Here is a 249,284-nt window from a genome sequence, read left to right as displayed (position 1 = left end):
GGTGACGAAACAGGCTTTGTTCTTGGCAGGACCTGCAGCAATGAAAACACAGAAGACTTAGAGATGGGTGGGACCAGCGGGGATGGGAGATTCAGCAAAACATCCATTTCCAAATCCTCCTAATAATTATATTCCATAGAGTCTAGTCTTAGCTCACCCTCAGCGGCAGGACTGTAAGCGGGGTCTTCCTCTATATTCTCGAACTCCACTAAACATCCCACGGCGATGCACGGTGGTGCCGGATCACACATCTGGTCAGACTCAGTGGGGCTCGGGCTCTGGGGCGATGGTTGGCTCTGTCCTCATTGTAGACACTGGCTTGGTGTTATGTCTGGCTGGCCTCTGGATTCTGCGATGTGATGGCCGTGAGTCATCAATTTGGGGCTCACTGCAGACATCTGAGGACAGCATCTCTCCAAGTACCCTCTTTCATGTCTGTAGGTCAAGAGGGCTGTGATATTTCACCCAAATCTAATACAGAGATGTCAAAGTCTCATCATCAAATGCAGTTTGCTGGGCGAGCTGGCAAAAACGAAATGAATATTCCAATATAGGTACTGTTGCAAGTAGGGCGGGGCTGAGAGCCGTGGGAACGGAGCAAGACCGGTGGTGCAAGTGCTAATGAATGTCACCTGCACACTACACTGGCCTCAAGTCTCACGGAGGAACTCCAGAAGGATAAAATGGGCAAAATGAGAGAGTACCAGGCCTGGACTTTTATTGTTTTTTATGTTTATATGCAGCAGTTGTCCGTGAGGGGCTGCCGCTTTACTTTTGTTTTGTGTATTTTTGGGATTAAAGTTTATGTTGAGCGTTCGCTGGTTCCCACCTTCTTCTTCCCTGAGCCTTTAACATTGCTACAGGTAGGTTCTCATGGGCAGGATAATAAACACAGATGAGATATCTATAATCCCGGATCTGGTGTTCTGTCACGTTATGCATCCGAAGATGAAGAATGTTGATGAAGAAGGTCAAAATAATAGTTTAATTTATTTAAACAAAGATAACTCAGGTAATCCACACAGGTAAAACACAACGAAAGAGTGTGTCTACATACAATCAACACCAGACAATGAACTGAAGGAACTGAAGAGCTTATATACACAAGATCAAAACAAACAGTTCAAAAGAATAGCATTTATTTATTAAAAATCTTACTGAACCCAAACTTTTGAACAGTAGTGTACTTTTATGGTGTACACGGTGTATCTCTGTGGGCTTTTATTCTCCCTTATTTTCTTCATTCTTTAGTAGTTTAGTGTTTTTGTTCAGGCTTACTGTATTTGTGACTGGCTGAACTTCGCCTTTCTGATAGGAGTAATAAAAAAGATCCTTTCAGCGTCCGACAGGCAGGAAGAGGATTACATTACTGTGGCATCCGTGGAGAATCAGAGCGAAGAGTTCAAGCCGCTGCGTCCTGCCGTAGGGAAGAACCCTTTCAACAGAAAAGAGGAAGCCTGTCTCCTTCCTAGGTCACATGAGGAACCACTTCTTATTGAGTTTGGAGAGAGAGACTTTATACTTGACAAGAATTGTTACACAGAAATGTTTGGTTTGCTTTCCTACAGTAAGCCATTTTTCATCAGAGTCATTTTATGAAATGGGTGGATTTTTGGAAGAGGGGGGGAAGATTCTTTCAGACAAAGAATCTTCAGTCTTTAAGTGTAAATAAATGCCAGAACATATTACTAATCACTTTATAAATCCCGTATCAACCTCGACCTGTTGAATAATACATGGATAGAGATGAAACAGCATTTTTAATTCTTTCAAATAACCAATATACAATTGCATAAATTATTCTTGAACTGACCAAAGCATTTAAAGGGATAAGGTTACATTAAAAACATACATTTTAACATTTAATTTTGATGTTAAATCCACTATTGTTTTTATATAGAATTGTTGTATAGTCTATACAGTATTTAATACAAGAAGTATACATTTCATCAATGACTTTAATGGCACTACTTTCAAGGAAAGACTCATTAATACTAGAATTTTTACTGTGATACTTCCATTTTTTGATAACAGCTGAAACAAAATGTGTATTATTAATGCATTGCATCAAAAAAATAATTATTAGGAATACATGACGTTAGAGTAGCAGATGGTGAATCCCATCAGTCAGAGAGACAAGTCTGCATTTAAAACAGGTGTGTACCGTTACCATGGAAACCTTTGTCTTTGCTGAGGAAGAGGAGGAGGAGAGGCAGCGCTCTGATTGGTCCTCTGAGACCCTGGTGGTCTGTGAATGACTGAGGGGGCGGAGCAGCAGCTCATCCACTGGTGTGTCTCTGGAAATCGCACCGGAAACAGAACAGATGGAGAGGAGAGGCCGCTGGTGCTACTGCGGCTGAACAGAAGAGGTCTCCACTGGGAAAAGAAAAGAAAAACATCACATATTATTGAATGCAGCCAAAAATCAGAAAAGATACAAAAAAACACACTGATCTTTGGTTAATTTTTATGTTTTGTTTTGTTTTTTTCATTTGTAAAAAAAATAAATAATAATAAATTGTAATAATACTGTCAGTTTTTTGTAGGTCACTTAAAGTCACCATGAAATCGACAATTCTTGTTGTTTTTTTGTTTTTTTTGGAATATTGGAATATTGCTGTTGCTTATTTATTATAATCGTATAATAGGCAATCAAAATATCTTCCCTCTTTCAGCGACATCTCTTATTTAATGATGTGTTTATTGGCGCGAGAGCGGAGCAACCTGTCACTCACATGAGATCCACCAATAGCAAACCACAACCATCCAATCAATTCCTTATGGACAAAGCCCCGCCCTACATTTGCTCTTGTTCGAGAAGCCATTGATCGCAACTTCCGTTTAATACCAACTTTAAATAGTTCTTTAAATAGTGACAAATTATTTTGTCCCACTTTATATTAGGGGTCTTTAAGTAGGTTACTACACATTAATAATAAAAAACAATTTTGAGGTGGAATATGGGTAGACCTAAGGTTAGGGACAGGTTTGGTGATATAGGTGTAAGAGAAGAGTCAACCATATAATTATAGATGCAATTACATAAATTAATTGCAGCTGTAATTACATGCAGGTATTTATTTAAATATAATGCAAGTACACATATCATTTAAAAACGTATGTGCACAATAAGTGCATTGCATCAGATGATTAGCCTAAATGTTAGACACTTAATATAAAGTGTCCATTTTTTTTCTTATAAGAACACATTCCATGTAGTCTCTTAAATAATAAGCAGTCATAATAACAACATCTACACAAAAGAACAGTAAAATGTTAATTACAAGATGTTACACAGCAGGGTGCTGTTTGAAATGTCATGCCAGCCACTTATTTCCTGATCACGAGTGAGAGAGAGGCTTTTGGGAAATGAAACGTCAGATAACAATGACTATGCATTGCCATTTATTTTATTATTATATACAGCAATGTATATCTGTCATTTGAAAAGAAAATGAGTAGTTGATGATCATTGCGTCTTCAAAAGCACAATGTACAAAATTGCACCGAATATACAACATTATAAAAAATTCAAGACAAAACAAATGATATATATTTTAGGAACTATTCAAAACTAATGACAGGGAGCTCAAGACTTTATTTACGCACAATGCAATATTGCAGCTACAAACATATTTCCCAATCCCATTTTCAGTTTATGTGATGTTATTTTCCAATGAAAACTAAAAGCTATCTTATATTGTGAGATGTTTGATGATAACCCTGTGATATCAAAAAATATTCATAAGGATGCATGATTTCAGTCTGTGCCAATACAAGGTTTTAAATGATCGTTATTGGTCTGAAACGGCTGATAATGGAAGCAGATATTTTATCCTTTTCAGTCAGTAGATTATTTTCTATGCCAGGCCACAAAAGCACTGTATTGCAACTTGTATTTATCATTCATGTTAGATGTTACAATGTGTGATTTCATTTCTAGATGAGAGATTTGATTGTGAACACTGTTTTTAAAGGGTTTGTTCACCCAAAAATGAATTTATTACTTACCCTCATGCCATAGGGAGCAATGACACTTCCTCTCTCAAGATCCATAAAGGTACTAAAAACATATTTAAATCAGTAATGTGAGTACAGTGGTTCAAAATTAATATTATAAAGCGACGAGAATATTTTTGGAGCGCCAAAAAAACAAACAAAATAACGACATATTTAGTGATGGCCGATTTCAAAACACTGCTTCAGGAAGATTCGGAGCACAAATGAATCAGTGAGTCGAATCTGCTGTTCGGAGCGCCACAGTCACGTGATTTCAGCCGTTGGCAGTTTGAGACGCGATCTGAATCATGATTTGATACGCTGATTAAAAACACTCCGATGCTTCCTGAAGCAGTGTTTTGAAATCGGCCATCACTAAATAAGTCGTTATTTTGTTTTTTTGGCGCTCCAAAAATATTCTTGTCGCTTTATAAATATTGAGCCACTGTACTCACATGAACTGATTTAAATATGTTTTTAGTACCTTTGTGGATCTTGAATGAGGAAGTGTCATTGCTCCCTAAAATATCAACTAAAATATCTTAATTTGTGTTCTGAAGATGAACGAAGGTCTTACGGGTGTGGAACGACATGAGGGTAAGTAATAAATGACAGAATTTTCATTTTTGGGTGAACTAACCCTTTAAGACAACAGACAACACAAATTTATATATATATATATATATATATATATATATATATATATATATATATATATATATATATATATGATATAGTAGTGGTTAAAAGTGATGTCCAGAAGGGATATTTGTTTTTAATGACCCTACAAGTCCAATTGAACCATCAAAATATGAGGAAAATATTTTATATATTTATAAAAATATATATGAAGGATGAACAAAACACTAAATTTTGTTAAGATATTTATCTGACAAAATTATTTGGCAAAAAAAAAAAAACGTCTACAACTACAGCTACAGTTGCTATTTTACAATGCAAAAAAAAATGCATAGAAAAACAAAAAGCTCACAGGAAAAATCATACATATTCAGTTATTAATATTCCATTGGCTCTCTTGTTTTTGCATGTTCATAATTTCTTCGTATGCCAGCCTGGCTGGCCAAAAATTATGTCGGCACAATTTGGCATGATTCATTGCGTTATCATCACAAATAAAACAACTGACTCAGAGCACAACTACTCAATATGCTTACAAAAACTTGAACGCATTTTTAACAATATTTGAATAAAGGGTGAAGATGTCAATTTTCCAAGGCCGGACATCACTTTTGCCCACTACTGTATATCATCAGTCAATGGCCTTGGTAAGTTGCATCCCTAATTTTGAAAGAAGATGAAATACGCAGTGCCACATGATCTGTTTGAAAGAACAGTGCTGTTGGTAATATATCCTGCCAATGGCTAAACAACACACAACTTACATGAAATACAAAACTTTCAAAGAAACAAACACAAGAATATGTTTTACAAATAAATGATATCAAGTGGGGTCCAAAAGTCTGTAAAATGAAGAAGAAATATGCACTATTTCTATGTGACTAATCAAATGAGCGGTTTTCTTCTTCCACTGAAGCTCTTTGGATCATCTCAAATCATGCTGGAGAACATCAACGTCAGGATCTAGATCAGATCGTGCTGATAATACAGCGCAGAAACATTTTGTGTTGCAAAATAGCAGAACTTTTGGACCCCACTTCAACAAATGATGAAAAACCCATCTGATATTGTCGAGTCTTTCGTATAATCGTTGTACACTGATGAGACACGGGTCTTTTCTGGCATTAGAACAGCGATGTAAAAAAGGCAAATACATAGAATAATTTACTAAACTTAAAGAGGGCGATATGGAAAGATATCATATTGTTCAGTCTCTCTACATCTAGGCTCATATTTCTCCCTCTCTGCAGCAGAAAGTGGCCATACTGTTTGGTCGTAACAATTCGGGATTGATCTGAGCTGATCAATCTTTCAGCGCGGTCTCTCGTGAACGGAGGTCTGGCCGTGTCTGCTTCCCTCTCCTCCGATTCATTCGCGCTTCGCTCTGCCCTTCCTCTTTCTCCTCCCGCTCTCAGCCACTGCCGGCTTCTCGTCCATCTTGGCAGCGTTTCCATTACTAGACGTCAGGGCTCCATTAGAGGCTCCGTTATGAAGGGCTTTGCCGGGTTTGGACGCGGCCTCGCGACGGGGCTGCCGACGGTACGTCTGGTAATAGAAATTGCCGAAGAGGATGATGAAGGTGAGGGCGTATCCAATCAGACACCAGTGCATCCACTTCGGGAACGGGCAGTCAGAGTACAGCGACAAAGCCGTGTGGCCAATGGTGACGTGAAACTGGATCTGCGGAAGAAGATAAAAGATACATCGGTTTGATCTTCAGTTTAGTCACAACTGATTTTCAATTAGTGGCACTTTTGACTAGAATACTGAAAAATTAAACTTCTTCAAAGTTGTTCTATACTGTTCAAAAGTTTGGTCTCTTATGCTCACCAAAGTGCATTTGTTTGATCAAAAATAAAGTAAAAACAGTAATATTGTGAAATAGTATTATAATTTAAAAGAACTTTATTGAAAGTGAATATATTTTGGGGCCAAGCACTGAAGGTGCGAAGGCATCTATTCTATCTGTTAGTTTTCTTCTTCCACGAATGAATCTTTGGCAGTCCATAGAACCGTTTGCGGGATATTATGAAATCTGGCACTCAGATAGAGGACAGTCTCAACAATAACCACAGCAATTTTGGAGTCTCTAACCCAATCCCTCTAGTGCCACCAACTGTCCAAATTTGCACTTACACTTAACCATAAGGGCCATTTTCTGATATTTTGAATTTCCAAAAAAACCCTATTTTTTTTTAACTTGTCGTAGACGGATCATCTTCAGACCATGCTGGAAAAAAGTTATTAAGAGCTTTTTGATAAACTCAACCATTCTCGAATAACATGTGAACGAATTTGGCCGCAACTATTAAACAAGTCTTGGCAAGTGTCAACAAAAGTATGACCTGAGGCTACATGCAGCGTTTCGGCACAGCACCACCTACTGGTCAGAAGTAATGAAAATGTCTAACTTCATGTCTAAAAATCATAAAACTGGTCTCTTTTGATTCAGTGCTACATAACGAGTCGAATGATACCAAAGACTATAGAATAACACAAGACGTGTCACTCGTATTGTTTTGAATGGGAGAAAGTGCAACGCGCAATATGGCGGAACAAGTCCCGCTTTCTAAAGCCAAGAGCCAATCGCCGACTGGTAAAGTCATTGCATCACTGCAGCGGCTGTTAGAAGCACTTGTTTCTATAGAAACAGTCAGATGCATGCCTCCGAAATGAGGTACAAGAGACATGCATTTAGGACTGCACATGTGCATTAGCTTGATCCAGCCTGAAAAATACAGTTTTTTTGTCATGATTCGAGTGTTTAGAAACAAAATTTAAGAGACAGTTGTTGTCAGATTTCATTGTTGATTTCAAATATGAAATTTAATCGAAAGCTTGACAAACAGTTTTGGAGAATTTGATGTTTCATCATTCAAAGAGATAGGAGCTGCTCTTGCATGCCTGAGAGGTGTTTCAAAGATGGCCGCCAAGTGAATTGACTTGTCTTAAAGGGACTTTGATGATAACCAATTTTCCCACATTGGCCATTTTGAATTTTGTTGTAAAATTATGTATTTTTTGAACGCATTAGCATATCATTACAAAACTCAAAAAGGTTCGGAACAGCGCCATTTTCTGGTCAAAATTTATAATGAAATTTCAAAAAATGGTAATATTTTTTTTTATAGTTATAGATTAATAATAGATTACTTTTGCCTATTTTAATGGAACTGGTCTTTATAGATTCCTTGAGACATACCAAGAACAATGATAACAATTATGTTATCTAAATGTTATCTATGTCATATAAACGATTAACTACGACTTTTGCCTCAATAAGCTTCTAATTTGCTGCTTATTAATAGTTAGTAAGGTAGTTGTTGTGTTGTTTTCTATTGCAGAATAAGGCATTAAAGGGTTAGTTCACCCAAAAATGAAAATTCTGTCATTAAATACTCACCCTCATGTTGTTCCACACCTGTAAGACCTTCGTTAATCTTCAGAACACAAATTAGATATTTTATTATAATAAGATATTTTTGTTGAAATCCGATGGCTCAGTGAGGCCTGCATAGCCAGCAATGACATTTCCTCTCTCAAGATCCATTAAGGTACTAAAAACATATTTAAATCAGTTCATGTGAGTGCAGTGATGAGAATATTTTTGGTGCATCAAAAAAAATAAAATAAATAAGGACTTATATAGTGATGGCCGATTTCAAAACACTGCTTCAGGAAGATTCAGAGCGTTATGAATCAGCGTATCGAACCATGAGGAAGTGTCATTGCTCCCTATGCAGGCCTCACTGAGCCATTGGATTTCAACAAAAATATCTTAATTTGTGTTCTGAAGATTAACGAAGGTCTTACGGGTGTGTAACGACATGAGGGTGAGTAATTAATTAATTTTTGGGTGAACTAAACCTTTAATATGTGCTTCATAAGTACTAACAAACAGCTAATATGCAAGCTAATAAGTAACTCGTTAAAGTGAGAATTGTTCCCCATATTAAATTATTACCATTAAGTCATATACGGTCAAACTTGCTGTCCTCCATTTTGAATTTCTTTGAAAACCTACATTTTTGAAACTCTTCCTAGACTGATTTTCACCAAATTCAGCTCAGATCATCTTCCGACCATGCTGGCGGAAAGATATTAAAAGCTTTGTGATTGGCCAAACCATTTTCCAATAACGCAGCTACATATTTTAAGGCATGATGCCAAGCTGATTCTGAGGCAGTGCTGACACCAAACTTTGTATGTGTCATTGTCTCGTCAAACTGACTACAAAATATCAATTTGGTAACAGCACCACCTATTGGTCAAATGTCATAAGCAATTAAATCATGCGATTGTATTTGTGATTTCTCAGCAACTTTGACTTAAATCATATAAAAATGTCTTTAATTACTCATAGTTACAGTTGGTCTGAAGCTCCCAGGTGCTGTCTTTACAACAATTTACTGCACCCTTAGTGAATAAAATAATTAATTTAAAAAAACAACAAACAAACAAACACTGACCCAAACTTTTGTTTATGTTTCATCTATTAAAACATTTATCATGTCTTGGAACGACTGATTAGTCACTTGTCGAACATTATAAAGCTACTAAGGTTAAAATAAATGGCAGTTCTGATGTTTAAACAGTTACTCTGCCTAAATGTTTTTGGGAAAACTGAATTGTTGTATAAAATGCTTTATACTGTGATGTAATGACAGCAGCATTGAAGACAGCATTTTCTTTTAATAAATTGTTAGCATACTATAAATATCAAATAAATGGACAATATGTATTTTTTGATTTCTTAGGGGAAAAAAGTGCAAGGAAAAAACATTTTAATTTTAACACTTTTAATAAATATATATATATATATATATATATATATATATATATATATATATATATATAATAGTTATGATACTCTAAAATTATACTCAAGAAAAGAATAATCGAGTGAAGAAAAAAGAGAAATTCTGGAAATTTGACAATATAAAAATTTGGATAAAGTAATTGAATATATCCTATAAAAAATAATATTGTAATCTGTCCTAATTAGAATCTTTTTCTAAAGTTGCCCTAACTGAAGAATTAACCTTGTATTCCACATCATTCTCAAGCGTGCTATTGTTTTTTTCACACATGCGTGTAAAACGTGAGCATTTACCATTTGGATGATTGTCAGATATTTCTTCCACCACAGATATTTCTGTATCTTCGGACCAAATGCGGCCAGCCCATAATATAAGTACATCAAGACATGGATGGCTGCGTTCATATGAGCCCCGAAGAACGCTGCAAAAGAGATAAATGCACATTCAGTCCATTTCATATGAGTGGAAGATTATCAGCACATCTTCACATTCAATCTGTTATTCTGATAGATTTGTTGTATGAGAACACTTGTAACATGTCATGAATCAAACGGTCTGTATTTCTCATTTGTGTTCTACTGAAAAATGTTCAATGTTTTTGTAACGACTTGAGGGGTTTTTCTATTTCTGTGTATTTAATACTTACACTGTCCACCGGCGACCCATTTGATGCCAATCCACCACAGAGTGAACATGGTGCAGTGGTGATAGACATGCAGGAAGCTGATATGGTTGAACTTCTTACGCAAGATGAAAAACACAGTGTCGAGGTACTCCACACCTTTAGAAATAAAATACCACCACAAGGCTGCGGCCACCTGCCATCACAAGAGAACAGCATACGAGAGAAGACGTTAGGAATCTTTACTCAAGTATTATTTATAGAGTATTAAAGTAACTTTTATAGTCTCTTTGTAACTGGAAAAAAAAAGATACTTTGGACCAAAAATACTTTGTTACAGCCATATTAGTTTTTTTTTTTTAATTATATTTATGGTTTGCTTCAAAGCTTAAAGCGTTAGTTCACCTAAAAATGAAAATTCTGTAATCATTTACTCACCCTTAATGAAGATCTTTTTAATGAAATCTGAGAGCTTTTTGTCTCTCCATTGACAGCCTACGCAACTACCACTTTCAAGCCCCAGAAAGGTAGTAAAGACATCATTAAAGTACTCCATGTGACTCTTAAGTGACACGTGTGCTTTGTTTGTGCAAAAAAAACATAATTTACCACTATATTAAACGCGCGTTCACGCAACAACGTCTGCTCTCACATCAACACAACACGCAAGTGTCATGGTGCCCTCGTGAACAAGTGCTGGACATTAAGATTTCATCAAAAAGATCTTCATTTGTGTTCTGAAGATAAACGAAAGTCTTACGGCTTTCAAACGACACAAGGGTGCGTAATTAAGGACAAAATTTGGTTTGAGTTAACCTTTTAAATTTTGATATTAACATTTTTAATTAATTAATTATTTCTAATAGTGTCATGGTTTCGTTCTTTGTGTTTAGAGACTATTAGTTATTTCATTCTGTTTTTCCTAGTTTCCCATTCCGTTTAGTTCCAGTCTTACTTCGTTGTCATGGTTTCTAATTATGTTCTCATTTGTTCCCATGCTTACTGATTATGTTTGCCACCTGTTTCTTGTTCAGTTCTCATTATCTCATGTATTTAAACCTTCAGTTTGGTTCACTCTTTGTTCGGAGTTGTCTTGTGTTACAAATAGGGTTGCAAAGCAGTGGAAACTTTCCAGAAAATTTCCACGGAACTTAACGTGGGGAATTTTGAAAATATTCCAAATTGGAAAGTTAACAGGAATTTACGGGAATTTGTGAGAATTTATGGGAATTAATTGGAAATTTTGGGAAATTTATATATACATTTTATATAAATCTATATAAAAGACATCATATACAAACAAATATAAACATTTAGTTTGGTCATAATGACATGAAATAACAGTTCCCTTTCAGTCGGTCACGTTCGACGTACGTCAGTAGTGACCGACGAATTGGGATATCGCTTAGAGAGCCCTATCATCTTCGTGTAAACTAAAACAAGCCAATGGAATTGGCGTGCGATATTTGCATAATGCGCACCGCCCCCGACAGGTGTATATAAATAGGAAGCAGATGCAATCGCACTCTGTCTTTCGCTTCGGAGCCATTCACCGGTGTCCTGTTTTAGAAGACTCCTTTCTTCGTTTGTTTTATTCTAAAACATTGCCTCAGAAGAGGATTTACAGCGAGCTTTCAGTGCTGGTGAAAGGGCACGTTCAGCGAGGTCGCGAGTCTCCGAGGAGCTGAGCTATAAGCTCGAAAACTGCTGTTTTCACAGCAACACAAAGAGTGTGTGCGTGTGTAGCGATTTGGGCCGGTTCCTCGGTGTGTCAGGGAGTGGTGTACCTGACACATCGCGTCGCTCCCTGGGTGCTTCAGCACGAGTGAGTTGACTTCCCCTTCTAAAAGAGCTTTACAGACGAACCCTGACAGTATGTCATTTCGTCTGTGCGTTAATGGGTGCGGTCGTTCCCTGGTCCCTGCTGATGGGCACAATCGTTGCATCTCGTGTTTGGGCATTCTGCACGCTGAAGCAGCTTTTGTGGATGGTTCATGTTCCCATTGCGGGAACATGACTATCGCGATGCTGAGGTCGAGACTCTCCTTCCTGAAGTCTCAGGAAGCGGGGGTCCCCTCTCCTATGCCGCGTACGACCGTTTTTTCCGGCCCCGGGAACCGGAATGACGGTACGGCGCTGTATAGGAAGGGTGACCGGAGGATTACGGTCAGGGCTTCCCCGCCGAGCGGAAACGCTCCTCGGGCCCCTGCCGCCTCTTCAGCACCGCAACCCATCGTGCCACCGTTGGTTTCCGCTGGGCCCTCTACGGACTGTCCAGCCGTTACCTTTGGTGTGCTGGCGGCGGATCGGATGTCGATCGCTGCATCGGAAGGTGAGCCTGAGTCCTCGGGGGAGGATTCGGACGCGCTGCCGCCCGGGACGGTAGCGTTGCCCGAGTCGGATCCCGAGCTCACGGCTGTGCTCTCCCGGGCCGCCTTGTGCGTCGGGCTTGAGTGGAACCCTCCACCCTGTCCCGGCCCATCTCGGTTGGACGATTGGTACTTGGCGGGGGGTCGCGCTGGTCAAATCCAGCGTCCCGCCCCAATGCCTTTCTTCCCGGAAGTACACGATGAGGTGACCAGGTCTTGGCAAGCTCCGCATGGGGCTCGTACAGGGCCTGGTCCCTCGTCCGCCTTCACCTCCCTGGACGGCGGGCTAGCCAGGGGGTACGCGAAGATCCCGCCAGTCGAGCGGTCTGTTGCGACGCAGTTGTGTCCAACGGCCGCTGGCTGGCGCGGTGAGCCGCGTCTCCCGTCCCAGGCCTGTGAATTCTCAGCCGGTCTGACTGAGAAAGCTTACAGTGCCTGTGGGCAGGCTGCCTCTGCCCTGCACGCGATGGCCCTTTTGCAGGTCTATCAGGCAAAAGCGCTGTCGCAGATGCCCCAGGAAGGTCCTGACCAACAGCTGCTTGGGGAGCTGCGCGCTGCCACTGACCTTGCCCTCCGGGCAACGAAGGTGACAGCGCGTTCTGTTGGCCAGGCGATGTCTACTCTGGTAGCCCAGCAACGCCACCTCTGGCTGACCTTGACAGACATGAGGGAGACCGACAAACATCGGTTCCTGGATTCCCCCGTGTCTCCGGTCGGCCTTTCCGGCGACGCGGTGGAGAGCTGTGCCCAACAGTCCTCCGCTGCACAGAAGCAGGCTGAGGCTGTCAGACATGTCATGCCACGGCGGTCCGCTGGTGCCTCCACCCAGCCGCCCGTGGCTCAGCCTCAGCCCGCTCGTCGCCGAGGGCGCCCGCCTGCGTCTTCCTCCGCCCCTGCTAAGTTGGCAAAGCAGCAGCCTACACCAGCCAAACAGCAGGGTGCCGGGCGTGGACGTGGTGCCCAGCCCGTCTCTGCCAGCCAGGTGGCAAGCGGTCGGGGAAAACTCGGCCCTGAGACGGGCGACCTGGAGCGGAAGGTTCCTGCCCTTTGGGAGAGTATTCCATCTGCTCTCCCAACCCCGGAGGAGGGCCGGGGGGGATTTTGTGGCGGCTGTCCATCTACCGCCGCTGGCTCTCCGGAGTCCAGCGGTACCCACTTTGCCACAAAAAGAGCAGTTTCCTCAAACTCCAGGTCACAACAAGGGGTGTCTGCCAGTGTGCCAGGCTCCGCCTCGCTGCTGTCAGCTCCCTCCCCATTCGCCAGCAGGTGGCAGTGTGATGGTGCAGACCGCGTCCCGTGCGCCGTCTCCCATGCACACTGCTGCCTCGCAGAGTCCGACCCCACTCCGGGCCGCCCTCAAGCCGTCCGAGTCGGGTCCCTCTCTGCCTTGCTGCCCCACCCCCGGCGTCTGTGGTGCCTTTGGTCCCGCTGGCTCAGTGTCTGGAAGCGTGGATAGCGCTCCCCAGCCTGTCCAGTTGGCTCATTCGTACTATCAGACTCGGCTATGCGATTCAGTTCGCCCGGCGTCCCCCGGTCTTCAGGGCTGTCCACTTCACTCAGGTGTCGTTGGACAGTGCTCCTGTTCTCCGGGTGGAGATTGCTGTCCTCCTGGCGAAGGGTACAATCAAGCCGGTCCCTCCAGCCGATATGAAGTCGGGGTTTTACAGCCCCTACTTCATTGTACCGTAAAAGGGCGGTGGGCTACGGCCAATCCTGGACCGTCCCCAGGATTGGTTTGCAACAATAGACCTGAAGGACGCATACTTTCATGTCTCGATTCTGCCTCGACACAGACCCTTCCTAGGTCGGTCTGCGTTCGAGGGTCGGGCATGTCAGTACAAAGTCCTACCCGACATGGTTGTAGCTCCCAACCGGTTGGGTCTTCAGGTCAACTGGGACAAGAGCAAACTCGCCCCCGGGTAGAGGATCTCTTGTTTCGGTCTCGAGCTAGACTCGGTCGCACGGACTGCGCGTCTCACCGAGGTGCGCGTCCAGTCGGTGTTGAACTGCCTGAGCTCGCTCAAGTGCAGGACAGCGGCTCCACTGAAACATTTTCAGAGGCTCCTGGGGCATATGGCATCTGCAGCCGCGGTAACGCCGCTCGGATTGCTTCATATGAGACCGCTTCAACACTGGCTCCGCGGCCGGGTCCCGAGATGGGCGTGGCAGTGCGGCACGCTCCGTGTCCCCGTGACACCGAGCTGCCGTCGCACCCTTGTCCGGTAGTTGGACCCTTCGTTCCTGTGGGCCGGAGTACCCCTCGAACGAGTGTCCAGGCACGCTGTGGTCTCCACAGATGTCTCTGCCACGGGATGGGGGGCCACGTACAACGGGCATGCAGTGACAGGTCTTTGGACGGGGCCTCAGCTGCATTGGCATACCAATTGCCTCGAGTTGCTAGCGGTTCGTCTTGCGCTGGCCCGCTTCAAGGAGCTGTTGTCAGGCAAGCACGTTCTAGTCCGCTCACTAAGCACTGCGGCCGTTGCGTACACCTACCGTCAAGGTGGTCTACGCTTCCGTCGCATGTTGCAACTCGCCCGCCATCTCTTGTTGTGGAGTCAGAAGGATCTGAGGTCCCTTCGGGCCACTCGTGTCTCAGGTGTGCTCAACCGTGCAGCCGACGATCTGTCACGGCAGCATCTACTTGCGGGCGAGTGGCGGCTCCACCCCCAGGCGGTCCAGCTGATTTGGCAGCGTTTCGGCGAGGCCCAGGTAGTCCTGCTTGCCTCCCCGGAAACTGCCCTCCGCCAGTGGCTTTATTCCCTGACCGGCGGCACGCTCGGCACGGATGCCCTGGCACACAGCTGGCCCCCGGGTCTGCGCAAACATGCGTTTCCCCCAGTGAGCCTTCTCGCACAACTCATGTGCAAGGTCAGGGAGGACGGGGAGCAGGTTCTGTTAGTGGCTCCGTACTGGCCCACTCGGACCTGATTCTCAGACCTCATTCTCCTCGTGACAGCACCTCCCTGGCCGATTCCTCTGAGGAAGGACACCCTGACTCAGAGACGGGGCACCCTGTGGCACCCGCGTCCCGATCTGTGGAACCTCCACGTGTGGTCCCTGGACGGGATGCGGAGGTTCTGAGTGATCTCCCGCAAGCGGTCGTAGACACCATCACTTCCGCTAGAGCTCCTTCCACTAGGAATCTCTACGCGCTGAAGTGGAACCTGTTCGTCGAATGGTGCGCCTCTCGCCGAGAGGACCCCCAATCATGTTCGGTCGGATCCGTGCTTTCCTTTCTGCAAGATGGGTTGGAGCGAAGGCTGTCTCCCTCCACCCTCAAGGTGTATGTTGCCGCCATTGCCGCACATCACCATGCAGTTGAGGGTAAGTCCCTGGGGAAACATGATCTGATCGTCAGATTCCTGAGGGGGGCCAGGAGACTGAATCCTCCTCGCCCTTCCTCCGTACCCTCTTGGGATTTGACCCTGGTTCTCACAGCTCTCCGGGGTCATCCCTTCGAACCTTTGCAATCAGTCAACCTGAAACTAATGTCTCTTAAGACGGTTCTTCTGGTTGCATTGGCTTCCCTGAAGAGGGTAGGGGATCTGCATGCTTTTTCGGTCGACGAAACGTGCCTAGAATTCGGGCCCGGTGCTTCTCACGTCATCCTGAGACCCCGGCCTGGATACGTGCCCAAGGTTCCTACCACTCCCTTCAGAGATCAGGTAGTGAACCTGCAAGCGCTGCCCTCGGAGGAGGCAGACCCAGCCCTAGCTTTGCTCTGTCCCGTCCGCGCTCTGCGCGTTTACGTGGACAGAACGCGAAGCTTCAGGACCTCAGATCAGCTCTTCATCTGTTACGGAGGCCAGCAGAAGGGAAAGGCTGTCTCCAAGCAGAGGATGGCCCACTGGATAGTGGATGCCATCGCCTTGGCGTACGAATCCCAGGGCGTGCCTTGCCCGCTCGGGTTGAGAGCCCACTCCACCAGAGGGGTGGCCTCTTCCTGGGCGCTGGCTCATGGCGCCTCGCTGACAGATATCTGTAGAGCTGCGGGCTGGGCGACACCTAACACGTTCGCTAGGTTTTATAGCCTACGTGTAGAGCCGGTATCCTCGCGTGTACTCGCATCCACTAGTCGGTAGACGTGTTGTACCCACTCTAAGTGTCGGCTTGCAATGCCATTCCCGCCACTGGCCGGATACGTGCATACTTTCACTCCAGTCGCGTTCCCCGCTTGGCGAACCCTGTCGAGTTCCTCCGCCTCCCCCTTCGGCTCGGACATTGCGGAGTGTCTGATGCCAGGCCTACATCCGTCGCTGACGCTGTCTGTTGGCTGGGGCCCATATGTTGTGACCCCTCTACGTGAGCGGTCCCATATGTGTATTTTCCACGGTTTAAAACTCCCTACGGGTCGAGTCCGTGTCTTTCCCTTAGCAGAGCCAGCTCTGCTGTCACCTGTCAGATGAGTCTCCCCCTAACCAGGTGGAGCCATCCCAGGGACTCCATATGCGTACTGCCCCCCCGGGCCAGTCCATGTGTGTATTCCCACGTAAACTCCTCCCCCATTGGGTAGGTAGTGGTTTCCGCAGCGTCCCTTACGGGTTTGCTTCCCCAGTGTGTCTAGTTTACTTAGTGGGTAGTGGTTAGACAGCAGTAGACTCTCTCGGTGTAAGCTCGCCCCCTTCACCGCCAGCCGGTGCTATGGGCGGCTGAGCTTGTGCTGGGCACTGGAAGGGGTTTCGTAACTGTGGCGCTTTAGTTGGGATCCCAATTCGTCGGTCACTACTGACGTACGTCGAACGTGACCGACTGAAAGGGAACGTCTCGGTTACGTATGTAACCCTCGTTCCCTGAAGGAGGGAACGGAGACGTACGTCCCGTCGCCACAGTTTCTGTACCCTCGCTGTAGTGCGGACACCAGTTGTCTCCTCAGCGAAAAACAGAGTGCGATTGCATCTGCTTCCTATTTATATACACCTGTCGGGGGCGGTGCGCATTATGCAAATATCGCACGCCAATTCCATTGGCTTGTTTTAGTTTACACGAAGATGATAGGGCTCTCTAAGCGATATCCCAATTCGTCGGTCACTACTGACGTACGTCTCCGTTCCCTCCTTCAGGGAACGAGGGTTACATACGTAACCGAGACGTTATTTCGTTTTTGCATCCAATTCATTCTAACTTAGTAAATATGTAAAATAAATATATTATATTGCAGCAATTGTTATGCGTGTGTTATTTATTTCAGTGTCACATGATCCTTCAGAATTCTAATATGCTGATTTGATACTCAATTATCAATGTTGGAAATTTCAGTTGTACTCCTTAATATTTTTTGGAACCTGTGATTCTTTTTTCAGGATTCTTTGATGAATAAAAAGTTAAAAAGAACAGCATTTATTTAAAATAGAAATCTTTTATAGCAATAAAAGTCTTTAATGTCACTTTTTTTTAATCAATTTCACATATCCTTGCTGAATAAAAGTACTAATTTCTTAAAAAAACAATTACTGACCCCAAAATTTTGAACGGTAATGTATATTGTTACAAAAGATGTTTTAAATAAATGCTGTTCTTCAACTTTTTATTAATCAAAGAATCCTGAAAAAAGGATTCACAGTCTATAAAAAAATATTAAGCAGCACAACTGTTTCCAACATTATCAAATCATCATATTAGAATGATTTCTGAAGGATAAAAATCTAAGAACTTGTATAAAACCTGGCTGTTTTAACCAGATTATGCTGCAAGTTTTTTTCAACTACATTTATGTTCCCTGTTATACGCTAACCTGCAATTCCCATATATTCCCATTAATTCCCATGGAAAGTTTCCAGCCCTAGTTACAAAGCAGTAGCGGGTCCTTTGTTTTTGTTATGATTAAAGTTTTATGGCTGCTAATAGATCCCTTGCTCTTCTTCTTGTTTTACCATTTGTGATGAGTAGATTGCACAGTTTACAGAATTACATTAATGGAAAGCAAAAACGTTTAGAAAAGAAACATAATTTTTTTTTTTCCGTAGATCACAAATAATATGAGTAAATTGAATCTGTGTTTTTCCATTTATTCATTGTATCATAATTACCAATACATTTTCTTTAGACACAAGCCACAATGTTACTTAACGTAGGTCAGCTCTTTGCAATTATTCATGTCCTCCTCACACAGTTATGAGCCTTGATATTTATATATTTCTCTAAACTTTAAAAGTATCAACACAGCCATCAATCATTGATTGTAAAATACAGCTTAAATGTATTAATATTATTTAATCTTTCTGGAAATTCTCAATATGTTGTGTTCAACATGATGGTTAATTCATACTGAAAAATGCATTATTAAAAACTACACTTGCATTTAAAATGGTGCACAGCCTAGCTGAAACAAAAACACTAGTATTTGAGAAATGGTGTTTGTGAATGTGATGATCTGAAGTCTCAGAGTGAAACCGAACTCCCCGGTTATCCCGCTCCGGTAACATGCTTTAGTCCAGTAACTGGAGAGCAGAATAACGTGTCCAGTTTCAGTGCTCAGAGCGGGTGACATTGTGATCCTATCTGGGAAGCACACTCACCCTCACTTCATTATGATCATCTGAGTAGTCGACGGGCTGGCAGATGTAGCTGTAGTTGGCTGCCCGTGCTGCAAGGAAGAGCTGGAATAGAACAGGTCAAAATTGACATCTGGACTCTTTCATTGAGGGAACAGCACTGAATGTGATGTAAAAAATGTTTCATCTGAGCTGCGATTGGTGTAAAGACAATTCCTAATCATTCGTTTCTTCACCTCATGCATAAGAGAGAGCAAACTAAGACTAAGTTAGAGTCACTAATGAAATTGATTACCGAATGAAAAACTAACGCTGCATCCCACATCGCATACTATCCATCATAAATAGTTTTCGAAATTAGAATTAGTGCGTCCCAAATTGTAGGCTACATTCAGACTGTCAGTCCAAATCTGATTTTTGTGCATATTTTATTGAAATCAGATCAGATTTAGCACATGTAAGCAGTCAAAAATCACATTTTAACAAATCCGTTTCAAGCTACATTCATATGTGGTTTCAAATCCAATTCAAATCTCATTTCTAGAAATCCATTTCTGCTCTGATCGGATTTCGCATGGTTCATGGTACTTTCTCATGCCACATAATACAAATGTCAGACAAGGTTGTGTTGTTGCAAAGTGCTGGATGAGCATAAAATGACGATATAACGGAGAGACATGTTTTGAGACCGGCGGAGACGACAGCACAGAATTAAGCCGCTCATATCAGCCTCCGATGTTTCTGCTGCTGCCTCAGAAGATGCAGTAGTCCAGACTGGCGGCTTCATTGTCAGGTTGTAAATAAGACAACATCTGTATTGCAAACCCCTCCATGCTGCGCAACGTCATTGCCATAGAAACCAATGCAGAAATGACAGAAAATCAGATCACAAATCAGACCTGAAAAGTTGCAATACACAATGTGGATGTCAATCATTTTAGATCAGATTCCAATCAGATAATACACAAATAATCAGAGCTGGACTGACAGTTTGAACATGGCCTTAAAATCCGAAGTGCAGTACACTCTAAATATAATAATTATTTTAAAGGGGACATCGGATGCAAAATTCAGTTTACATGGTGTTTGGACATAAATGTGTGTTGGTAGCATGTTTACACAACCACCCTATAATGATAAAAAATCCACCCATTGCTTTTTTTTTAATCCCCACAAATCATAAGCACTTTGTCAGATCAAGCCGTTCAGATTCTTGGCAAAGTGACGTAAATGTGCACAGGCCCCTCCCACGACTCTTGACGGACACTGCCGTTCTAGCATAGACCCGCCCTGAGTGAGCTGTAAACAGTCCGCCATTGTTTCGACGCCGCACAGGTGTAGACAAGAATGTCTCCTAAGCAACTGAGGCGTTTTGTTATTGGATATAAGAATGAACATTCTGACATCTGAGCCGCTGAAGACGCAGTGGGTTAATTTTGTTTTTGAAGGGAATGCGCCCCTGTATCTACCTACATGCATTTATGTCGGCACTAAAAAGTTTGTTTAGCTAAAAAGCTCCTGAAGGATGGATCAGTACCTCCAGAAGACGTGAGTAACGTTATAGGTTTTTTATGAATCTTTAAAAATCACCTTTCCTAATAATGTTCTAGTTAGCAAGTTCCACGAAGAATGCGGTTAAAGTTAAAGGCCAGTTCACACCGCACAGATAAACTACAACAAACACATCTGTTGGAGTTTGTTGGATCAGTACGCAACCAGTCCGAAATGAGATGCAGCTAGTGTGATACCCCTGTCGGTGATTGTTGCCGTTGGTCAGAGCTTGTTTTCACCCGACTGAACGTGTTTAATCGGCTTTTGTTGGGTCAGGGAATGTCTGAGCAGTGTGGAGTGATTTTCCAACAAACGACAGCAAACTCTGACGTAATCTGACAAGGCCATGAACCGTTGCCATGACAATGAGGCAAGTCCTTTGCAAAGACAGCTGTTTGATCGCGCCGGCGCCTCACGCGCACACAACAAAGCGCTGCAAACGTGACATCGCAGCTTGTTCATTATCAAAATAATACAAACATATATGTCGTCATTTCTATTTAGAACCTCCTCACTGTAATTCATAACTGCACGTTTATAATGAACAATGCATTAAGGTGATTGTCTTTTTACAAACTGTGTACATTTTATATAAAGATAACATGGTAACATTACAAGGTTTATAAAGCTGTTAGTTAAGTAATTTTCAAATGTATTTTAATCGTTTTTGATTATTTATAACAGTATAAATAAGAATGGTGAGTTCAATGCCAAATAGTGTCTACAGCCCATCCACGGAAGATAGGGGTGGGGTGAACAGTAGTTCATTATCATTTAAAGGGACATGCACCGAAACGGCTCGCTTTAATAAATAATATTGCCTAAAATCCATTGCGCACTGGACAAGGATTTTATTAGAACTACAAATATGAATAAAAAACTACAAACATGGCGGGTGTGCGAGACCGACTGTTAAGAGGTTTAGATACAAGGTTTACAAGGTTTTCTTGATGAAAAATATTTATTTAATTTTATCCACATCTGCAACAGCATTGTGAAATTTTATAGAGATCTGTAAGGCCAATAACTTTTAAATGCATCATTATGCAAACAAACACACAAGGAGAGTCTCTGCATGAAAAACCCACGACTGGCACATTCTACATTTCTCTCTGATACGGTAGGGAATTAAATTAAAATGAATGTGGAGGATTTTAAAGGGATAGTTCACCCAAAAATGAAAATTTGCTGTTCATTTACTCACCTTCAGGTCATCCAAGATGTAGGTGTCTTATTTTTTTTTTTTTCCAGTAGAACAGTAAAGAAGGTTTTTAACTGAAAGCGTGGGCCTCTGTGATTCATATAATGGGAGTCAATGGGTGCCGTGATTTTGAGGTTCAAAAAAACATATGCAGACAAAACCTGCGGCTCCTGACGATTCATTGAGGTCTTAGGAAGTGAAACAATCGGTCAATGCAAGAAACTGAACATTATTTATAGCATTATTACCTGTAATCCACAGCCTCGGCAAACGGTCCTGAGTGCATTCACGACAATCTGCAGCGCGAGCTTCCTGTCACATGATGACATATGTGCAGGAGCTCAAACGCTGAGAATCTATGAAAAGTCAATCTTCCTGATTGAGATCACACATACATCAGTTGCAACATCCAGGGTAAGCACAAGTAAACACGATTTTTATGAACAATACAACACACGTATCTTTCTTGTATCAACCAATTGTTTCGCTTCATACTATAAGACCTCAATGTATTGTCAGCAGCGGTTTATGTTTTTTTGAATCTCAAATTCACGGCATCCATTGACTTACATTATATGAATCACAGAGGATCACAGTTTCAGCGAAACATCTTCTTTACTGTTCTACTGAAGAAAAAAGTCTTGGACATCTTGGATTGCCTGAGGGTGAGTAAATGAACAGCAAATTTTCATTTTTTTGGGTGAACTATCCCTTTAACTGTGATAAGATGATTAACAGGGCAGTTTAAATGGTGACAGGATGCACATAACTAAGAAACAGAGCGTTCTGTTAACCCTCTGGAGTCTGAGGCTGATTTGGGGCCTGGAGAACTTTTGACATGCCCTGACATTTGTGCTTTTTTCAGTTGTTCATAAACATATTAATGGAAAAAGTGTCATTACACTGTATTCAGCACAAACTAGGCTACAATAATATGTGAGGAACATGTATGTACATGTTTGTGTTTTTGAAGGAATAACATTTATGCGTGGTTGTTGAAAAAACAAAAAACTTAAGTCACTGAAATAAGGCCAAAAAAAGTATAATAAATCTGTGTTCATAAGACTTTAGGGTATTGGAGGTTGTAGACTAGAGTTTTTGCTTCAAAATTATGTAAAAATTATGCTGCCTACTCCTTCATATTTAACAATATATTGATTTAGTTTTTGTAAGACACTTTTTGCCAAGAAACACAGTATGCAAGGAGGCGTGAATCACCACTGAAAATGGGCCATTCTCACCTGAGAAGACAAAAGAATTGGATAGTAATGAGCTGAAATGACTTGCATATTAATGAGGCATTTCAGTCAGGTAGGCTGTGAAAAAAAACCTTCTGTGATGTCTCAAGCTCATTATGATATATGAAACATACAGAAAAATATTATTACAATATAAAGTAATGGTTTTATATTATACTTTAAAATATAATGTATTTCTGTGATGCAAAGAGTCTGAATATAGGCTTTTAGTTTAAAAGCATGCACATTTGGAGAAATATTGGATTCTCATATGCTTATGTCAATTTTCTATACAGAGGAGTTATTTTTATTTAATATTCACTGTCATTACTATGAGCGCTGGTGTTTTCAATTCATCCTTGAAGTCGGAGGGCGCTCTGTGCATTTTAGTCCACAAATTCATCTAAAAGAAGAAGAGGCTATTCCATGAATGGAGTTTCCAATACATACAGCAGCAGGAGGGCGCTAAAGAAACAAAAACTCATCTAAACTTCATCTGTAGAAGACAAGTAAACAGGAAGTAACTGCATGTCTTCTAGAGATCGCTAACCATGACTTTTACATCCAGATAAACACTTTTCAAGACAATAAATACACGATTGAGATAATAAATGCATGTATTGACTGAATTTGCGTCTGAATAGCGCTGGCTCCGTGGGCGTGGCCGCATTAGCAGATAATGAGCTGAATCACGGATTTCTGACATGGCTCTCTTTTCATACAGATTACATAAACAAAGAAGGTTTGTTTTCGATTTGACTTACATGATTTAAAACCTGACATCTTAACGTTTTTTTAGACATGAGTGTAATTTTTTTGTCATTAGTATTCACTAAGTTACAGTTCATTTTCTGAGAACTATCAGATTGGAGTTCGTTCAGAGGGAGAGGAGAAATCACGCATCATGTTAGTTTTCTTTATTTTACAAAAAGCACAAAATTCTGTTTTTACTCTGAGTGTACACAAATGAAAGAAGATATTCCACAGATTAAAATGGTGTATAACTCTTAATTGTATGTGCAACATTGACGGAGTATTTTGAGTCTCTTTCACACTGATAAGAAAAAAACCACGGTGGTATCGCCGGCGATACCGTCAGACCTCAGAGTGTTAAAGACGCGGTTATGTTGAAGTAGCTTGTGCCAAACCCTACTCTTCTGCTACACACTCAAAAGTACAAACCCAATTCCAAAAACATTGGGACACTGTACAAATTGTGAATAAAAAAGGAATGCAATAATTTACGAATCTCATAAACTTATATTTTATTCACAATAGAATATAGATAACATGTCAAATGTTGAAAGTGAGACATTTTGAAATGTCATGCCAAATATTGGCTCATTTTGGATTTCATGAGAGCTACACATTCCAAAAAAGTTGGGACAGGTAGCAATAAGAGGCCGGAAAAGTTAAATGTACATATAAGGAACAGCTGGAGGACCAATTTGCAACTTATCAGGTCAATTGACAACATGATTGGGTATAAAAAGAGCCTCTCAGAGTGGCAGTGTCTCTCAGAAGTCAAAATGGGCAGAGGATCACCAATTCCTCCAATGCTGCGGTGAAAAATAATGAAGCAATATCAGAAAGGAGTTTCTCAGAGAAAAATTGCAAAGAGTTTGAAGTTATCATCATCTACAGTGCATAATATCATCCAAAGGTTCAGAGAATCTGGAACAATCTCTGTGCGTAAGGGTCAAGGCCGGAAAACCATACTGGATGCCCGTGATCTTCGGGCCCTTAGACGGCACTGCATCACATACAGGAATGCTACTGTAATGGAAATCACAACATGGGCTCAGGAATACTTCCAGAAAACATTGTCAGTGAACACAATCCACCGTGCCATTCGCCGTTGCCGGCTAAAACTCTATAGGTCAAAAAAGAAGCCATATCTAAACATGATCCAGAAGCGCAGGCGTTTTCTCTGGGCCAAGGCTCGTTTAAAATGGACTGTGGCAAAGTGGAAAAATGTTCTGTGGTCAGACGAATCAAAATTTGAAGTTCTTTTTGGAAAACTGGGATGCCATGTCATCTGGACTAAAGAGGACAAGGACAACCCAAGTTGTTATCAGCGCTCAGTTCAGAAGCCTGCATCTCTGATGGTATGGGGTTGCATGAGTGCGTGTGGCATGGGCAGCTTACACATCTGGAAAGGCACCATCAATGCTGAAAGGTATATCCAAGTTCTAGAACAACATATGCTCCCATCCAGATGTTGTCTCTTTCAGGGAAGACCTTGCATTTTCCAACATGACAATGCCAGACCACATACTGCATCAATTACAACATCATGGCTGCGCTGAAGAAGGATCCGGGTACTGAAATGGCCAGCCTGCAGTCCAGATCTTTCACCCATATAAAAAATGTGGCGCATCATAAAGAGGAAGATGCAACAAAGAAGACCTAAGACAGTTGAGCAACTAGAAGCCTGTATTAGACAAGAATGGGACAACATTCCTATTTCTAAACTTGAGCAACTTCAAGAAGAGGGGATGCCACACAGTGGTAAACATGGCCTTGTCCCAACTTTTTTGAGATGTGTTGATGCCATGAAATTTAAAATCAACTTATTTTTCCCTTAAAATGATACATTTTCTCAGTTTAAACATTTGATATGTCATCTATGTTGTATTCTGAATAAAATATTGAAATTTGAAACTTCCACATCATTGCATTCTGTTTTTATTCACAATTTGTACAGTGTCCCAACTTTTTTAGAATTGGGTTTGTATGTACTTTTCTTCACAAAAGTACATAATTCTAGGGCATAATATAAGTAGGCAAATTGGGATGCAGTATAAGACAAACAATATCAGTAAAAAAAGTGTGTATGTGAATAAAAATGAGAGTTTGCAAAAAAAAAAAAAAAGAGCAATTAACCAAAACTATGAATGTGCATTACAATATCAGCAAATGACAATAATTTTCACATTTCAAACAATATTGGCTGATTTAATTAATTTCTCAAGCCTGACTTCAGTGTATTCTGTCCAAATGAAGCTGATGTTGCTGAATCATAAACACCCAGAGAGTGTTACGGCTGCTGTGGTAAGCAACACGCACGGACAGGAAAATACTGGAGATATGGACATAGAAGCGCAGGGAAAAAAAAAACAACATCAACAAACACAAATGATACTGAACAACTGAACAGAGGAAACTCAGGGTATAAACACACAGGGAGTAATCAAGCTAAAACAGAACAGGTGTGTGGGAACTAATTAACAGCAGGGGAAACTAACTAGGAACTCAGGAACAGAACACAGAGAAACCAAACCAAAACGTCTCGGTTACAAAGGTAACCCTCGTTCCCTGAAGGAGGGAACGGAGACGTACGTCGGACAGACCGACGAATAGGAATCTCGCCAGAGAAGCCAATCTACTTCGAGTGTAACTAAACGAGCCAATGCACATTGGCATGCAATCATCTGCATCAGCTGCTCACCTCGCAGCGCGGGTATATAATGAGCAGCAGGTGCGTTGCATCTTCAGGTTTTCGCTGAGGAGCCGAACCAAGCAGGCGGCAGCACAGCAGGACAACAACTGTGGCGACGGGACGTACGTCTCCGTTCCCTCCTTCAGGGAACGAGGGTTACCTTTGTAACCGAGACGTTCCCATTCAGTCGGTCACGTTCGACGTACGTCGGACAGACCGACGAATAGGAATCCCTACCAAAGCGCCACAGGAGCTGCCCTCCTCCAGCGCTCTGTTGTAAGCCACCTGAACCCCCTTGCCTGCGGACGGTGGGACAGGGCTAACACACAGAGAGGGTCGATCACTGTTGTTCCAAAACCCATTCAGTGAGACTATTGGATAACGCTGGGAAAGCGTAACCTTCGTTTGAAGGAACGCTGCGGAAGCCACATCCTTCCCCGAAGGAGTTATGTGGAGAAGTACATATGGACTAACCCTGTAGGGCTGTGCTACATATGGAAGAACTGGGGTGACTCCAACTCGATAGAGATGGGTTCTCCCAGAGGGAAAGACACGGGCTTCGTTTAAGAGCAGCCGTGGAAAAGCCATATGGGATCCCCGTAGGGTCACACATATGGAACCCAGCCTAAATCCGGTTCTCAAGGATACAACGGAGTATAGGCCTGGCGCCAGACGCTCCGCCACGTCGGCTGCCGAAGGGTAACCGGAGGACTCAACAGGGTCTGCCCGTAGGGACTCTCTGGAGAATAGAACGCGCATGTAGCGCAGCAAGCCGACACTAAGCCGGGGCCTCTCCGTGCCTCTGACCTGAGGCGAGAACACGGGAGGAGACCGGCTCGACACGAAGGCTATAGTATCTAGCGAACGTGTTAGGTGTCGCCCAGCCCGCAGCTCTACAAATGTCTGTTAGCGAGGCGCCACGAGCCAGCGCCCAGGAGGATGCCACACCTCTCGTGGAGTGAGCATGCAACCTGAGCGGGCAGGGCACGCCCTGAGCTTGGTAAGCCAGGGCGATGGCATCCACTATCCAGTGGGCCATCCTCTGCTTGGAGACAGCCTTTCCCTTCTGCTGGCCTCCGTAACAGACAAAGAGCTGGTCTGAGGTCCTGAAGCTTCGAGTTCTGTCTATGTACAGTCGCAAGGCGCGAACTGGACAGAGCAAAGCCAGGGCTGGGTCTGCCTCCTCCGAGGGCAGCGCTTGCAGGCTCACTACCTGGTCCCTGAAGGGAGTGGTAGGAACCTTGGGCACATAGCCAGGCCGGGGTCTTAGTACCACATGGCTATCACCCGGCCCGAACTGTAGGCACGATTCGTCGACCGAAAATGACTGCAGGTCCCCTACCCTCTTGACGGAGGCCAATGCCACCAGCAGCAAAGTCTTCATAGACAGAATCTTTAAGTCTGCTGACAGCAAAGGCTCAAAGGGAGCAATCTGAAGTGCTCTGAGCACCAGAGTAAGGTCCCAAGAGGGTATGGAGGGGGACGAGGAGGATTTAACCGTCTCGCCCCCTAAGGAACCTGACGACCAGGTCGTGCTGACCAACAGATTTGCCATCTATGTGGTCGTGGTAAGCGGAGATAGCAGCAGAATGGACTTTGAGGGTGGAGGGGGACAGCCTACGCTCCAACCCCTGCTGCAAGAAGGAAAGCACGACACCGATCGAGCATCTTCGGGGGTCTTCCCGGCGAGAAGAGCACCACTCGACGAACAGGTTCCACTTCGAGGCGTAAGCACGTCTCGTAGACAGTGCGCGAGCCGAAGTGATGGTGTTAAGTACCTCGGGGGTAAGTCACCTAGAACCTCCGCGTCCCGTCCAGGGACCAGACATGGAGTTTCCAGAGGTCTGGACGCGGGTGCCAAAGAGTGCCCCGTCTCTGAGAAAGAAGGTCGTTCCTCAGAGGAATGGGCCAGGGAGGGGCTGTCGCGAGGAGTGAGAGTTCTGGGAACCAGGTCCGGTTGGGCCAGTAAGGCGCAATCAGCAAGACCTGCTCCTCGTCCTCCCTGACTTTGCACAGAGTCTGTGCAAGTAGGCTCACTGGGGGAAACGCATATTTGCGCAGGCCCCGGGGCCAGCTGTGTGCCAGTGCGTCTGTCCCGAGTGTTCCCCCGGTCAGAGAGTAAAACAACTGGCAGTGGGAGGTTTCTGGTGAGGCAAACAGGTCTACCTGAGCCTCTCCGAACTCTCTCCAGATCAGCTGAACCACCTGGGGGTGGAGTCGCCATTCTCCTGGCAGCGCAGCTCGTGATAGCTCGTCGGCCACACGGTTGAGCACACCGGGGACATGAATGGCGCGAAGCGACCTCAGAAACTTCCGACTCCACAGGAGGAGATGGCGGGCGAGTTGCGACATGCGACGGGAGCGTAGACCACCTTGATGGTTGATGTACGCAATGGTCGCAGTGTTGTCCGTACGGACCAGTACATGCTTGCCCCGTAGCAGGCCTTTGAGGCGGCTCAGAGCAAGGCGTACTGCCAGCAACTCGAGGCAGTTGATGTGCCAATGCAGATGGGGTCCCGTCCAAACCCCTGACACTGCATGCCCGTTGTACGTGGCACCCCAGCCGGTGGCAGAAGCATCTGTGAACACCACAGCATGCCGGGACACCTGTTCTAAGGGCACTCCTGCCCGAAGAAACAAGGGGTCCGACCACGGACTGAAGGTTCGGCGGCACTCCTGAGTGATTGACACCCGGAACGTGCCACGCTGCCACGCCCATCTCGGGACTCGGCCGTGAAGCCAGTGCTGAAGCGGTCTCATATGAAGCAGACCGAGCGGTGTTACAGCCGCAGCAGCCGCCATATGCCCCAGGAGCCTCTGAAAGAATTTCAGTGGGACCGCTGTCCTGCCGTTGAACGTATTCAGGCAGTTCAACACTGACCGAGCACGTTCCTCTGTGAGGCGTGCTATCTGCTCGACCGAATCCAACTCCATACCGAGAAAAGAGATCCTCTGCACCGGGGCGAGTTTGCTCTTTTCCCAGTTGACCTGAAGCCCCAACTGGCTGAGGTGTCTGAGCACCAAATCCCTGTGTTCGCACAACTGATCCCGGGACTGTGCTAAAATGAGCCAGTCGTCGAGATAGTTGAGAATGCGAACACCCTGTTCTCTCATGGGAACAAGGGCTCCCTCCACGACCTTCGTGAAGACGCGGGGAGACAGGGCCAGCCCGAAGGGTAGGACTCTGTACTGATATGCCCGACCTTCGAAAGCGAACCGCAGGAAAGGCCTGTGTCGCGGAAGGATCGAGACATGAAAGTACGCGTCCTTCAGGTCGATCGCTGCAAACCAATCCCGGGGACGGACGCATTCGAAAATGCGTTTCTGCGTGAGCATCTTGAACGGTAGCTTGTGAAGGCTCCGATTCAAGACGCGCAGATCCAGGATCGGTCGTAACCCGCCGCTTTTCTTGGGTACAATGAAGTAGGGACTGTAGAACCCTGACCTCATATCGGCTGGAGGGACCGGCTGTATCGCATCCTTCGCCAGTAGGACTGCGATCTCCGCACGCAAGACAGGGGCATCGACATCTTTCACTACAGTGAAGTGGACACCCCTGAACCTGGGGGGACGCCGGGCGAACTGAATCGCATAGCCGAGCCTGATGGTCCGAATGAGCCAGCGGGACGGACTGGTGAGCGCTAACCAGGCCCCCAGAGACCGTACCAGCGGGACCAGAGGAACCACAGGCGCACCCGCAGCGGGGCAGCGAGGTGGAACGCAGGGACGCGGCCCGGGGGCTCTCTCTGCGAGGCGGCCCGACGCGGCGTCACAGTGTGCTGTGCAACACTTACCTGCTTCCACGGGTGGACAGAGGGAGCAGTCGAGGCTTTGACTGCCTGCTGCTCGCTGCTGTCTGCTGGCGAGAGAAGAGGGGGATGAGAGTGGTGAGGTTCTTGCCCTCCCACTGCTCTCCGAGCCCTCTTCGGACCCGGAGATAGAGGAAACTGCTCTTTTATTGAGAATTTGGGTACCGCTGGCTGTTGGGCCAGCGGCGGAACAAAAACAAAAGGAAACAAAAGATTTTCCACCCGGCCCTCCTCCGGGGGAAGGAGCGGTGCGGTCACCACCTCCTGTAGAGCAGTCCTCTCCATCTCCGGGTCGCCCGTCCTAGGGCCGCTTGGACTTGGCCTTGCCACCCTTCTTCTTGGGGGGTGGCGGGACGGGCTGGGCGCCCCGACCGCGACCGGCTCCACGGCGCCGCTTAGCCGGAGGCTGCTGCTGCTGGGGCGCGGGAGCGGGGGCGGCCGCAGGGGGGCGCCCTCGGCGACGAGCAGTCTGAGGTGCTGCGGGCGGTGGTGGAGCAGCAGCTGACCGCCTCGGCAGGATATGACTGATGGCCTCAGACTGCTTTTGTACAGTCGAGAACTGTTGGGCAAAGTTCTCGACCGCGTCGCCGAAGAGGCCGGTCTGGGACACGGGGGAATTAAGAAACCTGACCTTGTCGGTATCCCTCATGTCCGCGAGACACAGCCAGAGATGGCGCTCCTGGACCACAAGTGTGGACATCGCACGACCCACTGACCGCGCCGTAACCTTCGTCGCACGAAGCGCGAGGTCCGTCGCGGCACGAAGTTCCTGAAGAACTTGTGGGTCATGACCACCCTCGTGCAGATCCCTCGGTGCCTTGGCCTGATGGACCAGAAACAACGCCATAGCGTGTAGGGCAGAGGCAGCTTCCCCACAGGCCTGGTAAGCCTTGCCGGTAAGATCCGACGAGTGCTTACAGGCCCGGGAAGGGAGAGACGGCTCCCCCCGCCAGGTGGAGTTAGGGCACAGTTGCATAGCAACGGCCCGTTCCACAGGGGGTATGCGCGTATAACCCTTCGCTGCCCCGCCGTCAAGGGTGGTGAGGGAGGAGGACCCACCGACACGGTTTCGGGCAGTAAAAGGTGCCGTCCACGTGCCAGTGAGCTCTTCATGCACCTCCGGGAAGAAAGGCACTGGGGTGGGGGGCTGAGAACCAGCCCTTGCCACCCCGAGATACCAATCGTCCAACCTCGAGGGCTCGGGACACGGTGGAGGATTCCACACGAGCCCGACCCTGTTGGCGGCCCGGGAAAGCATAGCCATCATTTCCGGGTCTGAATCGGGCACAGTTGTCACTCCCGAGGGAGGCAGCTGCGCCGAATCGTCATCCGCGGAAGTATCAGGCTCACCCTCCGATGCAGCGATCGACATCCGGTCATCCTGGGGAGCTCCGAAGGATACGGATGGTACACACCTCTGGGGTGGTCCACCACGCTCCCCCGGCAGCTCTACTGGCTGCGGAGTGCAGGAGGGATGAGGGTTCCTAGGGGGTTGGTTCCCCGAAGGAAGCGCGCTCACCGTGATCCTCAGGTCACCAGTGCCGCTGCCCGAAGCAACCCTCTGAGGAGGATTGGAACGAGGCAACGGCACCGGGACTCCGCCCCTTTGCAGGAACTGGAGTCTAGACCGCAACTCCGCAACGGTCATCATCCCACAATGGGTACATGACTCGTCCACAAACGCCGCCTCAGCGTGCCTTAAGCCCAAGCACGCGATACAGCGTTGGTGACCATCCCGGGGCGCCAGGTAACGACCGCATCCAGCAGCACACAAGTTGAACGACATCTTTAAAAAGACGCGAACTACTCGTGTAAGCTCTTTCAAGGACTGACTCTTTTAGGTGCTGAAGCACGCAGGGGAATAGCCGCTGCAGCACAGACAGGGAATGTGCAGCCTGTCGTGTGCACTCTCTTTGCAGACGCTGCTCTTACCAGCTGTGAGAACAGCTTTTTAGCGCTCTTAAAGCGCACCGTCACCAGCCGTGAAAACGGCCTTCACGCTGATACACAGCTTAATTTGCTCAAATAAAAAAGGCAAAACACAAAGCAAAGAAGAAAAAATCGGCCCCGCTGCTGTGCTGTTCCTCCTGCACCGGACGAGAAGAGCAGTCAGAGAGAGAGCTGGCTCGTTGAAGTCCGTTCTTCAAACACTCGCTCGTAGAAACCACCGTGTTTGCAGTAGTTCGGCTCCGAAGCGAAAAGCTGAAGATGCAACGCACCTGCTGCTCATTATATACCCGCGCTGCGAGGTGAGCAGCTGATGCAGATGATTGCATGCCAATGTGCATTGGCTCGTTTAGTTACACTCGAAGTAGATTGGCTTCTCTGGCGAGATTCCTATTCGTCGGTCTGTCCGACGTACGTCGAACGTGACCGACTGAATGGGAACTGATCATACACGTTACAGAGATGGGAGTTAGAATTTACTGCTAAACACAGCGGTAATGGTACATTCATAACACATTAACAGACTGCAGTTGTTTGGCATTGAGGACTGTGTAATCACTAATAAACTATGGTGTGTTTTCATCATAGGCAGATTTAAAGGGTTAGTTCACCCAAAAATGAAATTTCTGTCATTAATTACTCACCCTTATGTCGTTCCACACCCGTAAGACCTTCGTTCATCCTCAGAACACAAATTAAGATATTTTTGATGAAATCTGAGAGTTTTTTGTTTTTAAATCTCCCATAGAAAGCAACATAATTACAGTCATTCGAGGTCCAGAAAGGTATCATTAAAATAGTCCACATGACTACAATAGTTCAACCTTAATGTTATTCAACAATCTCTTATCTCCCATGTTTACGTTCAACGCTTCAAGGTTCTACGTCAGAACGCTGACTCATTATAGGCCGTCTCCTGCGTCAGCATCACACATGCATCGTGCTGATGACATGAACAGCGTCGGCCAATACTGAGCCGGCGTTCTGACATAGAACCTAGAAGCGCTGCGCTGCATCAATTGCATACGAGACTGACAGGGAAGAGAGGAGATTGTTGAATAAAGTCATTATTTTTGTTTTGTTTTTGTGCACAAAAGTATTCTTGGCACTTCATAGCATTAAGGTTGAAACACTGTAGTCACATGAACTGTTTTAAATATGTCTTTAGTAGCTTTTCTGGACCTTGAATGATGGCAATTACATTGCTTTCTATGGGAGATAAAAAAAAAAACCTCTTGGATTTCATCAAAAATATCTTAATTTGTGTTCTGAAGATGGTCAAAGGTCTTACGGGTGTAGAACGACATGAGGGTGAGTAATAAATGACAGAAATTTCATTTTTGGGTGAACTAACCCTTTAAACTGAAACATATAGGATATTGAAACTAAATTAAAATGACAAATTATCATTTTCAAAAAGGATAAATGAAATGAACCATAAAAACTATGCTAAAAAAAAACAAACAATGAAATAGAAACAAACACTAGTGAACTAGTTTTCTGAGAAGCATACAGTTGGAGTCAACTCACCTCTTTGAAAATGAAAAAGTTGAGGATGACCATGCTGAAGTTGTAGACGATGAGGGTCTTCCTCAGCTGGAAGGGCTCTCGGCCCTGCATGAACTTCGGCCCCAGCCAGAGGAACAGCAGGTATGAGGAGCTGATAGCCAGCGTGGGCAGCGGAGAGTCCATCAAAGGCCATTTCTCCACACGCTTGTCTACAAACACATCAAATCCCATTACTGGACTTTATCTGTAATCTACAAATGTCCATCAATTGCACTGGTATCAGACTGTCCTGTTTCCTGGCAAAATATTTTTTTCAAGTAAAAAGATACATTTGATAAATTTACATTATAATATCTCTGCTAATTTTTCAAAAGGATAAAATGCACAACTTTCATATGGTAATGGTGTTATTTTAGTTTTTATTATAGTTTTTATTATAGTTTTATTAGAAGCATGGTGTTAGTTTTCACTGCTACGCTGACGATACTCAGCTCTATATTTCCTCGCGCCCTGACGAAACCTACAAATTCACAAAACTAACAGAATGCATAGCTGACATTAAAAACTGGATGACAAGAAATTTCTTATTATTAAATTCAGAAAAAACTGATTTCCTAATCTTTGGACCAAAAACTTCCTCACGAAAAAACCTTGAATACTCTCTAACACTTGACGGGTGCTCCATTAAACCTTCGTCCTCAGTTAGGAACCTGGGTGTGCTCTTTGATACCAATCTTTCATTTGAAAGTCATGTTTCTAGTATCTGTAAAACCGCCTTCTTCCATCTAAAAAATAATCTAAATTACGACATATGCTCTCAATGACAAATGCGGAACAGTTGGTTCATGCATTCATGACCTCAAGACTAGATTATTGTAACGCTCTACTGGGTGGTTGTTCTGCTCGGCTTTTAAACAAACTACAGTTGGTTCAAAATGCGGCAGCTAGAGTTCTTACTAGAACCAGAAAGTATGACCATATTAGCCCAGTTCTGTCAACATTACATTGGCTCCCTATTAAACATCGTATAGATTTTAAAATCTTGCTACTTACTTATAAAGCTCTAAATGGTTTAGCTCCCCAGTACCTAAGTGAGCTCTTAATGCATTATAGTCCTTCACGTTTATTGCGATCTCAGAATTCAGGCCAGTTGATAATACCCAGAATATCAAAATCAACTGAAGGCGGCAGATCATTTTCCTATTTAGCACCTAAACTCTGGAACAATCTTCCTAGCATTGTTCGGGAAGCAGACACACTCTGTCAGTTTAAATCTAGACTAAAAACACATCTCTTTGCTCTTGCATACACATAACACATTATCAATACATTAACATTTTTCAAATGCGTTAAAGGATTGTTACGCTGCAATAATTAGGTCGGCCGGAACCGAGAACATTTCCTATAACACTAGATATACCTGTACATCAGAACAAGAATGGCATCTACGCTAATATCTGTCTCTCTGCTTATCCTGAGGTTTGCCGGGTGCTGGATCCAGGCCGTATCCAGATCAGATGGAGAACCTGCGTCTGGACCTGACTACAACATAGCCCAGGAGACAATGGGCCTAAAGATCCAATTCTGGCTGCATCTATAATTCAGATTTTTAATCCCCGTATCCGCTTACATATATTTATATATAATCTATTTTTAATCTCTATAATAAAAATGTACAATTCAGATTTTGATCTCCATATACATTTACATATATATATCTTCCAAGGGGTTTTTTCCCTCCTAGGACTTTTTTCCCAGTGCTAGCACGCTGGGTTTTTCTCCTAGGGGTTTTTTTCCACCCCTGGAAGTCAGCCGACATTGGCTTAATGTAGCACCATCTTGTATTTGTTACATATTACCACGCTTGTTTGTACAGTTTTAACCACTTCCCTTTTTTTCTGTGCTTCTAATATGTAAAGCTGCTTTGAAACAATTACCAATTGTAAAAGCGCTATATAAATAAATTTGACTTGACTTGACTTATTTTGAATTAGCTTTTAGTTTTATATTTTTAGGTTTCATGTTAATTTAAGGTTTTTTTATTGTCGTTATGTGCTTTTGTAATTTTATTAGTTTTATGTTCTTGTTCTTGTTTTTGTTTTTTAAATATTGCTATTTAAGTTTAATTTATTTTTATTTCAGTTTTAGTTTTTATTTATTTCAGTTTATTGCCAAGGTAACATTTCTCATTTTCATTTAATTTTTTTCAACTAATATATATATTAGTTATATATATATATATATTTTTTTTTTTTCACCTTCAGTAGTTTTAGTTTTAATTAACGTTAAAAACCCTGACTGGCGAATACAAAAATGTTTCCCTTTCTCATGTAGGGAATGGAGGTGCGTTTACATTCACAACTAAGCAATTGATCAGTTTGTCTTTTCAACCCGTCCTAAACCCGGGTGCACACGGTACTATTTATAATAGTCCTTTACGACTGTTTCTTGTCAGACTGTACGAACATGTTCCCCGCTGTGGGATCTCAGCTGTCATTCATGTACAGCAGTGAAGACATGTTAAAAACGGATGCAAACAAGAAGACTCGTCTGGAGATTTACATCATCAATCCATGACACGTTCGGTGACTGTGAACTGCATTTGCATGCAGATAGAAACGGTGGCTAGCAAACAAAAACAGTCTCTAGTGTTAATTTTGATCATGGCTTCTGCTGGAAAGAAAACTAGAAAAAAACAAAGACGATGCGTGTAGAGCAAGTGCTGGTGTGTTGTTGTCTCACTAACTGCGTCATCAGGTTCAGTGCTCCTATTGGTTTTTCATTGATCGTCTTTCAGTGAACATGTCAAACTAATGACCAAAGACTTCAAAATTTGGGACAGGATCCGAGGAATCTTATAGGATTCACAAAATTTGTTTCAGACGGCCAAAACTGTACAGTCTGAATCCGGCTTAAAAAAAACTGCTGGTAAAATAAAGTCAAATTCTCAGCGCTTCAGTGAAATCTACAGAGCTGTGATGGATTTTCTTTATGTTAGTTAAATAACTAAAGAAACGTGTCCAAACTGAAGCATTCAGGAGTGTGATAAAATCTTTTTTCATACATTTATGACATTTAAAAAATGGGGAAAATGTAACTTTTGTGGTGTAATCGCATGGAAACTGTGTCTAGGATACAGTATACCTGTCAAATATTTACAATTTTTTAAATGTTTTTGAAAGAAGTCTCTTCTGCTCACCAAGCATTAATTAATTAATGTCCATTAATTTTCCTATTATCACTATGAAGCTGCTTTGTGAAAAGCGCTATATAAATGAAGATGACTTGACCAAACCTGCATTTATTTAATCAAAAATACAGTAAAAACAGAAATATTGTGAAATATTATTACAATTTAAAGTTTTCTATTTTAATATATATGAATATATACTCCAGTCTTCATGATCCTTCAGAAATCATTCTAATATGCTGATTTGTTGCTCAAGAAACATTTATGGTTATTATCAGAGTTGAAAACAGTTGTGCTGTTCTTCATATTTTTGTGGAAACAATATTTTTTTCAGGATTCTTTGATGATTAGAAAGTTGGACAGCATTTATTTGAATTTGTTTAAGCATTTATTAAATAGAAATTACTAAATGGGGATCAATTTATTGCATCCTTGATTAATAAAAGTATTAATTTCTCTCTTTTTTAATCTTACCACAAATGTATGAATGGTATCTATGTTTCCACAAAAATACACAATGTTTTTAATATTAATATATAATAATCAGAAGCAGCAAATCAGCATATTAGAATGATTTCTGAATGATCATGTGACACTGAAGACTGGAGAAATGATGTTGAAAATTCACAGGAATAAATTACATTTTGAAATGTATTAAAATAGAAAACAATTATTTTAAATTGTAGTAATATTTCCCAATTTTTGCTGAACATAAGAGAGTTCTTTCAAAAACATTAACAAATGATGTTTCCAATCTTCTGACAGGTGCAATCGATAATTTCCAGCATTGTAGCCTATCATTTCTCGTTGAACTCTGCTCTTGTTCACCAAACGTGAAACCTGCAGTCGCTGTGCATGTCTCGTGGGCCAAAATCTAATCAGAGGCCAGAGCTGGTGCCTCCTCTGCTCCCGGCTTTATTTAATGGGAGCTCTGCCACGATATCACGTATCACAGTCGGGTCAGTGAAGTCAAGACCAGTTACCTGCAATAGTGAGACTCCATTTGTAGAACTCCACAGTGTCGTTGATTATATGCTTTAAAATATCCATCGCTGAGACTCAAAGCGCAATGGTCTGAGAACACAGAAGAAAGATATGTTGGTGCAGTGGTAAAAAAAAAACATCATGCTTTAACACAATCAATGATGGAGTGTTGTTTATTCCAGTGATGGTGGGATGGGAAAGGGCTTTATTATGATGGGGAGGTGGGGTGTAATTCAGCACAAAGACTAGAACAGCACGTGTCAGCAAAGATCTGCTCGACACGATCTGAATTACAATGGTAATAATGACACATTATTCATGAAGAGATTCACTTGCACGACTGTATAGGCCTACAGTATATATCAAAAATGTCTTTGCATATCAAACGCCATCACAGCCTCTCCCAAATCAGCGTCATCATTAGAAGAACCTTTAATCAGTTCATCTGAACAGGTTAACGTCAAGAGATGCAATCCAGCATCAGGGATCAATCGAGCAAACGTTGCGATGCGGCAAACGCCACATATCCCTGCGGTTACAGTCTATTCGCTCTTATACCCCCGAAATACATAACAATATCACATTAGACTCACATTTAGCGTCGTGCGGTATGGAGATTTCCGTTCTTACCGTAGCGAGATTAAAATCCCTTTCTAATGACATTCAGCGCAAGGTCGCGCGATCCTGTTATTCCGTGCTGTGGAATAACACCTTCGTCCCGGATTTATCCGGATCTGCTCAAAGGCCTGTGGCTGAAACAGACGGTAATAAAAGCATCCGTGTGTGGAGCATCCTAGAGGGTTACTGGCATCACTGCGGCTCTCGGGTCGCTCCCCTAGACTCAGACAGCAATGAATGAGGAGGATGCTCAACTGCGCATGCGCCGAAACAGGTGCAATTCTCTTGATATTCAAACCTTGAATTTCTACTCAGCGCTTAATATTTGGTGATGTGATGTTTGATAAAACACCAGTGACTAGTGTATTGGATAGGCTTACTTTTTAAATCTGGAAACATCTTTTAAGTTTTCATAAGAAGCAAGTTGATTCAAAACTTAATTCGTCAAGCATTCCATAAACATATCCACCCTCACATAACACAGACTGTGGTCATTTATTTTTAAATACCCTAATTAAACAAAATTAAATATTTATTGTGCTAGTTAATTCTTGGATACTAATGATAACAGCGAGAACATCCATTTTGACTGAAATGTTCCATCCCAGCATAATAATTCAGCATTTAGCTCATTTATTAGGTACACTTTATTAGACTTTTTCTCCAATACAAGGTTAAAGTTTTTATGGAAATGTACTTTCCAAAATGTAAAAGGGACCCTGCATAAAATAACGTTTCATTTGTTTCATTCATTAATTTGCTGCTTTAGCCATCAATTTCCTATTAAAGATGAAAATTAGTTGGTAGCAAGGCTGTAGCCCCTGGAGACTTAGCCCCTATATAGAATGGGAGAAACTGGGCCACCCGGGAGCATAATCGTATCTCAACTCCTAGAATAAAACTAAGAAGGGCAACAAACATTTTTTACATCTGCCCAGCTCAACCTCACAGCCAAATTCAGGAGCACAGCCTTGCTTAAAAACCACAAAACTGGGGAGGCAACAAAGAAAGCAGTTTCACTGCTTTTCTTAGTATTTTTGTCTTGTTTCCTGTCCAAATATCTAAAAAATCTTAAATCAAGATGTATTTACTAAAATGCCATAAGATATTATGTTTTGTTTGGATAAAAGGGGACCTATTATGCCCCTTTTCACAAGATGTAATATATAGTGTCCTCCACAAATATTGGCACCCTTAGTACATATAAGCAAAGGCGGCTGTGAAAATAAATCTGCTTTGTTTATCTTTTTGATCTTTCATTCAAAAAATTCACAATATTTTAACCTTTCATTTAAGTAAAACAATTGAAAATGGGTGGAAAAGCTCATTTTAAAATAAATGTTTTTCTCTAGTTCAAATTGGCCACAATTATTGGCACCCAATTATTGCAATGCCCTTTTCCAAGAACAGCTCTGAGTCTTCTTCTATAATGCCTGATGAGTTTGGAGAACACCTGACAAGAGATCAGAGATCATTCCTTCATACAGAATCTCTACAGGTCCTTCAGATTCCAGCTGCATGTTGGTGCTTCTTCTCTTCAGTTCACTCCACTCATTTTCTTTAGGGTTCAGGTCAGGGGACTGGAATGGCCATGGCAGAAGCTTCATTTTGTGCTCAGTGACACATTTTTGTGTTGGTTTTGATGTTTGTTTTGGATCAAATGTCCTGATGGAAGATCCAACCACGGCCCATTATTGGATTTCTAACAGACGCGGTCAGGGTTTGAATTTTAATCTGTTGGTATTTGATAGAATCCATGATACCATGTATCTGAACAAGATGTCCAGGACCACCAGCAGAAAAACAGGCCCACAACATTAAAGATCCAGCAGTATATTTAACCGTGGGCATGGGATACTTTTTATCCATGTGTGCACCAAATCCATCTGGTGGGTTTGCTGCCAAAAAGCTTTTTTAGTTTCATCTGACCATAGAAGCCGTAACCGTTTGAAGTTCCAGTCTTGTCTGACAACTGAATATGCTGGAGATTGTTTTTGGATGAGCAAAGAAGGATTTTTCTTGAAACCCTCCCGAACATCTTGTGGTTATGTAGGTGCTGTTTGGTCATTTTTTTAGGCTTTCTGAGACTCAAGACTCAAATAATCTCTGCAAATCTCCAGCTGTGATCCTTGGAGAGTCTTTGTCCACTCAAACTTTCCTCCACACCGTGCATTAGGACGATTTAGACACTCGTCCTCTTCCAGGCAGATTTGTAACAACTTTAGTAGATTGAAACTTCTTAATTATTTCCCTGATGGTGGAAATGGGGATTTTCAATGCTTTAGCTTTTTTCTTATACCCATTTTCTATTTTGTGAAGCTCAATGATCTTTTGCTGCACATCAGAACTATATTATTTGTTTTTTTCTCATTGTGATGAATGATTAAGGGGATTTGTCCTTTGTGTTCATACATATTTGTACTCCTGTGGAACAGGAAGTCATGGCTTCACAATTTCATGCTCCTAGTCACCCTGGTGTGCTAAAAAATGTAAATGTGAATTGGAGTATTCTTCAGAGATATTTTACTCAGAAGAATTTCTAGGGATGCCAATAATTGTGGCAAACATGTATTGGAGAAAAAAAATTATTTCATAATGAGCTTTTTCTCCCATTTTCAATTCTTTTCTTTCAATGAAAGGTTAGAATCAAAAAGATAAACAATGCAGATTTTTTTCCACAGCCACCTTTGCTCATATTTACTCAGGGTGCCAATATTTGTGGAGGGCACTATACGTCTCTGGTGTCTCCAGAATGTGTCTGTGAAGTTTCAGCTCAAAATCCCCCACAGATCATTTATTATAGCTTGTCAAATTTGCCTCTAATTGGGTGTGAGCAAAAACACACCATTTTTGTGTGTGTCCCTTTAAATGCAAATGAGCTGCTGCTCCTGCCCCCTTTCCAGAAGAGGGCGGAGCTTTAACAGCTCGCACTTCAGTTGCTCAACAACAACAAAGCTGGAGAATCTCACTCAGCCAAAATGAGGATTGTCAGTGTTGGTTTTCAGCCTTACATTGTTCAAACCGGAGTCGACACTGACGGAGAGACTCAGGAAGAAGTTACAACTTTTAGAATGAAACTGGATGTTTCTGAATGATTAGTGGATAAATTTATGTAGTTGTTGTGGAGTTGATTCAACTCATCCACTAGCATGTGCCGTCATGTTAATCATGCAAATCCAGCGTTGAATTGAGCCTCGTTTGAGAAGCAGTCCAGTGTAAAATGACGACATGGCAACAACACTCTACTACAACAACTCTTCCTCTTCTCTAAAGCAGCCCAACATGGCCTCACCCTCTTTGTTGCGTGTTCTCGGTAAACTTTGGGGTTTGTGATGTCACCAACCCAGGAGGAAGCTTGTTGTAGTCCCTACCAGCTGTTTGTTGTAGTCCTTAAAAAGCAATTTCTGTAAAAGAAATGATCTCTCTTTGCATTGAGTGTTGTAGCTTTGCAGATGTTGTTTATGCTCAAACAGCAACATTACACACTAACTAAAGTTAAAAAAGTGAAATCATAATCAAGGACCCCTTTAAAACAAGCAACAGCCCATGTCTGCCAGGCTAAAAGCCGGTGTCATGACAAATCGGGTCCTCCCTTGAAATCGTGTCTCCCCAAGCTGTCAGTTAATGATTATCCTAAGTATATACGAATGATATTAATTTAAAATACCCATATAACTTACTAGATAATGCGTAAGAAAACAAATTAGTACATAAAAAAACAACTGAATGTAATTTCTAACACTTGATTAACTGTTAATTAATAAATAATAATTATACTAACCTATTAAAGTGAATAATGGAACATCATTAATTTGTTTTATTTATAACTGAAATATTTGGACATTTAACACTTAATTTAACACAATTACATTAAAGATTTGTGAATACATGTAGGGTAAGCAGTGCCGCTTTAAGCCTTCGCGGGGCCCTGGGCTGACGAACACAAAGTAGCACTCAATTCACTTTCACATGGGCTTTTGTACAGTACACACACGGTCCGTGTCATCACAAAAATTGGGCTGCACGTGGACGGGAGCATCGGCAGGAGCTTGTTGGATCTGTGTCGGGTCCATCGGTGAGAGTGGGAACTCTGATTGGATGTTAAGTTTAGCAAACAAGTCAGTGCATGAGAATTAATTCTCCATTTTAATGATGAATATAGACTATTGATACCTGCTAATATAGATAGTTAATTCCTTACATGCAAGCGCAGGCCTGCAGTCGGCTGTAGTCTGTGTTGTGTGTTCAAGCGCAGCTTTTTGGTCCAGACACAGCTGACGCCGACGCAAGGCTACAACACCAGGCTACAACAAACAACTTTTACTGCACACACTGCAACTGGCTTTAAAAATGGTGGTTGAAATAAAATGCTGCGTGAACTCAACCAATCAGCATGTTCGGTGCCCCACCCCCAAAAGTTCCTGAACTTTAAAAAAGTACTACTTCATAAGCAGGGACTTTCTGAGGGGGAATTTTTTACCTAGAACTTCATTTTGACCCTGGTTCCTGCGGTTGAAACAAACCAGAGTACCACCCAAAGTCCCTAGCTCCTAGGGAAAGTTCCAGAGGTGAAAACGCAGCTATAGTAATATAGACAGTGGGTAAAAAACGGCTCTCTCATAAGCCCCACATGGGAGAATCACAGAAATAAAGAGACCACCAGCAAGGAAAAGAGAGATGGGGGTGAGAGCTTTTTTCTTCCTTCTAGCCAAAATCACGGCCCTCAGGTCCAATTCCGGCATCCTCCCTGTGCGGTGCCTCTTCCCACTACTCCTCAGAGGAGGGGCTTGAGCCGCCACACTCGCCTTCTGTTCCTCCCTCCAGGAACTAGTTGCCAGAGAAGGACAAGAAAGACCAGAAGGCTTTAGAGAAGCCTGGACCCGACGAGGGATAAACTTCTTAAAGGCAGCCAACTGTGCTCTCGCCTCCCTAAACGTCTCCACCACCATCTCAGTGGCAGTGCCAAAAAGTCTGGAAGGCAAGACTGGAGCTTCGAGAAGGACGGTCTTATCACTTTCCCTGATGCCCAACAGATTGAGCCACAAATGCTTCTCCACTGCCACCACAACTGCCATGAAATGGCCAATTGAGCATTGAGATAGACCCTCGCCTTGGTCCAGGTCTTTAAGTAGGTCGACCTGATATGCCTGCAGCACTGTCATGGTATGCAGGGCACCACTGGCCACCACATATGATTTGCCAACCAGCCTCAATGTTGTCTGGAATGGTTTGGATGGCAGAATGGAAGCCTTCAAAGATGAGGATGTCCCCGGGGAGAGATAGCTAGCCAAATTCTCTTCAACCCAAGGCATCCGTCCATGGTCCTGCTCACACATCCCCTTGATATTCATGTAGCTTGAATTCGAAGGGACTGTGTGAGCAGAGTATGGGTGTTTACATAAATCTGCCACCTCTGTAATGTTTGATCAGGCTCCAGTCCACCAGAGGGAGCCCTCACCTGAATATTGAACTCTGCCACTTCCTGTTCCTGCCACATCAGTTCCTGTCTTGTCATTTCCTGTTACCCTGTATTTAAGCCATGTGTTTGCATTGCCACATTGCAAAGTATTGCCAGTTCACTGCCTTACTAAGCGCTTTTCCATGCGTCCGTTATTGATTATTGTTATGACTATTGCTTTTGCTCTTTTGACTCACGTTTTTGGATTACTCTTTTTTTACTTTGTTTTGGATTTGTCTGCCATTGGATTGTTTTGCCTGTTTCGACCTGACTACGAGTTGTGACTATTGTTTGGATTTTATGCTCAGATCCTTTCATAAAGAACCGCTTATGGAATCCACTCAGCCTAAATCCTCCTTACAACCACAGTGTGCAGGTCCAGAAAAAATGAAAGGCTTACCGGAGCTGGAGACTTATGACGCGGCAGATATCTCTCATCTAATCTACCATGGTAGACTTCGTGCTTCAGACCGGAACTTTCTAGACTGAGTTGTTCTCATCATATGCAGGGCTTTTATATGGGATTTCAGACCGAGCTGTTTTTTTCTGAAACTGACTCTACTTCTACTTCCTCTGGACTAGAAGTGAGCAAACTGCTCTTATCCAGCCCAGAGGTTGCCGCTATGCAGGAGTTAGTCGGAGAAGCAAGGGAACCCACTTCAAGCTCCATCTGAGATCCCCACTATCACAGTCATCGCGCTTCCTCAGCAAATGCAGGATGGAAACCACGGGACTCAGAGGCTTCACTCCCCGCACTCGTAAAGAGAGCCAAGCGGAAGCGGAGCTTTCTCACTGAGAATGTACAACAGTGAATGCATCCAGCCCCCTTGAAGGCTAAATGCAGATAACACAAAACTCGTGTCCATTTGCAGGAGCAATAAAGCATGGACATGGGAAACACATCTCTTAAACTGTTTATTCACCATTTCACACAAACAAGATAATCTGACAACACACAAGACTTCGCAGAAACAATCACACTGCTTTGTTACACAGCACACACACAAGCGGATTCCTGAAGACAAAAAAGCTGATGGAGTGTTTGCAGATGCCCTATTTATATGCTTAATGCAGCTCAGACGTGGCATGAATGGATTAACAAAACAATTATAATTGCATATATTATGATAACAGATTAATGTTTAAATGTTATATTTCTGGTTAATTAAATTAAATATGCTACTTTTAAATAAGAAACTAAAACCGCCAGTAGGTGGTGGCAAGTCACTGTCTTAAAGGGTTAGTTCACCCAGAATGAAATTTCTGTCATTAATTACTCAACCTCTTGTTGTCCCAAACCGGTAAGAGCTTTGTTCATCTTCAGAACATAAATTAAGATATTTATGATGAAATCCAAGTTTTTTGTTTTTTTTTTTAATCTGCCATAGAAAGCAATGAATTACAATCATTCAAGGTCCATAAAAGTATTAAAGACATCGTTAAAATAGTCAACGTGACTACAGTGGTTCAACCTTAATATTATGAAGCGACAAGAATATGCAGTTGATGCAGTGAACACAGCTTAGCACTTCCATCACTGCGGCAACTGTGTTACGAGACTGTTGAATAAACGTACTCCACCCGGCTCCAGGGGGTTAATAAAGTCCTTCTGAAGCGAAGCGATGCGTTTGTGTAAGAAAAATATCCATATTTAACAATATATGAAGTAAAATATCTAGCTTATGGATGCTCTTTCTTCAGCTTCATACTCATTGGTCCAGCCATTATAAAGCTTGGATGCGTCAGGATATTTATTAAAGGTGCAATATGTAAAATTTTCTGTCTGCTAGAGGCCGCTAAAGGCCTATTCAAAACAAAGGTGTAGCTTGATGACGCCATGTTTGAGCGCAGAATCTTGGGACATGTGGTAATAATCGGGATAGGACTCTGGAAGAAATCATCTTCATGGATGTGATTATTAACGTTACTGTAGTATGAAGCAGAGCAGGAGCGAGTGTTGTGGGAGCTGAACAAGGACGCTGGAGCGATTGCGCCAACACATGCCTCACGAGCAGCGGGACTTTTATTATGACAGTCGCCGGTGCTGCTTCTACTATTCCGGTCATGAGTATGAGGTAACACAGCTCTGTTTATCATATTAGATACATTTGAGTGTGTTGAAAATTATGTTATAACGTTACTCTGTGCGTTCGCTCGGCGGCTGCTGTGAGACACTGTTACACACTGCAGTAAGATAGATCGATTTTAGAATATCATATTAAATGCTGGATGACTTGTACTGATAAATGGAATGCAATTAATTTTAAAACGTATTGTATGATGGAGAAAAATGTTGTATTACTGTTACTAAAAATAAAGCTGCATCTGATTATGCTATGTTAGCTACTTGACAAAATAGTGTTTTTCTCTGAGGCATGGTGAAGCATGGTACTCGCAAAAAATCAAGAAAATTAGATTTAAACAATAAGACTAAACGTGTTGAGCTATATAACAATAATTAATTTTCTGTCAATAAATATATCAAACAGTTGTTCCCTTGTCTATTAAAACATGTAAATATTAAAGCGTCTTTGGTGTTTCCATGGTTTCTACAAAATAAAACCGGAAACCGAGGGTAACGCGGGAATGACGCAATTGACAGACGACTCCTCACACGTCCTGGAGCCTTGGTTAAAATTGCAATTTTCTCACAATTTACAAATGGTTGGAAACATTTGGGATATTGTAAGTACTCAAGTGAACAAAATATACAACACTGGCCTAGTGGTTTTTAGATATTTTACTGCAAAAATATTACATATTGCACCTTTATATAACTGATTGTGTTCACCAGAAAGAAGAAAGTCATATAGCTACACCTAGGAAGGCTTGAGGGTGAGTAAAGCTTGGGGGAATTTTCATTTTAAAGTGAACTAATCATTTAAAGTCTTAATGGGGCTGTTTAAAGTAGCCATATGTTCATAAATAAACTGGAGCAGACATGATTCATTATGTGTCCTTCTTGCTAGTGACAAGTTGCCCCGCCCTCGCGGCAGTAAACACGTCATCAGAGATGAGATGTTACTGAAAGAGGGCAAGGGAAGTTACTTTGATTAAATATTATGAGGAACATGAATAAAAAACAAACGAACAAGAATTATCGATTTATTTGATTTTATGGGTCACTTATATTCAGTGACCTCTGATGAACATCCCATTGTCAAGGACTTAAAGGTGATGTGTGAACACTTACGTTGTCTCTGCGCATAGTGTTTGTTTAAATTATTTCACTTCATTTCATCATTTTTGTAAAAACACACAAGTTTTTACAAAATGATCACTTTTTGATGTTTCCTCTTCACTGGAGGAACGTGTGGTGGCAGCAGATGTGGCGGGCGCGTTGTGACCGCTGCTGGGTGGGGACGCGCAGAAGAAGACGCTGTCCGAAGCGTCATTTCCGGTTTAGAGAACAGCTACCAAACAACAAAATGGAAGGGAAAAATAATCTGGACGATCTGGATGCTCGCCTTCAAGTTCTCGAAAAACGCATTCATGGAGAAAGAGGAGGAAAAAACAATAAGCCAGTGAAGGTGATTCGCCTCAGACACGCCTAAAGCGTGTTTGTGTGTGTGTTTCAGCAGTGTTTATTGTTGTTGACAGATCATATTCACCACATAATAGCATTCATTTTGTTGACGAGTTTAATGTGCATTAGTTGTGTCAGAAATTGCATGCTGACATGTGGTGGATGTTATGATGCAGTAGTGAGAGCTGTTCGTTTTGCGGGCGTGGCAGCTGACACATTACAGTGAAAAAAATGGGAAAATAAATAATTATTGATTTAATTAATTTGATTAAATAAATAGTCATTAAAACAATAAACATTTAAAAAATATATATTTAAATAAATTATATAGTTCCTAATCCTAACCCATGCAGTACAATATAATTTTTTAGAATATAATTACATAATAGAAACTAAATATTTTCCAAACAACATTTTAAACACATTAATAATATTAATTTTTCATAGTATGAATTGGGTCCTTATACATGAAAACATGTAGCTAACTTTTAAATTTTCCCTCACACAAGGATGATCATATTTGGGGGTCTTCGGCATTTAAAAGATAGAAAACCCTTGAACTTACACACAGACTAGTGCACATGTACCGCCACTCACTGAACATTCACATATAATATGTTTTTAATGTTGGCATGACGGAAGCCCGTTTCCACCAATAGTAAAAAAAACCCCACAAAAACAAAAACACCACTAAAAAAAAAAAAATTAATTGCGACTTTTTATCTCAGAATTCTGACTTTTTAACTTGCAATTGCGAGTTGTAAAGTCAGAATTCTGAGATATAAAGTAGCAATTGCGTGATTAAAAATTCAGAATTCTGAGATATATACTCGCAATTGCAAGAAAAACAGTCAGAATTGTGAGATATAAAGTCGCAATTGCGAGAAACAAAGTCAGAATATCTCTATCTCAGAATTCTGACTTATCACACAATTGTGACTTTATATCTCGAGTTAAAAAGTCAGAATTCTGAGATAAAAAGTCGCAATTAATCTTTTTTTTTCTTTTAAGTGGCGGAAACGGGCTTCCATAAGCTGCAATAGTCTTTTCTTGAGTGAAGTGGCTTTTCAAACATGAACAAATGTAGGGTGGGGCTTGATTTGTTCATGGGCAGTTGATTGGCTGGTTGGATAGTTGTGGTTTGCTGTTTGTGGATCTCATGTGAGTGACAGGTTGCCCCGCCCTCATGCCAGTAAACACGTCATCAGAGAAGAGATGTTACTGGAGGGGAAGTTGTTTTGATTAAACATTATGAGGCACATGAATTTATAAAAAAATATATAATATAATAAAGTAATAATAGTAATAATAATAATAAACTTTATTTTATATAGCGCCTTTAAAAGTTACATCTCAAAGCGCTTCACAGAAACATATAAATACAATAAACATACTTTAGAGCAAAATTAAGAGAGAAAGATGCATTATATAAAAAGCAAAACAAAACACATTTATAATAATAATCACTTGTATGCAAGCCTAAAAAAATAAGTTATAAGTGAAGATTTAAAAACACTTAAGTGCATGAATAAATTATTTTCTAATGAATACTGCAATATTCCATATAAATAAGAATTGTTAACTTTGATTTCATTGTGACTTTAAAATGGTTTTAATCAGTAAATCAGTCATGTGCAAGCTGTTAAGTTAAATTGAAATACATTTGTGGAAATAATTCCTGGTATTTGTGTGCAGCATAAGGGAGTCTGATGGAAACAATGTGTCAGAATAGCGGAATGTCCTGAGCGTTTTCTGAATTCTATTATAATTATTAGTTCATTCTAATTTCAAGTTTACATGGAATATTTGTAATTTAAAAAAAAAAATTTGTTATGCCTCATTCATAACAAACCAATGAAGGTAAAAAGTAGATCAAAAGTGGTGAACTCAGAAATGATTAACAAATGTTGGGAAGTACATGTCCATTTGCAACTATTCATATATAACCTGATTAACCTTTTGCTAGATTTATAATCTGTCTTTCCTTCCTTCCTTCAGTGTGCTGAGTCACTCATGAGGATCAGCGGCGCTCTTGCAAACACAGCAAACAAGAGAGAGCGCGTCAAGATCCTTCACAAGAAAAGTGAGAGCCTCCGAATGAATCAGCAATGGTTGTGATAAAAAAAATCCTATGAATGTTAATAATATGCATCATCACTACTGATCAATTTATATTTTCCATCAGTTGAAGATTTGCTGAAGTATTTGGACCCCCAGTTCACAGACTTCATTGCTGTGCCTGATGCAATGAAATTGGAGTTTATTCTAGCAGGTTAGTGCTTTTTTTTCACCCATATATACCCAACTGGTTTTGCTTCAGGACCCTGATTTTACATTGGACGTAAAGTACCATATTTGTGAATTGTATAAATATAAATCAGCCATTAAGGTCAAACATTGAAATTTATTAGTATTACTATGAACTACCATCAGCCAATGTGCACAATTATTAAATGACGTAAGAAAGTGCATAATTTTTTTTCTAAATGAATCTTGAATTTCAGTTGTGTCATGATTTTGGTCACCAATAATTCACTGCACAAAACACATTATATTTGGCACAAACCGTGAGTTTATTCTCATTGCATGTGAACTGTATTTTATTGTAGTCTGTATAGAATTGTAATTTTTTTCATGGTTTTGTAAGAAAGAGACTATGTTTTCTCCTTGCTTTTAAAAGCTGATAAGCCTATTCATTTTGTTATCCTGACTCTATAATGGTTAGTTGCATTTTATTTTTTGCATTTAGCATTTTTTTCCCCCTGCTGTCACATACCTGCAAGTTGGGATTCACCTATTGAGCACCACTGAAGTTTATCAGATGTTTTTGCAGAGATTTAATTCTTTCCTCCTCCTATATCTACAGAGGAAGAGTTCCTGCGTTCCCAGGCCACATTATTGGAGCAGGTGCACAATCTGCAGCCTCTTCTGGACAGTAACCACATTAAAGGTAAAACACTGACTATTGCTGTATTTGTCAAATACGTAAGTAGCTTTGTTTCCATCCACCTATTTTTATGCGTATTTTGGGATATCTGTTGGATTGAAATGCCAAGATGTGCATAAATTCTAAAAATGTGCATGAAATACTTATGCGCTCGTTTGAGTTGGATACATTTTTTATCCGATAAGAAAACATACGCATTAACTATGATGGAAGCAGATTTACTGAATAAATTCCACGATGCACATCAAAAAACAACTTTGCGTGATGAGACGGCATAACTGGACTAACCAGCGAATTGCACAGCATCTGAAATGTCTGAGCAAAATCTTTCGTCAAAGTGGTTGGGTATAATTACATTTAAGTGTCTTACGTGACTGCGTTCCCAAACAGCAGGCATCTGCCTCTGAAATGTGTTTATTGCGCTTCGTCTGCGCACTCTGAGATGCAAGTAATTTATTATATACAAACATTTTTATATACAGTGGCTTCCCCTACTTTTCTTAGTGATTATTAAGAATCAGTTTATCTGGAAGTGACGATTTTGTTCTCTTCGACTCACTGGATAGAAATGCTGCTTTGTTTACAGCGGGAGAGACGAGCGGTGAGCAAGTGGATTAAGTGCAAATAACATACCTGTGCCTTGTTACAGTAATTGGCGTGGAGAGACCGCATAAAAGATTGGGAGAATGAGACAGAGGTAGAGGAAGGGGATAAAGGGGAAGGGAGTGAGACAGCTGGAAGGGATTCGCCGACCCTGGGGCACGCCACCATCTGATCCTCCACCAGTTGGATGGTCGGTGGCACTGGACCCACTCGGCCGTCTTCCTTGGCAGACGAGTGATGAACTGCTCCAGTACCACAAGGTCGATTATGTGCTCAATGTCGCTTCCCTCAGCTAGCAGCAATTTGCGGCATGAGTCCCGGAGCTGTTGGGCCATCACAAAGGGTCAGTCGCTCTCGCCCAGATCCAGCAATCTGAACCACTGGCGATGTTGCTCTGGGCTTCGGCCGACCCGCTGGAGGATGGGATTGTGGAAGACCAGGAGGTTCTGTACGGGCAACTGTTGGGCAGCCACCTGCGCCTCCCCAGACAACAGCGGGATTAAACGCACTGGCCGTTGTTCACGTGGCCACCCACCGGCTTCTGCTGTTTTCTCGAAGAGGTCCAGGAAGGCTTCAGGATCATCCTGAGCCCCCATCTTGTTCAGTGGCAGGTGGGTGAGTGGGAACTGCTGAGCTGCGGCTTCACACCAAACCTCCCGGTTCATCTCTCGCGGTCCTCCTGTTGCGCTTGGATAATGGCCTGGAAATGACGCTCCTGGTCACTCCTCACATCCAGAAACGCTTGATGCTGTTCTTGAGATGATGTCTGCAAATGGCGTGGATGAAGTTTTGCATGACGGCGACGGCTCTCCTGCTTCCTTCCCGGGTTTCGGCACCAATGTAACAATGTTCTATAATAGGAAGGAAGAGGACGGGGTCGGCTTAACTGCTGCTGGTGGCTTTTATTTAAATTCTTCTCACTCAAAACACGTCCGAATCCAATGTTAGCTTCCTGTCTCATGAGATACTTTTATCTGATCGATTTTTGAAGGAAGCATGGATGTATCCTAAGCTGCCTTTGATATCCTATGCTTTCCATTCTGTGACAGTTGAGCTAGAAAAATAAAGATGGCGTCCGAAAGTTATGTTTGCTGTCAGTTTGTGTATAAATGTACGATTTTGACCAACATATTTCAATTTTGATATTATTTTTATCGAGAAATTACTACTGTAGTAATTAAATTTGTTTAGTTCTCACCAAAGCTCGCGCTATATTGCTGTAGATCATTTAACCGTTACGCTGCCTCAGAAGTCTGTCTGAAATCAGTTTCGTGAGGTGCTTTCATGCAAAAACGCTGCTGTACAAGTCATTCTCTTATAAGATAGCGAGGCAGCAAGACAGCTACCTAGGTTTTCGGACTCAGCCCCAGTCTTTTATGCGGTCTCTCCACGCCAATTACTGTAACAAGACACAGGTGTTTGTTATTTGCACTTAACCCACTTACTCACCGCTCGACTCCCAACTCTCTCTCCCGCTGCAGACCTCTCTAAACCACACCCCCCTCGCCACAATGCAATATTCCAATTTTGTGCATAAGTTAAATTCGCAACTTTGGTTGTAAACATTTCTTGTGACTCTTCTTTCAGTATGACTGAGGTTTTGTATTATTAACAACACTGTGTTTTTTCGACCCTCTCATCTTGTTTTTACAGCGGTTCCAGACTTGACCACCAAAGTGCAGCGGTTGTCACAAATTCACATTCAACAGCAGGTAACAAAAAAATATTTAACTTATTTTTTTTCTACCTCCATTATCTTCTGTGCTCTTTTCTAGGGGTGTGAGAAGTATTGAGAAAATGTACATAAGTTAAAGTACAGGTATTCTGTCCAAAAAATCTACTCAATTAAAAGTCTACATTTATTTGTGCTTCGAGGGATAGTTCACCCAAAAATGAAAATTCTGTAATCATTTACTCACCTTCAAGTTGTTCCAAAACTACATTAATTTCTTTCTTCTGCTGAACACAAAAGAAGATATTTTGAAGAATGTTTGTAATCAAACAGTGGATGGACCCCATTGACTTCCATAGTAGGAAAAATATACTGTGGAATTCACTGGTGACCATCAACTGTTTGATTACTGACATTCTTCATAATATCTTCTTTTGTGTTCAGCAGAAGAAAGAAAATCATTTAGGTTTAAAACAACGTGAGGGCGAGTAAATGATGGTTTGAACTATCACTTTTAAGTATTTAAAGTATTTTACATGTTCATCTTTGTTTAGTGTGTTATGTTTCTGTTTGAGCATGAAAAAGCTCTGCAAAGTTACAAATTCAAAGGGAGTTCTTCTCTATATCAGTGTCATTGTTTCTGAACTTCCTGAAACGCCTCTGTTGTAGTCTTGAGTTTTCTTCTGTGAACGAACAGACAATATTCCTCCTTTAAATAATCCCCACCCAAGACATGCACAGAATAAAGGCGCGGGGCCTCACAAGTAAAATACAGATTCCAAAAAAATAATAATTATAGTAGTGAAGCATTGTTACTCAAATACTTCTTACACCTCTGCTCTCTTCATATGCACATTTGCAGGTGGATTGGAATATGGTTTTCTTTGTTAAAAAAAAAAAAGGATAAGATTATATATGTCTATTAGCATGTCTATTTCACCATACTAAATGATTCCTGGTTGACTTCCACAGGACCAGAATGAAGAATTGTCTGCTGAAGTGAAAAGGCTGTTCGAAGAATACAACAAAATGGTATCCTTACTTGCGCTGAAAGTTAAAAAAGACTCCTGCTTTATTATATTTGACTGCTTGTCATGTGTTCAGAACTCCCTGCAGCTAAAAACAGCACACAATAAGCTCATTTTTGAACATGAAATCTTTCGCATCAATGCCTTACTATCCTTAACCTCTTCACAGATGTTTCTTTTATCAAAACAGTTTTCACAGTGGGATGAAACTCTTCGGATGCTGGAAGGACCCAAGCAAGGCCAGCCGATAGATTAGGACTGTAAAGCTTAGGTTGATGGTTTATTGTAAAATGTTGCATTTAGCACTCTTCATTACAGATATGATTAATAAAACGGCACTGTCATTCCTAAACATACCTTGTTGTATTTAAGTGTTGTTTAAGGCTTTTGCCTTCCCTTGATCTTATACAAATATGCTCCACTTACTGTATTATCAATAATTAAATGCTCTTTACATTTGTGTTTACAGAAATACATTTAATTCTCCTCTGAAGTAAAAAGTTGGGGAACTCGTTTAGCTTTTTAATTTATTTATTCCAGCAGTTGTGAGGATGATGTGCATATGAAGGTGGCTTTTTACTGCCTTTACAAAAGTTTCACTTCCTAAATTACCATAAATAAACCATGAAAGTACCGCTGTAGTATTTGTCTTTATTTTATCTAGAATTTACCTTCTTGCATGTTCCTTGAGGTTCACTGATAATGTTTTATGTTACACTTTTTTATATTTATATATATATATATATATATTATAACACATACACACATGCTGGTCATATAATTAGAATATCATCAAAAAGTTGATTTATTTCACGAATTCCATTCAAATGTGAAACTTGTATATTATATTAATTCATTACACACAGACTGATATATTTCAAACGTTTATTTCTTTTAATTTTGATGATTATAACTGACAACTAAGGAAAATCCCAAATTCAGTATCTCAGAAAATTAGAATATTGTGAAAAGGTTCAATATTGAAGACACCTGGTGCCACACTCTAATCAGCTAATTATCTCAAAACACCTGCAAAGGCCTTTAAATGGTCTCTCAGTCTAGTTCTGTAGGCTACACTATCATGGGGAAGACTGCTGACTTGACAGTTGTCCAAATGACAACCATTGTTACCCTGCACAAAGAGGGCAAGACACAAAAGTCATTGCAAAAGAGGCTGGCTGTTCACAGAGCTCTGTGTCCAAGCACATTAATAGGTGAAGGGAAGGAAAAAATGTGGTATAAAAAAGTGTACAAGCAGTAGGGATAACCCTGGAGAGGATTGTGAAACAAAACCCATTCAAAAATGTGGGGGAGATTCACAAAGAGTGGACTGCAGCTGGAGTCAGTGCTTCAAGAACCACTACGCACAGACGTATGCAAGACATGGGTTTCAGCTGTCGCATTCCTTGTGTCAAGCCACTCTTGAACAACAGACCATGTCAGAAGCGTCTAAAGACAAAAAGGACTGGACTGCTGCTGAGTGGTCCAAAGTTATGTTCTCTGATGAAAGTAAATTTTGCATTTCCTTTGGAAATCAGATTCCCAGAGTCTGGAGGAAAAGTGGAGAGGCACACAATCCACGTTGCTTGAGGTCCAGTGTAAAGTTTCCACAGTCAGTGATGGTTTGGGGTGCGATGTCATCTGCTGGTGTTGGTCCACTGTGTTTTCTGAGGTCCAAAGTCAAGACAGCCATATACCAGGAAGTTTTAGAGCACTTCATGCTTCCTGCTGCTGACCAACTTTATGGAGATGCAGATTTCATTTTCCAACAGGACTTGGCACCTGCACAGTGCCAAAGCTACCAGTACCTGGTTAAAGGACCATGGTATCCCTGTTCTTAATTGGCCGGCAAACTCGCCTGACCTTAACTCCATAGAAAATCTACGGGGTATTGTGAAGAGGAAGATGAGATATGCCAGACCCAACAATGCAGAAGAGCTGAAGGCCACTATCAGAGCAACCTGGGCTCTCATAACACCTGAGCAGTGCCACAGACTGATCGACTCCATGCTGCTCCGCATTACTGCAGTAATTCAGGCAAAAGGAGCCTCAACTAAGTATTGAGTGCTGTACATGTTCATACTTTTCATGTTCATACTTTTCAGTTGGCCAAGATTTCTAAAAATCCTTTCTTTGTATTGGTCTTAAGTAATATTCTAATTTTCTGAGATACTGAATTTGGGATTTTCCTTAGTTGTCAGTTATAATCATCAAAATTAAAAGAAATAAACATTTGAAATATATCAGTCTGTGTGTAATGAATGAATATAATATACAAGTTTCACTTTTTGAATGGAATTAGTGAAAGAAATCAACTTTTGATGATATTCTAATTATATGACCAGCACCTGTTTGTGTATATAATATATTTATTTATTCTGGAACAAGAACAAATGTAGGGCGGGGCTTGATTTCGTCTATGGGGAATTGATTGGATGGCTGTGGTTTGCTATAGGTGGATCTCATGTGATTGACAGGTTGCTGCGCCCTCGCACCAGTAAACATGTAATCAGAGGAGATGTCACAAGAGTGAGGGGAAGTTATTTTGATAAAAGATTACAAGGCACATGCATTTTAAATAAAAATAAATAAATAATTATGAGCATGGATAAATGTATTGACTATAAATATAATGACTATAAATAATGATGAAGAAATTATATTTTCATTAAGAACAACAGTTTATATGGTTACAATTATTTAGATTATAAAATAAGCTATTATTTGTCAGTGTTTAAGAAAGTAAAAACAAAGAAAACTACATTTAATTCTATTTACGAAATGATTAGGAGGCAGATAATTTCATTTTATGCATGTGGAACTGTACAGAAAAATAACTGTATAAGACATCTCATTATCACTGAAATATAATATTTTTATATCAATTCCACATGTTGTAAATCTATGTTTAGTTTCTTTGTGGTTTTATATAGCCTGTTCGACATATCTTTACATTGATCAGTCTAAAAACGATCTAGTACATATATTACTTTATAAGAAACGCTTTGTTTTAGACATTTTATCAGCTGTTCTCCAAATCTGACACCAGAACGAGCGCAGAATGAAAGTGTGACGTGGCAGGAAAGCCCCGCCCATCATACTGTGAAATGGTCACGTGAAATACAAACTGGCCAACAGGAGCGCGCGCTCCGGGGAAGTGTCGGATTTTGAAACGGTTGGTGAACAAAACATTTAGTCGATCACACCGTCAGATTCATATCCTTTCTCCGTCTCATTGTAAGTATACTGCTTTAAAATACCCTTAAACATAGTCCAAGATGCAAACAGTGCGATTCAGTGCGTCAAGATGTTGATTGACAGTAATTTAATCAATAATGCACGATTGTCAACGGGGACTGTTGTGTTGTAAAGTGAGGTTAGCCGGATAGCTGCTAACACGACAGAGCTGTTCTTCAGCTTAAACAGCAAGCTAAACATAATAATGATGTCAAGTCATGAGTCTGATCAGAGTTTAGGTCGAGGATAAAAACGAGTTCAAAGCTTGGCCTTTGGAAGAGACCTAACATTTGGAAGTTATTAAGGATCTGTGCTCTTTGAATAACGTTAAGATCCACTGGATGAGACATGTTTAAAATGACGACAGATACCCTGAAGCATGGCGAATATTTCAAAAGATGTCAATGCAGTAACTTACAGTAATTGTGTTGTACTTTGGGTAGTTGACATAGGCAGTAAAAAATGCTTATTTTTTGTAAAACACGAAAAAATACATATATTTTTTATGTAGTGCGTAATCTGATGTTTGTCAAAATATGAGGGGTCACCAACTTTATCAATTCTTTCACTGTTTTTTAAGCATTTTTACTGAACTGCACTGTAAATGGTGTGACATAGCAAAAATGAATAAAAATAACTCTTCATAACATACAAGTAGCATGAGAGAGATTTATCTTCATTGTTAGACACTTATTTTCTATTAATTAATATGAAATTATGAAAAAAAAAATTCCCCACGACTTATTGGACTTGCTGCACATTTTCAATAAATAGGAGACAAACTTTGCTGTCATAACCCTAACCCTAACCCACCTCCCTTACTTTAATAAGAAAGTTTTTGATATAAAGACAAATCTGTTCTTTTATGTGTGTCACACCATAGCAGGGTTCCCACTCGTCCTGGAAAACCTGGAAATTGATGACAATTTTTTTTCAGTCCTCCTGAAAAACACAAGGAAAATTAGAGAAAATGTAAAATGTCCTGGAAAATCTTGTTGTTGTCCTGGAATTTTTTATTTTTTTTTTAAAGTTCTTGGATTTTTCTTTAGTTGAGAACAAAGAGGTTATTATAAATATTATATTATATAAAACAATCACCATTAGTTGCAGAAAGTGCAATGTTCAGGAATGCTGAGTTTTGACACGTGAGGGTAGTATTTGCAGTGATGATGTTTAGTCTTGTGTCGCCTCTTGCAGCAGTTACCTGATCTTATTCGTGCAGCGAATGTTGACTGGTAAGCATCTGCGTAACTCAGTAACTTGCTAACTGCAGTGTGTGTGGTGTGACAGCACAGGTGTCACATCGATGGAAATTATCTGTCACACCATAGGATGTTTCAGCCTTTTGAGTCAGTTAATGGCCCTGCTATTCGTAGTTAACCTGTCATTAGCAGTTAGCAAGATATATTTGCATAATTTTCCATGATTATGTAGTTTAACATGCATTTTTAATTAAAAAATATAATTTAGGGGTGTCACACCAGAGGACAACAAAACTTAAAGGGGTTAGTTCACCCAAAAATGAAAATAATGTCCTTTATTACTCACCCTCATGCCGTTACACACCCGCAAGACCTTCATTAATCTTCAGAACACAAATTAAGATATTTTTGTTGAAATCCAATGGCTCCGTGAGGCCTGCATAGCCAGCAATGACATTTCCTCTCACAAGCTCCATCAATGTACTAAAAGCATATTTAAATCGGTTCATGTGAGTACAGTGGTTCAATATCAATATTATAAAGGGATGAGAATATTTAAAAAACCCCTAAAATAACGACTTGTATAGTGATGGGTGATTTCAAAACATTGCATCAGCAAGCTTCGGAGCCAAATGAATCAGTGTGTCGAATCATAATTCGGATCGTGTGTCAAACTGCCAACGGCTGAAATCACGTGACTTTGGCGCTCCGAACCGCTGATTCATTATGCTCTGAAGCTTCCTGAAGCAGTGTTTTGAAATCGGCCATCACTATATAAGTCTTTATTTATTTATTTTTTTTGGCGCTCCAAAAATATTCTCGTCTCTTTATAATATTAATATTGAACCACTGTACTCACATGAACCGATTTAAATGTTTTTAGTACATTAATGGATCTTGAGAGAGGAAATGTCATTGCTTCCTATGAAGGCCTCACGGAGCTGTCGGATTTTAACAAAAATATCTTAATTTGTGTTAACGAAGGTCTTATGGGTGTGTAACGCCATGAGGGTGAGTAATAAATGACAGAATTTTCATTTTTGGGTGAACTAACCCTTTTATAGTGCTTCCAAAAAGTTAAATATTTGAACAATTCTGAGACCGAAACTCACCATGTGCACATGTCATGTGCTTCACAAGGGCTTCAGTAATATGACCTTGAATTGGGTCCTTCAAGTAATTAAAGATGTATATGGAATTGCCCGATTTAATATCAGGATATGGTGTCACACCGGAGGACATCACTTTCAGTGACAAAATGTATCAAGATCATATGCTTTTAGAAATATATTTTTGAAAAAAAGGATTGATATTTATTAAAATAGACACTTGTATAATTATGCCTGAGGTATTTATTAAAATTTTTATGCTTTTCTTTTTTTAATGAAAGTTTAAAACATTATAAAACATTTATTGAACCATGCTTGGGACAGTCACACCATAGGACAATTTTGAGATTTGGCTCAAAAATGCAAAAAATCTAATAACAAATCAGTTTTTTAACAACAGGTCCATGTAAAACAAAGAAATGTTTAACCATTTACTGCATTTTAAATCACGACAATATTAATTATATTCATTTTTGTCATATGTGACAGTGAAAATGCCATGTCATGTCAACAACCCACTTATGTTTGTTTTGTGTTGTAATATGCATATTATAAACTTTATAACTAAAATTGTAATTTGCTTTAAACTAATAGTATATTTCTTGGGATCCTGAAACCTCACCTTGTAAAAACACTAAAGAAATGCTATTTTTGTTATGAATACCATTTTTACCAAGTTTTTATAGTTTAGGAAACAGTAAAATAAGTTTTCATTTGCAGAGAGACAGATGCATGCATATACTGCTTGGTATCTTTTTCCAAAGATGTCAGTGCAGTAGAGTATTTGTTGTGTTTGTTTTGTGGGGTAATATGCATATCCACATTGATGTTTGTTTTGTGTTGTGTAGTGTGCAGAGATGGATGAAGAAGAGAGTACAGAGCGACAGATGCAGATTGCCATGTTGTGTCAACGGCTGGCCAAGATGAAGCAATTATTCAATGATGGTAATAACTCAGATTTGGGTATTGCATTTGCTAAATCATATTTTCAGGGTACCCGCACTTTAAACCTTGCTCTATCAGGGAATATCAAATTTGTGACTTCTCTGTGAATGTTACAGAAATTAATAAAGGTATCGACATTCCTGTAATTCGTTTATTAATGTTTGTAATTATGCTCTGCGCTAAAATATTGAATATTTCTGAGAGCAATTTCTAAAATGTTTATTAGCAGTCTTGATCGAGTAATCATAAGTTAAGGAAATTCATTGGTCAAAACAGGAATTCTGGGTTGTAGTCGACCAGACCATTTACAGCTTTTCCTCCATACAGATGACACGGATTACATCAATCAGGCCATCAGTTCAAACTCACCTGACACCTGCCGGACATTTCTGACCAATCTGGAGAAGAAAGGCAATCCCCAAATGGATCCCAGTCTTCTCACGAAGCTCATCGACTGCTACACACGTGTCTTTTCCAGCATGCCGTTGGGGAAGTACAGTCAGAATGAGAGCTATGCCAAGATGCTGGTCAGATTTGCCGAGTTAAAAGCGTAAGTCACTCAAGTTCCATCTCCTGTTTCTTTCTGATTTAAAATTATTTATAACATCCTTTCCACATTATGCATCATGATCGATGTTTCACTAAAGAGGTCATACTAGATAACAAAGTCTTGATTTTATTTTTGGGGTCTACTAGAATAGGTTTTCATGCTTGAATGTTCAAATACATCAATCATTTTCTACATATTTGACAATGAGTGCATTTACATACATGAGTGCATTATTAAAGGGATAGTTCACCCAAAAATGGAAATTATCCCATGATTTACTCACCCTCAAGCCATCCTAGGTGTATATGACGATCTTCTTTTAGACAAACACAATCCGAGATGTATTTAAAAAAATCCTGGCTCTTCCAAGTTTTATAATGGTAGTGAACAGGGGGCGTGTTTTGAAGCCCAAAATAAATGCTTCCATCCATCATATATATGAGTAATTCATGGGATAATTTTCATTTTTTGGTGAACTGTCCCTTTAAATAGATTGTGCTTAAAAAGCCAACGACATGTGTGGTCATTTAAACACGTTATACCATTTTCCCTTATCATGTAAGGTCATAAACGGCTTAAGAATAAACAGATCGACAGAGCTAGATTTTTGCCCATTACCCCGTTTTCGCCTGGCATGTAAACTCCTTATCCTGCGTTCTGTTGGCTTATTGAAGTGCACATGTGTGACATGTGACAGGAAAGCATCCTTATATGGCAGATTTAAGCACAGCAAGTGTTTTGTGGTAGGGGAGGAAAAATATATTGCAAACTTGACTTGACCCAAGAAATATAAGAAATGTTCTCATATCGTGCAGCCAAAGGACAAGCGGTACAGTTTTAGGAACTTCAAATATGAGAGGAGAATGAGTTTGAATTTGAACCCCCGCTCTCAAAATGTCAGCAAAATTCAAAAAAAGACAGTCTTCAGCTGGCTGGCAGGAGCCGCCACTGACAGGTCATGTAGCTACTGGCTGGACCGGGGCATCAGTAAGCAACCATTCATGATCACTCATTTGATTGCTTTAAAGGATTAGTTCACTTTCAAATGAAAATTAGCCCAAGCTTTACTCGCTCTCAAGCCATCCTAGTTGTATATGACTTTCTTCTTTCTGATGAACATAATCTGAGAAATATTAATAAATATCTTGCCGCATCTGAGCTTTATTATGGCAGTAAACGGGACTCATGAGTATGTGCTGAAGAAAAGGCTTCCATCCACATGCATCCATCATAAACGTGTTCTCCACACAGCTCCGGGGGGTTAATAAAGGCCTTCTGAAGCAAAGCGATGCATTTTTATAAAAATCCATATTTAAACAAGTTATGAAGTCAAATATCTAGCTTCTGCCAGACCACCTTCTGTATTCAGATTACACAAAAACAGAACAGGCACCGCGTTAGTTCTGTAAGTTGAATACGGAAGGTGTGGGACATACAGCATAAGCTTTTTGAAGAATGCGTAAGGCGGTCTAGCGGAAGCACTTGCAAGGCGAGCACTTGTTTATAAAGCATATACATTTAAAAAATTTTTCGAAAATGATCGACCGTTTCGCTAGACCCTTATTCCTCATCTGGTAGCTGCCCTTTGAAGCTGCACCGAAACTGTAATTTTGACCTTCAGCTGTTTGGGCTCCAAAGTCCACTATAAGGAGAATAATCCTGGAATGTTTTCCCTCAAAAACCTTCATTTATTTTCGACTGAAGAAAGAAAGACATGAAAATCTTGGATGACGTGAGGGTGAGTAAATTATCAGGACATTTTAATTTGAACTAATCCTTTAATTATGATAAAGTGATCTAAAACACAAATCACAAAAGAACATAATCATATCAGCAGATGCACAATAATAATTGTAATTCACCAGAGCTAGAAAGGAAGGAATGCAAAACACAAAATATGCCAAAAATCAATGGTTGCTGCTGACACTTGCCAAGGACTGGCAGCCACCAGCCATGTGACCTGCCAGAGTCAGTGGCGGCTCATGCCAGTCAGCTTAAGATTAAACCCCTAGTGGATTTTGAAATACTCCAGGGTTATTAATTCTTTATTTTACATCACAACTCGCATAATAAATAGAATAATATGAGTGAAATGCATAATGCATGGATGTTTACGTTTTGATGTCACCATTGGGGAATAACCTGTTTTTTTTTATTTTTTTTTTTAATACAGACATGTAAATAATGCAAGTAAACTGTAGCTGTGTCTCATTTCAGAGGCTGGGTCCTCCGGAGGTCGCATTTGTAGCCTGCATACGTCATTGAGGATGTCTTATTCAAGAAAAGTAACTAATAAAATGTACTGTTATTCCTCATGAGGTGTAAAATACTGTAATTTTTTTCTTTCTTTGCAATCTAACGGCTACTTTTCTTAAATGAGAACGCCTCGATGACGTACGCGGCTGACAAATGTGACCTCCGGAGGACGCAGCCTCTGAAATGAGACGCAGCATGTGAATCAATAAACTGATTTTTGTTATCAACGTATTGGTGTGCATGTAAATGTGCTCATTGTTGCAGCTCCTCTCTTCCCAGTCTGTCAGTAACGCTCTGTTAGTCATGTTTCTATGAAGCCCCTCCTTCTTAAAAGCACAGTGCGATCTTATTGGTTGACTGGACCAGTGTTGTGATTGGTCAAGCGCTTCGAGTTTGTTTGGGAAATGCCCCATTACCATAACCACCAGTTTCAACACAATGGAGGCGTTTCAGGGAGTTCAGAAACAGTGACGCTGATATAGAGAATAACTCCCGCTGGAGGGACTTTGTGCTTTGGGACTTTGCAGACCTTTTTCATGCGCAAATATATGGAATATTTGAAGAATTTTCACTTCATTTTCACGCTTTTTTTTTTCTATATGAAACAACATACAGTTCATATGATTTGAAATGATGTGAGGGTGAGAAGACAGATTTTTAGTTTTGGGTGAACTTCTACGAATTGTCAAATGTTTTAATACATGTTTAATGTCTCTCTTTGCCAACAGCATCCAAGATGTAAACGATGCACAGGCTAGTTTTGATATAGCAAGATCCCACTGTAAGGATTTTGCCTTTGTTCACATTGCTTATGCGCAGTTTGAGCTTTTGCAAGGTAAGGAGATATTAGTGACTTCAGTCCCTAAAAGTAAAAATATAAGACATATTTAGCTTTTGCCTCTTTCAGAAATGTTTGCTTATTGAGAACACGTTAATGAAGTTTCTTTGTTCTCCCCAGGCAACATTAAGAAATGCACTTCGATTCTTCAGAAGGCTTTTGAAATGAACGCTAAACCCAGGCACGTTCTGGAGGCTGCTGTGCAGAATCTAAATGTAGGGAAACGCCAGCTCCTTTCACACGAGGATAAAGAGAACATATCAGGTTTGTATAGGCCTGATGCTTTTGAGTCCATTTTGGAGCATGCTTGTAGTTATTTAAAAAAAACAAAAAAAGTTCATTATTAAAAATTTACCTAAGATAGAAAGACAATCAGGTTGGAATAAGGGTGCATAAATGAGAGAATTGTCATTTTTGGTAAAACTATTCATTTATTTAAAGGAAACTCCACTTTTTTGAAAATAGGCTCATTTTCCATCTCCCCTAGAATTAAACAGTTGAGTTTCACCGTTTTCAAATCTATTCAGCCAATCTCTGGGGCTGGCGGTACCACTTTTAGCATAGCTTAGCATAGTTCATTGAATCTGATTAGACCATTAAAAAAAGACCAAAGAGTTTTGATATTTTTCCTATTTAATACTAGACTCTTCTGTAGTTACATCGTGTACGAAGACCGACAGAAAATGAAAAGTTGTGATTTTCTAGGCCGATGTGGCAGGCGCAATGATATTGCGCAGCGTCTCTCACAAATGTCTCCATGGTTGCAATGCACGCTCCCTGTGCAAACAGGGGGTCAAAGCCGCTGTGTAATATCATTGTGCCTGCTTCAATCCGATTCAATGAACTATGCTAAAAGCAGTACCGCCAGACCCGGAGATCAGCTGAACGGATTCGAAAACGGTAAAACTCAACTGTTTAACTCTAGGGGAGTTGGAAAATGAGCCTATTTTCAATAAAAGTGGAGTGTTCCTTTTAAAGCAAAAAAAAAAAAAAGAAGAAAAAAAGTGAAGATTTGCTGTAAGCATTTGTTTCTGTTATACTCATCTATGTAATTTATGCTTTTGCTTTCTATGCATCATGCTCATCTTTTTAAATGACTTGTGAATGATCTCTTTTAAATGATCTCTAGTCTCTGCACATGACAATGCTCAAGATTTTGTGAAAAGCAGCTCCAGAAAATCAGATGGAACATGTGACCTGCAGGCCAGCAGCACTTTTCCCCACAGGTATGATACATTTAGCTAATTTATGGGATGTTCATGGCCATATCAAATTAAGCAACACAGTGAATATCACAATGATTTTCATAAATATTAATATGCATATTGAATATTATTTAAAAAGGCTAAAAAATGCACATCATTCAAAAAATGGTTCAAAATATGGTCACTATATATATATATATAATATATAATATATAATATATATATATACATACAGGGAGTGCAGAATTATTAGGCAAGTTGATTTTCTGATCATATTTTTTTTCCAAGCACATTTTACCAATTCCAATCCACATCAATCTTAATAACTACTATTAATATTGTTTTTAATCATTTATAAGTGATATATAATTGTTCATGAAGGCTGGAAATGAAAAATGCCCTATATTCAGGTGTGCAGAATTATTAGGCAGGTTTTCTTTTACAGATAAAATGAGCCAAAAAAGAGATTTAACTCAGAATGAAAAGTCAAAAATTATTAAATACTCATGAGAAGGACGCAATACTAATGTAATACTAGAAATTGCAAAGTTAAAGCATGACCATTGGACAGTGAAATGCTCATTGGGTCAGCAGGGTCATACAAAGACAGCTGGAGAAGAAAAGACACGTTAACTGCAAAATAATTAAGAATTAAGGTGAAGAATTAAGTGTGAAACCATCAGGAACCCTTTAGTCTCCAGTGCCACCATTTCCCAGTACTGAAACCTACCTGGAGTCTTCAGAAGTGTGAGGTGTCAGGATCTCAGAGACTTAGGTTAGGTGAAGAATCCTAAAAAGCGACCCGCTCTTAATAAGAATCACAAGCTGAAGTGTTATAAAATACATGAAGACTGGGTTTTTATAGGCCTTATAGACAGACAGATTGAGAGTGACTCCTGAAGGACCAGCACCACATCCTCTTGTACCACTGTTTGAAGGATTTATCTTCCAGAATCTGGCAGTAAGGTGTGGGAGTTCACTTTTAGTCCATCTCTTATCCTGAAATGTCCATCTTGCAGAGATGGACTAAATGATCTTCCAAAACTTACTGCCAGATTCTGGAAGATAAATTCTTCAAACAGTGGTACAAGAGGATGTGGTGCTGGTCCTTCAGGAGTCACTCTCAAGCTGTCTGTCTATAAGGCCTATAAAAACCCAGTCTTCATGTATTTTATAACACTTCAGCTTGTGATTCTTATTAAGAGCGGGTCGCTTTTTAGGATTCTTCACCTAACCTAAGTCTCTGAGATCCTGACACCTCACACTTCTGAAGACTCCAGGTAGGTTTCAGTACTGGGAAATGGTGGCGCTGGAGACTAAAGGGTTCCTGATGGTTTCACACTTAATTCTTCACCTTAATTCTTAATTATTTTGCAGTTAACGTGTCTTTTCTTCTCCAGCTGTTTTTGTATGACCCCGCTGACCCAATGAGCATTTCACTGTCCAATGGTCATGCTTTAACTTTGCAATTTCTAGTATTACATTAGTATTGCGTCCTTCTCATGAGTATTTAATAATTTTTGACTTTTCAGTCTGAGTTAAATCTCTTTTTTGGCTCATTTTATCTGTAAAAGAAAACCTGCCTAATTATTCTGCACACCTGAATATAGGGCATTTTTCATTTCCAGCCTTCATGAACAATTATATATCACTTATAAATGATTAAAAACAATATTAATAGTAGTTATTAAGATTGATGTGGATTGGAATTGGTAAAATGTGCTTGGAAAAAAAATATGATCAGAAAATCAACTTGCCTAATAATTCTGCACTCCCTGTGTATGTATATATGTATATGTATATATATTCACTTCTTTTACTGTATTGTATTTAGTCTTAGTGCACAAAATTTACAACAGTTTTTTAAATCATCCATGTAACAGCCTGTGGTGGTAAAGCAATAGGTATTTAAACATTAGGCTTGCTGCGATAGTTGGTATTACAGTGTTCAGCCGTACACCAATTACATTACGTGGCACACGTTCAAGAGCGATTTCAATACCTTGATGTCCGCAAATTAAAGGCCTATGTACGCATGCAATTGCGTCTTATTGGCAATATTGGTGTGCAATTTTCCTCACAGTGACATCCCTATTTCGCATGACAGAATTATTTATTTACCATAAGGAAACTGATGATGTTAAACATTCTGAATTCCAGGAGTGATCAGAAGTTCAGTCCACAAGATGAGAACATGCCTGTATGGAGAGCAGGGTCACAGCACAGAAGAATGGCCATGGTAAGGTGTGAGAAGAGGTCAGCAAACAACACTTGAAAGTGGAAGTGCATGTACTTACATATGTTCCTTCTTACAGGCAGAAAGAGTGCCCATGGTGCCTCTCTCTATCCCTGAAAACGAGATTAGTGACTCTGACGGTGTTCAGAAACCGGAAGCTCCTGTTACCTACAGCAGTAGTTTCTCCAGGTGAGAAATGATTGTGAATCTGTGCAGGAGTGGGTGAAATGACCAAAATCAAATTTAATTTGATTATTACTATAATCTAGTAAATTATAAAGTTCTTCTGGGATTACATTTTTTTGTATTCATACAGATTTCTGTATTGGAAGCATTGCTGTTTTTGAAGTAATTAAACTAACAGCTTCACGATTAGTAGAAAGGCACTACTCAAATGCAATTCACAGATGTACAATTTCTCCCACTCAATCACTTTCTCACTAATTCATTCAAATAAATAAATTAAAAATAAATGCAATCTTACAACAATGCTTTATCTCTGTGTCTGATTTAAAGTCAGCAGAATGCTAGATCTAATGACCCGTAGCCAAAATAACTAACGAAAATGAATAGTCTTACCCATCAAATTAGCTTCAAAGGCCGGGACACACCAAGCCAATTTCGGGCTGTTGCCAAGCATCTATCCCGGTAGTTTTTGTGGCGTGTTCCACACGCTGGCTCTTGTTGAGCTCAGTTTGCCCAGTTTAGCATGTTGAATTGGCATTGGGCCATCGTTGAGAGTGGGAACTCTGGCTCTTCAGTTAGAAATTGAGTCAGTGCACGAGAATTTAAGTGGAAGTGATGAAAGGGAACAAATCAAGATGGCACAGACAGAAGGCTGGTCTAATGTTGTTATCCTACCCAAAATGCTAACATTTCATAACAACATGAGGTGCTTAAAATAAAGAAAGTTAATACTGGCAAATGACCACTACAGCTACTCCCTATACCCAGAGTATGCTTTTTGGGTAGGGCACCAACTACCAAGAAAACCACCAACCAAAAATGTGAAAGTGAGCGTGCATTCAAGGACTATTTCATCCGAGGGGGAATCATGTCTATATCTCCCCCTTGTACCTTCTATAAGAGAGCAATAGTTGAGGTTGTCTGTAATAATCGCAGTCGAATCAAATAACTGCGATCAGACCGTTTAATAATCACGACAGGCCTATGTACCGTCATATGACCCTGTTTCACATTTCCTTGTTCTTTATCGAGCCTTAATTTTTGGTTGTCTACAGGCAAACAAGTGGTTCAAGTATCCGCTCAACATTCCAGATGTGTTCCTCAAAGAAGGGCACTCCAGATGGAGACTCCTACAGTTTATTAAACCTGAAGGTATAAGAGTCATTACTATAGCACTTGTTTTATTTCAAGTCCATATACAGTACTGAATAGTGTCCTCCTTTTTATGCAGCCACCCATGATTAGTCCAGATCATCTGAGGGAAGAGATGGAAGAGGGTGACACCATCACAGCACTTCTACAAAGAGCAGAAAGAAAAGAAACTGCTAGAACGGAAGGTAATTTTTAACTAAGATTTGTACTGTGGTATGAAGTCTTGAATTTTAGTCTGTTCCCCAGACAAAGCTATCGTATGACTTTGGGTTTGCTCAAGGAACTTTTTGTTGTAGTGCACTTCAGAGGTCTTCTTTCTTCCATAGAAACCACCGACATCAACCAGCTCATCAGCACAAACTCTCCTGAAAGTTGTCAGATCTTCCTTAAAAACCTAGAGAGGAGAGGAGACCCTTGTTTAGACTCAGCGTTTCTCTCCAAACTCCTGGACTTCTACTCAAAAGTGTTTGCCAGGTTCCCTTTGGCAAAACATTGCAAAACTGAATGCTATGCTCGAATGCTGGTGCGGTTTGCCGAGTTGAAAGGGTAAGGCAATTGTAAATTACACTGAGTATCAAGTCAGCAGCTGATATCTTGAATAATTTATTCTTTGCCACCTCTACAGAATTGAAGATCCAGAAGACGCTCAAGATCATTTCAGTATTGCCAGATCACACTGCAAAGCTTTTGCTTTTGTGCATATAGCACATGCTCAGTTTGAGCTCTCACAAGGTAATACATGAGATTTTGTTGGTTTAGTAAGAACATGGGCATTTAAAGCGTTAGTTCACCCAAAATTTGTAAATTCTGTCAGCAAGCTATCGTGTCTCTTCAGAAAATTTGGACTAAACCACTCAATTCATATGGATTCATTTTTCTTTTTATGAACTATTTGATGTTCCTAAGTGTCAGTTTCATAGCTGTCAATGGAGGGAAAGAAATCTCAGATTTCATCAAAATGATCTTCATATGTGTTCTGAAGATGAACGAAAATCTTGTGTGTTTGGAATGACACGAGGGTGAGTAATTAATGACAGAATTTTTTTTTGGTGAACTAACCCTCTAATGATGGGTATTTAAAAAAAAAAGCTGACCTCAGGAAGTGTAAAGTAGGATCTTTTGATGCACATGTGAATGCAGCATGAGTCAACATGGAAGAAAACTGTGCTTGTCAAGTCATTCCATTAGGTCTTTAAAAGTAAAGGTGCATGTATGTCCAAAATCTGTATAATGATGATGTGTTCTTAACGTCTCTCAGGAAATTCTAGGAAGAGTAATTTGATTCTTCAGAAAGCATTGAGCTCGAACGCACGGCCTGTTGAACTGTTGCAGACTGCGATCAGAAATCTAAACTCTGGCAAAACTCATCTGCTTCCTGCTGAGCATGAAGAGAGCACTGCAGGTTAGTCACAGTTTTCACACATTTTTTTTGCATATTATTATTTTGCTGTGTATTTAAAAGCGTGTTGACACTGAGAGAGATTAAATCATTGGAGATCTGCCTGTAACTGGCCTACAGTCCCCAGCAGTCAAGTTTTTTAGTTTGTTTGAGGTAGACTTCAATGTCGTTCACACCAGACTCATTTTTGTATATTGTCATTAGTGGTCCAAGCACCAAAGGTTTGCAAAGAAATCTGTTATCTCCAAAACTCTTAAAAGATCGTTTCAATTTGTAAATATGTTTTCAATGACATTGAAATACATATTTGTCGAGTAGCAAGGTATTACTGCTGTCCAAAAAAAAAAGAAAATAATTTTCATCATAAATATGCCTATGAAGGTATAAGAACTAATTCATTTACATTACTTCCAAATCTGGAAATCACTAGACTGGGTAAACCCAGCCTGATCTGCCGGCGATTTGATTTCGCCGTACATTCATTTCTACTGCTTCTGTTACACTTCTGCGGGAACCAATCACAGACTGGCTTATACACCTTGCTCACTATTGGCGGGTATAATACGATGATGATAGAGAAGCGACGGCAAGCACGACTGTCAATTCCTTTTAACCTCTCGACGATGCTGAGTGACTTCTTTAGTTTAGCAAACAAATCGCTCGAGTGGGTGTATATAACACTCACTTTCATGTTTTTTTGCACAACCTGCAAAAATCGCTCTATGCCATTGCTGCTTCTGCAAATCGCTGATCAATGCTACAAACCAATACAAACTAAACCTGTCTGGAGTTTTCGCGTCGCTCTGCAAAGTATGTCACCCGGATCGTTGATCTGATTGGTTGAAGGACTATCCAATTGCATGAATAATGCTCGTTGATCACACCTCTTGTGCAGTAGAAAATACATACAGACTCCCCAAACCAATGTTCAGTTTTAAATTGAGCTCGGTCTGGTGATAGCCAGACAAGGAAATCGCACCATTAAAATTAGCATTCAATTCAAGTTAATTCAATTCAAATTTATTTGTATAGCGCTTTTCACGATACATATCATTTCAAAGCAGCTTTACAGAAAATGGATGTCAACATTACAATTTAAAGAATGTAGTTAGCAAATAATATAGGTATTTGCAATCACTTTAGGTAATTACAATCACTGTTAGCAGTTTAACTGAACATAGAAGCAATGAGCTCCTGGAAAATGAATTACATTAACAATAAATTAGGATATAGAGATTGTGCAATGTAAATGTTGATCTAGATGATTGCGTCTCCTGAAGTCCTCGCAGGAGCTGGCACCGTCTCTTCACAGGTGATGGTCATCTGAGGTCTTCTTAAGAGGCTGGATACAAACTGAAGCTGATGTACTCTCTAGTCACCTCAGGGCGGGTGTCCCGAGGTAAAGCAGAAAAGCAAAAGGAGAACAATTAGCGTAGCTGCTGTTCTTAACTTTAAGCAAAGATAGTCATGTGCAGTTGATCTGGTATGAGATGCGTTATGTGAATGCTTGGCTAAAGAGATGCGTCTTTAATCTAGATTTAAACTGGGTGAGCGAGTCTGAGCCCCGAACATTATCAGGAAGGCTATTCCAGATTTTAGGAGCCAAATGTGAAAACGCTCTCCCTCCTTTAGTGGACTTAGATATCCTAGGTACAACCATAAGTCCAGAGTTTTGTGATCTTAAAGAGCGTGAAGGATTGTAGGGCGATAGAAGATCGGTTAAGTACACAGGAGCTAAACCATTTAGAGCCTTATAGGTCATTAGCAATACTTTATAATCGATACGGAACTTAATGGGTAACCAGTGTAGAGATGATAAGATTCCTCATTAGTCAAGTCACCTTTATTTATATAGTGCTTTTTACAATGTAGATTGTGTCAAAGCAGCTTTACATTGATATCTAGTACATTATTTTGGCTGCACAGCAGCTCTTCAAGGATAGTGTCAATGCAGGCAAATGTCAAGTCAAATGTCAAGTGTCCCCAACTAAGCAAGCCAAAGGCGACAGTGGCAAGGAACCCAAGCTCCAAAAGGTGACATCAGAGGTCAAACAAGTGGCAAATAAGTGTTAAAATGGAGAAAAAGACCTTGGGAGAAACCAGGCTTAGTCGGGGGGACAGTTCTCCTCTGGCAAACAGTGCTTTGTTACGACTCAGGTTGCTATCATAAGTCCGAGAGGATCGCAACATTCAAAGTATTTATTTCAGTTCCATCCAGTTGAGGATCGTATTCATCACACCAGTATGGACGGTTGTTGAGAAGCTGCGCCACTGGTTGTCGTGTCGATGAGGCCTTCACAGTGGATGATCTAGTTGACTCGATCTCTGCAGTGTGAATTTTGATTCTTCAGGAAAAAAAGAAAGAGAAATGTATTAACTGTATTTCCTTTTTCTAATCATATTTTAAGCAATTCAAACCATCATGGTGAACGGTGCGCATCTAAAGTGTCTCCGCTTAAGGAAATAATCCATTATTTATCGACTTTAATATATTGGCCACGTTTTCTTATAGGGTCGATAACATTAAAAATGAACATATATCGGCTGATACCGATATGGTGTCCGATATATCGTGCATCCCTAGTTTGCGACAATATTTATTTATTATGATTTACTTTTTACAAAATTATGTATTCTGACATTGTCTTGCACCTATTTTTTTATTTTTATTTAAACACTTATTTGTCTTCACTTTTTTTTTTTTTTTTTTTTTTTTTTTTTTTTTTTTAATGTGTATAATTATTTTAAACATTACATTTTTATTACATATGCTCCACATCAAGATTTACAGCCCAGGTTATTACATATAAATCTGGAGATGAGCTTATTTAACATTGTCTATATTTAGTTATAAAGCAAATAGCAAGATGTCTATTTTTAGATGCTTTTTTCAAAGTGATTTATAGGACACTTACTACACCCTCATCAGTGGGAGTACCTGGACTGGAATCACCTGGGGTTACAGACACACTTAACCAACAGATGAAAACCAATGACAGACACTTCTGACACTTTGTCGGATCAATGTGTTCCGTTGGCATTGGTCGGCGCATTTTTTTTTGCCTATTTAACATATTCAATCAGTGTTTATTGGGTCGAGGAATGTCTGAGAAGTCACATTGTATAATTTGGTGATTGTCCACATTACTCTGCGTCTGTCGGTTCAGTGTGAATTGGCCTTAACCCTACACCTACAAGACAACGCTAAGGATTTTTATTTTAATTTTTTTACAATAAAACCAATGATTTCCAGTTGAGGATGTGCTAGGGTTAAAGAGAAAAATGCCGGTTAAACAAAAAATGATACTAAAATGGTTTGGTTTTGCAGAAAATGTAGCACTAAGTAACAGAAAGGATGAAGAAAATCCAACGAAGGTTCCTGAGGAGCAGCAAAAGCCCCAAAAGAAGGAGACTTCATCAGAATGGAAGATTCCTGCTGTCATTAACAAACATGCATCTCCAGAGGTCTGACTACAGCTCACGCTTTTGTTTAATTTCTGACTTCAGAGCGATTACTGAGCGGACTCAGATGGGATCGGTTCATGATCAATCTGTTTTGTTGGTTCTGTTCAGGATCGTAAACCTCCCGCAGACCCCATTTCCACTTTATCCTCACTTCATGCTTTGAGAACACCTGCGCCTCCTAGACTACACCCCTCTTTCAGCTGTCAGACTCCTAACTACAAAGACCCAAATGCAAACAGGTAATAACACAACAGAACACATGGATTAAACGTGGCCTTGATTTCTTAACATTAACCATGTTTCTGTTCCTTCAATAGTTTCGTCACTCCTGTGGTTAAGCAGCGGCCAGTGGTTGTGTCTGTTCCATCGACGGCACAGAAAATGGGTCACGCTCAGTTGCCCTGCACTCCTCAGAGCCAGGTGTCCTATATCCAGCAGCCATCACAGGTAAAGAGGCTCACGTATCTCCAAAACATGAAACATGCAGAGAAATGTATGACAGAGATAGATGCTTATCAACTAAAAAGGGAAAAAAATAATTTTTGGGGGGGGATAAAGAATGCAAAGCAGGATGAGTATTTTTATTTCTGTTTTTTGTTTAAAGTAAACGTGATATGCCATGAGCAAACATTTCTTGGTGAACTTCCTTTGTGAGACCTCCATCATCTATATTTGCTAATATTTTATGAAGTATTTGTGATTTATATATTGCTTGCATTGAATCATAAAGTGGCATTCAATGTTGAAGCATGTGCCTACGTAATTGGATGTTATGGCAGCTACCAACAGGGATGCTAATGCATCCTAACCTTTATCTTCTTGATTTTATTTTTGAATGAAATAGATTATCCAAATAAATATGTATGGTGAGATCTATGGAAAGTCATTTTAATATATTGCAGGTTACGATATAGATATCTACAGTTCAGTTTTCATTATTTAATATAATTCTTGATATCAGAAATACATTTTGACTAGTAACAATGGTAATTTGTCATATCAAATGAGAGTTTTTTTTTTTTTTTGTAAGTGAATACTGATAACACTTCACTTAAAGCCTTTATGTATAATACATTATAAAGGTATTCGTAATACATGTGATAATGCATTATATATTATCATAAATTTGTTTGGATATGAATTTGATTCTTTTCAACAGTTATATTTCCCTGGTTACATTGAAAATTCTTGATTATCAGAAATGGAAATTTTACTCATAAAAATGGATAAAACGGCTTTCTTGCTACTAGAAGTAACATGACAAATACCAGAAAAACTGACAATGAGTTATTGATTTAAAAAATGAGCAGCTTTATTAATTTAATTGTACATAGATATATGTGAAACTGGAATATCAGCTACCATTAGCAAAAAATTATTGATATCTGCAATTGCCTTTGAATGACAGATTATTGTGGTATTTGCAGATATCAAGAATTAAGCTTTTTTACTAGGTGAAAATCAGTTTTTTGATATCAAGAATTCATATTGTCATGAATGATTTTTGTCATTTTTGATATCCACATTTTTACTCGTGGTAATGTAATTACTTGTATTAAAAAAAGCAATGTTTACTAGCAAAAAATGCATTCCTGATAATCAAGAATTCTATTGTAACTTATTAAAATTGAATTACTGATATCAAAAGTTCATATCTTGGGAGTCAATCAAATCAAGACCAGACTTTATCCATCAAGAATTGATTGGATCATGAAAATGGAGTGCTACATACCAGAATGGAGTCAGATTGATAAATGGGAAGTGTGGGTTTTATGTTGCTTTCAGCTTCATTTCTGCCTCACTTCCTGTGTGATCTGTAATTAATTTTGTACCAATCTTTAACCCTTCAGACCCCCTCCTCTGCTTTCTCAAATGAATCCATCACAATAAAGGGCAAACAGTTCTTCATTTTCAAGATGATTGGTCGAGGCGGATCCAGTAAGGTACGAAAGAAATGATGTGTTGAGTGTATAATTTTCAATTTCATATGATCCATTATGGGTAACAGAAATAATGTATTATTATTATTATTATTATTATTTTTTTTTTTTAAGGTTTATCAGGTTTTTGACCATAAGAAACATGTGTACGCTGTGAAATATGTGAATCTAGAGGAGGCTGATGCCCAGGCAGTGGAAAGCTATAAGAATGAGATTGAGCACTTGAATCATCTTCAACAGTACAGTGACCAGATCATTAAACTCTATGACTAGTAAGTGTGTCTGTGATTTACCAGCATCACGACTCTATTGTGCTTGGAAAATATTGTAAGTGACTTCAATTCTAGTGTGATGAGCTGTGTTCCTGCTTGCTTGCAGTGAGATCACCAACAACTACATCTATATGCTCATGGAGTGCGGCCACCTGGATCTCAACACCTGGCTACGCAACCGCAAGTCCGTCAACCCGCTGGATAGGAAGTGTTACTGGAGGAATATGCTGGAGGCCGTGCACACCATCCACAAACATGGTGACCGTCACCTCTCGCCCTCTCTAAACCAGTGGTCTCAAACTCAATTCCTGAAGGGCCACAGCTCTGCACAGTTTTGCTCCAACCCTAATCAAACACACCTGATCCAGCTAATCAAGGTCTTCAGGATTACTAGAAACATCCAAGCAGGTTGTGAGTTGGAGCTAAACTGTGCAGAGCAGTGGCCCTCCAGGAATTGAGTTTGAGACCACTACTCTAAACCATCACGATTACTATTTCTCATACTTTTTAACAAAGCATTCAGGGCCGTTAACATAAGGCTGGGCGATACTTTGAATGTTACCAATAATAATGCCATATCTTTTTGACAATATAACATTAATGAATTATAAATTATTTTAGTTTTAGTTATAAAAGAAACAAAAAAAGTCCCTCTGTTGTGAAAATCACATTTTTAATGTTGTTTATCTGTCTATGTGGTTTTTGTAATATGCTTTAAGGCAAACCATGTGCAGATTCATAAGTCGACACCATTGCAGAGTATTTTCTCTTTAAAACTACAGTGAACCAAAGATGGTCTCAAAAACACTGTTTAAATTTGCCGGTGTTTCTGACATCACAAACTACCTTGTAACCAATCACGTGAACGTAGGGGTGGGTTTTAGCATATCATTAACTGACCGCTATGAAGCAGGGGAGTCTCGAGAAGCTAGGTTAGCCTGCTAAAATTTTTCTGTTGATATGAAAAATCGGGTAGATTTAGCAATATAGCGGTTGTATGATGTATATTATGATGTTATGATGAACTATATGCCTTTCTCCACTGACGTTCTGAGTTGTTCAAAGCGTGTAACATTAGCAACACGTTACCCTATTCGCTATTTGATAATGTGGTCAAGCAAAAGGCTAATTATAATATTTACTGTTATGTGTCTGATACCATTGTGCAGCGTTTACTTCAGTAAGTTGACTGAGTGGATCTCTGAGCTGGTTTGAGTGAGTGGAGGTGGGGCTAATTAGCATATTCATAGATCTGCATATAATAAACAAGGCAAGGGGTGTAGTTACATTCAAGCTATTTCAAGGCATGAATTCATTTTTCACAGGAAAAAACATTTAAATATGTAATTTTGGTGATCAGAGGTGAGTTTTAAGAGATAAAATGCTTGACTACAGGGGGACTTGAATACATCACGGTAAACTAAATGAAAATGAAAATCGTTGCCTTGGCAACTAGCTGAAATAAAAAATAAGTTTAATTAGTATTTTAAGTTTTATTTTAATTCAGTTAATGTTAACTTTTTTTAAAATAACAAAAAATGCTTTCATGGGGTGGGCCCTAGCATTATAGAATTGAGTTTTTCATAGAAAACACCACTCATATTTTTTGAAGCAAATGTAAAAATGTAGTTTAATTATTGCACTTTTTAATGGATTCATTTCTTTGCATTTTACATTTGAAGGTATCATCCACAGCGATTTAAAGCCAGCTAATTTTGTGATTGTGGATGCTTCACTGAAACTGATAGACTTTGGTATTGCCAACCGTATTCAGCCTGACGTGACCAGCATCATGAAGGACTCGCAGGTTTGTTTGGAACAGAACTATGATCTAGAGAGAAGTGTTGTTGAGATTTACTTAAGTTTTATGATGTCCATCAGGTGGGGACTCTAAACTACATGCCACCAGAGGCCATTAAAGACACGTCCTCCAATGGAAAGCCAGGGTCAAAGGTGAGAAGAGTTCATATTTTAGTGCCTCAAAATTAGGGTTGGGTATTGAGAACCAGTTCCAAATTTCAAAGAACCTGGTATTCGATACGATGCACGCATTTCGAATCTGTTTATCAATTCCTGACTCTTTTTTCAGTCATTCTCGCACGGCAGCGAGCATTTTACCACGCACATACGCAGTTCATTACAATCGACACTGACTTTTGCTTCAACACGGCATTCATCTGAAGGAATGCACCATGTTTGGGGCCGTTCACATGTTGCGTCTAAAAACGCGTGGAAAGCGCGGCCGAGCCACTTTCTCTCCTCCTTTCCAAAGCTCTTTCGTTCCTGTCATTGCTATGCAACCATGAACTGCGCTCTGCAAGATGACGAAGTATCAGCAAAGGATTAATTGATTTCTAGCCCTTACATTAGCTTTACTAGATATATTTATGGAGATGAGAAATAAAAACCGGCTGAGCTTTTGATGTTGTTACGGAAAGGCCAGAGCTGATCGGTTGGTTCTCGTCACATGACCTGTGGTGTGCTTGAGGCATTCTGAAAAGCATATGTGCGCCTGGAAACATTTGAAATAACGAACTGTGAACTCTTATCCAGCCTCGAGTCCTAAAGCACCAGATAGTTTAGCAATAGCAGTGTCTCACACTCAGGTACAAAAACATTTAAAGCCTTCTGGTTATAGCCTAAATGTGGCAAGAATAAAAGGTAAAAACATTATTCTTGAAAAGAATTTGCTCTCTTTTTTCTCTCCATAAAAAAATATTGGAATTGGAATTGAGAATCGATAAGAACCGGATTCAATAAGCAGAACCGGAATCATTAAAACGATACCCAACCCTACACAAAATCATCATCGGCTCAGATGATAATGTATTTCACCCAAGAACAGTGTATATTGGTAGATTACACTGTCTGATCCCATCATTCTTTCCTCTGCTGTCTACAGATCAGTGCTAAAGGGGATGTGTGGTCTCTGGGGTGTATCCTGTATTGCATGACTTATGGAAAGACTCCATTCCAGAACATCACCAATCAGATAAGCAAAATCCATGCCATCATAGACCCGTCCCATGAGATCGACTTCCCCGATATTCCGGAAAAGGACCTCCTTGATGTGCTTAAGGTGTGCTGAACAGTTTGGCTGTGCTGAACAGTCATTGAGTATGTTTACATGCACCATTATAATGAGATGATTTAAGAGATATTGTGATTAAACTTTATCTCATGTTAACACAGTTGATCAAATTAATGTGATTAAGCTCATAATCGTAGTACCCATAATCATAGTAAAATAACCACAATTCTTAGCAAATAATCAGAATAATGAAAATTGCATGTAAACAGGAGTGAAGAGGGTTGCTCGTCATTTAAATGTACTTACTCTGATTATTGGAAATAATCACATTATTGATGCACATGTAAATGGTGCACAATTTCCTAGTACAGTGCTCACTATCTGTGTATTCATTTCAGAGATGTTTAGTTCGCAATCCTAGAGAAAGGATTTCCATAGCAGAACTCCTCGATCATCCATATCTGCAACTGCAGTCTGCACCTGAGCCAGGTACGTGCTATATATGCAGAAACAACAGTCTCCTAAAGATCAACAAATGTTTACTGAAAGCAAATGCAAATCTAAAGGTGTTAAAAATAATTTTTTGCTGGTTGATACAACATGGATTGTGTGACGTCAGTGTTATTGTAGAATTAGCCAGTTTGCAGGCATATTTGCTGCATGATTTATTTATTCCACGATCAAAAATGGCTGAATGTATAACAATGATAAAGTAGTATTTTAAAGGATATTCATGCCTTGATGGAATTACCTTAATTACGAGATTCTGACTTCTGATTCTGAAGTGTTCACGTCCCTGTAGAACTTGTAATTAAAACTTGTAAACTCTAAATTTAAATCTTGAAAGCTCTGACTCTGTAACTTACTGCCATTTTAAATGCGCATTATCTTCAGCGGTTATGTAGTTATCTAGTAATAGTTTTTTTCAAGTGGTCTTATTATGCACAATTATAAGTTCATAGTTTTGATTATGGGGTCTATTAGAATACATTTACATTAAAAGTTCAAAAACAAGTGCAAGAAGTCACAAAACACACCGTCTGAAAGGTGCCTCCGAACATGCGTTCCGAACCGTGGGGCCTGTTTCATACGGATCACGGATCAACCCCTAAAAAATACCATTAATTTCTTTCTATGTAAAATTTTTGTTTTGTTTTAAAGGTGGGATCAGTAGATTTTGAAAAACGCTTTTAGACATTGTCGATATTTGAAATCAACCCAAACACAAACACCCTTCTCCACCTCCAAAACGCACACTCCTAACCACTCTGCTCAGAGTCGGTCTTGAAACCCTGGCCTGATCACTGCCGGCATGTAGTAGTTTAACTAGTGTGCAGTAGTTTAACTGCAAAACTCTCACTAAAAAAAAAAAAAAAAAAAATGCCTCACGAAAAATAAAGCGTAGTTGATGAACAAACGATAAGGAAGTACAAAAAATGAATGTACAGTACTCGAGTAAATACAAACAAGTTTTTGTTGTTAGTTGAAAACCCCAATCAAAACCCAGTGTTACTCACATGATAAGGAATCAAAGCAGCCTCCACATCTGTTTTCAGGCCTTCCCTCTTAGCTCTCTCCAGCGCTGGAAAGCTTTTCTATTATAACTGGGTCCTAAAGTGCTTGCCCAGGCATAAACATTCATTCCAGTGATATTCTTTTGAACTTTTGTATTGTGTCCCATTTCTCGTTCTATTCCGTTCAGTTTTTTTTCCCCTCAAATCTCTCTTGCTCGTTCTCTCTCCTTGACCATCATATGCCCCTAATGCTGATTGGTTAGACGATTGTTGTTGGTGTCGGCCTAACTTCCAAACAGTATTGTTGAAATTCTACTGAGTCCACCTTTAAATATTACGTGGTGCACCTTTTTATATGTGCTAATTATCAATCTTAACCTTATAGGAATGTAAATAATTTTGCTGCATGCATGAAGCAAATACTGTCTGTTTTAATGTGATCATATTGTCATTTTACTGTTGTTTACAGCAGAACCGTGTGCCGGTGATTTAAAGAGAATCCTCAATGAACTGGCGGCTCTTCAGTCTCCCAACAGTATCGCAAGAGCTGCTAGTGTAAGTCATCCTCATGTAGCTGCTGAAACGTCAGGTGTTATGTGTGGTATTGTGTTTTTATTACCTGTTAGACCCCACGAAATGTAAACTGGAGCATGTGTGTTGGTCATTAATAACGGTCATCATTTACTCACCCTCATGTCGTTCCAAACTAGTAAGACATTTGTTCAACACAAAGATATTTTTGATGAAATCTGAGAGCTTTCTGTCCCTCCATTGACAGCTACACAACTACCACTTTGACGTTTCAAAAAGTTCATAAAGTGATCTTAAATCGAATCCATATGAATTGAGCGGTTTAGTCCAAATTTACTGAAGAGACTCGATCACTTTATATGATGAAGGGATTGAATTTAGGCTTTTATTCACATATAAACATTGATCAACTTGCATATCAGTTATGGTAAATGAAAGCTCGAGCATGTTTGCTTGACGTTCGAGAACCAATGAGGTTCATTCTTGTTACGCAGCACGTTTGAGCTTTCACAAGAGGTTTGTTCTCGCGCGTCAAGCAGGTTCGATTGATCTTCTGTTTATCTTTGCTGATGAATGTTTATATGTGAATAAAATCCTAAATTCAATCTGTGCATCATATAAAGCGACTCAATTCATATGGATTAGTTTTACAATCTCTTTATGAACTTTTTAAAGCGTCAGTGGTAGTTGCGTAGCTGTCAATGGAGGGACAGATTTCGCTCTGATTTCTATAAAAAGATCTTCATTTGTTTTCTGAAGATGAATGAGTCTTATGGGTTTACAATGACATGAGAGTGAGTAATTAATGACATAACTTTCATATTTGGGTGAACTCTCCTTCTAAAGAGCAATAAAGGGTTAATGTCCCTCTTCCTAAACTGGGGTCTTCAAACTTGGTCCTGCAGAGTTTAGCTCCAGATTGCCTTAACACACCTGCCTGGAAGTTTCTAGTATGCCTAATTAGACCTTGATTATCTGGTTCAGGTGTGTTTAATTGGGGTTGGAGCTGAACTCTGCAGGACAGTGGCCCTCCAGGACCCAATTAGGAGACCCCCACCCTAAACAATAAGTAGAGTCTTCTAGATTGTGGCTGTGACTATTTAAAAAAGGTTTCACCATGACATACTGTTGCAACTGGAAATCCATCAACACAAAGTGTGTGCATTAAAGGAACACTCCACTTTTTTTGAAAATAGGCTCATTTTCCAACTCCCCTAGAGTTAAACAGTTGAGTTTTACCGTTTTCGAATCCATTCAGCCGATCTCCGGTTCTGGCGGTACCACTTTTAGCATAGCTTAGCATAGTTCATTGAATCTGATTAGACCGTTAGCATCGCGCTTAAAAATGACCAAAGAGTTTAGATATTTTTCATATTTAAAACTTGACTCTTCTGTAGTTAAATCGTGTACGAAGACTGACAGAAAATGAAAAGTTGCGATTTTCTAGGCTGATATGGCTAGGAACTATACTCTCATTCAGGCGTAATAATCAAGGAACTTTGCTGCCGTATCATGGCTGCAGCAGTGCGATGCTAGCGGTCTAATCAGATTCAATGAACTATGCTAAGCTATGCTAAAAGTCTTACCGCCAGAACCGGAGATCGGCTGAATGGATTCGAAAACGGTAAAACTCAACTGTTTAACTCTAGGGGAGTTGGAAAATTAGCCTATTTTCAAAAAAAGTGGAGTGTTCCTTTAAAGAAACCCCAAAAATGTGATTTTAAACCCCAAGGCAATCTAAGATGTATATGACTTTATTTCCTCAGCCAAAGAGAAATTAAGGTTTTTGAGGGAAATATTCTCCTTTTCTCCATCTAATGCAAGTAAATAAGGCTTATTTTAGTCCATTTTTGACGGTCCAAAAAAAATCCATATTTAGGCAGCTTCAAACTAAGGGCTCCACACGATCCCAGCCGACGAATAAAGGTCTTCTCTAGTGAGAAAATAATATTCTTCATAACTACAAATGCTCACCTTTGTCCCGCTCTCATTGCGTGAACTCGTGGTCTCTTGAATGCGCTTAGCAGAGCTGGACCAAGGGATTTTGGACCATCAAAAAATGAACATTCACATGTATTAAATGGAGAAAAATCCTGGAGTGTTTTCCTCCAAAACCTTAATTTCTCTTTGGCTGAGGAAAGAAAGTCATATACATCTTGGATGACCTTTGGGTGAGTAAGTAATCAGGAAATTATTTTTGGTGAACTTTAAGCAAAAAATAATCAATATTTACATTTAAACTGTCTTTCTTTCCTTATCGCTACAGAACCTGGCCAAGATGTGCAACAGTGGGAGGAAGTTAGATGTTTCTGAATGTGTGAAAACATCCAGTCAGACCCTGTGGAAATGACGAGGATGCTGTGTGGATTGGAGATAATGAAGCCTCCAGGACTCAAAACCACTGTTTCTAAGCACTCAGGAGCCACTGAGACAAATGTCTTTCTCTCACCTTCAACACGCTGGCAGTCAAACCAGCTTTGAGCTTCTGCCGCCACTAGGTGCCACCTTGCTTACAACTCTGTTTTAGATGCATTAAAGAAATGCAAGTTTGTTGTCCATTTCTACTCAACTGTTTCTGATTTTATTTGACCACATAATGTAATCTAAGAAAGTGCACATGACAAAATAAAACACACCTTGTCAGGTATATTCCAAATGTAGTGTTTATTTGTAAACAAGTTGGGAGTAATTCTAGTTCTACTGCAATATGACACATTAAAGGATTGGTTCACTTTTAAATAAACTTTTCCTGATAATTTTTCTCACCCCCATGTCATCCAAGATGTTCATGTCTTTCTTTCTTCAGTCGAAAAGAAATTAAGGTTTTTGATTAAAACATTCCAGGATCATTCTCCATATAGTGGACTTCAATGGACCCCAAATGTTGAAGGTCAAAATTAGTTTCACTGCAGCTTCAAAGGGCTTTAAACGATACCAGACGAGGAATAAGAGTCTTATCTAGAGAAACGATATGTCATTTTTTTTTTTTTTATGTAAATGTATATGCTTTACATAAAAAAATGATCACCTTACATGTGCGTCCGCCAAAACCGCACTTTTGTATTCTTCAAACAGCTTACGCTGTATGTCCTACACCTTCCCTATTCTACTTGCAGAAAAAACAGAACTGGCGCTGCGTTCGTTCCATAAGTAGAATAGGGAGGGTGTAGGACATACAGCATAAGCCAATCCTTTAACATGTTTTCACTGCCGTCTCATTCTTCAGTGAATTTAATATTCTATGAAGCTATTTCAGTATGACACTATTTCATCAGAATGCACGATTACTTTTCAGTGTCCATTAATGATTAAAGCAGGCTTCTGTTTCATCTTCTCTATGGATTTCCATTAAAATGGAAATTGATTTTGTTTAAAAGAGAGTCTTGAATTCCTCCAGGAGAAGGGGTTCACTGTTCTTCTAAATGGTTATTTCCTGTGTGATGTCATTAAGGAGTTTACTTTTGTCAAAGAAATATTACAAAAAAATGAGTTGGAAAGGGATATTGTAGACACCAAATCCATAATGACAGAAAAAATGTTCCTCCAAAAATATTTAGTTTGAAACAAACATTTTAGAAGTTTGTGATATTAAGAAAACTAATATGCTTTCACGTTTAATGTTGAACCCAAAGTATTAAAGATTCAATATGTAATAGTTGTGTCCACTAGAGGTCGCTAGAGGCCTATTCAAAACTAAGGCGTAGCTTGTTGACGCCAAGTTTAAAAGCGGAATCTTGGGACATGTGGTCTTCACCTCAACAGACGGTGGAAAAGAATAGGGATTGGAGTCGGGATGAAATCATGCTCATGGATGCGATCATTAACATTACTGTAGTATGAAGCAGAGCAGGAGCGAGTGTTGTGGAGCTGAACGAGGAGCTGGAGCGATTGCGCAACACACGCCGCGAGCAGCGGGACTTTTATTATGACACGGTCGTCGGCACCGCCTTCGCTTTTCCGGTCATGAGTATGAGGTAACACAGCTCTGTTTATCATATTAGATACATTTGAGTGTGTTATGATGTTATAACGTTACTCTGTGCGTTCCCTCGGTGGCTGCTGTGAAACACTGTTACACACTGCAGTAAGATAGATCCATTTTATCATATTAAATGCTGGATGGAAATTGTGTTGATAAAATTAATGGAATTAATTTTAAAACGTATTGTATGATGGAGAAAATGCTGTATTACTGTTACTAAAAACAAAGCTGCATCTGATTATGCTATGTTAGCTACTTCACAAAATAGTGTTTTACAAAATAGTGTTTCTGAGGCATGGTAAAGTACTCAAGAAAATTAGATTTAAACAATAAGACTAAACGTGTTGAGCTATATAACAATTAATTTTCTGTCTATAAACATATCAAAACAGAACCTTGTCTATTAAAACGTGTAATATATTAAAGCATCTTTGGTGTTTCCATGGGTTCTACAAAACAAAACCGAGGGTAACGCGGGTATGACGCAATTGACAGACGACGACTCACACGTCCCAGAGACTTGGTTAAAATTGCAATTTTCTCACGATTTACAAATAGTTGGAAAAACATTTGGGATATTGTAAGTACTCAAGTGAACAAAATATATAACACTGGCCTAGTGGCTTTTGGATATTTTACTGCAAATTTCTTACATATTGCACCTTTAACACATTTATGCATGAAAAATTACTTCATAACAGTAATGACTGAATCAACAAATAAACATACTTTTGTCAGTCTTATATTCCAAACTCACATTATGTTTAATAATCTGTTACGATTAGTACACTATGGCTGTCTAGGTCAAGGGTTTTCAAACTGGGGTCCGGGGCCGCAAGACACTAACGGTCTAGAGAAAAAGTAAAAAAATCAGTATGCTTAAAATAAACAAATAAATTGCATAAAATGTGAAGAAAAAAAAAAAAAATATATATATACATATATATATATAAAATATAACATAAAATAAACTGATTTTAGATATATAATATTAATACTTAAGTGTATACAATTGGGTTTTTATAAAAGATAGAGTCTCTTAAATGTTAGGATCGGGGTCCTCAACACGAGGATGGTCATATTTGGGGGTCCGTGGAACCCGGGTCTAGGTAGATGACGTTACGTACGGTGTCAATCAAAACTCCTCCCACGCGTTCAGCCAATCAGAGCAGCAGTAGTCCATGTGAGTGTTGACGTCAGCACGCTTTCCTGCTTGGTTTCCAGCGCAATGGCGGCTCCGCGGCTCTTCTTGAGAACTTTAGGCATAAAGTCTTCCTTAACCGGGTTAACCGGTGGCGTGCACGGCAGTTTGGGGTTCACTCTGCTTAAACTGTCTCCCGGCTGCACAGCCAAGCCGACCGCACAGAGAAGACACGCAGCGCACTTCACCTATCATCCTGACCCTGTGCCGACTCAGTATGGTAAATGCCCTTGTTTACACTCTACAGGAGGTCTGGATACTGACAGCAGAGTGAGCTGTTCATGCAATTCAGCTCTTAAAGCTCCCATTATTAAATAATATTCATAATAAACCGAATAAATAAATCATAAACAAGCCGAAATGAATCTAAACATACTTGACATGACGATGTAAACTCTTATAGGAACTAGTTGAAAGTAACGAGCGTCGGATAAAACTCATTTGTCAGTCTTGTTTATAGTTGTGCGATGTAAACACAGTAGTGCTTGACATAGAGAGGTGATTTGAATAGTTGCTAAGGTCATTTCCATATATTCATACATATTGAAGATCTGGAGATCTTGAATAAACTTAGTGGTCTGTATAAAAAAGATGCTGAGATTTATTAACCTTTATGAACTGACTTCTTTAAGGACATATTGTGATAGTTCCCTTTATTAAAACAGTTAAAATATTGAAAGAATCATATATCATATTTATATTATATTAGTAATTGCATACATACACAGAATCGCTGCATAACAAAATGCAACAATTTCTATTATATTGATATGTATTTTCTGAAACATTTTAATGCTGCTTTTGTAATTGCTGTTTTTTAATTATAGTTTTGTAAAGGAAGGTGTTGCAGTTTAACAGGCTAAAATTTCTCCTTTTCTACACATTAAAGCACATTAAAGCAATATTTGTTTTGTTTTAATATAAAATATAAAGACTATGCAAAATCATCATGCTCATTTTATTTAAAAACTGATTTTGACTCCATAAAAAAAAATTCTCCCTCAACATCTTTGTAATTGGTTATTGTCAGACCTTGTTAAAAGATTGTCATTTAAAGGGGTCATGATATGCCTTTTTTAATATTTTTTAAAGCTCTGCAGCATAGTTTCTTGTTAAAATGTCAGGTGGACTTTAATAGATCTGCTCTTGGGCACAATACGCAAGCTAATATTCAGTTTAAATAATTATACATTTTAATCTATATGTTTTAGCGTATCAACAATAGGGTTGCAATGGAGCGGAAACTTTCTAGAAACTTTCCATGCAACTTAACCTGGGAATTTTGGAAATATTCCAATTTGGAAACTTAACAGGAATTTATGAGAGTTTATGGGAATTAATTGGAAATATGGGGAAATTTATATACATTTATAATATTTATATGAAATGTATCATATAAAAACATAAATATAAACATTTTGTTTGGTCATAACATGTAATAACAGTTATTTATTTTTCGCATTAAATTAATTCTAATTTAGTAAATATGTAAAATAAAAATATTTTTATTGCAGCAATTGTTATTTATTTCAGTGTCACATGATCCTTCAGAAATCATTTGAATGTGTTCAAGAAACATTTCTTATAATTATCATTGTTGGAAACAGTTGTGCTGCTTAATATTTTTTTAGAACCTGTAATACTATTTTCAGGATTCATTGATGAATAAAAAGTTCAAAAGAACAGCATTTATTCAAAATAGAAATCTTCACTTTTTATCAGTTTCACACATAGTTGCTGAATAAAAGTATTAATTTCTTTCAAAAAAAGAAAAAAAAATTACTGACCCCAGCATGTTACAAAACATGTCTATTTTAAATAAATGCTGTTCTTTAGATTTTTATTCATCAAAAATCCTGAAAAAAGTATCACAGGTTATTAAGCAGCACAAATATTTCCAACATTGATAAATGAGTATCAAATCAGCATATCAGGATGATTTCTGAAGGATCATGTGACACTGAAGACTGGAGTAATGATGCTGAAAATTCAGCTTTGATCACAGAAATAAATAATATTTTAATATATATTCAAATAAAAAAAATATTATTTTAAATTGTAGTTATATTTCACAATATTACTGTTTTTTTCTGTATTTTTGATCAAAAGTGCATGTTATGGACTGGGGGAATGCACAGTGCATGCAGGGGGTGTGTCCTCAATGGCCCAACAGTAAGTCGTGTGCTGTGTGAATGTGACTGACGGATGTCAGGGTAAAAATTCAACTGAAATTGCATTAAATCTGGTTGTTTTAACCAAAATTATGCTGTAAGATATTTGTTTATTTATTTATTTTTTTTCAATTACATTTAAGTACCCTGTTATAGGCTATCCTGCAGTTTAGCTAATTCCCATATATTCCCGTTAATTCCCATGGAAAGTTTCCAGCTTTAAAAATTCTCTGAATTTTGCAACCCTAATCAACAATCAGTTCCATTTTTGAAGAGTGCACATGTACAAGGGAACTCCGGAGTATGACGTATGAAGGAGCCCGCGATGAATCAAACATCAGATAAAGCAAAATGACATGGAACAAAAGTGTAGTAGTCATGAGGGGCCTGTTTCAGAAAGGAGGTTAAAACTCTTGAGTATGTTAACCCTGAAATGAGGGGAAACTCTGGGTTTTCCGTTTCAGAATGGGAAGTATATCAAACCTGAGAAAGCAGGGTTTCTGAGTCAGTTACCATGGTAACTTACTCTGTGAACCTAACCTGGTCAGGAGCAGGTTTTCTTCAGTAAACCCAGAGTTTCTTTAGGTCTCCTCCAACTTTTTAAAATGCAAGCAATGTTTAAATACTTCATTCATTCATTCATTCATTCATACTGCAAAAACGCTTTTCTTACAGAGTATTTTTGTCTTATTTCAAGTAAAAATATCTAAAAATTCTTAAATCAAGATGCATTTTCTATATAAAAAATGATATGAGATATTTATTATTGTTCCCTGGAGTGAATTTAAATTAAGTGCATTTACTTAAGTAAAATTATCTTCCAGTGTGGTAATAAAAATGATCAAAAATGATGTGCGTGATTCACCGACGTCAGTGGTGTAGGCAGTCGCACGTAATAAGGTGTGTAGAACTAGCTTGTGACGCGATTGATCCGAGTTTTTGCTGAGCTCGCTCTTCTCCCTTTTCCCATCACATATCACATCAGAAAGACATGTGTTTTCAATAAAAATGAAGAAAATGTTCTAAAAGTGGAAGTAAAGTGCCTAACGTGTGTTTAATAATGATAAAAGTAGACATCTTTTTATAATTTTCATAAATCATTTACACTGTTATTTGCACTTACTGTAAATAGCATCTATCGCTATGAAAGTATGCTGTTTCTTACCCCATTGGCATATAATGTGCAAAATAAGAAAAATGCACTTAAATTATTATTATTATTATTTAGGGGTACTTTTGTACCATGAAAATTAATATAAGTTCAATAACTTTACCATGCTGCCAGTTTTCACCTCTGTTATTGTAACAGTGATAAGAATTAAACTTTTTGTTCAGTGCTGTTGCCATGGTGAATCATAATATCGGAGCTTCATTGATGGCTTTTCATATTCGCGGTGCACACGCTTAACTCAGAGTCAGTCTACTCGGGGTTGACTGAACTAACTCAGTTCAGCTGTTCTGAAACCGAAAACTCAAAGTCAATTCAAAGTTCAAGTTTTAACTCAGAGTTAGTTGAACCTCCTTATTGAAACAGGCCCCAGGTGCCATGTTTGTTACAGCAGCATCTCAAATATCTTAAATTGATGAGTTAGTGCAAGTTAAAACTCCAACAGCTGCACGTGACGTCATTAACGACAGTCTTTTATTGTTGAACCAACGTGCTTCAAACGAATGGAGGTGCGACCGTGTTCAGGAAACGGTCTTGACTACAACGATGCATTGGTTAAGCAGCGAGTTAGGTGCTTGTATGGGAAACGCACCCCTGTTTAGTTCCTGTCTCTATGAAGCCCCTCCTTCTGAAAAACTCTATGTGCTCTGATTGGTCGGCTGGATCAGTGTGTAGTGATTGGTCAAGCGTGTTTTGGAAATGTCCCGCCCCTTTCCATTACCGTGAGTTTAAACACACTACTAACTAACTCGACTCGGCCCCGCCCCTTATTCTGCGTATGTCTTGGGCAGGAATTATTTAAATGAGGAATATTGTGATGTATTCGTTCCTGGAAGAAAACTCAAAACTACAATGGAGGCGTTTCAGGGAGATCAGAAACAGTGACAGTGATATAGAGAATAACTCCCGCTGGAGTGCTCAAACATGCTCAAACAGAAACGTTACACACTAAAGAAAGATGAACATGTAAACAAGCATAATAGTACCTCTTTAAATGAATTTATCTGCTGGTAAACATCAGAAGAGGGTGGTTTTTTTGATGCATGAATGAGTGGTAATGCAGGTATTGTCATTTTAAACACAGATACCGCACTGGAAAAAAACATTACATTATAAGTGAATCTCAAGGAGCATTTTCCAACCACGCAAGTTAACGAAGATGCGAATGCTTGTTGGAGCAGTGGTTTCATGAAACACCAAATCATTCAGCTATGTTGAAAACAATGGAACTTATGACCATAGTTGGCTAACAATGCATTTGAGAAACACACCCCAGAGCGTTACTGACAGACGGGGAAGAGAGGAGCTGGGACAATGTCAAATATGTGAAAAGTGTGTGTTTTCGAAGCATGAAAACCTGTTCTAGTAGACCCCGAAAACAAAATCAAGACTTTACAAGAAGGTGTTAATACCTGTTATAACGAAACATGAGACATTACTGTATGATTGATTTGAAATCTCTCTGCAGGCCCCACACAGAAGATGAATTTATTCCAGTCTGTAACCAGTGCCTTGGACAACATACTTGCCAGTGATCCCACAGCAGGTAAGAGCTGATGTTGTCTGTCAGTCTGATGGAGCGTTCACACTGTCAGTCCAAGTCCAATTGGAATCTGATCTAAATGCTGCTGTTCACACTAACTAAATATGATCGGATTCCAGTCGGATATGCACAAAAATCAGATTTGGACTGACAGTCTGAACAAGGCTTTATTCTTTCATCTAACTGACTATAACTGAGAGGTCTGGAGTGCTTCAGCTGGTGTAATATTTAACCTCTTTCTCCCGTAGTGATTTTTGGTGAGGATGTGGCGTTTGGTGGGGTGTTTCGATGCACGGTCGGCCTCAGAGATAAATATGGTGAGTATGCGGTCATGTCTGCTCATAGGTCACTTGAGGTGAAAGATCCTCATCTGCGTGTCCTGTGTTCTCACACTAGATGGCGGCACTGTCACACTCCTGGCTATTCACAATCTAATACTTGCTTTCTGTTAACTGTGTACTGCATACTTAAAAAAAAAAAGCGTATACACAGTAAAGAGCAATCAAGTAAGTGTGAGTGGTGTCAGTTATTAACTTGGAAATATAAATGCTAAATGTTTTATATTTTATTTTTGAAACTTGAAATTAGTTTTGTGTAAATATGTCCTACCTTTGGGAGAGAAAAGAAAGTCGAGATGTCTGAGATCCCTTCGTTCATCACACTGGAAATGGACGAGTGCATTGCATTGCTGGATGCAGTAGTCTGTTGTATTTGGTCATTTGGTCTTGATGGTAATAATTTGCTTTTATGTTAATCTGCAATGTTAAGAGGTGAACAGTGTGCTCACATTTGCAACTAAAATTTGAAAGCTGCATAAATCAGAATAAATTGAACCTGCACTGAGGTCAGATCTTCATCTAAGTCCTATAACTAAATAAAAGAACCCAGTTAAACAAAAAAAATCATAAAAAACATGTGTATTTTCACCTATTTGGAAAGAAATCGCCCAATAGTGATTGTCTTTGCTGGAAAAACTAAAGCACACAACTAAAATATGATAAATAACAGTTTGCAATATTAAGGAGCAACAGTGGACTGTTTTTCTAAAGCTAAAATGACTGGAAGTGGATGAGACCGGAAGCCTCGACACAGTCAAGTTAAAATTAAGGTGGTTATGGTGTATTAACTTGAGCAGCTGTGATAACTCTGGTAACTGTATATCAGTCCTGCACATCGTTCATCCTTAGACACTGATTCAGCTCTGTGATGATGGTAGGAACTGCTTTCTTCAGGTGTTTCTACAACATTTCTATTGGGTTAAGGAGGGTTGAACTTTGACTTGGCCCACACCCACACTCCCGCAGAATCGTTTAATACAGTTTACTGCAGAACAACTCATTATTTCGGTGTGAAATAAACAGTTATGGAAATGTAGAAGTTAAAGTTAAAGCTCCAATCTCCTCCCGAAAATCCTGAAAAAGTCAGTTGGTGCCTCAGTGATTACTTCACTCAGAGAAGCTGTCAGTCATGACATTTTTAGAGCATCAAATAATTAACTAAAACACAACTTATTTAAAAATCAAACACTTGGAGAAACCATCTTTGGAAAAAAATATTATTATAAGTGTAATTTAATTGTTTAGTCTCATGTCCCATTAGATTACATGGAGAGGGCGGGGTTTATGACCTGTAATGGGACCATGCATCTGATGCTTTGTCTTCACTTTTCAGGACTTGTGTGGGACACTTGGTTGGAACACATCAATAATCAAAACATTCTTATACATGGTTTAATGTATATAGGAAATAAACGTTCCTGTTCAGTATTACAAGCTGTCGTGTGACTCACCTACTTTAAAAACAATGCCCATTAGTCTAAAATTAGAGAATTATTGATTGTATTTTCATATGTTTACCTAAGCCTTCTTTACTCTACAAAATGCTGGGTTGTTTCAACCCAGATTTGGGTCAAAATGGACAAACCCAACCATTGGGTTAAAGGTGCTACAGAGGATCTTTTCGTCGACTGAGAATCTAAAGACTGTTAGTGAGTTTTTGAAATGAGCGCATGCGTAAGAACAACCCCCCTCCTTCACAGCTCATTTCGAGGGAACGCCTCCCAAAACTTGTGCGCGAGTATTGGAACACGAGTGTTTACCACCGGCATTCTCTGTGTCGTGTTAGTGGATTCATTATGTCGGACTCACCGCAGGTAACTCATAATCTGCAGTTGTTACTCCTGTCTCCTGACAAAAACATTGCATGCGGTGCCTGTGGAGTGTGGAAAGTTACTGGAGTGCGCAGCTGCGCTCGTCTCTAACAAGGAACGTCACGGCAGTGATTGACAAGCCAGAGGGCCAATCGTTTACGCGATGATCGCGTAAACGATTGGCTGATGTTTTTAAGGCCCTACCTTGTGCACAGATGATGTATATTAATATTATTCCTTTCAGTGCACCTAATAATAAATAGTCTTTTATCAGTTACTAAAGACAGTTTCAAGTAATATTGCAAAAATGTATAAAACAAAACATCCTCTTTAGCACCTTTAAAAATGTAATAATAATAATAATAATAAAAAGTAACCCAACGGTTGGATTTGCCCCAAAAATTTGGCTTGAAACAGCTATGCCTTTTTTTTATTTTTATTTATCATGCAGTAATTTTGTTAGTAAATTGCGCATTTAGAAAGCCAATTCCACTGTGTGTTATAGTTTTTCTGACAGCTAGGTAGTGCTAGAGCTTTACTATTAAAAAGCATTATTTTAGCTGTCAACTAAAATTTGGTTTTAATTTTACTTAAAGGGTTAGTTCACCCAAAAATGAAAATTATGTCATTAATGACTCACCCTCATGTCGTTCGAAACCCCTAAGACCTCCGTTCATCTTCAGAACACAGTTTAAGATATTTTAGATTTAGTCAGAGAGCTTTCTGTCCCTCCACTGAAAATAGGTATACTGTCCATGTCCAGAAAGGTAATAAAAGCGTCATCAAAGTAGTCCATGTGACATCAGTGGATTAGTTAGAATTTGTTGAAGCATTGAAAATACATTTTGGTCCAAAAATAACAAAAACTACGATTTCATTCATCATTGTCTTCTCTTCCGGGTCTGTTGTATATCCGCTTTCACTCCAAAGTGACGCTGCTTCTTCTTCCTCTTTCCTGTTTTACGGCGGTTGGCATCCAGCTTATTGGTGCATTACCGCCCCCTTCTGCTTCTGGAAAGTGACGCTGCTGACGTGTTATCCGGTGCGCCCGAGCTTCGTTTACAGTCTGAGGGAGACGCACGCTGTATTCAAGCTGTTCTACATTGTTTGTATTTTGGTATTGCTATATTTTTTAAAATGGTGCGTAAGTGTGCATGTCGCGGATGTCCTAATCGCGTCACTGTCCGGAGCAGAAGGGGGCGGTAATGCACCAATAAGCTGGATGCCAACTGCCGTAAAACAGGAAAGAAGAAGAAGCAGCGTCACTGTGGAGTGAAAGCGGATATACAACAGACCCGGAAGAGAAGACAGTGCTGAATAAAATCGTAGTTTTTGTTATTTTTGGACCAAAATGTATTTTCGATGCTTTAAAAACTTCTAACTAACCCACTGATGTCACATGGACTACTTTGATGATGTTTTTATTACCTTTCTGGACATGGACAGTCTACCGTACATACATTTTCAATGGAGGGACAGAAAGCTCTCGGACTAAATCTAAAATATCTTAAACCGAAGATGAACGAAGGTCTTACGGGTTTGGAACGACATGAGGGTGAGTCATTAATGACATCATTTTCATTTTTGGGTGAACTAATCCTTTAAATTGTTTTTACTGCAAATTTAGCGTTTTGACGGGTTTCCCTTTACTTAATTATGTTTTTCATAACTTGCAGTTTGTTTACTTGGTGTTTTGATCCCATTAGTGTGAATTCAAGTTGATTGGGACACCTTTTGCATTGAAATGACTGAGAGTTGAGTGTCCCATTCGACTTGAATTCACCCCTATAGAAAACTGGCAGTGCAGCTTGCATTCTGAAAACCATTGTAATTATAACTTAAGTTTATGGAAATGTTGGGGGTTTTTAAGAATGCACTGAGTTTTGCTTAGGGCCCCCAGAAGTGTTGGATTGGCACTGGTCCTTAAAGTGCTTTATTTGACAGATGACTAGCTGTCAACATGCTATAATAATGGTAGGGAGGTTCGGATTGAATGTTATCCTGTGTGTGATGGGGAAGGGACACAATCTATTCACCATCCTGATTGCTTGTGGAAAAAAGCTATTGAGCATCCTGCTAGAACTGCAGCAGATACTCCTGTACCATTTCCCGTATGGCAAAAGAGAGAGCTTGTTTCATAATGTGGTACGATATGCACTTGACATTTTGATTATTTGCATTTTCCTCTGGATATTCATGTGTTCAAGCTCCTTTGAACCAAATCTAAAATCATTTTCAGTAGAACATCATCATGAGGTGGATTAATGTTTGTGCATTTAATGTCTCATTCATTTTGTCGAGCTTCATTAATTGTGCAAGAGTAAATGAAGTAGATTCAGATTGAACAGAACATCCTCTACAGGTTTCACAAGCCATAAATAGTTAAATTATGCAGCTGCAGAGCTGCGTATCCAGTTAAAGAAGAGGAAAACAGACATTATGGTAATGATTTAAAAAAACATCTGCTGTTTGCCACTCGTTTTTGACAGAAGCACTATATATAGAGGCACTCTGTGATGTTTTGAAATAAACACAGATCCACGACTCCAATATGTCTCCCGCCGCGTGGGTGCCTTTTGTGTGTTATTGACGTCAGAGGTGTTGACCTTTGAGAGGGATCATTATTTTCCATTCCGTCTCGTTAGACGGGAACAGGGTTTTCATGCCACTCATTTGAGAGAGTCTCTGCCCTCTTTCCCGTGCGATGCTGATAAACCGCGTGGAGGTCAATGCGTGGACCCGGCATGTGAAAGACGGTCCCATGGAGTGACGCACACACGGGCGTAATGCAGTGCCACCGCTGTCCGTCTGAACACGCAGCTCCTTCTGTCTGCAATCTGCTTTAAATTGCTTTCTGTGAAGTGGATTATGGACTGCCGCTGGTAAACACTGTATTATATCTGAAATGCCCATCACCAGCCTGTTGAATGCATACCTTTCTCGAAATACCTTATTCAACAAAGAAGCTTTTTCATTTCATGGACGGTGACCGCTTTCTTACAGTAAATAACCAGCAAACTCCTCTTCTTTTGCATAATTTATTAAAGAATTGTTTCAGGTTTAATACAATATGATGTCCATGTGACCAGACGGAATCATTTTCTCAGTTTCTAAAAACAAGCAAAAATCACGCTTGCAAAGGAGGTTTTATGGGGAAAGACATTCTGCAGGGTTTAAAAGCAAAAATGTGCACCTTGTATTTTTGTTAAAGGTACACTATGTAACTTTTTAAAGCTGCAATCCATACATTTTTTTTTGTTTAAAAATGATCCAAAATCAATTTTTGAATCTCCTTACCTTAGTCTGATTCACAATGGTAAACTTGTAATAATGTGTTCTAATCCGAGTGGTACTGGAAGGTTTCCGCAGGAGATTCGAGCATGCATCCATTCATTACGCCATGTCTATTTACATAAAGGAGGAGTCCCAGCTAGTAGGCTATATCATGTGAGGATGCTTCAGGTGACAGGTCATTTAGAGCCTTTTCTCACAGCAGCTGAAATAATTAAACTTATCATTTTGATGGCAGATTGTATGGTATAACACTTTAACTTTAGAGATTAGACTGTGCAGAAATTGAAATCTACAGCTAACGCTAATACACACTTAATGCACGTACTTACGCAATGCTGATGTTGTTAACATTAACAATTTGTGAACAAAGTGTAACAATAATAATAATTTGCACGGTTTGATGTGATATGAGCTATGCAATCGTTAGATTTAATCACCATTGGCAGCGCAAATTATTGTAATGCTTTTTTTTTTCTCAGTTGGTCAGAACAAAAGTGGCAGATTTGTTACTTACATGTTCAGATGATATTTTGCAGTGAAAAATCTTATTTTGGTGATACTTCCAAGATGTAGAATCTGCGATTCTGAAGTACGGTATCTAAACTGATGTGGTGACTGACAGCAAACATTAGGTTCATCCGTAAAGATGATAATTCCACAAATAACTGCAATTGCAGGTTTCGAACAGAGATGGCGACAAAGAGGAAAAACTAATTAAAAACTGCAGCTTTAATTAAAGGATTAGTTCCTTTTGAAATGAAAATTAGCCCAACCTTTACTCAACCTCAAGCCATCCTAGGTGTATATGACTGTCTTGTTTCTGACGAAGACAATCGGAGAAATATTAATAAATATCCTCCTGACGCATCCACGCTTTATAATTGCAGTGATGGGTATCAAGGAGTATGAACTGAAGAGTGCTCAAATCCACATCCATCCATCCATCATAAATATGTGCTCCACACAGCTCTGGGGGGTTAATAAAGGCCTTCTGAAGTGAAGTGATGCGTTTGTGTAAAACAAATATCCATGTTTAACAAGTTATGAAGTCGAATATCGCGCTTCCGCCAGACCGCCTTCCATATTCTACGTATACAGAAAGTGTAAAACTCTCGCAGTTCACAAAGCTTACGCTACGTCCTACACCTTCCTTATTCAACTTATGGAAAAAGTGTAACTGATGCGACAACAGTTTACTCTTTCTTCGTAACTTGTATACGGAAGGCGGTCTGGCGGAAGCTCGATATTTGACTTCATAACTTCTTAAATATGGATATTTATTTTACACAAATGAATCGTTTCGCTTCAGAAGGCCTTTATTAAAACTCCGGAGCCATGTGGAGCACATATTTATGATGGATGGATGTGGATGGATGCACTTTCTTCAGCTCATACTCACTGAACCCTATCGCTGCCATTATAAAGCTCGGATGCGTCAGGATATTTATTAATATTTCTGCAATTATGTTCATCAGAAAGAAGAAAGTCATATACACCTAGGATGGCTTGAGGGTGAGTCAAGCTTGGGCTAATTTATTATAACACAATTTAAATTAGTCAAGACATCATCAGTCCTTCTTCCAAAAATGAGTTTTTGTCTTACCCTGATTACTTATGGTAAGCCTATTATAAGCATTTATATTTTAGACCTACCGGGATGGTTTTCGTGAGAAATTGTGAACATACTTCACTCACCAGTGTGTGTCTCTATTCATTTCCGTAAATAGAGAAAAGTTGCTCCGTCTACTTTGATGCGTGTCTGGTGTGGGAGTGGCACAGGTTAGTTGTCACAACGAGTGAGAAAGATTGACATGGAGCTGCAAAATCTGACGGCCAAAAGAGAACGTGACAGAGCTTGTAATAAAACAAGAATCAACATTGGCTTGGCTTTTCAAAGAAAGGGATTTGAAATGTAAAAGAGATGTGAAGATGATGGCATTTCTATTACTCAACAGGTGAGTAAGGTATTTATTGAACAGATAAACTGCCATATGTAGCTCTCTAACAGTTCATTGTGAAGCATTATCTGTTGTGAAGGCTCATTTCATTATGGTTGTTTTAGCGCTGTGCTGGAAATTACTTTCAAGGAAGTACCATGTCTGTTCATTGATAAGTAATGTCTTCAGCTAGTCAGCTTGAGATCCTTTCCATCTAAACTGGTCATATCTCTTAAGTCTAGTAGTGAATGTTTTATGAGCAGCAGGATAACCATATTCACCCGCACAGTCATGCAGAGTCGAAGCACACACAAATTTGTGCGTAAAATCTGCGTATGAACGTTTTCATGAACAAATCATGATTCATCAATAACTTTTGTTCTATAAAATGTAGGGTCAACTGAAACCACTCATACGCAAAAATCATAAACTCTTGGTGGCCTTATAAACGTTAAAATTAAATTTAAATCTGATATGAAGTAGATCATAAATGATGTGTACAGTCACACATCTAGCCACGATTCAGCATTACAGCCAGACGTGTCATTTCTGTACTCGCTTTCTCATGTTCAATGTGTCTCTACAATAGTATTAATGAATCTAATCATCACACAAAATTCAAGAATGAATAAAGTGGCGTTGGTTAATTTAAGTTTGGGTGAATGAAAAAAAAAAAAAAAAAGTGCAAACAGAAAGCGCTATTATTTAAGCATGGACTTTATTCAAGCCACAAAAAACAAACATACTGAAAATCTTCCAGTCTCGAAGTCTGAAGTCATTATGTACATTTAATGGCAATTTTCATTAACTTTCCAAATTTTCTGACAATACCATATACACTTATGTGATTGTGTTTTCGTGTTTCCCTGATTTTGTGTATTTTTGTTCTGTTTTGTATTGTAATATAATTCAGTTAATGAAAAAAAAAATATTTGCAGCAGATGTTAGGGTACTACTAATGTGAAAAAACATAAAAATGCATAACACCATCTGCTGAATCATAGCAGTCATGAAAACACTTGTCTTGTTACGTCATGGCCCATTTTCACATTTGGTGTAGACAAATTGCTTGTAGCTGGCATCTTGTTGTTGCTTTTGAAGATGTCAATATAAAACACACTCGTTTCGACTTGTATAAGTCCAGAGTTGGTCGATATTTACCCTTTTTCTTCACAGGTAAGGACCGGGTATTTAACACCCCGCTGTGTGAGCAAGGCATTGTGGGGTTTGGTATTGGTGCAGCTGCCGCGGGGGCCACCGCTATTGCAGAGATTCAGTTCGCCGACTACATTTACCCAGCGTTTGATCAGGTGAGCTTGTTTTCAAGCGTCTTTTCTTTATAAACACCATCATGGATATTTTTTTAAAAAATATATATATTTTCTCCTTAAGTACATTTACAATGTTAGTTAAAGGGTTAGTTCACCCCAAAATTAAGAATTGTCATTAATTACTCATTCCAAAGTAAACTCATAAGACTTTCATTCATCTTGAAGATATTGTTAATGAAACCTGAGAGATTTCTGTCCCTCCAGCGGTTTAATACAAGTCTTCTGAAGAGAAACGAATGGTTCATATGATGAACAAATTTAATTTAGGCTTTTAAATGCATTTAAACATTGATCAGTGAACATACAGCATGTTAAATATGGTAAACAGAAGCTCAAATGTACATGCTACAGTTTTTCTTCTGTTTTGCAAATAACAGTATCATACAATATATACAATACAATACAATAAAATGTGAGCGGTCATGTGTTTGTGTTTTTGTGTGTCTGACCTAATGAGTGTTTCAGGTCAAGCTGTTTTTGCAGTGTAGTTTCCCTAAATGTAGAGCTCCAAAATGTGGGGGCAGGAGGAAAAAAAAAAAATTAAATAAATAAATAAATAAATAAATATATAAATATATATATATATATATATATATGATTATTTAAAATACTCTCACTGGCCACTTTATTGGTTAAACCTTCCTAGTAATGGGTTGGATCCCCTTTTGCCTTTAGAACTGCCTTCATTCTTCATGGCAGAGATTCAACAAGGTGCTGGAAACATTCCTCAGAGATTTTGGTCCATATTGACATAATATCATCACGCAGTTGCTGCAGATTTGTTGGCTGCTCATCCATGATGTGAATCTCCCATTCCTCCACGTCCCAAAGCTGCTCTATTGGATTGAGATCTGGTGACTGTGGAGGCCATTTGAGTTTCTGTGAACTCAAGAAACCAGTTTAAGATGATTTGAGCTTTGTGCCATGGCACGTTATCCTGCTGGAAGTATCCATCAGAAGATGTGTACACTGTGGTCATAAAGGGATAGACATGGTCAGCAACAATACTCAGATGTGTGGTGGCATTTAAATGATGCTCAGTTCATACTAAGAGACCCAAATTGTACCAAGAAAATACCATTACACAATTACACCAGTTACTTTTTTGATCCATGCTTTCATGTCATTTATGCCGATTTCGCCACAGAATTCAAAACTCATTAGACCAGGCAACGTTTTTTCAATCCTCTATTGTCCAGTTTTGCTAATCTCGTGTGAATTGTAGCCTCAGTTTGCTGTTCTTAGCTGACAGGAGTGGCACCGGTGTGTCCTCTGCTGCTTCTCTTGCTTCAAGGTTTGACATGTTGTGCATTCAGAGATGCTCTTCTGCACTTTGGTTAAAACAAGTGCTTATTTGAGCGACTGTTGCCTTTCTATCAGCTGAACCAGTCTGGTCATTCTCTTCTGACCTCAACAAGGCATTTTCACCCACAAAACTGGCACTCACTGGATATTTTCTCTTTTTCTGACCATTCTCTGTAAATCCTAGAGATGGTTGTGTGTGAAAATCCCAGCAGATCAGCAGTTTCTAAAATACTCAGGCCAGCCCGTCTGGCACCAACAACCATGCCACGTTCGAAGTCACTGAAATCACCTTTATTCCTCATACTGACTTCAGCAGATCCTCTTGATCATGTCTACATGCCTAAATGCATTGAGTTGCTGCACGTCATTGGCTGATTAGATGTTTGCGTTAATGAGCAGTTGAACTGGTGTAGTGGCCAGTGAGTGTAAAATAAGAAAAGATACAATTATCTCTGTTTGTGGACAGCATGAGTCCTTTCAGGTTTGTCAGTATGTAGTTTTTGGGTGTTTGTGAGACGCTGACTGGATGACCTGTTAGAAGAAATGTCCAGTTTCTGTCTATCTGGTGCTGATGTTCTCCGTATCCTCGCCTCACTGAAGATGGATGAGTTTTCCCTTCATTGTCAAGGCAACTGAATACCAGATGCAATAATGGGGGAATATTTTACAGGAATGGTTCCACTCTCTACATCCGAAATCTGACCATCCAGTGAGCAGAGGATTCGAGTCTGGACAGTATCTGAGATTTCTGGAAACTCTTTCACAAGTCCATGCTTAATTCTCTTCATTATCATATAATTATGCCAACATTAGAGTCTGTAAACCCTAATTTACATGGTTCCTTCCAGGCAGTTGTTGTCGAGCATTGTAAGAGAATTTCCTGGCTCCATGCTTTGTTTATTTTAAAAAGCTTTGGCGACAATGGCAGGAAAAAACGTCTTTTTAAACCAAAGCATTTTATGAGCGGAGCTTTGGATGTGACCGCGTTAGCATTGCGGAGCCAATCTTTTCTTGCACACAGATGTGAGTTGTAAATGTAAAGTCTCTTTTCTGTGTCTGTCTTTTCATGCTGTTGAAGATCGTGAATGAAGCGGCCAAGTACCGGTACCGTTCTGGAAACTTGTTTGACTGTGGGAAGCTGACCATTAGATCTCCGTGGGGCTGCGTGGGTCACGGCTCGCTCTATCACTCCCAGAGTCCTGAGGCCTTCTTCGCACACTGTCCTGGAATTAAGGTGAATCACACAGTCACATTTCACAGAAAAATAAGAAATGATATTCAGAAAATGTTCAGAAAATGAAGCCTGTTTTTAGGACCATCGAGATGTTTTGCATTACTTTACTTTTGATGCTTTTTCATGACAGTTAAGCATATTTTTCTCAACATTTTTGTGTGTACGTTTTTTGTGCACTGTTAATTAAGTCTAAGCCAAACCACTGAAAATCGTTTACTCAGTCAGTTAATGGATTCTGTTTGGGCCGTGACTCGGGATGTTCATTTCGGGGTTTTTTTCCTGACTGTTAATGACGCTCGTTAACTGGTCAATAACCATTAACCGACAAGCTTGTTAAATTAGAATTAAATTAAATTAAAATGTCAATATATGTTTTCCAGGGGTTCAGTTTTACATGCACAAATAGCTACATAAACAACAGAACATGAGGATTCACACATCGTCACATCACGCACCTGCAGCGCTTCTGTGAACGGAGGAAAACTGAACAAAACTGTATATATAAAAGGAATAAATAGGCCTGTATGTGAAATATATTTCACTCATATAATTAACAGATTAACAAAACAAAAGAAAAAACTGCGACAAGTAGTATATGCTGATTTTCGGTCCAAAAACAAGTCAAAGAAAGGAAACAGAGAAGGCAGAAAGATCATGTTTTAATTTTTTTTTTTTTTTACAAAAGTAAAATGTTTAGATTTTTATTGTGTGTGTACACAAAAGCAAACCCTTTTCAGTTTCGAATGGTGTCTTACTCTTATCTGTATAAATGACAGTATTTTAAGTTGTTTCCGCTATTAAAGGAAAAATTCAAGTGATCGCGCAGATGCCTCGCATACACATGTATCATCCCAGCTAACAGTTTTTGGTTCTGGGAATGTTCGTACATTACATTAATTAATGAAACATTACAGTAACATTACATTAATTTCTTACCACTAAATTAGTGGGACGTGCTTCTTTCTTTTGGTCGGTAAACAAAAACTTCTCGGTTAACATCCTGTTGTCTTTAGTTACGTGTCAAATCTTTCTGAAATCACACTTCACACTTGTATATATATTAATTATATTCAATAAAGAGATCGATAAACGAATGTTAGTCAGTCATTAAAACAAAATGGCTAACGTTAATTTTTAAATTAACAAGTGTGTGCCTTTCTGTGGAAGACAGAAGAAAGCATGTGCTGGAGACGCACATGATCACAGGCGTACAGTAAAGAAAGATACTAACAAACCCACGTATTCTTTTCACTCTTTTTCACACTAACCTTGGCTTTTATATTTTTAGCTATCTGAAAATTATAATGCATTTTAAAGGTGCCATCGAACGTTTTTTTACAAGATGTAATATAAGTCTAAGGTGTCCCCTGTATGTGTCTGTGAAGTTTCAGTTCAAAATACCCCATAGATTTTTTTTAAATTAATTTTTTTAACTATTTTTTGCCTATTTTGGGGCATCATTAGAAATGCGCCGATTCAGGCTGCAGCCCCTTTAATTGCTTGCGCTCTCCGCCCCCTCCCGAGCTCTCGACTCTTATCATTGCATAAACAAAGTTTACACAGCTAATATAACCCTCAAAATGGATCTTTACAAAGTGTTTGTCATGCATGCTGCATGCATACATCGGATTATGTGAGTATTGTATTTATTTGGAAGTTTACATTTGATTCTGAATGAGTTTGAGGCTGTGCTTCGTGGCTAACGGCTAATGCTACACTGTTGGAGAGATTTATAAAGAATGAAGTTGTGTTTATGAATTATACAGACTACAAGTGTTTAATAATGAAAATAGCGACGGCTCTTGTCTCCGTGAATACGGTAAGATACGATGGTAACTTTAACCACATTTAACAGTACATTAGCAACATGCTAACGAAACATTTAGAAAGACAATTTACAAATATCACTAAAAATATCATGTAATCATGGATCATGTCATTTATTATCGCTCCATCTGCCATTTTTCGCTATTGTTCTTGCTTGCTTACCTAGTCTGATGATTCAGCTGTGCACAGATCCAGATGTTAATACTGGCTGCCCTTGTCTAATGCCTTGAACATGGGCTGACATATGCAAATATTGGGGGCGTACATATTAATGATCCCAACTGTTACTTAACAGTCGGTGTTATGTTGAGATTCGCCTGTTCTTCAGAGGTCTTTTAAACAAATGAGATTTACATAAGGAGGAGGAAACAATGGTGTTTGTAACTCACTGTATGTCATTTCCATGTACTGAACTCTTGTTATTCAACTATGCCAAGGTAAATTAAATTTTTAATTCTAGGGCACCTTTAACTATAAAATAATTTATTAAAAGCTTCATTAAACTTGATTCAGACATGTAATTCTGCAAAATAATAGTATGTTTATGAATAATTTAAGCATTTTAGCCTGTTGGTCTTCTGCAACATTTTACTAGTTTACATGGTTATAAAAATAAAATCTGAAAATAAAAATAACCTGGGAAGGTTCTCCTAAGGTTATAAAATAAAACCCGAAAATAAACATGCAGGGAATGTTCTGGGAACATTCTCTTTAGGTTGCAAAAAAAGAATCAATAGAGAACGTTTCCAGATTATTCTTATTTGGTTCCCCCCAAAAATAACCAAATGGGAACTATATGGGAATGTTCGTGTTTGCTGGTATATCAGTTCTAGTGTTATTAACTTGACATCACAGCCTGTTCATTATCAAAATAAAATAGTCAACTAAACATAAAAAGTTACAATGCTAAATTGAAATAGTCCGTACAATCTGTGCTGTTCACTGTGGTATTATGCAAGCGCATTTTTGTACACGTGAAGGACGATGTTTTGCGCCGCTGATGTACAAAGCCTAATTTACAAAATATTTTAGCATCCAAATACATTGTGAACGGAAACATTTGGATTTGTGCCAAATGAGAGAAGTAGGCTATGTGAGCCCAACGGTGATTTCTGTTTCAATTTTGCTTAAAATAAATATTAAAAATAGTTTAGAAGAATAGTAAAATAACACTGGTCTGTATGGGCTTTAAGCTGAAGTACGAGACTGTGTGATGTGACCGAACCAGTACTGTCAAAGTTTCCAAGGGCATAAACACAGAGATTATCATAAGCTATGAAGGACTTTGTTCACAAAAGGAGTTACTTTAAAATTGAGTGGAGGATACATGTATCCTAGTTAGTATATGTGCTAAAAATAATAAAAAACTCACCAGTCTGAGATTATACAGCAACGCTGTTTAATCATCTCACTCACACTGCAACACAGATTTCTCATGCTGCATCTAAACGCTCAGGAAATTGGAGTTTGAATCACATTCAAAGCAGATCGATGCTTGACTCGATATGAAGTGACCTGCACCAGCATCGTCTAGATCAGTCTGCCGACTGCAGATTTGATGTTTAATGAGCCGACATACAGTGTCGGAGCTGATTTAACCTCACTGCTGCTCTTCACTCTTCACTGTTTGATTCTCTGTGCATCACAAATCTTTGTTATGCACCAAATCTTCTATGAAGTCTATATCCATAATGGTCAATTTAGTTAGGTCAGTTTGAAAATCTGTGTTTCTGCAGAGAACACGTGAAATGCTTCTTCCTGGCTTTTGATAGTGAGTCACTTTTTCATCTAGAGGCTTCTTTAAAATGAACCCAGTGGGGAGACGCAGCGACACCTTTTGAGTATTGTGTGTCTTTATAAATGTACAAATTACTTTATTTACTTTAATGAAAACAAATATTAGATTTTTTTTTCCCCCGTCTCTCTGTAGATTGTTGTGCCGAGAGGTCCAGTCCAGGCCAAAGGTCTTCTTCTGTCCTGCATTGAAGATAAGAACCCCTGCATCTTCTTTGAGCCCAAAATCCTGTACAGAGCAGCAGGTGAGAGATCATAGAACAGTCACAATGGGATTATGGGTAGCTGACATTAGATACTTGATGTTTGAAAGCCACAAGGAGCCTGTAGCCTCCTTGCTAATAAAATGGTCGGCTCTTTCACTGATGATTCATAGTTGTTTATTGTTCTCATTCCGTAGCCATCACACAACAGCGCATATGAACCACCAAGAGCTAGAAAAAAAAAATATTGAAAGATTGAAACAAGGAAAGAGAAGAAATAAACCAAACAAACCAACAAAATAAACAATCTTATAACAAAACCACATACGTAGAAAAATAGTGTGATTGTTACATTGTTTCCTTTTAAACCAGGAGCTAAGCTTGCAAAGTTTGTAGAATCCTTGAGACTGTGCCTTGGTCAGCGTGAGACTGTGCCTTGGTCAGCGTGAGCGTCTGTGTCTAACAGCGTGCCATTATATCCGCTGAACTCAGAGAATACACTACCAAAATAAAAGTCTTCAACCACACCCTATTACATTGAACAAAATTCAAATCATATACAGTGGGTACGGAAAGTATTCAGACCCCCTTAAATTTTTCACTCTTTGTTATATTGCAGCCATTTGCTAAAATAATTTAAGTTCATTTTTTCCCCATTAATGTACACACAGCACCCCATATTGAGAGAAAAACACAGAATTGTTGACATTTTTGCAGATTTATTAAAAAAGAAAAACTGAAATATCACATGGTCCTAAGTATTCAGACCCTTTGCTGTGACACTCATATATTTAACTCAGGTGCTGTCCATTTCCTCTGATCATCCTTGAGATGGTTCTACACCTTCATTTGAGTCCAGCTGTATTTGATTATACTGATTGGACTTGATTAGAAAAGCCACACACCTGTCTATATAAGACCTTACAGCTCACAGTGCATGTCAGAGCAAATGAGAATCATGAGGTCAAAGGAACTGCCTGAAGAGCTCAGAGACAGAATTGTGGCAAGGCACAGATCTGGCCAAGGTTACAAAAAAACTTCTGCTGCACTTAAGGTTCCTAAGAACACAGTGGCCTCCATAATCCTTAAATGGAAGACGTTTGGGACGACCAGAACCCTTCCTCCAGCCAAACTGAGCTATCCGGGGGAGAAGAGCATTGGTGAGAGAGGTAAAGAAGAACCCAAAGATCACTGTGGCTGAGCTCCAGAGATGCAGTCGGGAGATGGAAGAAATTTGTGGAAAGTCAACCATCACTGCAGCCCTCCACCAGTCGGGGCTTTATGGCAGAGTGGCCCGACGGAAGCATCTCCTCAGTGCAAGACACATGAAAGCCCGCAGGGAGTTTGCTAAAAAACACCTGAAGGACTCCAAGGTGGTGAGAAATAAGATTCTCTGGTCTGATGAGACCAAGATAAAACTTTTTGGCCTTAATTCTAAGCAGTATGTGTGGAGAAAACCAAGCACTACTCATCACCTGGCCAATACAGTCCCAACAGTGAAGCATGGTGGTGGCAGCATCATCATCATCAGACTGGGCTGAAGGTTTACCTTCCAACAAGACAATGACCCTAAGCACACAGCTAAAATAACAAACAACTCTGTGACTGTTCTTGAATGGCCCAGCCAGAGCCCTAACCCAATTGAGCATCTCTGGAGAGACCTAAAAATGGATCGCCAAATCCAGAGGGCTGTTTCATAAAAGATGCTAAGAAAAGCGAGGATTAAACTCCAAAACCTGACTTGAATTAACCTAACAAATGAGTTTAGGCTAAAACGGTTTCATAAAAGGTAATTGAAGTTCACGCAGTCCCGCTAATTCGATCCAGGTTCACCTAGTCAAGATAATTTTGCGTGCACGGTTTTCTTAGACAAGAGATTATTAGATTATTTATTCTCCATCTGTAAATGTTAGATAGTCATGCAAATATTTCCATTTTGCGGCTTAACTTCACAGTGAACGAGCGCTGCTGCGCGCTAAACAGACGGGACGCAATAGAAGCGCAGTAATTCTAAAATATACATTTCGCTAAAATATTTGATGTTGGACATTAAATGTGCCTTATGTACACTTTCAAACCTACAAGTAAGTGTATTTTTATGATAGTAACTGTAAATGGACTATTGTAATGCGGTAAATCAATATACTTTGGGACAATTACTGAGTTTAGATTCATCTTACCAATTAAAATTTAGTCAGTGCATATTTATTTTAATTTTTAATTTTGTGATTGTAATTTCTGCTCTTCTAATTCCTAACAATCTAATTAAATATTAGGCACAAAACATTTAGCCAGTAAGAAAGGAAAACACACACACGCACGCACGCACGCACGCACGCACGCACGCACACACACACACACACACACACACACACACACACACACACTATATATATATATATATATATATATATATATATATATATATATATATATATATATATATATATATATATATATATATAATATATAATATATAATATATATAATATATAATATATATAATATATATAATATATATAATATATATATATATAATATATATATATATATAATATATATATATATAATATATATATATGTTAATAAAGTCAAATAATTGTATGTGAGAGAGTCAGCTGTAATATCATTGCGTTCCTATTGGTCAGTGTTAGAGAAGCTCAGCTTAGCCTGACAGTTAGCCTGCTCCAGACCAGGCTAGTTTCCCAGCACAAGTTGCCAGAGAAACTGAGTTTGAACTAATTTAAGTTTGTTTTATGAAACAGAATTCGCTGACAAGAAGTCTGACTAAGTAAAATAAGCCTGGCTTGTTTTTTAATCTTGTTTTATGAAACAGCCCTCAGGTGTGAAATACTTGTTGCATCTTTCCCAAAAAGACTCTTGGCTGTATTAGATCAAAAGGGTGCTTCTACTAAATACTGAGCAAAGGGTCTGAATACTTAGGACAATGTGATATTTCAGTTTTTCTTTTTTAATAAATCTGCAAAAATGTCAACAATTCTGTGTTTTTCTGTCAATATGGGGTGCTGTGTGTACATTAATGAGGAAAAAATGAACTTAAATGATTTTAGCAAATGGCTGCAATATAACAGAGTGAAAAATTTAAGGGGGTCTGAATACTTTCCGTACCCACTGTACATATTCAAACATAAAAAAAATAATAATAATAATAAAATATCTTAAAGACCACAAATAACAAAACAACATAAACATAACGCACCGGGGTTATTACAGAGCCTGTCCTTCTCTTACTCTAAAATGAATTAAAACGGCATTTTGCAAATTATTCATGTACAGTAGCATTTATAAGCTCATATTGAGAAACTACATGGAATATTTATGCTTTTAATAAAATTAATCCAACACACCAGATGTAAAAAAGAAAAAAAAAAAAAAAAAGGTGAAAACCCTAAAAAAAAAAAAAAAAAAATTGGTGCACAATAAGAAGACTTTTTTTTTTTTTTTTTTGTAATACATTTATATGGTAGTGTTTGAAAGCACACGGAAGTGTTTGATTTTGGGAGCGGGAGCGTTTGAACCAGTCTGCTGATAGACGCCTGCATTCAAACACTCCCGTGTGTATCTGTGTAAGCGCTTGAAGTGTAACATTTTTAAAATTACAGTACCGATTTCTTTACTCAATAAACACTATATATAAAGGCTAATGCTTTGAGGAGCGATGAAAAGAATGTTTTAGTCTAGCATTTGTCATTGAGTCACAGCCAATATGGTCTTAAATAGTCTCTGCAAAGCACTTTAACTTTAATAACGTGAGATTTTGGCCAAATAACAGAAAAAACTGATCTTCCACATAGCTACAGTAAAATTTGTAAACTGTAAGTTGATGAAAACGTAATGCGATGCACTTTCTGAATGCAAAACATGTGTGACCTGGTGCTGGCAAAATGAGTTGCAATGAGCACATTTTCAAAAATGAGTTATTGTTATTTTCACAATCTCTAATAAAAACCTTCAAAATGCTGTATGATTTTTTTTGGAATCGGAGAACAAATGACTGAGCTACACCTGTTTGAAATCAGTAGAGTCAGCAAAATCAACTTTGAGAATAATCGAGTAAAAGTTTTCTGAAGGTTCCAAAACAAAATCACCTAGCAACCAAGCCTTAAAATGCCTGGTAATAACCCAAATTTGGCACACACCTCATCAAAACCAAATATCTATAGGAAAATATATATATTCAACTTTTTTCCCATCAATATTTTACTTTAAAGTGTTAGTTTACCCAAAAATGAAATTCTGTCATTTATTACTCACCCTCATGCCGTTCCACACCCGTAAGACCTTCATTAATCTTTGGAACACAAATTAAGATATTGTTAATGAAATCTGATGGCTCCGGGAGGCCTCCATAGGGAGCAATGACACTTCCTTTTCCAAGATCCATAAAGGTACTAAAAACATATTTAAATCGGTTCATGTGAGTACAGTGGTTCAATATTAATGTTATAAAGCAACGAGAATATTTTTTGTGCACCAAAAAAATCTAAATAACGACTTATTTATTGATGGCTGATTTCAAAACACTGCTTAATGAAGCATCAGAGCGTTATGAATCAGTGCATTGAATCATGATTCAGATCACGTGTCAAACCACCAACGGCTAAAAATCACGTGACTTTGGCGCTCCGGACAGCAGATTCGATACACTGATTCATTACGCTCCTAAGCTTCCTGAAGCAGTGTTTTGAAATCGTCCATAATTTTATAAGTCGTTATTTATTTATTTTTTTTGGTGCACCAAAAATATTCTCGTTGCTTTATAATATTAATATTGAGCCACTGTACTCACATGAACTGATTAAAATTTTTGGACAATTAAACTGAAACGCTAGCCAATATAGTGATGGAAGTTTCACGTCTAAATATATGCACAGCCTGGTTTACATTCCATCAGTAAGAGCATGAAGGTTGAAGAGTGTGAAGGTTGAATTAGCAGAGCAATAGCTATACATGAAATATTTGCAATCAATACAACATAACAGGAGACATATCAGAGATCCAAACAGGACAGATTGTTGGTGTGTGTCACCATCATTCCCAAGATGAATTGATGCGGTTGTAAGGCCCGCCCAATCGGCCCAACAGCGGTTTCCCACACGACGGGGAAGGTTTCTTACACGTTCCGTCTTTTCAGCGTGGCAAAGTAGTTTAATTCCAAATAATCTTTTATCTGACTCCATGTTATGACCTTGAATTTAGTTTAGAATGTCAATTGATTATTGGTCATGTGTATAATAATTTGGCTTTACATTTGAATATTCTATTTAACTCTTTACTCTTATTGTACTCGTTCATTCGGTTCTCAGAGACGCACAGGGTCCTCGCACTGGCCATTCATTAATATGCGGGCCCACGATCACAAACTCGCCAGTCTTGGTCACTAGACAGAGGTAATTGACTATACTAATAGAGTGCCGCTCTCATGCTTGCTTTCTCTAAAAGTATTTGGTTTAGTCCCCCATAGATCTGTATACACAAAGTAACACTAACTCTAGTCAGAGGTCATAACCACTACTACAGATAAGCCGACCAATATTACTTCTCTTATAGTAGCTTTGGTTTGGTTATGCCATGGTTTTACCATGTACACTTAGCTAGAGTAACATTACAATAAACAGAGGCAAGGCTCACCCTATTTAGGTTGGTCGATCAACATTTTGTTGTCTTAAACGGAAATTCCCTTTTAGCCTTTACAGTCTAAGTACACTTGAACTAATGCCAAGCGTTAGTCGGTTAGTTGGTGTGCCCTATGCTCCACTCAACTGGACTTTAGTCCGTTACTAACCTGACGCAGACTTGCGGTAACAACGGATACATCGTAATCTACTGAAGTCATTAATTTCAGAGTAAGTCAGAATAAATCAAATGTGACAATTTATTAGTCAGGTAAATGTATCATGCCAATTACATAATCAATTCAAAGATGATCAATACAAAACATCTAATGCTCAGAAATAGAGTAAGATGAATACCTGACATTATAAAAATACACTAGGGTCACAGACCTAGGGAGTTCGCACCTTGCTGTGGAACAGGAGGTAGTTTGGACCCTGGGAAAGGGGCACACTCACAGTTGCAACCAAAGTATTTCTAAACTCTTAAAACCTTTAATACTTTGGTTTACTTCCATGTGGACGAGACCATTGTACCAGTTGCACTGAGACATTTCAAACGATACCAAACATGACTGTTAATTGATTTGCATTGACAGAACATTATAATTTGTATATAATCCTTTTAAGTGAACTGAGTGATGGGAAGAATGTGTAAAGGGAAGAAAATGGGGGAGAAGGAGCAAATGTGATGGAAAGAAGCTTTCCCACAACTTCACTCTGTGGGGTGTGGAGACAAATGGCTGTATGTGTTTGTGCTGTCCATATCTCAGGAGATCAAAGTATCTGAGGATCTGTTGATCTTACACAGTATTGGCTGCAAAAGGAGGCCCTACACCATACTAATAAATTATTGTATTGTCCATCCACTGTATATATCCACTATATTGGCCATTGGAGACCTTGCTCACAATTTATATCAGTGCCGTCATTGACCATTGAATGCTTCATCTACTAATGAAAACTTAAAACAAAAAAATGAGACGTGAAATATAATACAGACCTGTCAAACAGGAAAGTGAGGAATGAGTTGCAATGGATATTAACCAGAAAGATGTGGACTTTTTATTCTGAAGAAATAACCAATTAAATAAATACTTTTGTTAGTAGTTTCATTACCTGTACAGTCAGTCAGTGTTATTAATTATGTAAATGGAAGTTTCCGCTCCCATCTTACCCGTTCATATATTAGTGTTGTCTGAGTGTTTAGTTGTTTTAGATGTTTGAACATCTCGAATGGTCTTAATATTGCTTGATGCTTTGCAGCTGTTGACTGAAGAGATGTGGTTTCTCATTTCTCTCTCTCATTGCCTTACATTGTACATGTTTTTCTACAGTATGGCTCCATTTCAGTCAAATGCTTTAGTGCAGAATGTTTCTCTCACAAGTGATGAGAGGAATGTGGGGAGGATTTATTGAAGTTGGCATTAAATTAAATTCACCATATTTATTTTCCATGCATGTTATAGATCGTTTTGTAAACAATTTATCCATGCATATGTTTTTTGACCTCGTAATAGTTTAATCAAAAACGGCAAACTTTACTCCATCATTTAGTTCTTTTAAACCCCGCCCCTGCAAGTTCACATTTATCTGCTTACACTTTTGAGGGCCACGCACTACTTCTGTTACATTGTCACGATCATTTTATAATCATGACATGCATAACTGTTTGTCCACGATGTACCATCTTGATTGCTCTAATGCTACAGTCTTTTTACTCATCATGGGACTCTGAGGTCTTAGGATCAGGAAAGTAACATCATTAAAACATTATTTGCCTGATGAAACCACAAGAAAACACAATCTCAATTCTTCTCTAGTGGCAGTTCTGATCTGTTATGTCAAAGAAAAGAACCTCCAGAACACATCTGTTATAATAAAATGAAATAATTGCTGTTTTTATAAGTTGCATATGAAAATATTTTGGATAAATACAGGGTTACTTTAGAATAGATATCAGTCTCTTTTCCACATAATGTCGTTACAGCATCTTCCATCTGGGGTTAAATTAACCACAGCCAAAACTAACCAGCCGCACTTTAAGCCATTGGTTAGGAGAAGAATTTTTGGTGCAGTTTAAAGCACAAGTAAGTGTGGCTGTAAACGACATAATCGTCATATCCAAAGAAACCGTTAAATAAAGAAATAAAAAGTGGAAAAGGAAAATTGATGCAGTTTTAAGGAAGCCAATGCAACTGTGGTTTGCCATGAGGATTAGTGCATATTTATCTCCCGATGGATCGCTTTAGATCTGCTCTCTGTCTGTCTTCATGTTCACTTGAAAATCTGACTTATGTGTCTCTCAAGAATTTTGTTGAATGACTTTAATTTCCTGATTGAACATTTGAGCTTGTTTTAGGATCTTTGGCTCTTTATCATTATTTAGTTTTAATTTTAGACCGGTGCTTTTCTTTTTTTCATGCGGTTATTCTTACATGTGGGAATAAATCATTCAGACATTCAGTTTGTATAAATCTTGATTTGAAAACATTATAGGTTAATGGTAATGTGGAATTTTCCAATTTCCACCTTGTCTTTTTTTGAATCAGTCATTATTGCCAACATTGGATTTAATGTGATAAATTATAACTCCTGCAAGTTTAGTTGGCCTTAAATATGTCTTTGATTTATTACATGGTATTTAGAAGTTCACATCACCTTATGTGTAAATTTAGATTTCATTTTCTGAAGTATGTTAGTGTTTTGTTAATCGTCCATGTGAAGTTGTCTTTTGCAATACTAGGGTGTTGTGGGTTGTTGCCAGGGAGTTGCTATGTGGTTGCTAAGGTGCCCTTATGCTTTAGCATGTGACCGTGTGGTTGCTAGGGTACTTTGCTTAGTCAAACCCCTAGAGAGTTTTAGCATTGTGTCAAAAACACACCCATAATAGACAGCAATGTTGTCAACACTGCAAGCATGTAATGCTGCTACACACCTTTGGAAATATGATATCCATATAAGGTATTTTTCATGTTTATAGTCAGGTTTTTTTAATATAGGTTTTTATTAAAAAGTGGTTGTACCATTAAATCCAGCAGTATTTTTAAATGATAGAGTGTGTGTCCGCTGGAAACACATATCAGGCATCCAGCAACCTACCACTCGAAAGAATCTGGATCATTAGTGATGCATTTTTACTAACTTCATCAATCACTTGGACCCTGGGGTAAAACCTCCCAACCACAAATCGGTGAGCTCAGCCTGAACCGCTCCAACAGTCACTGCGATCAATAGCTATCAATCATTTTTTTTTAAATATGTAAATTGAGTGTGATGCATAGCAAAAATGTTTTTGGCTGCAAGATTCTTGCTGATGTTAGGATCAAGAAACAGGCTGTGAATAAACATAGGGTCACTGCCAATAGAAAGTGAATTCATTTGTTATTGACACCCTAGATTGGGCAAGTTTGTTACAAATGGCAGCTGTAGTAAATTATAATAATACATACATAGGGGTTTAACGGATCATAGTTAATACGTGATCCGTACAGCACAGGCCCCATGGTTTGGCACAAATGTGATTCTCAGATTAGTTGCAAAGTTTAACCATCATATAGTGAAATAGGGATTATTATTATAGGGATTATACTTTACACGTACTTACCTAAGAAAGTACTGTGTATTATAAGGTAACTACATGGGTCAAGGTTAGGTTTAGGGGTAGGTTCAGGGTTAGTACCTAGTTATTACCCAGTTATTGCAGTTATGACAATAAGTGCATAGTATGTACATGGGGAACAGGACTGTAAAATAAAGTGCTACCAGTTTATCATTTGCACATCAAGCAATTTTAAACCATTCAAGTGCAATTCAAAGAGGCTAAAGAGAACTCAATTGACCCTTTGCAAAAACCCGCCCCCCTTAGTTACTGTCCGACAAGCCATGGCGCTGTCACGCCACACAGAGTGAAAAATACATCGCGGAGCAAAAGGACACTGACAACACGTCGACAGACAAGACAGAGCAGATTACTTTTGATATTTAACAAAGTCCCAGCTTTCAAACTGTGTAGTTTTTTTTTAAGAAAAAGCAATAAAAAACGTTTTGTGGCTCTTTAATGTGTCGTGACAGATTGCTGTAGCACCTCAGCTCATGTCCAACTGCGTTCAGCACTCGCTTAGTGAGGTCTGATCGCGCTCTGACAACGGCAGTGATGTCTCGCGCTTATACTTCAATGAGTGCCAGACATCGTTACCGTTGTCAGAGCGCGATCAGACCTCACTAAACAAGTGCAGAACGCAGTTGGACATAGTGGCGTATTAGAGGTAAAAAATGATATAAATACTGTTCGGTTTCTCGCACAAACCGATCTTTTCGTGTCTTAGGACATCAATGTGTCGTCACGAGCCGCAGGGTTTAATTTGGATTTGTCTATGCATGTTTTTTTGACTCTTATAAATTGTGTTACCATTGACACGCATTATACGGCTGACAGACGGCAACGGTTGGAGTTAAAAATCATCATTAGTGTTCTACTGAAGAAACAAAGTCACCTACATCTTGGATGCCCTGGGGGTAAGCAGATAAACATCAAATTTTCATTTCTGGGTGAACTATCCCTTTAACTCTCCTGTCCGAGCAGCTTTTTGTGCTGTTACGAGAGATGTCAACAGGTGCTTAGCACCCTCACTTGATCATTATAATTGGATAAATTCATTACATCACATAATTTCTCTCCTGTTTATTTAACTCTTAAATAAAATTCCACCAACCCTCATTATTTCATACTCATCATTTCAAGATATTGTCACCTCTAAACTGGACTAATTCGTGCTATAAGTGTGTTTTAATAAAGGGAGTTTTTGGCTTTTTGTATGAAAAAAAGAATAGCCAACAGTTAGTGTGTAATGATACAACAATGGCACTTTTGTATTCTTATTGCTGACCTCGTTTTGATTTCAAGTAAATGAAGCATATATCCTGGAATTGAACACCCTTACAGTTAGGGATTATAACCATCTTCTGCTTAGTAACTCTACACGTTCTGGATATTAAGCACAGTAGTAATGTTTAACCTGAATGTTTGACCTTTCAGTCACCTCAATCGCCACATCTTGACAGTGTTTCATTTCTTGCCCTTGACCGGTATGTGAAAATGTTTTATTGCTATACTGGTTTATGTTATTTTGAGATTTACTATTATCAGATGTGCTCCAGGCAAACTACAATACAAAAAATCCTGGAGCAGCTTGCTGTGTGTATAGCTGCTAAGCATTACTTCAGGGTTTAGAGCCAGTTTAAAGAACAAGATGGTTTGTATTAACCTGTGGACCAAAAGCCTATGAGACTCAGTAAAGCTCTCTAACCACAACACTACTGAGACATCATGAAACGAACTGCTATTGAAGCAATGTTAAGAGTAATTGTAAACAAGTACAAGCAGTTTTCAAAAATAACTGCATTTGCCAAAAAAGTGAGGTACTTCTAAAAGTATTCCACTTATAATAAATAAAAGAACTGGAATATTTTGTCCAAAGTACATGTGAAACATTAAAAGCGTTCAGTCTTAGCTCTTCCTGGTTAAGAAAGTTACTTAAAGTACAAGCAAAAAATAAACACTTACAGCTACAGAAAAGATCATATGGAATTTTTCACGAACCTCTATTTCTACTTCTGAGCAAAAGTACAGTCCTAACCAACCAAAATCAACTTTTTCAACAAAATTACTTTAAATGTCATTGTCAAAGCAGCACGATTTCCCAGAAGTCAGCAAAGACAATGACTTCAATGAGCACATAAACTGGGATGGGGAAAATGGCTCTAATTAAACATAATTTAACAATAAAGATAATTCAGCATTTAGGAACAAAAACAAAACCTCGTGAAATATGACAGCTGTGAAATGTTCTTTCTGTACTCGTGCTATTAGCTGAGACAAAAACATTTCTTTTGCTAGTTTCTTATCTTGTTTCGTCCAGCCTTGCAAAACTCGCCCTGCAACTTACACATCTATCCAACGCCAAAGAATAGGCAGGTCTTATTCCTTACTTTTCTATGAACAGATCCCATATTCATCAACTCTTGCCCTCTGCCTGTTCATCTCAATGCTAAAAAAAGCCCCATTCTACTGTTATACGTCTTTGGCCAGCTAGAAGTCTATTGCGTGTTGCTGTCTAGAGAAGACTGAAGCCTGGACGAGTTGTTATGATCTGAATGGAAGGGTTTCAACTCACTTGTCACCAAACATCATGCAACCATTTTGTTTCATGTCCTCAGTTATGTCCTCAGACTTTTATTCCCCTTTTTTCCTACTGCAATTGAGCAATATAACAGTTTCTTTCACAGTTTTTGGATTTAATCCTAACCCTATAAAGTCAACTGTGTCATGTTTGATACACAAATTTCTAAGGACTCTAAATGATCAACATGATCAAACCTTTGCTGAAAAACCTGTGGCACACAATCTACTACATACTTTCTGTCATCTAAATGAAATTTATTTTAAGCAAATAAAAAGCGTTTTAGTATAACTCTAAAAATGTCCACCTTCATGTGTCTTTTTGCTATGAAATGGTAAAAATTAAACATTAGAATTACTTTTATATTGTTAGTAATATTTCAAAATGAACACTTACTGGACTGAAGCAACTTATTTAACAAGTTACATTACAAGCTATCATAATTTTATCTTTCTTTTTGGCCGTATAAATGTCAGCATCTGCACCAAATTTCATATTTTTGCTCAGTTTGGGATCTCTGATTAAAACAAGTTTTTCCTCCTCTAGTATGACTGTATCATTCTATATGAGCCATAAAAGCCGGATGTATCAAATATGACACTTAAAAAAAAAAAAAAAAAAAATAAAAAAATATATATATATATATAATGTATATTTATAATAAAAATTATAAATAATAATGACCAACACCTGTGAAGAGACAATGCCAACCCCTGCGAGGACTTCAGAAGACGCAATCATCTGGATCAACATGCACATTGCCCAATTTCTATATCCTAATTATTGTTAATGTAATTAATTTTTCCAGGAGCTCATTGCTTCTACTTTCAGTTAAACTGCTAACAGTGATTGTAAATTAATTGCCTAAATTATTACATTATTTGCTAACTGCATTCTCTAAATTGTAATGTTGACATGCATTCTCTGTAAAGCTGCTTTGAAATGATATGTATTGTGAGAAGCTCTATACAAATAAATGTGAATTGAATTGAATTGATTATATGTTTTGTCTAAAGTTCAATAAACTGTTCAGTTAAAAAAATATATTTCTTTGGTAACACTTTACATTTAAGGTGTCATTTAACATTAATTTATGTATTAACCAACATGAACTAAAATAAGCGATACATTTGTTACAGTATTCATTAATCTTTCTTAACATTAATGGAAATATAACTTCATTATTTGTTCATGTTAGTTCACAGTGCATTAACGAATGTTAACAAATACAACTTTTGATTTTAAATGTATTAGTAAATGTTGATATTAACATTAACGAAGATTAATAAATGCTGTAGAAGTATTGTTCATTCTAAGTTTATGTTAACTAATGTAGTTGACTAATGTTAATAAATGATACCTTATTGTACCAAGTGATACCATTTATTTTTATTATTTCATATGTCAGGCTTTATAGGGTGATGTGCAATCTGCCATTTTGTTTTGCAGTGGAGCAAGTGCCCACAGAAGCCTATCACATCCCTCTCTCCCAGGCCGAGGTCCTGCAGGAGGGCAGTGATCTCACACTGGTGGCGTGGGGAACACAGGTACGTTTGTAAGAACTTGTACTCATCCTGTGTTCACCATCAGATTCAGGAGAGCCAGAGAGCTTTTGAAATCATAAAAGCTCTCTGGGTGTCCTGAAGCTCAGCTCAGACACTTCACAGGCTTATCCTGCTCAGTGACTGATGTACCTTATGATAAAGTGCAGAGAGAAATCGTGGGTCATGGGACTTTCAAGGCTTGTTTCTAATTGACGATAGTGTAGTTCTTTTTCTTTTCATTCATCCCACTGAGACTTTATACATGAGCAGCACAAACTAGGGCTGGGAGATAAATGGAATATGCATTACCGTTCAGAAGATTGTGCTCAGAAAGAAATTCTAGCTTTATTCAGCAAGGTTGCATTAAACTGTCAAAAGTGACTGCAAGGAAATTTATAATGTTACAAAAGATTTCCATTTCAAATTAATTCTGTTCTTTTGAACTTTCTATTCATCAAAGAATCTTAAAAAATAAAATGCTTCATGGTTTCCACAAAAATATTAAGCATCATGACTGTTTTCAACATTGATAATACTAATAAATATTATTTGAGCATCAAATCAGCATATTAGAATGATTTCTGAAGGATCATTTTAAAATATATTCACATAGAAAACCATTTTTAAATTGTAATAATATTATTAAAAATATTACTGTTTTTACAGTATTTTGTTCAAATTAATGCAGCCTTGGTGAGACTTATGAAACACAAAAAAATCGTACTGACCCCAGACTTTTGAATGGTATTTTATTCACTATTATTTTGTTGCTATGAAACTGAATCAGTTCAAACATTGAGGAATGAAAGCTGTGGTATTGCTTTGTGGCATTTTATGTTTTTTAATATTTTAGTAAATGTACACATAAACAATGCAGTTTATTAGTGTATTTTTATGTATAAATTATGAAATGTTTTTCCACACTATTTTTCACAAAAAACCATAACCTGTTTAATTAGTTTTTTTTTTTCATTTGTTTTGCTCCATACATTGTTTTAAACATTTAAAATGTACTTTATATATAATATAATATAATATAATATAATATAATATATATATATATATATATATATATATATATATATATATATATATATATATATATATATATATATATATATATATATATATATATATAATTAATTTTTTTTCTTCTCATTATTAAAGGTGCAATATGTAATATTTTTGCAGTACAATATCCAAAAACCACTAGGCCAGTGTTATATATTTTGTTCACTTGAGTACTTACAATATCCCAAATGTTTCCATCTATTTGTAAATTGTGAGAAAATTGCAATTTTAACTAAGTCTCCGGGACGTGTGAGGAGTCGTCTGTCAATGGCGTCATACCCGCGTTACCCTCGGTTTCTGGTTTATTTTGTAGAAACCATGGAAACACCAAAGACGCTTTAATATATTACATGTTTTAATAGACAAGGAAACAACGGTTTTGATATATTCATTGACAGAAAACTAATTATTGCTATATAGCTCAACACATTTAGTCTTATTGTATAAATCTAATTTTCTTGATTTTTTGCAAGTACTAGTACCATGAAGTTTTGCTTCACCATGCCTTAGAGAAAAACACTATTTTGTCAAGTAGCTAACATAGCATAATCAGATGCAGCTTTATTTTTAGTAACAGTAATACAGCATTTTCTCCATCATACAATACGTTTTAAAATTAATTGCATTCCATTTATCAACACAAGACATCCAGCATTTAATATGATTTTAACGTTATAACATAATTTTCAACACACTCAAATGTATCTAATATGATAAACAGAGCTGTGTTACCTCGTACTCATGACCGGAAAAGCGGAAGCTTTTGAGGCGTGTTGCGCAATTGCTCCAGCTCCTCGTTCAGCTCCCACAACACTTGGTCCTGCTCTGCTTCATACTACAATAATGTTAATAATCGCATCCATGAACATGATTTGTTCCTGAGTCCTATCCCTGTTCTTTTGCACAGTCCGTTGAGGTGGAGATCACATGCCCCAAGATTCCACTCTAAAACTTGGCATCATCAAGCTACACCTTTGTTTTAAATAGGCCTCTAGCAGACAAAATTATTACATATTGTACCTTTTAAGTCACGTTTATTAGCTGTGCCACGCATTTTGAACACTAACAGAACCTCAACACTGGCTGGAGAGGCTCTGAAACTGCAGCCAACAATAGAACCAAGTGTCATAACGTTAGTCTTTAGCGTTAACTGTGAGCTAACCTTTGACTGTTGGGTTGCAGGTACATGTTATGAGGGAAGTGGCTGCCATGGCACAGGAAAAGCTGGGTGTCTCCTGTGAGCTCATTGACCTTCAGACCATTTTGCCTTGGGACACAGAGACCGTTTGCAAGGTATGATGTGAACACAAATGTTTGCGGAGGTATTTCATCTTAATTAAAAAAAAATTGTGTAGGAGATATTTTCAAGAAGCTGCTCTTTTCTAAACAATGAAAGTGAAAGATTGTTTGGGCTCTTGAACTCTAAAAAGGACCAAAAAAGTATCATAGAAGTATCATTCCTATTTATACTCTGTGTAGGAGAAGACCTTCAGCTAATAATAACTAAAATAAGGTTTCAATTTCCAAATTTCCATTTCAGTTTAGTTAGTTAGTTTATTGTTCATTTCAGGAAATTTGTCTTGGACTCAAAGCTGCAAAACATACAACATTCGGCAACAACATTGTCTCTTTTGTTATTTTATTAATGGTTTCAATGTACTGAAGCTGTGAAGTTCTAGGGTTTTGTATATAAAAAAAAAAAAAACTAGAATTTTATTTAATATTTTGTATTTTTTAGGGGATTTTATGCTATTAAATTATATTTGAAAAAGAAATGTTAAACTGTTGTAAATCATAATATTAAAAAAAAGTGAAACAAAAAAAAAAAAAAGTTTAAGTTTATTAAAAATTATTAGAAAGTTGCATAAAAATACTATTTTTAAAATTTTATATGAATTATATATTTTCTAAAGCATGTTTTACTCTAAAACTGTGAGGAAAATTAAAACCTAAACAAGTTGTTTCAAATTTGAGGTTGATATCTCAAAAAATTAGCTTTCAGTAAGATTTAGTTTGGGTGCAGTACCAAACGAATGAAATTCACTTCCCAATCGTTTCCAATGCAGTCAATTTTGTGACTCTTTTTCAGGACCATTTAAACCTTTTCAAATCCTGTCCATGATTTTTTTTTCTTTGTGTTCATATAGCAAGTGCCAAAACCTTTACCAAGTTTTGTACCCTTCCGATGAAGTAAAAAGTTCTAACCAAACGTAAACCAAAGCGTACAATTATTTTTGGTCAAAAATGACTGAACAGCACCAGAGGATTAAGTTCAATGCCGAACCCCAAAAAACTAGTGTTTAAAGATTTATGGGCCCATCACAAAACTGTAATGTCATGACAAAATATCTGTCAAATTAGAGTTGTAATATTGCTTTATGGTGGCACTTTTCATTGTATGGTAATCTCCCAAATAGAACTGCTGATGCAAAATGTAATTGTTCTGACAGGAGCAGTGGAGTAGAATAGCATGTCTTACTAAATCTTTGCAGTAGATTATTGTTTTGGCAGTGTGATCAGGGCGAAGATGTAGATTCTCATGGGTTGTTTGTTGGAAAGAAGCTCTTTAAATAAACATTAAACACATTAAACTGCCTGCATGAAACTCAATAGTGTGTTTACAGTAAAGCACTACACACTGTTCACCCTTCTGTTCAGAAACCACATGGGAGAATTTCACCCTTGAAATCATTTGTTTGACTTTTCTCCAACAATATGTACCATATCTCCTTTATTCGCTGTTAGTGTGTTTGGATGTTGGACATTCATTGCATTAGATTCACAATATCAAAATCGAGTCTTCGTGTCAAATCTTTTGTTTTCTTGAACTTCACTTTTCTGCATTTTTGACATTAAGGATTTGTTCACTTTAGAATTAAATTTTTCTGATAATTTACTCACCCCCATGTCATCCAAGATGTTTATGTCTGTCTTTCTGTAGTCGAAAAGAAATTAAGGTTTTTGAGGAAAACATTCCAGGATTTTTCTCCATATAGTGGACTTCACTGGGGTTCAACGGATTGAAGGTCCAAATGTCAGTTTCATGAGGAATAAGGGTCTTATCTAGAGAAACGATCGGCCATTTTCTGAAAGAAAAAAAAAAATTATATACTTTTTAACCAAAAATGCTCATCTTGCACTGCTTTACGATGCTCCACGCATTACGTAATCACGTTGGAAAGGTCACTCGTGATGTAGGCAGAAGTACCGAGCAATTGTCTACAAAGTGAACGTGCAAAGACTAAGTCAAACAGCCTTTACAAAAAAAGGTTAAGCAACAACGTCGGACAATTTTGAAGTTGGAGAAGAATGAGATGGAGTTTTTCGCCTTACTTTCACCTACGTCACACGTGACCTTTCCAATGTGATTACGTAATGCGTGGCGCATCGCAGAGCAGTGCAAGATGAGCATTTGTGGTTAAAAAGTATATCATTTTTATTTATTTAAAAAAAAAAAAAGACTTATTCCTCGTCTGGGATCATGTAGATCTCTTTGAAGCTCATTGAAACTGACATTTGGACCTTCAGCCCATTGGTAACTTTTTAAGTCCACTATATGGAGAAAAATCCTGGAATGTTTTCCTCAAAAACCTTAATTTCTTTTCAACTGAAGAAAGACATAAACATCTTGGAAGACATAGGGGTGAGTAAATTATCAGGAAATTTTATTGCTGAAGTGAACTAATCCTTTAACTATAGACATGATCTGCTGTTTTATTTCAAACTGTACAAACATTGTTTAAAAGTCTGCTTTTTGCTGTCTTTACACTAAATACCATATGGTTTGCTAACCTAATGCTTTTGAGGCTGCAGTATATCACACACATATGCCATTATTTGGTAGCAGTGTAGAGTAACTTTGTAATTTAACAATTTGCAATGAAATGGAACAACTGAAGCAATTGAGGAATATGGTTTGCTCATGACCCAAGAAAATGCAGTTGTGTTCTATTAACTTCAATAAATTCAATATCAAAGTGCAGAGCAGAAACATTTTGAATCCAGATGTGCATCGATCTTCACTGAAAGAAGCAAACAAACATGCATGTCTCTGAATGCTCATTGTGTTTGTTGTTGTTGTGGGACAAACAGATGAACACATTGACCATTTCAGTAAATAAAGATGTAAAACAGACCAGTATTTGAAGGTTTATGATCAATGTAAAATGCACTTATAAAAAAGTAAAAAGGCACCAAACAAAGCTTGATTTGTACCATGTTTGTTCATTTGACTTGGATATGTATGTGTAATGTCTCAGTGAATAGGAATAAAAAACAGAACAAACTTGTACTACTTGCATCCTCACGCAGCATTTGTATGTTTTTTTCAGAAGACTTGAAATATGGCACATATACACTGCAAAAGTCAATAAGTTCAGAATACTCGAAACATTTGAGGAAACTTATTACCTCAAACCTTTTAAACAAACTCTTTTTTTTTTTTTTAAGTTAGTAGAACTTATTTTTTGTGACAAGCGGAGCAAGGCCAGTGTGGTGCGCAGGTGTCTCTCAATAACAATCACGTCACCAGCATCCCTTCGCTCACACAGTTCTCAGCTTTGCCCAACTCGTCATAATGTTAATTACAAACAGTTTATTTACATAAACATCACATTCAGATCTTGGTTAAATGTTAGATAGCAAATAACACATGCTGTTATAATAATCAAAGAGACTGTCATTATATACTTGCATTTATATAATCAAACAATGTACAGCATATATGGTCTTAAGAGTTTTGCAGCCCATCCTCAACCTAACTGCAGGCTCTACTCTTCATCACAACCCTACAAAACTAACATAACAGAACCTGTAAATCCCAGCATAACACAACATTAGACACCAACTTATGTCTCCCTATGTTAATCTTGTGCAAAAACACACAATATAACACTTAATTTCAACATTTATTCATACAATCTGACGCGAAGCATGTTGAGAATTAGAAACCTGCTGCAACTCGACTCAATCATATTAAGTTCAGTTTAAGTTCAGCTGAAATTTTGAGTTCATGCATTTTTATTTGAGTGAAACAAACTCATTTAATTTGATTAATTTCACTGTTCAGTTTTACAGTGACAGACAAATGTTATGATATTTTGTCTTTTTGTGTACTTTCTATGTTTGACAGCCTCAGTCCTCATGCAATGTCATACCGAAATGTAGAATATTAAATGGTATTAAAGATATTACCAGACTATACTACGGGTCTGTTGAATGCTCAAATTTGATTGGTTGTTCAACGTTCTGAGGTGTGCAGTTATTTTCAGTGAAATGCACGGCTCAAGTAGTTCTAGCAGGTCTTGACCACATAACCGTTCCACACTTCGCCAAATGATATCAGTTATTTCAAAGGTCCTTACAGCCTACAACCGCAAAAGAACCAAAACCCACAATGACACCGACCAAGCAAATAAATATAGTAAACAATAGGATGAAAACGACAAATTATTGTCATGGTTTTTGCCACAAAATAACTGTATCAACGGTATTATTCTGCTATCAAGGCTCAAGCCTACATTATTAGTTCTGAAATGATGTTGGCTTGGGATGGGATGTATAAGAAATTTGTCCCACACACAAGAAAGTTTTAAGGACAAAAACCTGACAAATGTCTTGAAATACAACAGTGTCTTGAGGTGTGGTAACCGTAGTACAAGCGGAATAATTGACTCCGGGCCATTGAATTCTTACCCAAGGTGGTAATGTGGCCACGACACGACATGCTCGGGTGTGCATTGTTTTCTAAGAATTCAATGGCCTGGAGTCATTTATTCCTTACTTATACTACTACATAATATTATTACACATTCATATCAATTTCAAACATGTCTATTTTAGTACATCCAGTTGTGGCTGATGAGAATTATTCATGCAGTCATTATGAGTAATATTCCATTTTATGCACTGAAACTTTATTGTACACAATAAGGTAGTCATGGCAGTTTTATTAATTTACTATATTAAATATGCAGGAAAATCCAAATTTGAGTGTACACTACACTTTATAAGTGGGTGGTATGACTGTTTTGGGTGGCTGCATTTATTTGATCAAAAATACAGTAAAATTTGTGAAACATTATGACAATATAAAATAACTATGTGAATATGTTGTAAAATATAATTTATTTCTGTGATCAAAGCTTGAATTTTCAACATAATTTCTCCGGTCTACTGATTTGCTGCTCAAGAAACATTTCTGATTATTGGTTGTGCTGATCGATTTTTTTTTTTTTTTTGGTGGAAACCGTGATTCATGATGAATAGAAAGATCAAAAGAGCAGTATTTATTTGAAACAGATTTTTTTTTTTAACATTATAAATGTGTTTACTCTCTCTTATTAGCAACTTAATGCATCTTTACTGAATAAAAGTATTAATTATTTTAAATAAGAAAGTCTTACTGACCCTAAGCTTTTGAACAGTAGTGTATGACACAGATACATGTCAACACCACTAGATGTCCTAATAAGAGTTTCAGTTTTAACTTTAAGAGTCTTCACAAGCTTTAGAAGTCACTGGAAGATGTCCAGAGCCTTTTGGATTGTGATTTGATCTATTGTTAGTGCATGATTATTGATGATGATTGATTAATACTTTGTGGAGAAATCTCATGAAGAAATGCTTGTGCCTTATTTCACCCCCAAAATCAAAAAGAAAGTCAGAAATGGTTTTGCATAAAGAAGAAATCAAGCTTATTTTAGCACCGTTAAGACTGTTTTTGTTTGTATTGTAATGCTATTTTCATGACAGCAAGCACCAAAATCCCCACAAATGAAGGAAAAAGCAGTAAAATACAGTTATGAAAATGATCCTGATTGCACTGATTTCATTTATTTATTTCGTAATTCAACATAAATTGAATTCAGTACTGTCCACATTGAGCATTAAACAGCTGCGTGACGTGACCGATCATATGTGGTATTTAATATACAGCTGTGTTGAGAGCGACCAATCAGATTTCATGGTGGGAGGTGCTACCCAACATAATGCACAAAAAATATGTTTTTTTTTTATATTTATTTACAGTTGCAGCAAGTTTGAAAACATTTATGATGAGAAAAAACACATTTTGAAATATATGGGTGAATGTGTGGGTTTAGTGTGTTTTCTTAAAGTATCTGCTGTGATGACAGAGCATTGAGATCAAGTGTTAAGTGTGGGTTTTCTGTCTTGAGAATGGATATCAGAGCTTTAATTTGATCTTGAAGTGCTTCGCCAGAGAGGAGCTCCATAAATCCTGTCACATTATAAACAGTGTTTTAAAAATGGAAATTGTAGCTTATTCCTTTAATTCCTGGAGCTTTGGTCTTTGAGCTCTGTTCTTTCATTCTTGTTTTCGTTCGGGTCTGAAGTTGCTCTGAATGTAGAGCTGAAGTTGAAGCTGTTTCTCAGTCGTGGACTCCTCCATGCAGAAGAGCTGTGTGGAGAATTCTGTTGTATTTTTCCCAAATTCCATGTTTTCATTTTAAAATTTTCTGTATTCTGTTTTAAATTAAATTTAAATGACTAAGAAGCATGTCTAATCAATTGAATAAAACAAGTTAACAATTAATAAATTAAAGGATGTAGTGCATTAATTATGTACATATTTTACACATTATGGTCATGCGCTCATTTTAAAGACACAGCACGTAAAAACTGGCTCAACTCACCCAGCTCTCCCCTAATATTTTTTTTATTTTTTATATATATATTTTTTTTCCAGAAATTTAGTGTTGTCTTTTTTATGGATTTATGATTTAATACAAATTTATTATCAAAAACTGTGGTAATCCAAGAAAGGCATAAAACATTAACCATTTAAGTGTAATCAAATGAAAAATGTAACCATTCCTTTTATTTTTGGCAATCAAAGTGTTGCTCTTTACACAGAGACAGGCAAAATATGCAGACTTAAATTAAAAAGCAGTCTTTTTGTGCTTTAACATTCAAACACTAGTCCATATCATGATTTGATTAAAGGGTTAGTTCACCAAAAAATGAAATTTCTGTCATTAATTACTCATGTTGTTCCACATCCATAAGACCTTCGTTCATCTTCAGAACACAAATAAAGATATTTTTGATAAAATCCGATGGCTCAGTGAGGCCTCCATTGACAGCAAGATAATTAATTCTTACAGATGCCCAGAAAGCTACTGAAGACATATTTAAAACAGTTCATGTGACTACAGTGGTTCAACCTTAATGTTATGAAGCGAGGAGAATACTTTTTGTGTGCCAAAAACCAAAATAACGACATTATTCAACATTATCTAGCAATTTCAAAACACTACTTCATGAAGCTTCGAAGCTTTACAAATTTTTGTTTTGAATCAGTGGTTCAGAGTGTGTATCAAACCGCCAAAGTCACGCCCCCCAGTGGTGAACCATTGAATTTTTTAAATATTTTGTAACACTTACGTAACGAAGCCTCGCTTAATGAAATCACGTGACTTTGGCAGTTTGATACGTGATCCGAACCGCTGATTCAAAACAAAAGATTCGTAAAGCTTCGAAGCTTCAAGAAGCAATGAAATCGCCCATCACTACATATTGTTGAATAAAGTCATTATTTTGTTTTTTTACCGCACAAAAAGTATTCTCATTATTCACATTAAGGTTGAACCACTGTAGTCACATGAACTGTTTTAAATATGTCTTTAGTAGCTTTCTGGGCATCTGAAAGTGTTAATTGTCTTGCTGTCAATGGAGGCCTCACTGAGCCATCGGATTTTATCAAAAATATCTTTATTTGTGTTCAGAAGATGAACGAACGTCTTATGGGATTGGATCGACATGAGTAATTAATGACAGAAATTTCATTTTTGGGTGAACTAACCCTTTAAGTGTACAGCTCTACTTTTCATTTATTCATCCACAATTTGCCAAATTATTGTAAATGTTGGAGCCTTGTCATCCCTTACCAGAAGCAGATATATCCTCAGCACAGTATTTCATAACGGATATCCAATGAAACACAACTGAGTCTGCCTCATACATATTCATCTTCCCTGCACACATGAAACACGGCTCCTGTCTGTGGTCAATAAAACAACATGTATCTGGAACATGTTGTTTTCGGTTTCCTGTTACTTTCTCTGGGTGATCCGCAGCTCTGCTAATCAACAAGTCTGAGATCTATATATATGCATGTTGCTTGTTGACACAGGGAATCATCTGAAATTGCAGTTAAACTGAAAGCAGTGTTTTTTGTTTTTTTTATTCCCCTCTGGTGTCTGGAACTGTTCAGTAAATGTAATAGACGTTCATTTAAAGGATAAACAAAATGGCCAGTTTGCCCCTGCCAGACCATAAGCTTAGATGATATAATGTGGAAAGTTTTTTTTTTTTTTTTTTTTCCCTTCCATTCGTTCACATTTATGTGGCTGGGACAGGTCTTGAAAATATCATAGTGTGTCCTAGAATGAGCACAAACCAATACAATAGTGTAATTATGATGAGAGTTTCCTTCTTGGCCGTAAAGGAATAGATTTAGCCTCACCCTCATGATGTTACGAACCTCCAAAGATTAAAATTTGAAGAATATTGATGATAGATCATAGTCTATAGATCACAGCTGTCAAGAAAAAAGCACCATGCCGGTAGTCCATATGACTCATGCACTATATTTCAAGAAGAGCCGCCTGGAATGAATACGGTTATCTACATGATGGATATTCAAAATGATAATCAAGCGCTGCTTTGTTTATGGTTTATGTATCTGCGGTCCTATTTTTTTTTTTGAATGACGAATATAGACTATTGATACCTGCTGATATAGACAGTTATTTCCTTACACTCAGGCGCAGAACGCACATGCTAGTTGACGGTCGCCTTTAGTCCTTTTGTGTGTTCAAGCGCAGCTTTTTGTCTGAGACTCAGCTGACTCGAGGCGACAACACAGTCGGCTTTCATTGCTGCTAGTCTTTTTACGTCAGCTTGATGTGTCACGACCTTTAGTCACTGATGATCTTGCCTTCGTCTGAAGCTCTAAAGTGCATCTGCATTCAGATTCATGAATCATGGCAGATTTGACATCATTTGTCTCCTAAAGAGGAAGATTTGTCATTACATCTGAAGACTTGGAATATAGTGCAGAGGTTGTATGGACAATTTAAAGATACTTTTGTTATTTATTATTATTAAAAAAATGACTGCCACTATATCATAATTCAACTACCTGTACACTTATTTATTTATCTATTTTTGAAAGAAATTAATACTTTTATTCGGAATAAATTACATTTTAAAATGTTCAAAAAAAAAAAAAAAAAAAACAGTTCTTTAAAATTGTACAAATATTTCTCAATGTTTTTACTGTATTTTTGACCAAGTAAATGCAGCCTTGGTTAGCATAAGGTACATATTTCAAAACCTTTGTATATCCCAAACTTTTGAACGGTAGTGCATAATAATTTTCATGGATATTTGGCAAACCCTTGACCTTGGAAATCCATGAACAGTGCAGATTCACTTTTATATATTAAAAAAAGAAAATTAGATCCCATAAATCATAAGTGTCTCTCTCCATAAATCATAAGTCCAACGCTGCCCTACACTTTAGATCAAGTGACATTCTCCTAATCAGAGTTGACATGCAAGGTAAGACTTCAGACTTCAGATCCGTCCTCCATTGGTGTTCTTTTGTCTGGACTCCCAGGACGTGACCCAGTCTGTGGTCCGCTGAGATTGAAGATGGCACTTCCCTCCATGTGTGAAGGCCAGTGGTCAGCAAACCTTGGAAAGGCGAAGTCCTCATTACAATGGGAGTCTTGTTTCCATATGGGCTCAGCTCTGTATTTAAAGGATATTTTGATTTGCTCCGCTCTCTGGCCGTCTCAGCAGCACAGCTGATGTTCCAAAGCAAACGCACTGCCTCGCCTGGTTAACATGATCAAGATGTGCCCTGAGCCCTGTGGTTCACTGCTCTTGTATTTGCACCTAGTTAAATGCATGTTTAGATGTGCTGTGTGTTTGTGCAGTGTTGCTGAATGTCTGGAGAGGTTACTTTTAACGTGAAGGTTGGACTTCCTGGTGTTCCTCTGGCTCAGCGGTGGTCCTAAACATCCTAACATTTTTTCCTAAGTTTCGAAGGATGCTATTCTTAGAAAGGATGCTGAGGCAATGTAAACAAATGTTATGCATATGAACTGAGTGCAGAGGAAGAACATTCAGCTACCTGAAGCAGTTTGATCACTGTTAGTGTGAATGCACCTTAATTCTCATGCTACAAAGACCACGTTTTCCCACCAAAACAAGTCATGTATCACAAAGACCTGTCAAATGGGGTGTAATCGGATGGTTCATCACGATATATGATATTGATTCTCATAGCCAGCGATACTATATTTGCAGATACCTCAACAAATGCTGTGATACGATTGCGATACGATGCAATTCAGGGGTATATCGATCAACATATCAATATTATGATATTATGTGCCTATTTTACACAGCCAGTTACATTTTTATTAACTCACATATATAACACAAACATTTATTTGAAAATTTAATATCCTGCCCCCTGATTGGGACATACATAAATAAAAAAGTCACACAGGAGATCAGTAATCTGGTGACAGCTTATGACATGACAACAGTCAAAAAGTATTTAAGGCTTCTGTGCCAAAAAAAGTACAGAAATCTACTGCAAAATAAGTAAATGTGTATATATACATAAATAGATACTATAAAATTAAAAGACATTTCTTTTAAAAGTATAGCACAGCTTTTTAATGAGGCAACAAAATATGATAAATAGGACAAAATAGGCTATTCATTTTCTTTCATTGCGCAAAAGTATTATAATATAAAAGGCTTCAATCTTGTGCGCAGAATGATGCTCTTGAAGCATCATGGAGTCAAAGCACGCTGCGCCTCTCGTTGGAAAGTTTAAAACACAAAGGGAAAAGATATTGATGCATAGTGTATTAGATCTATGCAACAGTTTATTGAGCCTTTTCTTTTAAGTTTTAAATTTCACTTACTAAGTGCGTCGAACAATTCAATGTGCTCTCTACTCTAGTTTGGGATCTAACAGACACCTGGTTGAAAGTAACATGATTTAGAAACGGCAATAAACTCTAGCAAGATGAAGTCACACAAAAATAAGTAAAAGAAGACTCCGTTCAGTGGTCAATTTGTGTGCTGTCTGTAATGGGGCATTCTGTGTGTGCGCGCTGCTCTTTTGTGTTATTTCTGCAAGGCTTTAAACACGAGCAACTGATAAACTTTAGTGAAGATTCAGCACTGGTTAGATTGGGACAGTGACAGCTCCATAAACTGTCCCGAGCTTCTTTCACCAGCTCTAAAAGTTAGTTTAAACAAGAATGCATGTGTTGGCGATAATGCATAAACTGACATTGTGTGAAAATGTGGAGGGTGTGAAAACAAAGTTAGCCTACCTCTTAGGGGGTCGCACACCGGACGCGAAGCTCGGCGCCTCGCAGCGCCACGCCACGTCTCAGGTATCTAACACCAGACGCGCACATTCTATACGCGCAAGCTCAATTTTGAATCGGCTTCTGACAGAAGAGCTGCACGATGAGTTCTTACTTTATTTATTATTTATTTTTTTATTTGTATTGAATAATAGCTGGCTTTTGAAGGTTCATTAATGAAGATCACGTTACGTCTGTTTTATTGTTTTGTTGTATCGGTTGTCTAGGCAACTATGTTACATTGTAGCAATATTATTTAACTAGCGTTAACTAGCTAGTCCGAGTGAAAACGTTAGCAAAACAAGTTATTTCGGTAACACTTTACAATAAAGTTTCATTTGTTATCATAGTTAATGTATTAGGTTAACTAACATGAACTATGAGCATTTGTTACAGTATTTATTAAGCTTTAATAAATACTCAAACAGATCAAATATTGACGGACAACAAAAAAACTGCTGCACTGCTACTTATCAGTATGTACATTGACGATTTGAGGGAAATATAATATAAATTTAATATAAAACCTTGAAATGGCGCTCTGTGGCGCGGCAGGTGTGCGTACTCTCATAGAAAACAATGTGTTCAAATTTTAAAGACGTGGCGCGGTGCCGAGCTTCGCTTCCGGTGTGCGACCCCCTTTAAATGTAAAAATGATATTGATTTTTTTTTTTGCATGTTGCATCAATACATCGTATCATTTGACGTTTAATCGATCCATTGATCTATATCGATGTAAATTGTTACACCCCTAATGTCAAACCTAAATCAAGAGGCATATCATTGTACTTTTCTGTACCATTCTGTGCTTTCAAGCCATAAAACATTTAAGAAACCCTAAAAACCATAAATGGTGTGAATTAAAACTGTAATGAGACTAAAATGGAATAAAAATGGATTTCGGTTCTCTTTCAATTGTAGGCACAATGTGAATGCAAAGTGAACTTGGTTCTTTTTAAGACTTCTCTGTAGTAGAGTTTCTCTGTTATAAAAAAAAAAAATGGCTTTTTAGGCAATCCGTAAACTCCTAAATGTTGGAAATGCATGTTTAATAGATGTATGCATTTAATATGCACCTTTCCTTCTTTTCTGGGAAAATGGACCAAAATTATTGACGTATCTTGCAATACACAGATTTTTGTCTACAGTGAGAATATCATATTTGCCACCAGTTAGTAAGTAGCAAATTAAGGTTTATTATTAAGGTCAAGTCTATTGGCAACAACAACAAACAGTCTCTTTAAGATTTAATCATGCCTGAACCACAAAGAAAACTGTACTCATTAGTTGAATTCAAGTAAATCTGTCGACAACTCCACACAGTTCATAAAACTGACGTTAGATTTGTATAGAAACAGGAAATGGCTCAAAAATGTTTGTAATTACACAAATGTGAACCTAAAGTGCTTTGGATTCAAACTAACCCTGACCACTTCGCATTTTCAGTCTGACCTAGGTTGTTTTCAATCTTGAGTCTTCTTTATAAGAGCCAAACTCAGACCACTTAAAGTGAACAAAGAGGTGAAGAAAGTGAAAATGGTACTCAGGTACTCTTCATGTACACAATGTTCCTGTCCCTGTCCCTGTCCCTGACAGAGGACTCGGATCCTTTTTTGGTCCACTTAAGTGTTCATACTGTTGATTTTTGGATGTAGTCCATTTCAATGGCTGACTCTATACTCTCCAAAATTTGATTCCAGCCTCCCTGTAACCAAGATGTTTATTTGCAAAGAATATTATTATTATTATTGTAATGTAAAACAACATACAAATGCTGCTGATTGAGCTTAACTTTGAACATGGAATATTCCTGCAGGTTGTTTATCTTTTGCACACAAATATACATTTTTGTTGCAATACTGCCTCCATGTTCTTGAACCTTATGTGTATGTATTAACAGTTTAAGCACAATAACATGCTTAAAGAGAACTTAGTTTACAGCTGGCTTTCTCTGTGTGCACTTCAGGTGCGTGAGCTCAGAAAAATGGATATTAAAGTTTAAACCGGCAAGTCATGCAGCCGCGTCACTCATACACAGTTTGGAAGCGGATGGAAGATCAAAAGGTACAAGTGTATGTCATGAATGAATCATTTGTGGAGATCTGCTAGAAGCAGCAGCCATGATGAATAGAAGATTTGTATGGAAGCCTCTGATTAGCAAACTATATTGCAATTCATGAATGGAAAACCATACCGTTAGCTGAAAGCGAACCATACTCAAACCACCTCCCAATATGGTCTCGGTTCGCTTTTTTAAAGGAGTCTACGTCTACATATGGGACAAAAACCCAGTGAACCACGTTCAGACCTTGTTTGAAAACGCCTGCTTAAAGTATGCCTAGTAGACTTTTGACACAATCCACTTTTTAACACGTCATGTTTGCGTAAATCACAACCATATACATTTCAGCAGATACTAACCGAAGTGACTTGAAGTGCATTCAGTGTTCATCTTTTACATGTGTTCATTGCTTCCCTTGACCTTTGTGACAGTTGAGCTACAGGAACACTGCAGTTTAATAATTACACAAGGCCATACCACGACCTCGCTATGAAAATGTTGTCATAGCGTTTGTGTAATGCACAGCAGTTAAAAAAACACCAATTCCTGCTTCTACCATTCATGCAAACGCTCACATTCAGGAGCAAAGAAGAGACTGAACTGTTTAAGCTGTTTTTCTGCTGCTTTAGAGGAGGATCTTTTGGAGTGTTTGTGTTGGGCTCTACTGTGAAAGAGTACAACTGTTCCTTTTGCTTCAGAGAATGAGTTTCCCGATGGAGGCTACTTGACGAGATAATGCTTTTCGTTTGGGGTCATACATCATTTGTGCTCACGCTGGCCTCAGGCCTGTGGAGCTGGAGAGATACCTGATGGGTATGCACATAGATGAATAGAGGAGTGACCTGGCTTGTCTTAATGGGATTGTTTGCTCTGTAAAGTGAGACTGCGCATGCGTGACACAGAATTCCGGCCTGTATTCCATGTGGACATGGAGCGCTGTTGGCTGAACCTGTTGAACCCAAACGAAAGTGCACGTCATTACATGTCTCATTTCACAGCAAACACGGGCTTGACTGTGCTGGTGCAATGACTCCGGCTCTCTGAAGATAATGAATCCGCTCGGATACAGCATGTTTTTGACTTTGGATGAGGAATCGCGTGCTTGTGTGCTCGACGTGGTGTGATGATTACTGGAAAAGTGTTGGAACCGTGAGCCTGACTTACTTTCATCTGCTGGAGAGAAACACTCCACGAGTCTGTCAGCCTCATTTGCTAAGTGCCACGCTTTCTAATGCAGATCTAATTCAAAGACCTCATGATTCAGAACATTGTGTTTGTATGAAAGCCAGATGGGAGTGCTGAATGAATTATTTATTAATTTAGGACAGCAGTGTATCAAAAACCAATGCTTCTTGTAAAGTTGAAAGGGTTAGTTCACCAAAAAACATATCCTTTTGTTCCAATTCTGTCTTTTTCTTCCATGTAACATAAAAGTACTAATGAACCAAAATGAATTTTAATACCTTAACTGAAATTTACATCACGTAAGTTTTAATTTATAGCCAAAAAATATATATTTTTTTATGTAACAAAAATATATATTTTAAATGACCTCAAGTCACCCTAGATGTATATGACTATCTTCTTTCAGACGAACACAGTTAGAGATATATTTAAAAACATACTGGCTCTTCCAAACATTATAATGGTTGTGAACGGGGGCGTGTTTTGAAGCCCAAAATAAATGCATGCATTCATCATAAATATAATCCATACAGCTCCAGGGGGTTAATAAAGGCCTTCTGAAACAAAGTGGTGGGATTTTGTAAGAAAAATATCCATATTTAAAACTTCATAAAGTAAAATAACTAGCTTCCGCCAGACGACCGTATGCATACTGAGCAAGTTGACTTGCGCCAAATGTGTAACGATGATGGAGTATTGTAAACTTAGACGCCTCCCGCAGTTCAAACAAATAGGGCTGTGCAACAAACTCAAGCTCCGCTTCTCTTATATCGAAATCCTACAACATTTCTCATTTTAGACTTCTAATTTGTGAGCAGTGTTTTGTTTTGCTCTATCCTCTGTGCTTCATTGGTCATTGGTCAGAGGTCACTCTTCCGCAGCAAATCGATGCGTATGGCTGTCTGCTGGAAGCTAGTTATTTTACTTTAAAGGTGCCGTAGAACGGAAAATTGAATTTACCTCGGCATAGTTGAATAACAAGAGTTCAGTACATGGAAATGACATACAGTGAGTTTCAAACTCCATTGTTTCCTCCTTCTTATATAAATCTCATTTGTTTAAAAGACCTCCAAAGAACAGGCGAATCTCAACATAACACCGACTGTTACGTAACATTAATGTGTACACTCCCAATATTTGCATATGCCAGCCCATGTTCAAGGCATTACACAAGGGCAGCCAGTATTAACATCTGGATTTGTGCAAAGCTGAATCATAAGACTAGGTAAGCAAGTAAGGACAATAGCGAAAAATGGCAGATGGAGCGATAATAACTGACATGATCCATGATATCATGATATTTTTAGTGATATTTGTAAACCGTCTTTTTAAATGTTTCGTTAGCATGTTGTTAATGTACTGTTAAATGTGGTTAAAGTTACCATTGTTTCTTACTGTATTCACGGAGACAAGAGAGCCGTAATTATTTTCATTATTAAACACTTTTGCAGTCTGTATAATACATAAACACAACTTTATTCTTTATAAATCTCTCCAACAGTGTGTAATGTTAGCTTTAGCCACAGAGCACTATCAAACTCATTCAGAACCAAATGTAAACATCCAAATAAATACTATACGTACGCGATTAGACATGCTGCATGACAAACACTTTGCAAAGATCCATTTTGAGGGTTATATTAGCTATGTGAACTTTGTTGTTTAAGGCAGTCGCAAGCTCGGGGGTGGGGAGCATGAGAATTTAAAGGGGCTGCAGCCTGAATCTGCACCAAAATAGGCAGTTTAAAAAATGAATAAAAAAAAAATCTATGGGGTATTTTGAGCTGAAACTTCACATTCAGGGGACACCTTAGACTTATATTACATCTTTTGAAAACGCGTTCTGTGGCAACTTTAAAGTTTTAAATAATGGATATTTTTCTTACAAAAACCCATTGCTTCATTTGAGAAGGCTATTATTAATCCCCCTTGGAGCCGTGTGGATTATTTTTTGTGATCGATGGATCCATTTTTATATATATATATATATATATATATATATATATATATATATATATATATATATATATATATATATATATATATATATATATATATATATATATATATATATATATATATATATATATATATATATATATATATATATATATAATATAATGGCTTGAGGGTGAGTAAATCATGGGATAATTATCATTTCTGGGTGAACTATTCCTTTAAAAATCAATATTCAAATAAAACTGATTGTTGTATACAATCATTTAAATTGCACATAAGGCAGTTTTTGTATCAACTTTTAATGATATAATAATTTTTTTACCCCAAGTCAAGTCATCTTTATTTATATAGCACTTTATACAATACAGATTGCTTCAAAGCAGCTTTACAGTGATGTAAAATGATTCAGCTATTGGAAAATGATTCAGCTGCAATTTGTTGTTGAAAAATAAACATTTAAGTGATGGCTATAATAACTGGTTTTCATGACTATAAATATCATCTGGATATGATTTTGGGATTCCCTGAAATTATGAAATTTAGGTCTGTTCCTTACACAAACCAGACCAAAAAATTGTTTAATGGTCTAACGTCACAAATCAGCACTACATTGTTCACAGTCTTTGTAATGTTTCAGCAGTACATTTGTAACATTTATAATGTGTTTAGAAACAATTCTCAGAATTGACTTTACACAGACTTTAATTTTCTACAGAAGAATGAAGATCAAAATGAATGACTTGAGCATGAATAAATGATGACAGAACTTTCATTATTGGGTGAACAAACCCTTTAAGGAACTGTCATACTGTCATCTGTAAACCTACAGGTCCTTAATAGAAAGTAGCTAACTTGGTATTATTCAGTGTTTTTGTATTTCCCCTATTAGAACATCTCATCTAGCCAGTCAGGATGGAAAACTGAAGACATATTCTGCCAAGACTGCCTTGTTATGCAACCAGAATGTGTCCCAATATATTTCTGCAGCTTCCAGAGTAATTTAATTGTGCCATTTAGCTTGAATTCAACGTGTCTGTTGGAGTTATGATGGACATGTGAACAGGTTAATGGGTCTTTGATCCAATCAGACACTGGAACAGATTTCAGTGGACTGCCGAATTAGTCAGTTTCAGTCCCACTTCATAGTGCTGCCGTGTCAGGCTTTGCACAGTTATCTAATGCTCTGCAGACCTTGAGCTTTCAAGATGAGTTCATTGAGTTAGGATAACATACTGTAACTTTTCAGCTCGGTCTAAAAAGAGCATTTACTGAAACCGAGCTGCGGGAATGGCTTTCTGATCTAAGACAAATGGATAAATGATCATGACTGTCCATATGTACACGTCGCTCTAAAGATTCTGCTGTAGGTTAGAAACCAGTTTTTCAACTACAGGATTAGAGAGAGGGTGGAAAATGACCGTGAATTACTGCAACTGAGAACCTTGACTGACGTTATAAGTGACCCCTTTAACAATTCGTCTTGAATGAAATGAAGGAAATTGGAGATTGCAATCTCACTTTCACATGTGAAAAGTGGACAGACTGAGGGTTTCACAGAATCTGCAGATTTACATTTAGAAGGGTTAGTTCACACAAAAATTTAAATTCTGTCATTATTTACTCACCCTTATGTCGTTCCAGACCCTTAAGACCTTCGTTCATCTTTGGAACACAAATTAAGATATTTTTGATAAAATCTGATGGCTCAAGTGAGGCTGGAGATCGACTGCAAGCTTTACGAATCTTTTGTTTTGAATCAGTGGTTCGGAGAGTGTATCAAACTGCCAAAGTCACATGAATCATTGAAATTTCGAAGCGTTTCGAAACTCTTGTGACATAAAGAAGCCTCGTTTACTGAAATGACGTGACTTTGGCAGTTTGATACATGCTCCGAACCACTGATTCAAAACAAAAGATTCGTTAAGCTTCGAAGCTTCATGAAGCAGTGTTTTGAAATCGGCCATCATTTAAACATTAGCTGAGTTAAATAAAACTGCCCAGCACGTTGGGCAAACATTTAACCCAACCGCTGGGTTTGTCCATTTTCAACCCAACTTGGATTGTTTTTAAGTTTATATATCAGGGTGAGCGTTCTGTGTAAACAAACCAATGATCTTTCCGTTTCTAGTGTCCTACTCAACCAATTTGGCTACAGGAAAACTAAAACAGTCACATATCTTGAGCGGGAAGTGGTGCAACGCTGTGCTTCACAAGGCTAAAGACTCTTTGATGACAACCACAGCACGAGAATATTGTTGGCAGGTTGCATTTGTAAGTCTCTGGAAACAACTATGGTGGAGATGGCAGAGGAAGAAAGGCTGGTGGCTTGGTTTGTGTCCTGCATATTTATGACCGACTCTTACACGTATAATTACATTATTAGCAGGGATCACTTTGGTTTGGAGCCGTTGGATGTTCTGAGACTTGATGGTTCACACATATTGGTCAGGAGATGGTGTCGTAACTGTCATGTGTGGCCATTGTTTCAGTGCTTTATTTGTGGAAAAGCAATGGAAAATTACTCACGACTGATCCGAATCCAGCGTTTTATGCTTCCCGTTCAGGCTGGACCGTGGCCTAACCCGACACCCATCAGTCCCTGGATCAGCTCTGTTCTCATGTGGCCCACAGACCTTTCTGTCTGTTTTTCAAGGTTTTGTCTGGGGTTCAAAAGCGAGGGTTAGCGTAGCATAATGCTGCACAGTGAGTGCTCTGATTAACATGTCGTATGAGTACATGTGACAGCAGCCCCACAGAGGTCCATATTAATGAACTGCAAATGCTCTACTGCTGTTGTGATTAGTTTTTTGCTGCTTTTGTGCAGATATGTTTTGTATGGCTTTCCCATGCTCCTTGAAAGTGCTTGAATTTCAGTCTCATAGATTTAAGGACTGGAAAAAGGCCTTAAAAATAGACTTTGGTCCTTGAAAGTGTTTGAATGTTAATCAGAAAACCTTGAAACTTTATTGTACTTTATAGGCCTTCATGTACTCCGTACACGTTAAAAACTTTTAGTACTATATGATTTAGACAATTTTTTTGGTGAAACATTTTTACACTTAAAAATATTGAGTAAATTTGAAAGCAGTGAAATCAATTACATATATACTGTACTGTATGAATTGAGTAAATGTAAGTAAAAACAAATTAAGGAAATCTAAATAAATGGGTTTGGTAGATAAACAAATAAAATTGAGAAATAATTGGGGAAAACATTTAAAAAACAATATTTATTTAATATTAACTGTTTTTATTGGTAACACTTTATCTTAGTGTCTTTTAACTAGTTTCTTATTAACATGCATATTACTAGAATATTGGATGTTTATTATTACTTAAGTACATATTAATGCCTTATTCTGCATGACCTTATTCTACATTATTAATCCTACCCAATACCTAAACTTAACAACTACCTTACTTACTATTAATAAGCAGTAAATTAGGAGTTTATTGAGGGGAAATATCATGGTTAATAGTCTATATGTGTTTCTTATTCTAAAGTGTTACCTTTTTATTTGAGTAATATTAACTTTTGTTAATATTATATATACATATTATATTACGTGTAATAAATACTCCACACAATCACATATATGACGTTGGCTTTTATGTGGATGAGTACAGCAATACAGCATTTTTTATACTGTTTTAACATGTATGCAATATTGCCTACATTTAAACTCATGTAACAAACGTTTTAGATGTAAAAATTAAACTTTTAAAAGTAATTCAAGTGGCCTGTTATCCCATTTCCATCATGTCAGCTGGTTCTCGTGCCTGAGATGGACTGTGAACTTTTAATCCAAATTAATTACATTCATTATCTTTAGAAATAAAGTTGTGTGTTTTATGCAAGGCATCAGGTATTTCAATCATTTGAAAAGACAGATGCGACACTCGTTTAGGTGACTCACATTTCGTCCCTGTCTTTTGTTTTGCATTAAAGGATTAGTTTAAAAAAAAAAAAAGAAAGGAAATTCTGTCATTAATTACTCACCCTCATGTCGTTCCACACCCCTTACCTAATACAAATTAAGATATTTTTGATTAAATCCGATGGCTCATAGGGGCCTGCATTCATAGCAATGACATTTCCTCTCTCAAGATCCATAAAGGGACTAAAAACAAGTTCATGTGAGGTCAGTAGTTCTACCTTAATATTATAAAGCGACAAGAATATTTTTGTGCACCAAAAACTTAAATATAACTAAATTTATGACAACATGTTTAGTCAATAATTTTGGTATGTTCGACTCAAACCATCAAGTAAATGAGATTTTATTTAGTTAATAAAATTAATTATTTCTGGGCTATTTACTAAGCCACTGAATTATTATTTTTAGAGTGTATATTCTAGAATGTGATTTTAATATATTCTGATGTCTGATTTATAAACTAAAATATTTTTTGAGTTGTTTTAAATTCATGATTTCAGTCATTTTACTGATTATCAGTCTAAATCATTTGGAACAAAGAATCCAATATTATATTATATTATTATATTATATTATATTATATTATATTATATTATATTATATATTTTATATTATATTATATTATATTATATTATATTATATTAATTATATTATATTATATTATATTATATTATATTATATTATATTATATTATATTATATTATATTTATTATATTATATTATATTATATTATATTATATTATATTATATTATATTATATTATATTATATTATATTATATTATATTATATTATATTATATTATATTATATTATATTATATTATATTATATTAAATTAATTTGTAAGGCCCGCCCAATCGGCCCAATGGCAGTTTCCCACCGGGCGGGGAAGGTTTCTTGCGCGTTCCGTCTTTTCAGCGTGGCAAAGTTGTTTAATTCCAAATAATCTCTTATCTGACTCCATGTTATCATGACCTCGAATTTAGTTTAATATGTCAATTGATTATTGGTCATTTGTATAATAATTTAGCTTTACATTTGAATACTCTATTTAACTCTTTACTCTTATTGTTCTCGTTCATTCGGTTCTCAGTGTCGCACAGGGTCCTCGCACTGGCCATTCATTAATATGCGGGCCCACGATCACAAACTCGCCAGTCTTGGTCACTAGACAGAGGTAATTGACTATACTAATAGAGTGCCGCTCTCATGCTTGCTTTCTCTAAAAGTATTTGTGTAGTCCCCTTAGATCTGTATACACTTGAATTAAAGTAACACTAACTCTAGTCAGAGGTCATAACCACTATTTACAGGGAAGTCGACCAATATTACTTCTCTTATAGTAGCTTTGGTTTGGTTATGCCATGATTTCTCATGTACACTTAGCTAGAGTAACATTACAATAAACAGAGGCAAGGCTCACCTATTTAGGTTGGGTCGATCAACATTTGTTGCCTAAACGGAAATTCCCTTTTTAGCCTTTACAGTCTTAAGTACACTTGAACTAATGCCAAGCGTTAGTCGGCGCTCTAAAGTCACAGTTGGTGTGCCCTATGCTCCACTCAACTGGGCTTTGGTCCGTTACTAACCTGACGCAGATTTGCGGTAACAACGGATACATCGTAATCTACTGAAGTCAATAATTTCAGAGTAAGTCAGAATAAATCAAATGTGACAATTTATTAGTCAGGTAAATGTATCATGCCAATTACATAATCAATTCAAAGGTGATCAATACAAAACATCAAATGCTCAGAAATAGAGTAAGATGCATACCTGACATTAGGAAAATACACACTGCTGGGTGTCCTGGACACCCAGCAATGAGGGCTTGTCTGAATACAGAAGCGCGCCCCAAGCCTTTTGCAACATTTCTTTAAATACTCAGACCAACCCCCAATGTGGAGCATGAACTTACAATCAGAATTTGCATTGACTAGGGTCACAGACCTCAGGGGTTCGCACCTTGCTGTGGAACAGGAGGTAATTTGGAGATCAAAACCTTGGGAAAGGGACACACCCATGATTGCAACCAAAGTATCTCTAAAACTCTTAAAACCTTTAATACCTTTGGTTTACTTTTATGTAGACGAGACCGTTGTACCAGTTGCACTGAGACATTTCAAACGATACCAAACATTGTATAGCACTCTTTGATGATTGTTCACATTAAACCAGATAGATTTTGGGTGAATTCTAGGTCATCTCTGTATGTAGAGAGAAGAGATGGGGGGAGAGGGTGAAGGGAGTGAAATGTAGATTAAGGCAGATGCTGAGGTGTGATTGACTCAGTGTGACTGCGTCTCGGGTGGGGATGCTATTTTCCAAGAGAGAGTTCAAATGGTAATTTTCTTTGTTTTCTCAAAGAGTAGCCCTTTTGGTCCAGGCACTCTGGCATCAGTCTTACATATTATATTATATTATATTATATTATTTATTTACCAAAAATAAATTGGTAAATTTGTATTGGTTTATATTGTATTTAATTTTAAATGGTCATTTCTCTTGTTTTTACATTTAGATTACTTGTATTTCTTGCCATCATTGCTTATTTAAAGCAAAACACTAATCATTAAGACTGTAAATAAATAAATGCAATTTTTTTTTGTAGTGTACAATATAATGTTGAGGTGCCTAAATTTACATGAAGCATATAGCATATTTTAGATAGATGTCTCAATTGGATTTGATTTATAAATAAATGACCTGCAAAGAGGATATTTACTTCTTCTTGTGGATGTTTCTCGTGAGTTAATTTGAGTTCCATACAGGTACATTTCCGTAAGACTGTTGGCTGGAGGCTCGTGTCATGAGCTTCCGGCAGGAAGATTACAGAGGATTTACTATGGTTGGTTATGTGCTCCTCTAGTTGTCTTTGCAGTCACCACCCTCCTTTATTTATGAGTACTCCTCCTCTCTCCTTTTCTTCTCTTTTTAATCACACTTCATTTACAGCCTTCATCAGATCTGCTTTTCTGTTCATTTCTGCAGAGTTTGCATTCCTTGGCTCGGCACTCACGAGATTTCTAGAATTCCTCTCTGTCTCTGTGTCATTGCTTGGATGCGAGCTGGAGAAATTCACACAGGCTCATAAAAAGCAAAAGAGGGATAAGTGGCTTTTTATTCACTCAAAGTTTCCCCCTCTCTTTTTCTTTATAGTGTCTCCGACCAATGACTTACTTATTTACTATGTAGTGGATGTAGTGACGTCTCTGTTTATAGCAGTCCGGAGACGTAACTATTGTGTTTTCGATAACAAACTTGTGTGCTCATTTTAAGTTCTCTTTGTGTAGGTGGTGGTGGTGGTGGGTTGTAATGATTCAAAAGGAAGATCAAATTAAAATTGATCTTGCACCGTCTCTGAAATGAATGTGTTCCAATAGCCAAATAGCTATTCAGACATTTGTAGCATTCTAAAGTCACATTAAGCTTCATCTTTTACCATTCAGTCAATTCCTGATGGATAAAATCAAGTCCCGCTATGTTTTTATCATTGTTAAATCCTCAATTTCACTCCTATGTATGACATAATGCAATCAAAAGGGATGGTTCAGCCAAAAAAATCTATCATTTATTCACCCTCATGTCGATTCAAGCCTGTATGACTTTCTTCTGCACAGCACAAAAGTATCTTTTTCTCTATACATGAAAAGTCAGTGGGGTCTAATATTGTTTGGACCCCAAAGCTCTTCAAAATGTCTTACACAGAATTGTGGGTATTGATTGCACAGCAGGACTCTCATGGAGAAAATGAGCTGCTCATGGTCCAGTGGCAGCATTATGTAATTGAATGGAGGTTTTGGTCTCCTGAGTGGACTGAAGTTAGTTATGGTTAGTGGAGTGAGGCCTTGGTTGGCTCTGCTCTATTGTAATCATGTGGCTCGATAATTTGAAGTCCAGGTCACGCAGGCTCCGGAGCTAAAAGTGTCCCACAGGGCCACTATCCAAGTCTTTAAGAGATGTTTTTGGTGCTCCAATAAAAGTATGTTTTACAGTTTGAAACTGGGAATGACTGATGTCTCCAGTTTCACACCAGCAGATTAACTTATGTGTTAATAATGTGCAAAATCCCAGCCACTCTCAGAGACATTGAGCTGTTGGCATTTAGTGAAGCACTCACTGAAGGAAACTGTGAGAGGGTTCAAGCATTAGTTAAATCATCATTTATTCACCCTGATGTCATTTTAATGTGAAAAAACATTACTTCCTTTCTTCCGTGAAACTAAAAGGATTCTCTTTTCCATAGATTTAAAGCAGACGGTGGTTTATACTGTCAAACTCTCCAAGCACAAAAGTACAACAAAAGTAGTCCAATACTCTCACAAGTCCTCTGAAATGCAGGTATTGGTGGTTGTTCTTGTACATTGGAAAATTTGATTCTGAGATTGAGCCCGGAATCATGGGAGAGGTCTTCTTCACCTCACAGCCGGTGGAAAAGAATCTGGACAGGACTCGAGCAGAAATCATGTTCATGGATGAGATTATTAATGTTACTGTAGTATGAAGCAGAGCGGAGCGAGTGCTGAGGGAGCTGAACGAGGCCGCTGGAGCGATTGATAATGAGAGACGAGCGTGACACACGGCTCGAAAGCTGAACTTTTATTATGCCACAGCTTCCGCTTCTTCCGGTGAAGCGTGTGTGAGAGTAAAGCAGCGCTGTCTTATCATATTAGATACATTTGTGTGTGTTGAAAATGATGTTATAACGTTACTCTGTGCGTTTGCTTGGCGTCTGCTGTGAGACACTGTTACACACTGCATTAATCTAGTTCAATATTAATGATATTTTAATAAATGCTGGGTGGCTTGTCTTGATAAATGGCATGCAATTATTTTTAAAACGTATTGTATGACAGAGACAATTCTGTATTACTGTTACTAAAAATAAAGCTGCATCTGATTATGCTATTTTAGCCACTTGAAAAAATTGCATTTTGGTGAAAACATGGTACTCGCGGAGAGAGAGAAAAAAAAAACTAAACGTGTTGAGGTATATAACAATGATTAGTTTTCTGTCAATGAATTTATCCAAACAGTTGCTCAACCGTCTAATAAAACGCATAATATATTAAAGCGTCTTTGGTGTTTCCTGGGTTTCTACAAAATAAAACTGGAAACCAAGACGTGAGTATGATGACAGGCGACACACGGATACGGTCCGTGTCCTGGTTAAAATTGCTTATTTCTCTGGTTTTAAACATTCTTGGAAACATTTGGGATAATATAAGTACACAAGTTGACCAAATATATAATACTGTTCTAGTGGTTTTTGGATATTTTATATTTTATATATTTTTTTCCAAAAATCTTATATATTGTGCTTTTAATATTTTTCTCTCCTGTTCTGAATATCATTCAATTTGACTGATTTGTTGTGGAATAAGTTGAACTAAAAAACATGTTTATAGGGTTTAGAATGATGTTTTTGTTTTTTTGTAAATTGTATTTACTAGTATTTTACTCTATTTCTGAATGTAGTAATAAAATGTGACTCATACTCTGATGTAACTTAGGATTTTTTTTTTTCTCGATGCAATTTTGACCTGGTGCGACTTAGTTATTTGCAGTTTATTTAGTGGAATATTTAGCATATTTTATTTTCTTGCAATCACTTACTCCAGTCTGAGTGTGGGCGTAGGTGTGTATGTATGTATGTTAAACTTACTTTAACCAAATAAATATAGGACTGAATAAACCGAGATCTTTTAAACCTGTTTATTGAAATGCCTTCTGAATTCTCCTTGAAGTGGTTTGTTTGCCCTTGTACTTTTGGATTCCCTACTCTTCAGCTCTGAAAAGGTGTTTAAAGTGTTTTTTGAGCTTTCTGTTGCTCTGGGGTGGTGGCCTGTTTTGAGGGATAAAGGCAGGTCACGTCAGGCCTGCCTGAGTTGGCTGAATCAGGTTTAATTGGGCTTTATGGCTTGTTTTGAGCTATTTCGGTCTGAGGGCTCCCCTGGCGTCTAGGCTTCATGTTGGCCGAAGGCCTGTCACTCTCATATGCTCCTGTTTCCCATGCGTGCTAATAGCGCTCTAACTCGCTAAACCACTGATTAAGAATTCAGGCTGCGCTTGAAGCCCATTTGTCATGGAGATCACATGGTGTTTGTGAGTTATGTCCATGCGGTGGCCTCTGATTAAAGGTTCACAAACCATTTAAAATATAACGCTCCACAGCAGTGGCACATCCATAATGTGGGCAGGATGTGTAAATGTTCTCTTCCTGTAATGTCTTAATAGATTACATATTTGGTTAGTCAGAACTGTGAAAGTTGTGGGCAGTTATTTTTATCCCGCTTTCGCCGTATATAGAACAAGTGCAGCTGAAGACTAAGGGGCAGGACTAATCAAGTAGTTGCCTAGTTTGTATAACCATTGTAACCCAAAAACTGGGTACAAATTTGTGTTGCAGATCGAATTGACAACATGAAAAGAACTAAAGTTTCATGTAAAGACAGAAAACCTATATATTAGCTTGTATGAGATGCACATATTTTTGTTTGAAATTAGCTGCACAGATAAAATAAATTAAAAAGTTGTGATAATTTTTTTGGTCATCAGCAGGGCTTGATATTAACACCCGCCAACGCACCAAATGCGGGTGTATTTCAGCAGTGGCATGTAATGCAGTCACTCCTGCTAGCCACTTTGGCGGGTTGAATTTTATATATAATACTGTGTATATACATGTTTCATTTGTAGTCTTTTAAAAAGGCATCTGAAATCAATATCAATACTGAAATATCTGTAACGCTTCCAATACTCATTTTCCGCAGGAATAGATACACAATACCAGCTGCTCTTTCTCTCTCATCTCTCGGAAAGCGAGTTGACACACAAACCCTCCTCCCCTCACTCGTTTGTTTCATTTGCTGTTGATTTTTGGTGTGGGATTGCATGTATTGCTCATTATTTCATTCATTCCTGCAGATTTTGTGCTCACACCCAAAGTGCCATAAAGCCATAAACACCCATAAAGCCGCCTTTCAGTACTAGAATGAGTTCTTTTTTGATGCTTTAACAGTCAAATACACACAAAATAATGTCATAATGCCGGTCTTGGTGAGTATTCACGTAAACACAGTCAGTTATGTTTTAATTGAACGTAAACAGTTGAGAAAGAAGACGCACGTGTAACAGTATAATGAATCAGTGTGTCAGGTCTTAAAGTGACAGCAGCCTAAAATACCTGCTGCCAAATTATGAGATATTATAAATATCAATATGGCAGTTTTTTCCCATGGTATCAATGTCCAGATTGTGTCCAGTGGAAATCCATTAGCCACGGTGGCTGGTGAGCAAAAAAGTTAATGTCAAGCCCAGACCGTGTGCACAGATTTGATCTTATAGTGTGCGTACGCTTAAATCCACGCCAACGCTTATAAAGATGTGGAAATGTGCTTAGAGCCACGTCAGGGTCTGAGCAGACGTACGCACTTTTCATTGTCAGATTACCGCAGGTTTTTGGAAATGTATTCTTGCAGTTTGCCAAGGATTTGGACGATGACTGTTGAGCTTTAATATGTAAATGGCATTAATTAAGTGTCGCTTAAAATGTGGAGAACTGAAACTATTCAGCTGCGCACAAGTTCAAGATCATTTGCGATTTTATAGATTTCACATCTGAAAGAGGCGTGCGCTCGTTTTCTGTGTGTACCTTAATTCTATGAATCACACGTACGCACATCTGAGAAATGATCGTAAGATCAAATTTAGGACGGTTTCTGTGCAACATTTTATAAATGAGGCCCCTGGTCATGACTACTTGTAGTGATCATTTACACACTGAGGTATAGCTATGAGCAGGGTGCGATTTGTAGGGGGGACGGGAGGGATTTCCCCCCCTTCTGGTCTATGTATCCCTGCCTCTGCTGAATTATTTTTATCCCTGGGGGGAATAAAAAAAATATCCCTCCCAGGTGATGCTACTCCACAAATCACCAACAGCATATAAAATACCAAAAAAAAAAACAAAAACATTTTTTTAATGTAAAAGTAAAAATATGCTGTGTTTATATAGAACTGTCTCTTTACGACCACAACAAACGGGACACTTTATGAGACGCGCATTCCGGCTTCGCCTCAGCGCCAGGCGCAAGTCAAACGAGTGGGGAAAAGGTGCAGGTGACGACGAGGGAGCTTCAGTTGACAACAGTGAACTGCGGTCAGATGAGATGTTGTCAGCCTATGTCGGTAAAAATCCGAAAAATTAACATGATTGTCCAATCAGCCGTTATACTGTGCTCATGGCGCGCACTTAAGAATTGCATGCGCATAATTACTTTATTGTAGCTTAAATAAAGCGCGAAAGAAACTGCGAGCAATGACCGTCGTTGTTCTGTTGTAAGTTAAGTCATGAAATTACCAAACATGCGATTAAAGCTGCCTCAAAACTGTGCATGCATGTATTTGTTGACATGGTTTTAAATTGTTATCCAATTTGTTGGCCTTAAAGTGTCTTAAAAATGCACATATGTACACCAGGGAAATCTACATTTTTGGGGGAGCATGCCCCTGTACCCCCCTAGCAAACTACATTTTCTGGCCTGGGTAATTATGAAAACCTGAGTACGGCCCGGCTTATATTCTATCTAATGAAACCTGAGGTAAACGTGTATATTTCTACAAATGTGCGCACTTTTGGACTAAAAGTTTGTATGCGTATGCACTGTGATAAATGGGACCAAACACGATTGAATGTAAAGTTTTGTGTCACGTTATTCTATTAATAACTACCGCTTGATTTTGCATTGCATTATTAGTGACATTGTAGAGGTGCAAATATCTAAGCTATGTAATACTTCAAATCTCAAGGTTAAATCAGATTTTTTTTAAATGTTTCTGTAACAGCTGCCAAAACTAGTATATAGCTCCACTGCGGTTTTTAACAACTTTTCAAAACACCCACCCCCTGCTTTTTCACAAATCGCACCCTGGCTGCGAGCAAATATAAATGGTATCCAACAAGTAGTATTTACTGCTATTTGGGTTTACAAATAGCAGTAGAATTTGAGATTCAAAAATCTTGACCGATTTTTTTTTTTTTTTTTTTTTTTTTTTTGACAGTGAAACCAAACAAGTACGTTTTCCTTAATTTGGTCTTCAATATAACAAATTCTCATGTATTTAATTTTTAATGTTTGACAAGCTACAATAAAGGTTTTGTTCTGTTTTTCAAAGTTTGTTATACATTATTATTTTAGCAAAGTGCATGGAAACTAATGGGGGGTTTGAAAACTTTACATGCACATTCATGACCCTAAATGAAAAATATTCACATAATTGACCACAAGACAACAGGAAGTTTAAAGGATTGTCCAGCAGGACCCCTGGCGCTGTGCCGTACAGGGTGTGTATGGGAACAGCAGTAAACATGATATTTCCCTCCAGTGAGCGGCCCGTCCTAATCACAGCCCTGCTGCACAATATGCAGTAAAGGATCCGCCACCGTCACCACAACGGAACAAAGCGCACAAACGTACTGAGCACAGGGCAGAGAGGACTTTAACCCCTTACGTTCAACATCCGCTTCTCGTTCTCTCCGCCTAAATCTGTCCTTTATTCCCATTCCCAGCTATTCCATTTGTGCGCTATTGCATGTTTATTGAACAGATAGTTCAGACTAAAATCTGTTAGGTGGACCATTGTAAAATTGCTGATATACAAACACATCAAGTTGAATTCTTCAATTCCAAGTTAGTCGAAGTTATTTGGCATCTTGAACTATACTAGGCATAAAAATGAGAAAAAATCCGTTCTCGGATACATCGCCATTTTCTCTTCAGGGATTCTGACTCAATTCAAGAGTTTAGTTTAGAGACAGTTGTGTATTCTGCTTGCTACAATCACAAACACACACAAAACCTTCAAAGAAATATAAACACTTGCATAGGTTTTCATGGTTGATGTAAAATGCAAGGGCTTCATTACACAGGATATATGCTGTGAGAAACGTGCACTTTGCTTGACAATGTGTGATTTCACCCACCAGGATTTCAGAGTTCCACATGCTCTACAAAGGCATATTTTTTGTCATTTGAAATGCAGTATAAATTCGATAAATGAAGCTCATTTACTGACAGATGTCTGCTTTAAAATGGACATGTCTGCATTGTCTGTGTTTGTTCTGAAGGACGCTTTCGCAGGCAGTGGTGTGTGACACTGTAAGCGGTTAAATAAACTTTCATTTCCAAGGGCTTTTATGAAGCAATATTTATATAAACACAGTCAGTTATGTCTTAAGGACAGAACAAAACATCTGATATGTTAAAATAAATCCGTGCATTAGTGTGAATGCAGCTTATTAGGCTTCCCGCTGCTTATGATGACAATAATCAGTAATTCTCAAAAATCAATAACGTAGAGGAGAAGAGACAAGCCCCTCACTGTACTTGTCTAGAAAACTTTCAGATTCTTAAAACACTACTTGTTCGCCTATTAAAGTGTCCCCTGAATGTGCTTTGATCGTGTTGACTTTTAATATATGCTAAACAAAAATGAGAGTACAGTAACAGAAATTAAAGCAGTGTATGATTGTCTCTAATGGTGAATCTTCAGTGTGAGCTGTTATGTCTTTTTCTAGCCCTTTTAGACCATGTTTAATGTCTCCTGTTTGTCCCTCCACACAAGATTCTTTCCACAGTTGTGTAATATCCACGAATGTGCTTTGATGCATTGATGTACTTTTCAAACGCACCGCTAATAAAAACCATTTCATCATCATCATGATCCCTTGCGTGGTAAGAGAGCTCTGTTACGGCAAGGCTTTGACATAAAGACCTAAGAGGTTGTGTGTTATTTTTGCTCCCTGAGTAACGTGTAATTATTTTGGGCTATTGTATGGCTATTGTGCAGCTGCCTATATTGAGACTGTATTGCTGTCGCTGCGGTCATTATACATTATGGTTCGGAGCCCATTTAGGAGATGAAGATGATTAAAGGGGTTGTTAAAGCAGCGGTTCTGAATTGGTTTTGCTTCAGGACCCAGAAAAATGCTTTGGCATCCCCACTGAAAAAAAAAAAAAAAAAAAATTATGGTTAAAAAAAAAACAACAGCTGTAGTTGCCAGAACTTTACCGTAAAAAAATACAGTTGCAACATTTTAGGTTTTATGAGACAGCACTTGGTTTACTGTCCATTTTATAGTTCGGGTTTTCACTGTAAATTATACGATGACTTATTTTATTTTTCGGTACGGTATTTTACTGTAAAATTACATTAAACGTACCGTTAGATCTATTATAGTTATTCACTGTATATAGTACGCAAACTTTGTTTTTCGCTGTAGCATTTTTACAGTCTTTTACCGTTAAATTCACGGTCATTTTTTACGGTGCAAATACATCAAAATACAGGTTTTAATTAACTTTATACAGTACCGGCCAAAAGTGTCCGGAGGGGATTTTTGTTTTTATTGACCCTAGGTAGGAACAAAACTTTGTTATTTGGCAAAAATTGGTCAAATTGCAATAATTTTTTTTTTTATTATTTATTTATTTTATTGGGGGTGGGGGGGGATAGTTGTGATTGCTAAAAAAAACAAAAAAAAAACACCAGGTTTGCTGTGCTGCTTTGTAGTTTAGCACAATTTGGCCACAATTATTATTAATTAATAAGTAATTATAATAAATTACTATTATTGTAAAATGAAAAATAATAGAATTATTGTTATTTTTTACAAATTTACAATATTAATATTTATGGTTGTCTTCATTTCTTCAAAATTAAATGTTAGCCATATTGCTCTCTCTGTTTTATTCTGATTAATTGTGCAGCTGTAGAATTGTTTCATAGAAAAGTCCTTTTTTTCTTCTTTTTTTTTTTTTTTAGGATAACCATGAACTCTAAAGCCCCAACAATACACAAAAATATCACCATGACTCTGGTTTAGATACTCACTGCTGTTAAAGTCTCATCAGAACGTGAACGACTTGCGTGTTTTCCCTGTGTGTGAGAGAGAGAGAGAGAAAAAACAAGAGTATGAGTGTCCAAGAAAAGCCTCCTCTCTCTATTCATCTTGGGTCAGTCAGTCTTTGAAATGAGCGCATTGAACTGCTGGTGTTGAGAGGTCAGGCGTAAATAAGCAGTTGGATGACAGCGCTGACCACTAGCTCTGTCCTTTTTTAGAAGGACGGCGTTCTGAATCCGAGAGGCAATGAGAAACATTCATCTGTCCGGGATACATAGGCACGGCACATTGGACAATAAAATCGTCATCCGCGCCACAGGCCATAGTTAATGTCAACACATTAGCTTCTCATTAAGTTGTCTGCTCAGTTCATGAAGACAGAGACATGTGTTTTAAAATGCCACTAGAACCTCATAAAGACAAAATAGGATGACTTCATTTTGGGCCTGTGTTTGTACTCATAGTTTTTCTTCCTTGAGCTTTTTTGCTGGTCAATTGAAGGCTGTTTTGACAATGTATGAACAAGGAATTGAATTAGACAGGTGGCATTGGGATACCAAAATGCAGCCATGGTTAGCATATGCTTACTTTCAGTGCTAGTTTAGTCACATATTTTTTAAATGAGCCCATTAAATATTAATGGGTGTTGTGTGGCTGTTATGTGGTGTCTATTAGCTCTGTGGCATCTACAGTGTCCCTGAGAAGTATTTGCACACTTACGCTACATTTAAATGGGTATTTGTATCCCCTCAAGTCCATTTATAATTTAAGCCAATATTTTGTCGTCTGAAACGACGCCCCCTGTTGTGATTGGTTAACATCATTCCATAGGAAAATCACCTGTGCAATGACGCTGTCTCATCATTATAGCGTTCAACTTCAGCCATCCATTAATGGTGTGATTTGCCATTAGCCTTTTCAGTACGTCCCTGCGGTATTTCTGGAAAACAACCAAGCCGTTTCAATCGGTCACTGTAGAGTCTCGATCCAGGAGAGTGAAGTTCTGTCCCGTGATACAGTAATAACAGTCGACGGTTGTTTGCGTCTGAACTATCTGTGGTATGTGCTGTGCCTCGTCAGGATTTTCCCTGACACTCTGTTCACTCCTGATGCTGCTGAGTGGGATGACCGGGTTAGCTAGTGACACATCACTTTTACTGAACTCATGAGCTTTATCTGGAGAGTTTTTTGCATTAACTCAGAGGTTAATGCAGATGAATGCTGTATCTAAAATTTCTTTTTTCTTGTACTCTCGGGTGAACCTTCATTATGTATTTTGACCTTTTTTCCTCCTTGACATTATTTGGTCGAAATAACAGTTGGTTGAAGAGCTGCTAGGGTCCAATCCAACATAATAAGAGTTTAATTAAAATGATAATCTAAAATGATTGTATAACAGGTAATTGAGAAACTAAAATGTAAGTGAGAAACTAAAAACAAACAAAGTTAAAAACAGTTATTTTAGTATTGTTTTTATATACTATTACAGTTTTTATTATTTTAAATGCTTTTATTTTGAATTTTCATTTTCATTTTAGTTTAATTTTTAATCATTTAATGTTCATTTAATGTAATTTTTTTTTATTACACTGTTTAGGTTCAATTTATTTTTAGTTCAATTTTAGTGCTTTAAATGTTGTTAGTCAGTTTTCAGTGCAACATTAACATTTTAACATATATTTAAATATAAATTTTAAATCGTAATAATACTACACAATATTACTGTTTTTACAAAATTTGTGATCAAATAAATGCAGCCTTGGTGAGCATAAACATTTTCAATCTTTCAATTTGGTGATTCATAAACTTCATTCAAAAACATTTAAAAATCATAATGACTCCAAAATTTTGAATGTTACACCAAACGCAATAAAGCAATCATAGCAAATCGATTTCTTCTTCGTTTCAGAAGTAACATGAGCGCAGCACGGCAGAATTGGAACAAAGCATCAGTTTACTGTTGGGAATTTGTCGCACTGCATCACATCCAGTGTAGTGAAAGGCTTCAAACATACTCTGTAAAAAAAAAAAAAAAAAGTAATCTGTGTAAAAAAGGGGGATGTAGAAGACATTACCATCTTCTATAGTCAGTTTCTCTTTCAGTTCAAACACTGTAATTACAAATGAAAAGTTTGAAGAATCTTACTGAGCATGATAGTTAAACTGTCTACATTTTTATATCTAGCTACTTGAATAACCTCTGGTTTAATGGCATGTACATTAGAAGGAAACTCTATCACTCCCTTGAGTACTGAGGTTTATCACCACCACAGTAATGCAAGTTAAGTTTGTTCTGTGGAAGAGCACACCTGCAGCGTTTTGGCACTGATCTAATGCTGTCTGAATCTGGTTGCTGTTTCCTGGCCAGGTCTGTCTTAAAAAAACATCTAAAACTTAATCAGAACAATAACATGTGTCTGTAATAATAACGTGGTGCAGTGTCACAGAGAGCTCTGACTGTTGTGGGACAGCTATAAAAAATGTCTTCAGTCACACCCTTGCATATTTGCTGTCTTATCGAAATCTCACACCCTTGCTAGCACACAACCTCAAGATTCTGCCGCTGTGCCCATCTCAGTCCGCTGGTATTTGAGGCATCAGAAACAGTTACAATGACTCGAAGTCTCTGGCGTTTGACCAAATTGGTTATGAGGTGTGGAATTATTGTTAAATCATTCATTCTTTTTCATTTAACTGCCATGTCCAAAGTCAAATTTCTTTGTACACCATGTGCAGTTGATTTTTTTTCAACATTATTTTCTAAATTTTCCCAGCACATTTTACCAATTCCAAACCACATCCATATTAATAACTACTATTAATTTTGGATGTAGTCATTTATAAGTGATATATAATTGTTTATGAAGGCTGGAAATGAAAAACACCTTATATTCAGGTGTGCATAATTATTAGGCAGGTTTTCTTTTACAGGCAAAATGAGCCAAAAAAAGAGTTTTAACTCAGACTGAAAAGGCAAAAATTATGAAATGCCCATGAGAAGAATGCAATAGTAATGCAATACTAGAAATTGCAAAGTTTAGGCATGACCGTTGGACAGTGAAATGCTCATTGGGTCAGCGGGGTCATACAAAAACAGCTGGAGAAGAAAAGACACATGTTAACTGCAAAATAATTAAGGTCAAGAATTAAGTGTGAAACCATCAGGAACCCTCCACCATTTTCCAGAACTGCAACCTACCTGGAGTCTCCAGAAGTGCAAGATGTCAGGATCCTCAGAGACTTGGGTTAGGTAAAGAATCCTAAAAAATGACCCGCACTTAAGAATCACAAGCTGAAGTGTTGTGAAATACATGAAGACTGTTTTTTTTTTTTTTTATAGGCTTTAGAGACCGACAGATTGAGAGTGACTATTGAAGGACCAGCACCACATCCTCTTGTACCACTGTTTGAAGAATTTATCTTCCAGAATCTGGCAGTAAGTTTTGGAAGATTTTAGTCCATCTCTGCAAGACTTTTCAGGATAGGAGATGGACTAAAAATGATCTTCCAAAACTTACACGCTCCTCTAATGCCTGATGAGTTTGGAGAACACTTGACAAGAGATTAGAGACCATTCTTCTATACAGTATCTTTCCAGATCCTTCAGATTTCCAGCTCCATGTTGGTGCTTTATCAGTTCACCCCACTCATTGTCTATACTCTATAAGATTCAGGTTACAGAACTGGGATGGCCGTGGCAGAAGTTTGGTTTTGTGCTCAGTGACCAGTTTTGATTTTGATGTTTATTTTGGATCATTGTCCTGTTGGAAGATCCAACTGTGGCCAATTATTTCTAACAGGGACAATCAGGTTTTGATTTTTTTTTTTCTGTTGGTATTTGATAGAATGCATGATGCCATGTATCTGAACAAGATGTCCAGGACCTCCAGCAGAAAAATAGGCCCACAATATTAAAGATCCAGCAGTATATTTCATTGTACACATGGGGTTCTTTTTTATCCCTGTGTGCACCAAACTCAACTCAAGTGTTTGCATTTTTTTGTTTGTTTGTTTCATCTGACTATATAACCCATCCCATTTGAAGTTCCAGTAATGTCAGTTAATTTTCAAACGATCTATGTTCAGATGAAATAAATAAATAAATAAAATAACTTTTTGGCTGCACAAACTTAAGATGGAAGCCTGCTTTCAAGCTCTCCCGTGTGTATCTGTGTAAGCGCTTGGTAAAGAGCGTCATTGATGACTATTTACAACATGTTTTTGAAGCGTTGATCATTTTAGCCAATCACAGACATATCTGTTGTGTGCGTGAACACAATGGCCAATCAGAGGTGTTTAAGAATCCCCTCAACAGCACTCAAAATGCTAGGGGGAAATGGTGGTTTCATCACATTTTTTAAATTTCAGTCGAAATTTCGAAGTCGCTACATGTACTTTTGACAACCCTAATTCAGACACGGGGTTGGTGTCTGAGGCAAATTCTTGGTTCAGGGCAAAAAAGTCACAACAGATTTTTAAGTAATCCATAAAGTTTCAAGAAAAAAAAATATTATTGACAAAAATGTATCAGAAAATACTGAGGAGTTAAAATTCCATAGGAAATGAATACTGGTAAAAAAAAAAAAAAAAAAAATCCCCATGACCAAGAAATAAGAAAATGACATTGATGAGGGTCCGAAACAATTTATTATTTATTTTTTTTATTTTTTTGAGGAATTCATGGAATATCAAGTAATTGTTTTTATTGATAAACTATTTCAAAAATCACAGCATGCCAAGTCAATTTGACCCCCTTTATGCATTATAGGGTTAAAACAGCAAGATCTGAGAACTTAGTGGCTTCTGGCCACATTTAATCTACTTCTGGGAGTAATTCTTCAGTTTATAAGTCTACTGGGAAAGTGTTTTATTAGCAATTTGTCACTGTTACTATGAGTGCTTTAAAAGAAGAACTAGTCAGTGGGTTTGCCAGAGTTCATGAGGTTCATGACATCTCAACTCTGAAGGATGTTTACTTAGTGAATTGGTAAAGTACGGCCTGTTTGTCCATTTAAGTGCTGAAAAAAAACAATACCAATCTGTATGATGACTGAAATGAACATTTTAATTATAACATTTGCCACACATTGAAGGAAGTGGCCTGCTCCGGATGTTGTAGGTGTAGTTTCTTCTGTGTCTTTGTGGAGTTCCACAGAGACCTGCTGAACTTCCAACTCAATAACTAGACCTCTTCACATTCGTCTCAGCAGATGCGCAGTCATGAAACGCCAAACATTTATGTCCTTTTTTTATTTCAAATAAGATCAAGACTTTTATATAATTACTCGGATTACAGAACAAACCAAAATCTTTCTGCAGGAAATGCCTGACCACCAGCGCAAAGATGAGTGCTCTTGCGATCTGCTGTTTTGCACCTGTTTTTCTCCTTTTGAAGAGCTGGCTTTGAGGCAGGATTTGTCAGTTTTATACCTTGTAGATTCTGATGAGTCCTGCAGATGTTGGGTCAGGGCTTTGCAGCTGCGTCCTGCTGTTTATTTTTATCAGGCTAACTGAAAGGCAATAATGACCATTGAAATTGAAGTATGAACATCAAACAAAATTCATAATCAGCAGCAAATGCTGCTGTTCAAATGCATTGAGCTTCAGTGCTAGTGTAAACAATGTGAGTTCAATTCGGGCTTGCACCATTTCCAGATTCCTCAGACAGGAAGGTTTCTGTGTTCTGATATGAAAATTATATTTTACCATTTTAAAAACCTCACCTTTGATTCATTGGAATTGGAAATTAGTGACTCAAGCCGGAATCAAACACTGGTTGCCCTGTTACAAAAAAATAATCTCTTAAGGCCCGGATATACATTTTCCACCTTCCGCTCCATCTCACTCACAGTTGTGTCTGCTTATCTTTCAAAGTATACTCAAGTGCGGATGGACGAGTTTGACACATGCATAGTACAAATGCTTTTTATACTCTACCAGATGTCAGAGAGCAGCACTGAGTCATGTCATTTACAGGACATTCACTTAGAAGGATAGAAGAAGAAAAGTAGCGCATCCACCATTGCACGCAATCAAGAACCAGAACCAAAACCAAAACGATAGAGAAGGATAGGATGCTTTATTTACTGCAGACCATCCTGATGATGTTGTATAACACGAACAGCCGAAGTATACTTTGGGCTTGAGTAAACACTATCTTTGCTACAGTGTGCTGCAATTCAGCAGAACTCAAGAAGTATGCTGTGAAAAGTGAAAGAAACATTAAGATTTAGGGGTTTAAAAATGCATCTATGCCTGATCTGACAATAAAATTGTCTGTTTGTTGTTGAGATTTTAGGTTTTGGTGTTATGGTGTAGAATCATGAGCTGAAATAATATGGACCCAACCCTTTTGTCTGAACACAAACACTTGTGCGCATATCCATGTCTTTTTTAAATTAAAAATAGACTTGATTTGCTAGTGTGGTGTTATAAAATCATCTTTCAGCTCTTTGGGTGCTTTCTGAATTCAGTTGTGTTTCAGCCTATGTTCTCTTTCCTTCCAGTCGGTGGTGAAGACGGGTCGGCTGCTCATCAGTCATGAGGCTCCAGTGACTGGAGGCTTTGCTGCTGAGATCAGTTCTACGGTTCAGGTAAGAAGCAGATGGGAAATCAAGGTTCTTGCGGATGTCATGAATTAGAGATTAACCAGTACTGATTATGTTCAAGCATGACCTATTAACACTCGGCAAGCGCCAAATGTGAGTAAAAATCGCCGTTGGCGAGTATATGAAACGTTGTCAATCAAGTTGGCATTTTTTATGAATTCTAACAATGCAGTGTTGTGAGAAGATGAGCATGAACAAACGTCACCGACGCTAGGAACATTTAAGCCCTGCCAATTTATATGTTCAAGTGCAAAAAGATGTGAAATGGAACTTAATTCATTACTCATGTGAAGTTTAAACAACTGAAGCGAGCGCCCAGAAAGCCACATCTCAGACAGCGCACTAATACTAAATTGAGTTCTCTTCATGTTTTCTTGTGCTTGAACGGACAAATTCACACAAAATTACATATATATATAAAAAATGCCAGTCTCAGCGAGTATGTTTTAAGTGAACATAAACGGTAACTTAACCATCAGGTTCATTAGTTAACTACATTAGTTACTACAGCATTTATTAATCTTTGTTAACGTTCATTTCAACATTTACTAATAACATTAGTTAATGCACTGTGAACTAACATGAACAAACAATGAACAACTGTATTTTCATTTACGTTAACGAAGAATAGTAAATACAGTAACAAATGAATTGCTCATTGTTAGTTCATGTTAGTTAATACATTAACTTATGTTTAACTAATGAGCCTTATTGTAAAGTGTTACCACATAAACAATATTAGTATGTCGGATCTATGCATTGTCTTAAAGTGTCAACAGCCTAATATTCCTGCTGCTGTCTGTGTTTTTAATGTTAATAAAACAACAATACACAAAGAAAAAAACACTCACTGCTCTTGACTGAATAACTCTTGTAACTTAAATAAGGATTGATCTGTTTAATTTATACAGTGAAGACTATGCAGTTATTTTACATTTAATTACTTTATTAAATGATCTGAATACTACTGTTATACCTACCTGAAAAACATACCCGAAAACCACTGTTTATTTTATTTGTGTCTTTGTTCTATTGTATGTATTTGTGCTGTTGCTTTTAATTTGATTATTTGTTCTGATTTTATTACTCGCTGTTTACTGTTTAATAATGTTTTAAATTTATATGAGTTAGGCTAGTAGATTTAGCTGTAGTTTTTTGGTATCAATACTGAAATAGAGAATTGTGAATCTTCACTGGTATCTAAAATGTTGGTGTCAAAAACAGTTTCATGGGCGGTTTAAAAAATAAATAAAAAATAAATAAATAAATATATATATATATATATATATATATATACAGTCTATATATATATATATATATATATATATATAGACTGTGCAATAAATTAAGGCAAATTTATTTATATAGCACATTTTATACACAATGGTAATTCAAAGTGCTTTACGTGAAAACTAAACAAATACATAAGAATAAAAATGGAATGCATAAGAAATAAAAATAACAATAAAAGCAGAGAATACCCCCATCTGGATTAGGGATGTGCAACAGCGATCAAGTACTCAAGTCATCGACCGTGACACTGACGATCGATCATGTAAACGATGATCCAAATGTTTTTTGTTTTTTTTTTTCTCCTGATTGGTTAGCAGCACTTTGTGCGGCACCCTGAGTTCTGATTGTTTAGCTTTCCACAGCTTGCGCCAAAAGACGTGAGAAGAGAGAGAATGGCCTCGAAGTCACTTAGTGATTCACTTTGACTAGACAGATGAAAATACAGTTCAATGCATGCTGTTCAGCGCCAAGCTTTTATCTTGTAAAGCGCTTTGAGCACCCAGAAAAGCGCTATATAAATGTAACAAATTATTAATAATTATAATTATTGTGCTGAAAATATCCTTTAAATTCTATTCATAATAAATTTAGCAGTAATCATCAGTGATTTTCATACTGTAAAATAACATTTTGGTGTATCAGAAAGTGCAAATTGAATCCAAAATATTGCTGAAATATTAGAATAAATTAAATTACAATAGTGGCACTTTTTAAAGCGCAGTCGGAGTTACACTTTCGCTCAAGATCACGTTTGCATTCACAAACCTTTTGCAGATGAAAGTTGTAATAGTTACACCTGATTAATCTAATATGCGCTGCATATCATTGTTTAGTTTCATGCTCAAATGCAATGCCCGATATTGATTATCTGAGTTATTTGAGATGGTCATATTGCTTTAAGATGTTTCTTTTAAAAAAAAATAAAAATAAAAATGCGGATGTTGTATTGCAGCAGTGCTTTTTTTCGTCGTATTTGTTCAATGGCATAATTTGTATGGCTTCGAAAATGTCGATTTATGGAATCACTTAATAATGTAGATGAAAATAAAGCACAAATCTGCCATAAACGGCATTATAATGGGAAATTTATAGAAATCTACAGTAAATTCTGTCCTTGCCCGTGTCGAGCTGTCATGAAAGCGCATCACGACGGGAGCTCTCTCTTACGTTCTCTCTCTCACCATAGCGTGTAACTTAAAGTTCGCTGGCATTTGCATCCTTTTGTGCCGATACAAGTTGTAATGTTACGTCTATATTATGTATCTAAGTTCTGATTAATCTGTGTTAATCTGATTAATACGTGTCATAGAACGGGCTTCAGTTTATTGGCATGAAGTCACTCTTCACCTCAGGCAGCGATTCCTTTTAGATGCTTCCTTATTAAAACATTGCTGCATCATAATCAAACACTGTTCTAATCACATTTTCATAGACAGGTTTTCATGTCATATTTTTATTTTTAACATTCATTTTCCTAACAGTCTTCAGATATTTTCATTATCTCCATGACGGCCATGCCCCGCCCCCTGAGTACTTGATTACTCGTTTTTTAAACCTATCAATGATCGGAATGTAAAATTGCCAAAAATGCCCATCCCTAATCTGGATGGAATAGTCCGAGAGTTTCAGTGAGAATATTTGTCAGGTAGCTGTGCATTTAAACAGTAACCTTGCTCTGGGACTTCCCCATATTGGCTGTCTTCCTCTGTGGTTTTCTCCCGGCACCTAAATAATCTGTTGGACGTCTCCAACAGATCCAATTTTTCACCTAAAATCAGCCAGGAAGAGCTCTAGGACTGACCCTCCAGTCCACACTCAGTTAATTTGGTCCTCGACCTCGGGTTCGCTCAAACCCACTACTCTCACCACGCGGTTTCAGTTTTGTTTTTATCAAAGAAATCTCTTAACCACACTGGCTTACTACAGAACTGTCTCAACCACTATGGTTTATTCCTTTTCCCCAAATCATAAGTGTAATTTTCTGTGTAATTTTTAATTTGTCTCTTCCCCATATTAGTCTCTCTAGATTTAACTTAAGAACTAGTCTGGCCAACTAGCTGGTCACCATGAGATAATCATTCTAATTTTTCAAATTCACATTAAACCAATTTACATTTAGATGACTAACTTAAGAATAGTATAAGCATCTTATGCAACTGACCACAGATATTAAATTATCTGACTCATTTTCTCTTTGTCATCATCGATCATTTAAGTAATATTATGCAAAATATACTTGAGTCTTTGAATCCTATCCCAGACTTCTGTTTTCAAGCCGACAAGTGTAATTTAAGGCCCTGATATACTCACAGCAAAGTTCTTTTTCATTCTTTGCTTGGGGGGTAAAAAGTTTGAAATACCTTTGCAGCAAAATAATGTTGCAAACATCCTGAGAGCAGTGTACAGTTGAGCTCAAAAGTTTGCATACACCTTGCAGAATATGCAAAAATGTTAATAATTTTAACAAAATAAGAAGAATAATGAAAATTGCATGTTATTTTTTTATTTAGTACTGTCCTGAATAAGTATTTCACATAACAGATGTTTACATAAAGTCCTCAAGATAAAAAACAATAGCTGAATTTATAAAAATTACCCAGTTCAAAAGTTTAAATACCATTGATTCTCAATACTGTGTGTGGTTACCTAGATGATTTATGACTGTTTTTGTGTTTTGTGATGGTTGTTCATGGGTCACTTGCTCTGAGAAGTTAAACTGAGCTCTTTTCTTCAGAAAAATCCTTCATGTCCTGCATAATCTTTAATTTTCCAGCATCTTCTGCATGTTTGAACCCTTTCCAGCAGTGACTGTATGATTTTGAGATCCATCCGTTCACACTGAAGACAATTGAGGGACTCAAACACAACTATTAAAAAGGGTTCAAACATTCACTGATGCTCCAGAAGGAAACACGATGCATTAAGAGCCGGGGTGAAAACTTTTTGAATTGGATGAACAGGGTAAATTATACTTTTTTTCTCTTCTGGTAAACATGCAAGAATCTTCTGTTGCTTCCAAAGGGCAGTACTGAATGAAAAAATATGATCTTTAAACAAAATAAGAAAAACTTGCACATTATCTATCCCCGACTTTTAATTCATCGTGTTTCCTTCTGGAGCATCAATGAATGTTTGAACCTTTTTTAATAGTTGTGTTTGAGTCCCTCAGTTGTCCTCAGTGTGAAAAGATGGATCTCAGAATCATATGGTTACTTCTGGAAAGGGTTCAAATATGCAAAAGATGCTGGAAAATCAAAGAATTTGCAGGACTTGGAGATTTTTTTTCTGAAGAACAGAGCTCAGTTCAACTGCTCAGAGCAAACAAGAGACTCATGAACAACCATCACAAAACAAACAACCAGTCATAAATCATCTAGGTAACCACACACAGTATTGAGAATCAAGGGTAAACATCTGGACCAATGGTAGTTCAGAGGTGTTTACCAGAACTTTTCCAAAATGTTCGCTTTGGCAAGCTGTTTCAATGGCCTGATTTTGTTTCAAATTACATCACACAAAAATCAACTTTTAACATTCTAGTTGCCCATCAATCCAGTGTCTTTGATGGAAAAGAGTGTTAACAGATCCTGCCTGAGAGGTCAGAGTTACAGCAAAGTGTTTCAAGAAACATTTCTTCTTATCAGTGAAAATGAAAATGGTTGTGCTGTTTCATATTTTTGTGGGAATCATGATTTAAAAAATGGGAATCATGATTTAAAATCATGATTTAAAAAAAAAAATATATATATATATATATATATATATATAGAGAGAGAGAGTGATAGCTATATATATATATATATATATATATATATATATATATATATATATATATATATATATATATATATATATATTTGGACAGTCATTTATTTGAAATAGAAATCTTTGTAACATTTATTGTAATTGCATTTACTGTCACTTTTGATCAATTTAATGCAGCCTTGCTGAATTAATATATTGATTACACAGTACAAAAATTGTACTGAGCCCAAGTTTTTGAACAGTAGTGTACACATTCATGAGTGTCTCAGATCTCAGCAAGCCCGTGCTGATGGTGGAAATTTTATCAAGAGATTCATCCATGATGCAGGGCCCATCTTTAAATATAAACATCAGTCACGTTTCCACTGACGTCAAAGATTGTTAAAGCACCTGTGTGTGTGTGTGTGTAGGTGTGTGTAGGTGTGTCTAGGTGTGTATAAGTGTGTGTGTGTGTTTGAGCGCGGTGGGCACACTCGGGCAGTGATGAGTCAGCCGGATGTGCACAGATAATGGCATTGAACAGAAAAGTTGCAAAAAAAGACTATTAGTTGCACTATGTAAAACCTGAACTGTGGTCAAGCTACTGATGTCTGTGATAATGACGGCCTGTGAATCTGTCCCCCACCAAAACACCCAACACATGCCAATGACAGTCATTTCTGCAGTCATGACATTGCCTTTTGGTTTTTGGTGATGTTTGCTTAGGGAACCATCACTACATCACAAAAGTGTGTAGTCCCACTGAACATACTTAACATGCTGTTGAAAGTGCATTTCATATACATGCGTTGCATTATGATTTTCCAGTCATCTGGTTCTGTTAGCAGGTCTTGAAAATCTACTGTACATCCTTTTGTAATTACGGACAGAACACAGTGAAATACACCATACTGACGGTGTTTTCTGTACTGCTGTTTAGCTTGAATTAATCCTACTCACTTAAAGAAGACCTGTTATGCCTTTTTTTAAAATTGTTTATTTTATTTATTATTATTTATTTCTTTTTTTATTATTGCAGTTCCTCTCTTCCCAGTCTGTCAGTAATGCTCAGTTGAGTTCTTCTAGTCTCTATGAAGCCCCTGCTTCTGAAAAGCACAATGTGCTCTGATTGGTCAGCTGAACCATGTGTTATGATTGATCTACTGCTTCGAGTGTGTTTGGGAAATGTCACACCCGCAAGTTTCAACACACTACTAACTTAGCTCAACCAGGCCTCACACCTTTTTGCATATGTCTTTTTGATAAAATACAAGTTAGAGGGCTGCATTGGGATTGGGGTCCTGTGGTCAATCTGGCAGAAGTGGGGGATTTTTACCTTTGCTGCAGGTGGGAGTGGGTGGTCAAAAAATGCAGCGCAGGATTTGCCTTGTAACGAGAAAGGAGTCAACAAATGAAGTTCACCGCAGTCCATCAGTAACATTCTCTTCCTCCATAGCAATCTGGAGTAGGCTAGGCCAAGTGATTAATTATTTGAAAGTTTTTTTTTTTGTATTATTACTTTATTTTTGCTTATATATTTATATACAGTATATATACACACACAACAGTTCTTTCTGGTTCTTGAATCTGATTGGCTGAGAGGTCTTTCCAGCCATGCATATTCTACCAATATCGCCATAGGAACCGTTTCACCGTGTGAATCACTCCGCTGTCAGCATGTGTCATGGCGGACACATAAATATTTTTATAGATACTACTATTATTTTGTAACAGAATGTAGTTTTATGAGTATTTTATGCAAGAATATAGTACTTTTGAATATACACTTTTGGAGATGTGAGCTCCAGGTCATCAGCGACCGTTCAGCGTTTATGTATGCGCAGAGAATAGCTTCATCTCGGCCAATCCTTCGGGAATTTGCCGCTGGCTCTTCTAGATTGTGTTTAAACATGAGATATAATTCTTTTAGGGTATATCAAATGGGCAGTCTTTGGTCTTGTTAAACTATTACTTGTTCCAGAGCAAATAGATTTGGCTTAAGGTTTATATTATGTTTCATAACTTTATATGTACATTGAAATTAAATCATGTACTAACTAGAGCGCTAACTGTTTGCTGTTTTATTTCTTATTGTACTTCTTATACTGTTATAATGGCTATAGTTGTTGATTTAAATATTATTGTTCAATAAATATTTTATATAAAAAAAAAAATTTGGTATTGAGAAAGAGTCCATTAATTTTGACTTCAGTGAAAGTTACATTAATATGCCATTAGATGGCGGCAAAGACTGTCTTTTTGAGTGAGTCAGTCAGTCAGTCGCAAAGACTTTTATATTGAAATGGACTGAAACAAGGAAACAAGGATGTTGCTTCCCTCAGTGGACATTCAAACTGATTTTGTGATTATGAATATAAGATTGACCTGAAGAATATTAGCTAGAGGCAGGTAATACCCTTGCTTAGGAGATCTCTCTCTCATAATACTCTACATATTACAGTGAGTTTCAATGAAGCGACTCATTCCTTCGTTAATAGATCTAAAGTGACGTTTTAGAATTGTTAATGGAGGCTTGGGCAGGAGTCATGCTTTACAGTCTATGGAGTCATGCCTCCCTTTCCTCTCATAGGAATCTATAGAAAATCATCAGACCCCCAGTGTGCGGTGGGTTTTGTGGGGGGTAATTGAGAATGAATGGGGGAAAATCACGTGAGAGGAGGCAATGTTTCCATCGCACTATCATTGGATGTAATTGGTTATGATTGGATATGATTGGTCTGTGAGATAAATCCCGCCTTTTGTTGACGTACGCGTTCCGTAGGTTTGACTGAACAAATGATGGCATCAATCGGAAGACTAATTGAAAAGTAAGTAAACAGATTAGATATCACTGCTTTGTCACGTCAAAATCAAACTTGAAATGGAATGAAATCATGATGACTGCGGGGTTTTTAGTGCAATCAGCTTGGTGAAATTAAAAATACAATTTGTGTCTGTGACAGACTGTTTACGGAGCATGACTGATGATCCAAAATATCCTAGGTTGACTATTAAAAAGAAAAACCGCAATACACAAATAAAATATATTGTTTAAATTATTATTGCCTTTAGTTATTATTTTGGAATGAATGTAGAAATGCTTAAAACACTAACTTGATGAGATTGACTTGGTTTTGATAAATAGAACATTACATTGTTAATGTAAAATTACAAAATAGAATTTTTTTTTTTGATGTACTGTAAAGTAATGTTCATTTAACAAGGAAGATGTGTCACCTTTAAGAGTAATGCACATTAATTTACATTGATTCATAAAAAAAAATGTGCCTCCTCATTTCAACACCACTGCACACCACTGATATATATATATAATCAGTGGTGTATATATATACATCAAATCATGTGTGTTGTTGAGGTGAGTTGGCCACCTCATTCTCGACTTCTGCAGAGATGGTAAGAATCTAGTTGTGTTACTCTGTCACAGTAGAGACAAATTCAGCTTTGTGCAGCAGAGATGCTGAAGTCATTGAGCGGAGGATCTTACAGAAGCTGAGACTGTGACAGCAGATGACCATACTATTATTCCTGGATCGAGGGCTGGAACACGGATATATTTCAGATTAATCTCTGTATTCCTGGACAACTCCATGGAATAGCTGGAATAATATTCAATATCATCGGTCTCGTTCTCTTTGTCTGTGTATGAATAAAGCAACCAGTTTCCTCTGGAATGTGTGTGTGTTTGAGGGGTCAGGTGTTACCTATATTGTGTGGACAAAATGGATGGTAAGGTTAGTAATACCAGAAAATTTGGATCTTGTGGGGATATTTTTTGGTCCCCATGAGGATATCAGCCTATAGAGCATCCTATTTTATTTATTTATTTTATTTTTTTAAATGCAAAAGGTTTTCTGTGGTAGAGGTAGGGTTAGGGGAAACAATGTACAGTTTGTATCGTATAAAAAACATGTCTATGGAAAGTGCACATAAGGCATGTCTCTCTTTGATGCAAACATGTTTTAGACTGTATCTGTGTGTCTAAAGCAGAGTTGAATTTCTTACTTTTCAGTTCATGAGTTCATTAAAATTCATTTGAAAATTATTTAGCATACAGCATGTTGAATTGGAATAATAGGAAGAATTTTCTGCATTGTAATTCACACAACAGAGGATTTTTATTAGTTTAAAGTCAGCATGAAATGAATATTCACCCCCGTTTTCTAAATGCATACTATATAATTTTTTTTAAATCCCCTATTATATTTCATGTAAACTATCTTCAATACCGTCCAAACAATTAACAGCCATTAGAACAGATGTTAATTTTGCAAAACATCACCTTGTGCTTGGATAAATAAATTCAAATGACCGTTCTGCACTCTGTTTGCTACTTCAGTTCATTTACAGCAATAGTGGTTTAAAATGCATCTCAAATCAGCTCTGAATGTCACACAACCCTGATTTGTGGAGACTCATGGGTAAAAAACATGAGAAATATCCAGTCTTGACATTTGTTACTGTGCTGAGATGATTCGATGTTTCTGCATGTCTAAGTGACAGTGAAGCCTACTGACATGCACAAACACTGACTATTATCAAGCGATTAAAAATAGCATGAAGTTCAGAATGATTGTCTAAAATTGGTCTTTCAGATCAGTGCTTCTGATTAATACGTCATGTACGTACTAAAGGATCTGGGAGCTAAAGGATCTGAATGACTGAGAGGAGCTTCTGTGACCGTGTCTGTGAATTTGAGTGACTCCTGGAGAAGATTTATGCTGCTTTTAGTCGTTCAGTTAACAGACTGTAGGTTACAGTCCCAGAACTAAATTATTTACATATTTAGTTTTTATTACTAATGGCTGGTCATAAACCGCCTCATTGATGTTGGTTTTGGATTTCATGTTGTAACATGTGGGAAACAACAAATTCACTGGCATTGAAACTCCTGTTTCAATACAGAATACTTATTTCTGTTTTCTTTGAGTGTGAATTGAAATGTTTCATCTCATTTCAGAGTATGTGAGTGTTTCAGAGTGTCTCTCTCATATGGCTTTGGGCTCCTCAAATACGCAGTGCACAATTGTTTTGTCTTTTTTGGATCTCATAGTCAGTAATATAGGCATTTCCATGTCATGATAATCTTTGAATACTCTGTAATCTGCGGCTGTTGCTGGATCCACTCTGACAGCAAAAAATGTGTTTGTGAGAGCGTGTGTATATAGATGCATTTAAAGATGCACATGTATGAATGGATTATATACACTACTATGCAGAAATTTGGGGTCAGTAAGATTTTAATACTTTTCAATAAGAAGTCAGTAAGAAATTTTATTCAGCAAAGATGCATTAAATTTAGTGACTGTAAAGCTATTTATAATATTAGAAAAGACTCCTAAAAAAGTGTCTTGGTTTACAAAAAAATTGTGAACTCTTTTCAACATTGATAATAATCATAAACATTTCTTGAGCTGCAAATCATCATATTAGAATGATTTCTGAAGGATCATGTGACATTGAAGACTGGAGTAATGATGCTGAAAATTCAGCTTTGATCTAGTGTTAATTTCGTTAACGAAATGTACGACAAACAATGTTTATCAACAAAGTTTTTTCCCCTGACTAAGGGGCCATTTACACAACACTGTTTTCAACAAAAAACTGAAAACTTTTTATGCGTTTTGGCCGTTCATTTACACAACAATGGCCTGAAAACACAAACTTTTGAAAACAGGTTTCAAAGTGCAAGTTTTTGAAAACGATCTCCATGTAAACAACAAAAAATGCGAATCTGTGAAAAGATGATGTCATGCACATGCTCATTACATGTTCAGTCTGAAGTGTTTCATCGCCATCGAATGGCCTGCCAGCAGAATACAGAGTTTTTAGTCATTTTCACAGATTCGTATGAATGGGGATCGTTTTGACAATGGTGTCATCTGTACGCAGAAAACTCAAAGGAAAAACCTCTCCGGTTTAAGCATATTGTTGTCGTGTAAACGTTCCCTAAAGCCGGGGACACACCTAACGATTGTAAGCCCGATTATGAATGTAATTTGATACTTACGACTGATCATGTCCAATCGCGCCGAGTCAGAGCCAGTTGCGTTCAGTCTGTGTTTACAGTTGGTGCTTAAAATCGTGCAGTGTGCTGTGTCTAACGATTCTAGTCTTAGAATTTTAGAAACAGTCATTGCCAGTCCTCCTCACAAAGATTAGTCTCAAATTTGATAATTCCCACTTCTGAAGTAGTGATTATGAGCAAATCGCATTCAAGTTTCGTTATTTTTTTTTTAAAGGAAAGTCATCTTTACAATAGCACTGAGAGCACGTGAAGGCAGCATAATATTTGCGACCGATGGCGTCTCTGTTTCCTTGGAAACTGTGTCAGGCGATTGTAAACAAGCGGTGAAATGGCGTCAAAAACGTTTGAAACATAAAAACACATTGGACAACCGGTATGGAAGAAAAACTGGTTGAACTCTGGCAAGAGTACGAATACAACATATCTTCGAAGGAATACCATAATAGAAGCGATAAGAAAAGAAGCTGGGCTGCTATTGCGGAAGCTTTGAACGTGTCAGGTAATGTACAGGGCCGGATTATCCATAGACGGCATTGGGCGAGTGTCCTGGAGCACCAGCCAATATTATTTATCTGATACGGATACAAAATTAACAGTTGATACAATTTATACAGAGAGAATATAAAGAGCCCTGCCCCTTTGATCGCAAAAGTGAAAGTGCCCTTTGAGGTCGCATTGTGGTAGTATAAAGTTAACGTTACTTCTGTGGTAATTTAATGGTCTGTACAGTGCCGTTTCAAGTCGAACAAGCTTCATTGAGGATCGTTGCTTAACAACGGCCGACACCACCGGAGTGCAAGCCCTAAAAATAGATTTAAGCATATGAATTACAAATATTCTACCTATTATTGAGATTTTGTTTACTCACCTCAAATTCTCTCTGTAGAGAACAAATCCATGTTGCCTCTCCTGCCAGGACCTCACACATATCCTGCGCGTTTTTCCTCTTTTTTTTAGTTATTTTCCGCACAAATATAGCTGCAGATGAAGAGCGCCAGCTGTTTGTTTACATCCATTTTCAAGATCCTGCGCACAGTGTGTTGCTTAGCAGCGGTCTCAATCATAAACGTTTGTGTTCTTCTCCGACTGTCAACGATTAAAATCGGCTCCAGTCGAAGGAAACAATCGGTATGTGTGTTCAGTTCAGTCTTAGAATGTTTCAGCTAATCGTTAGGTGTGTCCCCGGCTTAAGACAAGACGATGATGAGACGATAGTAAGGCCATTAAACGATAACTGTGACTATATCAACATGCCATATTGTTGATGAAAAAAGACAAAAATAAATTGTAGTTAAATTAATGAAAATATTACCAAAAACTTTTTTTATTTTTGTTGAAAAAAGAGGAGCCAAAACATCCCAGACTTCTGTACAAGACTCTATTAGGTGAGCGTTCATGTTTGTGGTTGCCAGATATCAAGAGTTCTTAAATCCCAATCAGAGCTTTTCTGTTAAACGGATATGTGCTGGGCTTTTTGCTTTATGCAATCTGGCAACCATTCGCACAGACTCTTTGCCGAGGCTCCATGATCTGAAAACACTGACATACATGAGAAATCAAGTCCTGTACTGAAGTTTAGCGATCTCCAGTTGAGGTATTCTGCTTAAATGAAAGCGTCATTCAGCCAGTCTGTGTTCTGTAATGGATCTCGACTGTATTGTTTGCAATTGTGGTTGCTGATTGTACTTACGCAACCTTGCCGTTGTTTTAATGGAGAAACATCAATTCAACTTGGAATTATTGGATTTACTATTAGGAATTTCTCTGTTATAATATTTGAGAGTAGGTTTTTCTTTTACCCTTTTTTCATAATGTAGACAAGGCGAGTGTATATCTAAAGTCTTTTGTGTTTATTAAGCTTAGGCTATAATTGATAGGCTTTAATAAATCTGTACACTAGATGAGGTAAAATAAACCATGCATATGAATCAATATTCTGTTGATTTGTGCTTATTGTTGAAAGAGCAACTTCTGATGAAATATAAAAAGAAATTTCACAAATGACAACAATCATTGCAATTAAAATTGAGCAAAATAACATATATTTTTAATTTTTTTAACCTTTATACAGTATACAGTTATACAGTAAATATGACACAAATGTTGTAAGTTTCCATTGACTAAAACAAGACCTCAGACATTTAAAATCCTCAGACATTTAGTTGACTCAAACTTGACTAAACAAAAACAGAACAAGGTTGACTAAAAATAATAAAAACTAAAAACATTTGACACAGGACTATGACTAAATTAAAAAATAGCTGACAAAATTAATACACAGGAATAAATTGCATTTAAAAATATATATATAAAAAAAAAACGTTTTTACTGTATTTTTGATCAAATTAATGCAGCTTTGGTGAGCATAAGAGACTTAAAAAAAAAAAAATCTGTAGTGTATATAATTTATTATATAATGTAATGACATCTATATATGTGTACAGTGGCCCCAAAAAACACTGGTCACTTAATCTACACATACGAATATATTAATGTCACCACATTAAATGATGAAAGCAGGTGGCATATTTTAATTTGTGCCTCTGATTCAGAACTGTCAAGTTATTTGATATAACAGTGCCTTTTCATATACTAATGAAACTGAAGTAATAGTCTTGCTTTCAGTCCATGTGTAGTGGCTTCAGACTACACTGAACTTCTCTGTTCTCCTGCTTTTCCAGTAAGAGTATTTTGAGGTTTCTTCTTGCTCTTCGCGTGGGTCAGGTTGGCGGGTACTCATCCGCTTTTTCCCCCAAATTAACCTTGGCTTTAAAACTGAGGAAAATTTACTAAATATATATTTATATTGTAGTGATTCAGTCCGCCGAACGGTTTTATAACACACTTTAGTAATTTTAGCTGATGTTAAATTGTCTAGCTCTGTTTTGCGTTTGTGTTGTAGTTCTGCTGAATGCGCACGTATTTGGACCACTTTGGGTTGGTTCTGTTTCTCAGATGAAACTTGACTTCAGAAGATCTGGAGTATAGCACATGAGTTGTACTAAACTACTTTGAAGCTTTGATTATCCAATCAGTGATGATGGAAGAGAAGATAGAGAACATGGATGAACAAATGTAAATGCCAAAAATATCAAAAGTTTGAGAGCATGAAAAATGGGAATTGGAGTGAACTGAAGTGAACGAATGTGTTGCATCTAATTTTAACTCCTGTATATCAGCAGATGTCCTGATGTGTCCTTTCCTGGAGTCCATTTCCAGTCATTACAGACCACACAATTCAGATTCATCACATGTAGATAAATCTATTTCTGAGCAGCAGAAGCACTATGTTCATCTTGCCACATCAAATCCCAAAACGGTGATTATGTGTAGGCCGAGCAACAGGATGCCAGGCTCGCTCTGGCCACTGAGCGGCAGGCCGACTGCAGCTGCGGGATGGATTCAAGCATCCGGGACCTGCCTCGGATCTGCAGAGCCTTTTCTGATGTCTCTTGGCAGAGCTGGAACTGCCTGCTGATGCAAATCTAAAACACATTTTTGTGTTTATACAGGACGTCATGTAAAGCAAGCACAAAGCCCTTTAATGAAGCTTGACGCTCTTTTGTAGGCACTTCAGAAAACACCAGCAGATGACAGAGTTCGCCCAGAGTGCGACATGTTTCACACTTAGCTCATGCATATTCTGTGCTCGGATTTGGGTACAGAAAAGCCAAAAAGCGTCCATTAAGAGTTGGAGGTGTCTTCGTGGACAGTCGATTTCAATGTTGGCTTTATATGAGAGGAAACATTAGACCCTTCATAGCTTTTCCTGATGCACAAGTTTTGAAGGTTCTGTGAAAATAAGTGTTGTGTTTTGTCATTGGGAATTGGGTTTGTTCAGCTTCCTTTTGGTGTTTTCTGGCTTGATTCTTTATTTTAAAGTTCTCCAAAAGTCTCTCATTGGGGTCATGACTAAGGACATGAAGAGTTTTTTTTCCAGTCGTTGCTGTTTATCATGCAGCTCATGATTTGCACACACAATCTTTCCCTGTTCCTCCATATTTAAGACATCTTCTTTAGTTCAGCAGTGCTTTGACTATGTCTGGATAAACTACAGTGTAAAGGCCTTTGCACACTGAGTCCGAAATTTTCGAATGCATTTTTCCGTATTCGTGATCCTAAAAATTCGTCATGCACAGAGACCTTCCACACTGACTCATTTACATTTACATTTACATTTATTCATTTGGCAGATGCTTTTATCCAAAGCGACTTACAAGTGAGGAATACAACAAGCAAGTCGTCATGACGATGCAAACAGACACAAGAAGTGCTTACAATACAAGTTTTGGCAGTGCTCAGAGTATCATAAACTACAATAGAGAAGGATTAGAGGAAGTGAAAGGATTGGAATAAGAAGTTTTTGTTGTTGTTTTTTTTAAAGATGAGGTTAAGTGCTCATGAAAGAGATGAATATTTTGAATATTGCCAAGGATTCTGCATTCTGGGTGGAGGCAGGAAGATCGTTCCACCAGCAAGGAACAGTGAACGAGAATGTTCTGGAGAGTGATTTCGTGCCTCTCTGTGATGGTACCACAAGCCTTCGCTCGTTTAATGAGCGTAGGCTTCTGGTAGGAGTGTAGACTCATAAGAGTGAGTGGAAGTAGGAGGGTGCTGAGCCAGTGGTAGATCTGTAAGCAAGCCTCAACGCCTTGAATTTGATGCGAGCAGCAAGTGGTAGCCAATGCAGAGAGATGAAGAGAGGCGGGACGTGGGCTCTTTTGTGCTCGTTGAAGACGAGACGTGCTGCAGCGTTCTGAATCATTTGTAGAGGCTTGATTGTGCATGATGGCAGTCCAGCCAGAAGAGCATTGCAGTAATCAAGCCTAGAAATGACCAGGGCCTGGACCAGAAGTTGAGTTGCATGCTCTGTTAGGAAGGGCCTGATTTTCCTGATATTGTAAAGTGCAAATCTGCAGGACCGAGCTGCCTTAGCAATGTGGTCTTTGAAGGTCAGTTGGTCATCAAGGATTACTCCAAGATTTCTGGCCGAATTTGATGGGGTAATTGAGGATGTACCTAGCTGGATGCTGAAGTCATGATTTGGAGTCGGATTGGCAGGAATGACGAGAAGCTCAGTCTTAGCCAGGTTGAGCTGTAGATGATGATCTTTCATCCATGCCGAGATGTCCGAGGATACAGTGACCGACGGCAGTGCAGTCTCAGTCGAGTGGCCGCTCTTGAAACCAGATTGATTGACATCCAATTGGTTGCTCTGTGAGAGGAAAGATGAGACCTGGTTGAAAACAACTTGTTCAAGTGTTTTTGCTATGAATGGTAGGAGAATAACAGGTCTGTAGTTGTCTGCAAGAGACAACTTGTAGTGGGATTTTTAAGCAGTGGGGTTACCCGAGCCTGCTTGAATGTGTTAGGGAAAGAACCAGTGAGGAGAGACGTGTTGATAATGTGTGTAAGTTCTGGTAAAAGTGTAGGAGCGAGGGCTGGAAGAAGGTGTGAGGGGATGGGATCTAGAGGGCAGGTGGTGGGATGGCTGGAGAGGAGAAGTTTGGATACTTCTGTCTCAGTGAGGGGGGAGATTGAAGAAAGGAGGTGTGTGGCTGTGTGAGTGATTGGTCTGAGTTCCTGTGTGTGTGGAGCGGAGAACTGACTGCTGATGGTAGATGTTTTGTCAGTGAAAAAATTAGCAAAATTATCAGCAGTTAGGGATGAGGTGGTTGGTGGTGGAGGGGGACAAAGGAGAGAATGTTTTGAAAGTGTGCGTGTGTTAGAAGCGCTGTTGATTTTGTTGTGGAAATAGGAAGATTTGGCAGCATGAATTTCAGCAGAAAAGGATGAGAGCAAAGATTGATAGCTATTCAGGTCAGATTGGTCTTTTGATTTGTGCCACTTCCTCTCTGCAGCCCTGAGTTTGGTCCGATGTTCACGAAGAACATCAGATAACCAGGGATTAGAGGGAGTGGCACGTGCAGGCCTGGATGACAGAGGACAGATACTATCTAGAGATGAAGTTAAGGTGCAACATAAAGTGTCTGTTGCTGTATTCACATCAGAGATGAGAATAGTGTGGGTGAGGGAAGGGAGGATGAAACAGCAGAGGAAAGATGAGAAGAAAGAGAGCGCAGGTTTCGTCTGAAGGTAACTGGTAGAGGGGTTGGTGGTGGACAAATGGGGAGTTGTAGATTAAAAGTAATGAAGAAATGATCGGAGATGTGCAGAGGTTTTACCAAAATGTTGTCAGTGATGCAGTTGCGTGTGTAAATGAGGTCAAGCTGGTTGCCAGATTTTTGTGTACTTGTGGTGATGAGCCGATTGAGATTGAATGAGGCTACAAGAGAGAGGAATTCTGAAGCATATGGCTTCTCTAGATGAATGTTAAATTGTCAGGAATGAGAACTCCTGTGCCCCCACCCCTCCCAGACTGGTGAGGGGTATGAGAGAAAGTGAAGTTGTTTGAGAGAGCAGCAGGGGTTGCTGAGTCTTCTGGACGAATCCAGGTCTCAGTCAAGCCCAAGATATTGAGAGAAGAATTAGTAGCAAAGGCTGGAATGAAGTCAGCTTTGTCAGCTGACTGACAATTCCATAGACCCACAGAGACAGAGAGAGGAGTGTTAGTATAAGAAGATGAGTAAATAGGGTGCAGGTTAGAAACATTGCGCTGCCTTTTAGGTGGGTTAGTGGAGCTTTGCCGAGAGACAACAGGAATGTGTTGAAAGCACATGCTGAGGATAAGGAAAAGTGTGAAGGAAATGAAGAAACTTAAGTGCCTACCGGTATCGTTGCTCGGTGGAGTCGCGCAGGTAGAGTCGCAGGTCTTTACCCGAGGAGGCTGAACGCTCCCGCTGACGCTTCCGCAACAGCACACACACGCAATAATATACTGCTTATTAACACGTGATTGAAAACAGCTAAGCCCGCCTTGAAAATTAGCACTGCAAAGCCTAAAGCCCGTGAATGGGTCAAATCAAAACTAATGCTACAACAACACAGCGTTTAAGTGCGAAAAACAAGCAATATCACCAGTAAACTCTGCAAAGCGCGGCTGTTATTTCCAACAAGTACAATTAAATACAATTATAGTCAAGGTAGAAAATAGGACAGGCACAGACACGAATTAATCCTTCCTAGCAGCAACTGACCACAACAGATATTAAGCAAAACACTTGCGCGCTTCTGCCGTCACCACTGTCGGCTCGCAACTCCGATGCATATTAATGAATCCGTTGCGAAAAAAATCACAAAACAATACAAAATGGAGTCTTCAAGCAGTGAGCATGATTTTGTTGTCCTCTCTCTTCTTAAAAAGAGAAAAAGAAAGAGGAAATATTGGGTCCATCCAATCCTGAGATTGCGTAGAGAGGAAGGAGAGTTCCACCTCATCAAGGAGCTGCGTGATTATCCCGAGTGTTTCATAGTTTACTTCAGGATGTCAGTGGCTCAGTTTGATGCTTTGCTACCGGCACAAAAACTGAGAAAATCTGAAAAACGCAGAAAATCGAACCTGATCCGAATTTTTTTATTTTATGACGGACGAACGTTTCAGAGGCAGTGTGTAAACGTGATTGACACAACGTGAGGTCGTATTTATTTTTTAACGTGCGAAAATTTCGGACGTGAATTTCGGACTCAGTGTGCAAAGACCTTAAGGCTGGATGCTTACGTGCATAATTGAGTTATTTATCCGACTCCAATATAATTAATCTGACTTCTGAAGTTTTTATTCTTTAACCTCTTATTCTTTTAAGGTAAAACTGAAAGTAAAACGTAGGACGTTTAGATAACGAAAGTTACAATCACTATAGCTTTCAGCATTATCACTGATAAAAGGTATGGGTAGAAGTCTTTACTGACTATACATGTGAATTAAATGTGGGACAATGGCCTTCATCGTCACAGCATGCTAATGCCTATCTTGTGTAAGGGATTCATCAATACAACAGCATTCGCTGTGTTTTGATATTTCACAGCATTGACTCTCAGTGGACCTAATTTGGCTTATTTTCTGCTGATTAAGAGAAAAATACTCTTTAAAGAGTTAGTTCACCCAAAAATTAAAATTCTGTCATTTACTCACCCTCATGACAGTCCATACATGTAAGACTTTCGTCTTCAAAACACAAACGAAGATGTTGTTAATGAAACTGGAGAGATTTCTGTCCCTGTTTTTAGAGCAGTGTTGGGGAAAGTAATACTTTGAAAAAGTAACTCAGATATGTTGTTGTAAATTGAAAAAGTAATGTGTTACTTTACTAGTTACTTGGAAAAAGAGTAATTTGATTACATACCTCCGGTTACTTGTAATGTATTTCTACCTTGGTTCTTGTACATCAAGGAAGCATGTTTGAGCTTCCGTTTTCCTTATTTGATGCTCTGTATGTGCGTTGACCTGTGTTTATCTGTGAATAAAAGTCTAAATTTAATCTGTTCATCAAATAAAGCAAACGTGTCTCTTTAGAGGACTTGTGTCAAATTGAAATCAGCTCTCTGCAATATGAAAATAATCAATTTCATAAGCATTGACACCTACATCAGAACTGGTGTCTCTTGAGTCTAATATAAATAGAGTCTGGTTTGATGCAGAACTTGCAACATGAATGTAGAACAGCAACAAATCAGTGATTAAAGTTTCTCACCTTCACATGAAGCAGTACTTCTGATTGTGTGGGCACTTCCGATTCATTTGTCGCCATAGGTAAATAATGTGAAGAATAACAAAATGCTGTAAATGGTCAAATAATTTACGCTACAAACCAGTGTGTTTTTGATTATGATAATAAATGAAAATAATAACAAGTACTAGTTTGCAATATCAAGCACCATAACAGACTGTTTTTGTACAGCTAACATAAATAGAAGCGGAAGAGACTGGAAGTCTCAACACAGTCAAGTTTCAGTGTCCGTGCTGCTCTTACGTTAAGAATAGCCTCTGGAAAAAAAAAAGAAAAAAAAAAGATTTGTATGGTACAAATTATTAATGGAGCTGAATGTGTTCTCTGCAGGAGGAGTGTTTCCTCAACTTGGAGGCTCCCATCAGTAGGGTTTGTGGGTACGATACGCCCTTCCCTCACATCTTTGAGCCCTTCTACATCCCAGACAAGTGGAAGTGCTTTGAGGCCGTCAAGCGTATGATCAACTACTGAAACGCAGGTATGGTTTTTCTGTCATGTACCATTATTATTTGACCCTGTAAAGCCTGACTCATTTTTCTGGACAAAATAGATAAATAAAAAAAAAAACAGCTGAGTATCACATTATGGCTCATATACTTTGATATAGTGAAAATATGGAGCTCATACCCAGAGAAAAAAAAAACACCTAAATTGTATTCAGAGGCCCAAACTGAGCTAAAATATGCAATTTGGTGCAGCAAGTTTTTACAGCCAAAATTCTGACAGTTCATAAATCTTTAAGATCTTTATAACAGTATATCAGACTGCTTTCATAAAATCATATCAATTTTAGTTGTCACTCTACATCTCCCAATAATGTGTCTTAGTAAGATGATTTTTAAATGCTTAATTTTAAGATCAAATCTCTGCAGTTTCAAACATATAACGCAATGCAATACAGTGATGATTGAGAGATGAACAAATCACTTGATTTTTAACATCATTAAAAAAAAATAATAATCAAGTAATCCTAAGATGCTTCAGTCCAGTACATCTTGAAATAATATTAGCAATATAAAAGTTAATCTTAAGTTTGCTTTATAAAAATCAGTGAAGATTTCACAGTAAAAAGACACTTGAACCACAAGCTGAAGATGGACGTTTTTACAATTATACTAAAAGGCCTTTTACTTGCTGAAAAAGTATAAACTATCAATCAGACAACAGAAGGCATGAAGTAGATTGTGTGCAACAGGTTTTTCAGAGAAGTTTTGATCATGTTGATCATTTAGAGGCTTTAGAAATTTCACTCCCAATGTTGCGATGATTGACACCATGGTAACCATAGCGACGTTCAGGCATGCCGCTTGTTTGAAATTAATATTACGGTGACCAAAGACGGCAAAACATAGGAAGTGTTGCCATGTCCAGGATTTAGTTCAGTTACAGAATGTGGTTGTCACTCCTGTAAATGACTGAACTCTGTGTGTGTACAGAACAGGATTAAGCACTAAAAGATGAAGTGACAACCCAGTTTAGCTGCAGTGTAGATGCTATTGCCATATAGCAAAACTGAAGTCATGTGCTCCAGAACTACTGCACACAGCCCCGGAACTCAGTGTAACCATGTTTGGACCAGCACTGACCGCTGCTTCTTTTTTTCTTTCTTTCTTTATTCACAGGCAACACAGATTGAGAATGTCATCAGTGAACACACTAGTCAATCCCACAGCTAACTTCTGCCTGTAGATGGGACCATGTTACCGGACAGGCTGTCACTTTTTGGGAAACTCCAGAAAACGTCATTGATCTTGTGTCTAGAGGGTGAATTGTGATTTCTGAACACTAACATGTGGACATCACACGGGTGCTGTGCTCTTGTATCTGCTCCTTCCATGTCTGTGCTCTTGTTGTTACCTGGATGTCACCATCTTACGTTTAGTTTAGTTTAGTTTTTTTTAATAAGTTTAATTGAGGCTGGATCTTGTGTGTTTTGATTCTGTCAACAGTTAATGAATATATACCATCCTATTTGTAAAATCTTTGGTTTAATTGAATAAATAATCTGCTTTAAAACCTAGTGAGCTGCCTTGTTGTCACAGACAGATGCTGAGCATCCTCCAGCTCTCAAGACTTCAACCACAAACCGTGGACAGAATATAAAGATAAAACAGCATCTTTCATTTTGGTCGTAGTGACAGTGGAATGTGACCACAGCGTTCGAGGCTGGGTGCGGCCACTCAGATGACCTCAGGTTGAGTGTATTCTAGCGTCCGTCGCACTCGCACCGTGTCATTACTCACTTAAGCATATTAAATCCGGCCCCAGTGATCTTCACAGAGACTCTCTGCTGAGATCAGCCCGTTCGGCCTGCTGGGAGGCCGAGGTCTAGCCCTTCTTCGTTCACAGAGGAGCGTACATAACATCACATACATAGATGACTGACACGTGCTTGAATGAATCTGTCAGCAATGGCTTTACCAGATTGACAGATTTTAATTAAGATCCCCATGCAGTACAAAATCAAAATCCAGACATTGACAAACCAGATTAGACTGTTAGCAAACAACACAATACGTAACATTGCAGATGACTGGCTGTACATGTACATGATTCTGCTTTTTACACGGCTGCTTACCAAATAAACAAAATTGATTCATAAATACCCAATAAATGATTGATTTGTTTCATGGGAAAAAAACAGCTTTTGAAATGGCACGATTGAGTAAATGAAAACTATTCATAATGCATCACAAACAGCTAGTGATGGAGAGTCGACTCGATTCCTCAACTATGAATAGCCCTAGAGTCAGGGTCGACTCCAGCACAGGAATCGACCCTCGTTGTTGACTGTTGCTGTGTCCAGAATAGGGTCGGGCCGATAGACGACGCCATCGCCGATGGCTGACAAACATCACAATGTTGAGAACAGTATAGTAGCACCATTTTACTGTTTCCAGTTGAAGTGAGCATCACGTCAAAACATCGGTTCAGATCACACCACCAACACTCAGGATTGTCTGTGGTAATGATATTTCAGCGCTGTATCCTCTAGTAGTTTTATCCAAAGCCAAAGTGTTTATTCAAGCCCTTTCAGCTCCGTGCGCGCTCTCTTTCTCCAGACGAGTGCCACATTAACGGTGCGTGTCCACGGGCGCAGAGCAGAGCATTTTTAATTCATTCCAATGGAAGTTGAGCTTAAAGCTCAAATGCGAAAGTGAAGCTCCTCCCCCATTGTCAACGTCCATCGTGATGTTTCACTGTAGACATCGCCAAACCCTAGTCCGAAATTGCTCACTTGTTCACTCGTTCACAACTCCCTTTAATATAGTGCATGGCAGTTGAGTGCACTATATCAGCAAGGAGTGAACGAAATGAAGCGAGGAATTCGGACACTAACGGATTACACCGTGCGTCCGAGAGCTGGAGCTGTCGCGGAAGCTACTTTGTCACATACTTTTATCCTACATCTGGCCAGTGTTGGGGAAAGTTACTTTTAAATAATGCGTTACAATATTGCGTTACTCCCTAAAAAAGGAACTAATTGCGTTAGTTACTTTTTATGGAACGTAATTTTTAATGCGTTACGTTACTTTTCCATTACTTTTTCTCACCTGGGCTGGGCTTGTGTAGTTGTTTTTTTAATAACAAAAAACAAAAGTTCCATTTTTGGCAAATGTAAAGACCCTTTCACACCAAAAGTGAAATGAATAAGCCTCAGCCTAAAGGAAATGCATATTTACACCTGTACAGTAGAGGGCGCAGCTCAAACAAACGGTTCAGCTGTTCTGCCATTCTGGATTTTTTTGCTTAGTATGGTTAAATTGGATTTGAGGAATACTGAATCTGTTTTTGAACCACTGAGATGAGTAAATTCTTGCTCACATTTAGTGTAGAACTACAATATCATACCATCATGTTCACATAGTGCACACAACACCTCAGGAGAGCTGTCAGTCAATAAATGGGAAAACAAAGTAACTTTATTTATTTGAGAAAGTAACTCTGATATTTTGTGAATTTAAATTTAAAATGAATGCATTACTTTTCCATTTTACTTGAAGTAAAAAGTAATCTGATTATGTGCTACCCCCAACACTGCATCTGACTTACTTTAGAAGTACATGAGTTAAAGATTTAACGGAAACAACGCTGATAGCTACTCATTTCAAGGTAATGTCATCCCTAAATTGGTCCAAGTTGGACAGTTTGGAAAAATTTAAGGGGAATTTAAGGTTCGTGTTGTAAGAAAATTGCGTAATGTCTGCAGACTTGTATTATTTCTTACCTTGTTTTGATGTAAAGTATATGTATTCTGAGATGACTTTGAAAAAACTGGACTCAAATGCCCCTACAAACAACCAAAGAAATAAATTCTACATCCAAAATGTTTCAGTTAAGACTCCAAACACACTAGTATTGAGAGTATATATATATATATATATAAAAAAAAAAACAACTAAAAAGTTATGTAATTAAATGGAACAAGGACAACCTTATTGAAGTGAATTCAGCCTTGGCAAGTGAATTGCATTTTCTCTCCATTCCAGTCTTTATGTTCTTTCAAGCCCCTTTTAAACTATTTTACAGTGTGTGTAAACATCATTCAGAGGATTGCTCAGGAATATATGGTCTCTGAAGTGTCATGCTGACAACAACTTTCATACATTCCCAAGGAAAGCATTACCTCGAAAACTGAAGACTGCTTTGGATAAAATCGTCTGCCAGATGTATGTAAATGTAAACTGCAGTAATGTATTTGTGCACATGGATTAAGACATTAAAGAGTTCTAGAACAGCTTGAAACTGGTTATTATATAGACCTTATGTAGCCCCGCCCCTTTTCAGCGTTGCCTTCCGGTTTGTATTTCCACAGCGATATTACATTTATGAATGAACTGCTCGTTTTAAAATCTTGACGATCTACTGACATTTGTTAAGACATCTGCTTTAAACATAACAATGCTCATGATAACTTTCATTAACTCTACAACAAGTAAATCCACTTAACCAACTAATTATTCTTTGACAGCGATGCCATAGAATATACAGAGCTACGGCAAAACAGAAGTTCAAAGACAATTTTATAAAGATGGTGGCGCGCTTGTTTCTCTGGTAAACAAGTTCCATAGAAATTTTACCAAAAAGACAAGGTCATTTAGACTGTATGGCTGTACTTAAAAGTGCTGTAAGAGAAACGTTGTTGAAAATTTAAATCAACACAAAACAATTTTGCAAATATTTGCAAAATGTCTGTTCTGCATGTGCTGAAAAAAATGTTTGTACATAGTCCTGACTGTCTAAATAGGAGAAAAAAATAAGTGATCGAACAGATCAGACCAAGCACTATAAGAATCTTGTAACCAATCAGCAGTAGGGGGCGTGTCCACTCAAGATGGGGGAGGAGAGAGAGTGAGCAAGAGGGAGATTTGAAGAAACACTGTGAAAGATAAATGGTCAGAGGAATATAATTAGGAGAAGAAGGGTTATGATCAGGAAAGAGCTTCAGGATCCACATTATTAACAGTAAAGTTTTCCAGCGTGAGAGAGACTTCAGAGAGCAGGAAGGCCTGAAAACAGAGTAACATTAGTTTTTCTATGTTTCACAGAACCAAGCTATGCTGTTGTTGTTGAATCACAGCTGATTCATTCATACTTGTGCCAGTTGTTAGTGGTTGCCTGTGTTTCGTAGCGTGTTCCTTATTTTGGGGGGCGGAGTAATGAAGGGAGGGAGTTTGTTTGGGTTTCGGTTTCTCAGAAATCGGTTACTGCACCTTTAATTAATGCACAAATCATAAAAAAAGACTATATTTGCCTAAAGTTTGACTGGGTGGGCAAGAAATGTATGAATGAGTTCAGAATCTCCGGATCAAAACACAGGCGAAGAAGCAGAAACAAGAGATAGAAGCACATTGAAAACATATTAAACATTAAACAGCACATAAATCAAAAATGCCGAACTTTACTGAATTAAATGTCGACCCAGGAAGAGGTACAGGACTGTGAAGCTTTGGGGGTTTTGAAAACATGGAGTAGATTCTGAATTTGATCTGGAATATAGTCTTTGACAAAAATTCAGTTCAAAATGCTGCTTTTTATGAAACTTACCCACATTCAAGAGTTGATAAAAAAAGAAAGCATGAAGCTAGAATAAAATGTTTGTTGTTTGTTTAAAAGCAGAGGCTCTGTTCTTTCTTTTGATGGATTGCATGTTCAGACATTAAAAAAATATTCTGGGGGCCATCAAAGTTTTGTGAAAATGATCAAAAATGGTTGGCTGGAAACCTTAACAACAGCAAAAATGCTTACAGGGAAAAAGTTAAACAAGAATACATTTTAAAACCTTAAAATAAATAATATTTCTGTAATTATTTAACTATTACTTCATGTAATATTTATTTTGTTTTTAATCAAACTATATAAAGATTCCCCTCAAAAAAGAAACACAAAATAATCAAAAAATAATCAATTTTATTTGGTGCTGTTATCAAAAATCCTCAGAATCCAAAGGAACAGACCCAAATGTCTTTATTCTTTATTCACAGATCTTCATCTCCACTTATTGGCTCTCACATGCTTTGTCACAGATTGTGACACGACATGCTTCAGGTGATGTACTTTATGGCCACAACATACACTATATTGCCAAAAGTATTGGGACACCCCTCCAAATCACTTCCATGGCCACAGGTATATAAAATCAAGCACCTAGGCATGCAGACTGCTTCTACAAACATTTGTGAAAGAATGGGTCGCTCTCAGTGAATTCAAGTGTGGTACCGTGATAGGTTGCCACCTGTGCAATAAGTCCATTTGTGAAATTTCCTCACTACTAAATATTCCACGGTCAACTGTTAGTGGTATCATAACAAAGTGGAAGCAATTGGGAACAACAGCAACTCAGCCACGAAGTGGTAGGCCACATAAAATCATGGAATGGGTTTCCATGGCCGAGCAGCTGCATCCAAGCCTTACATCACCAAGTGCAATGCAAAGTGTCGGATGCAGTGGTGTAAAGCACACAGCCACTGGACTCTAGAGCAGTGGAGACGTGTTCTCTGGAGTGACTTCTCTGTCTGTCAATCCGATGGACGATTCTGGGTTTGGCGGGAGAACGGTTCTTGCCTGACTGCATTGTGCCAAGTGTAAAGTTTGCTGGAGGGGGATTATGGGATTATGGTGTGGGGTTGTTTTTCAGGGGTTGGGCTTGAACCCTTTAGTTCCAGTGAAAGGAACTCTTAATGCTTCAGCATACCAAGACATTTAGGACAATTTCATGCTCCCAACTTTGTGGGAACAGTTTGGGGATGGCCCCTTCCTGTTCCAACATGACTGCTCACCAGTGCACAAAGCAAGGTCCTTAAAGACATGGATGTGCGAGTTTGGTGTGGAGGAACTTGACTGGCCTGCACAGAGTCCTGACCTCAACCCCATAGAACACCTTTGGGATGAATTAGAGCGGAGACTGTGAGCCAGGCCTTGTCGCCAACATCACTGCCTGACCTCACAAATGTGCTTCTAGAAGAATGGTCAAAAGTTCCCATAAACACACTCCTAAACCTTGTGGAAAGCCTTCCCAGAAGAGTTGAAGCTGCAAAGGGTGGGCCAACTCCATATTAAACCCTACAAATTGGGATGTCATTAAAGTTCATGTGCACGTAAAGGCAGGCGTCCCAAAACTTATATATAGTGTATATCTGGTGGAAATAAATAAATAATATAGTATAATCATTATAGATTTATTCTAGCAACAATGTCTAATATATAGGCCTATTGTTTGGACATTTTTGTATATTTTAAAAGACATTAAATATTTAATTTTTCTTACTATCAAAGAAGTAATTTTTTCATGTTACATTAATTTTTCTTGTGGGGTTCAAAATGACACAGGCTAAGGAATGTTTTGCCTGTTTGTTGCTAAACATTGCTTATTATTATTATTATCATTATGAAGTGTAACTCCAGGTGCTTGCTTGCATCCACCAGAAAAAGAAAGCACACCACAGCAAAAACAGACAAGATAACATTTTTAAGATTTAAATTTGTATTATTTTTTGCACTAGCAGTAAGAAGATCCATACAATCCCCCAAAATTGTCTAAATGTCACTGTATTAAATAACACACATAAGAGATAGCTAAGATAGCACAGCACAAGTTTCATTAACTTGAGATCATCTGCTAGTCACTGATCTAGTTATACAAATACCCATTTCTGCAACCAGCTTTTCTCTCAAGCATTTTCTCTGGGGATCCTTTTTAATGTTGTGTTTTTGCTCTTATTTTTTCTAATATTTTTAATTGTTAAATATGTTTTTTGGTCATATAAGGTGAGATTGCATATGACAATAGATGTTTGGTCTGAGTTCATGACCGGCTTCAGAAGTGACAGAAATGACAAGAGCCTCAGGGGCCGTGATGTCACAATGTACTATGTACTCCACAAGGGAACACTTCAATATAAATATACATTTATTATAGATTTTAACAAACTTTCTTATAAATATTCTTAAAAAAATACATTTTCATACAAATTTTCTTTAAAACATTTTTTAGTCACATTTTCTTACAAAATGTCATACATTTTTCATGCAAATTTTCTTACAAAATGAATTAATTTATTAGTCATTTTGTGAGAACATTTATAAGACATGTTGCTGTAGGTGCATCTGACAGTATTGCAATTTGACTTTCAATACCGCCAGACACTAATATTGCTGCTTCAAGTCAAGGCTCCAGATGCTAGCAGGACTTGCTGGCCCCTCAAAAATCCCCTGGCAATTTTTAATCATCAGTGTCTTGACTTCATGCTGACCGAGTTTGGTGGCGATCGGATTAATCGTCTAGGAGGAGTATATCAAATTCCAGAGCATGCGTTTTTCAAACAACCCTTAATAGCTGACTTCCTGTTGGCGTGGCGATTAACTTAGAGCGCGAAAGTTGTTCGGCCCGATGAGGTCTATATGTGTACCGAGTTTCATACTAATACGTGCAAGCATGTTTAATATATGGACCAAATTTTCAGACTTTTTTCAAGGGGGCGCTGTCGAGCCCCCCTGCCACGCCCGGGTACCAGCCTCTCCGGCGTCCTAATGGCCGCGGATTCCAATGTGTGTGCCAATTTTCAAGAGTTTTTGAGCATGTTAAGGCCCCCAAAAAGCCCCGGAAGACGTAAAAAAAAAAAAAAAAAAAAAAATAATAATAATCCTTAGAAGAACAAGAGGGCCCTGCGCGAATTTTCGCTTGGGCCCTAATAATCCTTAGAAGAACAACAGGGCCCTGCGCGAATTTTCGCTTGGGCCCTAATAATGACAGGTTATATATATATATATATATATATATATATATATATATATATATATATATATATATATATATACACACACACACACTAGCACATAAGAAAGATTTGTGCAGACAATTAATATGCATTGACCTGCAAATAAGCAAATTTTTGATTTTATTAGCAAAACAAACAAACAAACAAAATCAAAATATTAACCTTCAATATACTATAATACTATAATAAAATATCAATGTTGCATGGCCAAATGTGTTCACAACAATGCTACACTGTTTTATACTGTATAATCTGAAATTTGCAGAAGGTTAGAATTGTTGTTTCATGTCCAGCTGAGAGTTATTTTCTCCCTCAGCAAGAATGGTTTCATTGAAGAGATGGAGTACTGGTTTGAGGCACAAGACACTAACATAGTGTTCACCAGACAAGGCATCAGTGAACTCCTGAAGTGGCCTCAACACCTTGTTCACTGCCTCCAGCAAATTCATGTCCAACCAGCTGGGCACCAAGTTCTTGTCAGCTTTAAACACCTGACTTATTTGAATGTACAATATGGATTGAGCGTCACTCAGCTGTTAACAGACTGTTGTGCTACCTGGCTAGCCACTGGCTATGCCACTAATGGTATAATTCTGTAAATGTACACCCTTTTATAATAAGCTAAACACTACATCTGCTCAGCACTGATCATGTAAACATCCTTTATTGTAATGTACTCAATGTACCCCAAAATGCATAAAAATCACATACAAATCACATACTGTCATAATCGTATATTTAAAAAAAAAAAAAGAAGTACATTTCCTATGCAAATGTTAAATGTAATGGTAAAAAGTTGTAACAAATTCTAAATAATGGTATAATACAGTGTGACAGCATTAAAATCAACCAAAAATGGCAGTGACAGCAGTATAAAAGACGACAGTACACTTACCAGTTGTACTTCTCCAAATGCCCCTCTTCCTATGACTTTTACCACTTCATAGTCCTCTGCTTTCATACGAAGCTCACGAATTTTGCTGATTGTGTCCTTATCTAGAAACAAAGACACATATGCACAATATCACCCAGAGTGTGCTTGCTTTGGTTATAATAAAAGTAAATATAGCCAAAAGACGAGTGGTTGGTAACTGTATGATGACCTAAATCACAAAATGGCCTTAACTACTAAATAAACTGCAAAATGTTACATGTTCTAATACATTTATTTAATGGACGGCTTGCTTCTGACAGCACATTCACAAGCTTGCGGTTCCATTTACGGGACACTATTAGCATGTGCTAATACATCAGTTCATTCACCAGTTGCCCGGTAACTTTAATGAATTTTGACAATGCATGGATTTGGGAATGTGATGCGTCTTAGTGTGATCATCAAATCGCGATGGTTGTGATGTAATTATATAAATATATTATCTGACACACTGCATGAAGTTAAATGCAGCTTGCAGCTTCGATTCACAGTAAATGCTGCTCTGCAAGTGCTGTGTGTTTGAGTCGCTAATAATTTGCTGAGGCCTGACCTGAAACAAAAACACAAATCAGTGTTATTTGACTAAATGCATTACATTTAGAGCAAATTTGACTCCGCAACAAGTTTATGATGATTATATGACTGATAATCAAACTAAACCAAAAACAACATTAAGCTAATCTTAGACTCAGTACCTTTAACCAGTCATGGAGATGCATCTTCTTCAGAGCGAGCCTCTTCTGTGGTTTAGGCTGCAGACAAGCACAGATCATGTCGCAGCATTCTGTACAAAAAGACGAGAGAGAGATGTTTGATTATTAGCTGATACTTCACATCTGCTCTCTTTGAAGTGACTGTTTTTTTCGTATGCATTAGAATTCATAAGAAGAAGACCTCACCTTCTGACAAGCCCGGACTGGTCCAGATGTTGGCACCGATGGTGTACAAGTCTTGGGCTGTGGGAAAATCCCCGCAAACCATTTCCCCACCCCCGAAGTCAATCAGTTTGACCTCCATGGTGTCGGGGTTCACCAGCAGGTTCTCCGGTTTGACGTCCCGGTGGAAGACGCCGCGCTCACAGCAGATGTTAGCGGCTTGAATGACCTGCCGCATAACATGTCGTGCTGTCTTCTCATCGCAGTCTGTGATTAACATGAATATAAGATGTTATTAATTAAAAACAGCACAGCTGACTCACCACTTTGATGTACGGCATGTCTGGCGTCTTCACTGAATATTTCACAGCAACCTGATCAACAAAACGAAGAATTAACACTTAGCATGTGTACAGAGGTCATGCCAATCATGAATCAGAGTGGTTCTTTATTTAGAGACATTTTTGACTTGATATCTTAAATTAAACATCTCATATTATTGGATGAGAACAAAACTTGCAGGGCTGCTTTATAGCTGAATCAATTAGGTTTCATAATTGAATTTTGCACGTTATTGAACTTCAATAATACTGAAGTGAACCGAATCAATATTGAGATTACTTAAGCTGAATAATGACACTATTGTCTTTTTAGAGCACAATTTATTTTCTCATATTTGATGAAGTGTGCATCATTGATTCTGTTATTTTCCTTAACTGTGAAGCTGCTTTGGAGCAAACTGTACTGTATAACAAAAATAAAGGTGACTTGAAAAATGCAAATTGATTTTATTCTTAATTTAAATCTCACATAATGAGCGGTTTGGTAATGACACCTAATAAATCTATCCTCAGATCATTTCATTTCTAATCTTCAAAATGTCACACTAAAATGTTTGGTGTGATAGTGTACAGCCGTGTTTGGGACAATGATGCTTTGTTATAAAAAGGAAGAAGAACAGAAGTTCCCATTTAACAATTATCATATCATCAAGACATTCATGTGATTTTACCATCATCACTGAGTTTCTGAAATAGTCCCGCCTCACACTGGTACTCCTCCTCAGCCTGAACCAGGTCATATTTGGCATTTCTGCGGCGAGGAACGTATACAGCGGGCCATCTCCAGAAGCTCTTGCTCTTTTGCTCCTGTCTCTCTCCATCAATCTCAGCAGCACCAACAGCAGGCGCCTCATCCAGCCGATGAGGATGATGCCTCTCTGCCGTGTTGGTGTTGTATTTGAGCAGCACACAGAGTTCGTGTAAACAGGCCTTATCAGGCGCTTAGCTGTCCCATGATAATAAACCGTTTTCCACTCTGTCAAATACTCAAAATACATTCTGAAACTTCAACAAATCGAGCAAGTGTCTTCCACGCCTTTATATGCGTTCTATAATTTGTGACGTCACTGTAATGCAGTTTGTATTTACGGGAAGAAGGAGGCGGGAACCGGCGAACATTCAACAAAACTTTAATATAAAATAAACAAAGAACAAAATGAAAGTAATGCCGGCAGACCCTCGCGGACGTCTGCTGGCCACACAAACATAATAAAACATAACATAAAATCTAGGCCTGGTCCTCTCTCGTCCTTCACTGTCGTCGCTCCTCCTTTTATGCTCCCGGAGCTCCTCCGTGAGAGACTCAAGGCCGATGCGCCTCCCAGGTGTAGCTCGTTATCACTTGCGTCACCGGCCTCGCGGCGTTCCCTCACGGCTCTCGTCCGCCCTGCTCGTCATTCATCACATACCCCCATCGCCCCTCGCAGGCCGGGGGGGGTACTCCCGTAACTGCGCTTACTCCCCCTGGAGGCCTGTCTCGGCGGCCGCAGCACCTGGGGGTAAGGAGATGGGAGAGAGGAAAAAGAAAGAAAAAAATTCTGGGTCCGGTTCCCAGACACACTGCCGCTCGGTCCTCAGCCTGCCGAGAGGCTCTTCCTCGCGGTGCCATGCGATGGCACTGGACGCTCGGTGGATGGCCCGATCCTCGGCCGCCAGGCGATGGCTCCTCCGGTTGAGGGCAGCCGGCAGCGAGTCCGCCGTCCCCTGCTCCTCCCCTTCATGGCGGACGGTAGCAGGCTCTGGCCCAAGGCAAACAACGGCACTCCTCCGCTCCCTCCAGGTTGGCAGCCACCCCACCTCGTCCCAGGAACACGGCATCCAGGTCTCCGTCCCACCTTTCACAAGGCTCCAGTACCACCGCCGCAGCAGAACTCCGCAGCACCGCGATCCCCCTCAGCAGCGAGGGCTCTCCGACAGCATGTCCCTCCTTCCTCCCGGGTTTCGGCACCAACGTAACACAGTTCGTATGTACGGGAAGGAGGAGGCGGGAACCGGCAAACGTTAAAACAATCATCTTTAATAAAATAAACAAAGATCAAAACGAAAGTAATGCCAGCAGACCCTCGCGGACGTCTGCCGGCTACATCAACAAAATAAAACATAACATAAAGTCCAGGCCTGGTCCTCTCTCGTCCTTCACTGTCGTCGCTCCTCCTTTTATGCTTTTAAAACTTTTTTTTTTCCCCAGAAGCTGCATCTGAAGTGGCATTTAGGTATATTTACACAGACTGTTTAATGCAGCTCAGAGTTGGCATGAATGTGAATGAAAAAAAGGAATGATACTGTAAATGCAAAACTAAAATCACCAGTAAGTGGCGGCAAGTCACATTGAGTGAGTCATTCATTCATTAATTCGACCGATTCATTCAAATGGCTGATTCAGCAAGTGAATCATTGGCTCACTCGATTTGTTAAAAAACTGCAGATTCATTCAGTAATAAAAACTCCGCTGTGTGTTACTCTGAGAAAACTATTTTCATTGGCGAAATGGAGAGAAAAAAAACACAATAATGTTGCTAAAATGTAACACAGTATTAACTTCTTGTTTATTGAACTGTTGTATAAAATCAATATCACATTTGCAATCATGCAGATTTTCTGGAAAAACGGCACTAAATTATTTATAAGACAAAAGCCCATACAGGGCATTTTTTTGCCCTCATTTTTTTGAATTTTGTGGCATTTTATCTGCATACTAATAGGCTTCATCACACAGTCAGTGGTTGCCCTGCATCAAATTCGTAACTAAATTGCATGCAATGTAAGATAACGTACAGGTCTGGGCATGTACATCAAAAGTGGTAATAATTTTAACGCATTATTTCTTCCATAATTAATTACACAAAAATATGGCATTAAATTGACAACCCTAGTACTAAGTGTTGCTGTTCCCCACCTGGTTTGTCCCTGTGGGCTCAAGCAAGCCACACGTGCAGGAACCGACCTCTCACCTTGCACACAACTATTGAAATCTTTCCCAATTTTATCAGATCATCACCTGTGCGATGGTCCAAAGCTTCTGCGGAGAGGAGGCCCTTCATCCAAGTTATCATTGGAATGTTGGAATTGTGTAAGAAAGCAATGAGCACAGATATATCAAAGTCAGAGATCATACAATAATCCCTTTAGAGTTCTGAATAGTTTACATTAATTTACTGTGCTGTCAGATTACAGTAGACATGCTGCATTTATCATGTATTTCTACACAAAGGGCTTCAAGAAGGAGATGATGGAAAAAAGTCAGAAAATAAAGTACAATGCTTGCATTCAGTTTGGTTACTATTTTGAGGAAATGCCCGGATTAGATGTACCTAGTGCTCCTGACAAAGAGTTTTATGATGAATGAGGTGCAGTTTATAATGACTGGAAATACTGTCCAGAAAGAAAATACATCAGGAAATCTCCTGAAAGACTAAATCTTTCTAAATCAGAAAGAAGCTAAATCAGACATGATGTCATGAATCTCTCATGTATTTCTGACTGAAACAGGATATTTAATGAGAAAAATTCTTTATCCATCAGGAATTGATTGGATGTGTCTCTGTATGAAAGGAAGTTGGAGGAGAGGGGTTGAAAAAGTAAGAGGAATTTGTGACATCAGCCAAAAAGGAAAGCTGTTTCAGAAGTGGATTTTGATGACAAATTACAAATTAAGCAAACATTTTTTAAAAATGTGCAGACGAGTAAAAAAATACCTGCAACATGTGTTCAAACAAATGTTAAACAGGGTTGTGCAGCATTCAGAATTAAATTGAGAGTGGCTTTCAAATTTTAATTCAGTTCTTGATTTTGAAAGTTTTGATGGGTTTGAAGGTATCTAGGCCTTATGGACAGAAAAAGATAGACATAAAGATGGACCACCAAGGTGGAAGAACACTTAAAGCAGAACTAAGTAACTTTTTTTACCTTCATAAATAGTTTTCTAAGTCCTTACGATGGTTAATTGACTTGTAGTGGTGTGTTTGAGGTGAGCACAAAAAACAGCACTTGCAAGTTGAGCTGCGCCGACCCGACACAATCTCGCCTCATGTTCACGTTTATGTGAGAGTGACAAAATGATTTACGATAATTCAAAAACAATGTATATATTATGACTTTATAAGACAATTTCCAAAATTACCCAACTCAATGGAAATTTCCTGTACTGTATTTGCAAAACTACTGTGCTGGTGAGCGTTGTAGTCGTTGTAGTCCAGAGCTGCGCTTTGAGTATTTACGACAGTGTGATTCACTGAAGGAACCTGTAGGGGGAGCTTCACAAATCTTACTGAGTTTTGTTTTAATTTCCCAGAATGCATTATTTGTGCGGAATTTTTTTTTTTTTAATTCCAAAAGAGTGCAACAGTCAGGTTCCAGAAATAAGAATTTTGTTTATTTTCTCAACAGGAACAATAAAAATAGCTGTTTCCCCACCATTGACAGGCACTATTACTCAACTTCTGAAAGAGTAGAGAATCCCCATATCACAATACAGGCAAAAAACAAGAAACAAGCGATAAAAATATTACTTTTGCACAATTATATTGAAAAAAAAGTGCAATGTTCTCCAGTTTTTGTTAAAAATGTTGTTGTATTTTTATGAAACTTACCCACAAAGCAGAGGCTTTGTTCTTTCTTATGATATGTTGTATGTTCAGATATTCATACTACAAAATATTAAAATTATCAAAAATGCTGGCGGTGGCTGGCAACTAAAAAAAAAAATAATAAAAAAAAAAACGCTGGCAGGGAAAGAGTTAAAGACAGACATGTTGTCAGTTAAGAGGTTAATCAATGATACTGTATATACTTGTATTGAAGCCATGCGTTTGTATTATTTCAAATAATTTTTTTAAATAATCATGTTTAACAGCTAAATTTGTGATGATAAATTACATTACCATGATATTGTACAGAAAATTCCACCAATCAGAGAGTTGCAGTGAGCCAATTGCACCAAAAAGCTATTTAGCTCCGCCCACTCCACGGTGAATGATGTAATTGAGTCGCGCTTTGCTGTCAAAATAAAATATATTTAATTTTATTGCAAAATATGCATGTGTGTTTGTGTGTGTGTGTGTGTGTGTGTGTGTGTGTGCATATTTAGCAATAACCAAATATTTCTATGAATGTAATCTACACCTTTGAGTAGTTTTAATTTTTCACCATTGTTTTTAATTTGATTGTGTCATTCACAACTCTTAATGGCATTGTAGTTCTTTCAGTCTTGTACCTTTTGTTATCCAATTTTATATATATATATATATATATATATATATATATATATATATATATATATATATATATATATATATATATATATATATATATATATATATATATATATATATATATATATATAATATAATTATTTTTATTTTTTTTTTCTTCACTTTTTTTACTTCAAATCAAGTTTGTAATGTTGTGATTCTCCTCGTAGCTGGTTGGCTTGGTTCATGACTTGTAACTCTTTAACAAAGACGTTTTTTAAAAATCACTATGGGAAAACTGAATGGAGAAAAAATAAATAGTTCCAGAACCGATGCCACTGAAAAAGTTTGCAGGCACTAATGCACTCCATTCATTCCTGTTCAAATTCTGTCATTCCAATTCAAATTTGAATTTAACATACTGTGTGTTGTGGCCAATTCAATTCAAATTCACAGTAATGAATTGAAAGGGAGTCAATTTTTCAAATAAATTCGTACTAGAAAGTAAATGGGTTCAAATTCATGATGACTAAGTACAGATAAAGATGAGAAAGTAGCCAGACTTTGGCTCACACATGTGAATTCCCACATTAGACAGAAAAAAAAATCATTTGTACCCTTGAAAACAGGAAGAGCAGTTTAATTGAGCCTGACGTGCACAGACTGACTCTTTTCTCCTCTAGCAGACTCGAGGGACTCAGAAGCTAACGAACGGTTGCTAGGGAAAGACCAGAAACACTGGGCAGTGCAGGTAATTTGGCTGACAGTTGGACAGAGAGTTTGTTTATACACGAATGCCACGCTGTTGGAGACAGAAGGACAGCTCTGTCTCATGTGACGCAAGTGCTTCTAACTGCATGTGGCAACAAAATCATTTTCACCTCTAATTTAAGGATCCCTTCATAGAATACTCTGCACTTAAGACTAATAGCAAACAAGCTACGTCACGCTGTGAGCCGCATACGTGACTTCCATTGACCAGAAAGCTTTATAGTCCACAATAATGACGTGCTGGGGAATTTAAGCTGTTCTTGTATGAGACATCAGCATTGATACAATATATCCCCCATATACAGTACAGATACTGCAATATCACAAATGCGAGAGTGCTGCTGATCTGAATATCACTATGGCTGTGATTGTCCAATATTAGATACATTACACCTTGTATTGCTTCACTGCCATTCAAAACACATTGCAAAATAAATGAAATGTTATTTATTCTTGTGATCAAGGCTGAATTTTCAGCATCATTACTCCAGTCTTCAGTGTCACATGACCCTTCAGAAATCATTTTAATATGATGATTTGATGCTCAAGAAACATTTCTTATTGTTTTCAATGTTACTGCTTTATATTTTTGTGGAAACGATGAGGCATTTTTTTTAGGATACTTTGATGAATATAAATTTCAAAAGAACAGAATCTTTATAAATTATAAACATTTTTAAATCTGTCATTTTTATCAATTTAATGCATCCTTGAACATTTCTTCTGTTCACATGACTTCTGTTCATGAGTGTCTATGTGGTAGAAAGTGGTTGCTGAAAATACTATTGTAACCTTCCAACTGCAGAATTACATCCAAGTATGTCTACATGACATACTTTTGTGTACTTTTTAAGGTCTTTGTTTGACTTCTTTTGGCCTTAACTAGTCAATCCACTTGTTATTACTGTTTAATCTGTTAATCTAACAGTTGACGTCCCTCCTATAGAAAGGCTGAATTATCATGCATGTGTCCAGACTTGCTGTAGTGCTTTTCCATCATCTCTCCATGTTCCAGGCCATGGAGTGGTCCCTTTTCCAGTTTGATAAATGAATAATAATAATAATAAAAATATAGCTGCAAGCAGCAATTACGGGGCCAAGCACAAAAACGGCACAATAAGCCAGCCAACATGGCTGTGAACATCAGACCAACTGCAGCTGTTAGCAATTAAAGACCTATTAAGATCATTCTAGGCAAAAGAGCTAAAATTAGGATTTACTGGTTCATCACTTTCGACCAATAGGTGGCGCTTTGACCAAATTATTGTGGTATAGTCAGAGTGAGGTGACAATGACACATGCAAAGTTTGGTGTCAATATGTTAAAGCATTGTAGAGATACAGCTTCAAGAGTCGTTTTTGCATCATGCCTCAAATTCGTTGCTCCGGTATACAAAAATAGTTTGGCGTATTGACTTGAAATCCATAACTTTTTGTCGGCATGGTATGAAGATGAAACGGTTCAGTTTTGGTGAAAATCGGAGCAACGGTCTAGGAGGAGTTCGAAAAAGTAGGTTTTTAAAGAAAAACAATATGGCGGACAGGAAGTTCAGCCGACTAGGCAAATTTGATATCTGTGTTCTCAGCATGACCCAAGGAATCTAATGATACAATCGGTTAATATAGTCAAAAGTTAACATTTTTGTAAATTTTGTTATAACTTGTGACCACAAGGTGACGCTGCGACAACACTTTTTGAGTATTGTCAGGGCATGGTGCCCAAAGATCCATACTGAGTTTCTTAACGATACGCTAATGCATTCGTAAAATACAGCATTTTAGCACAAAATTCAAAATGGCTGACGGTCAAAATGTCCGATATGGGAAAATTGGATATCATTCGACTCAGCATGATACCCCGAATCTAACAAGACCAAATTTATTTGAATTTATATTGAATTAAAATTTATATGTTTTTTGGACAAAACTATCAGAAGTTATAAGCAAAAATATAAATTCATATCTCCGCACCAGTAGGTGGTGCTGCGCCGAAACACTACATGATGCCCCAGGTTGTGCTTGTGATGACATGTACCAAGTTTGGTCTGAATACGATAAAGCGTTGCGGAGATACAGCCTTACGTCTATTTTTGCAAGCACTACGTACAATTCGTTCGCATGTTTTTTTAAACGGTTTGAGGAATTGACTTGAATTCCATAACTTTTTGTCGGCATGGTCTGAAGATGATCTGGTTCAACTTTCATGAAAATTGGAGTAACGGCCTAGGAGGAGTTCGAAAAAGTAGTTTTTTTTCAGAAAATGGTGGAAAAATTTTCATAACGGAAAATTATGTCATAGGGTGCAATCGATTCGTGTTGAACCAAGGAATCAGAGGAATTTTGTTTCTAACCCTTACGGTTCAAAAGTTATTAACAAAAAATAAGTGCAAATTTGGACAGCTGGCGGCGCTAGAGGGATTGAGTTAGACACTCCAAATTTGCTATGGACTCAGTTCAGACTGTCCTCTAACTGTGTGCCAAATTTCACAATATTTTACCATACGGTTCTGTGGGCTGCCATAGACTCAAGAGTGGAAGAAGAAGAAGAATTAAAAAAAAATTAATAAAAAGAACGCCAACAGATACAATAGGTGCCTCCGCACATTTGGTGCTTGTCCCCTAAAAATTGAGAACTATTGAGAAAAAATGGTAAACAGACACAGTCTGTGAAGCTTTAAATTACTAAAAAAGCCCATTAAACTATCATAAAGTGACTTCATGCGATCACTTTGTGTGAAACCATTTTAAACAACCCTGGCTCATTGGAAACGTGTCTGGTGACATTTCCGCAGAATGATACATTGCTTCTTGCTCGTTTAATGTGAGTTCCAGTGAGTGGGGGTTAAAAGCGCGTTCAGTTTTATCCAAACAGATAGACTTGATTGTGGTAGTGTTTTATCACTATGTGGTAGTGTTTTGGTTGTTCTGCCACGTATCATGAAAGTTCCAAAATGAAATGTCCGGTTAGTGGTGTTAATCCTAACCTACCGTGTTAAAATGTTAGTTCACCAAAAAATGACAATTCTGTCATCATTTACTCACCTTCGAGTTGTTCCAAACCCGTAAGACTTTCGTGCATAAAGAGATCATAAAACGAATCCATATGAATCGAGTGGTTTAGTCCAATTTTTTTTGAGAGACTTGATCGCTTTATATGATGAACAGATTTAATTTAAGATCAGAATCATAAACATAAACAGAACCTGGCAGAAACTCAAATGTGCTGCGTAACGAGAATGAACCTCATTGGTTCTTGTGGAAACTCAAACGTGCTGCGTAACAAGAATGAACCTCATTGGTTCTTGAGGAAGCTCAAACGTGCTGCGTAACACAAGAATGAACCTCATTGGTTCTTGAGGAAGCTCAAACGTGCTGCATAACACAAGAATGAACCTCATTGGTTCTTGAGGAAGCTCAAACGTGCTGCGTAACACAAGAATGAACCTCATTGGTTCTTGCGGAAACTCAAACGTGCTGCTTAACATGAGAATGAACCTCATTGGTTCTTGAGGAAGCTCAAACGTGCTGCATAACACAAGAATGAACCTCATTGGTTCTTGCGGAAACTCAAACGTGCTGCTTAACATGAGAATGAACCTCATTGGTTCTTGAGGAAGCTCAAACGTGCTGCGTAACACAAGAATGAACCTCATTGGTTCTTGCGGAAACTCAAACGTGCTGCTTAACATGAGAATGAACCTCATTGGTTCTTGAGGAAGCTCAAACGTGCTGCGTAACACAAGAATGAACCTCATTGGTTCTTGCTGAAGCTCAAACGTGCTGCTTAACATGAGAATGAACCTCATTGGTTGTTGAGGAAGCTCAAACGTGCTGCGTAACACGAGAATGAACCTCATCGGTTCTTGAGGAAGCTCAAACGTGCTGCGTAACATGAGTATGAACCTCATTGGTTCTGGCGGAAACTCAAATGTGCTGGTAACGAGAATGAACCTCATTGGTTCTTGTGGAAGCTCAAACGTGCTGCGTAACACGAGAATGAACCTCATTGGTTCTTGAGGAAGCTCAAACGTGCTGCGTAACACAAGAATGAACCTCATTGGTTCTTGAGGAAGCTCAAACGTGCTGCATAACACAAGAATGAACCTCATTGGTTCTTGCGGAAACTCAAACGTGCTGCTTAACATGAGAATGAACCTCATTGGTTGTTGAGGAAGCTCAAACGTGCTGCGTAACACGAGAATGAACCTCATCGGTTCTTGAGGAAGCTCAAACATGCTGCGTAACACGAGAATGAACCTCATCGGTTCTTGAGGAAGCTCAAACGTGCTGCGTAACACAAGAATGAACCTCATTGGTTCTTGCGGAAACTCAAACGTGTTGCTTAACATGAGAATGAACCTCATTGGTTCTTGAGGAAGCTCAAACGTGCTGCATAACACAAGAATGAACCTCATTGGTTCTTGCTGAAGCTCAAACGTGCTGCTTAACATGAGAATGAACCTCATTGGTTGTTGAGGAAGCTCAAACGTGCTGCGTAACACGAGAATGAACCTCATCGGTTCTTGAGGAAGCTCAAACGTGCTGCGTAACATGAGTATGAACCTCATTGGTTCTGGCGGAAACTAAAATGTGCTGCGTAACGAGAATGAACCTCATTGGTTCTTGTGGAAACTCAAACGTGCTGCGTAACACGAGAATGAACCTCATTGGTTCTTGAGGAAGCTCAAACATGCTGCGTAACATGAGTACGAACCTCATTGGTTCTTGTGGAAGCTCAAACGTGCTGCGTAACATGAGAATGAACCTCATTGGTTCTTGTGGAAGCTCAAACATGCTGCGTAACATGAGTACGAACCTCATTGGTTCTTGTGGAAGCTCAAACGTGCTGCGTTACATGAGAATGAACCTCATTGGTTCTTGTGGAAGCTCAAACGTGCTGCGTAACACGAGAATGAACCTCATTGGTTCTTGTGGAAGCTCAAATGTGAGCTTCTTGGTTCTTGAGGAAGCTCAAACGTGCTGCGTAACACAAGAATGAACCTCATTGGTTCTTGCGGAAACTCAAACGTGCTGCTTAACATGAGAATGAACCTCATTGGTTCTTGAGGAAGCTCAAACGTGCTGCATAACACAAGAATGAACCTCATTGGTTCTTGCTGAAGCTCAAACGTGCTGCTTAACATGAGAATGAACCTCATTGGTTGTTGAGGAAGCTCAAACGTGCTGCGTAACACGAGAATGAACCTCATCGGTTCTTGAGGAAGCTCAAACGTGCTGCGTAACATGAGTATGAACCTCATTGGTTCTGGCGGAAACTGAAATGTGCTGCGTAACGAGAATGAACCTCATTGGTTCTTGTGGAAACTCAAACGTGCTGCGTAACATGAGAATGAACCTCATTGGTTCTTGAGGAAGCTCAAACGTGCTGCGTAACACGAGAATGAACCTCATTGGTTCTTGAGGAAGCTCAAACATGCTGCGTAACATGAGTACGAACCTCATTGGTTCTTGTGGAAGCTCAAACGTGCTGCGTTACATGAGAATGAACCTCATTGGTTCTTGTGGAAGCTCAAACGTGCTGCGTAACATGAGAATGAACCTCATTGGTTCTTGTGGAAGCTCAAACATGCTGCGTAACATGAGTACGAACCTCATTGGTTCTTGTGGAAGCTCAAACGTGCTGCGTAACACGAGAATGAACCTCATTGGTTCTTGTGGAAGCTCAAATGTGCTGCGTAACATGAGAATGAACCTCATTGGTTCTTGTAAAAGCTCAAACGTGCTGCGTAACATGAGTACGAACCTCATTGGTTCTTGAGGAAGCTCAAACGTGCTGCGTTACATGAGAATGAACCTCATTGGTTCTTGTGGAAGCTCAAACGTGCTGCGTAACACGAGAATGAACCTCATTGGTTCTTGAGGAAGCTCAAACGTGCTGCGTAACATGAGAATGAACCTCATTGGTTCTTGTAAAAGCTCAAACGTGCTGCGTAACATGAGTACGAACCTCATTGGTTCTTGTAAAAGCTCAAACGTGCTGCGTCACATGAGAATGAACCTCATTGGTTCTTGTGGAAGCTCAAACGTGCTGCGTAACACACCAGAATGAACCTCATTGGTTCTTGTGGAAGCTCAAACGTGCTGCGTAACACGAGAATGAACCTCATTGGTTCTTGAGGAAGCTCAAACGTGCTGCGTAACATGAGTACGAACCTCATTGGTTCTTGTGGAAGCTCAAACGTGCTGCGTAACATGAGAATGAACCTCATTGGTTCTTGAGGAAGCTCAAACGTGCTGCGTTACATGAGTACGAACCTAATTGGTTCTTGTGGAAGCTCAAACGTGCTGCGTAACATGAGAATGAACCTCATTGGTTCTTGTGGAAGCTCAAACGTGCTGCGTTACATGAGTACGAACCTCATTGGTTCTTGAGGAAGCTCAAACGTGCTGCGTAACATGAGAATGAACCTCATTGGTTCTTGTGGAAGCTCAAACGTGCTGCGTTACATGAGTACGAACCTAATTGGTTCTTGTGGAAGCTCAAACGTGCTGCGTAACATGAGAATGAACCTCATTGGTTCTTGTAAAAGCTCAAACGTGCTGCGTAACATGAGTACGAACCTCATTGGTTCTTGTAAAAGCTCAAACGTGCTGCGTAACATGAGAATGAACCTCATTGGTTCTTGTGGAAGCTCAAACGTGCTGCGTAACACACCAGAATGAACCTCATTGGTTCTTGTGGAAGCTCAAACGTGCTGCGTAACATGAGTACGAACCTCATTGGTTCTTGTGGAAGCTCAAACGTGCTGCGTAACACACGAGAATGAACCTCATTGGTTCTTGAGGAAGCTCAAACGTGCTGCGTAACACGAGAATGAACCTCATCGGTTCTTGAGGAAGCTCAAACGTGCTGCGTAACATGAGTATGAACCTCATTGGTTCTGGCGGAAACTGAAATGTGCTGCGTAACGAGAATGAACCTCATTGGTTCTTGTGGAAACTCAAACGTGCTGCGTAACATGAGAATGAACCTCATTGGTTCTTGAGGAAGCTCAAACATGCTGCGTAACATGAGTACGAACCTCATTGGTTCTTGTGGAAGCTCAAACGTGCTGCGTAACACGAGAATGAACCTCATTGGTTCTTGTGGAAGCTCAAATGTGCTGCGTAACATGAGAATGAACCTCATTGGTTCTTGTAAAAGCTCAAACGTGCTGCGTAACATGAGAATGAACCTCATTGGTTCTTGTGGAAGCTCAAACGTGCTGCGTAACACACCAGAATGAACCTCATTGGTTCTTGTGGAAGCTCAAACGTGCTGCGTAACACGAGAATGAACCTCATTGGTTCTTGAGGAAGCTCAAACGTGCTGCGTAACATGAGTACGAACCTCATTGGTTCTTGTGGAAGCTCAAACGTGCTGCGTAACATGAGAATGAACCTCATTGGTTCTTGAGGAAGCTCAAACGTGCTGCGTTACATGAGTACGAACCTAACTGGTTCTTGTGGAAGCTCAAACGTGCTGCGTAACATGAGAATGAACCTCATTGGTTCTTGTGGAAGCTCAAACGTGCTGCGTTACATGAGTACGAACCTAATTGGTTCTTGAGGAAGCTCAAACGTGCTGCGTAACATGAGAATGAACCTCATTGGTTCTTGTGGAAGCTCAAACGTGCTGCGTTACATGAGTACGAACCTAATTGGTTCTTGTGGAAGCTCAAACGTGCTGCGTAACATGAGAATGAACCTCATTGGTTCTTGTAAAAGCTCAAACGTGCTGCGTAACATGAGTACGAACCTCATTGGTTCTTGTAAAAGCTCAAACGTGCTGCGTAACATGAGAATGAACCTCATTGGTTCTTGTGGAAGCTCAAACGTGCTGCGTAACACACCAGAATGAACCTCATTGGTTCTTGTGGAAGCTCAAACGTGCTGCGTAACATGAGTACGAACCTCATTGGTTCTTGTGGAAGCTCAAACGTGCTGCGTAACACACGAGAATGAACCTCATTGGTTCTTGAGGAAGCTCAAACGTGCTGCGTAACACGAGAATGAACCTCATCGGTTCTTGAGGAAGCTCAAACGTGCTGCGTAACATGAGTATGAACCTCATTGGTTCTGGCGGAAACTGAAATGTGCTGCGTAACGAGAATGAACCTCATTGGTTCTTGTGGAAACTCAAACGTGCTGCGTAACATGAGAATGAACCTCATTGGTTCTTGAGGAAGCTCAAACGTGCTGCGTAACACGAGAATGAACCTCATTGGTTCTTGAGGAAGCTCAAACATGCTGCGTAACATGAGTACGAACCTCATTGGTTCTTGTGGAAGCTCAAACGTGCTGCGTTACATGAGAATGAACCTCATTGGTTCTTGTGGAAGCTCAAACGTGCTGCGTAACACACCAGAATGAACCTCATTGGTTCTTGTGGAAGCTCAAACGTGCTGCGTAACACGAGAATGAACCTCATTGGTTCTTGAGGAAGCTCAAACGTGCTGCGTAACATGAGTACGAACCTCATTGGTTCTTGTGGAAGCTCAAACGTGCTGCGTAACATGAGAATGAACCTCATTGGTTCTTGAGGAAGCTCAAACGTGCTGCGTTACATGAGTACGAACCTAATTGGTTCTTGTGGAAGCTCAAACGTGCTGCGTAACATGAGAATGAACCTCATTGGTTCTTGTGGAAGCTCAAACGTGCTGCGTTACATGAGTACGAACCTAATTGGTTCTTGAGGAAGCTCAAACGTGCTGCGTAACATGAGAATGAACCTCATTGGTTCTTGTGGAAGCTCAAACGTGCTGCGTTACATGAGTACGAACCTAATTGGTTCTTGTGGAAGCTCAAACGTGCTGCGTAACATGAGAATGAACCTCATTGGTTCTTGTAAAAGCTCAAACGTGCTGCGTAACATGAGTACGAACCTCATTGGTTCTTGTAAAAGCTCAAACGTGCTGCGTAACATGAGAATGAACCTCATTGGTTCTTGTGGAAGCTCAAACGTGAAGCGTAACACACCAGAATGAACCTCATTGGTTCTTGTGGAAGCTCAAACGTGCTGCGTAACATGAGTACGAACCTCATTGGTTCTTGTGGAAGCTCAAACGTGCTGCGTAACACACGAGAATGAACCTCATTGGTTCTTGAGGAAGCTCAAACGTGCTGCGTAACACGAGAATGAACCTCATCGGTTCTTGAGGAAGCTCAAACGTGCTGCGTAACATGAGTATGAACCTCATTGGTTCTGGCGGAAACTGAAATGTGCTGCGTAACGAGAATGAACCTCATTGGTTCTTGTGGAAACTCAAACGTGCTGCGTAACATGAGAATGAACCTCATTGGTTCTTGAGGAAGCTCAAACGTGCTGCGTAACACGAGAATGAACCTCATTGGTTCTTGAGGAAGCTCAAACATGCTGCGTAACATGAGTACGAACCTCATTGGTTCTTGTGGAAGCTCAAACGTGCTGCGTTACATGAGAATGAACCTCATTGGTTCTTGTGGAAGCTCAAACGTGCTGCGTAACATGAGAATGAACCTCATTGGTTCTTGTGGAAGCTCAAACATGCTGCGTAACATGAGTACGAACCTCATTGGTTCTTGTGGAAGCTCAAACGTGCTGCGTAACACGAGAATGAACCTCATTGGTTCTTGTGGAAGCTCAAATGTGCTGCGTAACATGAGAATGAACCTCATTGGTTCTTGTAAAAGCTCAAACGTGCTGCGTAACATGAGTACGAACCTCATTGGTTCTTGAGGAAGCTCAAACGTGCTGCGTTACATGAGAATGAACCTCATTGGTTCTTGTGGAAGCTCAAACGTGCTGCGTAACACGAGAATGAACCTCATTGGTTCTTGAGGAAGCTCAAACGTGCTGCGTAACATGAGAATGAACCTCATTGGTTCTTGTAAAAGCTCAAACGTGCTGCGTAACATGAGTACGAACCTCATTGGTTCTTGTAAAAGCTCAAACGTGCTGCGTAACATGAGAATGAACCTCATTGGTTCTTGTGGAAGCTCAAACGTGCTGCGTAACACACCAGAATGAACCTCATTGGTTCTTGTGGAAGCTCAAACGTGCTGCGTAACACGAGAATGAACCTCATTGGTTCTTGAGGAAGCTCAAACGTGCTGCGTAACATGAGTACGAACCTCATTGGTTCTTGTGGAAGCTCAAACGTGCTGCGTAACATGAGAATGAACCTCATTGGTTCTTGAGGAAGCTCAAACGTGCTGCGTTACATGAGTACGAACCTAATTGGTTCTTGTGGAAGCTCAAACGTGCTGCGTAACATGAGAATGAACCTCATTGGTTCTTGTGGAAGCTCAAACGTGCTGCGTTACATGAGTACGAACCTAATTGGTTCTTGAGGAAGCTCAAACGTGCTGCGTAACATGAGAATGAACCTCATTGGTTCTTGTAAAAGCTCAAACGTGCTGCGTAACATGAGTACGAACCTCATTGGTTCTTGTAAAAGCTCAAACGTGCTGCGTAACATGAGAATGAACCTCATTGGTTCTTGTGGAAGCTCAAACGTGCTGCGTAACACACCAGAATGAACCTCATTGGTTCTTGTGGAAGCTCAAACGTGCTGCGTAACATGAGTACGAACCTCATTGGTTCTTGTGGAAGCTCAAACGTGCTGCGTAACACACGAGAATGAACCTCATTGGTTCTTGAGGAAGCTCAAACGTGCTGCGTAACATGAGTACGAACCTCATTGGTTCTTGTGGAAGCTCAAACGTGCTGCGTAACATGAGTACGAACCTCATTGGTTCTTGTGGAAGCTCAAACGTGCTGCGTAACACACGAGAATGAACCTCATTGGTTCTTGAGGAAGCTCAAACGTGCTGCGTAACATGAGAATGAACCTCATTGGTTCTTGTGGAAGCTCAAACGTGCTGCGTAACACACCAGAATGAACCTCACTGGTTCTTGTGGAAGCTCAAACGTGCTGCGTAACACGAGAATGAACCTCATTGGTTCTTGAGGAAGCTCAAACGTGCTGCGTAACACACCAGAATGAACCTCATTGGTTCTTGTGGAAGCTCAAACGTGCTGCGTAACACGAGAATGAACCTCATTGGTTCTTGAGGAAGCTCAAACGTGCTGCGTAACACAAGAATGAACCTCATTGGTTCTTGAGGAAGCTCAAACGTGCTGCGTAACATGAGTACGAACCTCATTGGTTCTTGCTGAAGCTCAAACGTGCTGCGTAACACGAGAATGAACCTCATTGGTTCTTGAGGAAGCTCAAACGTGCTGCGTAACATGAGTACGAACCTCATTGGTTCTTGTGGAAGCTCAAACGTGCTGCGTAACATGAGAATGAACCTCATTGGTTCTTGAGGAAGCTCAAACGTGCTGCATAACACAAGAATGAACCTCATTGGTTCTTGTGGAAGCTCAAACGTGCTGCATAACACAAGAATGAACCTCATTGGTTCTTGTGGAAGCTCAAACGTGCTGCGTAACATGAGAATGAACCTCATTGGTTCTTGTGGAAGCTCAAAAGTGCCTACTCTTTAACAAAAGCAATAAAAATGCATTTGATGAAGCAACTATCGCTGCTTCTACATGTATTTGAGCTCATTTATCATGACTCTTACCAGAGTGCTCCGCATCACAACTGTACCAGGTGAGTTACCGTGCATGTTTAGTACATTAGAAAAGCCAAACATATTGAGCTGGTTATGGTATGCAAACATCAAAATGTATCAGTTTACAAATCATGCACTATGATAAAAGTGTTTTGAGGTCATAACATAGTATTGTGTGCAAGGATCCACGTAAAAATAAGTCTTTATTAATTTATAATTTGCATCTGTAATCACAATTTTTTTATGGAAAGGAATAAAATTTGTTGGGGATTTAGAGACACTACTGTTAATTTGAGATGGAAACTGCAGTGAATTATATGTTTAGGTATGTTTTGGATGTTTTCATTGTTTTGTCAAAAAATGTACATGGGCATGATTTTCTTGTGAGGTTGAGTTTAAAGGACCCAAACTTAAAGGGTTAGTTCACCCAAAAATGAAAATTCTGTCATTTATTACTCACCCTCATGTCGTTCCACACCCGTAAGACCTTCATTAATCTTAAAAACACAAATTAAGATATTTTTGTTGAAATCCGATGGGGCCTGCATAGGGAGAAATGACATTTCCTCTCTCAAGATATATTAATGTACTAAAAACATATTTAAATCAGTTCATGTGAGTTCAGTGGTTCAATATTGATATTATAAAGTGACGAGAATATTTTTGGTGCACCAAAAAAAACCAAAATAACGACTTATATAGTGATGGCCGATTTCAAAACACTGCTTCATGAAGCTTCAGAGCATAAATTAATCAGCGCGTCGAATCTGCTGTTCTGAGTGCCAAAGTCACGTGATTTCAGCAGTTAGGCGGTTTGACATGCTGTCACGTTTGGCACAGAGACAAGAAGGTAAGATCCAAATGCAGCTTTAATGGGGTAATCCAAAGTCGTAATCCAAAAACAGGCAATGGTCAAAATCCAGAGAAAAGTCCATACAAAACAAACAAAACAAAACAAACAAACAAACAGAGAAGCCAGTGGCCGTAAATGAAACCACAATAACAAAAGCAGAAACATCGGCCATCACAAAATATGTCATTATTTTGTTGTTTTTTTGGTGCACCAAAAATACTCTCATCGCTTTATAATATTAATATTGAACCACTGTACTCACATGAACTGATTTAAAAATGTTTTTAGTACATTAATGGATCTTGAGAGAGGAAATGTCATTGCTGGCTATGCAGGCCTCACTGAGCCATCGGATTTCAGCTAAAATATATTAAGTTGTGTTCCGAAGATTAATGAAGGTCTTACGGTTGTAGAACGGAATGAGGGTGAGTAATAAATGATAGAATTGTCATTTTTGGGTGAACTAACCCTTTAAATTGTTATTCACTGACAATCTCCTTACAGTGTAGCTCTCAAATGTCATTTTCCATTTTGCAGTTTCAAATGGTGCTATTTTTTTTTTTTTTTTTTTTTTTTCAGTTTAAATGAAGATGTGAAAAACTTAGGTAGAAATCCATCATATGACTTGTGCACTTCTTTTTTTACCTATTTAGAGAGCTTGACTATGCATTTGCTGGTTTATGTAAAAGATCGGCATGAAGATTCTTCAAAATGTCCCCTTGTGTTCCACAAAAAACAACAACATATGACCACACACATACAGTATGATGCCTGTTTTGTTGAATGACAGTTTTCACTTTTCCAGTGAAGTTACTGAGTACAATGGCAGTGGAAGGTGCTGAAGGATCCAAAGCAGTGGAATTTGAGTTTGGAGAGCGCATGAGTCATTTGAGGTCAGTCAGGGAAACCTATGATGAGGGAAAGCATTCTTCTTTCTCTGGGGATTGGAACACAAACACACATACATTCACACAGTGAGGCTCTTCTATCAGTGCTGGAAGCAGAACAAGCCCGGACAGCCAGTGTAAACGGGAGCTTCCTCACTCTCGGTCAGATCAGGACCTGTTCCTATGTGCATGGAATTAAAACATGTGTACGACTTTGACATGAGCATCTGATGTCACTTCAGTAAAAAGTAATGATATTGATACATGTGGAAGCAATTTTCTTGCAATATCCAGTGCAGCACTGTACTGCCAAGACAGAACTGCCTGTGGTGGCTTAAAACACTGTATTAATGGACTCCATCAATGATCATCTTTGCTTTTGAACTGAATGTGAATAATGGAAAATAGAAGCACTCTGACATTTTGAGGGCTGACTGGCAGTATTTAAAGGTGAATATTCACAAAACTTTATTAGAATATATACAATTACCTCATATTTCAATGCCTCATTCCTGATCCATAACAACCTTTGAAAAAAATAAATATCCTTGTTGCAATTTAAGGACTATAAAGGGGTAAAACAGAAATCTGCTCTGATCAAGCTCAAACTTGATTAATTCTAACCTGATTATTCCCACACTGGCAGGAACAGGATAGAATAAACAGCTAAAGCCAGTCATTGAGAATAGCTTAATTTGAGCTTGTCAGCTTGTATTTAACTGATATTTTTCTTCTTCATATTTTTGTTTTTAACATATTTATTTTGGTAATTTGATCAAACGAGATAAAATATGTCACAGCGACACAATCCAACTTTACCACATCAGAATTCATTAAGTCCATTGCCAATACTTACTGATGCTTGTGCTGTTGCTGCTTGCCCACTGATGCCACTTCCTGGAGGATTATGTCATTAAGGAATTGCCTTTTTGTTAGTCAAAGGGGTTTTACAAAACACTAAAGCCACTGTCATAAAACTTTGAGCATGTGAAATTTCTTCAGACACTGCAATAATCAAGATGTAATTCCACGCTCAAGGGCGTACTAACTAAAATTGCTTGCTAAATAATAAATAAAAACACATTCAAAATGTGTGGCAATATACCATCTTCTATGGATTCAGTCAAGAGGTAAAATTGACGTTCACATGCAATTTTCTGTTGTATGTCTTCTCAGCATACAAATTTGACTTTTGTGCAGCAAAATTTGAAACTTTGCGCATGAAAGTAAAATGAACGCAAATCCTAGTGGGTCAGATTTAGATGGTAAAAGAAGTGAGATTGGGAAGATAAGAACAAGCTGAAGATGTAATTTATTACCAACTAAAATTAATTAAAATATTTCCAAGAAAACATGTTTTATTTGAAACTTTTTATTAGAGAAAGAAAAAAAGTGGGGGAAAAACACCTGAAGTGTCAGTTGTTCATTGTAGAAGTTGATGCAACATCCGATGACAATAAACACAGACTCATATCAAAGTAGTGAAATGATTTAACATTTATCTCTATTTTCACTTAATAGTGATGTTGGGATAAAAGAAAACTAGATTATATGATTCTGATCTTTAAAATAGCAAGTTTGATATTTTATCTAATATGTGATAAAGACATAAAAGGAATGATATGCATAGCTGTCATGCTGTGCAAATAATGCCTTGTTTTTTATATTTGCATTGTGAGACAATAGACTTCATAAATCTAAAAAAAATATGTTTGTGACTTAAGGGGTGAACAAATCCACAAATAGAAACAAGATTCACTATCAAAGTTCAAGTAAAGATTATTTTGAACCATAGATTATAGTAACCCAGAAATAGTACTGTATTAAAGCTGAGCACTTGACAGTAACCCAGTTTGGTTGATTCGTAGTTTTGAGGTATTTAATATTTCATTCAAGACAAGTTAATTAATTTTTGAACTTGATTCAGCTGTTTAGCAAATTAAAGATTTTAAAAATATGTCCAGCTATATTTCCTCAATGAACAATAAAAAAATACCCAAAACTACCATAAATATAAAGTCTGTATACTCCCTTCTACAAAAAGTCAAAAAGCATCAAAGTGAGGGATGTAAACCTGCCTAGACAAAGGATATTATCCTGTTTTTTCTTTGTATATTGTTTGCTTTTTCTTCCACCAAATTTCATGTGTTTCGTTTTCATATTTAGCCTAACTGATGTGAGCTCCGTGCCCAACGAGGAGACAGTCTCTAATTAGAACAGCGGAGACGCATATTTAGAGCTCTGTGCGGCTTTTGGGAAAATTTTAGGTTGAAAGGACAAGGAAAGAAACAATTCTTCCAGTGGAGAGTTTGATATGCTCAGCACTGGCAGAACTGATGAATAACAGAACTGATGAATTATAAGGTGTTATTTGACTTTTTGTCGACATTGTTCGATTCACACATGTATATTTAGTGGTGTTTGTTCATGCAAGTTCGCAAGTGCTCACACTTGCAACACTTTTTGAGTAAGTTATGTGCAAAATGGGAATATTGCATAATACATTTGCAAATAAAGCACTGCTTCCATCCCATGTGTTCAAGAGTACTTCAAGTCACTTCCTAGGAAATTGGTGCAAAATATCTACAGTAAAAATTTAATCGGGGAAGTCACTGTGGCTCTTTTTTCGTACATTATAAAAGAACGCGCAGACAAAATGCAATAAACGCTGTCATATTACTGTGTCTTGCATTCAGATGGTATGCAATTGGGAATGCAATCGTGTTAGACAGTTCTGGGAGGGAATTAAACCAAATCATTTTGATGACAGACTTTGGCTCAGGCATTTCAGAACAACCAAACATTTGAGATGCTTTGCAATGAAATTAGTCTACTGGTTAGTCCAGTTATCCAATCACATCCACTGTTGAGGCAAAGTTTCATGAGTTTACTGTTGCGCATCAACGGATTTATTTTGTAAACGTGTTTTTAATGCAATTTAGAATTTGTGCACATCTTGCTATTGCCATTTCCAGTGTTTTTATGAGATATCCCAAAATTCACATAAAGTAGGTGGACAAAATATATTGAAGTAGGGATCTAAGCCATATCTTGGGACCAGAAATGTGGTGGTGGGATATTTGACTTGAACCAGTGACTTCGAACCTCATTCACTTCATGCCTCCATGCAGATCGATCAGTGGCCAAGGCCTTGGCATCCGTGAGGGTGATGCGTAGGTTTCTTAGGTCATCACCAATTTGCTTCAGCCAAGTATTCTTCAGAGTGGCATGTTGAAATTTCCAGGTCAGCAGTGCCAGAGAAGTTAGAACGGCAGTCGAGTCCAAACCACTGCAGACGTCGCTTCTGGATGGCCTCTTCAGTTGTAGGCTGGTCGCCGCACTCTTTTCGGATGCATTTGTTATTGAGTTGGTAGTGCCGGGAGACGCCGATGATTTGTCAGAGGCATTGCATTTGGAAGACCACAAGCTTGTTGAATTCCGACTTAAGGACGGTCCAGGTTTCTGATCTATATAACACGATAGGAATGAGGAATGAGGACTACTGGCCGAGATGTTGGAGGAAGATTAGAAAGAAGGATCATCACACCGAAAATAGAACTTTGCCTTGCAGCGTGGAATGTTCGGACCAGACACCACATCGGCCAGAAAGAAGTTATCGTCAAGGAACTGTCGGTGACCAAGATCTCGATTACCGCTCTGTCCGAACTATGACTCATTGGAAGCGAAGCTCAAACCGTTCAAGACCCAACAACCAAAAAGAAATCAACGCAGTTCTGCTGCAGTGGAGAGAAGCGGGAAGCTGGGGTCGGCTTCTTGATGAACAGCTGGTCAACTAAGAGCATTTTGGCCTTCCAGCCAAAACAAACCACCAGGCAGTGTTGACCATTGTCAGCACCGTCAAGATGCACATGCTCTCAGAGTACGCCCGACCGAAACCAGCCCGGATAAGGCCAAGGATGAATTCTATGAGCAACTGCAATACACACTAGATTCGATCCCTCAGACCGAATTGATCATCCAGGCGGGCGATTTCAATGTGCACGTCGGTATGGATAGAGATGGCTGGGAGGAGACATTGGGCAAATTTGGAGTCAATTGTGGGATTAACAACAACAGTTTGCATCTACTGATGTTTGTGTCAGCCAACAATCTTGTGGTGGGCAATACTCTATTCCGGCACCCCCAAAGGCACAAGCTCATGTGGCAACATCCCACGGGTGAAGATTCAGCAATCTTGGACAGGGCCAGCCGCCAGCCGGTTTTGCCGGGGCTTCAGCCCTGAATGTTTTGAGTCAAGCCCCGAATCTTTTGGTTTGAGGTTTCTTAACAGTGCTGTCAAAATATCATTTTTCTAAACATATCTCTCTATTAAAATATGTTAAACAGTACAATATCGCTTTTCTACAGTACTATCCATACATACAGTGTTACCGGTATAGCTTTTTTTTCTGCTTTTCTACAGAGCCACGCCTCCTGTCACTCACTCAGAGCAGCGGCAGGCCTCCAGACTCTCTTTCGGTCCGGTTGAAGGGTTTTTGTTATGATAAAACAGCTGATAATACAACTTTGGCACATTTGTCACATTTATGTAGTGTTTCCCATTAATGACCCGGTGCCACCGTTGCATAATGAACCAAAAATTTAAAACATGTAAATAGTTTCTAATGTTGTATTTTGCCAACGAACTAAAATCGAAACTGTGATATGGCTTTGTGCCTTTATAAAACAGCAAAATACAGTGATTAAGTATATATACAGTCTGTCTGCGCTGCAAGTGCGCACATTTGCTCACTCGATCAGCTGGTGATCAAAATAAAATCTCAAGGATTTAGGCCTATCTTAGAAATTAGTACAAAAGTATTTCTAATAAAAAGTGTAATTTATTTAGAGAGCATTTTTTTTTTTTTTTTTACAATATATGGATATTAGTCATATAAATAATTATATAGGCCTAAACATTATTATTTTATTATTTCATTGTAATAATTGATTGGCATCCTAAAACACCTAAGACGATGTAGACTATATTTCAACAAAAAAGATAATACTACAGACTAAAAAGAACTAAACCCTCTTTCATGTCCAGGTACAATGCTGTTTCTTTGGTCAATTTGCACACTGTACATGGGTTTGAGCTTCCAAAGTGCCCCAGACTGATGCATTTAACCTTAAAATGTACTAAATTTTCTTCCCCCTAGAGGAGGTATACCTAACAAACTTTTACAAATTAAAGTGCCAAATCATGTACATTTTATGAACTTTACTCTAGAATACTGTAAAAAAAGCTTCTTTCATGTCAGTAAAGCTGTTAACAGAAAATTAAAATGTCATTGGAAAAATATAGATTTGGGCTAAGCCCCGAATGTTAACAATGTCTGGCTCCGCCCCTGGTCTTGGATTACTTCTTAATCAACCGCCGGTTTCAATCATCGCTCAATGACGTGCGGGCAATACAAGGACCTGATTGCGGCTCATACCTTGTCCATGCCAAATTTCATCTTCGACTACAAAGGGCAAGGAAGAAAGTGACGTCACTAGCGAAGCCGAAATGGATGCAGCTCAATGACTAAGTGATCAGGGACCAATTCCAACTGTCCTTACCAGCAAGTTCACAGCTCTCGTGAGCTTAGATGAAGTTGATGAAGAAGAAACGCAAATCACCATGACCATCGTGGCCACTTTGCCCACCTGTCCGACACCAAACCCAACCATGGATCTTGGATGAGTGCCTGGACCTGGTTCAAGAGCGGAAACAGATGAAACATGTCAACTTCGAACAATATCAGGCACTAAATCGAGAAGTTGGACGCCAGATGAAAACTGAAGGAGAAGCCTATTGGTATTGTAGTAATAGTAACTGTGGTATTTTGAGAATTGTGTCCGAACCCCAGCAGTCATTCTCACCGACTAGAATACTAACACTTTAAAAAGCAAAACATCTTTGATAAATATCGCCACTGACAGACTGTATGTTTATATATCTAAATTAGAAAGCAGGAATGCTTCTACTGCTCTGTAATTGGGCAAATTACTGATTTTAATTTGCATCATTTCGATTTCTCACAGCGTAAAAGCACTAAAAAAGCCTCATGGTTGTGACAGATTTTAAAATTTCACATTTAAATAGCAGTAATGTACAATTAAAAGGCTACTGCTAATGCACAGAGCCAGAGAGTCATATATTTAATTGCTTGTGGGTGCTTGTTTGTTTTTATTTTTCTCCAGGGCTGCTCAGTGCAGCGTTTAACTGGCCGGTCTTTTCCCATCATAAAGGTTTCATGTAACAAATCAGTCAACACATCGCCTGGCTGCCCAGATGTGTGGCTTAAACATGCTGCTAATTAAGGCCCTTACGGCCTCTGATCTTACACTGCTATTTACTGAAGAGAGCCGCTCTTTCCAATAACCCGTCCTCACACTTCTCTCGCTCTCCTTGTGCAGGTTCAGGTCTCAATTTTAGAGTAAAATATTTAGGTTAGTCATTCCAGGAATGTCATACTTCCAGGAGGAAAAATACAATGAGAGCTTGCAGCTGTTTGCATAGGGAAACCCTGAGGCTCCTGGACTCCTGCATTTCTGCACATGTGCGTGATCCTAAGATCACCGGATAAGACAGGCCTTCAGATGCCAGAGCACATGCGAGGAAAAAGATGCTGATCCATGCATGAGCAGATGGAGGTTTGTTTGAAGGTGGTCTGTCATAAATTTTGGAAATGAGTATTTATCTAATGAGTTTATAAGCATTTTGTTTACATAGTTTTGAGCCTTAAGATCTGTTCCAAATTTCCCATCTCATGCAAACTTCTGACACAAAACCTCTTCCAAAAGGAAGGAAGAAAAAAATCATCCAAGATGGCAGATGTGATTGAAATGTTGATTATAAATATAAAAATTCACTTAATATTGCAGAGTACAAGTAAAAAGTAGTTTCAAACTGGAAATTAAATCACACCAAGTCAAAATTGCATTGTTGAGAGAGGCAGAAAAAACTGATTTAGAAGTCACATCAGTGTAAAAGTCAGAAATGTAAAATTCCGGTAAATAAAATTAAACATTTTTGTAAACATCCTAAACATGTATTTTAGTTCCCCTCACTCTACAACAAATACTTCAATTTTTTACAGGAGGAAGATTAGAAAGTTGCTTTGGAATATAAATCACAGCAGTTTTCAGGTTTCAGAAAAAAACAAACAAACAAACAAACAAACAAACAAACAAACAAACAAACAAAAATACCATATTATGGAAAGTATGGAAAATAAAATAGACTATTTTACCCAGTATTGTGTGTGCTATATATTCTTATGGTTATTAGAGTATCACATTGTCTAAGCTCAATTTGAGTGCTCTATGCTGCTGTCAGTGGTAAGCATCACACAAGAACAGGAAAATACTAATAAGAGTCTTTAATATATTAAGACAAAACTTAAAAAGAAACAAGAAACAAATACATGAACGAAAAGACAATGAAACTAAATATAACCTTGAAACTAACATAACCCCTCCCAGAAGGTGCGTCCTCTCACCATAGAACATAGTCCAACAGAGGAGGGAGGGGGTTTTGGAGGTGGATGTAGAGCTGGTGATGGGAAGGGAACTGGAGTGGAGTTGACGGACTTGGCCAAGGTGAAGCTGATGGAAGAAGAACCAAGGTGGAGCCCTGGTGGGACATCCAGGTTGCGGAGGTGGAGCCAGGAGGGATGGATATCCGGCCAGGACGATGGTCGAGGATGACACCGACTTGATTTGTCTGACAAGGCTAAGCAGGTGGTGGAGGAGCCCGAGGTAGAGCTGGAGGGAGTCAGCAGTGAGGCTGGAGTAAAGGGGTCAAGCGGCACCAGTGGTGCAGGCAGGTCCAGGGATGTGGGTGGAGCCAGTGGAGAGAACAGAAACAACGGGGCAGGCAGAATATCGGGCAGAACCAGGTCATCCAGGAAGTTACCAGGGACAAGTTGAGGGGAAGAGAGTTTGGACATGGGGCCTTGGGTGAGGATTGGGACCGTAGTCCCCAAGTCAATGAGCCAGTGCTCCTATGGACCGCTCTGATGGCGCTGACTTCTGGGGGAACCTGGTGGTATGCTCCAGCCTTAGCTCATGGTCCACGCTGGCTTGGGATGGCTGTTGTCATCCCAGCGCACCGCATGGTAGAACATGAGGAACTTCTCCATGTACTCCAGCGTAAGGCTGTTATGCAGAAAAAAGCCCATAGTTGTTGTTTTTTTCTTATCTCCGTCTAGGTCAGTTCACAAGAAAATACTAAAAGTCTTTAACATATATTCTCAGGAACTCAGGAGATTGCTAGAGGTACAAAACTCAGGAACGCAGGAGAATAATTACACCACATAGTACATAAAGATGAGAAAACAGGGACAAACAAAGGAACTGATCAAGACACAGGTGTAACTAATCATTAACCTAGGCAACTAACTAATAAGTAAAACTAAACTGAAATGAAATAAGAAACAAACACATGAACAAAAAGACAATGAAACTAAACATAACCCTAACAGCTGCTTGTGTGGTGGAGTTTATGCAGTTTACATAGAGAACGTAACAAGTGTGTTGCATTATGAATTGCTCTTTGTCGACAACAGACAGATTTGGCAGCAATAACTGAGGCAACAGCTTTTGGTCTCATGAACATACATTTTAAGTGCTTGATCTTTTCATGGAGAAGTGCGCTTGAACTTCTCATGCTCTTGGACAAGGGAACAATTAGTATTTTTCCCAAATATATCTACAATACAGGAAGCAATCTGTCACTGCTCACATTCAAAAACATATTTCTTCCATTATTCATTTCATTTGCATAGAGTAACAACCAATTACCTCCCATTTTCTGTGAACCAAGGTGCCATTTTTTAGGATGTTGCTTATACTGCAGACAGCAATGCCTGTGATAATATTGTTTAAATAAATACACCACAGATGTCACTGCATAGTCATATTTATGATGTGCAGTTTTTTGTTTTTTGTTTTTTACAATATTTACACTTTATGACAAAGGGAATGGGTTCCAGGGTTTGTGCCGACATGTTATAACTGATATCTAATATAACGTTTATTTGATGGATCAAAATGAACAGCATTTATTTTAAATATAAACTGTCCTTTTTTTTTATCAATTTAATTAATGTCCTTGCTGATAAAAGTATTAATTTCTTTAAAAAAATAATTTGACTGGTAGTGTATCAAGGTTTCCACAAAAATATGAAGTAGTACAAATGATCATTTCAAAACTGATAATAATAAGAAATGTTTATTGAGCACTAAATCCAGCTTCCAGCACAGGAATAAATTACAGTTTAAAATATATTCAAATAGAAAACAGTTGCTTTAAATTGTAATAATATTTCCTCCTGTTTTTACTTAATTTTTGGTCAAATAAATGCAGCCTTGGTGAGCATGAAAGACTTTCAACAACATTAAAAAAAAAATATATATATATTCCAAACATATTGTTTCTGGTTAATTTGTGTTAGAACCAGCAATGTGTTAATAACTGGACCATCTGCTGCATGCTGGACCAATTCCATCACAACATTATAACATACGAGTCTAATGAGATTGTGTTGTCATTCCAGCACCAGTAATCAGTTTGGTTATTGCTGATTTCACTCCATAAATTTGTGTCTTATGTTTCTAATGTTGTTGCTAATGGCACAAACCAGCTGTGTTGCATGTTTAAAACTCAAAAACCCATTACAATTCCCTTGAGTTCCTCTTCCACCAGCAACAACAACAACAAAAGAATAAATCTGTCTGGATGCTCATCTGGGAAGCCACTAACAAGCCCCTGTGAGTCAGTATGTCATAGTGTCTTGTAATGAAGAGATCATACTCGTCCCAGCAAAATTACACTCCCAAATACGATAAAAATGAAATACTCTTACATTGACGGTTAATGGGCTTCCGGTTAAGCGAACGCTGGTGTGTCTAAATGCTGCTGTTCTCCGGTATACTCTCCGAGCTCTGGATCTTTGAGTTTGCTTTTCTGAGTTTCATTTTGTTTCATTTTGTTTTGTGCAAACACAACAACCTACAAACGGACTTGGATAATCCTTTTAGTCAAGCTCTATTACCTGCCAATGCAAGCTTTCGCCACCACGCATAGGGCTGTTCTTCCGTCCTCTGTGAGTAAGTTAACACTTTCTTTCGAATTATCGGTTGTCGGTAGTACGCTAGTTTGACAGAGGTGCTCTTAGAAAGGGCTACCTTTTCCATATACTTGCGCTGTGAAGTGGCTTAGTTGTTTGGTGTGTTGGCTAACGTGGTTTTAAAATCTGTCTGAGTGTATGTAGCTGTAGGATGTTTTACCTTCTGATGCTTGTCCTGGGTTTTTTATATTTCCCAGGTCTCTTTTATTGCCTTCTGGCTTGTGGAATTCTAATATGGTTATTTTACTCATCTCTGAATCTGCATCATCTAAACACCAAAGTCTGGTTACAACTGCCAGTCAGACTCTACAGTGAATCATTGTGTTGCTTTTGGAATTGCTCACCAGCCTCACCACATACACCAGGGTTCTTGTTGCAAACAGTATATAAAAATGCTTCTACAACTTCAGCTGATGGATGTACTATACCCGTCGTCTGGTCTTCCTTTCGCCAAATGCACATTAAAACACGGAATGAGGATCGGAATTTTGTGAATTTCCATTATCCAAAATATGTTTTATCAGGTATTACCTCATTCTCAATGACAGATAAAATGGCTCTAGTGAATGCTAGTAGAGGTCTGCATTCCCGTGGCTCTCCCGCGGGACCCGATAATATTTCTTGTTGCGCGGGATTACATTTTGAATGGAAGGCGGATTGCGGTCGGTAACTATAGAGTGCGTTAGGCGGGAGCGGGCAGTCTGACAATGCCCGGTCTAAGTTTAAACGCAAACCAAGATTCCGGAAACGATCTTCAGCTGGACCTGTCGGGTCGGGAAGAAAATCACTATATGCGGATAGCGGGTGAACACAGAGTGAATTTTAGGCGGGAGGGGGTTTGTGTGGAATATGTCCATGCCAAGTGGACATGGTGGTGGCTTAGCCATGATTTTTAGAAACTCATTCAAATGCTGACTTCTGCCTGTAGATGCCTTTTCTAGTTTTGAGGCACAGCTCCTAAAAATTTATCTAAATGGCCTTGTACTCTGTGTTTTGGTGTATAGACCTCCGAAAATCAGTATAACCTTTATTCATGAGTTTTCTGAGCTTCTCTCCAATCAAGGGTCTGTAGCCCAACACACAATTTTGGCCATGTACTGGATCTTGTCTTGCATATCTGTGAAGTATTTGACGTTGATATTTCTGATCATTGGCCTGTGGTGTTTTAGCCTGTTATTCCATATGATCAGCCCCTAAATTCTCTGCCTGTACATTACTCTTGTACCTTTCAGTCTCCTACTAATTTTTAAAAGACTACTTGGTTGCCTATCAAAAATCTGTCTATGAGGCAAAATCAAAATATTTCTCAAACATGATTGCAAAAAACGGCAATAGGCAAAAAGTGCTCTTCATAACCATGTTCGACATTAAATCGGACTGACGTCATGGAGTTTGGTCTGGGAGCCCAGTCACATCCAAGTGGTAACAAAACAAGATTTCTGGTTGAAATCTTTAACTCCACCTGTTGTATTGCTTTGAATACAGTTGTTCCACCTAAGCATAAAAAGACTAGATCTAGTCCTCAGCCCTGGTTAAATGCATCTTCTCGCACTCTCAGACAAGAGTGCAGAAGGCCTGAGCGCTTTGCTAAAAAAACAAAACAAAGCTAATTGCTTTGTTTTACCTGCAACTTATCGAGAGATCTCTCTGCCAGTTTGACAGCGCATGCAGCTGTGTTGCGCTATCCAGCTTGCTGTGCACAGAGAGTGCAGGGCTTCACCCCTCGGCGCTTTGACATTCAGAGCAGTTTCCCTAAAAGAGCAAGCACGGGTGATATTTTTCTAGATGTATGGTGCATGCTCTTACTGCGAGAGCATGTCCAGGTTGGCATTGCGGTCGTGACTCTCCTTCTTTAATATGGAAGCATAAGTCCCCTCTGCTGCTACCCAGTCCCCTGCCATGTTGCAACTCGCCCACCATCTCCTCCTCTGGAAATTAGTAGTGGCTCAGGTCACTGCGCACCATTTACAATCCAGGCAAACTCAATCATGCAGGTGGTCCAGGCGATCTGGAGACGATTCGGGGTTGCAAAGGTAGACCTGTTTGCCTCCCACGAGTCCTCCCATTGCCAGCTGTTCTATTCTATTTAGAATTGCATAGTCAGCTCTGTGCTTTAGGAGCTCAGATCAGCTCCTTGTCTGCTTTGGAGGCCAGCAGAAGGGAAAGGCTTGCTCGGTGTCTTGCTTGCAGCGCCATTCCCCTCTAACAGGTGGATATAAACGCTTTCTTGCTCTTCAGGTAAGTTCACCTCTAGGCGGACCCTGAATTGAGTTCCTCCAGCATCCTTTGGCAGTCAGATGCTGCGAAAGCGCCTGTTGCCAGGCCCACTACTTGTGTGCTTGCCCAGCCACTCAGCCCTTGTACTAGCCTAGATGCCCATATGATGTGATTCCCCACTCCATGATACATGTCTTTCCCTGGGCGGGTCTGCTTTGCCCTGACTCTGCGCCGGTAGTGGCTTCTCCCTGGCTAGGTAGGACCTACTGCAGAGATCTTCCATGTGTAGCATGTTATTCCATGTATCATATGTAGTCCATATGTATAACCTCCACACGTTTCCTTCCTTCGGGCAGGTTGTGGTCTCCCTAGTGTTCCCCTCCTATGGGACTGACCGTACTTCCCCAGCATTATGGTCATGGCTGAAAAACAATGGGAATTGAGTTCCGAAGCACTCTTCTCAGGGATAGGAAAAGCAGCTTTGACCACCCCCACAGTAAACCCTGTCCATGAATGAAGTGAGTAATGCCGGTCTTATTTATACCGGAATGTCTGGGTAGGTGTGACTCTGCAAATCTCACTGCCCAGTGTTCATTGGCTCATTTAGTTACCACTTGGAGGTGATTGGGCTCCCAGGTGGGACCCCATGACGTCATTCTGATGTAATGTATCCTCTGTTCCTCTTTCAGGGAACGTGGGTTACATTACTAACCTATACGTTTTCTTTTCTTTGCTTGAGAAGCTGTGACTCCTCACCCTCTTTTTTTGTTGTAAACACCTGTGCATGTTGTGCACTCTTCTGTACCACAATTTGAGTGCATTGCAGGCCTTGAAGGCCTCCTTTAGATAATACGTTTGGATCACCTCCTAGAACACATCAGTCGTCCTCCTGTGATGGAGGATCAGGCATTCTGTTAACCGTCAGCCAACCTGGGAAACTAAAAAACAACACATATAAGGCAGAAATTAGTTTATAGGGCTGTGTTATTGCAATATGGATGGCCATGATACAATGGGTCTATTACTTTACTCTGCTAACTGGTTGCCTTTTACCATGCCCTGGCGCAATTGTCCAAATGTTTGGGTCTCTTTAAATAAAATGCACATGGACATTCCATTTTCAATGTATTAAATGGGCTCCAAACTTGGTTACACCTTGTTTTATGGTTATTTAAATGCTAACTAAAAGTTCTATTTAGGCAGTCTTGCATACTGCTTCTGCTGTTCACAAATTAGAGATGCGCGGATCAGCTCTAACCTCACCCGAATCCGTGGTTAAAAAAATAAACCATTCACCCGCCACCCATCCAACCTATGATTTTCTCTGATTTCCGCTCTAAACTGAGACTATACCAGAGCTGCGTCCTTTCCACCCTACTTTACAGCTCTAAATATTGGAGAATGACAGAGAATGACCTTACCAAATTATCCACTCGAAAAACCTCCAAAGAATGCAAGCAAGAAAGTATGTACACCATCATCATGAGAAGGCGATGGAGATGGATTAGACACGTCATCCGGAAAAACAGGATGACATCGCCTGGATTGCCCTCTTCTGGACACCAGAACACCTGGTGTCGAACAGTGGAAGCAGAACTGAAGGCCCTGAACCACACCTGGGGTACCATTTAGAAGCTGGAACAAAACAGACAGGAGTGTAAAACCTTTGTTGCTGCCCTACATGCTACTGGGCATAAAGGCCCCTAAAGAAGACAAACTTAAAGTCTTTTTGCGACGACGCAATGATGATCTTGAATTGAAACTATAGGTCCCTATAAAGCTATTCACACCGGACACAATCAATCATGGTGCGACAAAGTGTGTTTTTTTTTTTTTCCCATCGCCCCACAATGAAACTAGCAGTCCAATTGAGGGCGAGATTGGTGGTGCTGTAGCACAAAAAGTTGTTTTGAAATCCAGTGTACACTGAACAAAAGTATTCTGGAAGAAAAAAGATAATCAATGTTGAGTTCTTGTTATCATAGGTGTCTGAGAACAGAGAACTGTATGATAAAATGTCACAGTGACTACAAAAACATATTTTTTTAATATTATTTTTGCACTTTCAGCATACTAATATAGGTTCCTATTTAGGTACACATTTTTATACTTGAAATATATCTTTAACTGTACTTTAACTCTTTCCCTGCCAGCGTTCCCCAGAATTATTGTGTCATAAATTACGGATTCCATTAATAGCGGGAAAGAGTTAGAGATTTAGAAGTAAATTCCTATGACACATTAGAACACAGAATTAGGAACATAACTGTTTTCATTATTAAATCAATATTTTCAAAAAATATAATATGTAAAACTATGTGGAAAAAGCATTTAATAGGCTACTCAATCAAAAGAGAATACTTAATTATATTATATCTATATAGTATATCTCGATCAAAAGATTGAGTACAAGTAGGCCTATAGGCCATATATAATTAGACTTTTCGGTTACACTTTATTTTAAGGTGTCATTGTTACAGTGTAATTATATAGTTAAATACTGAGTAGTATTAATTAACAACATGTACTTACTTAGGTTAGGGTAGGATTAGGATTTGGTTGAGGATTAGTTGCATGTAATTATGCATAATTTGCTGTTATTACTATGGTAAGTACATGTAACATATGTAACAAGGACACTAAAGTGTTACTGACATTTTTGTCAGTATAAGTCAAGTATACTTAAGTGTAATTTAAGTATATTTCTGAGAAGCACATAAAAGTAGACTGAATGTATACTTTCTCATTCTTAGTTTGAAAGAAGTATACTAATAGCTCGCTTGAATACATTTTTTTTTTTTTGTAATGGACATTTCATAAAAATATATAGTTTTTAATTTTCATATTTCATTTTCAATGTTTCATTACCTTTGTTAAGATTATATAGCCATAGATTCAAGAGGTTTCAGAATATTTCCCAACATTCAATCTTGGTTTTCCATGTTCCCTGATTAGGGCCAAAGAATAGCACTAAATACACTCAAAAAAATAACTCTTTGAACGAACATTAAAAAATCATGGAAAGGATTTCCAGATGATTAAGTTGCTTTATTTCAGCATTATGCAATTATGTTATTCCAATTTAAAGGTGCCCTAGAACTTTAAAAAAAAAGATGTAATATAAGTCTAAGGTGTCCCCTGAATTTGTCTGTGAAGTTTCAGCTCAAAATACCCCATAGATTTTTTTAATTAATTTTTTTAACTGCCTATTTTGGGGCATAATTAGAAATGAGCCAATTCAGGGTGTGTGACCCTTTAAATCTGGTGCTCCACGCCCCAAGAGCTCGCGTTTGCCTTAAACAACATAAAAAAAGTTCAAACAGCTAATATAACCCTCAAAATGGATCTTTACAAAGTGTTCGTCATACAGCATCATGCTCCATGGCTAACGGCTAATGCTACACTGTTGGAGAGATTTATAAAGAATGAAGTTGTGTTTATGAATTATACAGACTGCAAGTGTTTAAAAATGAAAATAGTGATGGCTCTTGTCTCTGTGAATACAGTAAGAAATGATTGTAACTTTAACCACATTTAACAGTACATTAGCAACATGCTAACGAAACATTTAGAAAGACAATGTACAAATATCACTAAAAATATCATGATGTCATGAATCTTGTCAGTTATTATTGCTCCATCTGCCATTTTTTGCTATTGTTCTTGCTTGCTTAAATAGTCTGTTGATTTAGCTGTGCACAGATCCAAACGTTACTGGCTGCCCTTGTGTAATGCCTTGAACATGAGCTGGCATATGCAAATATTGGGGGCATAAATATTAATGATCCCGACTGTTACGTAACAGTCGGTGTTATGTTGAGATTCGCCTGTTCTTCGGAGGTCTTTTAAACAAATGAGATTTATATAAGAAGGAGGAAACAATGGAGTTTGAAACTCACTGTATGTCTTTTCCATGTACTGAACTCTTGTTATTTAACTATGCCGAGGTAAATTCAATTTTTGAATCTAGGGCACCTTTAATGTACTTACGTTGGGTCAACTTAATTTATTAAGGTTGATTCAACTTATTTACTATGGTTGGGCACAGTTTAATTTCATAGTGTCAGCCCAACTAATTTGCAATGTTTTGGAAAATAAATACATTTTTGATTGATTGATTTTTACAAATAATTCTTCTTGTTTAATTTTATGATTTATATAACTTTTGTGAAGTTCTGTGTTAGAAATCTAGATGTGATACTGGATTCATCCTAAATTGCCTTAACCAAAAACATTGTAAAGCCTAAATTGATCATAAGTCCATTGGTGGCAATGGTTTTACAATCAACATAGGCTGATTACTTCCTTATTAAAGTAATTTGAAAGTTTGTTAGCAGGTCCTCAACCCAAGCACAAGTGCAGCAATTCACCACAATGGTAACCCTAAAACTATTAATTAACAGAAACTTTTAAATACCAACATAATAGAACAGTAAACATTAAAAAGTCTTTCCACTTTCTCATCTTCCTAAAAACTGCTTAAAATAACACTTTATTTCAACATTTACACTGATGGGAAGTGAAAATCCTGTTTGACTGAGTCCTGGTTGGGTTTACTTGATCGAAACATGTTATTTCAAAATGAAAACATCAAGTTAAGTAAAAGAGTAATCGTTTCAAGTCAATTTAACATGAATGAATCACATTTAAACCAGAAACCTGATACAAGGGTGTTGAATCAAAATAAATTGTTTAAATAAACTGAACAGCATCAAAAAAACTTTTTTTTTGAGTGTACCATATGTGTGTCGGAGCTATACCATTGTATTACCATTATCAAAATGCCTGTTTCCTCTCAAGGATTCAGCGCTGACTGCAGGGTGACATAAATCTTGGATTTCGTGAATTCATTGGTTGTCTGCACACATGTAAAGGCAAGACAGAAAGTATTTGCCCATTTCTCGGATACAGTTAACTCATGCAGCATGACCTATAATACCAGATGACAATATCACTTAATTTCCTGGTGTTTAGTCAACAGAAGCTTTTCTGAGTGTTTTGATGAGGGTCAAAGCATGACCAGACCACACATCAGGTTAAACCTCTGCATTAGATTCTCCATTACCCTAATTCTCAAATTTTTGTTACAAGCTGAGACTCCACAGGTTGTCATAGAGGAGGTATCATGCTTATTTCTGCTATTTCTCCAACAGTAGCCACGTTCACATCCAGACTCAAAACATCTGTTTGGCTGGGCATTTACTGAATGAACACTGTGCTACGTCCATACTGATGGCACTGTAGTTTATTTATGTATCCTCTTATTTATTCTAAACAGTTTTTTATACATTTTATCTACTTTTATTGTTATTTTTTATGCATGCTTTTTTTTCATTCTTATGCATCTGCTGTATTTTGATTATTTTAATTCCTTTTTATGTAAAGCACTTTGAATTACCAATGTGTATGAAATATGCTATATAAATAAACTTGCCTTGCCTATTAGAACCAGAACTGTGCAATAAGTCAAGGCTTTTGACGGAATCAATTTATACTGGCTTAAAAGGGCTTCCTAAAGGACTGTATTAAAACACCCCCACTGAGAACACACAGTGCCATATGATCCAGCAGGCACTATAATAAATAAGGGCTGTTATACTGTATATTTGCCATTCTATAACTCTTGATGAAATATGTGACCAAAATTAAGACTTACCGGGAGATTCTGTCTCAGATTGGTATAAAAATAATTTAGAGAAATGCACAATGATGGTGTAGAAAACAGAAACTTTAAATCCACGTGGAACACACAGGAGATCATAGGAGAAAACTTAAACTCAACCATGCATAACTTAGATGATAGCAGACACAGAACTAAGGAAACTCTGGGCTTAAATACATGGGGAACGTAATCAAAGAGAAACAGAACAGGTGTGTGGAAACTCAGGCAAATAGGAACAGAGCCAACAGAGTAAAAATGAAACCAAAACAGAACCAGGAGCAGGAGTAGCCAGGCAGGGACCTAGACCACAGACAGGATGAAGGCCCACGGCGGAGTTGAGGGAGAGAGGAGTCATGGTGGTGGTTTGGTTAGATTTTGGTAGTGCCCAAGGTGAAGACGGAGAGCAGATGAGACCGGGCAACACCAATGGTCCTGGATGCGGAGCTGCAGTGATGAACCTCTAAAGTGGAGCCAGGATGCCAGTGGACTAAGGCGCAGCCAGTTGGAATGAGGACCAAGGCAGAGCCGGAGGGAAGTCGGAGCCCGACAGAGCTGAAAGGGTGAATGGACGAAGTGTAGCTAAAGGCCTGTAAGTCTGTGATGCAGACAGAATGATGTCTGACCAAGGTGGAGCTGGAGGGACAAGGAAGCCCTGTGGAGCTGTAAGGACGTAGCTCCCTGTGGAGCCGTAAGGACGGAGCTCCTTGGTGGAGCTAAAGGATGGAGGAGGCAAGGCGGAGCCAACAGGTCGAGGGGCTGAGGTGGAGTTACAGGATTACTGGCTGGAGGCAGAGCTGGGGATCCCCTTTACTAGCCGGAGCTGGAGAGCGGAAGACCAGAGGCAATTCCAAACTGCAGGGCTGAGGAACTGGCTGTTATTGGAAGAAGAGGTGGGAGAGGGAGGCTGGGTAGGAACTTTGAAGAGACAGGAGACTTCGAGCTGGGCAGAACCAGCAGGAGCACAGGAGACTTAGAGCTGGACAGAACCAGCGGAAACACAAGAGACTTTTTAGCTAGACGGGACCAGCGGGGATGGGATATTAAGGTATCTGTGAGGAGTCAGGATTTAGACCGTACCATTGTACTGGGACTGCATTCATTATAGTTACTAATGATTTGCTCTTATCATCAGATTGTGGTTGTATCTCTCTATTAGTGTTACTAGATCTTAGTGCTGCATTTGACACTACTGATAACAATATTCTTCTACATAGACTCAAAAACTATGTTGGCATTAGTGGAATTGCATTGTCATGGTTCAAATCATACTTATCTGACCGTTATCAGTTTGTAGTAGTAAACGAAGATAGGTGGTTCAGACTGGGTGGTTGTTCCTCCAGCTTGATAAATAAACTACAGCTCGTACAAAATGCAGCAGCTAGAGTTCTTTCTAGAACTAGGAAGTATGACCATATTAGCCCAGTTCTGCATTGACTTCCTGATCGTCACTTCCATTGAATTCCTTTAAATTTTAAAATCTTGTTAATTACTTACAAAGCACTAAATGGTTTTGCTCCCCAGTACCTAAGCGAGCTCTTAAAACATTACAATCCTTCACGTTTATTGCGATCTCAGAATTCAGACCAGCTGATAATAGCTAGAATATCAAAATCAACAGCAGGCGGTAGATCCTTCTCCTATTTGGCACCTAAACTCTGGAACAATCTTCCTAGCATTGTTCGGGAAGCAGACACACTCTGTCAGTTTAAATCTAGACTAAAAACGCAACTCTTTAACCTGGCATACACATAACACATTATCAATTATATTATATTATATTATATTTTCAAATCCATTAAAGGATTATTAGGCTGCATAAATTAGGTCAGCTGGAACCGGGAACACTTCCTATAACACCAGATGTACTTATTACATCAGAAGATGAATGGCATCTACGCTAATATTAGTCTTTCTGTTTATCCCGAGGTTTACCGTAGTCAACCAGATCCGGGCCGTACCCAGATGAGACTGAGGACCAGTGCCCTGACACGACCACAACGCAGCCCCGAAGTGCCACAGACCGTCCATACCGGCGTGATGAATACGATCCTCAACTGGACCACAACGCAGCCCTGAAGTATCAGCAGAGATCGAGTCAGCTAGATCATCCATTGTGAAGGCCTCATCAACACGAAAGCCAGTGCCACAGTTCCTCAACAAATCGTCCATACCGGCATGATGAATACGATCCTCAACAGGATGGAACTGGAATAAATACTTTGAATGTTGCGATCCTATCAGACTTATGATAGCAACCTGAATCGTAACAAAGCACTGTTTGCCAGAGGAGAACTGTCCCCCTGACTAAGCCTGGTTTCTCCCAAGGTTTTTTCTCCATTTTAACACCTATTTGCCACCTGATGTCACCTGTTGGAGTTTGGGTTCCTTGCCGCTGTCGCCTTTGGCTTGCTTAGTTGGGGACACTTGACATTTGACTTGACATTCAATATTCAACAGTATTCTTGACATTTATTCAACAGTGCTTTTGATCTGCCTGCATTGACACTATTATTGAAGAGCTGCTGTGCAGCCAAAATTATATACTTGTTATCAATGTAACTGTGCGTTCACACCGCCGCCGGCGAGAGCGTCAACAATCGCCTTGGCCGCCCTGCAAACAATGCTGTACTGTTCGTTCAAACTGCCGCCGACGGGAGGGTCAAAGTAAATGACAAGTCGCATCAACCAATCGGAAGCCTCTCAAGCGTGGACCTCTACATTCCAAATGGTTACCATAAAGTTAACCTGATTTCAACTCTCCTCGCCGCTCTCACCGTCCAAGACGCGCCGCGCCGCTCTCGCCGGAGCTCGTCACCGGGCTCTCATTGAAAATGAACGACTAGCGTCACTTTGACGCTCTCGCCGCCGGCAGTGTGGACACACAGTAAAGCTGCTTTGACACAATCTGCATTGTAAAAAGCGCTATATAAATAAAGGTGACTTGACTTAATCATTCTATTTCAATTTCTAAAACAATGCAGAGTGGTCGGAGTGTGGGCAGGGTTTCCATTCCCTCGTAAACCATTAATATTCTCATGGTGGCATATGATGTTGCCAGCTCACGTACCTGGACAGACATTTCATGATGTTCGGGCTCCTGGGCGATGGTTGGCTCAGTCCTCTTTACTGCTGCTGGCTCATGGACAGGCTGGAGCTTTCCATCTGCGGTGGGCTCTGGCGTCATGTACGTGCAGTGGGGTGATGGCTGGCTGGGCTCTTGGTCCAGAGTGGGGCTGGTAATGTCCTCCGTAGATCCATTGTTCACCAGCACTCACTCCACAAATGCAGTGAAATTCCTCTGAGGACTGTCACCGGGCAGGCATGCTTTCGTTTCTTCATTCAGGCTGGTATAAAAGAAGATGCACAGAGAATCGTCAGGAAAGATATTTCAGCACACCAGTTGTAAACATCCAGTGGTGTGGACCTGGAGGGATTGCTGCTCTTGCTCCATGCAGAGAAGCTAGATGGCTGGTAAGTCCATTTATTATACTCGTTATTAAGGGTACAGTATTCTGTCATGGTGGGTTGAAGTGAAGCACACTACGAAGGAGTAGAAAAAAGAAACGTTTTTTATTAAATCCACATGGAACATACAGGAGATCATAGGAGACACAACCATGTGTAACTTAGACAATACTGGACACAATACTCGGTAACCCATACTCATAATTTGTCCTCTGCATTTAATCCATCCAAGTTAGTGCACACATATTTGGAGCAGTGAGTAATGAACACACACACACACACACACACACACGCACACACACACACACACACACACACACACACACACACACACACACACACACACACACACACACACACCGCAAACCGTGAAAGATATATGGGGAACGTAGCAAAGAGAAACAGAATAGGTGTGGGGAATCTAATTAACAGCCAGGGAAACTAACTAGAAACTCAAACAGGAACAGAGCCAACAGAGTAAAAGTGAAACCAAAACAGAGCATAACAGAATATACATGTTACAGTCATACAAAGAAATTATGAACACATGCAAAAGTGAGAAAACCAATGAAATATTAATAACTGCTTGTAGTCAATGTATGCTTTTTCTTGTGAGCTTTTTTGTTTTTCTATGCTTTTTTGGTTACACTTTATTTTAAGGTGATGTAGTTACAGTACATTGTACTTAAGAACTGAGTAATATTAATGAACTACATGTACTTACTATAGAGTTATGGTTAGGCTTTGGGTTTGGTTTGGGTTAGTTACTTGTAATTATGCATAATCTATAGTAAATACATGTAGTAACGTAATAATTTTGTCAGATAAATACCTTAAACAAGATATATATATATATATATATATATATATATATATATATATATATATATATATATATATATATATATATATATATATATATATAATCTTGGTTAAGGTATTTATCTATATATATTTACATAACACAGCAGTGGTACTGGTATCTCATAACAGCACATACAGCAAAATATTGGCTTACAAATTTTAAATATACATGTTTACCTTAACCAATTTTAATGTTTTGGTTTCCTTCATATTTTAAATATTTAATAAAATATGAAATATTTTCCTCATTTTAATCATTTAATCAAACATGGGGTCAAAAAACAAAACAAATATCCCCTCTGGACATCACTTTTGGCCAAGCCGATTCTAGACTTATATTAAACTAATCAGTTGAAATTAAGTACGCCTTAGCCATTTGACTCCAACATGGCTGGCAAAACTAATTAAATCAGCTGGTCAGACACTTGCAAAGGAACTTAATGACAATTTCTGTTGAAAGTTTGTGAATATAAACAAGATATAATAATATACTTCCATCCATCTACATGGAAAGAAAATAAATCGACAGGCCTCTTAAAAGAGATTGAAGAACATTGATTCTAAAATGTGCTTTCGATTACTGCGAGGGGACCAAGAGTGACACATAACACCAGCGCTCAAACAGCTGTCTGATATTAATGATGTACTCGAAAGAAACTGAGAACAATGTTTGCTATAATATGCTTTCTCTTTCCCATCGCCTAAGGAAACGTATAACTTTTTTTTACTGTACACAACTAAAGAAATTGACATTATGCTCCCAGTTTTTGAATGACACTTCATAATTTTCACTGGAGTTATTTTTTTTTCCCTTTTGTCTGTTAAGTTGTTGTTTTTTCCTCCGATGAAGTAAGAAAGAATCCAGATGATGAGCTCAGTGATGACGTAAAATGGAGAATGGATGTGCAACCTTTTATTTCTTTCGCAGTCTGTGAAATTGTTTTAATGGCTCTCCCCTGCCCATAAAACATCTACTGGTGCTGCAAGCATACATTAGCAGTCCATCTGCCGTTCTTAAAGCTTTTTTGTTTGATCTGAGTGTATGAGGTAGATCAAAACTCTTGAAGAGATACATACACATTTTTTTATATATTTGAATAGACTTACAATAGAAGTTTATTATTTTGTACATTTACCCCACTTCCATTTTACTGTAATTGTCAAACACTTTTTTTGCTCATTTTGCAACTGGTACAAAACAAAATCATATTCTGTTGTAATCAGCAGCATGCCACAGCTAACAGCTTAATCTGTATTTGATCTGGAATATTGAAGCATTGGTGATGCTGAAAGCCCAAAGCCCAAATTTCTTACATTCAATAATTGTGATTTGCATATGGCTTGCATAGGGTTGACCCTAGAATAATTTTAAAAAATTCAATGTTTTTGAAGAAAGTCTTTTATGCTCACAAGGCAGTAAAACAGTAATACTATGAAATATTACAATTTAAAATAACTTTTCCATTTTATTATATTTTAAAATATAATTTATTCCTGTGATAGGAAAATTAATTTAGAATTCATTCTAATGTTGCTGCTCAATTATTATCAATTATTATTATTATTATTGCTCAATTACTAATAATGAAAACAGTTGTGCTGCTTCATATTTTTGTTGAAACCAAGATGTTTTTTTCTCCATATTTCATGATTCTTTGATAGTTCAAAAGAGCAGCATTTTTTTCTTTTGAAACATTATTAATGTATTCACTTTTAATGCATCTTTACTGAATAAAATATGGATTTAATTTATTATTATTTAAAAAAAAAACTTACTCCAAACTTTTGTATGGTAGTATATTACAGTTTCCATAAAAATATGAAACAACACAGCTGTCACAGGCACGTCAGGTTCCACCTCACTGCAGTACCCACGCACACAATCGCCAGAGTTCTAATCACCACCACCTGCACATCATCAACTCAGCAATCACCAGCACCATATAAACCACACACTCACACACAGTCTTTGTCCGGTCTCGTTTGTACCACAACTTCATGTATACTTACCTTAAGGACTCCAACCTGCTACTTACCTGCTTCCACTGTCTCCAGTGTCTCCAGTGTCTCCAGTCTTCCCCGTGTGCTTCTCCAACTGTGTGTGAGTGTCCCCAGTCTCCAGTCTCCAGCGTGCTTCTCCGATTCTCAACTGAAATCAACACAAGGACAGTATCACTTCTTCAACTCACCAAACTCTCATCATTGCTCCATACTCAGAGTTTACTCTGCTGAACTCAATAAAACATTGTTATTGCTTTTACATCTGCCTCCGAGCCGTCTCTGTTGTAACAACAGCTGTATTCAACATTGATAATAATCATAATAATAATGACATTAATAATAATTTCTGAAGGATCATGTGACACTGAAGACACTGGAGTAATGATGCTGTTCATTGCAGGAACAAATTAAATTTTAAAATATCTTAAAATGGAAAACAATTATTTTAGATTAGTAATAATATTTCACAAAACATTACTGTTTTACTTTGTTTTTGATCTAATGCTCACCGCCTTGGTGAGCACAAGACATTCTTCCAAAAACTTTAAACAATTATTTCTATATATATATATATATATATATATATATATATATATATATATATATATATATATATATATATATATATATATATATATATATATATATATATATATATATATATATATATATATATAATGTGTGTGTGTTTTATATATACATGATTTTTTTTTTATTTTTATAAACTTTCAGTACTTGCAGTAAAGTAATAATAGTCAAGAAAAAAAAACACCATTAAAATAGTGACTTCTGCATCAAGTCTCTTTCTTCCTTTTTGGAGCTCAACTATTGTTAATCGTCATTTTAAAGCTGCAGTCCGTATGTTTTGCTTCTTTGTCACTACCTCTGTTTGAAACCTGCAATTGCAGTTATTTGTGGAATTATCATCTTTACGTGGGTTGTGCTTTGGCACGACTCCTCAGAGTGGATGAATCTAATGTTTGCTCTCCGTCGCCACATCGGTGTGGATACTGTACTTCAGAATCACAGATTCTACGTCTTGGAAGTATGACCAAAATAAGAAATTTCAATGGAAAATGTCATCTGCACAAGTAAGTAACAAATCTGCCACATTTGTTCTGACCAACTGAGAAAAAAAACATTAGCCTACAATAAATCTCGTTGCCAATAGTGATTTAATCTAACGATCACTTAGCTCGGATCACGTCAGACTGTGCAAATTATTATTATTATTATACTCAAATTATTAATGTTAACATCATCAACATTGTGTGACTTTGTGAATTTAGTGTATATTAGCGTTAGCTGTAGATTTCAGTTTCTGTAGTCACTGTGCAGTCTGAAGTCTTTTGCTTTTGACTACGGGTGAATCTCCAGTTGTCACTGATGATTGTCATTTGGACCTTTCTGGATTACAATCTGCCATCAAAATGATAAGTGTAATTATTCCAGCTGCTGTGAGAAAAGGCTATAAATGATCTGCTACCAGCAGCATCCTCCATATAGCCTACTTATCTGGGACTCCTTCTTTTTGTAAACAGACGTGACGTAATGACACAAAGATGAAAGGCTGCATGCATATATATATGAGCAATATCACACTTGTAGCTGTGTGATTCAGCTGTAGGCACAAGGCTGCAGCCATATCGCACAGCTACGAGTGTGATATTGCGTTTATACAACAGTTTGACAGCACACGTGTGTAAATAAATAAGAACAACAATGGTGTGTCTTTAAAAACCCTCTTTTGTGAGGAACTGCTTCCTTCTGCCACGGATTCAAGTCTTAAGTTGACAGTTTAACAGTTGAGCCCAAGCCTCTGTTACTAATTCTAAAACGTCACTTTAGATCTAGTAACGAAGGAATGATGAGGAATGATGAGTCGCTTCATTGAAACTCACTGTAATATGTAGAGTATTATGAGAGAGAGATTGCCTGAGCAAGTGTATATACTACCTGCATCTAGCTGATATTCTTCAGATCACTCAGTTTGAATGCCCCCTTTTCTTTGTCCTTTTAACATTCCCATCTCAGCGCTAGTCAATGCATTTGTCAGTTGTGTCTCGTAAGATGTTTAAAGTAAAAACAACATCCTTGTTTCCTTGTTTCAGTCTGTTTTAATATAAAAGTCTTTGCGACTGACTGACTCACTCAAAAATGCTGTCTTTGCTGCCATCTAATGGCATATTAATGTCTTTTGAAAATGTAAAATGACTTTCACTTAAGTCGAAATCATTAACAGATTCTTTCTCAATACCAAAAAATATGACGTTATTCATATAAAATATTAATTATTGAACAATCATTTAAATTAACAACAATAGCCATTATAGCAGAAGTAAAATAAGAAATAAACAAGCAAAAAGTTCGAACAGTATTCAAACGTACAAAAGAAGTGCTCTGGTTAGCACAGGATTTCATTTCAATGTAAATATAAAGTTATGAATCTTAATATAGCACAATCTATAGCCAAATCTATTTGCTCTGGAACAAGTAATAGATTAATAAGACCAAAGATTGCTGGTTTGATATACCCAAAACGAATTATACCTCATGTTTAAACACTATCTACACAAGAGCCAGCGGCAAATTCCCGAAGGCCTGGCCGAGATGAAGCTGTTCTCTGTGGGTACATGAGCGCTGAACGCTCACTGATGGCCTGGAGCTCACATCTCCAAAAGCATCTAAATAAATTTTCAAATAGGCGCTTTACATATGAATCGCATATCTAAAGTCTAAACAACTTCTCGCCTAAAAACCTCATAAAACTACATTCTGTTTCAAAATAACAGTAGTATTAGTATCTATAAAAATACGATGGGTTTGCTCATCCAGCATGACACTCGCTGTGAGAATGCTGACAGCGAAGTGACTCAGACGATTCCTGTGGTGATACTGGTAGAAAATCACATGGCTGGAAAGAATCAGATCTGGAATCAGATTTGAGAACCAGAAAGAACTGTTGTATAAACATTTAGATTAATCTCTATATATCTATATTAATCTACTTTAGCTATCGCCCAGCCCTTCTTTGGCATACAAACTGCCCATCTGTTTCATGTCTTGGACATCACAGTGAGCCTTTGGCATTAGAATTATTAGGAAGAAGAGTGAGTGAAAGAGGCCGCAAGTTGAAGAGGCTACTGACGGTTAATACTGCCTTTCAGCCACATTACTTCATGATGTGGGTAATACGCTCATATTAGTCTTTGGCACTGGCTGTCTGAGAGGGCAGTTTGATGGGTTTATGCTGTGCCTCATTGACCTCCATGTCTGCATCCGCAATTTGGCCTTGTTGACGTCGTTCTCTCTCACCTCAGCTTGCCAGGGCCTGCTCTACAGCTGGGCTTCAAAGGCAAGAGATAACACATCACGCTGAGTCTACAGGCGTGTGTTTTCACTTAAAGACTTAGACTTTTGGCTGGAGGGTGTCATGTGGATGAGGAACAGATTTAATTCCCAATTCCCTAAAGCAAAACATACAGAATAATGATCTGTCAATAATCATTTGGCAACAAGAAAAATGTATTCCTTTGTTATGTTAGTGTCTATATCTTTGACCTCATGAGAAATGAAACTTTGTGTCAAACATGTGGCTTGTTCTACAATGGTGTTTGTGGTCCACAGCATTTGGTTGATGATGCCGTGTCTCTGCGTTCATGGAATAAAGTAGTTAACAATGAAATTGCATTAGGATAACGACTGGAGCGAATGTTTTGCCCTAAACACTTGTTTTTATGTGGCTATAGATGACAAATTAACATGGATATTTTTCCAGCATCAAGAAGTTTTAGGTTAACTTATAAGAAAACATGTATGTTTTCAGATATTGTATTTGATTACCATTTTGTTTTTCACTAGCTCATTTTCATTTTTAAAAGGATATACTCTCAGGCCAGTCTTTAAAAATTTGGAAACAAATTCAGACATACATTAAAGCTTCTAATGGATATCTTGATAGCCCCATATGCTAAAATCACTCCTTCATTCCCACTCTAAATGATATGTTTTTTTCACTTTGGAAACAGAAGGGAATAGGCTGTGTTGGCTCACTTTATATGAAGGGACATTTCTTGTCCATTAAAGAGCTCCAGTCAAAGTTCGGGCTACCAAATTCTCACTTCTTCAGATATCTCCAAATCAGAGACTATGTCAGAAAGTATTTTCCTGATTTGAACAACTTAAAAAGCATGAAAAATTAGAGGAAATAAACAGATTTAAAGCTGGAAGCTCTAAAGCAGTGTCATATTTCTACAATGTATTAACTGATCTGGTGTATAGTGACACATCTACAATTAAGAAAGCATGGATAAATGCAAGGTTGCGGAGGGTACGTTGTTGTATTCACTTTGGACATCTTGTAGCCTTCATAGGTACTGGACTGGCATTTTTGCGCTGCTCTCCAAAGTGTATAAAAAAAAAAGATTGCTCCAGACCCTAGGATTGTTGTTTTCGGTGTCATTTCTGTACCTTCTTTTAGTAAATATGAAAGACAGTGTATTTCTTAATTTATGGTTCTTGCAAAGAGATTGATTCTTCAGAGGTGGAAATTGGATATTGTTCCAACACTCAATGTGTTGCTGAGTGAGTTAGTGAGTATTATTCATATTTATGAATAATACGATTTATTAACAACGATAAGCTAGATATATTTTGGAAAATATGGAAGACGGTATTAGATCACTTAGGAATGTGATAACTTTGTACTGGTTTTCATACTGCATTATACCTTTGTAACTCTTAAATTTATATACCTAATCATTATTATCTTGTTATTGTAGCATTTTTTTTTTTTTTTTTTTTTTTTTCCTCCCCATACCCTTCTGATTTTACCACTGTGATCTGTTTGGAACCTCTTTATCTTGTGTATCAGGGATATGTATCTGTAACTAGAGTACATTTATATATTTGGTATACCGTACTATGTTTCCTTTTTGGACCTTTGTTCTGAAAAACAACTGTCATTTAAAAACTATTACTAAATAAAGTTTAAAAAAAAAAAAGTATATACTCTCAATTAATATGGGTTCATAAAAACTGCATGCACAATAATTATAATACTAATAAATTTCTTACAATGGCTACACAGGTGATGTTGTTACACTGTAATACGTACTGAGTAATTTGAATGACCTAAATGTACTTATGTTTAGGTTTAGCTTTTAAGTTAGTTAAGTCTATGGTTTGGTGAAATGTTGAGGTGTTACACTGAAAGCCTGAACAAATGAACCTGGAAAGTGTAACATTACAAATTTCATTTAAACGAGGTAAAACACTCCCTTTTCTAATCTTAAAAGCTTGAAAATGTCTTATTAGGAGTCCTGAATCTGTATTAGTATTTCATGAGAACAGTTACACTTCATATAATATATAATGCTGTTGTAAAAATTACCTTTCTAAAAAATGTTGATCAATTCTTCTGATGCATGAAAACAATGCATCTGTAAACTTTATGCAAGGATAATGAGGAGCTTACCTTGGCCATATACTGCTGACGTGAAGCTTGCGGAAATGCAGCCAAGGCTTCTGGGATACGTCAACCCTGATCGCACCGAGGGCACCTGCACCTCAAAGTGACCATGAGCATCTGACAGCAGAATGTTTTCCCATTATGAGATCGGATCTTTGTTCACAACATAGTTGTCAGGGTGTGTTCAAGGCTGGGACGAGGTGACACAACGCAAGGTACATCCAGTAATCTCCACAGGATGAAGCTTCAGGAAAGGCGTCCTGCAGAAAAAGACAGAACGTCATGTCATAAAAGCTTTCTCCTTCCTCTCGCTGATCCCACAATGCATCTCAGCACACGAAGGCCACATCCATGGGAGACAAGCACATTTAGTCTACTAGCTGCTGAAGGTCAATGTAAGCTTCAACTCAACAGCTCAACCTCCATCATTCGTGTGGTGATGTGAACACATATTACATGTACAATGTAAAAACTCACTAATGTATATTTTGTTTCTTTTTTGCACTTTTTTTTTTACTCCCAAAACTTTATTTATTATTAATGGTAGAGAACCACTGATGTAGACTGTGCATGGCCTCCTCTATCACTGCTTGTAAATATATATATATTGCATCTGCTCATTTGCACATGTACAAGAGTCTAAGAGGCACATACATGTTATCAATAAACTACTCTGAATTAATACTGTTTGAAACTAATATCCTCTCAAGCTTAAAATGGCATGTGGCTTTATTGAACTGCATAGTCACTAGAAATCTGAAGTATGCATGTTTTCATTATCTAATCAATGTGCTGGCTGCCACATTTTCAGTATTCAACTATTTATGAATCAATTCATTGATGTGTTTTTTTTTTTTTTTTTTTTGTATATGCTGTATATGATCAGTTTAAGATATAATACCTCAAATTGATTAAATTAAAAAGCAATATAATACTACATATTTGCTCAGATTCTTAGAATATAATCTAATAAGATATTTCAGCAATATCACATAAGCAGCAGTGCTTTTATTCCCAAATATCAGTTATTCAGAAAAACGGCATGATTGTAAGTGTGATGCTTTTATACACCTATTCAATAATCAAGACGTTAATATTGAGTAATTTGCTTTTTAGACACAATATTGCCAGTTACTTTTTTATTTTTACTCCGACAACAAAAACTGTTCAAAAGAAGTCACAAAAGAAACAAACTGGGTGTATCTGAGCAAGACACAATAGTAGCGTTTCATTCCTGAATAAATCAATTGAATGAACAATTTAATGACTCACTTGTAAAGACTTGCTTTGTTCCTGAATGAATCAGGTGTGTTCAACTTGAAGCAGTGCTGCCAGACCGTTCGGCGGGAGATGCCGCTTGCAGCCTGAGGCGGAATTGTAAACGGAGCTGATAAGTTGAACACTTTCTACTTTCTATAATTTCACTTGGTTTTTGGGTACTTTATCATAGATGAAGTGGATTAGATACAATATTTGTCAAATACACAGACGTTTCTGATGTTTTCATGAAGTAACTGAAACATATTTCATATACTGCTTAAAACAGTGCCAAAATAAAGTTCAACGTAAGCCTATACTATTTAAATACCAATAAAGGGTTTTATTTTGATAAACATGACACAATATAACATTATGGTTACATAAAAAGAGATTTTACTGTAATAAAAACACAGATTTATGAGCATTAGTGGAACTAAAGGTGTCAGAATAAACAAGAAACACGGCAGCGTTGTCATCAGTGAATCCGGCCAATCGTGGAACAGCTGTGTCATCATCAGAGCTTGACTGAGTCAGCCATCTCCTATTGAATCGCTCTTGCAGTATTTGATGCCATACTTCACAGTGACGTGGCATCGTCTCAATTTGGACAAAATTTCAAACTGGCATGCACTGCATTAAGTCAGACACTGATTGGTCTGCGCAGTGCAACATGAAGTCAAACACACCTAGGGCCCTATAATACACCCGGTGCAATGCGACGCAAGGTGCAGCGCAAGTGTGTTTGCTAGTTTGCGTCCGGCGCCGTTCGCATTTGTTGAAATGGGCTTTGTTAAAATAGCAAAAGTGGATTTGGACACGCCCTGAGTGCACCTGCGCCGTGCGTTTTACACTTTGCGTTTAGATCGTTAAAATAGGGCCCCTAATGTTTTGAAAGGATTAGTTCACTTTGAAATGAAAATTAGCCCAAGCTTTACTCACCTTCAAGCCATCCTAGGTGTATACGACTCTCTTCTTTCTGATGAAAACAATCGGAGAAATATTAATAAATATCCTGACGCATCCAAGCTTTATAATAGCAGTGAATGGGGGTCACTAGTACAAGCTGAAGAAAGTGTCTCCATCCACATCCATCCATAATAAATATGTGCTCCATACAGATCTGGGGGGTTACTAAAGGCCTTCTGAAGTGAAACGATGCGTTTTTGTGTTAAAAAATATCCATGTTTAAACAAGTTATGAAGTCAAATATCGAGCTTCCGCCAGACCGCCTTCCGTGTTCAAATTACGAAGAAAGTGTAAACTGGCATCGCGTCAGTTACACTTTTTCCATAAGTTGAATAGGGAAGGCATATGACGTAGCATTAGCTTTGAGAACTGCAAGAGTTTTACACTGTCTTCGTACGTTGAAGGCGAATTTGTCCTAAGGGCAATTTACACAACACCGTTTTCAACTAAAAACTTACAACTTATGCATTTTGGCCATTCATTTACATGACAATGGCATTTTGGGTGCCTGAAACTTTTGAAATTGGGTTTCAAAGTGCAAGGTTTTGGAAACAGTCTCCATGTAAGCAACAAAAATGCGAATCTGTGAAAATTATGACGTCATGCACATGCGTTTTACATGTTCAGTCTATAGTGTTTCATTGCCATCTAATGGCCTGGCAGCAGAATGCAGCGTTTTTAGTCGTTTTCACGGATTTGTGTGAATGGGGATTGTTTTGACAATGGTGTCATCTGTATGTGGAAAAAGGAAAAACTTCTCAGTTTTAAGCACATCGTTGTTGTGTAAATATTCCCCACTAGGAAGTAGGTGGATCCTGAAAGTCCTTGAGGAATTGGTTACTTGGGCTTATATGAGCTTCAAGGAGGAGAATTCCAGATTCCTGGTACTGAATGTGGGGAAGATCGCTGACAAGTTCTGCTTCACAATTGGGAGCATCCAGATACCATCCATCACAGAGAAACCTGTGAAGAGCCTTGGAAAGGTGTTTGACTTTAACCTAAGAGCCCAGCCAAGAGCTGGAAGCCTGGCTAGCTGCAGTGGACAAGTCGGGCCTACCTGTACAATTTAAAGCATGGATTTACTAACATTCTCTGGCCCCTCTTAGTCTACAAGGTTCCGATCTCCATGTTTGAGGTCTTTGAGAGGAGGGTCAGCAGAGACCTTGGAGGTGGCAGAGTTACAGCTAAGGCACAGGGTGCTGGTGGGTGCATCTTCAGTGCTCGAAGTGGGCCAGTACACGCCGGTACACAGTACCAGCACTTCTCTATCTTTATCTTTAGCGTACCTCCAGTTTTCTGGCACTTTCGACATGTTGCATATATGGAAGCCCACTGTGCCCTCCCATCTCCAGTAATGCATTTTGAACAGAGCATCGGGAGTACTGGCACTTTTATTTTTCCACTTCAAGCACTGAGTATCTTGTGGAAGAACTGTCCTGGATAACAGAATAACACCACGCTAAAACAAGGCACAGGGGAAGGACAGGAGGTCAATGATTCAGAACGTGGTGTGAGTATTAGACAAGGAGGAATGAGCCAGCAGGATGGTTGGAATGTGGCAGCAGGGAGCCTGGACAAAATGGGAACAAGTAGTCGAGCACAAAGTATCATGGGCTGAGTTTTGAAAATTATTAATCCAGGCTGTCTATGATGTTCTACCAAGGCCTTCCAACTTTTCTCTGCTTGGGGAAGGTGGACTCACCAGCTTGCTCTTTGTGTCTGAAGAGAGGGACTCTAGAGCTCATTCTCAACTGCTGTTTAAAAGCCCCAGGTGAGGGGCACTACTGGTGGCACCATGAACAAGTCCTGAAGACCAAAGCAGATACCACCTACAATGGGATTACTGCAAGTGCCTCCACCCAATGAAGAAGACCATCACTTTTGTCAGGGCTGGGGAAACGCTAACATCAGCTGCCAGGACCACCTCCTCTGGCCTACTTGCAACGGCAAACGACCAGGAAATAAAAGTTAACCTGGGGAAGCAACTGAGGTTCCCAGCAACTGTTTCCATAACAATGCTAAGGTCAGACATGGTGCTGATCTCTGAATCCTCTAAACAGGTGATCTTTTTGTAACTCAGTGTTACCTGGGAGGACCATAATGAGGAGAACAATGAGAGGAAGAGGGCGAAGCATGCAGAGTTGGTGAAAGAATACCAAGGCAACATGTGGCGGGTGAGGTGCGAGCCAGTCCCTCTGCAGGGCTTACGATATGTTGGGTATCTCAGGGGCCAGTCAGCGAAGGGCCATGAAGATGGCCACAGAGGCAGCATGAAGTTGCGTCAAAGTGGCTGTGGATCAGGAGAGGAGAGCCGTGCAACTTGGAAACAAGCCAGGGGGCTTGATCAACCTCGGCTGTGTCCCCTGGGTAAGGGTTATGATTGTTGGAAGATCCGAAACACCCTGAGACCCCAGGCAACATCACTGACGATGTGTCCAGGTGCATCACAAGATGATAGGTTTCAAGCAAAGTTTAAGGAGATTAAAGATTATATTGCTTTTGGGTTTTAGTCATTTTTGGAGCTTGACAGCCATGGTCACAATGAACTATGAACTAACTGCTACTAACTAACTGCTACTAAAATACTGGCATTTATAGTATCAAAAAAAGGGGGAGGGCTGCAGTGATTCTGGGCACAGAAAGTGTGAACAACATATTACAAAGGAGCAGATGTGAGTGTGACATTTATTGGTTCAAAGGAATGTTGTCTCAGAGAACCACTTCAGCATGTCTGAACCGCTGGGTTTCCCTTCATCTGTGGGAAGAAATTGTATCTGATATTTTCAAGTAGCTAAATAAAATGCATAAAAAGTCTGTTGAACCCAGATAATTCAAACTGAAATACACACAGATAAATGTGCATGTGCATAAGAATGAAATCTCTTTTCATTCGTTTATTTTATTTTAATTTTTTTTAGTTAAAGGATTAGTTCACTTTCAAATGAAACATTTAATAAGTTATAAAGTAAAATATATAGCTTCCATATTCAACTTATGGGAAAAAATGGAACTGGTGTCGTGTCAGTTAAGCTTTTTCATAAGTTGAATAGGTAGGACGTAGCGTAAGAGTTTTGAACTGCAAGAGCTAGATATTGTACTTTATAACTTGTTAAATATGGATATTTTTCATAGACAAAAGCATCGCTTTTTTAATCCCCCGGAGCCGTGTGAAGTACGTTTATGATGGATGGATGTGGATGGAAGCACTTGCTTCAGCTCATACTTGTTGGTCCCATTCATTGCCATTTTAAAACTCAGATGCGTCAGGATATTTATTAATATTTCTCCGATTGTATTCATCAGAAAGAAGAAAGTTGTATACACCTGATGGCTTCAGGGTGAGTAAAGCTTGGGGTAATTTTCATTTGAAAGTGAACTAATCCTTTAAGTTACAACCCTTTCTACCAGATTTTGGAGAAGATTCTACTATTATAGCTTCTAGTTTAATATCTTATCAGAGGGACATCGATGCTGTCCGACTCGGCCTTCATGAAAGCAGAGCATTCTCTATCTGAACTGAGGCCAGAAACTTCTTGTCACTAATATTGCATGGCCAATCAGATAAGCATCTTCACACACAACATCCAAACACAGTAAGAAATGTTTTTGCAAAACTTAAGAAATGTGCCAAAATAATATTTTTGTGACAGGTTTTATGGTGGTTGGTCATTTTTCTGTGGATGTGTGTTTTAAACAGTGTAAGTTAAAACTAAAACCATAAAATAAAACATTTTTATTACTTGAAATAAAATAAAGTATAAAATAATATTGCTTTACAATAAGGTTTTATTAGTTAACTTTAGTTAAAGGTGCTAAGGAGGATCTTTTCGTTGACTGAGAAACCAAAGACTAGTTGCGTCTCAAATGATGCACTATACACTATACACTTATACACTCATCCATGTAGTGCGTGAATTGCATAAGGTTATTTTGTCATTTAACAATGGAGTCCGATCCTCCCTTCCCCTCCACTATGTAATTAAAGCTGAGGCAGTTGAGTGCAAGTAGTGTCCAACATCCCACACTTCGTTTTTTCCATTAATTTAGTGCATCATCCGGGTATTTAAAGTGTACTTTTTCTTTTTGGAATTTTCAGTGTGAATGCACTACTCACACTATATAAATATATATATAATATAAATATATATATATATATACTATATATAATATAAATTTATATTTAAAAACGTCATAGAATAGTGCATAAGTACACGAATTGGGACGCACAGTAGTCTTTTATCAGTTAGTAAAGACAGTTTCAAGTAATATTGCTAACATGTATAAAACAAAACAAAACAAAACATCCTCTTACCTCTTTAGCTTCAGAAGACATTAGTAAACATGAACTAACAATGAAAAAATACTTCTAAAGCAGTTCTTAGTTCATGTTAATGTCACCATTTACTAATATATTATTTAATTCAAAAATTGTATCTCTAAATATTATTTAGAGGACCTGAAATGAACACTTGCATTTGTATTAACTATTTACAAAGATCAGTAATGTAACAAATGTATTGCCTATTGTTAGTTAATGTTAGTGAATGCATTAACTAAAGTTTCTCCTTTTCATTTAAGTTAGCTTGATGTACTAAAATAACTAAAACTGAAACAATGTAATTAATAAAATTGTATTCATAATTAAAATGAATAATATTAAAGCCATATTTAAAAAAAAAAAAAACTAATAAAAATAACAAAAACACAGAACAAATTTACTAAAACTGCAAGTAAAATGTAAATAAAAATGGAAAATTAATTAATTCAAATTATTTAAAAAATTATTATATAATAGCAGGTATTTCAGTGAAATAACACTGGTTCTAAACCCTTTGACCCTGAAAGGATAATAATTCAGCAATAAATTCAGCCTGAGCTGCTTCATTCAGACTGTCTTTACAATGACATTTACAATGTCACATCACAATAGCATGACATTAGTGATGACCCCATTGGATCTTGAGTAACAGTTTTATCAAATACAGATAAAAATGGCAAAAAGTAATACTATTTAACTATAAAACATAAAACAAAACATAGTGATGTAATGGACTTAATTACAATTAACACAAATCCACTGTAAAAAAAAAAAAAAAAAAAATCTTAATCTAAAACCAGTCTATGGTAGGTTTATCTTGATTTATATTGGTTTAAAACTTCCCAAAACAGCCTGAAACCTTCAAAACAGACCAATCTGACAATTTTTTCCAGATAACCAGCTTAGGTTACATTGGGCCAACATTGATCAAGACTAAACCACTAGCACTGACACATCATATACCTCCTTGCCTACCACATACTGCCTTCATCAGCCATGAAATGGCAAATATAGAAGCAGCAATTACAGAATTCAAGGATATGAGACAGCTCTGTAAAGATACAGATGAAACAGACTGGCTTCTGTGTTCATAATGGGAAAAAAAATCAATCCGCAGTTCAAGGTTTTGCTTCATTTCTTTGATGTCTCACCACTGAAGAGTTTATCAGTTACTCTTTTGTAACTGCTAGGTCTTGAGTGTTTAATGTAGCTGACTAATTTATATTACATCTTAACACTTACACTTGTCAAAACTTCATATTTCTTGCCGACTATGTCTAGAAAAAAATCACTATACAACATGGATGTGGACATCTATACTGCACCCACAAGCGTCAAAAGGCAAAAAGCTATTTATAAAAATTGTGTAACAGCACAAGAGTAAAACATCCTTATATTGTGCAGAATAATTGTTTGAAAACTTTGATTTCTTAAAAAAAAAAAAAAAAATTCCATGTGAAAAAAATAACACACATATTTATTCATTAATTTGTAGATCCAGGAAAACTCAACAAATCTAATTATTAAATTTATGTAGCAAATATACAAAAGCCATAGTATTTGAAGCAAATTTGCCTCAGACTCTCCATGCATGCAAAGTTTGGTGAGTTTTCAGCATAGATAAAAAGTTGTTAAAATGAGGAAAACTAATAGCCCAGAGGAAAAGCAATAGGAAATAGCTAATGCTCATACTAATCATATGAACACACACAGGTTCTTAAGATGTGTCTTGGGTATGTTTTATGCCCTCAATAGAATTAAAAAGGTCTAGCAGCATCATTACATAATATCGAATTAGATCCACTTAGTGAAGTGAAAAGAATATTCTTTCCTGGAAGCTCCTCAAGCTTGGAAAGCACATCTAGTGCCACTTCATCCTCTGACAGAGAAATAAATATACAGGAAGAGCAATGAGCAAAAACCTGGGAATCGGATCAATCTAAACTGAAGCAATATGCACTCAGTAAACTCAATAAACTGTCCTTATCTACTGTCTAGATCTAGTCGGCATGTGTTTGTTGCTTATCCGACTTCATAAGGGTTAAAGTTGAATATTAAGGCTGCTGAATCACACATGGCAACACACCATTTGGATGTCTCTGGCCGCTTGTGAAAGGGACTTGTGTTTGTTCTTTTCTCAGCTCAAGAATAAGTTAAAGG

The 249,284-nt window shown here is 38.5% G+C and overlaps 4 protein-coding genes across 5 annotated transcripts; 3 read left to right on the top strand and 1 right to left on the bottom strand.

The window, feature by feature from the left end:
* Positions 1-6,006: 6,006 nt before the first annotated feature.
* Positions 6,007-38,536, bottom strand: elovl4a (ELOVL fatty acid elongase 4a). Its single transcript, XM_067400014.1, has 7 exons — positions 38,445-38,536; positions 37,814-37,904; positions 33,662-33,849; positions 18,968-19,048; positions 10,105-10,276; positions 9,752-9,879; positions 6,007-6,318 (listed from the first exon to the last, which is right to left on the bottom strand). Exons 2-7 carry the CDS (start codon positions 37,878-37,880, stop codon positions 6,007-6,009), a joined length of 948 nt encoding a protein of 315 aa, XP_067256115.1. The 5' UTR covers positions 37,881-37,904; positions 38,445-38,536.
* An 8,724-nt stretch (positions 38,537-47,260) lies between these two features.
* Positions 47,261-54,295, top strand: dctn3 (dynactin 3 (p22)). The gene is made up of 7 exons (XM_067391982.1): positions 47,261-47,420; positions 49,415-49,499; positions 49,602-49,688; positions 50,283-50,366; positions 52,620-52,678; positions 53,611-53,670; positions 53,836-54,295. Exons 1-7 carry the CDS (start codon positions 47,319-47,321, stop codon positions 53,920-53,922), a joined length of 564 nt encoding a protein of 187 aa, XP_067248083.1. The 5' UTR covers positions 47,261-47,318; the 3' UTR covers positions 53,923-54,295.
* A 2,530-nt stretch (positions 54,296-56,825) lies between these two features.
* Positions 56,826-83,441, top strand: ttk (ttk protein kinase). Of its 2 annotated transcripts, none has more exons than XM_067391967.1 (25): positions 56,826-56,903; positions 60,063-60,159; positions 60,487-60,709; positions 63,694-63,800; positions 63,924-64,067; positions 64,933-65,029; positions 67,169-67,247; positions 67,324-67,433; positions 68,486-68,582; positions 68,662-68,767; positions 68,909-69,128; positions 69,208-69,314; positions 69,841-69,984; positions 73,310-73,446; positions 73,555-73,685; positions 73,764-73,893; positions 75,297-75,389; positions 75,501-75,658; positions 75,765-75,916; positions 77,341-77,465; positions 77,540-77,611; positions 78,561-78,737; positions 79,088-79,178; positions 80,676-80,758; positions 83,001-83,441. In XM_067391967.1, the coding sequence occupies exons 2-25, from the start codon at positions 60,072-60,074 to the stop codon at positions 83,082-83,084; spliced, it is 2,955 nt and encodes a 984-aa protein (XP_067248068.1). In that variant the 5' UTR covers positions 56,826-56,903; positions 60,063-60,071; the 3' UTR covers positions 83,085-83,441. The 2 variants fall into 2 exon arrangements, with proteins under 2 accessions (XP_067248068.1, XP_067248057.1); XM_067391956.1 differs by having other exon boundaries at positions 80,673-80,758.
* Positions 83,442-85,899: 2,458 nt separating this feature from the next.
* On the top strand, positions 85,900-186,103 carry bckdhb (branched chain keto acid dehydrogenase E1 subunit beta). The gene is made up of 11 exons (XM_067400000.1): positions 85,900-86,137; positions 90,725-90,802; positions 91,048-91,116; positions 99,356-99,489; positions 101,894-102,049; positions 105,807-105,915; positions 119,138-119,235; positions 121,486-121,596; positions 160,283-160,369; positions 180,425-180,572; positions 181,717-186,103. The coding sequence occupies exons 1-10, from the start codon at positions 85,945-85,947 to the stop codon at positions 180,563-180,565; spliced, it is 1,176 nt and encodes a 391-aa protein (XP_067256101.1). The 5' UTR covers positions 85,900-85,944; the 3' UTR covers positions 180,566-180,572; positions 181,717-186,103.
* Positions 186,104-249,284: the final 63,181 nt, after the last annotated feature.

This window comes from Chanodichthys erythropterus, chromosome 2 (genome assembly GCF_024489055.1).
Source record: "Chanodichthys erythropterus isolate Z2021 chromosome 2, ASM2448905v1, whole genome shotgun sequence".
In the NCBI taxonomy this organism is placed as follows: domain Eukaryota; kingdom Metazoa; phylum Chordata; class Actinopteri; order Cypriniformes; family Xenocyprididae; genus Chanodichthys; species Chanodichthys erythropterus.
This window is presented reverse-complemented; position numbering and strand designations above follow the sequence as displayed.

Bases quoted from the DNA above. Each gene is read 5' to 3' on its own strand.
- elovl4a (XM_067400014.1), bottom strand. From the start codon at position 37,880: ATGGATATTTTAAAGCATATAATCAACGACACTGTGGAGTTCTACAAA. The intron at 33,850-37,813 runs GTAACTGGTCTT...ATGTGTTTGTAG, and splicing joins ATGGAGTCTCACTATTGCAG to ACAAGCGTGTGGAGAAATGG. The intron at 6,319-9,751 runs GTAAATGCTCAC...CTTCTTCCGCAG, and splicing joins ATCTGACAATCATCCAAATG to ATCCAGTTTCACGTCACCAT.
- dctn3 (XM_067391982.1), top strand. From the start codon at position 47,319: ATGGAAGGGAAAAATAATCTGGACGATCTGGATGCTCGCCTTCAAGTT. The intron at 49,689-50,282 runs GTTAGTGCTTTT...CTATATCTACAG, and splicing joins ATTGGAGTTTATTCTAGCAG to AGGAAGAGTTCCTGCGTTCC. The intron at 52,679-53,610 runs GTAACAAAAAAA...TGACTTCCACAG, and splicing joins AAATTCACATTCAACAGCAG to GACCAGAATGAAGAATTGTC.
- ttk (XM_067391956.1), top strand. From the start codon at position 60,072: ATGGATGAAGAAGAGAGTACAGAGCGACAGATGCAGATTGCCATGTTG. The intron at 68,768-68,908 runs GTAATTTTTAAC...TTTCTTCCATAG, and splicing joins AGAAACTGCTAGAACGGAAG to AAACCACCGACATCAACCAG. The intron at 77,466-77,539 runs GTTTGTTTGGAA...GATGTCCATCAG, and splicing joins GCATCATGAAGGACTCGCAG to GTGGGGACTCTAAACTACAT.
- bckdhb (XM_067400000.1), top strand. From the start codon at position 85,945: ATGGCGGCTCCGCGGCTCTTCTTGAGAACTTTAGGCATAAAGTCTTCC. The intron at 119,236-121,485 runs GTACGTTTGTAA...GTTGGGTTGCAG, and splicing joins TGGTGGCGTGGGGAACACAG to GTACATGTTATGAGGGAAGT. The intron at 121,597-160,282 runs GTATGATGTGAA...CTTTCCTTCCAG, and splicing joins ACACAGAGACCGTTTGCAAG to TCGGTGGTGAAGACGGGTCG.